Source organism: Elephas maximus, chromosome 4 (assembly GCF_024166365.1).
Source record: "Elephas maximus indicus isolate mEleMax1 chromosome 4, mEleMax1 primary haplotype, whole genome shotgun sequence".
Lineage (NCBI taxonomy): Eukaryota > Metazoa > Chordata > Mammalia > Proboscidea > Elephantidae > Elephas > Elephas maximus.
The window spans coordinates 33129934-33418291 of NC_064822.1; the positions used below are offsets into that span (position 1 = coordinate 33129934).

The 288358-nt window shown below is 40.5% G+C and overlaps 1 protein-coding gene across 3 annotated transcripts; it reads left to right on the forward strand.

Moving 5' to 3' along the window:
* The first annotated feature begins 40327 nt into the window (after positions 1–40327).
* On the forward strand, positions 40328–235069 carry PIP4K2A (phosphatidylinositol-5-phosphate 4-kinase type 2 alpha). 3 transcript variants are annotated; one of them, XM_049881848.1, is made up of 10 exons: positions 40328–40686; positions 149559–149656; positions 151243–151339; positions 170242–170394; positions 194176–194322; positions 199990–200028; positions 218572–218685; positions 227668–227911; positions 229661–229764; positions 232777–235068. In XM_049881848.1, exons 1-10 carry the CDS (start codon positions 40543–40545, stop codon positions 232855–232857), a joined length of 1221 nt encoding a protein of 406 aa, XP_049737805.1. In that variant the 5' UTR covers positions 40328–40542; the 3' UTR covers positions 232858–235068. The 3 variants fall into 3 exon arrangements, with proteins under 3 accessions (XP_049737805.1, XP_049737807.1, XP_049737806.1); XM_049881850.1 differs by lacking the exon at positions 40328–40686 and adding an exon at positions 99572–100467; XM_049881849.1 differs by lacking the exons at positions 40328–40686; positions 149559–149656; positions 151243–151339 and adding an exon at positions 151394–152854 and having other exon boundaries at positions 232777–235069.
* Positions 235070–288358: the final 53289 nt, after the last annotated feature.

The following is a 288358-nucleotide window of genomic DNA, read 5'->3' on the forward strand; positions in this document are numbered from 1 at the left end:
CAAGTCTTCCACCTCATGCTTTCCCCACTATACCGCATACGCATTTATAGTAATATATAAATCAAATTTAATAAATTGGATATTATGGAGCCCTGGTGGCACCGTGGTTAAGAGTTACAGCTGCTAAACATAAAGGTCAGCAGTTCTAATCCACCAGCTGCTCCTTGGAAACTCTATGAGGCAGCTCTACTCTGTCCTATAGGGTCACTATGAGTAGGAATAAACTTCACATCAATGAATTTTGGCTTTTTTTTTTTAATTATTATTCTTTTAATCTACTAGGATAACATTAAGAAGAATCACTTTTTAAACAAAGAAATATTTTATAATGTTAACAATTTTAGTATGTAACTTTGATATCGTGTTACTTCAAAAAGGCGCACTAGTAAAAGATTACATAGCATTTGTGTTTCAGAGGAATTCATTAAAAGACATTGAAATATTTATATTCATTAGAAGACAATGCAATGTTTTTACTCAACTAGAGATTCAGATAACATAATTTAACAACAAAAAAAGTTAATCAGAACTTAGTTCCATTATGACAAATAATACTTTGTACCAATGTATTATCAGTCTTTCAGGGAATGGATGGATTGTTTAAATGGCCATAAATTCCTTCCCAACCTCTGTCCACCCCTTGCAAAGTGACTTTGCAGCTCCCTCAGTTGGGAGGTAGAGTTTATTTCTTCACTCTTTAAATTTGGGCTTAGCCATGTGCCTTGCTTTGGTCAATGCAGCATTAATAAATATGACACAAATTGATCCTGGAAAAGCATTTGTACATCAGGGCCTGCTCTCTTGCAGCCCTTGGGGACTCCTCAATCACCATGTGGAAATGTCTGAGGTATTCTACAAAAAATGAGAGACCAGGTGAAACCATCCCAGATCAGAGATAGCCATTCAAGCTGAGCCCCTCAACCACCTCGCGTCCAATGTACCTAGAAGCTTACCGCAGATCCAGAAGTGAGCCCAGTTGGGACCAGTGGAACTTCCCAGCTGAACCCAGTCTGTATTGCTGGTCCACAGACTCATGACCTGATATAATGATGGCATTTTTTTTTTTTGGTGGGTGGTTTGTTACACAGTGAAAGCTAACTGATACAGGGAGAGCAAACAAAAACCCACCAGAGAGATATTATTCATGTTTGGTACACAAAGCTAAGTTGGAAAGAAAAGAACATTTATTCCCCTTATCCAAGATATGGAACTGAAACTGAAGTTCCACAACTTGTTCCAAGGTTGCATTTTCAGTATAATAAAGATTCGGGGCAGAAATCTAAATACTTTGCAGCTGTGTTCTAATTACTGCTCTGTAACTGCTTCAGATAACTGAAAATACTGTAGCACTACTGGATTATTAAAAGCTGATTTGGATTTTGGCGTGCTGATTGTGACTACAGATTCGAGATCATCTAGAGCTAGAGTTGGGTTGTAAGCAGTCAAAGGACATGTTTCCTTAGTCGAGGGAGGATATGTTAGTTAATGCACTTAGAACCACTAAACTCTAGTTTTCATGTTTTAAATTATCATGGGAATATGGAGGTTTCTCCTTATGGACGCTTTAAGTATTCTAGGACACACATATTCCATTTATCTTTTTATGGGGCTTACTTTTTAGGAATCCATGAAAGTTTAAATGTCACTGATTGGAAGTTATTTTCAATAGAATAAGTGTTATCAAGGGTAGTGGAAAATGCCAATTAGCAAGAATTTAATGGTGAGGTATCTGCCTATAATAATCACATCTTCCATTTGGAATGACTTTGCATATTGAACTATCATCCTCTCTTTACCACTAAGGGCCATATATCTGTTCAGTTACAAAAGCAATAATGCAAAATTCCTGGCAATTTAGTTGAGCAATTGTCTAATTCTTATTCAGAATCATCACTTAACCGGACAAGCAGTTTCATGTTATTGTAACCTCAGAGTTGATGAAAATATTCACAATTGTAATAAATGTTTAAGGTGTGTCACTCTTGTACAATTTCCCAAAATATCCAACATAACTATAAAATTTATGGATGTGGGCAAATAGTGTTGCACAAACATAAGCCCGAGGCTGGATTAACTTTTTTACAGTGCCCTAGGGTCAGAATCAACATGACAAGGTTGGGTTTTTTTTGGTTTCTGTGAAGTCAGACCTTTCAGGGTCAGAGGTCACATTGTCATAGATGGGATGATTTCAGAAGTACATCAAGCTCAGAGAAGATGAACACAAAGATCAAATGAATGGAAGTCCTAAGTCAACCATGAGGGTGATTAATCAGGAAATTGCACTAGGAATAGTCCTCACAATTCAGCCTCTCCCTTGTCCTCTTCTTGCATGGCTGAACAATGGGCAACATTGTCTTTAAACTCAGGTTAAAGCAGAGAATTATGTGCTGGGCCTGAGAGAAAAAGGGCACTCTAAGGTAAATGGTAATGCTCATGAGGAACAGGGAGGCCCCTGTTGAGCTGCTGGCATACTTCACCCAGTATGAATGTTAATTTTATGTGTCACCTTGGCTACAGTGTCCAGCTGTTTGGTCAAACACTACTCCAGTTGCTGTAGTTACATATGATTAAATCATTGGCCTTATGGTAGATTACTTTCCATGAGGTGTGGGTGGGCTTCAACCAGTCAGTTGACAGCCTTAAGAGCAAAAATCAAGTCTCTCTAGGGTGTATTCTGCCTCCAGACTATAAACAGACATCTTGCCAGATCTCCTGATCTCTTCACCCTTCCCATTACCTGACTTATGGATTTTGGAACACATGCCTGCAGGAATCTCCAGCCTGTCATGTGACATACAGATTTTGGGCTCACCAGCCTCCATAACCATATGAGCTAAATCCTTGAAGTAACTCTCTCTCTCTATATATATATATGTACATAATATATATGTATTGTATCTCTCTCTCTCTCAATACATATATATACACACATACACATGTGTGTGTATATATACATACATATATGTATGTATATATATGTGTGTGCATATATATATATATGTATATATATAATAAAACAAAATTCACTGCCATTGAGTCAATTCCAACTCATAGTAAACCTACAGGATAGGGTGGAATGGCCCTATAGGGTTTCCAAGGCTGTAATCTTTACTGAAGCAGACTGCCACATCTTTCTCCCACAGAGCAGCTGATGGGCTCAAACTGCCAACTTTTTGGTTAACAGCCTAACACTTTAACCACTGCACCACCACGGCTCCATGTAGATATAGATACATATGTGTGTATGTGTATATATATGCATATTATATATATTTTCCTTCTACATATATATTCTGTATGTACATATTGTATATATACCCCTTACCCAGTGCCACTGAGTCAATTAGGACTCACAGCGACCCTATACAACAAAGTAGAACTGCTGCAAGGAGTGGATATATTCAAACCGCTGACATTTTGGTTAGCAGCTGAGATCTTAACCACTGTACCACCAAGGCTCCATTCTATACATATTCTATGTATATATCCTATATATTTCTTGTAGTTGTTAGGTGCCGTCGAGTTGGTTCTGACTCATAGCAACCCTATGCACAACAGAATGAAACACTGCCGGGTCCTGAGCCACCCTCACAATCGTTGCTATGCTTGAGCTCATTGTTGCAGCCACTGTGTCAATCCACCTCGTTGAGGGTCTTCCTCTTTTCTGCCAACCCTGTACTCTGTCAAGCATGATGTCCTTCTCCAGTGACTGATCCCTCTTGACAACATGTCCAAAGTATGTAAGACACAGTCTCGCCATCCTTGCTTCTAAGGAGCATTCTGGTTGTACTTCCTCCAAGACAGGTTTGTTTGTTCTTTTGGCAGTCCATGCTATACTCAACATTCTTCGCCAACACCACAATTCAAATGCGTCAATTCTTCTTCGGTCTTCCTTATTCATTGTCCAGCTTTCACATTCGTATGATGCGATTGAAAATACCATGGCTTGGGTCAGGCGCACTTTAGTCTTCAAGGTGACATCTTTGCTCTTCAACACTTTAAAGAGGTCCTTTAGAGCAGATTCACCCAATACAATGTGTCTTTTGATTTCTTGACTGCTGCTTCCATGGGTGTTGATTGTGGATCCAAGTAAAATGAAATCCTTGACAACTTCAATCTTTTCTCCATTTATCATGATGTTGCTCATTGGTCCAGTTGTGAGGATTTTTGTTTTCTTTATGTTGAGGTGCAATCCATACTGAAGGCTGTGATCTTCGATCTTCATTATTAAGTGCTTCAAGTCCTCCTCACTTTCCTGGCCAACTGACTGGAAGAGATCCATATTTATGCCTATTCCCAAGAAACACGATCCAACCGAATGTGGAAATTAAAGAACAATATCATTAATATCACATGCAAGCAAAATTCTGCTGAAGATCATTCACAAATGACTGCAGCAGTATATTGACAGGGAACTGCCAGAAATTCAGGCCGGCACCACTGCGGATATCAGATGGATCCTGACTGAAAGCAGAGAATACCAGAAGGATGTTTACCTATGTTTTATTGACTATGCAAAGGCATTCGACTGTGTGGATCATAACAAACTATGGATAACACTGGGAAGAAAGGGAATTCCAGAACACTTAATTGTGCTCACGAGTAACCTTTACATAGATCAAGAGGCAGTTGTTCGTACAGAACAAGGGGATACTTCATGGTTTAAAGTCAGGAAAGGTGTGTGTCAGGGTTGTATTCTTTCACCATACTTATTCAATCTGTATGCTGAGCAAATAATCTGAGAAGCTGGAGTATATGAAGAAGAATAGGGCATCAGGATTGGAGGAAGACTCATTAACAACCTGCGTTATGCAGATGATCCTATATATACAGTATATTTTATATTCTCTATATATATTTTCTCTATGTATATATTTCCACCACGCATCTGTCAGTTTGTCGTACTGTGGTGGCTTGTGTGTTGCTGTGATAATAGAAGCTTTTCCATCAGTATTTCAAATACCATCAGAGTCACCCATGGTGGACACATTTCAGCTGAGCTTCCACAGACTAGGAAGAAGGACCTGGCAGTCTACTTCTGGAAAAAGTAGCTAGTGAAAACTATGAATAGCAGCAGAACATTGATATAGTGCTGGAAGATGAGCCCCTCAGGTTGGAAGGCACTCAAAACATGACTGGGGAAGAGCTGCCTCCTCAAAGTAGAGTCGACCTTAATGACATGGATGAAGTAAGGCTTTCAAGACCTTCACTTGCTGATGTGGCATGACTCAGAGTCACCGTACCAAAAAGAATTGGTTGACGTTCAACCATTTCAGGAAGTAGCATATGATCAAAACTAATGGTGCTGAAGGCATTGAAGAAAAACAAGGCTCCAGGAATTCACAGAATACCAATTGAGATGTTTCAACAACGAGATGCAGCACTGGGAGTGCCCACTTGTCTATGCAAAGAAATTTGGAGGACAGCTACCTGGCCAACCGACTGAAAGGGTTCCGTATTTGTGCCGATTCCAAAGAAAAGTGTCCCAACGGTATGCAGAAATTATCAAACAATATCACTAACATAATACACAGGTAAAATTTTGCTGAAGATAGCTCAAAAGCAGTTGCAGTAGAACATCAACAGGTAACTGCCAGAAATTCAAGCTGGATTCCGAAGAAGATTGGAACAAGGGATATCTTTGCTGATGTCAGATGGATCTTGACTAAAAACAGAGAATAACAGAAAGATGTTTACCTGTGTTTTATTGACTATGCAAAGACATTTAACAGTGTGGATCACAAGAAATTATGGATAACATTGGGAAGAATGGGAATCCCAGAACACTTCATTGTGCTCACGTGGAACCTGTACATAGACCAAAAAGCAATCATTTGAAAAGAACAAGGGGATACTTCACGGTTTAAAGTCAGGAAAGGTGTGTGTCAGGGTTGTATCCTTTCACTATACTTATTCCATCTGTATGCTGAGCAAATAATCCAAGAGGCTGGACTATATGAAGAAGAATGCAGTATCAGGATTGGAGGAAGACTCATTAACAATGTACAATATGCAGATGACACAACTTTGCTTGCTGAAAGTGAAGAGAACTTGAAGCACTTACTAATGAAGATGAATGACTACAGCCTTCGGTGTGAATAGCACCTCAACATAAAGTAAATAAAAATCCTCACAGCTGAACTGATAAACAACATCATGATAAATGGAGAAAAGATTAAAGTTGTCAAGGTTTTCATTTTACTTGGATCCACAATCAACACCCATGGAGGCAGCAGTCAAGAAATCAAACGACACATAGTACTGGGCAAATCTGCAGAAAAATTCTTTAGTGTTCAAAAGCAAAGATATCAGTTTGAGGACTAAGATGTTCCTGACCTAACCCATGGTATTTTCAACTGCCTCATAGGCATGTGAAAGCTGGACAATGAATAAGGAAGACCAAGGAAGAATTGATGCCTTTGAATTACGGTGTTGGTGAAGAATATTGAATATACCATGGACTGCCAAAAGAATGAACAAATCTGTCTTGGAAGAAGTACAGCTGGAATGCTGCTTGGAAGCGAAGATGGGGAGACTTCATCTCATCTACTTTGGACATACTATCAGGAGGGACAAATCCTGGAAAAGGACATCATTCTTGGTAGAATAGAGGGTCAGTGAACAAAGGGCAGGTCCTCAATGAGATAGATTGACACAGTGGCTGCAATAATGTGCTCAAGCATAACAACTGTGAGGATGGCACAAGATGGGGCAGTGTTTCATTCTGTTGTATGCAGGGCCACTATGAGTCGGAACCGACTCTATGGCACCTAACAACAACAACAACAACAACGTATTTATTCTATGTATATATATTCTACATACATTTTTTCCGTTATAATTCTATATAGATTCTATGTATATAGTGTATATGTTCTGTATGTATTGTATATATATTATATATGCTATATATGTTCTATATAGATGCTAAATATATAATATATATTCTACATATATAAAATGTATATACACTCTCTCTCTTTATAGATATATATAGATATACACACACATGCAAATACAACAGTGTTCTAAGAGAGGGATAGCAGATGCTGCAAAGCGTCTTGAGATCTGAGCTTGAAGGCCTATAATATCATATATACAGAGAGAGAGATAGAGAGAGAACCCTGACTAAGACACCCAGAAATAAGCTTCTACAATCAGAATTGGCATCTACAGGTGACCACAAATGACCAGTTACAGAAGAAGGGAGCTGGGAGAATAAATACTCCAACATTGCCCTCCTTCCTTCCTCTGATCTTCAGTTAAGGTTCCCCACTTGCCAAACCCACTCATAAGTCAGAGGGCAAAGAAGCCCACTGATGGAATCCATGTAGGTCAGCCTCTTAGGGAAGAGTAGAGTGGGTAACAGTAAGGAGACAATGTAGACAGAGTAAATGGAATGTCTAGTACAAACACATAGGTTAAAATTTTAAGTATAACATCAAAAGAATAGAAATAATATCCAAATCACTAGAAGCAAGAAATAGAACAAAGGACACTTGATCAATCTAACATTATGAAGTTGCTTGCAATGATGGTGAAATAATTTCTTACAACCCCTGTACATATACTCCTTTGCAATGATACTTTGTTATTCCTCCTATCAAGTGATGGAGTTTATTTTTCTGCTCTTCAAATCCAGGCTGGCCTTGTGACTTCCTTTTACCAGCAAAATGACATAGAAATGATGTTAAGGGCTTTCCAAGCTCAGGTCTGAAGACGCTTTGCAGCTTCTGCTATCACTCTCTTAGAACACTGCTGCATGGGATGAGGCCCAGGCTAGCTTACTTGAGGATGAGAGGCCATGTGGAGAGAGAGGTCCAGCTGAAAGTCAGCACCAATAGCCAAATATGTTGATGAGGTCCCTGTTAGCCACCAGATGACTGCAGCTGTATGAGTGGTTCCAGGCAAGACCAGAAGAAGAAACTCCCAACTAAGCCCAGCCCAAAGCGCTGACTCACTGAAATATGAAGCAAAGAAAATGGTGTCTTAAGCCATTGAGGTTTGGAGTGGTTTCTTACATAGTAATATAGAACTAATCAGTAAAAATAACGTACCGTTGGATGGCAAACAGAAAGTATATCCAGCTTTCCTGTTTGTAAGTGGTACAGGAAAAAAATTACACAAATAGGTTGAAAATAAAGGGATAGGAAAAAACATGCTAACCAAAAAGTAGTATTCAGATCAGAAAAAACAGAAAAGGTAAAAATTATTTTAAAAATAAAGAATATTTTATGTTGATAAAATGAACATTTTACAAGGAATATATAAAAGTCAGAAACCCTGGTGGCATAATGGTTAAGTGCTACAGCTGCTAACCAAGAGGTCAGCGGTTCGAATCCCCCAGGCGCTCCTTGGAAACTCTATCGGGCAGTTCTACTCTGTCCTATAGGGTCGCTATGAGTCAGAATCAACTCAACGGCAGTGGGTTGGGTTGGGTTTTTTTATATATATAAAAGTCATGAACTTTCTACACCTAACTTCAAAACATAGGAAGTAAAAACTGTTTTAATATAAAAGGAAAATTGACAAAACAACTCAGTAATAATAGTCGTCCCTCAGTATCCACAGGGGATTTGTTCCAGGACCTCCTGTGCCCACCAACATCCGAGGATGCTCAAGTCCCTCATATAGAATGGTGTAGTATTTGCATAAAACCTAAGCACAGCCTCCCATATACTTTAAATCATCTCTGGATTACTTCTAATACCTAATATACTGTAAATGCTAAGTGAGTAGCTGTTTCATCGCAATGGGAAGGCTTGTTCTGGAAGGTAGCCTTTCTCTTCTACGGCTTTCTTGAGCTCCTCTGGGAACGCTGATGCTGTCTGGGCATTAGCCTGTGTGATGCTCCCATGATCTTGACGTTTTTGAGGCTGTAGCGCTTTGCATAGCCAGCCAACCATCCCTTACTGGCCTTAACTCCTTCCTCTTGCTCTTCTCAACCCCCTCACACTTACCCTTGGAGAGATTGCTTTGACCACTTAATTGCTTTTTAGGAGCCATTTTTTTCCACAAAAACAGAGAATGCACACAAGTATTGAACAAATGAAATATGTGGCAATCAATGCTCAAACAAGAAGTGCTGGAGAGAGACTGAGGAGCTGTGAAATGGCGGGAGGCTACAGCAGGGTATATCTACACACCACTTCATTTGTGTACATTCAGTGCAGTGCTCAGCACCCAGCAATTCAAGTTTTCATTTTTGGAAACTTTTTTTTTCCAAATATTTTCTATATGCAGTTGGTTGAATCCATGCACTTGGATATGGAGGGCCAACTGGTAGATTAAAAAATAAGTAAAAACGTACAAGATTAAACTAATGTAATAATAAACTCAACTGAACGGCTATATTTTAAGAATATCTGTACCAAACATATGGAAAATACATTAAATATTCATATTTTTCATTTTTGTGTGTTATTTCCAACATAAAATTATAGAGAATAATCCAATAGACATCCATGTGCCTGACATACATTTTTTTAAAGGTTAGCATGTTTTTATATTTGTTTACATCTTTTTTAAAATATTACAAGTGCAGTAACCCCTATCTATTTACCTCTGTCCCTCCTTACTAAAGCGGATTTCTCTTCCAGTTTTTATACTTGTTATTACTTATGTATGACACCATAAACAATATATAGGATCGTTTTATATATTTTAACTATATATTTTTATATAAAGTTTTAAATTTACGTAAATGTGTATCTTTCTGCAACATGCTTTTTTAAAATGCAAAATAAGTTTGCCAAGATGTATCCATTTAAATTCATATGATTCTGGTTCATTCATTTTAGCTGCTGCTGTAACCCTGGTGGTATAGTTGTTAAGTACTACAGCTGCTGACCAAAAGGTCGGTAGTTCGAATCTGCCAGGCGCCCCTTGGAAACTCTACAGGGCAGTTCTACTCTGTCCTATAGGCTTACTATGAGTCGCAATCGACTTGATGGCAGTGGGTTTGGTTTGGTTTGGTTCAATTCAGTAATCCATTCTCTTACCAACAGATTTTTAGGTTGGTTCTAATTTTTTGCCATTACAAATAATGGTGTAGCACACACTGTTGTATGTAGTTTCGTGGGTATATGCAAGAGCATTTCCTGGGGAAATAGGACTGCGGGGTCGCAGGGGATACACATCTTGAGCTTCACTAGATACTGTCGAACTGTGCTAAGAAGTTGTTGCACCAACTGCTTTCCACTATCAGTGGCTTACAATTCTGATTTCCCCATATCATGACTAACTCTCTGTTGTTAAACTTTTTTAATCTGTACCAATTTGAGGGAGGTGTTATGGCATAGTTTTGGTAATAGATTTCTAGGTTGATATTTTCCCTCAGTCTTTTGAAGGTAGTATTTCATGGTCTTCTGTCGTCTAATGTTGCAAATGAGAATTATACTATCAGTTCAACTGTCATTCTCTTTAGGTGACTTGTCATTTCTTTGCTAGTTTTTGAAACATTTTTCTTTGTCTTTGACAGTAGGTAGGTTATTATAGCATAATTAATAAGCAAACCAAACCAGTTGCCATCAAATTGATTCTGACTCATGGTAACCCAATGTGTCAGAGTAGAACTGAGCTCAGGAGGGCTTTCAATGACTGCTTCTTCTGAAGTAGCTCACCAGGCCTTTTTTCGGAGGTGCTTTTGGTGATCTTAAACCACCAACCTCTCAATTAGCAGTGAGAGCAATAACCGTTTGCACCATCCAGGGACTCCATAATGTGATTAGGTGTTGATTTTTTTTTTTTTCCATTCATTCTGCTCGAGACTAAGTATTCTTCTTAAATCAGAAGGGAAAGTAAGGGAATACAGTGAGATGCCATAAAAAATTAGAAAGCAGGATTTCACAAGGACACAAGCCAACATTTAACCTCAGGGCATCTGCAGGTCTCTCATGGCCCAGAATCTGAAGCCCAAGTAAGGCAAAGGGCCAGATTAGAGGCTGTCACAAAAATCCAGGACTTTCCATTACAGATGACATCATCAGTGAGTCAACTAGAAAAGATAAACCCTGAAAAAGAATATTTGCATCTTTTGGCCTTGGCTCTGGGTAGAGTAGAAAGAAAGGAGGTAGAAAGTCTCCTGAGCATTTGTAGCGACAAGTTGCATTCACTCAGCCTCGGGAGCCAGGATCTGCACTATTTGTGTGCCCCCAAAAGGCCCAAGCCGTGAATCCTCTCTAGAGAAACGTACTTTAGAAATAAGCCCCAAAGAATTCCAAAATAAAAAGCTTCAAGGAACATAATCTCACAATCAAAAATCCATAGACACATGAGGAAATAAACCACAATAAATGAGAGTTATAAGATATAATAAAACACAGGAGCAGACCCACAAAGAGTACAGATATTTAAAGTAGTGCTCAGGAAAGTCCTCAAGAGAAGATAACATTTGAGCAAAGACTCGAAGGAGATGAGGGAGTGAACCACGCAGGTATCTGGAGAGGAGTAATCGCAACAGAAGAAACAGTTCAAAGGCTCTGGGGCCTGAAATGTTGCAGAAACAGCAAGGACATTGTGGCCAGAGCGGAGAGGTCAGAGAGACAATGGGGCCTGGCCAGATCACATAGGGATGGATACACCATTGAAAAGACATAGGCTTTTCATCTAAGAAAAATGAGAAGCATAAAAGGGTTTGGAGTAGAAAGGTTGCAAAAATGACTCACATTTAAAAAAGAGATCCCTCTGGATAAAGTGTTGAGAATAAACCACAGGGGTGGAGGACAAGGGTTAAAGCAGGTAAACCAGATAGGAGATTACTGCAGTGAGATATGGTGGTGGATTTGACCTGAGGCGTCAGTGGTAAACTGAGAAGCAGACAGATTCTGGACATGTCATCGGAATAAGGTTCTTGCCTCTCACTGGTCAAGAATGAGCAGGTAAGACTCCTAGTTTTCCACACGAGCAACGCTTTCTTGAAGAGGCTTGCAAATGGAGAGGAGGAGGGCCTAGAGCCACGCTTATCCGCATCTCACAGAACAAAAGGCGGGCCTGAGGTTTTTAAGGTTCTTTGACAGGAAAATATTCATGTTTATGCATAGACACAGGCGGGGATATGTTAACTAAGGTGCCAAGCAGAAGCTTTCCAAAATGGCTCCTGTCCTGGAGGCCTCTGGCATTCATAGCAGGACTTATTATCAGGGGTTGTACCTGCAGGTGTCGTACCTGCGCAGTCTCTCGCTTCCTGGTTTCGATCCCCCAGCTGAAGCTGTAGCCACTCACTGCCCCTGGTGGAAGGTCACACAGTGGCCACAGGTGGATGTTCTGTGCACGTCCCTGGGCCTGGTTTTCTCCAGCTGCTTCCGAAAGGCAGCTTTAACAAGTTTGGGGGCTATTTTTAGACACTCTGCCCCATTGTTCTGGGGAATGGCTTTGTTTCTGTGCCCTGGCCCATTTCTTGTTACTTTGCAGATTTGGGGCCCCTCTGTTCTCTGCCTTTCTAAGTCTCTAGGTTCCACACTCAACCCCCTATTACCTCCCTGATAGTATAGCCTATTTCTCTTTTACTTGCTTCTCCTCTAACCACACCAGTCTCTTCGCTATTTCTCAAACAGGCACTCTCTGATCTCAGGGCCTTTGCTCCCTGTCTTAGATATATTCTGAACGTAGAGTTGACAGGATTTGATGATGGGTTGAATGAGGTTGAGAAACCAAGGAATCAAGGATGACTCCAAGGTTTTGCACTTTTTTTTTCTTTTACTATTTTTATTTTGGTGAAATACATATAACATAAATTTACCATTTTAAATACTTTTAAGTGTACAATTCTCAATGTTGTGCAACCATTACTACTATTTATTTCTGAAACATTTTTAGCTCCCAAACAGAACCTCAGTATCCATGAAGCAATAAGTCCTCAACCTGTACCCCCCCGACCCCCCGTAGTCCCTAGTAACCTTGAACATAATAATCTTTTATCGACTTATTTTTCCTGAGCTGACAACTGCATTCATTTCTCCATTTGTTTGGTAACAGCAAAGACTAAAAGACATTTACTTGTAAAGCTATTTACCAACCAATAATTCGATATAGACACCTATATTTTGAATTGTCCCTAAATTTAGTACCCCAGATATTTCTAATACCCTGGGCAACACACTGTAGTAAGGTTAATATGAATGAGAGAGATACTTTTCTTCTGCAAAAGGAGAGAAAAGCAACAACCAAGGGGATGCTCTGCTTTGCTAGCTTTGGAAAAGACCACGTGGAAGCTGAGGATGTGGAGACTGATCAGCGCCCCCAGTCATATACCACTTACCTTGTGTCCTTCGAATGCATGTGTTTGTCAATTTGAAGACCACTGTTCTAGGTGATATAATAAAATAAGGAAATGAAATGCTATAAATATTGGCAAAATGATTACTGTTGATATGACTGTATACCTAGAAAACCCAAGTTTATGAAGGACTAAAGAATTTTTAAATTATTGCAACAAATTAAAATTGCTAACTATAATAGCACACAAATTCAGTAGCTTTCTTTCATGATTAAAAAAAACAAAAAACAAAAACCCATTGCCTTCGAGTTGATTCCAGCTCATAGTGACCCTATAGGACAGAATAGAACTGCCCCATAGGGTTTCCAAGAAGCGCCTGATGGACTCAAACTGCCAACCTTCTGTTTAGCGGCTGAACTCTTAACCACTATGCCACCAGAGTTTCCTCTTTCATGATAGGTAAATAAAATATATAAAAATACATATGTATATGTGTGTGTATATATATGAATATGTATATATTTTTATAGAGGTAAATTGAATGGAAATATAAGTATTAAATGGGAAAGAAGCATAAAACTATATTGAAGAATATAAACTCAGTAAGTAGAGAGCACTTCCTAAAGAGGCAGACTTAGTATTATGGAAATAGACCTTCCTTCTAAGAAAATTGTTTTGCCTCAATTCCAATAGAAACACCAATTTATCTGTTTCTATTGAGAGAAGTGCCAGGAGAAGTCTGAAACACAAGGAAGTGATGGGGGAACACTTCCAACTGGATCATGAAATAGGATCTGTATCAGTATAATTGGAATTGACAAAATATCAGCTATAAACAGAGAGTGCTACAAAATGTGTCCAAGGATTTGTAGTTACTTAATACGATAAAGGGACCCTGGTGGCAGAGTGGTTAAAGCACTCAGCTGCTCACTGAAAGGCTGGTGGTTTGAACCCACCAGCCACCCCTCAGGAGAAAGATGTGGCAGTCTGTTTCCATAGAGATTTACAGCCTTGGAAACCCTGTGGGGCAGTTCTACTCTGTCCTATAGGGTCACTATGAGCTGGAATCAACTCGATAGCAGTAGGGTTTTTTAATATGATAAAGGTGGCATTTCAAAGTAAAAAGGAAAAGATGACATTTCATAAGTGGTATAAGAATACTCCCCCATGTGTCTGTCAGTTTGTCATACTGTGGGGGTTTGTGTGTTGCTGTGATGCTGTAAGCTATGCCACCGGTATTCAGATACCAACCTGTCACCCATGCAGGACAGGTTTCAGCTGAGCTTCCAGACTAAGACAGACTAGGAAGAAGGACCTAGCAGTCTACTTCTGAAAAGCATTAACCAGTGAAAACCATATGAATAGCAGCAGAACATTGTCTGATATAGTGCTGGAAGATGAGCCCCCCACGTTGGAGGGCACTCAAAAGATGACTGGGGGAGAGCTGCCTCTTCAAAGTAGAGTCAACCTTAATGACGTGGATGGAGTAAAGCTTTCGAGACCTTCATTTGCTGATGTGGCATGACTCAAAATGAGAAGAAACAGCTGCAAACATCCATTAATAACCAGAACCTGGAATGTACGAAGCATGAATCCAGGAAAATTGGAAATCATCAAAAATGAAATGGAATGCATAAACATTGATATCCTAGGCATCAGTGAGCTGAAATGGACTGGTATTGGCCATTTTGAATTGGACAATCATATAGTCTACTATGCCAGGAATGACAACTCAAAGAGGTATGGGGGTTGCATTCATCGTCAAAAAGAATGTTTCAAGATCTATCCTGAAGTACAACGCTGTCAGTGATAGGATAATATCCAAACGCCTACAAGGAAGACCAGTTAATACGACTATTATTCAAATTTATGCACCAACCACTAGAGCCAAAGATGAAGAAATAGAAGATTTTATCAACTGCTGCAGTCTGAAATTCATCGAACATGCAATCAGGATGCATTGATAATTACTGGCGATTGGAATGTGAAAGTTGGAAACAAAGAAGAAGGATCAGTAGTTGGAAAATATGGCCTTGGTGATAGAAACAATGCCGGAGATCAAATGATAGAATTTTGCAAGACCAACTTCTTCATTGCAAGTACCTTCTCTCGCCAACATAAACGGCGACTATACACATGGACCTTGCCAGATGGAACACGCAGAAATCAAATTGACTACATCTGTGGAAAGAGACTGGAAAAGCTCAATATCATCAGTCAGAACAAGGCCGGGGGCCGACTATGGAACAGACCATCAATTGCTCATTTGCAAGTTCAAGCTGAAACTGAAGAAAATCAGAGCAAGTCCACGAGAGCCAAAATATGACCTTGAGTGTATCCCACCTGAATTTAGAGACCATCTGAAGAATAGATTTGAAGCATTGAACACTAGTGACAGAAGACCAGACAAGTTGTGGAATGACATCAAGGACATCATCCATGAAGTAAGCAAGAGGTCACTGAAAAGACAGGAAAGAAAGAAAAGAGCAAGATGGATGCCAGAGGAGACTCTGAAACTTGCTCTTGAGCATCGAGCAGCTAAAGCAAAAGGAAGAGTTCATGAAGTAAAAGAACTGAACAGAAGATTTCAAAGGGCCTCTTGAGAAGACAAACTAAAGTATTGTAATGACATACGCAAAGAGCTGGAGATGGAAAACCAAAAGGGGAGAACATGCTCAGCGTTTCTCAAGGTGAGAGAACTGAAGAAAAAATTCAAGCCTCGAGTTGCAATAGTGAAGGATTCCATGGGAAAATATTAAACAATGCAGGAAACATCAAAAGAAGATGGAAGGAATACACAGAGTCATTATACCAAAAAGAATTAGTTGATATTCAACCATTTCAAGAGGTGGCATATGATCAGGAACCAATGGTACTGAAGGAAGAAGTCCAAGCTGCTCTAAAGGCATTGGTGAAAAACAAGGCTCCAGGAATTGATGGAATATCAATTGAGATGTTTCAACAAACAGATGCAGCACTGGAGGTGCTCACTTGTCTACGCCAAGAAATATGGAAGACAGCTTCCTGGCCAACTGACTGGAAGAGATCCATATTTATGCCTATTCCCAAGAAAGGTGATCCAGCTGAGTGTGGAAATTACAGAACAATATCATTAATATCACACGCAAGCAAAATTTTGCTGAAGATCATTCAAAAACTGTTGCAGCAGCATATCGACAGGGAACTGCCAGAAATTCAGGCCAGTTTCAGAAGAGGACGTGGAACCAGGGATATCATTGCTGATGTCAGATGGATCCTGGCTGAAAGCAGAGAATACCAGAAGGATGTTTACCTGTGTTTTGGTGACTATGCAAAGACATTTGACTATGTGGATCATAACAAACTACGGATAACACTGCGAAGAAAGGGAATTCCAGAACACTTAATTGTGCTCACGAGGAACCTTTACATAGATCAAGAGGCAGTTGTTGGGAAAGAACAAGGGGATACTTCATGGTTTAAAGTCAGGAAAGGTGTGCGTCAGGGTTGTATTCTTTCACCATACCTATTTAATCTGTATGCTGAACAAATAATCCAAGAAGCTGGACTATATGAAGAAGAATGGGGCATCAGGATTGGAGGAAGACTCATTAACAACCTGCATTACGCAGATGACACAACCTTGCTTACTGAAAGTGAAGAGGACTTGAAGCACTTACTAATGAAGATCAAAGGCCACAGCCTTCAGTATGGATTACACCTCAACATAAAGAAAACAAAAATCCTCACAACTGGAACATCATGATAAACGGAGAAAAGATTGAAGTTGTCAAGGATTTCATTTGACTTGGATCCACAATCAACAAGCCATGGGAGCAGCAGTCAAGAAATCAAAAGACGCATTGCATTGGGCAAATCTGCTGCAAAGGACCTCTCCAAAGTGTTGAAGAGCAAAGATGTCACCCTGAAGACTAAGGTGTGCCTGACCCAAGCCATGGTATTTTCAATCACATCATATGCATGTGAAAGTAGGACAATGAATAAGGAAGACCGAAGGAGAGTTGACGCCTTTGAATTGTGGTGTTGGCAAAGAATAATGAATATGGCATGGACTGCCAAAAGAACGAAAAAATCTGTTTTGGAAGAAGTACAGCCAGAATGCTCCTTAGAGGCAAGGATGGCGAGACTGAGTGTTACACACTTTGGACATGTTGTCAGGAGGGATGAGTCCCTGGAGAAGGACATCATGCTTGGCAGAGTACAGGGTCAGCGGAAAAGAGGAAGACCCTCAACGAGGTGGATTGACACAGTGGCTGCAACAATGAGCTCAATCACGGCAACGATTGTAAGGATGGCGCAGGACCGGGAAGTGTTTGGTTCTGTTGTGCATAGAGTCGCTATGAGTCGGAACCGACTCGATGGCACCTAACAACAACAAGAACAACAATAAGAACACGTGGCTACTCATTTGGGAGAAAGTATAGAATCACACTTCACTGCAATGTACACAATTTTTTGATTGAACACAATGAATAAAGATAGGTATCAAAAAACTAAACTTCATAATCTTGTGGCAGGGCATTGCTTTTGTTTTTTTTATATAATTTTGTTGTAGTACTACATATAACAAAACATTTATAATTTTATTATTTTTAATTATATAATTTGTGACATTAATTATATATATTATATTGTGCAACCATCACCACTATCCATTTCCAAATATTTTTCATCAACTAAAAAAGGAACTCAGTATCCCATAAGCAAATAACTCCCCGTTTTCTACTACCCTACTCCCCAGCCCCTGGTAACCGTTAATAAACTCTAGTCTCTATGCAATTGCCTGTTCTCAATATTTCATAGAAGTGAGATCATACAATATTTGCCTTTTGTGTCTGACTTATTTCACTCAGCATGGTGTTTTCAAGGTTCATCCACGTGGTAGGATGCATCAGAACTTCATTTCTCTTTCTGACTGTATAGTATTCCATTGCAGGTATGTGTCCTGTTTTGTTCAGTGATGAGGTTTTACATACAACACCAAAATCTTGATCCATGAAAGAAAAAATTGTGTTACATTTTATTAAAATTAAAAACTTCTGCTCTGCAAGGGGCCCTGTTAAGAGAATGAAAAGACAAACCACAGACTGGGAGAAAAATTTGCAAAACACACATCTGATAAAGGACTTGTATCCAAAGAAAACACAAAGAACTCTTAAAACTCAACCTTAAGAAAACAAACAACCCAAATTTACAAACGTGCAAAAGATTTGAACAGGGACTTTGCAGATGTGATTAAGTTAAGGATCTTGAGATGGGGAGATCATCCTGGATTACCTGAGTGAGTCCCGTGTGATTGCAACGGTCCTTATAATAGGAAGGCAGGAGGATCAGTGTCAGAGAAGGAGATGTGATAACGGAAGTAGGAGAGCAGGAAATAGAACCATCAGAGTCAGAAAGATATTGGAGGATGCTAGACTGCTGGCTTTGAAGATGGAGGAAACAGCCACAAGTCAAGAAATTCAGACAGCCTTTAGAAGTTGGAAAAGACAAGGAAACAAATTCTTCCCTAAATCCTCTAAAAGGAACACAGTTCTAGTGATACCTTGATTTTAGCTCGATGAAACCTATTTTGAGCTTCCGATCTCCAGAACCGTAAGATAATAGATTTGTACTAAGTCAAAATCCTACAAATTCCCATGCTAAACACTCTTGGAGGGACCCCTTGCTCGGCCTAATATGAGAAAGAAGCAAACTCCTGATATATAACAGCATTCAGTCAAATTTACTGTAATTAATTACAGCAGCAATAAGAAACTAATACAGTCTGGCAAAAATGCTTAAATGTTCCCTCAGACTTAGTAGGCTTGCAGAAAGTAGCCTGACCAACCCACTTACATAGATGAGTGTTAAATTTCTTTGTCCCTTCCCCAGGCAAGTAAGCGGAGTTTTTTTCTATTATCTTTTCCCGGGGTGGGGCAGACTTCTGAGGCCTGGCTTTATGAATACAGATCAGTTTCAGGTTTCTAACTGGTGCAGGCCCAAAGACTTGACTCCAGGTTTTAAAACCTTAGCATCCTGCCCCAGGGCGTTTTTCCTATCAGCTACTTCCATATGCAACTGTAGCCTCACTCTCACTTGGTTTAATTATTTCACTCTTCATTTCCAGTTTATAGAAAGTCCTTTTTTTCATTTCAGCTGAGCTATGCATTAAAAAGAGCCCTGGTCGCGCGGTAGTTAAGAGCACACCAGCTAACAAAAAGGCCAGAAGTTCGAGTCCACCAGCCACTCCTTGGAAACACTATGGGGCAGTTCTACTCTGTTTTACAGGATCGCTGTGAGTCGGAATTGACTTGATGGCGATGGGTTTGGTTTTTCGTTTCATTTATTACAATTATTTTTGTCATGTTTTGTCTTTCATTTCTAAATAACTGTTACGTTGAAAAGGACATTTAAAATGAAATCACAAACTATTCAGCAATGAACAAAAATGAGAAAATGTATCAAATCTGTGAGATACGGGCAGGGTGGTTGTCAGAGGAAATTCTATAGACTTAAAGGCATATATAAGGAAAGAAGAAAGATCAAAAATAAACAAACAAAACATTTAAGCATTTGACTAAAGAATCTAGAAAAGGAATAAAATAATCCAAAGAAAACACATAGAATTAATTAAGATTAAAAAGCTGAAATTAATGTCATAGAAAACTAAACCAGAAAGAACTAGTTTAATCAATAAAATAAATGAAACTTAAAAAAAAGAATAAAATGGCTAAATTTTTGGCAAATAGGATCAAGAGAACAAAACAGAAAAAAATTAAAACACCAAAAATAAGAAATTGTACATAACAGTAGATACAAAAAGATTTTAATTTCCAGGAGAATACCGTGTAGAAATTTCACAGCAACAAAATTTAAAACCTAGATAAAGTAGATAATTTTCTAGGAACATATATATTATCAAAATTGACCCAAGAAGATAGAAAACTGAATAAATAAATAACTGCAAAAAAACCAAAACACCCTGAAGTAGTAGTAAAAATAAATAGATGCTATGCCAAAAAGTTTTCATGAGTGGGTTCTACTAAAATTTAATGAACAGATGAGTCCTGTTTTATTTAAATAGTTCCACAACAGATAAAGATATAAAGCTTCCCACTTATCTATTCTCAACGCCATGTAAGGTTTATTGATAAGCATGTCATTATAAACCATTCTTACTTATGAATATAGACGCAATTAAATTCTATCAATCAAACCCCACAGATTGTTAAATGCATCACATAGTATATCACTGGAAGGAAAGAAAAAAAATGATTCCATTGACAAAAGGAAAAAAAAAAAAAGGCAAAATACTTAGGACTAAACCTAATGGGAAATGTGCAAGACCTATGTGAATGAAATCATAAAACTGTACTGAAGACCATAAAAGAAAACCTAAAAATGATAATAATAATGGCAATAAGACAAGTTCATTATCAAGTTTACAAGAGAAAACACTTAAGTGTAGACAAAATTTTTTGAAAAAATTAAATGATGGGACATTTGACCAACAAGATAGTAAAATACAAAAATAGTGATACACAAGTGAAGTCTTTCTAAAAAAAAAAAAAACTACCATAAACAACAAAAAAAAACCATTGCCACAGAATTGATTCCTACTCATAGCGACCCTATAGGACAGAGTGGAATAGCCCCATAGGTTTCCAAGGAGCGCTGGTGGATTTGAACTGTCGATGTTTTGGTTAGCAGCCAAGTTACTAAGCACTGTGCCACCAGGGCTCCAGAACTACTATGTGACCTGGCAATTCCACTCCTAGGTATATACTCAAAAAACCTGAAAGCAGAGACTCAGATATTGCACACCCATGTTCACTGCTGAACTATTCACAATAGCTAAAAGGTGGAAACAACCTAAATGCCCATCAACGGATGAACGGATAAACGAAATGTGGTACATACATACAATGGAATACTGCTCAGCCAGTAGAAGTAAAAGCTTGACACATGCTACAATGTGGATGGAGCTTGAAGACATTATGCTGAGTAAAATAAGCCAAACACAATATCATTTAATCACAAAAGGACAAATACTGTATGACCTCACTTAGATAAAAAGACAAAAATAGGCAAATGTATAGAGACCAAAGTTTATTAGTAGTTTACCAGGGGCAGGAGGGAAAGGGTAAGGGGTGGGGGTGTATTGTTTATGGAGTACTGAATTTCAGTTTACGGTGACAGAAAAATCACATTGATTAAGGGTAGGGTTGCACAGCCTATTAACATAATTGCTGTCAATAAGTTGCACACCTGTGAAAAGCTGAATTGGCAACAGTGATAGGTACATTTACAATGACAGGAAAAAAAGAACAGTTGCTGAGGCTGCTTAGGTACAAGCAAACACCTCATGGGATTTGGTTCCTTGTTTTGGAGGTTTAGGGTCATGGTTTCATGGGATGTCCTAGTTAATCGGCCTAATAACATGTTCAATGCTTCGGTTCTACCTCCTAGTTCGTTGCATAGTGCCTGGGATCTTAAAAGCTTGCAAGCAGCCATCTAAGGTACAACAATTGGTCTCTGTTTGCCTGGAGCAACAGACAAAGGGGAGTCAAGAACAGGAGGAGGAAACGGACCATGTGGCTAATTACCTCTGTGAACAACTGCCTCCTTTACCATGAGACCAGAAGAACTGGATGGTGCCTGGCCATGTTACTGAGCATTTTGATCAAAGATTCTATAGAAGAATCCTGATCAAAAGGGGAGAAATGCAGAACAGAATTTCAGACTCTCAAGGAATCCAACTTTCTCGAGTCATTGAAGCTGGATGAATCCCAGAAACTTACCCTGAGATAATCTTCAAACCTTAAACCAAAAATATCACCTAACATCTTCTTAAAACCAAACAATAGTTTGGCTTAACTAGTAAAGAATGTTTGCCTTGACCATTGTGCTCTTTTAAGATCCATTTATATGGGATCAAATTGACAACAACAACTCGAAAGATTACATAGGAAACTAAGGGGGTAGTGTGTTTATGTTCATTGGGGAGCAACAACTATGAAAGAGAGGGTAAGAATGTTGCAAAATTAGAAGAACATAATCAGTGTAACTGAATTATACATGTAGAAATTGTTGAACTAATGTATGTTCTGCTGTGTATATTCTCAACAACAAAAATGAAATTATTTTTAAAATGAAGTGTTAAGAGAAGAATAGACAATCGATCATTGGAACTGAAGACAGAGTCAAGAAATACCCCCATCTAAATAAAATTTTAAATTCTGATAAGTAAGGCATTTTACATCAGTCAGTGGAGAATGTGCTATTAAATACATGGTTCTGGGACATTACCTCATACCATGCTCAAAAAGTAAACCCCAGAGGAATTAAAGAGCTAGATCTAGAAGTACTCAAAGAAAATGAACAAATTTGACTATCAAAAAATGTAACAGGTCTTTAAAATAAATGGCACCTTAACAATGTTAAAAAGACCAGCAGTGGACCGAGGTAAAATATTTGCAACACGTATAACGTATAAAGAATTAATATCCAGAATAAAACACAACTAGAAATAAATAAGGAAACAGACTATGAACAGACAACTCACACGTTCATAAATGCAGCCTGTGTAATGCATGCTGTATTGGGCTCCAGTACAGAGGATTTATTCCCCCAGCTGCTGAGAGTGTTGCTGGCTAACAGCCCTGAGCTGCCGACCCTCTCCGGAAAGTCCCTCAGTGGAAGGCCTCACTTCCCCTTGCTTCACCTAAGGACATGCGCCTTCGCACAGCAGCCCTCGACCAATGACTGGGGAACACAAAAGGGTGTAAAGGCCTGGCCACCATACTCTAACTCAGGACAACTCTGAAGGGCTATCCTAGCCTCAGAAATCACCATTAGGTCAGCCCAGGCCTTTGTTGGGACTGAATGGCAGGCAACTCAACATCTTCCTCTGCCCAGTTCTTCTCCTTCCCTTCTCCCACAGGTGTTGCTTGAGCGAGAACTACCTCATTAATTTTCTGCTCACCTCAGTGCTAATTGGGGAAGTGCAAATATTTAAAAATCAGAAGTCAGATTTTGTTCATCAGATTGGCAAAATTTTCAAGAGGGATGATAGCCACGGTTGGTGAGGGTGCGAGACAAGGGCATATTCACACACTGTTGAACAGTAAGTTGATAAATCATTTTTGGGAAGCAATTTGCTGTAACCTATCATTTCACTTCCAGATACCTATCTTAGCAAAATAGTAGTACATTTGCATATAAAGACATGTATAAAACAGTTCTTTGAAACATTGTTTTTACAGTGCAAAACCGCAAACAACAGTACATGGACTGCTTTTCAATCTGCCCTGCATTCCGTCCTTCGTGGGGCTGCCTCTTTCAATTTCATTTAGTGCAGGGGAGCTGTCTCTGTCTCTGCCTGGGCACAGTGGCGAGCACAGGACCCACGCCTTGCCAATCACAGTATGCCACTTCCCTGGACATTATGATAGGTCCAGCGGTAAGCCCATGATCTCAACAGGGCCAGTCTGAGGCCTAAGAAGCTCTCTTTTTTGAGCAGTTTTTAAGCTGGGGGCTCCCAGTAGCCATATTCCCTGGCACACCAAGAGAGCCTGGCTGTGGATAAAACCGATACATGCAGAGCCTGATCAAGGGACGGAAAGAATAATCTTTGATGCAATTGTCCAGTTTCTAGGTCCAGCTGTGCCTGAATTTTCCAATTCCATGTTGTTGTTAGGTGCCTCATAGCAACCCCACGTACAACAGAGCAAAACACTGCCCGGTCCCAAGCCATCCTCACAATCATTGCTATGTTTGAGCCCATTGTCATTGTCAATCCATCGCATTGAGGGTCTTACTCTCTTTCACTGACCCTCTCTACTTTACCAAGCATGATGTCCTTCTCCAGGGACTGGTCCCTCCTGACAACATATCCAAAGCACATGAGACCAAGTCTCGCCATCCTTGCTTCTAAGGAGCATTCTGGCTGTACTTCTTCCAAGGCAGATTTGCTTGTTCTTCTGGCAGTCCATGATATAGTCAATATTCTTTGCCAGTTCATAAGGTAGCAATTTCCCTAAACTTGCTAAAACTAGTTTAAGGTAGATTTATGAACTTTGCAACCAGAAGAATGTTAACATAATTTATTGAACATCAGGGGAGTAGTTAAATAAATGATAGGGTCGGCAAATTTTTTTGTGTGAAGAGCCAGATAGTAATTTTTTTAGGCTTTACAAGCCACATGGGCTGTGTCACAACTATTCAACTCTATCCAACTCTGTTGTGGCATGAAAACAGCTATAAACCAAACCCATTGTTGTCAAGTCGATTCCAACTCAGGAGTGTGGCTGTGTTCCAATAAAACTTTATTTACAAACTAAGGAGAGGGCCAGATTTGGCCCTCAGGCAATTGTTTGCTGACTTCTTTTATCCGTGGAACCATGCAGCAGTTAAAAAATCATATCCTCCTATTTTTTTTTTTTTCCTATAGACACTAATGTAGTGGGATAATATTTTGTAACAGAAACCCATGTTTTTTTACTGTTAGTAATGCCTTCTAAACTTTCTGCATCTGGGCCGTTGTACTTGCGTGAACTCTGACTGGAATACATTTTGCCAGATATTCTCATGACCTGCTCCTTTCTTCCAAGTCTTTACTTAAATGTCTCCTTCTTAATGAGATCTTCCCTGGCCTGGCTATCTAAAGTTTGAAGCCCTCTCAACACTACCTTTCTTTCTTCCCTGCTTTATTTTTCTCCTGAGTTATTTTCCTCATCTAACATACTCTATATTTTTCTATTATGAGAGCCCCACAAGTACAGGTATTTTAATCTGTTTTATTCACTATCCCAGTGCCTAAAAACCAAGGTCTAGCAAGTAGTAGATGCTCACTACATATTTGTTAAATAACTGAGTAATAATTTCTAATAATTATTGATGCTTACTATGTGCCAGGCACTGTTGAAAGTGCTTTACGTGTTATTAACTACTTTAATCCTCCCCACAACCATTCACAGTGGATAAAATTATTATCTCTGTTTAGGTGTATCTAGGCAGCAATAACGCTGAAGCTTATTGCCAATGAGAAAGGCCAAAGAGCAGAAAATGTAAAGTAAAAAATCCTTAGTTTTTCCTTCCAGAATATAGGTTCTTGAAACCCATAGTGGAAGCAACGGCCTTGAAAGCCAAGGCTTTTGTTTGAAAGAGGTGAAGTATTAAATAAAACGTAAAAAGTTTTTAAGTGACCAATAGCCAAGTACCCAAAAGATTTTCAGCATAAAGCTTATCCTTCAATAATGCTGTTGTTAGGTGCCATCGAGTTGGTTCTGACTCATAGTTGACCCCACATACAACAGAACGAAACACTGCCTGATCCTTTGTTATCCTCACAATTGTTGTTATGCTTGATCTCATTGTTGCAGCCACTGCATCAATCCATCTTTTTGAGGGTCTTCCTCTTTTTTGCTGACCCTCTATCAAGCATGATGTCCTTCTCCAGGGACTGGTCCCTCCTGATAACATGTCCAAAGTATGTGACATGAAGTCTTGCCATCCTTGCGTCTAATAAGCATTCTGGCTGAACTTCTTGCATGGTATTTGTTTGTTCTTTTTTGGAATTTCCACTCTTCGAAATGTTATTCATAATTTGTTATGATCCACACAGTCAAATGCCTTTGCATAGTCAATAAAACACAGGTAAACATCCTCCTGGCATTCTCTGCTTTCAGCCAGGATCCATCTGACATTAGCAATTTCTGGCAGTTTCCTGTTGATGTACTGATGCCACTGATTTGAATTATCTTTAGCAAAATTTTACTTTTGTGTGATATTAATGATATTGTTCAATAATTTCCACTTTCTGTTGGGTCACCTTTCTTGGGAATAGGCATAAATATGGATCTCTTCCATTCAGTTGGCCAGGTAGCTGTCTTCCAAATTTCTTGACGTAGACAAGTGAGCACTTCCAGGACTGCATCTGTTTGTTGAAACATCTCAACTGGTATTCCGTCAATTCCTGGGGCTTTGTTTTTCACAGGTGCCTTCACTGCAGCTTGGACCTTTCCTTTACTACTATTGGTTCTTGATCATATGCTACCTCCTGAAATGGTGGAAGGTCCACCAATTCTTTTTGGTATGGTGACTCTCTATATTCCTTCCATCTTCTTTTGATGCTTCCTGCGGCATTCAATATTTCGCCCATATAACCCTTCAACACTGCAACTCGAGGCTTAAATTTTTTCTTCAGTTCTTTCAGCTTGAGAAATGCTGAGCATGTTCTTCCCTTTTGATCTCCTATCACCAGGTCTTCCCACATTTCATTTTAATACTATGTATTCTTGAGCAGCCCTTTGAAATCTTCTGCTCAGCTCTTTTACGTCATCATTTCTTCTTTTCACTTTAGCAAGTCTATGTTCAAGAGCGATGCTCAGAGTCTCTTCTGACATTCATTTTGGTCTTTTCTTTCTTACCTGTCTTTTTAATGACCTCTTACTTTCTTCACGTATGATGTCGTTGATGTCATTCCACAACTCATCTGGTCTTTGGTCATTAGTATTCAATGGATCGAATCTATTCTCTAAATTCAGGTGGGATATATTCAAGGTCGTACTTTGGCTCTTGTGGACTTGTTCTAATTTTCTTCAACTTCAACTTGAACTTGCACATGAGTAATTGATGGTCTGTTGCACAATCAGCCTCTGGCTTTGTTCTGACAGATGGTATTGAGCTTTTCCATCGTCTCTTTCCAAAGATGTAATCAATTTGATTCCTGTGTATCCCATCTGGTGAGGTCCACGTGTATAATTGCTGTTTATGGTGTTGAAAAAAGGCAATTTGCAATGAAGAAGTCGTTGGTCTTGCAAAACTCAATCATGTGTCTGTCAGTTTGTCATACCGTAGTTGCTTGCGTGTTGCTATGATACTGAAAGCTTTGCCACCGGTATTTCAAATACCAGCAGGGTCACCTTGGTGAACAGGTTTCAGCGGAGCTCCCAGGCTAAGATACACTAGGAAGAAAGACCTGGCAGTCTACTTCTGTGTAAATTGACAAGTGAAAACCTTATGAATAGCAACAGAACATTGTCCTTCAATAATAGCTTGGGATACAAACTTGCTTAGTCAGTTGTTCCCTTTAGAAGAAGAAGAAAGAGGAAGAGTAAATGAAGAAAAAAGGAGAAGAAGAAGAAGAAACCACTTTTGGTGTAGCTGCGAAAATTTTGTCAGCGTAGAAGAGCAGCAGAAACTGCCCCTGGTGTGGGTGTGGAGGCATTCTGGATCAGGAACGATCAAGGCCTCAATTTTAAGGTGTGCTCCAGGAGCGTGACAGAGGTTCCTCACAGAGAAGAACAGCAAGGGGACAAGAGCATGGAGTCATGTTGACTGACCGAGGTCCCAAGTGGAAGCGCCCAAGGGCATTCCAAAGCCCCTGTGCTCCCCTTAGGGAGGCAGAGGTGGCTGAGAGGAGAAGGATAGACTTGAAAGGGACTGGAATCAGGTTGAGAAGGATCCAGAGCATGGGGCCTGAAAGAAGAGACCAAGGTGTGATGGAGGTCATCCCGGAGGATCCCAGAAGATATGGTTGCCAACAAGCAATCTATGCCACACTACATAAGCTCCTACCCCCATTTTAGGTCATCGCTAGGGACAGCAGGATTGACTTTACTATTTTCCTACTAGAGACTGAGAAAAACCCAGAACTGACCAAGTTTATTTAGAAGGGCTAGATCAAGTTTTCTGCCGTTCAGCTAAGAACTGGCCTAAAAGCTGAATGAAGTATAGCTTAGGTTTAAAAAATTACATTTTTCTGTGCATGACATTTGTGGTTATGAAATTAGTCCATGTTACTCTAAGATGAAAAGATCTGCAAGGTTATGGTTAAGTGCAAAGGAAGCAAATCATAGAACAATATAGACATTGTAGATAGAACATATACATGTTGAATGGTGTCTTTCTTAACATTCACCTCCACCTAGAACCTCAGAGTATGATCATATTTCCAAAGGAGGTCTTTATAGATGTAATTAAGGTAAGGATTGAGATGAGATCATCCTGGACTAGAGTGGGCCCTAAGTCTAATGAGAGTGCCTGTTGTGGATTGAATTGCATCCCCCAGGAAATATGTATTGAAATCATGGCCGTTGTATCTGTGGATGTGATCTCGTTTGAAAATAGGGTTTTCTCTCATTATGTTAATGAGGTCATACTAGAGCAGGGGGAAAAGTGAGGTAGGGATGGGGGTGTGGGAAGGAGGGGGGCAGTGAAAGGATAGGCTTTTCCTTTCAGTCCACGCCCTTTTGAACGGTTTGAGGTTTTCACAAAAATGTATTTATTATTTGTATAAACACAACAATGAAATGAAGAGGTGCTGTGCGCTTGTGCAGCAGGATCTTTTTTGTAACTTAAGCATCATCGCTTCAGGACAGCCTTCTCTAGCTCTGACCAGACTCACCACCCCACTATCTCCTCCTCCCCCCAGCCCTGCAGGATGATGGAGTCGTTCCTCCTCTGTGCATCCAGGGTACCATCTGTCTAGTCTGGTTTTAGAATGTAGCATGTCATATTGGAAGTGATTGGCTTATGGGTTTATCTTCCCTACTAAACTCTGAGCTCCTCAAGGGCGAGCAATGTGTCTTATTCATCTTTGTGCCCAGAATCTTCTGGCACTTCAACCCATATATGGTGAGTGAATGAGAAAATAAAGATAATAAACTTATTTCTGACTTCAGATTAGTCCTTGAGTTCTGTTCTCTCAGATTTTAAAACACTGCTATTTCGATCTACTTAAAATTTGAATATGAAAGCTAAAAGAGAAAAAAACCTAAACTGATAAAGGAAAAATAGGGTTCTTTACTGAAAGTTTTATGACATCAGTCAACTCTCTAAGGAAGATCCATGTCCTATTTAATATGAAGCACAAACAAAAGGCATGGATAGTATGAGTAAACAACAATCCCGTATCTTTAAAATTCAGGTCAAGAATTTCATGTAATGGTGGTTTCATCTATAGTTTCCTTTTAGCACAACACCTGACTGTTAGTGGGCACTAAAACTGCATAAGGGAATTAAAGGTGCCCTGTTGAGTCTCAGCAATCTGTGCAGCACAACTCCACCCCTTCAGGGTATTAACAGACTTGAGAAAATGAGTAGGACACGTCTGGGGGTAACAGATGGACAGCAGGTCACTGTGACTGAAAGCCATTGGCACTTTACACTAAAAAATAGGCACTATATAATCCAAAACTGTGGGAAAACTCGGGACAGGGTTTTGAGGTCTTTACACCTAGGAAGGAGTGCTGGTGGTGCAATGCTTAACCACTCTGCCACTAACCAAAAGATTGGTAGTTCGAATCCACCCAGCAGATCCACAGGAGAAAGACCTGGCAATCTGCTTCTGTAAAGATAAAAGCCAGGAAAAATCCCATGAGGCAATTCGACTCTGTTACATGGGACTGGCCATGAGTTGGAATCAACTCAATGGCACCCAACAACAACACACCAGTGATAGAGAAGGGTCATTGAACTTGCAGACTTCTACAGAACTATCTGGGATAAAATCAGGGTGCTAAAATGTGGGTCCACCAGGTCCAGGAGCAGAGCTGTGAGGAAAGAAGAAGGGACTGAGGGGTGCCATTGCAGCGTGCCTCCTTACTGATTCTCCTGAGCTGCTTCTGCTTGTGTAGGGCACAGCAACAGCTGATTTCAGGAACTGAGAGCAGTGAGGAGGAAGTAGAAACAGCCTGGGTAACAATGGGAATCTCGCCTGCACCCCTTTGTTCCTTTTTCCCACTTCAACTCTTCCCCTTGGGCTGATGGACTGGATCTGTACAGGGTTAATGAACTCAGACACTTAGTACTACCAGGAAGGGAAGGCCTTTGTCCTTTGCTTAACTCTTGAGTCTATTGCTTTACAGCTTCCGTTCTGTCTCAAGGGCAGTGAAGGGCAAAAGGAACCATCCATCTCTGACTGTTGGGTACAACAGCCTGAAGACAGTTGTGATAATTTTCCTTATGCTAATCTCAAGTTACATTTCTTTGGACGTATTTCAAATGCACACATAAATTATTTCTCTATGGTTTCTTTTAGTGTGGCATCGGTTCAGCATATACTATATTTTAGAATTAAAAATACCTCCATTAAAACAGACTTTGGGTGGCATTTCTTTTTAGATGCCTTCTCATTGAGAGCAGCAGACACTTGAATCAAGATGCCCCTTAATTGCAGGAATGTTAAAAGTACAAGTCAAAGAGCAACTGAGATCTTCCACTATAAACCAGTAAACCAACTGCTGTGGAGTTTGACTCTGGCTCATGGTGACCCTATGTGTGTCAGAGTAGAATTGCGCTCTGTAGAGTTTTCAGTGGCTTATTTGTTGGAAGTAGATCTCCAGGCTCTTCTCCTGAGGTGCCTCTGAGTGGGCTCAAACCACCAACCTTTTGGTTAGCAGCAGAACGTGTTAACTGCTTGGGCCAGCCAGGGAATCCTCTTGTTTTATGGGCCCCTTTAAATAGTCAGGCAAAGTTGGCACTTTCTCCACCCCCATTCATTTCAGAATACTACTGTCCCTTGTAGACGAAGTTTTTTTTTTTTTTTCTTATCTTTATTGCCAACCCTTTCGTCCAAGCTATCATCTCTTACCTGGAATCCTGTAATGGATCCCTTATTGGTGGTCTTCATACTTTGACATTTATGTTCCTTCAATCTATTCTCCATACAGGAGTTATTGAGATCTTTTTTTATAAACAAATCCTCAGCTTCCCAAGGGTTTCCGTTGTCCTCAGAATAAAATTCAGATTCCTTGCCAGGGCCTCTGTGACCTGGCCCCCTCCTACCTTTAATGCAAGCCTCCTGTGGGTCCTAGAAAGAAGCTCTCACACCCGAGCCTTCCATCCTGGCCACTGTTCACCCCATTCTTTACATGGCTGACTCCTTCTCACCCTTCAGGCTTAAGTATCTCTTCCCTGGAGACCTTTTCCCTGGACACTCTGCCTATTTTCTATTACTGCACCAGATTTATGACTTTCAGAACCATTTGTAATGATATGATTGTTTATTTGCTTAGTCTGTATACTTTCAGACTGTAAGTCTTATAAGGGAAGAAATCATATCCAGTACCTAGCATGTTATCTGGCACACAGTAGGTGCTCGATAAATGTGGATTTGCATGAGTGCCTTTTTCTTAAATGTAAAAGAAAAAATAAGTAACTGAGGAAAAGGCCAACCTCCTTAAATGTAGTCAGACATGCCTCTTGCCCTATTCAAGAAGGATTGGGGCAAATCCACAGGGACCTTGCCTGGCTTCTCTCTCTCCAGTAGGGTCCTTGTGAGCCTCCAAACAGCTGGGGTCCCCTGGCTTCCTGCTTCTGGATATGGTGGATCGTCCCTGGGCCAGGGCAAAAGGCTCAGGTTAGAATCTCCTGATCACACAGTTCTTCTCCTTCAATGTTGGCTTCTGGTCTGAGGGGCACACACATTTGCTTGGCCGTTGTGAATCAACAATTTAATAGGACCTCCCTCCTTCCCAGGGCATTTTAAAGACACCTTTTAAGTTCTGTGCATTCTTGTTTTCAGAGAGTCCAAGCCTTCATTATGTCAAACATGCAAAAATGCATTTATATCCCACATTTAAAATACTTGCTGTTGATGTTGCTGTTAAGTGCCATTGGGTCAGTTCCAACTCATAGTGACCCTATGCACAACAGAACGAAAACTACCGTGTCCTGCACCATCCTTATAACTGTTGTCATGCTTGAGCCCATTGTTGCAGCCGCTGTGTCAATCCACCTCATTGAAGGTCTTCCTATTTTCCGCTGACCCTGCAATTTACCAAGCGTGATGTCCTTCTCCAGGGACTGATCCCTCCTGATGACATGTTCAAAGGATGTAAGAGGCAGTTTCGCCATCCTTGCTTCTAAGGAACATCCTGGCTGTACTTCTTCCGAGACAGATTTGTTCATTCTTTTGGCAGTCCATGCTGTATTCAATATTCTTCGCCAACACCACAATTCAAAGGTGTCAACTCTTCTTCAGTCTTCTTATTCATTGTCCGGCTTTCACATGCATATGATGCAACTGAAAATACCATGGCTTGGATTAGGCTCACGTTAGTCTTCAAGGTGACATCTTTGCTTTTCAACACTTTAAAGAGGCCTTTTGAAGCAGATTTGCCCAATGTAATGCATCTTTTGATTTCTTGACTGCTGCTTCCATGGCTGTTGATTGTGGACCCAAGTAGAATGAAATCCTCGACAACTTCAAACTTTTCTCCATTTATCATCATGTGGCTTACCAGTCCAGTTGTGAGGATTTTTGTTTTCTTTATGTTGAGGTGTAATCCATACTGAAGGCTGTGGTCTTTGATCTTCATTAGTAAGTGCTTCAAGTCCTCTTCACTTTCAGCAAGCAAGGTTGTGTCATCTGCATAACGCAGGTTGTTAATGAGTCTTCCTCCAATCCTGATGCCCTGTTCTTCTTCATATAGTCCAGCTTCTTGTATTATTTGCTCAGCATACAGATTGAATAAGTATGGTGAAAGGATACAACCCTGAAGCACACCTTTCCTAACTTTAAACCACTCAGTATCCCCTTGTTTTGTCTGAACAACTGCCTCTTGATCTATGCAAAGATTCCTCATGAGCACAATTAAGTGTTCTGGAATTCCCATTCTTTGCAATGCTATCCAGTGTATTGTAATCCACAGTTGAATGCCTTTGCATAGTCAATAAAACACAGGTAAACCTCCTTCTGGTATTCTCTGCTTTCAGCCAGGATCCATCTGACATTAGCAATGACATCCCTGGTTCCACGTCCTCTTCTGAATCCAGCCTGATGGATTTCTGGCAGTTCCCTGTGGATATACTGCTGCAGCTGCTTTTGAATGATCTTCAGCAAAATTTTGCTTGCATGTGATATTAATGATACTGTTCTATAATTTCCACATTCAGTTGGATCTCCTTTCTTGGGAATAGGCATAAATATGGATCTCTTCCAGTCAGTTGGCCAGGAAGCTGTCTTCCATATTTCTTGGCATAGATGAGTGAGCACTTCCAACACTGCATCTGTTTGTTGAAACATCTCAGTTGATATTCCGTCAATTCTCAGAGCCTTGTTTTTCACCAATGCCTTCAGTGCAGCTTGGACTTCTTCCTTGAGTACCATCAGTTCCTGATCATATGCTACCTCTTGAAATGGTTGAACTTTGACTAATTCTTTTTGGTATAATGACTGTGTATTCCTTCCATCTTCATTTGGTGCTTTCTGTGTCATTTAATATTTTCCCCATAAAATCCTTCACTATTGCAACCTGAGGCTTGAATTTTTTCTTCAGTTCTTTCAGCTTGAGAAACGCCAAGCATGTTCTTCTCTTTTGGTTTTCTATCTCCAGCTCTTTGCACATGTCATTATAATACTTTACTTTGCCTTCACGAGCCACCCTTTGAAATCTTCTGTTCAACTCTTTTACTTCATCATTTCTTCCTTTTTCTTTAAGAGCCAATTTACAAATTGCTTGTAATGTAATAATATTTTGATACTAAATTTAAATTTAATGTACTTGACAAAATTGTTTTGTAGACGTTTAATCTAATTGTTATTAGTAGTAACAATTTTGTAGTTTTGTTTTGAAGCCAATATGTATGTGTGTATATATCTGTAGTTATGGTTAGGTGCTGTTGAGTCAATTCCAGCTCATAGCAACCCTATGTGATACAGCAGAACTGCCCTCTATGATTTCTTAGGCTGTAATCTTTATGGGGAAACCCTGGTGGTGTAGTGGTTAAGTGCTGCAACTGCTAACCAAGAGGTCAGCAGTTCAAATCCACCAGGCGCTCCCTGGAAACTCTATGGGGCAGTTCTACTCTGTCCTATAGGGTCGCTATGAGTCGGAATCGACTCGATGGCAGTGAGCTTGGGTTTTTTTTTAGAATCTTTATGGAAGCAGATTGCCAGGTCTTTTCTCCCAAAGAACCACTTGGTGGGTTCAAACTGCCAACTTTTCAGTTGGCAGCCAAGTGCTTAACCATTGTATTACCAGGGCTCCGTGTGTATGTGTTTGTATGCTTATGTATGTTTTCAGATTCCTAATTTTTTCTGGGTATCTGGAAAACTCATAGGCCCTAAGCACATTGGGAATAAGATGACTAGTAGGTAAAACAACACTACTTCTATGGTCCTCATATTATTAGCCTCACTTTTTCTTAAGGAGTCTTTGTGAGCTTAGGGGACTACACACAGGGAAATGGCTACAGGCTTAGTATAAGATTACCTAAATACTAAAATTACAGTAAAAAATAGAAGACATAACTGAAAAGATTGTTCTCTAACAGGAATTGGTTTAGTATGCAAAATGCAATGAATGTGTCACTTATTTAATGAGGGAAGATGGTAGAATTTTTTTAATTACCATTTTAACAGTAGCAAGTACGTACTATAAAAATTTAGAAAATGCAGAAACACAAAAAAGTCTTCCATAATCCGAACTGTATCCACGATATATCACTGTTAACAGTATGATATATTTTCTTCTAGTTCTTTACATGCACACACACACATTTTATAATATTAAAATCATGCCACATGCACAATTTTGTATTTTACTTTTTCCACTTACATTAATATCAGGATTATTTCCCTTGTCATTACATTTTTACTGGTTGTATTATATTCTGCCATATGGATCTACTGTAATTCACTTAACTGCTCTTCCAATGTTGGAAATCTATGCTGTTTATTTCTATTATAAGTAGGGTTGCTGTGTTGGTTAACGTTGTGTGTCAGCTTGGTGGGGCCATGATTCTCAGCGGTTTGGCGGTTATGATGTAGTTTGGCAGCTAGGTAATGATGTAATCACCTCCATGATGAGATCTGACATAATGTGATCTCCTCCATGATGAGATCTGCTATGAGCAACCAATCAGCTGAAAGTTTCCTTAGGGGTATAGCCTGCATCCAATATACATGGACTTTCTGGCAAAGCTCACGGGCTTTTGCTCTGCTCTAAATTCTTCATTTGGCTTGTCATCATCTGAACTTCCGTTCTTGGGACTTGAGCCAGCAACCTTCCATCTTACCTGCCAATCTTGGATTCATTAGCCTTCGCAGACCACGAGCCAGCAAGCAGCCTGCCATGTGACCTGCCTATTTTGGGTTTGTCACCCCCCTGCAGGTACGAGTGTCAGAAGAAGCCTCCAGCTTGATGCCTGACCCACAGACTTGAGATTTTTCAGCCTCTATAACCACATGGTCATTTCTTTGATCTCTTTCTTTCACTCTCTTCTCTCTTCTGCTTTTGTTTCTCTAGAGAGCCCAGCCTAAGACAGTTGCTATGAGTCAGAATTGACTCAACTACATAGGTTTGGGCTTTTTGTTTGTTTTATAATAAAGTCGTAATACCACTGGAGAATGACTCCTGTCCTCTGTACAGCTTCTTGTCTTCCACGAGGGCTAAAGTTCTTATCTTCTGTTTGAGGAGTAGAGGGGAAGGTGAGGCTGGCTGGAAAATAGTTACCTACATGTTGCCCTCTTTATATCCAGTCTTCTCCCAGTCCAGTCTCCACTTGGCACAGCCAAGAAAATAGGTGCCAACTAAATAGTGAGTTCCTGGAATTGCTGCCATTGTCCCTGGAAGTCCCAGCCAGCTACAGAAGCCAGAATAATCACCATCAATATTTAAGTTGGAGTGGACAACCCCTACTTAAATGTAATGCCAAACCACAGCCAGCCCAGGAGGGATTTGGTTAGCACAGCTGGACCCATAGAACTCCCATATGGCAAGCTCTGCTGCATCATGTCAATGACTTTCCTCCAAAAGTAACTCAATACTAGGATTGAATTTTTTTATTTCCTTTACTGCATCTTGGCTGGGTTCAACTGTATATGTGCTTTAATAGTGGTCCTCCAAAATAATACAATTTTGAGTGGCAAGGCTCTGTGTGACACTGAAGAGTGAATGGAATTGTCACACATCTTGCTCTGATCCCCTCATAAAGCAATGAAAAGGAACAACCAAAAGCTTCCAAACTAGCACCAAATCAGTGAAGTTGTTTGTTGAATTTCTCTCCTTCAGGAAGACTTCTAATTGTAATTATTCATTATTGTATCTTTTGATGAAAAAAGTAATATAATAAAAAATCGGAGCATCCACTCTATTTCAACCTCATATTTCTGGTACTGTATACCTTAGTTGGAAACCCTGGTGGCATAGTGGTTAAGTGCTACGGCTGCTAACAAAAGGGTCGGCAGTTCAAATCTGCCAGGTGCCCCTTGGAAACTCTATGGGGCAGTTCTACTCTGTCCTAGAAGGTCGCTGTGAGTAGGAATTGACTCAACCGCACTGGGTTTGGCTTTTGGTTTCTACCTTAGTCAATATAACATATTCACCATACTGCAGTCTATCCACTGCCATCAAGTCAGTTCCAACTCTTAGTAACCCTACCGTACAAAGTAGAACTGCCCCAAAGGGCTTCCAAGGCTATAATCTTCATGGGAGCAGAGCACCACATCTTTCTCCCACGGAGTGGCTGGCAGGTTTGAACCTGACCATTCTGTTAGCAGCCAAGCACTTAAACCACTGCACTGCTGGGGCTTCTTATATTGCAATAAGATAGTAAATAAATTTGATTACAGTAAAAGAAAAAAAAATCACAACAAGCAAAAACAAGTCAATATTGGGAAATTTTCAAGAGTGATATTCAATCTTCCTGACATTTCCTTCTTTCATCTTAGAGAATTTGGCTGCTGTAGCATTTCTTGCACTCTTGATAGCCTTGGCATTTGTATGAACAGCCTAACGAGCCAAATGCAAAGGGATGCAGCTATTGGGGAGGCAATTACAGAGGGAGCAGACTTCTTGACTGACAACCACATGCTCAACCTGAAATTATACTTGCTTGCTGGATTTCCAGAGCTTTGTTGAATGCCAGTGACTTGGGTTCTTCAGTCTTGACAGGGTAAACAGTCTAAACTAGGTGCCGAACCAAGGACCAAGCAAGACTTATACATTGTTTTGTTATCAGGAAAACTCCAAAGGAAACAATGATCAAATTACTAGTTTGCTAAACCCACATAGTATCTAGCTAGCCCTCAAGTTTCAATATCATGTCCGTTGTTGTTAGCTGTCAAGTAGCGCCCGACTCACAGCGACTCCATGTACAATGTAACACAACCTGCCTGGCCCTGTGCTATCCTTATGATCGGCTGCCGATTGGACTGTTGTGATCCATAGGTTTTCAATGGCTGATTTTTTAGAAGTAGATCACTAGGTGTTTCTTCCTAGTCTGTCTTAGTCTGGAAGTTCCACTGAAACCCGTTCAGCATCATAGCAATATACAAGCCTCTACCAAAAGACAGGTAACAGCTGTGTATAAGGCGCATTGGCCAGGAATTGAACCTGGGTTACCCATATGGAAGCTGAGAATTCTACCACTGAGCCACACTGCCTCCAAATATATCTAACCCATGGCTGTAGAGTCGATTCAAGAAAGCATTTCTGAATGGAATCTTCGACAAACATGTCCCAGGTGTGGAATCTTTACATGTAACTTTCTTGTGAGAGATGAAAATTTTCTTTTCATTTACTCACCAAAACTTTCCCATGGGTGCTATGAGGAAGGCAATGTGTTAGGCTTATTGGGAGAATACAGAAGGGAACACAATACGGATCCTGGCTTCGAAGAGTTGATTGTCTCCCAACAGGTCAGGAAGTCACTTAAATTTCTCTGAATCTCAGTTGTCTAATGTATACAATTTGACAACTAGATTGGTTACTGTCTGAGGTCCTTCAGTGACTCTAGAACTGCTGTATCACACACGTCCTCTGCAGAGCACAAAGCCAATGTGAAAGGTTATTGGCAAAATTATTTCATGACCTATTGGTGAATGGCAGCATGTTAAATGCCAAAGCAAGTTAAATCACCAAAAATTCTGTGTCCTTCAAAAGCTGCAAGTCTCCTCACTGCCACCTGAAAATACCACATGGATTTTCATCTCCCTGCCGAGCCCGTCTGGTGTTCCCCTCACAGGGTTGGCACTGGCCTCTGCATCCCTCCACAGCTTGCCACCTTCCTACTTGAACCCTCCCCTACCAGCACCCTCAGGTATCATTTCCCCTTCCTCTAGGCTTTTTTAGCATTTACTGTCATCACTAAATTCAGTTTTTTAGCATTCACAGCAAGCCCATTCTCTTGCATTACTAATATACAGGCAAGAACTACAGCTGCTAATCAAAAGGTCGGCAGTTCGAATCCACCAGGTGCTCCTTGGAAACTCTATGGGGTAGTTCTACTCTGTCCTGTAGGGTCGTTATGAGTCAGAATTGACTCGATGGCAACAGTTTTGGTTTTATAAGAGCTATTATGGAACAAATAAAGAACTATGGAAGAACTGAGGTGGAAGAATTAATTTTGGCTAGAGGGACCAGGAAAGCATCAGGAAAGAGAGAGTATCTGAGCATCATTGTTTTTAAGGGCAGGATCTGGTAAAGGGATACATGTGGAGTGGTGAAGAGAAGCAACAATCAGTGATGATTCTCAGCTCTCAAGTCTAAGTCAATGGATATTTGTTAAATGATTGATCTTCCAGCTTGAGTAACTCAGTGGTATGTTATTTCCAATATAAGAAACACAAGAAATAAAGCAACTTATGGGAAGATGTTGAGCTCAGTTGTAGACACTTTCTTAAGGTGCCTGTGGACAGCTGATGTAGAGATGTTCAACCAAGCAGTTCTCTGAGGTCAGGGGAGAGTTTACGGGTTATCTGCAGGTATGCCACATTTTACCTGGTATTTATGGTTTACAAAGGTCTTTCACAGCCATCAACTACTGTTGATTCTGGTTTTAATAAACATCCTAAAAAGTGGGTAGGGCAGAATTATATTGTCAGGCCCAGAGCAGTCCCTCAAGTGACATGTGTCTGATTATCCTGATTGTTACAACAAGGAACCTGAGGCTGAGAGACGGTAAATGCTTTGCTGACTGTTTAGAAGGAGAGCTGCAGCTCAACCCCACATCTTCTGCCTCCAAATTCAGTTTTTTTTTTTTAAATAAACCACTAAATGGTTTGGCAAAAGGTTGGCAGTTTGAACCCACCCACAGGTGCCTCAGAAGGCAGGCCAGGCGATCTGCTTCTGAAAGCTCACAGCCTTGAAAGCCTTAGGAGCACAGGCCTACTCTGACACACACAGGTCGCTATTAGTAGGAACTGACAACTAACAACAGGAGTTGTGATGGTTGATGCTGGGGGGGGGCAGATATCATTTTGGACAATGGATAATGCAAGAGGGAAAGGACCATAAGACTTTGGGGCAGCCCCTATATTTAAAGAACAAAGGAAGAAGAGGAGCAATTAAAGGTGACCATATGACCTGCAACCCTCTTTCCAGGAGACTCAAGATCCTCAGGGGTAGGGTTCTGTCACCCCGTCGCCTGAGAGACTCAAGTAGAGCACCAAGCACTCAGTGGATAGATATCCACTATATTGAGCCCAGGAAGAATGTCTTAATGACTGTCAAGGTCTCTAGATGGGAATCTAGTGTCCCGTCTGGGAGGAAGGAGGAAGGATAGCTTAGTGTGCTAGGTGGGAGGCTCCTTTCTGAATGAACTCCATGGTCCGAAGTTCCGGTGGTTAAAGACACAAAGTGATTTCAGAAGTTCATTTCAGGACCACCTTGGGGAGCGGCCGACTGGCAGTGTGCCAAGGTCCTTTCCCTCGGTGCTAGGGAAGCCTTCGTCTCCATACAGCATTTCAGGTCTCCCTGGCTCTCCTGACCGATGCCACCGGCAGCTAAGCGGGCACCCGGTGCACCCCCTTCCTCGCTGACCGTCTCCTCTAGGGCTCCTTTCCTGCACACTCTCCCCACCCGGTCCTCTGGTCTCCCTGGGGGAACCGAGGGGCTGCCTTGCCGGAGACCTCACACCCCGCGCTTCTTCCCCACTCCGCGGCCTGCTCAGCCGGCTAGAAGCCGGCCGCCTGCGCTCGCTCGCCCTGGAGCGGGAACCGGAGCCAGGGCGGAGGCGCAGCCTAACGGTCCCGGCCGCACCCCGCGCCCCGCCCGGCGGCGCGCTGAGCCCGCCCGCCCCCTGCGTCATGACGCCGGCGCCCAACGCGGAAGCTGCTCGCGGCGCGCCTGGTCCAGCCGCGGGCTGAGCGCGGAGCCGCGGCGGCGCGAGGATCCAGGCCGGGCGCGAGCCGAGCGCAGCCACCCGCCCAGCCGGGCCGAGCAGGCAGAGCTGGCGGAGCGGACCGAGCGCGCCAGCGGCAGCGGCGGGCGGAGCGGGGGACGGCGCGCCGGGGCCGCAGCCGGGGGGATGCGGCTGCCTCCCCCGGCCGGTGTGTAGAGAGGGCGGGTCCCCAGCCTCGGGAGCGCGGCGGTGGAGGGACAGAGGCGGCGGCCATGGCGACCCCCGGCAACCTGGGGTCCTCCGTCCTGGCGAGCAAGACCAAGACCAAGAAGAAGCACTTCGTAGCGCAGAAAGTGAAGCTGTTTCGGGCCAGCGACCCGCTGCTCAGCGTCCTGATGTGGGGAGTCAACCACTCGGTAAGGGCTCCGGCTCCGGCGCGCAGTCCCCTTCCTCCTCCTCTTCCTCCCGCTCCCCTCCTCCTCCTGCTGCGGCTGCTGCGGGCACGCAGCCCGAGCTGGCCCGGCGCGCGGGGCCCCGGCCTCCGGCTCTCTCGCCTCCGGGGCTGCTCGCCCTGCGCGGCGTCTCGGTACCCCAGCCCCGCGGTGCGCGCCCGCCCCCTCTGGCCGCCCGAGCGCGTCTCAGGCCCCCTTGGGACCGCGGGCCGGGTGCGGAGCGAGGGATCCAGTCCGCATTTGAGCCCTGCGGCGGGTGCCGGTGCCGCCCCCGGTCAGTCCGTCCGTCCGTCCGTCCGTCCCTGCAGCCCAAGAAGTGGGAAGTTTGTGCCGGGCACCGCTCCGCCTTGGCTGTCAGCCCCGGAGGGGGCTGCGAAGGGGCGAGTCCGGGCGATCGCCCCCCTCGTGTGTGTGCGGAGGCGGCGGCGGTTCGGCGCTCTGGTCCCGGGGCGGGCAGGTGTACCTGTCAGAGGCGGGGAGCGTCCGGAGCCTCCCCAGCCGAAGAACAGAAGTGAGAATATTGGAGATGAGATTTTGGCAGCAGTTTTACTGCTGAGGTCCTTTTTTCCTTTAAAGGCGATATTATTGGACACGGGGACTCTTTTTGGCGAAGAAAAACCCGATGTAAATATGGCAACTGGGTGTTTAGCATCTTCCTCAGCTCCTCTCCCCAGTCGCTCTGCCGCTGTGGCGGCCGAAGAGCTGCTTGGCGGGGAGTCTTCCTGGCCACTCACCTCCTCCCCCACCTTGGAGAGCCGGGCAGAAGCCACCGACTGCGGAAGGGCGGCCGGGGGCGGGGAGGGGGGGATGGCAGGAGGAGGAGAGGGTCTCGCGCGCTAGTGGAAGGTGGTCTTGAGTTGACTGCACCCGTTTGGGGTTTGTTTTAAAGAATGGAGGAGAATGCCTGGATTGATTAGCTTAAAACACAGCCAGAGGCGGTGGAAGATGCGCCGCTGCGGGCTATGCGGACTGCGGTTTGAGGGTCTGAAATAGCCTCCTGCTGATCTGACAGCGAGAAACTCCTGCAGTTTTAATCTCCTTAGATAGGATCAGGAAACATGATCGGAGCTGTTGGCTGAGCCATGAAAGTTTAAATGAGCCTGTGAATTTTGACCATGACCTTACCCACTGCAGTCAGCTTCTGAGGAAAAGTGTAAGCTTGCTTTCTCTGTACTTTGGATTTGCATGGATGTCTGTGTGTCCTTCTTTCTCAGCATAATGGAAATGACAGCAAACCATGCTAGTATTTTAAAGAACACTGTCAATTTAATGAAGTTGTTAAAAATGGCTTAAAAGCGTACACGTATTTGTGTTTTTCCTCCCTAAACTGAGCTGGGGGAAAGGTGAAGCAGTATCAGAATCGATTATGTGTGCATGGAGTGACTGCTTTTAAAAGGTCCAGAAGTGATGATTTCTATCAGCCCAAGCTTTGATCCACTGAAGTTCATTTCAACTTACTGACAACTTCTTTAGCTATTAGGAATGTAAGCTGTAGAAATAACATACATTACTGCACCAAAACTCTTTTAAGTTTTATTACAGAAAATGCAATAAAATAAAATGTTGTGAGTTTGCAATTTAGTTATGTCTAATTAGTTACGCAGCCATAATAGACTTATCTCTAGTTAAGCTTTGTATGTGTGTGTTATTAGTTACTGTTCCCCTATGATTAGGATAGGACCTGTAGGGGTGTTAAAGTTTCTGACTCCCTGTGTTCTGGACTGTTTTCTCATATATGTGGGTGCTTGTATTTCTTGTTGGTGTTCTGATGTTTTGGTAGGAGAGTTTTGGGGTCTCAGGATTTAATGTAGTAAAATAGTGTCACAGTGCACTGCTGAAGAGTGTGCTCTCTTGGACTTAGTCTGAATTCTAGTTTACTTTAGAAAATCTGGTAATTGTGCATGTTTTATTGTAACCACTTTTATTGCTACCTTATCCTTATGGATTGCTACATTTGTTTTAGAGTTTCTTGCTTATTACTTGGAAATATTTTGTCACTACTGAAGGCTTATAAAAATAACATGATTTGTAGATAGTACATCTAGTGTTAACTTTCTTTTCCCGTCAAGAAAAATTAGCAATTCTGTGTATACTCATCTAGAGGAGTGAAGTTTCCATAGCATGTAGTATAAACATAATATCCATCAGTTAATAAAAGTAGACTGGGCACATAGTGCCAGCCACCATGCAAAGGATTGTTAAAAACACCTCTCATATTTTTGTCCAGATATCTTTATTTTAAGGGCTCTGAATTGACGTACAAAACCAAACCTGTTGCTGTCAAGTCGATTGCAACTCACAGTGACTCTATAAGACAGAGTAGAACTGCTCCTTAGGGTTTTCAAAGGATCGACTGGTAGATTCAGACTGCTTTTGGTTAGCAGCCGAGCTCTTAGCCATTGAGCCACCCGGCCTCCATCTGAATTGACATAAAACCCACTACCGTCGAGTCAATTCTGACTCATAGCGACCCTATAAGACAGAGTGGAACTGCTCCATAGAGTTTCCAAGGAGCGCCTGGCGGATTCGAACTGCCGACCTTTTGGTTAGCACTGAACCACTACGCCACCAGGGTTTCCGAATTGACATAAGAGAGGCTTATTTCACAGCCTCCCCCCCACCCCGGCAAATGTCAGTCTATTTTCTTTAATATATTATTTTTGAGAAAAGAAAGCAGGTATTTAGAAAGATGAAATCTAATCACTTAGATGCTATGTATTTCTGGTCGATTTCATTTTAGGTGGCAAAGTCTGATATTAGCTAGATGTTTTTACATTACCTCCTATGCGCTAAAGATATAGTATGAGACTATGCCAGCAATATTAAAAAGGAATAAGCATAGTGGTATATATTAATAGGGACATTTGAGAAAGCATAACAGATAAGATAATTCAAATCAGAGCCCTTTACGTTTCTAATGTGATCAGAATGAGAAAGATTTGTCACAAATCTAGCAATTTTGTGCTTTTACAATTTCATTTGGATTTGTTTTAAGGATAATTAGAAATAACCATAAATCTGAAGTGCTAAAAAGGAATTGCGTGTTTATTTTATCTTGTAGGCATCTTACTATGGTGGAAAGCTCTTGGATATGTGTTCTAATTCCTTCTCTGTTGACCTTGGGCATGTTAACCTCTTTTTTCATCAGTGTTTGCATCTGTGAAGTAAGGTGGCTGGACTGAATGATTTCCAAGTTCCTCCCCCCCCCCACACCATTCAACTACGTTTACAGTCTACTAGGTCCATAGCATTATTTTAGGATCCATAGAATAGTAGTAGTATAAGATAAAAGCTGTGTTACTTTTATAACCTAGTTATAATAGCAACACAAATGCAGCAACTTCCTGGGACTTTTAAAGGCTTTGACTAGAGGGGAAGGAACTTTGGAGATTTTAAGAGATGTGTGAAGTAGGAGTTTGTTAGATTGATTGTAGTTGGACTGCATTTCAGTCTTTTAAGTCAAAGTCTATTTAATTGAAATGTAAAAACTTGCAGTTAAGGTGAAAATTTTCAAGTCCATTGTGGTGATAGTGAAAATCTTGACGTAGGCTCTGCTCACTCACAGGAATAAGCCTGACATTATGTGGTTAATTTGATATGTTACTGCTTTCTAACTTAAATTATCCATCAGTAGATGGATCAGTGCCAATTTTTCTTTTACGTATTTTAAGCAGAAATTATAATTGAATACATAAAGGAAAAGACAAGAAGACAGTTTTGCCTTATTACATTTGGAGTTAAAGTAAAAATAATCAGGCAGTTGAGCTTCTTAAAATTGTTTTGATAGTGCGTGCAGTATGTAGAATGATATAAAAGCCAAGGCTTGTTTTCAGTAGATATTCTAAAGGATTTTATATGCAGTGAAATGTGAACCTTTTAGAAATTCCAAAAACCAAAACCAAACCTGTTGCTGTCTAGTCAATTCTGACTCATAGCGACCCTGTAGGACAGAGTAAAACTGCCCCACGGGTTTCCAAGGAGTGGCTGGTAGATTCAAACTGCTGACCTTTTGGTTAGCAGCTGAACTCTTAACCACTGCGCCACCAGGGCCATTTAAATATCCAAAGAAAGACATTCACTGCTTTTATAGAAAAAATTTAAAGGGACATAAAACTTGTTTAAAACAAACATTTAGAATTAGCCAAGTGTTACTGTGAGTATTTTGGAGCCATAGAAACTCGAATGAGCTTAGGCAAACAAACATTTAAAATAACGGAAGGATATTGGGGACCCATCACAGTGGAAGGAAGAATTGGTAACCAAACCGTGAGAAGAACGGGAATAGGGCTGGGTTTCTGGAAAAATAGGAACCAGCTGCTTGGGTACTTTTGGGAATTTTCTGTCTGTTTGGCATCCTCCACAGGGTAGAAAACTACTGGTTCCCAAAATGCACATTTTATAATTTCTGCACCCCAAAAGGGACTCTGTGTCTCTGACTCAGTTATAAAAATCCCATGGAAAGAACCTGACTGGTCTCTCCTGGGTCAGTTGTGGCCTCCCCTGGTTAACTACAAAAACAGTCATCTAGTTGTTTTTTTTTTTTTTTTAGTTGATTCCAACTCCTGGCAACCCCAAGTATATCAGAGTAAAATTCTGCCTCATGGAGTATCCAATGGCTGATTTTTCAGAAGTACATTACTAGGACTTTCTTCCAAGGAACCTCTGGGTGAACTCGAACTTCCAGCCTTTTGGCTGGTGTTAACCATTTATACCACACAGGGACCCCTCCCCCTGACTGAGCAGTTATAAAAACATGGGAGCTGTGGCCTGAGCCGGGGTGTTTAACTTGGTGTCTGTGGGCCCACTGAAGTTCCACAGGTGCCCTCTGGGGCTCTGTGTGCGTGTTTTGTGTGTACTGGCAAATGTGCAGCTTTCTAGGTAGAGTGCCTGTAACTTTTATTATATTCTTACAAGGTCCGGAACTCGAAATAGATAAGTATCATATGAAAGAAACAGTGGTTCCCCGCCCCCCCCCCCCCGTTCATGAGTTAATATTTGGGCATTGAAAAAGGCAAAAGAAACAAACGAAAGGAGGTTTTAAAAATTATGTGAATGACTAGGAAATGATATTGACTGAATAGAATGTAATGAGGCAATGAAAATATAAATTATTTAGACAGTAGATGAAACTCATTTAATGGAACCCAACTAGGTATTCATTCAAGAACCAGTTGCCCCACCTAATTTTTTTTTCCTTTTCCCTTTACTTTTCAGAGGAAGGAATGCCAAGCAGAGATAACACGAGTTCATGGCTCCTCTGAATTGTATCCGTGGACCACTTAAGGGGCCTGGGGAATGCAGTTCAGAATGCTTGCAAGAATAAAATGGGGTGTGGGCAACACCTACCGAAAAAGCGGGAGGGAACAGGACACCTGGATTAAAGGACACCACAGTGGACCCCGGGTGGAAAGAGGAAGAGGGAGAGTGCTGCCACAATGCGGGGTTTCGGCCAATGACACGAAACAATTTGTGTATAAGTTTTTGAATGAGAAACTAATTTGCTCTGTAAACTTTCACCTAAATCACAATTAAACAAACAAACAAAAGAGTAAGATGGGGTGGGCTGGGAAATGGAGGAGAGCAGGCAACAGTCAGGAGGAATTATACATGGTAGGAACTTGCATACCAGTTTCACTCCATGTGTGTCAGAGTAGACCTGTGCACCACAGGGTTTTCAGTGGCTGATTTTTTGGAAGTAGTCTGCCAGGCCTTTCTTCTGAGACATCTTTGGGTAGTGGATTTAAACTGCCAACCTAAAATGAGCAGAACATGTTAACCATTTGCTCCATCCCAGGACTCCAGGAACTTGAATAAACTGAATTAATTACCTGGCAGAGGTCACAGTGCTAGTAGTAGGTGGTAGAGCTGAGATTCAAACCTATATCCTTAACCACTGAGCTGTGCTGCCTGGGTGGGGCCCAGGAGTTACTAGTTTCTTTGAGATCTTTTCTTAGTCTTAAAAGGTACTTGGACAGAGTATTAGCTACTAATATGGGGGAAAACTTAGGAAATATTTTTTTCCCAATACGGAAAAAAAATAATTGCTTATGTTCAAAGTACGCTAAGACAAGAGCAGATACATAATTTATTCATGAAAAGTGCTGTAGGGAGTTTTAAAACAGTAACCTACCTGAAGAGGAGCCTTTAAATTCAAAGTATATCTTCACATTTTTTGTCAGTTTACAGTGATTAAAAGCTCAGGCCTGGGACCGCGTTGTTTGCTTTGGCTCTGTGACCTCGATCAAATCAGCCTCCGTCTGTTTATTTTTCATCAAGCAAGGCAATAATAGTACCTACTACTATACATTATTGTTTTGTGGATTGAATAAGTTAGTACGGGTTAGATGCTTAAGTAGTTGCTGACATATGGTAAGCTCTTAAATGTTACTATTATTACTTTTTAAATATTTTAAATGATAAAACATGAGAAATCATCAGAGTGCATGTTAAAATCATTGTTCCTTTATCCTGGTTCATAGTATAATGTCATCATTGTGCTTGGCAGCCTTGTGCATCTTTAAGTTATGAATTAACATTTTTGAATGACCCTTGTGCTCTTGCTTTACTGTCTCTATTACAATGTTCTTTCTTACATCTTTAACACCTCCATTAGTCATTAGGTTGTCAGAGGTGTCAAAAATCTAGTTCAGATTCATTCATTGCAAGTTATGTCAGCTATTGATTTGATATTTTACTTTTTTTTTTTTTTAAACAGGGACACTGTACAATATTCTTGGGATGCAAAATGAATATACTGTAGATCCTGCCCTCAGATTGCTCACAACTGCAGGGGAAACAGACATATGCATAGACAACTTGTACCAATAACTAGAGTATTTGAATATCTACTCTCTGTTAGATAGTAGATGTTCTGGATGCTTTAATATCCACCAGTGAACCAAAGTTACCTGGCCTAGTGGGAAGAGACAGGCAATAAAAAATAAACCTAACTAGTACATTTTCTAGTATGTTGTAGAGCTGGGTGAGGCAGGTCAGGAATGCTGGGCCTGGGGAGTATTAAATAGGGTGGTCAGAGTACAGGCCTCATTGAAAGCAGACATTTGAGCAAAAGTGTGAAGGAAGTGAAGGGCTTAGATGAGTAAATGAAAGGGGGAAAATATTTCCAGCAGAGGGAACAGCTGGTGCAAAGGCCCTGAGGCTGACGTTTGCTTGGTATGTTCAGGCAACTGCAAGGAAGCCAGGATGGCTGGAGCCAAGTGAGAGGAAGGGGAAGTAGTAGCAGATGGGGACCGAAGTGGTAATGGGGGTTGGGGAACTTGGAGAAGACTTGAAGAGAGGTGACACGGAAGAGGACCTTGAAGATGGAAGATCATGTAAATCTAGCTGGAGGGCATATGAGGCTAAGGAGACAATACTTGTAAAAGTGAGCAGAGAGAGTGCCTCCCGTGTTGGGGAACGGTGAGTGGTCTGGTGCAGCTCTGGCCTAGGGCTTTGCCACTCAGTTTAGTCAATATAAGAGTGGCATCTGCCGTCACCCAGGAACTTAACAGAAATGCAGAATCTTGGGTTTGACTCCAGACTGACTTGATCAGAATATATATTTTTAAAAAGACGAGTGGTATGTAACCACATTAAGGTTTGAGAAGCGCTGGCTAGGATAAGTCATTGGTTTCCAGCTGTGTCCTGTGGAGCCTTGGGCTTCCTTGGAGGTACCTCAGAGTGATGGGAAGGGGCTGATCTGGTGAGATTTCAGCCCTTATCTCTGCTTCATCAGGAACAGTTTGTTTTTGTCCTTGTGTGAGTGTATGTGTATGCTCTAAACCAGGACACTGAATACAATATAAACAGGGTAAAAAAGGTTCCCTAGCCAAGAAGACTGAACACTACAGAGGAGAATGGTGGGGAATGTTAGGAGGTGGTTGAAAGGGTAGTTTGGGGCCATATTTGAAGGGCCAAGTAGCTGACGTTTGCCAGAGAAAAACCAACAACCATTCTGACAAGGGTCACTAAAATTTACCATAAATCTCAAGTGGACTTTCAACTGAGATATTTTACTATCCCCTCCTAGTCTGTCCTTTTTCCTACTCTGAAACAGTTCTTTACCTGTTCCCGTTTCCTTAAACTTTCTTCTTGTGCCTTGCCTCTTTGTACCGACGCAGGTGCTAACCTCATTTATAAAACATTGGCAAATAGAGGCCATCAGCTTCTACTCTTCCCACCAGCAAACCTACTAACTTAGGGACAGCTGAATCCATTAGCCTGCAAACATGCTGTAGGGCTGCACTGTCCAGTTTGGTAGCTCCTAGGCACACATGGCTATTTAAATTTCAATTCACTAAAATGAAATAGCAGTTAAAATTCTGTTTCTCATATCAAGTGCTCAATACCCATGTGGTCAGTAGCTACCAAATGGGACAACGCAGATACAGACTATTTCTGTCACCGCAGCGCTTTCTATTGGATGGCGCTGCTCCAGCACTTCCCATCTTAGACACAGGATAAACCGCAGCAACAACACAAGCTCCCTGACTTCACGTCCCTGACTTCACGTCCCTCACTTCAGCTTTTACTGTTTCTCTGTTCCTTTTAACAAAAAAATTGAAAAGCTTTGTCTAAAGATGCCATTTTCCTATAGTTGTCATCCCTCATCACGTGCCATTCTCTCTTTAACTTAACATTCAAGCTCTCATCTCCACCATTCCAGTGAAACTGGTCTCATCCAGCATCACCAGCGACTTTCATGTTCTCAAATCTAGAGGTCAATTTTTGTTTTTTCTCCTTTTCCTTCTGCCTCACTGGCTACTTCTCTCAGGTCCCTTGTTTGGTGGGTCCTCCATCATTCAATCTTTAAATGTGGAATGCCCCAGGACTCTGTTCAGGGTCTTCTTCTATAACTACGTTCTGTGTATTCTATAACTACTGCCTTCATGACCTTATCTAGTCCCATGGCCTTGGATACCATTTCATGGTGATGACTGAGAAATTTCTATCTTCAGCCTTGACTTCCATCCCCAATACTTGTATATTCAGTTTCTTGACAGTCACTTGAATGAATGAATACCTAATACGTATCTCAGACATGTCGCAGCCAAGACTTGTGACCCCAACTTCTACCTTGCCCTACCCCGTCCCATGCCCTAAACCAGTTTCTTTCCCAGCTCAGTAAATGGACTATTCTCTACTCAAGTGTTCAAGCCAAACACCTAGGAATCATCCTTGATTCTTCTCTTTTCCTCGCCATTGGCTCCCCACATCCCATTTTTGAATCCTGAATTTGCATACTTCTGTCCTATCTCCCTATTTAAATTCCCCTTCTCTGGAACACTGCAGTAACCTGCTAATTGGCCTGCCTGCATCCACCGTTGCCGTGTTTCAATCCAATTCTGTACAGCAGTGGCAGAATGATCTGTCTGAAACATAAGTGATATCCTATCACTTTCTCAATGAAGACCTTCCAGAGGCTTACTGTTGCGTTTGAATAAAACCCAAACTCTTATCTACAGCCTCCAAGATCTTACTGACCTGGTCCCTGCTGCTGTCTTTGTCCTCATCTCTTGCCACTCTCTTCCGTACTCCTTATGTTCCAGCCATGCTAGTCTCTTTCTGTTCCTTAAACAAGCCAAGTTCAGAGCAGCCACTGAACTTCTGCATTTGCTTTTCCCTTTGTTTAGAATGTTCTTCCCTCAGGTCTTTGAATGGTGGCTCCTACTTGTCACTTTAGTCTCACCATCTGAAAAGATTGCCTTCTCAGATGTCCTCTGACCTCCTGGTCTAAAGTAGTCCCTTCACTATCATCTTACCCTGGTTTATTTTCTCTATGACACTTACCAGTATCTGAAACTGAGTTGTCTGCATGTTTATTATTTGTTTACCCAGCTGTAATATAAGTTCCATGGCAGCCAAGACTTTTTCTTAGTTACTGCTATATCCCACACCTAGAATAGTCCTTGTGTGTAGTAGGTGCCCAGTAAAAAAATGTGTGGAATTGGGCCTTTAAGCCTTAGGCCATTAGTGCTCAGTTCGCGTGAGCCCTTTGATAGTAAATTTTTATCGACATGCAAACGTTGTTTTTGCTATGACTGAGCATGATATTTAGAGCATTTTGCTGAGCAAGTTGTGCAATGCATTAGAGAGTTGGGGAAGACTCTCAGCAAGCTGTTGATAGGAGGTGTGGAGTAACCACAAGCTGATGCAAAGAAAGAGCTTATGTGTACAGCAGCATGCAAGGACTTTGCCTTGTAAACCTAACAGAGAAGGTTCAGAGAACAAACAGCTTCTCTCATACAACATCAGAATGTTGGAGGGCCACCAAGTGTATTGTGTGAAGACTATGAATGCATTTTTAAACAATCTGAGAAATTATTATATAGAAGAGTGTCCTACAGTCTTATTTCTGATTTGTTCAGTGTTATTTTAGGTCTTTTAATGGCTTCAGGTATGACTGTAAAACTTCTAGTATTCATAAATGTGTCATAAGTTAAAGGTAACATGCCTTAAACGTTGTAAGGTAGTGACAGTTTCAATATCTCAAATCTTTGTTGCTCTGTTCCTACTGTGTCTTTTTTCTGTGAGTTCTTACTCATGGAGCCTCAGTCCCCTGTGTGCTTGGTTATTTTCATCTGTGAGCTACTCATTTTCCTTTAGAAAATTATTTGGGGAGGATTTTTTGAGTCAGGGTGAAGGTATGTACCTCTAGAAAGGATTTGTTTGTTTTTGACAGGTTCCTAAGGGCACTACAGACAGGGACCATTCTAAACTAAATTTACAATCTAAAATGGTTTAGACCTCATAGTGATGGAAATTTGAACTGCACTCCCCTGGGGGTGGGATGGTTTATTTTTGGTTTACCCTTACAGTGCGGGTGTAACCCTTTTGAATCCTAGCCTTATACAAGAGGGTTTCCTATTAGACCTTTCTCTCCCTCCTTTGGTTTAATACCTCTCAACCTATGAGGGCATGAAAGGCCTCAGAGTCAAAGTGGATTCCCCAATTAGCTAACTGCTCTTGCATCCAGCTTTCACTTAAATTTTGGCAAGAGAACTCTCTCCTCCCTCTTGAACTCTTTGAAACCTTTATGAAGGTGTTTAAAAAAATATTTTATTCAGGATGTTTAGGTGTTTTCAATGGCAGGTTGATCTCAATAACCAAGTTCCACCCTATTAGCGGAAGTGGCCATCACCGTCAAAGTTTCTGAAGTGAGGGAATGACAGACAGGAAGTAAGTAGACAAGTCAGATCCTTGTGGCAGTGGGGTGGTTCCATGGCAGTGGGGTGGTTCCGTGGCAGTCGGGGTGGTTCCGTGGCAGTCTTGGGGATGGTTCAGTGAGGGGAAGCAGTGGTACAGTCAGAGTACCTCATTTTGTAAAAAGTGTTATTTTTCATATCTGAAGTCCTACCAAAACCTGTAATTTTTTTTTTTTGAGTTATTTTCCAGTAGTGGCAACAGTTTGCAATAAACCAAAAAAAAAAGAAAAAAAAAAATTTTTTTAATCCTCAACTAGCTCTTCTACTTCTTGTGTGCTTTTGTACATTGTCTGTAGAAATTAAGAATGCAGCCTATATGTACTAAGTTTTCTTCTTTCTAAAACTAACTGTCCTGATGATGATAGAATCTCTGGCTTTATATAACTAGACTTCTGTAGTAGGACGCAAAGATGGGAGACTTTTTCTTAAAATATTTTTATCTTCTATTAACCCATTCCATTTTTTCTATAAAACCCTTACTCTTTGAAAAGGATTCTTAAAATCAAACTTAACATGCCATACTATTAAGACCTTTTCTGTTGTTTTCCCATGAAGGCATTTAAGAAGTGTTTTGCCCCATTGCTTAATGATCCTTTGTATTTTAAAAGGACCGTTAAGTCACCTTTTCCCTGTCAATTCTGTGGACAATGTTAATCTTGGTTTCTTTAGGTATGTTGTTACTGCTGTCAGGTGCTGTTGAGTTGGTTCCGATTCAGGGCGACCCTGTGTACAACAAAACAAAAGGCTGCCCGGTCCTGCGCCATCCTCACAATCATCGTTCTGCCTGAGCCCATCCTTGCAGCCACTGTGTCAATCCATCTTGTTGATGGTCTTCCTCTTTCTCCCTGACCCTTTACTTTAGGGCTAGTGTTTTCCATTTTTCAACCCTTTATAACTTAAACACTTCTTGCATCACTTTTCATTGACAGAACCCAAAATTGCATATAGTATTTTATAAGGCCTGTACCAACCTGGGAAACCCTGGTGGCATAGTGGTTAAGAGCTACAGCTACTAACCAAAAGGTTGGCAGTTCGAATCCACCAGGGGCTCCTTGGAAACCCAATGGGGCAGTTCTGCTCTGTCCTGTAGGATCGCTATGAGTAGAATTGACTTCATGGCAATGGGTTTGGTTTTTTCTCCTTTTGGTACTGACCAGAAACATTAACTTTTGGTTTATATATGATATAATTTTGATCACTTAAAAAAAATTAGGTACATGATGTTACATGAAATTGCGTGTGTGCATGTGTTTATATGAAAGTTCCTGTAAGTGACTATAAATTAAGTTACAACTATTTTGAACTAATAATGTGTATTGAAAAGACACAAAATTACTTAGAAATACTGGACTTTGGAGTATAAGATCTTTGTAAATATGTTTAAGCATACTTGAGTATATCACCAGTTGCGATCGAGTCAGTTCTGACTTATGGACCCCATGTGTGTCAGAGTAGAACCGTGCTTCATAGGGTTTTCAATGGCTGATTTTTCGGAAGTAGATCCCCAGTTTTTTTTTTCCTGAGGCACCTATGAGCAAACTCAAACCTCCAGCTTTTTGTTTAGTACCCAAGTGCATTAACCATTCTGCACCATCCAGGGGCTCAGTATATCTTTCATTAAATACCCAGTATTCCACCATTCCCACGATTGGTTGAAGATTGGACTGTTGTGACCCACAGGGTTTTCACTGGCTGATTTTCAGAAGTAGATCTTCAGGCCTTTCTTCTTAGTCTGGACTGGAAGCTCCGCTGAAACCTGTTCAGCATCGTAGAACATTGAAACCTCCACTGACAGATGGGTGTTGGCAGTGCGTGAAGTGCATTGGCTGGGAGTCAAACCTGGTCTCCAACATAGAAGGCAAGACTTCTACCTGAACCACCACGACCAGGAGAGAACAAAGGAGGATTAATGAGATGCCCTGGGAGTATTTGCATTGGATCTTGAAGAGTGAGTTGGAATTTACCAGGTGAAGAGTTTGGAGGAAATGGATTATAGGCAGAGGAAATCATATATATAAAGGCAGAAAAGCATAAAGACCATGTGACATTTTGAGGAAACTGCTGAACCTTGGAAACCCTGGTGGCGTAGTGGTTAAGTGCTACAGCTGCTAACCAAAGGGTCGGCAGTTTGAATCCACCAGGCGCTCCTTGGAAACTCCATGGGGCAGTTCTACTCTGTCCTATAGGGTCGCTATGAGTCAGAATCGACTCGACGGCACTGGGTTTGGTTTTTGGTTTGGTTGCTGAACCTTTCTTCAGTTGCCATTATACTTCCCATCTTCTACTTTTACAGGTTTTACCCATTTCCACTCTCCTGCATATATTCCTATTTATACTACTTCTGTTTGCATTAATACCATTAGGCTTGGTCATTTAGGATTAGAATCATATCCAAAAGTTGCTAGACACCTTAACTCTAGAGCTTAGTGTTACTTGTAATTTTAATAAACGTACTTTGTTTTTGTTTTTCCAACCTGGACTTTGAGGAGGATGTTCAGTATTAACCCAAGAATGACCTCTGTGGCATACCACATAACCAGCACAAAGGCACCAGGCCATGGGGCAGGCAAGGGCTGGTGAAGGCTGAAACCAGTATTGCTGCTTGCACACCTTGGTGAGGGTCTGCGTTAGCCCGAGACAAGCACCGTTTTCTGTAGTTGGCCTGCATAGGGGAGGCCCATTTTTGAGGTGCACAGAGGTGTCCTGTGTGCCACCAGCTGCCCTGCTTTCCTTTCTAGTAAAGGAGTACAACCTTTTTTTCCTGGTCATGCACCCCAAATTTCTCATGTCAAATTCAGAAGTGCTGGTATCCTCGAGGAGGCTCTCAAGTGGTGTTTAGGTAGGCCAAAAGAAAAGAAAGCTATGGTTATAAAGTGTCTTTTCCCTTACGGATTTGAATCTGCTTTAGAAAATGCACAATTATACAGTCTCTTCTGCTACACATGTATCTGTAATGTGGATTAGTTGGTATGAGGTTGGTAAATAGGTAATGATGGCATATGAGGCAGGGGTCGGTCCGTGCATGATTTTCTCCGTACATGTTACTGTTGAGAGTACCTCCCAGTAGCAGCAGCTGGATGCAAATACAGTAACAGCCGACAGCAGCAAACTGGGTAGGAAAACACTACTGCACACCTTCTCATTTATCCATGTTCTTTGCCTTGGCTCAAGTGGCCATGTGCTCTCTCTTGGAGGTTGTACTTTCGTGGTTCTGTCTAATTTGTGCATTTAGTCCTAGTCTGTATAACTCAGAAGCTCAATCCTTCCTTACACACCTCACACAAGTGATCTTCACAATTCTGTTTTTTAAGGTAAAGGGCCAATATTCACCTTAATGTATAGTATTTATTAGAAATGAAACAATATTGAAAACCGATATGTATTTATCTAGGATTGTGGTTAGTTTTCTTTTAGTATTCTGGTGATAGAGTCCCATAGGTTTTGAGTGGTCTGCGTAAAATCTGTTTTTGGTGTGTGATTGTGCAGAACTTAAAGTTTTTCAGATACGTATACCAAAAAAAAAAAAAAAAACCCAGTGCCGTTGAGTCTATTCCGACTCATAGCAACCCTATAGGACAGAGTAGAACTGCCCCATAGAGTTTCCAAGGAGCGCCTGGCGGATTCAAACTGCCGACCCTTTGGTTAGCAGCCATAGCACTTAACCACTATGCCACCAGGGTTTCCAGATACATATATATTGTAGTATAACAGAAACATTTGTATTTATGATATGTGGGCTAGAATCCCCTTACTCCCAAGCACACAAGCATTGTCAATTGTTCTGATTACAGGGATAAACAGGTGTAAGTGTGGTAGAAGCCTTGTTGACTAAGTGGTCCATGGTCTAAAAAGTTTGAAAATGCTCCTCTAAACAAGCAGAAAATTAAATTCTTTATGGGACTTCTTGGATTTTCTTAGCATCTTAGACTGGGCTCTCTAGAAAAGCAAAAGTGAAGTGTGTGTGTGTGTATACACATATATATAGAGAGAGAGGGAGAGAGAGATTTATCTCAAGGAAATGGCTCATGTGCTTGTAGAGGTCGGAATGTCCCAAGTCTGTGGGTCTGGCTGGAGGCTTCTCCTGACTCACGTAGTTGCAGGGGCTGACGAATCCAATGTCCACAGGTAAGACAGCAGGCTGCTGGCCCAAGTCCCAAGAACTAGAAGTCAGATGCTGACAAGCCAAATGCAGGATCCAGAGCAGAGCAAAAGCCAGCCAACTTTGGCAGAAAGTCCGCGTATATTGGATGCAGGCCACACCCCCAAGGAAACTCTCTTTCAAATGATTGGCTGCTCACTGAAGATCCCATCATGGAGGTGATCACATTATATCAGATCTCATCATGGAGGTGATTACATCATTATACAACTGCCAAACTACATCATAACCGCCAAACTACTAAGAATCATGGCCCAGCCAGGCTGACACACAACCTTAATGATCACACTCAGTAATCTTCCTCCTTGCTGACCATGTTGCTTTCCACTGCCTCACACTCCAGATGTCTAGTGTGTTCATATGTCTGTATGGGTCTGCCCTGACCCACTGAGTCTCCATGCTCCAAAATTATCTAATTCTTTGTCTTACTAATCAACTTTACTTGTTTTAAAATTTGCTCTAGGTTGTTTCTGTGCCCAGGAACATGAGAAGGAAGTTTCTTTTCACTTGACCTCTGCTTCTTAGAACCCAACTTCAGACTCTTATTACAAAACTAGGACTTGGAATACATTTCTTCGTAGAAACAAATAGCTAATTTACAAATAAACATTTGGAATATAACCTATTCACAAATTAGGTTTTGCCTGTACATTGATGAAAAGTTCAAATGCTTTGGCAGAGAAAGGGACTTTTCAAAAGCAATTATGATAAACCAATAAGGCACTTATTTTTTGGCACATTGAGCCAAAGTAGGAGGGCAGGAAGAAATTTAAGAAACAGTTTAAAAATATATATATATATTAGGTGAAGTAGAACTGCCTCTGTTCTGTAGGGTCATCACTATGGAGCAGTGGGTTTCCAAGGAGCAGGCTGGTGGATTCAAACTGCCGACCTTTTGGTTAGCAGTTGTAGCTCTTAACCACTGCACCACCAGGGCAGAAGAGTATATAAAAGTACAGAGGGATATATTAAAAAAAAAAGTATGTTTTCTCTATGAAAAACTTAGAAAATACGTATAAATATAGAGAAAAATCACCATAATCTTTCTTATCCAGAAGCAACCCGTGTTAATATTTGGGTGTGTTTCTTTAAAAAAAAAAAAAAAAAATTTTTTTTTGTTATTGTTGCAAAGCTAAAAATGTTTACCTTGTTGAGATTGTATGTATACATATCTTCATGTTATTATGTATCCTTCACAATAGTAATTTTTAATGGTTACATAATAGTCTAATAAGCAGTAGACTAGGTACATTGGTTGGAGCCCTGCTGGCACAGTTAAGCGTTCAGCTGCTATCCAAAAGGTCAGCAGTTTGAATCCACCAGCTTTTTCTTGGAAACCCTATGGGGCGGTTCTCCTGTGTCCTGTAGGGTCGTTACAAGTCGGAATCGACTTGATGGCAGTGGGTTTGGATTTGGTTTTGGTTTTTGTATACATTGTTTCTAATCTTCTGCTACCATAAATAATGGTATTTACTATCAACATCTCTCAGTATAAATTTTTTTCTCATTTTGTATGGTTTCCTTAGAATAGGTTCCCCCCCTTGGGAATTAATTATTTGGTCAAAGGGTATGAACATTTTAAGTCTCTTGGTACATGTTGCCACATTGCTTTCCAAAGCGTCGTAACAGTTTATAATGCCAGCAGTGGGTTGTGAAAGCTGCTTTACCACATCTCCTGCTTTTAGCATTTGTAAGTTGAATAGCAAGGATTAGCATGAAAGTGTAGCCTTTTCTTTAAAAAAAAAAATGTGCCTTTAACCCATATAAATCTCTGTTTAGAGGAATTTTAGGCAGGCAGTTCAACAGTCCCCCCAAAAAGAGGTGCACAAATGGGCAGTCAGATGTCTGGGGGTGTCATGTGGTCTTGAGTCTGCCCTCTAAGGTCAGCTGCTTTTAACTGACCCCACTTCTCAAAATTGTTTTCTTCATTCTGCTTTAGAGTCCTCAGGTTCTCTAAAATGTAAAGCTTGGTGTAAAAAATAAAACAAAAGAAGCAAACCCAAATGTATGCTTTCATAGAAAGCCAGGCTCTGGAAGTTTGGGGTTGAGATAGAGGATAGTGGTTGTTGTTGTTAGCTGCTGTCACATCGGCCCCCTGACTCATGATGACCCCATGCACAATGGAATTGTGTTGTTGCATCCAGAAGGTTTTCATTGCCCGATTTTCGGAAGTAGATCTGTAGGCCTTTCTACCTTGTCTGGCTTAATCTGGAAACGCCATGGAAATTTGTTTAGCATCATGCAACGCATAAATCTGTGCTGACAGATAGATTGTGGCTGTGCTTGAGGTAGTTTGGTTGGAAATCAAACCCAGGTCTCTGCATGGAAGGCGAGAATTCTACCACTGAACCTGTTGTGTGCTGTCAAGTTGATTCCGAGTACAGTGTAGAACTGGCTCATAGGGTTTCCTAGGCTGTAATCTTTTCAGGAGCAGATCACCAGGTTTTTTCCTCCCATGGAGCTACTGGGTGGGTTTGAACCACCAATAACTTAACCATTGTGCCAGCAGGGCTCCTACTGAACCTGTAGTGTGGGTCAGTTGGAAGCTAGTTATTTGTCAAATGGACAGTTCCTGTATCCCATTGTTTCTGGTTGACTCAGTTCAATTTCCCATACCCTGTATAACTTGTGTTACACCCAACCCAATAGCATTTAATGGCGGGCAAAATTCTTCAAAAAGAAGTAAACTAGTCATGAATTTGTAGTCGCCTACCTAGCCCTGACCACTTAACATTAGACATGACCTATGGATGATGCAGATGGACCTGTCGAGGAAATGTCACGTGACATTTATTAGCGTCCATAATTAAAGTGTGCGTGTGTGTGCCTTTTAAAGGTTGAATATTATTGTGACGCAGTGGTTGAAAGCTTGGTTGCTAACCAAAAGATCAGCAGTTGAAACCCACCAGCCACTCCTTGGAAACCCTAGGGGCAGTTCCACTCTGTCCTATAGGGTAGCTAAGAGTCCTCGTAATTGACTCAGTGGCAACGGATTTGGTTTTTTGGTTTTGGTAGTCATGTAGTTTGGCTTGAAGCTTGATTCTGTATGCCGTCTTCTCCGTTCAACATTATCTGATATAAATATGTCAGAACCACCTCTACTGACTTTAAAAACATTCGGAAGCCTAGCAAGGCCGAGGCGGGGTGGGGTGGGGTGCGGTATAAGCTTCGCCCCCTCAGTGTGAGTGCTAAATAACAGATAATTACAGAGGTGAACACGATGCAGTTTTTTTCTTTTGGCAGGGGTAAATGAGTATTTTGTGTATTTTCATAATATAATAAAATCCCCATTATATAAAAAATCCTCTTTTACATAATATAAAAGGCAACGTTTCTCTTTTGCTGAGGAAAAAGAGCTCCTAAGAACATCGAAGAAAATTAAAAGAACAAAGGCAGAATTCTCTTAGAAAGAAAGGAAGGCCATGCTTATAAAACCAAAGCCATCCGGGTAAACCGTTGCCACTTTCGGTGGATATGCTAGGTTGTCACAGTGTTAAGTACGTTTGCCGATTTTCAGGAGGCCTAAGTTACTGACTGTTGAGGTAGATGGGGCTTTAGAATCAGCCCCTGGATAATACAGTCCTTGAAAACCTGAACCTTAATTGACTCTGGCTTTTTAAAGCTTGAATTAAATAGAGAATTAAGGGTTTTTAATGTATTTAACATGAATGATTACATAATAGACATTTCTTATTCTATTATTATTTTAAAGTATTAGATGTCTGATACAAAATGAAAATATTCTGTCTTGTTAAGGTAATCTCTATAATTTGTGTTTTATTTATAAGTTACAGACCCAATCTGAGTAGGCTTTTGGAAGTAGGTGATTTTTCAATATTAATAAACTATATGCAATTTTTCATTAATTTCAAAATAAGAACTTTAAAAATTGTGAATATATTTTCTGCCTTTTATATTTTTAAGAAAGCTCCTTGTTTCCTTGTATGAAAAATTTCTTCAAGAGCTACAAAAGCTTCAGTACAGAGGAATATTTTGAGTGGGATTAGATGTTTTCCATTTAACCAGAGCAACCAAGTATCATTTCCAAACAAATTTATCCCATTTCTGAACCTCCAAAACAGTAGACCATTTAAGAATCAATTTCAGTTTTGTTATTTGTAAGAAGAAAAGCCTGTTCTGATGACACATGGTATAGTTCTAAATAACGAGTTACCTATAGGCTGGAAACGTTTGCTTATGGCTGTTGCGGTACACACCAGTTCAGGAGAGACTCATATCCTGTGTTATCTTAAACAAACAGAACAAAACACAGTTCTTTTGTGATAATAAACAGATTGGAAATAATATAAATATCAGTTGGATATTTAAATAAAATCTGATATACTCATATATTGAAATACTCTGTAGCCATTTAATGTGTTGATACAGGTTGGTGTACTGATATTAAGAAGTGTCCACGATATGTTGAGTAACTACATACCCAGTATGGTTTTGTTTTCTGTTTAATACTTTTGTGTTTTTTGGTGAGGATTTACACAGTAAATTAGGTTCCCATTTACAGTTTCCGTACGTATTATTCAGTGACATTAGATACATTTTTCACAATGTGTCAGCATTCTCTTTGTGTTCTGGTTGACCTGTTTTCAGTACTCTAGTTTCCCTGCCCCTTTATCTTCTCATCTTTGCTTTAGAGCAATTGTTGACCTTTTGATCTCATACAGATGGTTTTTCAATAGAGTACCTACCACACTTAAAGGTAACGTCCTTTATTTTGTGTGCCACTTTGTTGTTTCACTAAAGGTGATCTCAGATAGCCAATGTGTTTTTAAAAGCACCATATATGTTTCTAAGGAGCGGAGGGATTACAGATGATTATTCACTTTCCACTTACATCTTTTTATAGGTTGATTTTTTTTTTTTTTTTTTAAATATTGAGCGTGTATTACTTTTGTAATTAGGAAAAATAAACAAGGTATTTTCCAAGGTGAGATGGTTGGGAAGAAACCTTTTCCATATTGAATTTGAGGAGGCAGAAATAACTTGAGCATTTTTGTTCCTGAAATAGTTTATTTGCTTGATATGAAGGATTTTTTTATTTGGGTAGCTATCCTAAGAAATCCTTTGATTAAAAAAAGTATTGATTGATTGGGGGGCCGGGGAGGGGGGAGTTACATGATAGGGGATTCTAAAAGTCATTATTTTTGTGCTCTTGGGAAGACCAAAAGTGGACTAGAGGAATTACCACTAATTTACCTACAGATGCCCCAGTTTTTAATTGTACATCTCATCAGTGAAAAAATTTGGGCATGTGCCCTTTATATATAAATTTTCATTTATAAGATACAAGTGTGCACTGCTGCATTGTTTTAAAATACACAGAAGTTTTAAAAGGGTGCATTAAAAATAGAATAAGTAGTAACAGCTAAAAGCTTTGGTCTCATTAAAAATTGTCATTAGTATAGTATGTTTTCCCCCCCAAATGAAGGCTACGTGGGTGAATTTGTATCATTTTTAGAAATTTGATGAAAACTTTATAATAAAGCAGTTTGAATGTCTGGTCCTACATTCAGTTTATTTTACTTTTAGTTTTAAAATTTATCACAGCTGAAAAAGTTAACTCAGAAAGATATATTGATACAAATAGATGAAGTGTAGCATTGACTATGTTTATTAACCAAAAAATAGCAGTTGTCGTCCAGTTGACTCCAACTCATGGACCCTATGTGTGTCGGAGCAGAACTGTATTCCAGAGGATTTTTAAAAGCTGATTTTTCAGAAGTAAATTGCCAGACCTTTCTTTTGAGGCACCTCTGGGTGAACTTGAACCTCCAGCTTTTCGGTTAGCAGCTGCATGTGTTAACCGTTGCACCAGTTATACAAAGACTTTGGTTAAAACTTGACTGGCAATATCTATTATCCATGATATCACAACAAAATGTGTTGTCATTTATAAGGATGGGTGGATACAAAGTAAAAAACTTAAAATTCATGGAAATTTTCTAACACGTTAAAATGTGTTTCTAAGTTCTCTGCAGACGCAAAAGCACACGTCTTTTCAAAATGCTTTCGTCATAGTGTGAGTTTCTTTTTTAAAAAGCGGTTATTTTCTTCCACTTGTTAAAACCTTATCTTTGCCTTGAAGGGACTGATTAAGTAAGCTTACTTAAAAAAAAAAAAAATTATCCGGTAGGTAGCATATTACTGACAGCCACTTGTAATCACAGAATAGGTTAGGAAATTTGGAACAGTTGTATTTATGTAAAAGAAAAATGTGTTATTCATCCTTAAGACAGTACTTTCATGTATTTTGCCATGAGCTAACCAGAGAACCTCCTTGTGCAAAATATCCCTGGGGTTATTCCCTACCTCATTATTTAATTTTTAAAGATACTGTTGTAAAATATGTATAACATGTTTGCCAACTACATTACTCATGTTTTGCACCATCAACAGTATCCTTTGCCAGTTTTTCCTAGATTTTGTTTTTCATACGACATAGTGTCCTATTAACAAACTGAATGAGGGAGAGAGGGGTCCACTGATAGACCTTCAGTTATTTAAGTGACATGTGGTCTTCTGACATAGGAACCCAGATGAGGGTGCTGGTGTTAATATAAGCTGCATTTCTTACTTTTAAGGTAAAAATAACCACAAATAGAGGTTCTGATAGATTCTTCTTGTACCCAGTGGATTATCTTGCTTACCCTGCACCCCTTAAAATATATACTCCTCCTCTCCCCCCACCCCACACCCTTTGGGAGATTCTCCAAATATGGTGTAAAAACGAAGGAGAGAGTGACTGTAGCTTTACACCTTTTTATCAGTTTCTCTTATTTCTTGGATTTCACCTCAGAAATCATAAAATGTTACAACCAGATGACACTTGTGATTTTATATTTTCTAATCCCCTCATTTTGTAGGTGAGGAAATTGAGCACAGAGAAGTGAAAAGACAGCACTCAGTGGTAGAGCCAAGACTAGAAAGAATCCCATTTCCCTACTCAGCACCCAGGCTCGTTCTTTGTACAGAGTTCATCTGTGGATAGTGCAGAGGTGGCCAACAGCTACCCAGATGCAAACCAGCAGAGATCTGTTGATATCTGACTTCCTAACAACTTAATTTCTTTCTCAGATGTGTTCTTTTGCTTCCCAAGCATATGGGCTGGAAATCATCTTTGGTTTTCTTGGTTTCCTTCTTTTTTATTATTATACACACATGCTTAGACTAGATGTTACTGAAACGCCGTGAATAGTTAAAAATAGACTCTCGTTTCTTGAGAAGTAGCCTTCGAAGTGAATCAAGATGCAATGGAGAATCACTCTTCTGCTCTTTTCAGTGATGAAGATGAAATCGTTATAACCTGCCTGCTCTCTGAAAGCCTTTGAGACTTTTAATAATGAAAGCATAGAGAAACTAAAACAAAAAGCAAACGGGGTAAAAAAATACCAAGTTGTAAAGGGGGGCAGGGAAATATATATGTATATTTATATATATAAAATTTTGCACAGTTCTGCTTAAGGTCTGAATTTCTTAGCAGCCGTGACAAAGCTTTGATAGAGCTGTATATCTGCCTAATGGGAGGACAAATACTGGTTTATGTTCACTCCCTGGTTCTGAGGGAAATTTGTTATGAGGCAAAATTAAACAACAAAATGAATGACTCCAGTCGATTACACCAAAAACTGTTGCCATCAAGTCAATTCTGGTTCATGGCAACCCTATAGGACAGAGTACAACTGCCGCACAGGGTTTCTGAGGAGCAGCTGGTCGATTCCAGCTGCCAACGTTTTGGTTAGGAGATGAGCTTTTAACCACTGTGCCGCAAGTTTCTGATACATGACAAGGAACTTAAAGTCTTCATGCTTTCAGCAGCTCTTCCTATCCAATAACTATTAACCAAAAACCCGTTGCCACTGAGTCAACTCACGGCAACCCCAAGCATATCAGACTAGAGCTGTGCTCCTTAGACTTTTCAGTGGCTGATTTTTCGGAAGCTGATCCTCAGGCCTTCCGTTCAAGGTTCTTCTGAGTGAATTTGAACATCTAACCTTTCGGTTTGCAGCTGAGCATGTTAACCATTTGCACCACCCAGGGACTCCTAGCTACTAGAAATATATTATTAGGAAAACTGACTTTTGAGAAGGTAGAATTGCACTTCTTTGACATATGCCCTTGGGTGTCATTTGCTAAAGCCCTCATGGGCGAAGCGTTGTGCCGAGAAGCAGCCTCCCTTTCTGTCGGAAGCTTACAATAAAAAAATACAGGAAATGACACACAAAGGTAGCATAATGGACAGACCACCTCATCCTTTATAGAATGAGGTAGGCTATATGTAAACAATGAACAATTTAAAGTGTTAAAGTATTTCTCTTTTACACAGATATCGGTGTGAGAACTTTTTTTAAATGATGAAAATTAAGGAATAAAATGATCTATACGATTAAACCAAAAATTTTATAAGAACTTTTTATGGAGAAAAAAACAACTCTCTTCCTGTATGAAGATCGTATTGGGATGGAAATCATCTGTAGTCCTGAGAGGACAGACAAAATAAGAATAAATCATACACAGATGTGAAGCAGAAAAATGATGGCATATGGGAAAGCACCCAGGTGTTTTGACTTTAAGGTCCTGGGAGACAGTGTAAGTGCCCTGCCAGAGGTAGGATGACAAGGACAAAGGAGGGCACAAGCTTGATCCATCCAGGCCAAAGGAAAACCTGCCAGGGGAAGAGCCCTGGGCTCAGCTAAGTCACAGTCCTGAATTTTATTAGAGTAAAATGGAGTGTCATGGCCCCAGTGTGTGTGTTGCTTTCACTTGGCACAGAGAAACAAAACTGCATTGCTGAACCTCTGGCATTTTTTTACCAAAACTATTTGGTTTTCTCATCTGTAAAACAGGGATACCACCACCTCCTCCGCCTCCCTCCCTCAGAGTGTTACGTGGAGATCAAGTAAGATAATGTGTGCTCAGGGCTAAGGGCATTTTCAGCCTTTAGCACGGAGCAAGTGCCTTTTTTTAAGTGCCAGGCCAGGGGCGGGTGATATAAATGTTCTCAAATTCCCCACAGCCCATTTATATCCCTCTGCTTTTGTGTGTGTGTTGAATCCCTTTGTTTATATTTTTTTCCCCCTTTTTAGAGGAAATATATATATATATTGACTTCACGATTAAGGCAATGTTGCGTAATGAAAAAAAGGATAGGCATTTCAAATTCTAGCCCTTCCATTTACCTTGGGCAAGTTACTTAACTGCAGTGTGCCTCAGTTTCCTCATTTGTACAATGGGGATGGTATTCCTAAATTTATAATGTCCTCTCTCCCACCCTTATAGCTGCAAAGGGAAGTTTTGAGAACTAAATGAATTAATTTTACATAAAACCCTTAAAAAAGTGTCTGGTACACACATAGTGAGCCTTGTGTGTTAGCGGCTCTCATTATTGTTGTGATGATCGTGATGTTGTAATTCTCATAAGGCCATGGTTAATGCAATTTTAAAGAAATGATTAGAAAAAAATGCTTTCTTGTGATAAGCAATTATAAGATTTTTTTTGTTTTTTGCGGGGGGGCAGGGCTCAAGTGTTTGAAAAGAGTAAGCCAAGTCTGGCCTTTTTCAGTGATGTACTTACAGTGGTCCTGCTTTTGTTCATCAGTCTTTCTTGGCATGCTAGTATTGCCGAAGAGAAGCTTGAGCAGCTAGAGAAGATACTGCAGGGTGTTGTAGCAACAGCCGTCAGTTTACAGTGGTTGCGCTTTGTTAGGCTGCAATCATGTTGTGCACTTTCTCAAGGTAATACCTTTGTGCGTTGTTGACATTTCCAAATTGAAGCCATATATTCCTTTAGTGTTGCTCACAGAGAAATACACATATTTGTGTCATCTAAGGAATTGGTCACAGTGTAGAGCCGTGTTTTGTATAAACATTTTTGGATGTAGGAGCCTTTGTTAAGTGAAAGCTGAGAAGTAAGCTCAGTTGTGTTACAAGCATGTAGAAGGGGAATGTTCTGGTGGGAGTGGACTGGGAGTGGGGCTTGGAGAGAAAGGAAGAGGAGGAAAGGAAGGACAGGAGCTCCAGGCTGGGCCCATCATGCCCCAGCAGCCCTAGGTGGGTTCTGCCAAAGCCAGTTTTGTGAAACCTCTGTGCTGGTTCAGTGGTAGAATTCTCAGCTTCCCTGCGGGAGACCTGGGTTCAGTTCCCGGCCAGTGCACCTCACGTCAGCCACCACCTGTTGTCAGCGGAGGCTTGTGTGTTGCTATAATGCCAAACAGGTTTCAGAGGTGCTTCAGACTAAAATGAACTAGGAAGAAAGGCGTTGCGATCTACATCTGAAAATCAGCCGGTGAAAACCCTAAGGTTCGTAGTGGTCTCGTCTGCCACCAATCATGGGTGTGGTGCAGGACTGGGCAGCGTCTTGTTTCATTGCACACGCAGTCACCGTGCGTTCAGGCTGACGTGATGGCAGCTAACAACAACAATCAAAGAAGAGAAAGAAATGAGGTAGTGTTTTAAAAGTTCTCGATAGACAAATGAACCTTTAAGTGATCCCTTTCTTGAACCTAATTCTTATAGTCGATTATTTTGAGCTGTGTGATAAATTATGACAAACCCAAGTCTCTTGCTGTTGGGTCCTGGTATGCATATATGTAAGGAACTTGTGGGAATATAGGAACGCCACCTTATTCAATATGATTATAAGCAAATTACTGTATTGTACTAGATACAAAGTGTTAACCCTATGACTAAGGTTAATGTAACTGTGAATTGAAGACCTACTATTGTAAACTATTCTGTAAGTAAAATATTTTGTACTTTTAGGGGCTGTGTAGTTTTCCCACCGTATGCCGACTCTTCTGCTGGAAAAATGTATAAGTAAATTCTATAAGGTGGTTCTTAACTTTGTATGAGTGTCTGAGACAGAATACAGGTTTATTAGATCTAATCCTTCATTTTGACTCTGTATAGAATTCCCTCCTCTATTGACACTGTATTTTAATTACTCAGTGTTACATTACCAATTCCAAGTTTTTCTATTCATACTGCCTTCTTTAAGAATGTTTCAAATTACTTCCATTCTGGTGGGCCTTTTGTTCATCTCTAATAGAATATGAACTGTATTCATTCTCAGGTGAGATCATTTAGTTCTCACTTCAGGTTCTCCTTCTGTCTTTGTGAAGATTTTACTTGTGGAATACCAAAAAACCCCATTACTGTCAAGTGGATTCTGACTCATAGTGACCCTATAGGACAGAGCAGAACTGCCCCATAGAGTTTCCAAGGTGTGCCTGGAACTGCTGACCTTTTGGTTAGCAGCTGTAGCACTTAACCTCTACGCCATCAGGGTTTCCACCTGTAGAATAGTTGCTCTTTAATCTGAAGGGGGCAGATACTACATTATCTCAAAATACTTTTCCTTCCTTCTTTTTTATGATCTAACTTATTCTTTGCACTCGAACTGCAAATTAGTGTCACATATGGTGGTATACATAAGCCCATCAGAATACCATACTTAACTTACAAGTTAGTCTGTGAAGACAAATACAGTTTCACCTGCCATTGTACGAGTGAGCAGGTAAGTAACTGCGGGTGGGAGACAGACTGTGCATGTTCCTTAGCTCCTGAATGACTTTCATAGCGTGAGGGTGTTCAGGCCCGAAATGAGATTCTACTTTTTCAAGACATTTAAAATGCCAATGAACTAATTTACGTGAGTCATGGTGACCAACCGAAACCAAACCCAGTGCTGTCGAGTCGATTCTGACTCACAGTGACCCTATAGGACAGAGTAGAACTGCCCCATAGAGTTTCCAAGGAGCTCTTGGTGGATTCGAACTGCCGACCTTTTGGTTAGCAGCTGTAGCTCTTAACCACTATGCCACCAGGGTTTCCTAGTCATCGTGAGCAAATCAAAATATTGAAATGTTAGTAACCTAGTTTTTACCATACACTTCTTTATTCATAGATTAAAGAAAAAAGAAGAGCTTGTTTCAGTTACCAACTGGTTTCTCAGACTAGACTAACTGGCAGGAGGGAAGTAGTCTTTTGCGCCTACCGATATCACTTTGGAAACCCTGGTGATGTGTAGTGGTTAAGAGCTACGGCTGCTAACCAAAAGGTCGGCAGTTTGAATCCACCGGGCTCTCCTTGGAAACCCTGTGGGGCAGCTCTGCTCTGTCCTGTAGGGTCACTATGAGTCAGAATTGCCTCGATGGCAGTGAGTTTGGGGTTTTTGTTTTTGTTTCGATATCACTTTGCAGAACTCTGAAAGGAATCTGCAAGTACCCTTCCTCGATTCATTGATGGAATTTAGTTAAGATATAATATATGGAATCTCTTGGGAAATTAGATTTTATTCACTAGATAAGGGACCAACTATCTAGGAGTTCAAGTTGTCCAAGGATACAGTCAGCTGCTTTTGAGAATGAGCTTCCTGTTCCTGGAATTATTCAAGTATGTGCTAGTTCAGCATGTTTGCAAGTTTTTTTTTCCACAGTGATAGACAAGACGGATAAACATGCACAGGCGGACCACCACCCACGGGCAAAGTGAGGTTTGTGTAATGCTTCTGACACACTGGACGCAACTCCACCGCCTTCCCCTAATTCAAAAATGAGTATTAAAATCAGAGGGAAAGGGGTATTACTTCTTGAATCTACTTTACATTTATACACAAAGTATATAATTGTAGTATGGCATTTTTTTTTACCAAGTTAAACATAGTCTTACTATAACATGCAACATTCGTGTTCCTTGGTATTTACGCAAATGAGTTGAAAACTTATGTCCACACCAAAACCTGCTCATGAATGTGTATAGTAGCATTATTCATAATTTATTTGTCATGGCCAGAACTTGGAAGCAACCAAGATGTCCTCTAATAGGTGAAGAGATAAACCATGGTACATCCATGCAGTAGAATATTAGTGATAAAAAGAAATGAGCTAGCAAGCTAGAAAAAGATATGAGGAGCCTTAAGTGCTATACTGCTGAGTGGAACAAGCTAGTCTGAAAAGGCTCATAGTGTATGATTCCAACTATGTGACATTCTGGAAAAGGTTAAACTATAGAGAAAGTAAAAAGATCAGTGGTTGCCAGGGATTCAGGGTGCGGGAGGGATGGAGGATGGGGTGGAAAGGTATGGCACAAGAGATTTTTAGGGCAATGAAACTATTCTGTATGATACCGTAATGGGGATACATGACATTATACCAAAAAAAAAAAGCGAAACCTGTTGCTGGTGAGTCAGTTGCAATTCATGGTGACTCCATGTGTTACAGGGTAGAAATTCTCGATAGTATTTTCTTGGTTGTAATCTTTGGGAAAGCAGATTGCCAAAACTTTCTTCTGTGATGACACTGGGTAGGTTCAATTAGCTAACCTTTTTATTTGTCAAAACCGCCCTAAGCCACCAGCAACTCTGCAGAAGAAAGATGTGGCAGTCTGCTTCCATAAAGATTTACAGCCTTGGAAACCCTACTGGGCAGTTCTATTCTGTCCTGTAGGGTCACTATGAATCGAAATCGCCTTGATAGCAGTGGGTTTGGTTTTTTGGTTTACGGAGCTATAAAATACAAAGAGTGAATTCTAATGTCAATTATGAACTTTAGTTAATAATAACATAGCACTGTTAGTTCATCAGGTGGAACGAATGTACCATGCTAACTCAAGATGTCAGTAATAATTAGGGGAAACGGGGGTACGGGGGGGAGGCTGTAGTTTCTGCTCAGTTTTTATGTAAGCCTAAAACTGCACTTAAAAAGAAAGTCTATTGATTTTTTAAAGTAAATTATTAGAAAACTATGATTATTATTGGTAACAAATGACCAGCAACACCACTGATATCTGAATATTGCACAGGCACCAATGTGTGTGGCCAGAGTTGAGAACTATCAGACCCACAGCCATGCCCTTGTTCAGGAGAGGCAGCACCAGGTGGGTGATAGGATGAGATACCTTTTCACTTTTTTGCCGCTGAGACCTTGATTCTGTCATGATCAAAATTGCACAAGGAAAATTTTATTTTTAATGATTCCCCTTTCTTCTGAAATTTTTTTACAATTACTGTTATGTTTCAGAGAAGCAACGACTTAGATTCTTATGTCTTAGTCTATTCTGCCCACTTAGTAGTGAGGACTTGTCCGGATACTAAATATCAAAAACATTGGTTACAAAAAAAAAAAAAAAAAATCAATTCAAGAGTATGCACAAGCACTTTATTAAATTTCTCTTAAAATTATATAAATATAACCTCTTGTGCTATGTAATTATGTTATAATTTTCACCATATAACTTTAAACACTCCCAAATTCAGGCAGAACCATTTTAAAAATCAAAATCCTATTGAAAATGTGAATTATAATTATTGAAAAAAATACGTATACATGGTATACCTGTCGTAGTTGAAATTAAATGACAAGATTGTCTCCAGTAATGAGGTTTGTGCATTGCGTCTGTTCCACAAGGAACTGTTTTACTAGGCTGGATGCTTGCCGAAGTAGTTGACAGTACAAAAGTTAAGCAGCTGCTTACGGTGAGCTACAGTGGAACAGCTGTGGGCAAGATGGGCACAGTAAATGCTATAGGAGACACCGAAGCGAGCTTCAGACGCTTTGGCAGGGCAGTGAAATGCTAGGAAACGGCAATAATAGACTGGGCATTTTCCCAGAAGTTTTCAAAGAACTCAAGGGTATTTTACAAATGGCCACATTGAATTATGCCTGAGACATTTAAAAAATTTGTAGCAGGTGACTCTGCTTATAATGAAGACTCCAAGGAGACTGGAGTTCTATAGACCAGGGTTGTTTTGTTAACGGGGAGCTTGGGCTGATAGCATATACGTATTGGGAGGGAGCTTCATGTTCCCTGAGAGACATAAGTTATGCTTCATGAATATAATTTTTTGAAGGAGGAAGTATCCTTTTGAGGACAAGGTGAGCCAGTAGATATAATTTTTTAAATTATGAACTATATGTACAATACAGTATATAATCAATCAAACAAGTACAGTTCAAAGAATAGTAAAATGCACTGGGTTTAAGCTTCATTGGGAGAAGCATAAACTTAAAAAAAGGTTTTAAACAATATTCCTTGGTAGAAGAAAGAGAGAGGACTGACTGTGGGAGAAAAAACAAGCAATAGAGATGAAGGGGTACTTATTGTTGATTGTCACTACCACAGATGATGAGTCTGGATTTTAATAAAAAAGACCCAATCAGTAATATCAATGAGATTACCAAAATTTATATTTCGATATTAAGCATATGTAGACAGGAAAACTGCAAATCATTGGGGAAAATAAATGAGAAGACTTTTGCCACAGGTCTGAAGCTCTGGGGGTGAGGAAGTTAGCATACTAAGCTATATATAGGAAAATGTGTGACAACACATTTACAAAGAGAGGCTCTAAGTTATACTTATAAAATATCAGCTCTAAGCTTTTCGTTAGTATTTCAGAAAGGGATCATTCAAACTGTTTCTAATAGGTATTTGGCTGATGTGCTGTTTATTAATCACCAAAGACAGGAAGGAAATGCTGGATAATTTGAAGACAGGTATTAAAAAATTGAATGATAATTCAACTTATTCAAATTTACGCACCAACCACAAAGGCCAAAGATGGAGAAATAGAATATTTTTATCAGCTGCTGCAGTCTGAAATTGATTGAACATGCAATCAGGATGCATTGATAGCTACTGGTGATTGGAATGTGAAAGTTGGAAACAAAGAAGAAGGATCAGTAGTTGGAAAATATGGCCTTGGTGATAGAAACAATCCCGGAGATCGAATGATAGAGTTTTGCAAGACCAACGACTTCTTCATTGCAAACACCTTCTTTCACCAACATAAACAGCAACTATACACATGGACCTCGCCAGATGGAATGCACAGGAATCAAATTGACTACATCTGTGGAAAGACAGAATGGAAAAGCTCAATATCATCAATCAGAACAAGGCCAGGGAACAGACCATCAATTGCTCATATGCAGGTTCAAGCTGAAAATGAAGAAAATTAGAGCAAGCCCATGAGAGCCAAAATATGACGTTGAGTATATCCCACCTGAATTTAGAGACCTTCTGAAGAATAGATTTGACATACTGAACACTAGTGACCGAAGACCAGATGAGTTGTGGAATGAGATCAAGGACATTATCCATGAAGAAAGCAAGAGGTCATTGAAAAGACAGGAAAGAAAGAAAACACCAAGATGGATGTCAGAGGAGACTCTGAAACTTGCTCTCGAACATCGAGCAGCTGAAGCAAAAGGAAGAAATGATGAAGTAAAAGAACTGAACAGAAGATTTCAAAGGGCAGCTTGAGAAGACAAAGTAAAATATTATAATGATATGTGCAAAGAGCTGGAGATAGAAAGCCAAAAGGGAAGAACAAGCTCAGCGTTTCTCAAGCTGAAAGAACTGAGGAAAAAATTCAAGCCTCGAGTTGTAACAGTGAAGGATTCTGTGGGGAAAATATTAAACGACGCAGGAAGCATCAAAAGATGGAAGGAATACACATAGTCATTATACCAAAAAGAATTAGCCATTTCAAGAGGTAGCGTATGATCAGGAACTAGTGGTACTGAAGGAAGAAGTCCAAGCTGCTCTGAAGGCATTGGCGAAAAACAATGCTCCAGGAATTGATGGAATATCAATTGAGATGTTTCAGTGAACGGATGCAGCGCTTGAGGTGCTCACTCGTCTATGCCAAGAAATATGGAAGACAGCTTCCTGGCCAACTGACTGGAAGAGATCCATATTTATGCCTATTCCCAAGAAAGGTGATCCAACCGAATGTGGAAATTATAAAACAATATCATTAATATCACATGCAAGGAAAATTTTGCTGAAGATCATTCAAAAACTGTTGCAGCAGTATATTGACTGCCAGAAATTCAGGCTGGTTTCAGGAGAGGATGTGGAACCAGGGATATCATTGCTGATGTCAGATGGATCCTGGCTGAAAGGAGAGAATACCAGAAGGATGTTTATTTTTGTTTTGTTGACCACACAGAGGCTTTCGACTGTGTGGGTCATAACAAATTAAGGATAACATTACGAAGAATGGGAATTCCAGAACACTTAATTGTGCTCATGAGGAACCTTTACACAGATCAAGAGGCAGTTGTTCAGACAGAACAAGGGAATACTGATTGGTTTAAAGTCAGGAAAGGTGTGCGTCAGGGTTGTATTCTTTCACCATATCTATTTAATCTGTATGCTGAGCAGATAATGCCAGAAGCTGGAATATATGAAGAAGAGTGGGGCATCAGGATTGGAGGAAGACTCATTAACAACCTGTGTTATGCAGATGACACAACATTGCTTGCTGAAAGTGAAGAGGACTTGAAGCACTTACTAATGAAGATCAAAGACCACAGCCTTCAGTATGGATTGCACCTCAACATAAAACAAAAATCCTCACAACTGGACAAATAAGCAACATCATGATAAATGGAGACAAGATTGAAGTTATCAAGGATTTCATTTTACTTGGACCCACAATCAACAGCCATAAAAGCAGCAGTCAGGAGATCAAACAACGCATTGCATTGGGTAAATCTGCTGCAACTTTAAAGTGTTGAAAAGCAAAGATGTCACCCTGAAGACTAAGGTGCGCCTGACCCAAGCCATGGTATTTTCAGTCGCATCATATGCATGTGAAAGCTGGACGATGAATAAGGAAGACTGAAGAAGAATTGACGCCTTTGAATTGTGGTGTTGGCGAAGAATATTAAATACACCGTGGACTGCCAAAAGAACGAATAAATCTGTCTTGGAAGAAGTGCAACCAGAATGCTCCTTATGAAGCAAGGATGGCAAGACTGCATCTTCCATACTTTGGACAAGTTGTCAAGAGGGGTCAGTCCCTGGGGAAGGACGTCATGCTTGGCAAAGTACAGGGTCAGCAGAAAAGAGGGAGGCCCTCAACGAGGTGGACTGACATAATGGCTGCAATAATGAGCTCAAGCATAACAACGATTGTGAAGATGGCTCAGGACCAGGCAGTGTTTCCTTCTGTTGTGCCTTGGGTCGCTATGAGTTGGCACCTAACAACATAAGAAAATTATTTCAAGATCATACACTTTAAATCGTATGTGTGTGTGTTTGTATTTTCCCACTGTTGGTAGGAAAAGCCAAAAAAAGATAGTTGGGAAAAGAAAAGAGAGGATTAACCAAAGAGGTACTAAACCATGAGAAGACATTAAAATCAAAGAAGGCTTTTCAGTCTTGGAAAATAACACTGTGGTTAAAAAACAAAACAAAACATAGGCTAAACAGACTTCTTTATCAAAGCCTGCAGAACAGAAGATAGTTGTTGATGCTCAAAAGAGGAAAGTTTATGATAAAAGAAAATAACTTTTGCCTAATGCTTTACAGTTTACAGAGCAGTTTCACCTTGTCATCGCACTTGACCTTTATACAACACTGAGGGGAGGATAGGGGATGAGTGATTATTCACACTTCACAGATGAGAAAACAGGGAGAATAATGATGTGGGCTAAGTTGACACTACGAAGCGGTGGAGTTGGAATCAAACCTGGCTCAGACTTCTGGGACTGTGTGCAAACTTGGGGTCTGTACCACGGCTTGGAAGCCACTGGATCAATAACAGAGTATGTTAATCCTGGCGCTTTCGTGATTTACAATGTGATGTTAGTTTACAGCGATTTAAAATGTTATATCAAAACTATACATCAAAAAAAAAAACCTGTTGCCATCAAGTCAATTCTGACTCATAGCCAGTGACTCTGTAGGATGGACTAGAACTGCCCTAGGGTTTCCAAAGAGCAGCTGGTAGATTCAAACTGCTGACCTGTCTTTCACTTGCAGCCGAGCTCTTCACCACTGCGCCACCAGGGCTTCAAAAACTATACATAATGAGGGTAAAATGTAAAATTTGAATAAAATTCAGACTCTGAAGGGAAGCATTGGCTCTGTGAGACCTTGGCAGAACTTTGAAAAGTTGAGATCCTAGAGAGCAAATCTCCCACCTCCCAGGGCTCCCTTGTTAGAGGTTGATGGTTAAATGGTGTAAACGTATTGCTTTGACCCAACGTAAAGTTTCTTTATTTTTCATTTCACTGCACTGTAAGCTTATTTTAGCTCATTATTATTTTGTGTCAGAGATGCCTTCTGTCAGGCAAAAAGCAAAAGGATTCAAAGATCAGTCTGTGAAAAGAAGGACTATAGGTACCATGCTAGGTGATTGCACGGTTTTCATTTCGTAGGCGGTTGGTAATGCCAGAATTTTCAGACTCAGATGATGCACGTGTAAAGATCACTGGAGCATCTGTGTCTCTTCAGATGCCTGGTGAGAATACCAAGTATTCCAAACAAGGGTTAACGTGATGGGTTAGCCCTAACAACAGGTTAGTTATCCCTCTGTGAATAGAGGCTATAGGAGCCCAACTCAAATCTAGAGGAATTCACAAATTAGGAAATTTAAGAACAAATACTCTTCTTGTATTTTAGAAATCCTGTTGTACCCTATTTGCTTATCACCTTCTTCTGCTGCTGCTACACCAATAGTGTTGTTTGTTCCTTTTGTCTGTTCTTAGCTAAACTAACAAATGTCAAGTCATCAGCTCTTTATGAGGTTGCTGGGCATTGTTCATACAGTCACCAGGGATTTCTTTTATCAATTAAACAAAACATGTTAGCTTAACTAGTAAAAAAAAAAAATGCCTGCCTTGAGCTTTATGCTCTTTTAAGAGTTATCTGTATGGGGTCAAAGTGACAACAGCAACTTGAAAGATTGTATAGGAATCTTAGGGGGCAGTGAATTTATGTTAATGGTAGAGGAACAGCTCAAAAAAGGCAGGTGAGAATGGTTGTACAACTCGAAGAATGTATTCAATGTCACTGAATTGTACATGTAGAAATGGTTGAATTGGTGTATGTTTTGCTGTGTATATTCTCAACAACAACAAAATAAATTTTTTAAAAAATACAAACAAGCTCACATGATATTAGGAATAAAATGGACAGAACAGGGTAGCTTGCTAATTTTTAGGTTGCCGGCATTTTTCTAGTACGTAAAGGCAAAGCGCACATACTTGAGGTTGGAGGGCTATTATTACCTCCTGGTGAAGGAAGCAAATAGCCTTATAGTTACCAGTGACAAAGCAGTTTAATAGAAACTAATGTTGAAGTAATGAGAAAGTGTAACAAAAGGTAAAATTGACTCTTAAATAGAACCATTTGAGAAGAGACAAATAGTAGCTCAGGGTTGTGCACCCTACGGTGGGAATACTTGTATAAGTTACTCCACAGAGTATTTCCTCTTTCTTGGCATCTTTGTTATATCTCCCGAATTAACTATAGCACAGGGGTTGGCAGACTGTGACCAGATCTGACCTGCTGCCTGTTTGTGTATGACCCATGAGCTAAGAATGGATTTTCCATTTTTAAATGGTTAAGAAAAAAGAGAGAGATTTCGTAACACATGGAAATTATATGAGATTCAAATTCGAGTGTCCATAAATAGTGTTTTATTGGAGTCCAGCCACACACATTTTTTTCTGTGTTGCCTGTAGTGCATTTGTGGTGCAACGCAGTGTGGGGGAGCTGCAGCAGAGACCGTACGGCTCTCAGAGCCTAAAATGTTCGCTATATGGCCCTGTACAAGAAGCTTGCCAACTCCTGTTATAGCAAAATAGTATTTGAAATTAGAGTTTTCGCCTTTTCCTGTGTTTTTTTAAATGTGCTTTCATCAAATTGGAATGTGATTTTATCAAACGAAGGAGCCAATAGTTTTTTAGTGGAGTGTATCTCCTATTTTATAAGGAGGACAGTGAAAAATAGGGGCCATTCACTAAACATGAAGATTCTTTTGTAAATTGCCTCAACAGCCAAGGGCTTACTCCATGAGAAGTTGTTTTCTTTGGCGTACGTATCTCCAAAATTGTGTGCAAATAGGTTCACCAGCAATTCCTCCCGTTCTTGTCTGCATGCACCACTTCTCTTCTCAAGAGGCAGAGTCTCTGTCTCTTCCCTTTGAACCTTGACTGGCCCTTGACTTACTGTGGTCCACAGACTATGGTAGATGAGATGCTGTGTTACTGCCAGGCATAGGCCTTTAGAGACCTTTAAGCTTCAGCCGCCGTGGAAAAGAGGCTTAAGCTAGACTACTGAGTGAGGAGAAGCCAATGGTAGAGAAGTAAGGTGCCCCGGCCAGCAGCCATTATCAAGGCCCAGATATATGAATGAGGTCATCTTAGAACTTCTAGCCCCGGCTGAGCTGGCACACACGGCACCATGTGACTGAGCCCTACTCAGACTCTTGACCCACGAAATTATGAGCCAATAAAGTGATTGTTGCTTTAAGCCACTACGTTTTGGGATGGTTTGTTATGCAACATTATATAACTGAAAAAGTTCGAGAATATAAGCAAAACTTTTTACTATCATAGATGAAAGGGAAAAATATCCTCTTGTATAAGATATTAATAAAGAACTGTAGTTAAATAATACCACAATTGTATGTTTGAGTTCATGGTTCATGTGGTTCAGCTGAAAAATCACATAGCCACTTTTATAATTATAAAAATAATGCAAGCGAATTGGAGAAAATTTAGAAAAGGATAGAAAATTCTAAAGAACAATAAATTACTCATAATTCTACCATCTAACAATAATCACTTAGTTCTGTTTTATATTAGTTCTAATATATTCTTATTTTATAAAACTGTAAAAAACATAGAACCATATATGTGGATGTATAAATCCGATGCGATCACATTGGGGAAAGTGGAGCCTGCCCTGGCTCTTGGCCGTAGTCCTGAACTGGCTACTTCATTTCTTACATATTGTTGAAAGGAGCATTGGCAGGGCTAAAACTGATGCAACTGATGTTTTTCAGGCAATTAAAAATAAAACTCAAAAAATTAAAATTTAATATAATCTTTGATGTCATTTATTCCTAATGCTTCAGAATAATTGAAACTTGTAGAAACATTCACTAATGTCCTGGCCCTGTAAAATCTGTGTTAATAAAATTGATGGTCAGCTCTTCATTTAGAACAACCAGAGGGCAGATGAATGTGTTAGCGTTTTTAGATTCCTGTAAGAGCCCTTAGTGGCCTATCATATTGACTCTTCATTAAAACACTCAGCCGCCTTTTAATAAACCCTCAAATTGTTGCCATTATTTGGACTTCAGCTAGAAGGCTGCTTGAGTGCCCTAGTGCCTGACTGAAATCCTAAGTTATATTTAGCTTCATTAAAAAAAAAAAAAATTCTGATTGCTTTAGGACCTATTATTCCTTGGACTGAGCTAAACTAAGCAAATAATACGTAGGAAATGGATGACTAGAGGTGATTTTGAGGATCTTTTTTTATTTCACCTTTTCACTGGAGCCCTGGTGGCACAATACTTAAGAGCTACGGCTGCTAACCAAAAGGTCGGCAGTTCGAATCCACCAGCTGCTCCTTGAAAACCCTATGGGGCAGTTCTAACTCTATCCTATAGGGTCGCTATGAGTTGGAATCAACTTGATAGACAACAGATTTGGTTTGGCTTTTTTTTTGGAATACCCAATGAGCAAACCCACTAGAGCAAGAATTCTCCACCCACTTGACCCAATACCTCCTTTTTTGCAGAACATATATATTGTAACCTCCTTTACTATCCTGACGTGAAGTTCATAGATTACGTAAACTATATACACACGTAATTTTTTTTTTTAATGAGTATAATAGCCTAACTATAACATAAAAGAGAAATACAAGGAAAGTAATTTCCAGTAGAAGTTTCTGGGTGGTACAAATGGATAAGGCACTTGGCAGTTAACTGACAAGTTGGAGGTTCAAGTCCACCCAGAGGCACCTCAGAAGAAAGGCCTGGTGATCTCCATTTGAAAAATCTGCCATCGAAAACTCTAATTCTACTCTGATGCACGTGAGGTCGCCATGAGTCAGAATCAATTCGATGGCAGCTGGTTATGTGCAATAAAATAATGTACTTTTTGTCCTGGTTCTAGTAACGGCAGAGTAGCTTGTATCAAACTAACCCTCCCACAGATAACAGTTATAAACTCTGGTTTAAATCTTTCTGCTCCCCCCCCAACACCCATACACACACTCAGACACACAAACACAAACTTCTTATCCTTTGTATGGAAGTTAGGGGTCAGTAATATGGGAATGATAATCCTGAATTGCTTGGTTGCTTGGTTATTTCAAATCTCTGCTAAAAAGAGGCCTTTCCTGACTGACTGCCTGATACAAAAGAGCAACCCCCTAATTCCCTAAACTTTCCAACCTTTTCAACTAAGCCTTTTCCTCCCATAGCTCCTAGTACCACTTGCTATTACATGTGTATTTTTTATTGTCTTTTCTCCCACTAAGACAGAAGCTCCGTGAGGGTAAGGAATGTTTCTCTTTTGTTCATCACTCAGCACCTAGAACGGTGTCCAGAATATAGTAGGTGCTCAATAAATTTCCACTGAGCAACTGTGTCTTAGCTGGTGTTACTGTAACAGAAATTCCGCAGTGGATGACTTTCAAGGAGAGAAATTTGTTGTCTTACGGTTCAGGAGGCTGTAGGGGAAGGCCCTCTGTCTGCTCTGGGGGAAGATCCTCATCTCTGTTAGCTTCTGTAGCCTCTGTGCTCCTTGGTAATCTTCACATGGCGTCTATCCACCCCACCCCCACCCCCGCCTTTGTGCTTCATCTGTGTCTATTGTTAGTTGCAGTTCAGTCCTCTGTGTCTAATCTGCTCTTTTTCTAACTCTTAGGTTTAGGACACACCCTATACTGGTATGTCCTCATTAACGTAATAAAGACAACCCTTTTCCCAAATGGGATTGCATCCACAGGTGTAGAGGTTAGGTGCCCTCTAGTCTATTTCAACTCATAGCGACCCTATATGACAGAGTAGAGCCGCACCATAAGGGAGCACATTGCCAAGCCTTTTTCCAAAAATTCCCCCTGATGAGTCTCTTTCACTTGTTCCTCCAGATTCGAAAGCCCATTTTGAAGCGAAATGATACATTAGATGAAGAGATTCACCACCTATAACTTTTCCCTGTCACATTCAGGGTTTTAGACTACCCTCTTGATCGGGCAATATGTACCTTAAATGCCATTTCATTCATGTAGTGAGGCAGAAAGCTGAGAGATGATCAGCTTGGATGTCAATTAAAGATTCTGTTTCAGAACTAATTGCTACGTGGACTCTTGGAGCGATGACACTGCCAGTGGGGTTTATGCATTATTACTTTAAGTTCTATTGCTGTCAGTTTCTAAAAGAAGGGCATACTTTTTTTTTTAATTTTTATTGTGCTTTAAGTGAAAGTTTACAAATCAAGTCATTCTCTCATACAAAAATTTCTATACACCTCGCTATATATACTTCTAGTTGCTCTCCGCCTAATGAGACAGCACACTCCTTCTTCTCTCCACCCTCTATTTCTGTGTCCATTCCGCCAGCTTCTGTCCCCCTCTGCTTTCCCATCTCTCTCCAGACAGGAGCTGCCCACATAGTCTCATCTGTCTACTTGAGCCAAGAAGCTCACTCCTCACTGGTGTCAATTTCTATCCCATAGTCCAGTCCTAAAAATAAAAAAAATAATAAATAAATTATTTTTTATTTTTAGTCCAGTCCAATCCCCATCTGAAGAGTTGGCTTTGGGAATGGTTCCTCTCTTGGGGTAACAGAAGGTCTGGGGACCATGACCTCCAGGGTCCTTCTAGTCTCAGTCAGACCATTAAATCTGGTCTTTTTATGCGAATTTGAGGTCTGCATGCCACTGCTCTCCTGCTCCCTCAGGGGTTCTCTGTTGTGTTCCTAGTCAGGGTAGTCACAGGTTGTAGCCAGGCACCATCTAGTTCTTCTGGTCTCAGGCCGATGTAGTCTCTGATTTATGTGGCCCTTTCTCTCTCTTGGGCTTATTATTACCTTGTGTCCTTGGTGTTCTTCATTCTCCTTTATTCCAGGTGGGTTGAGACCAACTGATGCATCTTAGATGGCCGCTTGCTAGTGTTTAAGACCCCAGATGCCACTCTCCAAAGTGGGATGCAGAATGTATTATTATGCCAATTGACCTAGATGTCCCCTGAAACCATGGTCCCCAAACCCCTGCCCCTGCTACACTGGCCTTTGAAGTGTTCAGTTTATTCAGGAAACTTCTTTGCTTTTGGTTTAGTCCAGTTGTGCTGACTTTTCCTGTATTGTGTGTTGTTTTTCCCTTTACCTAGAACAGTTCTTGTCTACTATGTAATTAGTGAATACCCCCTCCCCTCCAGCCTCCCTCCCCACTCTCGTTACCATCAAAGAATATTTTCTTCTCTGTTTAAACTGTTTCTTGAGTTCTTAGAATAGTGGTCTCACACAATATTTGTCCTTTTCTAAGTGACTAATTTCACTCAGCATAATGCCTTCCAGATTCCTCCATGTTATGAAATGTTTCACAGATTCGTCATTGTTTTTTTTATCGATGTGTAGTATTCCATTGTATGACTATACCATAATTTATCCATTCATCTGTTGATGGGTACCTTGGTTATTGCTTCCATCTTTTTGCTACTGTAAACAGTGCTACAATTAACATGGGTATGCATATACCTGTTTGTGTAAAGGCTCTTATTTCTCCAGCGTATATTCCAAGGAGTGGAACTGCTGGATCGTATGGCATTTCTATTTCTAGGTTTTTAAGGAAGCTCCATATTGATTTCCAAAGTGGCTGTACCATTTTACATTCCCACCAGCAGTGTATAAGTGTTCCAGTCTCTCCACAACCTCTCCAAAATTTATTATTTTGTGTTTTCTGGATTAATGCCAGCCTTATTGGAGTGAAATGGAATCTCATTGTAGTTTCGATTTGCATTTCTCTAATGGCTAATGATCTTGAGCATTTCCTCATGTATCTGTTAGCTATCTGAATGTCTTCTTTAGTGAAGTGTCTGTTCATATCTTTTGCCCATTTTTTAATTGGGTTATTTGTATTTTTGTAGTTGAGTTTTTGCAGTATCATGTAGATTTTAGAGATCAGGTGCTGACTGGAAATGTCATAACTAAAAACCTTTTCCCAATCTGTAGGTAATCTTTTTACTCTTTTGGTGAAGTCTTTGGATGAACATAGGTGTTTGATTTGTAGGAGCTCCCAGTTATCTAGTTTTTCTTCTGCATTGTTACTAACGTTTTATATACTGTTTATGCCATGTATTAGGACTCCTAGTATTGTCCCTGTTTTTTCTTCCATGATCTTTATCGTTTTAGACTTTATATGTAGGTCTTTGATCCATTCTGAGTTTGTTTTTGTGCATGGTGTGAGATATGAGTCTTTTTTCATTTTTTTTTTTTTTTTGCAGGTGGATATCCAGTTATGCCAGCACCATTTGTTAAAGAGACTGTCTTTTCCCCATTTAACTGACTTTGGGCCTTTGTCAAATATCAACTGCTCATATGTGGATGGATTTATTTCTGGATTCTCAATTCTGTTCCATTGGTCTCTGTATCTCCTGTTGTACCAGTACCAGGCTGTTTTGACTACTGTGGCAGTATAATAGGTTCTAAAATCAGGTAGTGTGAGGCCTCCCACTTTGTTCTTCTTTTTCAGTAATGCTTTACTTATCCAGGGCCTCTTTCTAGAAGGGAATACTTTTTGATTAATTTAGAGGCAGCCTTAACTTTGTTATTTAATGCAATTTGATAAAGAGTCTTATTAAGCAGAAGAAACTCATGAAACCATAGTTTCCATGCGTATGCTCTCAACAGAATAATACATTTGAAAAATGTTCTGTACTGAATCTTAAGAGGAGAAAAAAAGAAGAGCCATAGGGAAGAACAGGAGCTGAGCTGCCATCTGCCATTATGGACCAACAGAGATGGAGGAGGGGGGCTGTGAGATGGCAGCATTTGCCCATTTGCCCTTGAATGGGGTTGGGAAATAACTAACCAATGTCTCCAAGTATTTATGTAATAGATAATAAATTATGTTGCTTTACCAAAATGTAAATCAGTTTCCTTCTTCCAAGTTGGGAAATGCCAGAGAAATAGCATTCGAGTATGATAACCAAGGAAGTCAGGGCTTAACACTTCCTGCTATTTTCTCTCCTCTGAATATTGGTGTGGAATGAGTGTACCAGTCCATTTGCAGAATTGTGGTTCTGCTGTCGTAAGAAATGTATTACATTGGTCATTTAAGGAAAACATCCTGTTTGTGAAGGGACTGTTTTCCTTACTTATAATGGCCTGTGGACAGTTCTTATTTACTGATTTTTTTTCCTTTTTTTTTTTTTTTTAACAGTATTATAAAAGTTAAAGGTGTCAGGTAATACTTCATTTTAATGGTGACTGATACAAGAATTTCATTTGTTTGCCACTTTTTCTCCTGGTGTGTTAATACATGTGTTATTTCCAGTATACTTAGTAAATGTGCCAGTCAACATTGTATGAATAAGAAACAACATAAATTGTAAGGATGAAAGACGAGAACCATGTCACTTACCAAAGATGACTATTCTGAGTCTGAGCTGTGCTTTCTTAAGGCAATTTAATAAGTTCTCTTTTATTAATGGTTACTTTAGCTACCTTTTAGCCGCCCATGAAAAGCATAGCTAGAAATTTCTTTAAAAAAAAAAATTGGTTAGTAGCCCAAATGCTGTAAGGAATCTCTAATAATAAAATTCCATTTTCAGAGAATATTTCCATCAATTGTCAGCTGAGGCCGAGAGTAAAGAACGCCATCTACTATACAAAAACCATCTAGTATAGTGACTGACATACAGTTGATGCACAATAAATGTTTATTGAATTCATCACTGGATGGCTGAAGGAATGAACTTTTAAGTAGTAAAAGCAGCCAGTTTCTCTTTTTCTGTTTCCCATACTATCTATCTGTCTGTCTGTCTGTCTGTCTGTCATCCTCCCTCCCTCCCTCATCATTACGGCGTGGTTCTTAGAAGTAGAGGTAACTTAGGCTAAGCATGGAAGTAGTGCTTTTGAAGGGAGGAGTTACCAAAAAAAAAAAAAAGGTGATAAAAATATAAGACTAAAGGGATTATTGGAGGAGAAGAGTATTAATACGGATGTGAGGTATAGTTAATGTTTTGCAAAAACCCACCATGTGCAAACATTGTCTACTAGTTGCTCTAAGTCTAAGATGTTAAGAAAAGTCAAAGTCTGTTTCCTTGTGGTTAAATGTTTACTTCTTAGCATGAAATACATATAATACCAAATTAGAAACAGAAAAGGGCAGAAGAAGAGCAAAGGTTCTGTGTATAATAGCCAAGAGGGTGGGTAAAGGAGCCATGCTTGCACAGCATGCTTCTCAAGAAAGTAAGCTGATAGTTCAGTTGGCGAAATTGACTTTTCACTTGGCTGTGATATTCGTCTGGGATGGCTCTGTGAATTCAATAAAACAAAAAAACAAAGCTGAAGTAAAACCTATTCTGTTGGAGGGAATATATAATTAACCCATACAAATTAGTGCCATCCAATATATTACTGAGGAAAAAGGATTAAATACTGGTATGAATAAAAATAGTGTCTATTATTGTTCTCCCTGGGATAAAATTATAAGCACTGTCAATCATCCTGCTTAAGAGTCTAGTTTACTTTTGGCTGGGTTGGGAACAGTGCTTTGTATCTCCCTATTACATAATAGTCCACAATTATATGAATACAGGCAGTCCCTGTGTTATGAACGCACGACTTATGTACATCCCATAGTTACGAACCACTCCCGTAAGTGTATAAAAATTTGAGGTACATACCAAAAAAAAAAAAAGCCAAACCCTTTGACATCGAGTCAATTCTGATTCACAGCAACCCTACAGGACAGAGTAGAACTGCCCCACAGAGTTGCCAAGGAGCAGCTGACCTTTTGGTTAGCAGCCAAGCTATTAACCACTTTGCCCCCAGGGCTCTGGGGTACATACAGTGGTTCCTAATAACAAATAGCTAGTACTTTGCATTGCACATCTAAACATTAGTATTCTTATTACTGTATTATTATGTTAAAGATGTTTTAGTGTATCTGGAAGTTTTTCTTTGATGCTTTTTATGCATAGAAAGGTATGTTCTATGCTATCTACCAAGACAGACATTTGACTGACATTAAATATGAACCGTACCTAACTGTTCTGACTTAGGTACAAATTAGACTTAAAGACAAATTTAGGAACAGAACTTGTTTATAATCTGGGGATTACCTGTAGTGGGTATTTTTTTCTTTTTCGTTTTCTCAGAGGATCCGGTGTTAGGTGCTATAGGAACAGAACAGGAAGGTATGGTTGTTTTGGAATTGTGTTTATCATATATTTAAGTGCTATTAGAATAAGTTTTATACCTTTTAAAACTTCTTTCTGAGTATTACGTGTGACTTTAAGTCCATATACCCTGGACCTCAAACAGCGCCTGGAGCAAAAAACACCTGGGTTCTAGTCCTGGGTCTACCTTTGACTGCTGTGGTCATTTTAATTAATTCTTAAACACTCTGCATTTTCCTCCATTAAGTCCTGGGACATACAAAAATGGATAAAATCTGGTTCCTGTCCTTAGGGAATTATAAGCATAATTATAATGCAGCAAGAGAGAGATGTGACATAAGGGAAAGAAACCAAAGTCTTCTTGGTAGGGAGCCGAGGGGAAGTCTTCCTGGAGGAGGTGATACCCAGGCCCAGTCTAAGTAGCCACACTGGGACCATCACGGGCTTCATAAGGCATTTGGGCTAGGGCAGTAGCACAGCAAGTCCTGTACCAAGGTGTGTTCAGAGGAGGAGTCACCCGTCCAGGAGATGAGGCTGGAGGAATGAGAGCTCTAGATTTCAGTTTCCTTATCTAAAAATGAGGCTGTGTTAAAGCGAGAAGGCTTCTAAGGATCTGACTCATTTTCTCTAAAGCTTTCGTGTGGCTGCTTTTTGGCTAATAACATATTAATCTGTTGGCCCACCTTTGTAGAACATCGAGAGCTGTGTATTAATATCTTGAGTTTGGCAACATTTTGAACCAGGACATTATAAATCAGGGTTGGCACGGCTCGTGGTTGAGCTGTCATGCCCTTCGTTATGTTCCTTTTTCTGTGGTGTTGGTATGTCTGCTTTGTTGCCTAAGCCTCTCCGTATGTCTCTCTTTGCACCTTCTTACCTACCCTTCTGGTATTTCTCTCTGCATCAATTTTCTCTAACCATTCATTATATTTTCTCTGACTTCCCCAATTCCATCCCTCTTATGTGTCAGAATCCCACATATTTGGCCGGATTTGTCCATATTCCAACCATTTGTGCATATTCTCCCATGCACCTTCTACAAACGTGTTTTCAATTTTCAAAAATTTGCGTTAGGGAGAAATATGTATATATAAGGAGCTGAGGTGTGTTCGTAAGATTAAATCACTATGGTTAGTGAATCGCTATCATTTTTGTAATTCTCTGGAAATAGATGTAAAGGTGTAGACAGATTCACTTTTCAAGGACAGCGCATTGGAGTCTTTTTTTTTTTTTTTAAGCTTTATCCCTTCACTAAGAGTTTTGAGGCAGCCAGAGGGAGCTTTGTCTCGAGTGCTAATGCTAAGATATTATTCAAGATCTAATGGCATTAGTGTATTCCATGTCTAGGCTCCTTTTTTTTCTTTTTTTAAAACATTAACTGCATATTGTTGATTGTTCTTAGGAGAGTATGAATTACAATGAATCTTTTTGGAGAAAAACCCTTGGTTTAGGCTGAGCTGAACTTTATTTGGTTTCTGTTGTTAGGGAATATATGTAAAATATAGCTGCGTATTTTTGGAAGAGTTTTGACTTACATTGAAACATTGGTTGCCAAAAGAAATTATTTCATGTTAACAAATGTTATATTATTAGTTTCTTTGATAATTTATTCCTCCCAGTGGGTGCTAGTCCAAACATTTTTTCTGTTTCCTAATGGTAACAGGCCTGCCTACGTACTTCATGGAAGAACAGCCGCTTCTCGACACTTAGCTAGAAAAAATATCCTTGGAAGAGAGTCCTAGACTGCCAATTTCTCTGTCTCCCTCTTGGTGTACATGTGTGCACGCTTGTGCAGATTCCAACTAAATCTGGAAATTAAGGCAATTAAAAGTGAGAACTGTCTCTTCCCAGTAATTTTTTTCAAGTCTCAACTTAAATGGCTTCTCTTCAAGAAGGCCTTCGCTAGCCCCTCAGGTCAGGTGCATCCTCTTGCCCCTCCATGCCTGGCATTCCCTTCATCACTCTCATCACTCTGCTTGCTTACACAGAGTTGTAGCTTTGTGTGGTGGGGACCTGGGCTGTCTTGTTTATGACTGTGTCTCCAGCCCTACCTGACACTTTGGCTGCCACCAAGTAGCTGCATGACCCAGTAGTGTTGTTGTGAGTATTAAATGAGATGGTTTAAGAAAAAACCCCTAAGAATGGTGAGTGACCGTAGTAACTATTAAGAATTAATCAGGTGCACTGCCTCCATCCAAAAGAGACTAGTAGTTAAGGTTCACTAGGTCTTTCTTCCCCCTTCTCTGCATTTTGGTTTATTCATATTTCTTCCTGCAGTTGTTTATTACCAAAGGCATTCATAAATAGTTTACTGAATTAGCCATTTTATAATATTGTAAACTAATAAATTATATGTCTGTATATATATGTAAGTATGTGTGTGTGTATTTTTTCCCAAAAATCTTCTCTAAGGAATTACTGTCAACACCAGTGTTGACCACAGCACCTGTTCAGTACTCAATAAAGAGAAAGGCATGCACATAGCAACCATTTAGCTACTGGATACCCAGTGTGTCTGGTATGAGGCCTCCTCTCTGCTCTCTATCATTTTGAGCCAATTCATTTCAGGAACTTTGTGCTAACTGTAGCTACAACTATAATTGCAGTCAGATAATAGTTTCAGTATCTTATAGGGGTTATTATTATTATTATTGATTAAAGGCTAGGATTGTGTTACTATTTTTAACAAGAATTTTTACTGGAAAAAGATAACCAAGACTTTTTAAAGTTAATGACCAATTTGTCATGATAGTTAGTCAGCTGCATTTTTTTTTTTTTAGTTTCTATGGTGTGCAGTAAGCTGTTTTTAGATACCACCGAAGTATAAAAGTGAGTTCCTACTAATTTAACTTTAAAATATATACACACTATTTTTTTATAGGGTCACTATGAGTCAATATCGACAGCAATGGGTTTGGTTTAGTTTTTTTTTTTTTTAGTTAGCCCCTAGAATAGCTCCTGGTACACAGTATATAGGCAATAAATAAGTGTTAAATGAGAGGATGAATGAATGAATCCATTGGGCTTTGTAGTGGACAACTAGCAGAAAAGTAAGGACAGCTGTTTAAATCTGAAAGAAATTCATCTATCAGGTAAAACTTGAAGAATGAGTTGGCAGTCTTGCTCTTTAGTTGTCAAAATGAATTTTAGATTACACTTGTTATTATGATTATTAAAAGATTTCAATTAATGGAAGCACTCAGAAACCCTACAGATCATTGCAATATTGGGCAATAATTTATATATATGTATATATATATATATATATTTTTTATATATATAAATGCTGCGACCCCAGTAAATGACACCAAGATGAAGCGTCTACTTCTAGTGACCAGCACAGGCTCCCTTCCCATAGCAGTGGTCAGTGAGTCAAATAACAGATGATTTATTGACAGTGCACTTTTGGAAATAAACATGTGCAGATTAGAAGTAAAATATATATATATATATTTCTTTCTAGTAAAGTTTATTTGGTAAAATCTAAAAAAGCCAGTGTGCTGAGTCTTCAAAGCATGACCTGACCTGGTAAACCTGCACATGGAACTTTGAGAGCTGAAAAGTATCTGCATCCTGCATCCCTTGTATTCTGGGAGTGTGAGGTGCCGCTCCACCAGGTACACCAGGTGAACGGCTGTATCTACAGCTTTGACTTCTTTCCACTGTAAGTCTTGCTCTCTTAACTCAGTAGAGAGGAATTAAGAGGGGAATTATGTAACCAAAGCTGCCCTTCTCACTTGTCTTCCATAGCTTTTACTTCAGATAGGTGTTTTTTGTTTTTGTTTTGTTTTTCATTTATCCATACATGTTCTTTCTTTGGAAACCCTGGTGGTATAGTGGTTAAGTGCTACGGCTGCTAACCGAAAGGTTGGCAGTTCGAATCCACCAGGCGCTCCTTGGAAACTCTATGGGGCAGTTCTGCTCTGTCCTATAGGGTCGCTAATGAGTTAGAATCGACTCGACAGCAATGGGTTTGCTTTTTTTTTTTTTTAGGTTTACTCTTTTTTCATCTTAAATCATTCCAGTTTTCCTGTTTACTCTCTTTATGTACCAAAAAAAGCTACCCTGATTATATTTGAAAACGTGGTTAGTTATGACACTTGCGTAGCAAGGAATTCCAGAAGTGTAAATTTTGAAGTAAAAATTAGATTTAACTGCTGTGTCCTCAGTCTATAGAGCTCTAGAAAGCTCTATAAAAATGGTCAAATGGTCTTTCTGTCCAGTTAAAAATGCTTTTCCTAAGCAAATGTCAAGTAATAATTCTCTATTATTATCAAATGGCAACAAAGAAATGGGTATTAAAACCAGTAGTGTTTTAATTTTGTTAAAAAATGAAACATATTAAAATAGACAATTGAGTTAACAAAAGCCAGACATGAAAAGAAAATCCCCAAAGTTTGCTGTTAAATTATCTCATTTGGTATTTTTTTCCAAAAAACAGCCCAAACCACGTTTTGCGTCAAGCACCAGGCTTCAAGAGAAGTAAATTATGTCTTATATAATTTCATTAGTGTTTTGTCTAATGTCTAATGCTGCAGATAGAATAGGTATTGCAAAAGAAATTATTTGCTGGTATTTTCTACATTGGTACATGTACTATTTCATTTACATTGTGGGTCACATAGGACTTTCATGGACTAGTTTAGAAAACTACTTATAGCATTGGTTTTTCAGGAAAATGTGTTCTAAGTTCCAAACAATGAATTTAAAAATTAACTTTGGAAACACAAGTCCATTTGTATATTGGGAACAGCCTAACTTGTAAGCCAATGAAGGATGTTTACTTTGTACCATATTAAAATATGATCCAGAGGCATCTAGTTCATAAAAAAAAAACAACCCAGTGCTGTCAAGTCGAATTCCGACTCATACCCAGTTCATAGCTTACAGTAAAAGAGTAGAAGCTCTTTGCTAATTAGCCAGGGAAAGTTTGAGTTTTGCTTTTGAAATCAACCCTTTGTCTTTTAGTTAGTGGAAACTTTTGGTAAATCTTTTAAAATTTTTATGTAGGGATTCATAAATACCCATTAAAAATGTTACTTATAAGTCCACTAAAAATTCAGGATTTCCCATGGCTAAGAGTCATATATCAATCATGAAAGCATAACCTAGTTCTGGAATTTTTTTGAGGGGTTTTAAAATTACTGTTCAAGGTTTTTTTTTTTAAATGCTCTTTTGATAGGTATTAGTCTCTGGAGAGAGCTTTCTGGAAGACATGCATATATTTTCCAGTTAAGAAGAAACAAAGGCAAAGAATTTGCTTCCCAAGAGAATTTCATATTTAGAACCTCCCATATTAATGTTTTGTTGTGAGAATGTGTGTCCATGGAATGTGACATAAGAAATATTTCATTTGTTAGGTGATAATTAACTTTCACAGCCATTACTTTTATAAATGATCCTCAAGTTTGTTGAAGAATGATTAAAACTACGTAGATAGTACTTTCCAACTTTAAACTTTTGGATGAAAACCAACAAATTCAAAGTCAACGGGGTTTATAGCAGAATCTTAAGGGATTTGCTACCATAATTATAATTTGGTATTCTGTGAAAGAATTACACTATATTTCAAGAGTAGTATGCGGTGTATGAATACACATATCAAAGCTCACTGGTTACTTTCTTTTTCCCCGTATGAGAAATTAAATTAATTTTAGACTATTTAATGGAATGTAACTGAACACTAGTTGTTTTAATTCCCTTGCTTCTCAGTCAAGATCTTACTCTTTTAACCATCCTGTGAAGCCATTAGTGCCCACTTCTGCGTGGTAAAATAGGGTGTTTACGTGATCGTTGATGATATTCTGAATCTGGTAAAGGATTTCCGTGCCAGTCAACACATTTTTTTTTTTTTTTAATTACAGAGTTATATGCTGTGGGTTGGAAACATGAGTGTTTTTTGCTTTTCATTTTGTTTATAACTATTAATACTGTCAAAGTATTTTACTTAAAAATTTTTACTAAAATAAGTAGTGAATGGGATTCTCCTGTCCTTTTTAGTATGGCCCATCAAATGGCATCTGCCAGTGATTAACTTTCTTGCAGAGATGTGAATGTAGGTTATTTTGACATCTTTATTGGCATAGTATTCTTATCAGCATAGGACTATTAAAAACTTTTTACAAATCTGCTGGAAAAATGTATTTCAGGATTCATCAAATGCAAGTGACTACTTGAAAAGCTCTGTTTCAGATGGGGCCTAGAGGAGGTAGGTGCCCAGAAACAAAGCAGGGAGTACTTGAGAAGAACCGCAGTGAGGTTTGTGCAGGGTGAAGAAAGTGTTTGATGATAAGCCAACTACAAGATGTTGACAGAATGGCAGTGTTCGCCTGGGTGTTTGGGGTTGTCATCTGAGTAGAATTTTAGAGCTACTCTTTGGTTCTCCCTAAGTATTTGTTTATATCTAAAAAATTGATAATTTTTCGAAACAGACTTCCTAAATTGGTGGCTCTGGCTGCATAAAAACACTTTTCTTTTGTAAACTAGGGAAAGAGACATTGAAATATCATGGTTTCTTTTGATATGTTTGTGCATACATAGTTTTTTGGGTTTTTTAAAAAATCGTTTAGTTGTCCAGCATAAAAACTGTGCTTGATAATCAGTAAGTTAGTTAGTGTGTTTTAAAGTCAGTATAGCTCTCAATGTTTTTCCAATGTTCATTTTTAAATTCATAGTGAAATTTTTGTATTATATATTCTGCATCTATTTCCCTGTGTAGTTATTAGGTAAGAATGTTAAAAGGAAACAAGTAGGCTAATAAATGTAGTGCATAACCGTACGATTTGAATCTTGGGAGAATAATTAAAACGTGTTTCAAAAAAGTTGCTATTGAATCAATTCTGACTCATGTCAGAGTAGAAATGTGCTCCATAGGGTTTTCAGTGGCAGTGCTCTTTCAGAAGTAGATCACCAGACCTTTGTCCTGAGGCATCTCTGGGTAGATTCAGACCACCAACCTCTTGGCTAGTAGCCAGGTGCTTAAATTTTGCAACATTCATGGACTCCTAAAATGTGTCCAATGTGTATTTAATTTTTCCCTCAGTATATAGGTGACTATTGGAGTCAATGGCTGTATATGTTTTAAATTTCAGTAGATATTTCCAGATGACTATCCAGAAAGAAGAAGGAGCCCTAGTGACACAGTGGTTAAAGCGCTTGGCTGGTAACTCGAAGGTCAGTGGTTCAAACCCACCAGCTGTTCCACAGGAGAAAGATATAGCCCCGGTGGTGCAGTGGTTAAGAGCTTGACTACTAACCAAAAAGGTTGGCAGTTCACATCTACCAGCCGCTCCTTGGAAACGCTGTGGTGCAGTTCTGCTCTGTCCTGTGGGGTCACTATGAGTCGGAATTGATTTGACAGCAACGGGTTTTATTGACCCCATAGTCCCACTCCTGATAATCCATCTTGTAGAAATAAAAGCATTGGTTAGTAAGTACTATTATACTATGTGTGTATATATATATTATATATATATAAACACATACATACATACACACAGACATCTATTGCAGTGCTGTGTACACAGTGTCAAAATATTGAAAACAAAGTGAATGATTTTCAGTAGAAGAGTGGCCAGATACACACGGTAGTACATTCATACTCTGGAATATTAGGTAGCTCTTAAAAATGAATTCGACCAGTTGACTAGGAGGGGTCTTTATAATGTAGTTTAGGGTAAGGAGAGATGAGAGAAGGATATGCAATATGATTTTGCACCTTAAAAACACAACACAAAACATTTTTCTCTGTTGCTTTTTATCATCATACATACCAACCAGACTATTAACATGGGTTCTGAGAAGGTTTTGGGAGTGGTAAGAAGGTTGGGGGGAAAGTAATATGATAAAACAGATCATAGAACCAATTTTTTATTTAAAAGTTTGTTTTTGTTTATATGTGTGCTATATATGAATATACTGAATATATGCCTAAATATAAGTATATAAAAATGATCATCAAAATATTAATGGTGGTCATCTTTGATGTTGGGATTATGACAGTGTTTTTATGTTACTTGTCATTTTTCTGTATTTTAATTTTTCTTAAGAACAATGTGTTTATATAATGTGAAGAAAAAAACTTCTTTGAAAGAGGGACAAAAGAACAATGATGTCTAATATCCAATTTTGTGTTATGAACATTCTGATATAAACCCCAAACCTTCAATGAAATAAAAAATAAATGATAAATATGAAATTATATTCAACCACAGTGGTAATCAAAGCAGTGCAAATTGAAACAACAGTTATACATTGCTCGTGAGAATATAATTTAATAAGGCCCTTCTGGAAAAAAGTTTAATATATATATTTACAGCCTTAAAATATGCATACCCTTGACCCAGTAATTCTACCTCTGGGAATTTATCCTAATTTAAATAATTAGAAAAGTCCTCAAAAAAAAAAATGTATATGTACAATGATGTTATCATGCCACTCTGTTTATGATGGCCAGAAATGAGGGGAAAATTCTAAATGTGCAACAGTGACAGAATGGTAAGATTATAGTACAGCTGTGCGGTTGGGTCCTGTGTCATCACAAATCATGATGCAACTATCCATGTATATATATATAGAAAATTAGTAAAGAATTAAGTTGCAAAATTATATATAACAGAGAGAAAGAGAGAGTGTGAGTGTGTGATTTCCATTTTTACAAAAAAATAGAGTATTACATAGAAAAAAGTCTGGAGGAATAAATATCAAAGCATTTACCGTCACTATGCCTGTATTGGAGTAATTTTTATTTTCTTTGCATTCTTTTAGCATTCTGATATAAACCCCGAACTTCTAATGAAATATACTACCTACACACACACGCATTTCTCAGTTTACAAATGTAATATGTTCATTTTCTACAGTAAACATTATTACTTTTATAATTAGAAATAAATTGACTTTGTTCATTTGATACATTAAGAAGAAGCCAAACAAAAACCACGTGGAAAACATATACCAACGGTTTCTTCAAAGCTAGAGAGAAAGAGGAGCGTCGAGGTAATGAACATTTATTGTGCATTAGTTCTTTACATACATTATTTCAGTTAAGTATTTACTAATTTAGAAAATATATATTGAACACCTACTCCTATGTTGGAGTCTCTTGGGTGGCCAAGTAGTTGTGCACTCAACTACTAGCCGAAAGTTTGGTGGTTTGAACCCACCCAGAGGCCCCTCAGAAGACAGGTCTGGTGACCCACTTCTGAAAGGTCACAGCCTTGAAAATCCTATGGAGCAGTTCTACTGTGCACGTGTGGGGTCACCATGAGTCTGAATCCACTTGAGGGCAACCAGCAACCACAACTACTACTACTTTGTTAACAGTCATAGCCGTCCTTTTTACAGAAGAGAAAACAAGCTCAGAAACTTGTCTTCTTACTGAGATCACACAGCTAGTTAAGGTTCAAACCCAGCCAGCACGGTCAGGATCCTCTCAGTTTCCCACTGACAGTAGTCATTGACCTGTCAGTTGGAGCCCAAAAGAATATACTTCCAAATTCCAGGATGATTCCAGAATTTTGGAGACTGTCAGTTGCCTCTGTCCCGCACTCTCCTCATCCTAGGCCAACGTATTCTGGGGTTTGTGGAACAGCGCTTGAGCTGCACTGCTTGCCCCGGCACACTGTGGTTGTGCGTTACACTCTTAAGCCTGGGCTTACAGGGTCTAAGCGTTCGGCCAGATTTTATGGAAAGGCACAATTAGTATCACAGTCTTTGTGTCCCCACCATTGGCTTTCAGCCATTTCACCCACCCCAGTGTGTCCAGATACATTATGCTGATATGATTTCTCCACTTCCTGATGGGTGTCTGTGAGTTCTTAAGCCATACAAGTGGTCATCAGGCTAGACTCCTTTTACACTATTTGACTTTGCATCTTTTAAAATGAGCTTTTAAACCAGCCCAGGAGTATATTCCCATCCCCCTCCCAAATCAACAGTGATGTACCCTGCATATTAGGGGGTAAAGCGAATACTGAAGGCAAGAGCCTTTAATTATGTGCAAAATGTTTTCAGTCAAATCTGTCAGCGCATACACAGATGTCACATCGGGGCCGTTTGGAAACTTCATGGCATAACATTTCAGAAAACCTTTTCAGCATTCAGCAGAATCTCACTGAAGTGAGAGAGAAGAGTCTTCTGATCTTACAAATGACTTTTGGTTCTTTGAATTATATTTAGGAAGAAGGAAAGAAAAGAATTTGAGGTGTGATATATAGTGGATAGAAGAAATGTGCACAGGTAGAAGACTGTAGATTAATGTACAGCTTAGAATATAGGAAACCCTGGTGGCGTAGTGGTTAAGAGCTTGGCTGCTAACCAAAAGGCCAGCAGTTGGAATCCACCAGGCACTCCTTGGAAGCCCCATGGGGCAGTTCTGTCTGTCCTATAGGGTAGCTATGAGTCGGAATCTATTTGACGGCAAAGGGATTGTTTGTTTAGAATGTAGATTAAGGTAGAGTATAGCATGTAGAGGTTAACCAATTGAGATTTTAAATAAATGAAAATGTACTGGAATAGGAAATGGAGAATGTGGTAAATTAAAGCAGGGAGGGGGAGGAGGATACCAATTGCAATATTGAAGGGAGAGAAAATAGAGAGATTTTCTTTTCTGCTTCCTCCAGTATAAGTGGTGGGTACTTATTTTTGTTTTCCTCTTGTCATGCTTTGCACCCAGCTTTTCAGAGTTGAATTATAATAAACTGTCAAGGTTTTCGTTTCTATTGGTTAAGGAATTTTTATTTTCACGAAATCGTGATATCCATTTTGGTATCTCACAGGATTGTTTCCACATCACATTTCCTTTCATCACTTTTTACACTGTTTGTCTTTGCTTTTCCTACTGTAACTAGTTTTCTAATGTTCAGACTCCTCTCAGCACTAGAATCAGCAGCTAAAGTCTGTATCCAGGATCTGTAGTTCCTTGGTAAGAAACAATTAAAAGAACGTATTAATTTTTTGATACACTTATTCATTCAACCAACATTTGTTGAGCACCTACTGCATACCAGGTATTGGTGGAAGGGCAGGAGCATCAATAAAAATCAAGTTCCTGCCTTGCAGAAACAGATAGGGAAAGGGTTGGCGAGGGCTCTGGGTGGCTCAAGGGCATTCTGTGAGCGTTGGGGCTCCTTTCCAACAGTGATCTCGTTACCCTGTAGGTAACAAGTAAGCAGTTGCTTTTGAATTGACCCTGACTCAGGGCAACTCTATGTGTGCCAGTAGAACTGTGCTCCGTAGAGTTTCAGTGGCTGATTTTTTGGAAGTAGATCGCCAGGCCTTTCATCCAAGGCACCTCTGGGTGGATTCCAGCCTCCAACCTTTCCGTTAGCAGCCGAGTCCATTAACCATTTTCACCACCCAGGGACTCCTACCTGTACATAGAATTTACCGTATCTGGCAAGGAACCACTTTGCTGTCCCTCAGACACAGGGATGGATTACCCAATAAGCAAGGTAAGCACGGGCTTTCTTGTGCTTACTTATTAACCTGTAGTACACAATTTGGCCAGTTTGTAAACCTGTGGGTGCCTTGCTTACTGGTTAATCCACCCCTGCAAGTCACACACTTTTCTGCTTTCTCCTTTGTATTGTCAGCCTTACCCTTCCATTATCAGGAAACATCCCTCCGGGAGTCTGTGCTCCCTCTTTCCTTCCTTTTCAAACCAAGGTTTAAAACTGCCCCCTCTGAAGCTTTCTCAATTGATCCCACCTGGTTACATGGCTTGAGTTCAGAATATGAGACATTTTCTGTCTTCGTACTCTTATATGAAAAACACTCATAGAGATAGTTATAGCCTAAGGTATACAAAAGGAGCCCTGGTGGTTCAGTGGTTAAATGTTCGGCTGATAACCGAAAGGTTGACAGTTCAAACCCACTAGTCGCTCTGCGGGAGAAAGATGTGGCAGTCTGCTTCTATAAAGATTACGGACTTGGAAACCCTCTGGGGGGCAGTTCTACTCTGTCCTACAGGGTTGCTGTGAGTTGGAATTGACTCAGCAGCAGCAGGGTTTGAGGTATGCAGGTCTGAATTAAAAACAAGATGAATTTAGAGGATAAATATATATCTTTTAGGGAGAAACTAGCTGATAAATTTTTAGGTGCTTACTGATAATAATGATTTTGTCATGTTGTGGTTTGCAGCTGTAAGGCTAAATAAATGATCTAAATTAAGACACTCAATTCTTTTAACATTGTAGATTAACTGAACTGGTGTTCAGGTTCTGTGAGAATGTTTTTACATTAAAAATTCCTGCAAATTTTCCTGAGTTATAGAGGCTGTCTAGTGTATTTCAGTATTTATTGATGTCAGGAGACAAGGGGTTGTACAGATTATTAAAAAGGAATTAAGGAAAATTATTTTAAAAATTGAAGAAAAATTATAAGTGAAAAGTTCAGGTAAGATTCTTAGAAATTATTAACAAGATTAAATATAAATCTCCTTACCTTTCAGGAACATGTCTTTTATGCAAAATGAGATTGGTCTGTACTTGACTTTTGTTTAGTAGGCTCCTGCGAGTCATAAAGCACATTAGATCACATAGATTCTTCCCTCTCGTATGTCTTCCTGCCTGCTTTTTTTTATTTAGTAAACATGTATTGAACACTGATTATAGCAAGGGATAGATGTTGGGGGCCATGGGGGTAAATAGATAGCATTCATGCCCTCGAGGAGCTCACATCTAGTAAGGGAGAAAGTCAGGAAACAGTAATGAAAGAGTGCGTGGTGTTCAGGACAAGCGACAGAGAGTTCAGCTGTGGGTGGAAGACGTGGGCTGCTAGGGAAGGCTTCCCAGGACACGTGATGCTTAAGCTAAACCATGGCGACCAGCTCTACCAACAGTCATTTCACACTACAGACCATCTCTAGGCGGGTGTCCCCAGTAGATCTGTTCTTTATGTCTATGAAATAAAGACCTTTGGTCCAGTTAGTCCTCATGGTTCCTGAACCATTTTGTGGCTGGCTAAGAAGACTAGAGTAATATACATTATGAATATGTAGTTATTAGTTGCCATTGAGTCACCTCTGACTTATAGCGAGTTTATATAACAAACCTGAACGTTGGTACATCCTGCACCATCTTCATCGTCTCGTTGTTGGGGCTCTTCATCATTGTGTCAGTCCACCTCATGGAGGGCTTCCTTCATTTTCGCTGACCCTCTGCTTTACTAGACATGATGTCCTTTTCTAGCAATTGGTCTTCCCTGATGATGTGTCCAAAGTAAGCAAGCAGAAGTCTCACCACTCTAACTTCTAGGGAGCATTCCAATTTTATGAATATTATGAATATACTGGGTGGCATATGCTTAGGAAAAGAAAAAGAGAATCATTGAGGACTGGGTAAAACTAGATTAGTCAAATAGACTCCAACTGTTATAACCAGGAGGAGCCAAGACTCAGCCAGTCCAACCTCTTCCTGTTACAGAAAAGGGAGCTGAGGCCAGAGGGGTGTGCAAGTTGTCTGAGGTTACCCAGAACTGGCCAGCGGCAGAGCTGGACTAGATTCCAGACTCTTGGATTTTGATGGGTGCTTCTTCCACAGCATGGACTGCCCCAGGCAGTGCAGAGAGCCTGGAGATTAGTTTAGGGCACAGTAAGGAGCCTTTATCAAAAGAATGAGAAAAGCAGTGAGCTTTGTAGTCTGATATTTCTGGCATTAAATATGACCTTGTAACCTTGGGTGAGATATTTAACTTCTCTGAACTGTTTTCACTTCCTTAAAATGGAGATTTTTTTTTAAATGTTAGATTAAAATTCATATCTAATGGAATTGTTCTGCAGACTGTATGAGGTAATGTAGGTAAAACATCAGTGCTATTACTGGGCTCAGGTTAACTAAACCCACTGCCATCAGGTTAACTACATAGAGTTAAAAATGAATTAAAAATGAGAGACGTCCTCATTCCCATTCCTATGCGGTCTTTGCTGCATGGCAACTATGTAATAAGTCCAGTGGAGGGTTGAGAGAGGAGATTTGGTAAAAACCTCATGAGAGAAGCTTATTTATTTATTTTTAACAGATAGTATGGAATTCCTTTTAATTGTGGTTCTTTGAATTTGAGTTATTCCATTGCCTCCCTGTATATTTTGGCCTTTTGATAGTTTAAAACTATTATCCTTCCTGTTTTTCTTTTTAATTTATTTGCATCAGTTTAGCATGTAATATTTTTCAAAAGTTCTTAGCTTCCTATATGTATATAAAATTTTTCAGATGCCATGGTTGATTTCTACACCAGTGCACTTAGTTCAAGTAGTAAAGATGGTATTATTTTGTAAAGAGTTTCAGTTCTTTCTAGGAATAACCTTGCAGTCCAAATATTTCTTCTGTTGCAGTTTATATCATATTCAGTACTTTGAGTTGTTTTTGTAACTCTTAAAAATTTCTAATTAGAAGTATTTCTCTAAAATGATGTACCGTGGTGTGGCATTTGGCTGCCACACAGTCTGGGTAAGGCAAAACCTTGAAAGCCTAATCCTGAAAATTTCAACAAAGGAATTTTTTAGAAAACTTTTTCCCCCTCAGGTGAGTAAAAGCATTTTTACATTTTATTCATAGATGATTTTTTAGAAAAAATGGCACATTTCTTTTCCTTTCTATACTTCTGGTGCCACATATTTCTGTAGTAGTGACATCAGTAGTGTTTGTAGCCTAAAAAAAAAGGTGGATCCCATTTACAAGTTCAGCTGAAAATGATTCCTCAGTAGCACCAGCTTGTATCATATCACACACACACACACACACCCCACAAGGATACTGTATCGGAAATTTAGCATGATTGCACCTGTTAATACTGATAGTGTTAATAACAGTATTCTCATCTGCTCTCTCTTATTCCATGCCTGGACATGATGGGCTTTAAGTTTTTCAGGCGGGCAGACCAACTATACTTCCTGCCTTTCAAAGAGTCACATGTGATAGAGAACACATTTCCAAAATTCAAGCAGTATATCAGATCCTTGTTTTCTCTGGTGGGGCATATCTTTTAGAAGACGTTTATATTAAGAATGAAGACACGTTTATCACTGTGGAATCTAAATTAGTTTTAAAATCTTTTTTCTTGTCAAAACAGTCTTCCTTTTAATGAAAATGGCCTTTGTCTTTTGGGGGAAAGCAATGAGAAATTAAAGGCATTCTTCTGGAGATCCTTCAGGTGAAGAGAAAAACCTGAAATTGCTCTTGGAGGAATTATTACAGACCTAAAAAGTCAAAGGTAAATTTTAAGACATTTCTTTAAAAGGCAAATATTAGTCCTTGAAATATGGAGATGTTGACAATGACTGGTATTTTGTGCCGAGAGATCATTCACTGTGCTGAGTTATTTGGGATTCATATTCACCTCTAGGTGAATGCATTTAGTCACAGAGGGCAGGAAGCATTGCATTGCCAAGATGATTGTCTCCACCAGTGGGCACTGATGGGGGCGATCCTTATCAAAGTGTTGTATTCCATCCCTTTGGAGGTCTGAGTTCTGGGAAGTAACCAACAGATATTTGGTGTGTCAGTCACACACACTATTAGGTGTTGGGGCAGATACAAAGCAAACTAAAACATGACCGTGGACCCAAGGTGCACATTAAATGGTCAACACTTGTTGGCACGGTTGGGAACCAGAGGCTGCTTAAACACCAGCCCAGTAAGCTCAGCAAATTTAAAATCTAATTGAAAAGTCATTTAGGGCCTCCCCCCTCACCCCTCAAGCTACAGAACATAACTCAGCCTGGCTTAATCAAAAAGAGAAATTATTGACTCATGTATCTAAAAATCTAGATGTAGTTTGGTCTAAAAGCTCGAATGGTTTACCATTACCTGTTTTTGTTTTTTTTTTTTCTTTTCTTTTTCTCTCGACTCTGCTTTCTTTGTGTTCGCTTTATCTTGACTCTTGTGGCGGCAAGATGGCCTCAACAGCTAGAGCTTTACATTTTCCATCTCTGAGTCCAGCAGGAAAGTGTCTCTTCCCCTAACAGTTTGAATAAAAGCCTTGGGCCTGACTCTCACTGGCCCATAGTGGGTCATGTGTTTGTCCCTGAAGCAGTTGCGTGGCCAGTGGAACAGGAAGTGCTTATCGCTTGGGTACTATTTACATGTTCCACTTCTGTGACAGGGCTGGGAATCAGGGAGGGGCTTTCCCCAGGTGAGAATATGGGCACCATCACCAGATGTAGCTGAATAGATGCTCAGCAGCAAGACAGCAGGTATGTGTCACAGGTAAACAGGACTAATACAAGAGGGAAAGCCAACTTGGCTTTAAACAATTAAGAGGGTAGTTATATGATTATGTCATTAAATGTGCTGTAGGAATTGAGAGAAGGATATAAGTGAGGGCTGGAGTGATTGGGGCATTGAAGCTGCATTGAGCACAGATGGATATGAACTTGGCCTTTAAGGATGGGTAGGATTCTTAGTTCGACTCTCCCAAGACACCAGTGAGGAATGCCTGGTGTTCTCAGAATTGATGATGTCCGTTCCAGCCCTTTGTGACTCTCCAGTGGAATGATGTAACACTGCATAATAGAGCCAACCCTTAAGGCTGACACAGGGACATAGAAGATAAACTCTCAACTTGGACAAATTGTAGATGTGACAAAAAGCTTGGGAGTCATTCAGCAATACTAAAAAATAAATAAATTATGGTACAGATGCATGTTAGACTCTTTCTAGCCAGTTAGTCATATCCTTATTTCAATAGATAGTTATTGATCACCTATCGAAATTATTTTGAAGAATTTTTAAATAAGAAAAACTAGTATACAGAATTGTTTACAGCATGATCTCAGCCATCTGAATACTGCTTAGAACAAAAAACCTAGAATACTCTAGACTTCCTGGAGCCATGGAGGCTGGATGAAACCCTGAAACTATCTCCCTGTTAAAATCTATGTCTTAAACCAAAAATATTCCATGAAGTTTTCTTAAAACCAAACAGTAATCTAACTTAACTAGTAAAAAAACACCTGCCTTGAGCATTGTACTCTTTTAAGAACTGTGTATACGGGATCAAAATAACGATAGCAACTCTAAAGATTAGAAAGAAACCTTAGGGGACAGTGTGTTTATGTTAAAGGGGGAGGAACAACTCAGAAAAGGAGGGTGAGAATGGTTGCACAACTCGAAGATTATAATCAGTGTCACTGAATTGTACATGTAGAAACGGTTGAATTGGTGTGTTTTGCTGTGTGTATTCTGAACAACAACAAAAAGAAAAAAAGAACAATGAGGGGGAAACAAGCGTAGAAGGAAATACATCAAAAATGATATGTGGTTGCCTCTGTTCTTTGTTCTTACCTGTACTTTCAAAACAAATTTAAAAGATTATACAGCTATGAACTGGCTTAACCAAGAGACAGCCTTTGAAACATGGAACTCAAATCTTGTGCAGAAGCATCAAGTTCTGCAAAGGCAGAACCATAAACTACCACAAGTTCTATAAATCATGGCGGCAGTCTCAAAATACAGGACCTTTAGCTCATGCAGAGGGACCAGCCGAGGAGATAAATCATCTATGTCTGCATTCATGGAGAACTGTGATGGTGGCAGTTTACACAATGCCCATTATTTTTGATTAAGAATTTCATCTTCTCTGCTTAAAAATCTAAGGAACTCGGTTAGGTCAAATCGTTGGTGGTACTTCAGAACTTCTGTCAACTTATCTTAAGTAGATCCAGGCCTTATCTTTCACAACATGCCTTCCCCCTACCCCAACACTATCTCATTTTCCTGCCTCACACGAGGCACTGTTTCCTTAGTCCACTTATTTCTGTCGCCTCTATGTTTCTTGGTTGAAGCTCCAGAACTGCTTTTGCTATAGCATTGCTCTTTGGCTTCTTTAATTTGAAATCTCAGAGGCATAGTCTTTCATAGTTTCCAAAGCACTCTCACTCACATATCTCAATTGATACCTTGCGATAGAGCTGGATGACGTATAGTCCCTATTTAAAAGTATGAGGAGAGGGCTCAGAGTTTTTAACTTGCTCAGTATTACACAATCCAGGTCTGATGACTCCAGATCCATGGCTTTCTATTGCCCCATGCTGCCCCCAAACACTTAGGGGTGTGCCACTGTATGACGAGTGATAAACCAGGAAGGAGGACTAGATCCCTTGTTGATAATTATATGATAATCACCCTTGCATCTTTTTAAAATTTACATTTCCTTTGAAATGTTTTCTTCTCAGAGACAATGCAACTAGTACTCTTCACTCTAGTTAACCACCTTCCCACCTGATACCTTTTTTCAATTCTGAAATCTTGCTTAGATGTACTTAATATGATTCTCTATAATTTTTTTTTATACGTTGTAATTTGAACCGCTTTTCTACTACATGTATTTGTCTTTAATTTTTTTCTCCTCAAATGGTAAAGTCTTGGAAAGTGAAAGCTGTGTTTTCTATTTCCTTAATAGTTTTCTCCTAGGGAGAAGTTCAACAAGTGCTGACCAACCAAACTTGAGGAACTAAAATAATTCATCCTTCAGGAATGTTTTCATAGCATTTCTGCAAATAATTATGAGATTAAACTTTCCTGAAAATTTTACTGAAACATCTGTTTTTCAAAATTAACTTGGAAATATTAAGAGCCTTAGGCATATCTGTACCCAGCAGAAAGTCATTTACTATTCCAGAACTCCTAGCTGGAACGTTTCTTTTCCTCCATGTTAATAAACCCTGGCCCCGAAACAGGCAGGGACACTGCTCCACTCACCAGAAAACCCACTATTTACAAAACGTACGGTCACTTCAGAGGCTACAGCTGCTCTGTCTTGGCATCAGTACTCATCTACAGATTGTCGCTTATTCAGAATACAAACCTTTCCCAAAATCTTCTCTGACTTTTGGAGTGTAGGATTGATAGACCAGTTACGGAAATCTCAGAAGCAGCATCTCACACTAGAGTTCTTTAAGCAGACTGAAGAGGTGGCCACTGCTACAGGCTGATTTAACCCCAGCGATTCTGTAACAGGAACCTGCTACGTTATAAGCTACTTAGCTAAGGGCGGGAACCACCTTCCACTTTCTGTCTCACACCCCAGCATTCTGTGTGTATTTGCTGAATTGAGTCATGAAGAGAAAGGTTAAGATGGGTGGATGCTGAGCCTATTGTCGTGAATAGTTCACTTCTGTAGTGAAACTGGCCTGTGTAGAGAAGACAAAAGGATTTAGAATTTTTAGAGTAATTTTTTTCACCTCTGTGGCCTAGGGTCTTAGGGGATCCTCAGCTGCAGTAGATGGGGGCAGGGGTGGGCAGGAAGTGGCTTTGCTGCTCATTTAGAACATTTGGCCTCCCTTGGTTTCCACTGTCTCCCCCGCCCCCCCATAGCTAAGGCAAGAGGGGAAGACTTTCCTCCTTTTCCATACATTTTTCCTTATCTGTTTTTAAAACTGTGTTTTCCTTCTGAAAGTTGTCCTGAGAGTGGCCCTGAACTTAATTTACGCTATGATTCATACCCCGCAGGGATGTCCCTTTCTTTTGAAGAGTACTGATAAGTAGAACAAAGAGCATTTCCAGTTAGGAATTAACAATTATTTTGTTCATTGAATAAATACTATTTTCCATTTCCACATGTTACATGTGTTAAGTGTAACCTGAGTTATAAGACTGAGAACTTGCCACACAGTGGTAGACTTTTTCAGCTTTTAGTTTTAATACATGTTTGACTATTTTAAAAGCAAATATTACCTTCAACCTGGAAAATAATAGGCTTGATGGTTTTTATCCTAGGTATATAAACTTCCTGAGTTTAATAATTCCTTACCTTAAAATATAACTACAGTATTGATCACTATGAAGGGATGGTTTTGCAAAGAAGTCACCCCACAAAATATCACCATGCAGTGGTCTGTAAGCCAGTTGCTAAAGTAGAAAGTTTAAAATTGTCATGTGTGTAATTTGTAAATTAATTCATGAATATTAATTGTTATTCAGCACACATGGAGCACTGTGCCAGTCAGGGTTCAATTATAGAAAACAGAATCTACTGAAGCCAATTTAGCTAGTCAGAAATTAAATGTGTTAGTGGGTATTAAGTGACTCAAAAATCTGAATGATAAAGAAGCTGCTCTAGATTGAGCTAGAAGGTAGGGAATTGTAATTTTATATAGGAGCCCTGGTGGCGCAGTGGTTAAGCCCTTGGCCGCTAACTGAGAGGTCAGTGGTTTGAACCCAGCAGCTGCTCTTCTGGAAGAAGATTTGGCAATCTGCTTCCATAAAGATTTCAGCCTTGGAAACCCTATGGAGCAGTTCTACTCTGTCCTGTAGGGTCGCTATGAATTGGAATCGACTTGATGGCAATGGTTTGATTTGGGTTTGGTTTATCTAGATCTTTACTGGTAAGGAAGGAGTCCCTGGGTGGTGCAAACTGTTAAGTGGTGGACTACTAACTGAAAGGCTGGTGATTTGAACCCACCCAGAGGTGTCTCAGAAGAAAGTATGTCAGTCGGTCACTGAGCCAGATCCTGGGGCAGTAGCACTAACCACAGCAGTCATGGTCTCTGCTCTGTGGGGTTTACTGTCTTGGGGAGACAGACATTACCCACATTACACCAATAATAATAACCACAATTGTGCTGAGTCTAAAAAGAAAATGTACACCATGCATTGAAAATAAATAATAAGGGGCTTAATTTAAGCTGGAGATGGGGGCGGAGTACCAGGAAGGCCTCTCTCAGGAAGATGAGTATAAGCAGAGGCTTGAGGGTGGAGTTGAGTTTGCCAGGTGAAGCAGGAAGTGGGTGGGGGGGGGATAGGTAAGAGCGTTCCAAGCACAGGAAACTTCACACGTGAGGTCTGAGACTGATGGAACTGAGAAGACCAGTGATCAGGCAAAGCTTTGAGGTCACTGTAACGATTTTTTCCTAAGAGTAATTGGAAGTCATCTTTTGAGTGATATCAAATGAGTATTTTTTTAAAGATCACAGTGACTCTTGTTTGGAGAGTGAAATGGAGGAGGCAAAGCATGAAAGCAAGGAGACCTGGTAAGAGCCTGCTGCGGTAGACTGTAGACGAGCGATGGGGGTGGCTTAGATTAGGGTGGCAATGGAGAGAAACAGAGGTTTGGACATAGATTTAGGGGATAGACTCATCAACTTAGTGAGTGATTGGATGTGGAGAATAAAGGTGAAAGAAGTGTCAAGAATCTAAATCTCTGATTTCTGGCATGATTAACTGGGTACTGAGGGTGCTTTTGAACCACTTAAGTGAAGATGTCCAGAAAGCAGATGGATGTAAAGGTGTGGAGCTCAGAGGAACAGTGCGAACTGGAGCTATCTGTCTGGGAGTCAATACATGTACTAGATGAGACAGAGCCATGCAGTCAAGAGAGAGCCCTGAGAAAGGATGTGGACTGAGAAGGCCCGAGCCCGGAGAACCCTTGACACTTAGGAGTTGGCTAGACAAAGAGCAGTTAGAAAAAGGTAGAAGACATATTCAAGGAAAATCCATGTATTTCCTACAAATCAAAACCATAGTGAAATACCACTTCACACCCACTTGTTGGTTGCCTTGAGTTGGCTCCCACTCATGGTGACATTGTATGTAACAGAACAAAACGTGCCTTTCCTGCTCCATCTTCATGATCATTGGTATGTTTGAGCCCATCTCATTGAGGGTTTCCCTTGTTTTTGTTGACCCTCTACATTACCAAACATGATGTTCTTTTCTAGTGATTGATCTTTTCTGGTGATGTGTCCAAAGTAAGCAAGACGACAAAATTAAAAAGACAATAGGGAGTGTTGGGAGGTTGTGGAGAAATTGGAACCCTTGTCCATTGCTGATAAGGATATAAAATGGTGCAGCTGCTGTGGAAGATAATTTGGCAGGTGCTCAAAAAGTTAAACATAGAATTGCCATATGACCCAGTTACATGTCCAAGAGAATTGAAAGCAGGAACTCAAACAGATAATTGTACACCAGTGTCCATTGCAACATTATTCACAACACCCAAAATGTGGAAATAATTCAAGTATCCACCAACTGATGAATGCATAAGCAGAATGTGGTATATACACATAAAAACCCAAAACCAAACCCATTGCTGCTGAGTTGATACCAACTCATAGCCACCCTATAGGACAGAGTGGAACTGCCCCATAAGGTTTCCAAGGCTGTAATCTTTACAGAAGCAGACTGCCACATATTTCTCCAGCAGAGTGACTGGTGGGTTCAAACTGCCATCCTTTCAGTTAGCAGCCGAGCACTTAACTGCTGCGCCACCAGGGCTCCTTTTATATACACATAAAAAAAATAAAAAAGAATGAAGTTCTGACATGCTATGACTTTGGTGAACCTTGAAAACATGCTAAGTGAAATAAGCCAGATTAAAAAAAAAAAAAAAGCCAGATACTGACTGACGAATAGTGTATAATTCCACTTACATGAAGTATCCAAAATACGCAAATTCGTAAAGACAGAAAGTAGAGATTACCAGGGGCTTGGGGAGAGGGGAGAATAAGGAGTTACTGCTCAATGAGTTTGGGGTTTCTGTTTGGGGTGATGAAAAAGTTTTGGAAGTAGATAGCGGTGAAGGTTGTGGATCATTGTGAATGTAATTAATGCCACTGAATTCTACATTTAAAAATGGTTACAATGGCAAATCTTATGCTCTCTCTGCGTGTGTGTATATATATGTATATATTCACCCACATATATATGTATACCACAACCCATTGCCATCGAGACAACTCCGACTCATAGTGACCCTGTAGGACAGAGTAGAACTGCCCCACAGAGTTTCCAAGGAGCGCCCGGTGGATTCAAACTGCCGACCTTTTTGGTTAGCAGCTGTAGCACTTAACCACTATGCCACCAGGGTTTCCTTGTAACGTATATATAGTTTATATATAGTTTTAGCATCTAATTTAGCAGGGAACATTTTTATTTTTGGAAATAGACCACTTTTAGAAAATACAAAGGTTGATTCATATGTCCAGTCCTGCTAGCAGCTAGGCCATATTAGAAAAATAAACTTAAAAATGAGTTTATCTCTGTTAAGACTATCAACTTATTGTTGTTAGGTGCTGTTGAGCCGATTTAGACATCTGGTGACCCTGTGTCACAGCATAGCACTTCCTATAGGGTTTCGAGGCTATCGTTTTTACTGGAGCAGATCCACAGCAGATCTTTCTACTGCAGAGCCCCTGGGTAAGTTCAAATCCCTGGCCTTTCAGTTAGCAGCCGAGTGTTTAACCATTGGTCCACCAGGGCTTCTATCGACTGTCTTGATATACCATAAATAATCCTTAAATGAGAGAATAAGCTTTCGAGGGCAGAAATCCAGGTAATCAACAATAAATTTTAGCTAAAATCTGCCCTCATGTTTATATAGTACTATGATGTTGTACTCTGACATTTCACAGTGAGGTATTAAAAAAAAAAAAACCAGTGCTTTCGAGTCAATTCTGATTCATAGTGACCCTACAGGATGGAGTTAGAACTGCCCCATAGTTTCCAAGGAGTGCCTGGCGGATTCAAACTGCCGACCCTTTGGTTAACAGCTGTAGCACTTAACCACTATGCCACCAGGGTTTCCCAGCGAGGCATAGAGGGTGGATAGCCCTATTACATGAGAAAACAGGCTAAAAAAGAGTAAGAGACTTGACAGCAGAACATTTACACCACTAATTATGCCTCTAATTGATTATTAGATCAGCTGTACCTAAGAAGGCCCCGAGAGAGTGGGACATAGAGTAGGCCACTTTTGATGGGAGAATAGGCTAGAAAAGTTTTGGGTATAGTCTGGAAACATGCCCATTTAGTTGAATAAATGTTTATTGAGCCAGATTGCATGGGTGAGTTCCCGGAACTCAAAGAGTAATGAATGACACATGGTCTCTGTCCCCAAGGAGTTGATAGACTGATGGGGGAAGGGGATGAATCAAGAACAGAAAGTATGTAAACCCTGAGATTGTGGGTGTTCCTCACATTCTTCTGCTGGAGAGGCAGGAGGACCTTTCCTGACCTGGTAGGAGGAGAGGGGAGTATGAATGGCCATAAGGGAAATGCAGAAAAGAACTTGAGGTTGGTGGTAGTTTGCTGAAAAAATAAATCTACTTAAGAATGTTGCCTAAGGCCAAGCCTTCCTTCACAAGCTACTGCTGGGGTCATGTTTTATTCTTTTTATTGAGTTAATTTGGCTATTCCATTATGTAGCTGTATACCCCATGCCTGGTATTATCACCCACCCACATGCTCACACCTTGGGGGTGAACTAGGTCAATAAAAAAAAAAATAGGTTCCGGTTAATCATTAGCCAGTGAGGGCAGCCTCTATAGCTGCATTCCCTGTGCTCTCAGACGTCTTACTTCCCCGATGTGTACAGCATCACCTCTCTCTTCACATCAAACTGTTAACTCCTGGAGAACAGGGAACATATTTCCTTATAATGCTAACCATGTACCAGGCACAACACAGCACTTACACAGAAAACAGATGGCAGTTGAACATGGATTTTGGCTCAGGGTGTGATCTCAAATTCAACAGTGACTCCAGCCACGCTGCCCTTTTCATGTGAAAGACGATTCATTTCACAGCCAAGTTAATACTTTTAAAATGTGAAATTAAAACAATAAAGAAACTTCTCTTTTGAAGTGGAAAAATTATAGTCAAAGGAGAAAGAAACTTAGAGACATTATAGACCAGTCTGCTAGTGGAATATGGGAAAATGTTCAGTTATTCATAAGTTGCTTGATAATGGGTGAATAAATGCATGATAGAACTTTTAGAATTTGGCAACACCTTCTGGAGAAACCATTAAATAAATGCATGCTTGATCTTACAAAGGCAAGAACTCTTAGAGAGATTTTAATTCTGAAAAATTCAATGGCATATAACTAAACTCCCATTAGAACAATGAATGAAAATATTCCAATGCCCAGATTAGTGAATTATTTTTACTAGGGCTTTCGGGCTCGTAAAAGTGAGATTTGGAGGGAAATCAGAGGATTTATCCTTGAAAGTAAGATACTGATTATATAGAATGTGCTGACTTCCCCCAAGCAAATGGTACTTCTTTGGGCTACCTTCTGATAATTGTGAATCTCTCTTTGTCAATTTTGTTCTCTTGTTTCAGGAATGTGTAGACTCTCCAGCCTCAAATTGATCTCTCAAATTCAGTGTGGTCTGGCAAAGCCGCTTCTTGTTCATTGTGTTTGGAGTAATGTTTTAAATAGTTACATTCAGTTGTATCTGTTGCCTTTAAGCATGTGAAGGACATGTGCCTGTTTTCAAACACTAAGAGCAAGGGCATTTTTTTTATGTTCATTTGTGGTTAATCAGTTTTCTGTTCTTCCTGGAGACAAACTGCATAAAAAAGGTCGAGTGGTTCAGGGCCCCTCCCATAACATCAGAGGTGCGGATGAAATGAAAGAGTCGAATATTAATGAGTGTTTTTTAATCTGAGGGAAAATAAATACTTGGAAAAGGCAGAAAGTTCGTTGTTTGGAACAAGCGGTTAAAAGTTTTCAAAGGCATTCATAAAAATTTCAATAAGAGGAGTAATGAAAAGAAGCTGTTCCATGGAAGGAATTTTCTTCACATTACTTTCCCTCTTTGACGTAGTAATAACCTGAGGGCTGTTTAATGAGTGTTAAATGAATGACTATACTATGCAGATTTGAGGAATTAACTGTTCTTTTTTTTTTTTTAAACTAGGTGCCTGTGTTTTAATCGTCTGAATATTTTCTACACATATCGCTCATTGCTTGGCACCTAATTTTTTTTTTCTTACTGTATGTTAATATACAACCTTGGCAGAAAAAAGAGAACAAACACATATGAAGAACTATGAGTAATAGGACATGTATAATTAAGTGTTGAGTTGTGTGTTAATGTACTCTGGAGGTGTAGAGACTGAAAGGAAGGTCAGTGAGGGTTGGAATATCTCGGGGAGCCTTTGAGGAGGTAGGGGATCAAATGTGAACAGCTTGCAAACATGGAAAGATTTAGGAAAGGACCTGGGAAGGGTTCCAGATAGGAATGGCTCAACGCAAGTGAAGATGTGCCTGAGATGTTCTCCTTGATTTTCATTTTTATCTTCTAAATGCTTTTGTCAGAACACAGTTCTTATTTCTTTTTCTACATTGTTTTGTTTCATATTTTTCACCCCTCTGTTTCCAGGGCTAATGCTGAATTCTTGCAAATCACAGGAGATTTTGTTGTGTAAAATCCCAAAGGGTCACTTGCATAGACTTGTCTTCAGTAGCATATTTTTGTTGGTCATTTACTGCATCTTAATTCTTCAGCTTCCTCTTTGAACCCGCTGTGCAGAGGGCCTCCACAGTCGTCTTCTGTGATATTTCAGGCGCTTGAGCCATTAATTTCCCTTGTTACTTGGAGCAAAGATGGGATGGCTATTTTGTAGGAAGCATAATTTCGTGTCAGCCATTCACCAGTCACCTTTTTTCTTCTATGTTGTTGCATACAGACTTTTTTGGGGGGGTCACTTTTTTTTTCTTTTTTAATGTCACTTTCTTTGAAGTTGTATAGATCATATGACTCTAGGGGAGGGGGTTAAAATGAGATTCCTCAACCATCCAATCCCAGAAGTGCATACCAGAGGCGTATCTTAGGTATGGCAGGTGCGGCACGTGCCCTGGGCGCCACTTCAAAGGGGGGTGATGGTGGGGCTGATGACGGAGGCACCACTGAGCAGTTTATATTATCCCTGTACTAAGGCACTACGTCCTCCCTCTCGCATGGTAGATACAGAGGCGTAGCGAGGAAGCGAGGGGAGCGTTGCGTGAGGCAGAAGGGGGCACGTCCCCCCCAGGCTCAAGCCCAAGGGGGCACCAGACAAGGAGCCGAATGACATTTAGAGGCACCATGAGTATGAAAGGTGCCTGACTGAGGCAGTCGGACAAGATGGCGGAAGGCGTTTCAGCGTCTGTTCATCTTGAAATTGGGGAGTAAGGGCACAATTTAGAGATCACCTTGGGCTCTTTAATTGGGGGGTGGGGAGCGCAATTTAGAGATTGCCCCCAGGCTCTTGCCACCCTCGCTAAGCCCCTGAGGGGCGCAACTTCAGTGCTTGCCATAGGTGCTGTTTTTCATAGATATGTTTAACTCATGCCTCCTAATGGCCCTTTCATTTTCTTCTTTGTGTCCCTGGCTCCACCTCCACCCGCAAACCCATTCACAAAATAATGATGCCCATACTTTAAGACAAATTAGGAAAACACACAATACTTCAGATACTAACCTATCTGAAAAGACTTAGAATTTGATTCTTTCTCCCAGTGCCATGCTACTGAAAATGGCATGTAGGCACACATACACACTCCTAACAGGCTTCTTAACCAGTTGCCATCATACCAATTCCGACTCATGGCAACCCCATGTGTGTCAGAGTAAAACTGTGCCCTGTAGGGTTTTCAGTGGCTGGTTTTTTGGAAGTAGATTGCCAGGCCTTTCTCCCAAGGTGCCTCTGGATAGACTCAAGCCTCCAACCTTTCAGTTAGCAGCCAAGCGTATTAACCATATTAACTCCAACAGGCTTCTTAGGGTCCGTGAAATAATGAGAATAATAATAATAATAGTAGTTATGAAGCCTTTTATCCTGTCCCACTTTTGCCTGAGAGCAGTAAAGCCCCTATTAGAAAGCAAAAACTATAGTGTAAGTAAACGGTGTTTTTTATTATTTTTTTTAAAGAGGGAAAGCACAGATGGGGTCAGCTGAGTTTGCAGCCTAGTCAGCTTTTCTACAATTTTTCTTCTGCTGATTCTTTTCTGTGAGAATAGCTGGGCTTCTGCTTAATCTAAATACTTAAAAATAAATAAATAAATACTTAGAAGGCAGTAATTAAGAAAAGAACTCATCAGCCAACCTCTCTCTACAATGATCTAGCTGGATAATCTTTGTCTGTCTTTAGTAAGCGTTTAAAACTTGGCATCAGTACTAGCTCTTACGCTGCAGAGGACATCAGGCTGCCAGTGGGTCCAAGCTGAGCGCTCTCCTCATGGGAAATTCAAGGAGAACCACCTCAGGTCCCTACACCCACTTAGGTTCAAAGGGAAGAAAAAATGTCCCTGAAGAGTTAGAATCACAAGTTGTGTACTGTAGCTCTTACTCTGACAAACAGAGCAGCATTCCAAACAATTATTCTCAGCAAAAATAAGGGGGGGTCTTGATTTTTTGCCATTCAAACCAGTCTTCCTGCCTCTCAGAGCTCAAGGCTGTAAGGAAGAATATGTGTACTTAAAACCACCTCCTCCACCTATTAGATGAGTGCAGGGTAACTTGAAGCAAAATACCCAGTGAGTTGTTAGAACTATTGTACGTTCATTGTGAGAGGTTAAAGGATAACAACTCAGTGAAAGGCTATCGGAACTATTTTTAAAGTAAGAATATAGGCAGAAGCCAAAGGAAACCTTAATCTTCCCTTCCCTCCACCCTTCCTGCCTTGGCTCTTTCTGGAGTCATGTTTGAGGACAGGCACTCTCTTCACTGAGGGGTAAGCCATGTATCAAAAGGCAGGGTCTTTTGTGACCGAAGTTACTCCTCTGTCCATAGGAATGTTGGCTTTCAGGTATAGCCCTGTTGTTGATTGTTGTTGTGCACTGCAGAGTCTGTCATTTTCCTCAGGAAAGTTGAACATAAAATCAAAATTGTTTTTATCTAGGCTAATTATATTATTAATTATGATACCACATGAGCTCATTTTTCAGGACATTCTCCATTTGGTATCTGTAGCAAAGTTTACAGTATTATCTTCTACTTGTTTGTATTCCTTCGCAAGTAATCTATTTTAATAACTAGCGACATAAATTTACAGTGTCACACGCATTAGTATTTTTTGTAATTCTTACTCATTTCCTAAAAAAAATTGTGTTTTCATAATGAATTTTTTAGCTTATATGGAAACCATGCAATATAAAATACTAACTGGCTTTGTTAGGGGAATATGATATTTTGAAAGTAAATTCTGACCAGTTGTAATGACTTGATCCCACCTGATAGTTTGATATTTCTTTGCCCTTTTGGTAAGTACCTGTGGAGAGGAGAGGAGGAATGAGCAGGTAGTAAATGTTGGAAAACACAGGGTTGTGTGAGATTTACTTAAACTTACAGATTTGGGGTATCTAGGCATACCTGGAATTAAACAGAAGCTGGTCTTTTCCTTCTGCACTTAGGGGAAGCTGCCACTCAGTATACAATGGTGATTTGGTTGTCACTGAATTCACTTATCAATATTTATGGAATGCCTACTACGTATCTAAGGAGCACTGGTTGTGCAACAGTTAAGCACTCGGCTGCTAACTGAAAGGTTGGTGGTTTAAGCCTACCTAGCAGCTCTGAGGAAGAAAGGCCTGGCGATCTGTTTCCTTAGAGATTACAGCCAAGAAAACCCTACGGGGCAGTTCTACTCTGTCACATGGGATTGCTATGAGTCAGAATCAACTGGACAGCACCTAACAATGATGACAATAAATCTGGCAATATTCTAGGCCCTAGGAGACATACGCTAGGAAAAATAACAAGCAGATGAGGTCCCCACTTTCATGCCTTACATTCTAGGAGAGAGATACCAAAAATAAACAAAATGCACAGATTCAGTTATCATGTCAGGTGGTGACAGGTACTGTGGAGGGAATTCAAGCTGGTGAAGGGGGCAGAAGGTGGTGGGGTGTGTGCTAGGTAAGGTGGCGAGGGGTGCTCCCTTCACTAAGGTGACACTGAGCAGAGACTTGAGGTAAGGGATATCTAGGGGAGACTGCTCCAGGCAAAGGGAACAGCTAGGGCAAAGGCATGAAACAGGAGCATGTTTGAGAAACTGGAAAGAGGCCAGCAGGGCTGTGCCTGATGAAGGTAGGGAAGAGTTGTGGGAGATTCCAGCTAGAGGCCAGACCATGTAGAGGCTTAACCCAGGTAAGGACTTCATCTTCTACTCAGGTGAGATGAGAACCTGTTAAGATGAGGGGATTCAGTTAGGTGGTCTCCAGAGCACCCTCCAATCTAAAACTGCTTTTTCTGTCTGCAGTATCATATGTCATAGAATATAATACCATTTATAATAGGTTTTCTGACGATAAATTGTAAAAACACTGCTGTTTCACGAGTATATCTTGCCAGTGGTCTGGTTGATAAGGCTTGGACATATAAAATAATTAAAAACATTAAAATATTTTTTTCCAAAATGAGACATTAGTAGATGATATATTTTTTCCAAATCTTTCACTCAGTTTGTAGAACTGTGTATTGCTTTTTGGCTTGATAATTGTTCTCCTGCAGCTCATTAGGCTCCACATTCTTGCTCCGTGTTTCTGTAAATATTATATACCTTCCTCTTTCATCTAACTACAACTGCTTATCTTCTATTTCAGCTGCAGTTTATTTCCACTTTGCGTTAGGGAATACAAAACTGAGCCATGTTTAAGTAACTTAGTGTCAATCACCGGAGCCTAGATTCCACATTCCCAGGCTGAGGAGAAAGTAAATAAATTGGAGAAGCCTGATGACTAGGATGTGTCCATAATTGTCTCTTTCAGCAGAACTCCATGAGGAGGGCAGGCAAATCCCCTAGGCATCGCGTAGGTCACCGGGTGCGCTGCCTTATTACACAGCGTCAGCATAATCCACTCTCTTGGTCCTTTGTAGGGCACTGGGAATCGGCCACTCTGAGTTTATGCCACAGCTGCTGGCCTTCCAGCCTGTTCTGCTGCTCCTTCGACCCTTTTACAGAATGCTTCATTTCCATTAAAAACACCTTGTGTTAGTACACAAGCTGACGCTCTTCTGTGGGATCCATCTTGTGTCACGCTCGGCCCCACCCACCCGTAACTGCTCGATTGTTGCCCAGGCTTCTCGGTAGGAAAATACCTGGTGCTACCAAGGGAGATACTTAAGGAGTGAATTTCCCAGACGTAATACAGTCCTCATTCTTGAGTGGTTTATGAATCCCTATTATGTTAAGTCAAGCATTTTCTTTCAGTATTCTAGAATTTTTAAAAAATCCAGGGAACCTCATGTAAAGGATTGTGTTTTAATAGAAGTGGTAGTTCAAAACACCTCTTTAACTCATGGCTTTCAATTCTAATCAAAGCTCTGTTAATCCTTTGCTTGGGACATCCTGGTTTTTCTTTTGCTTTTTCTCAAAAAAAAAAAAAAAGATTACACTCATTTGATTGAAATTTGATTCTTCTTAGTAAAACTGCCAATTTTAATTAAGTTTGGAAATTGAAATATGAGTGGAAATTGGATACAATTCAACATAGTTATTTCCTTAGAGTATTCTAAAGAAGGGATTGTGAATTTGTGCAGATGAAGACATTTTATATGGCTTTAATTGTTCCTGCTTCTATGAATTAAATAAACCTTTTTAGTTTTGTTGGTGTTCGTATGAATCCCTTTATGCTTATTGAAGGGAAGAAATCACTAAAAAAGATGTTCAATTTTAAACTAAGGCTATTTCTTTTTATTAGCTATAGCAACTAGTCCATTCAAGGGTTTTAATTAGGAAAATTAGAGGCATTTTGTGTTGTGAAAATTACACTTGATTTTAAAGAAACTTGAGAGTTGGGTGTTTATTTTTCTGTGAATGGTGTGTGCTCTGTGTTCTTACTAATTTGTATTCATGGGTGTATTATTCACATTTTCTGTGCTCATTTCCAAGGCAATTTGGACCTGATAAATGTTGGGGACATATGTACTTTTTTTACTCTTAAACTTGATTCTTGAATGGAGAAATTAAGAGATGTTTATTTTGGTGTCTTTAATTAAAACATTAATTTTTTTTTTTTTAACTTACTTTGATTTCTCTTAACTGTAAAGTAAAAGAGGAACCAAAGAGAGTGTTTTGGAAATCTGAGCTGTGGTTTCTCTGAGCTCTATTTGGTTTGAGCACATTCGTGGTAAAAGTTGACAATTACCTGAATGTGCTTTTGGTATTATTCTTTCTTGGCTTCATTGGATTTCACCTATATTTGCCTTTTATTGCCTAATTTTGTATGCTTTGAATTTTTTCTCTAATGTCTATTTGGGAGATGCTGTGTCTTGAGGATTCTTTTTTCTCCTCCTCCTGACTTTACATCTGACCATGTGTAATTGTTTCCCCATCAGTATAATCAAACTAATTTGCTTTTGCAGCCACTAGTTGAAGGTATGGGCTGGTGCTTCTTAAAGCCTGGAGAATATGCCCTCTACCATGGTCCTGTTGGAGTCTTTGGGTGGTGTAAACAGTTAATGTACTCAGCTGCTCACCGAAAGGTTGGCAGGTCAAGTTCACCCAGAGGGACCTTGGAAGAAAGCCCTGGTGATCTGCTACTGAAAAATCAGCCATTGGAAACCCTGTGGAGCACAGTTCTACTCTGACATGTGGTCACAGCAAGTAGGAATCAACTTGACAGCAGCTGGTATCTGGCATGGCCCTGTTAGCCACAGCCTCAGGGTATTGTTAACAAAAGTATTTTTTTTAAAAAAACAAGTACTTGAGATTTGTGAGGACTAAAAATGTAGATAGTTACAAGTCAGACTCTTATTTAGGTATAATATTTTTAATCTTTTATAAAAAATATAATAAATATTCTAAGGCACCATGATTTTTAGACCTACTTCTTCAGTGAACTTCAAGGTCCCATGTTGTAATTCTTTCCTAAAAAAAGCCAAAAAAGTGTGCCATAGAATTTTGTGTTATTGAAGATAGAGTAACAGTAGAAAAATGGTTTTTTTCCCTCCCTTTTTAAAACCGATCCCTATTTAATAGGTGACTAGCACATAATTTCCATTGAAAAGTTTATTTTGAAAAGTGTTTAGGTAGAATCAAGAGAAAGTAGGAAAGCTTTGGTGAGTAGCATCTGGGGTCTTAAAAGTTTGCAAGTGGCCATCAAAGATACTCCACTGGTCTCACCCCATCGGGAACAGGGGAGAATGAAGAAAACCAAAGACATAAGGGAAAGATTAGTCCAAAGGACTAATGGATCACAGCTACCATGGCCTCCACCAGGCTGAGTCCAGCACAACTAGATGATGCCTGGCTACCACCACTGACTGCTGTGACAGGCATCACAATAGAAAGGCCTGGACAGAGCTAGAGAAAAATGTAGAACAAAATTCAGATCCACAACAAAAGACCAGACTTATTGGTCAAGACTGGAGAAACCCCAAGAGTATAACTCCCGAAACCAAAAAACCAAACCCATTGCCGTCGAGTCGATTCTGACTCGTAGCAACCGTATAGGACAGAAGAGGCCCCCAGACACCCTTTTAACTCAGTACTGAAGTCACTCCTGAGGTTCATCCTTCAGCCAAAGATTAGACTGGCCTGTAAAACAAACAATAATACACATAGTTCAGCCACGTATATGAAACCAAATGGGCACACCAGCCCAGGGTCAGGGATGAAAAGGCAGGAGAGGACAGGGAAGCTGGAGGAATGGAATTGGGGAACCCAGTGTCGAGAAGGGGAGAGTGTTGACATGTCAAGGGGTTAGCAGCCAGTGTCACAAAACAATATGTATACTAATTGTTTAGTAAGAAACTAGATCTGTAAACCTTCATTAAAAGCACAATAAAAAATAAAAACAGGATCCAGCAATCCCAATCCTAGGAATATATCCTAGAGAAATAAGAGCCATCATGTGAATAGACATATGTATACCTGTGTTCGCAGCATTATTCACAATAGCAAAAAGATGGAAGCAACTTAAGTACTCATCATCAGATGAATGGATAAACAAACTCTAGTACATATACACGATGGAATACTATGCAGTGATAAAGAACAATGGTCAATCTGCGAAACACCCTCAAAACATGGATGAATCTAGAGGGCATTATGCTGAGTGAAATAAGTCAATCACAAAAGGATAAATATTGTATGAGACCACTATTATAAAAACTCATGAAAAGATTTACACACAGAAAGAAACAATCTTTGACGGCTATGAGAGAGGGGAGCCGTGGGGAGGGGGAAAAAAAAAGAGAAAGTAGGAAAAAAGAAGAGGGAAGGAGGAATATGAGGACTTCTATTGGATTCTTCCTGCCCTTTCCTTTTGGTTCATAAAAAAAAAAAAAAAAACTGGTGCCCTTTCCTTTTGGTTCATACTTAAGTTAAAAAGATAGGAAGACTGATTCTATGGAGGGGAGAGAACAGGAGTTGTTGAGAGAGGCTTTAAGTTTAGGGCAAATTATCCAAAGAACCTGGATAACATAATAATATGGATATACACACACACTAACTTATATAACTGGGTAGGGAGTTGGAACAAGAAGAGACTGTTCAAAGAAAGGGGACCCTATGGGGGCAGCTCTACTCTGTCATGTAAGGTCACTGTGAGTTGGCATTGACTTGATGGCAATGGGTTTTACTTCTAATTTTATGTAATATAGGGATTTTTTTAAAAAATCAAAACCTAATTTTAATTATATCCATTTATTCTTAGCAAGTGTGGTCAACCAGGAAAATGAGCTTGCTTCAAAGTGCAGGGTATTATCCAAATTGCAACACTCCCAGAGCCCCACTGGGAATCATTAGTGCAGATTCCACTGTCATGTTTGGTCTTGGGAGACTGTGCAGGAGGAACAATGATGTGAGGATAAGCCAACCAAATTGCAGAGTGCAGGATCTCAGAAGGGCAAATTTTCCAGAGATTATATTCATTTATAGCTCCATTGCAAAACTGTCTTTAGCATTTATTTTCAAATAATCCATTTGAAGTCATTCTATGAAGAGAGCCTTTTAGTAAACAAATACTGTACTTTCTGTGACTTGATGTTCTTCAAGGCTAAATGTTTAATAAACATGTTTTGTGGGTGGTTTTATGGTTGTACACTTTTTGTTCCTGGGTTGCTTTGGTGGTGATAGGCCTGAGTTCTGGTTTCTTCTCAGCAACATTATTACTGCATCCTCTTAACCAGCACACTGAATGCTCCTTATCCTGCTCTGTGTTACTTCTTTAAACACCACCTGGATGATCCCACCCTGCCATTGAGCCTCACTGCACAAAGAACAAAAGACCAAGTGCCCATTGTGTGCTAAGGCATGAGCCATGCTAGCTTTCTTGAGGCTAGCGAAACTGTGGATAGAACCTGTAAAAACTGCATTACAGAGGGTGTGTGGTCATATGACTGGGCAGGTTGGTGTGTGTGGTCATATGACTGGGCAGGTTGGTGTAGTCCAAAGGCCTGTATATTGGGCTGAGTGGTAGGACACCTGGATTCTGGTCTTAACACTCTGAAAGTAATTAGGTGTATAACTTTAAGATGAGACACTTCTTTGGTTTTTAATTTCCTAATCTTTTGGTGATTTCTAGGTCCCTTTTGAATCGACTCGACGGCAGTGGTAGTGGGTTTGCTCTTAAATTCTGGAATCTAAATCTGTAGATTATTATGGGTGGAATCAACATATAAGAATATAATGGTTTATAAGGAGCTAACTAGAAAAAGTACCTAGTGTCAGAGGGACCAACCCAGATTTCAAATCATCAGTCCATTTTTAGTCTTTTTTTTTTTTTAATATAACCTCCCATTCTAAACCTAAGACTTTCCCTACATTTATTCTTCCTCACATTCCCATATATATGTACTTTACCCCCACCTTTGAAATGTTCTATAGCAGTTATTTATTGCTGCATAACAAGCTACCCCAGAACTTAGTGGCTTAAAACAACAACTCTTTTCTTTGCTCACAATTCTACAATTTGGGCTAGGCTCTGCTGGGCAGTTCTTCTGTCTCTCTCATATGGCTGCCATCACCTGGGGAATCTACTTGGGTGGGCAGGTCCAGGGGACCCCACTCACGTGTCTGCTGCTTAGCTGGGCTATCCCACAGCAGCTTTCTGGAGGATAAGCCCCAGTGCACAGGCACGTGTTAAGCTTTTGCTTACAGTCTCATTTGCCAATGTCCCACTGGCCAAAGCAAGAGTCATGGCCAAGAACAGAGTCATTGTTGGAGGGGTTACGTGGGGTATGAATAGGGAGAGATGTGTTTGGGAATCATTAATGTGCAGTCTACCACATATTCATATCTTGAATTTGTATTTTTGAAGCCTGTACTTTAATGGGCCTTGATAATTTAAAGTACATTTCCACGTCTGTTTTCTGTCTTAGATTGTAACATTTCAGAGGGTAGCAGTGCAGTTTTTGCTTAACAGTATCTGTGACCTGAAAAAAAATAAAATGGGGTGGAGGGTGTAGTAAATTATTTGTGATGGTAGAAGTGGGTGTCTGTACTTCATTGAGTGGCCAGGAGAAGTTTCCTATTCCCTTCTAGTTCTTCTGTCTTTAAGTACTCTTTTTCAGACTCCTTCGAAGAGTCCTCTTCTGAAGATTCTGACCATTGTCCTTTTTTACTCTGAACCCCTTTGTGGCGTTCTCAATTCCTATAGCTGCTCTTCCTCAGAGCATTGGAGTTCCTGGGTGGCGTAAACGGTTGATGCTCTTGGCTGTCAAACAAAAGGCTGTGGGTTTGGATTCACCCAGAGGCGTCTCAGAAGAAAGGCCTGGGGATCTACTTCTGAAAAATCAGCCATTGAAAACCCTGTGGAGCACAGTTCTCTGACACACATGGAGTTGCCCTGAATCGAATCAGTTTGACAGCAGCTGGTGGTTCCTAAAGCCTTAATTAATCTCTCTTCGCAGCCCACATCTAGGTATGTTTAGCCTGAGAACCGCATTTATAACTGCATGTTGAACATCACCTGTGAATAACCTGTGAGCACCTGAAAATAATTCATCTAAAACATACCCTAAATTTACTTCTCTGCGTTTGCTATTTTAGGTAATGGTTTCACTGTTCTCAAAGGCTGGAAACCTCATAAGCATTCTTAACCCCTCCCTTTCCTTACTAGCAACCACATCCTGTGCCCCAGATCTCACTGCCCCAGGCTCACACTGCAATTACTGGCCTCCAGTCTTCATCCTTGCCCCACATACCATTCCACACACTGCTCTGGAATTCAGCCTCTTAGGGGGTCCTCATCATATAGCCCGCCTGACCCACAGCCTCCCATGACTCCTCACTGCCCGCAGAACAGAGGCTGGTCTTCTCAGCCTGGCGTTCAGAGTCCCATCAGCTTGAGCCCTTCACTGACATTTCCCATGTTTAATGGCGTGTTGTCTTTACCAGAAGAGCCCTGGTGGCGCAGTGGTTAAGTGCTCAGCTGCTAACCAAAAGGTTGACGGTTTGAACCCACCCGCTGCCCCTTGAGACAAAGATGTGGCAGCCTGCTGCTGTAAAGAAATACGATGGGGAAGTTCTACTCTGTCCTATAGGGTCCCACTATGAGTGGGAATCGACAGCAGTGGGTTTTGGTTTTTGTTTTCTCCAAGCCTTTTCCTCCATGAAGGTCTGGCTCAATATCTCCTCCTCAGACAAACTCAGTGAGTAATGGCCTCTTCCTCCTCGCTGCTGTCACAGCACCCCATGCTCCCAGCACTTTTCACACTCATCTTTGCAGATGTCTGTTTCTGTCACTTTGTCATGAGCCCCCTCTTCTGGTTTTCTTTCACTACATAGATCTTTTAGAAGTTTGGAGATACATAGATTACATCTTTAAAATTCCAATGTAGCAGCACTATATACCTCCTATGGAAGGCCCAGATTTTACACAAATAAGAAATCTTCTCTGGGGACACAAACCACCCAGTGTAGAGGTTGCTTTTAGAAAAGGTGAAACTTGCTAATTAAGGGAGACATTCTTCAGCTTAGCAAAGGTCAGTAAGTATTTGGTGACGTTAGAGATGACTTTTGCTTTATGGACTAGTTGTGTATGCTCCCTCCTCGATGGTTTCTCCATAGATTTTTAAACTTTGGTGCGTTAAGAGGGAGACACTGACAGACAGAGAGAAAGAATTGGGCTTTGGGAAGGAATACGTTAGTGAATCCCTTTTTAAAGCAGTCATTTTATATAATGTGAATAATTACCCCTTAACTGGTTTTCTGAATTCAGGTTTTTAAAGTTGCTGTTTAATTATAATAAATAAAGGAGTAATCTGCGAAACAGGTTAGCAGTAATATACACAGACTATGGTATAACGTTACTGCAAAGGGCTAAACAAAAAAGTATACAGAGTTCTGAAGTTGTTTGATCAGTGTTGTCGGCAAGTGTCTAAACGTTTCCCAGATTTGCAGCCGTGAAGGAAAAGAACGTGAAAAGTAAACAAGAAGTACTATAGGAAGGGAAGGTGATATACTAAGGAAGGACATTTACAGGTTCACATAATAGAAGGTGTGATTCATAGTTTTCTTGGATTGGCCAATGGTAAGGAAGGGAACCAACAAAGCCACTTCTAGAACAGCCTCCTGTTTTGGTGGGTCCTGCTTCCCCCGCTCCCCTTCGGCTGAGGGTTTGGTCTGTGCTGTAATTTACGAGCACACAGGTTACAGGTGTTCAGGTTGGCATGGACGCTCAGGTGCAGTGTGTCTGCCCTAGGGAACCAGCTGCAGCTTCGCAGTTTAGTCGCATGTTCATAACTTTAAGTCAAATGCTCCTATTTTGCTTTAACCACAATTTGTTTTAAATACCCAAATTCAGCAAAGATTTATTATGGGCCTATTCTGGGGCAGCGCTATGGGTATATTGATGACAGTGACCACAGCTGACATTAAGGAGCGCTCACCATGTGCCAAGGGCTTTTGTAAACCCAGTTAATCCGCACCACATTCCTGGCTTTAAAATCCATGCTTCTAACGCTGTATCTTACCAGAAACCAAACCCACTGCTGTCAAGTCGATTCCAGCTCATAATGACTGCTAACTTTTTCCACACGTGGAAACAATTGATTGGACCCTCACTTGCTTATGCCCAGTTGCCCCCATGCCCTCCCCCCACCTACTGGGGCAGAGATTTGAGAAAAATAAAACTGCACTGAAGTGTTCCGTTAGCATTTGTTGCCCTTCTTCTCCTTTACCAGTTGTGTGAAGAGTTTTAGAGAGTGTAGAATGACAAACAGCTTTTGGGTGTGGCGTTAAGGAATAACAACAGCCTAGCTGAAAAGGGAATCGGCACCCACTGTGTCTCTGAGATTTCCTGCACTTCAGCGGAAAAGGAGGCAAAGCTGAAAGCTTGTCTTGAGGATTTTTTACTGTGGGTGACTGGGTAAAACAAAAAGCAGAGAATTGAAAACATTTCTAGAAATTGGGCAAGTGTATTTTACATAGAGGCTTCGTGTTTATCTAATTGCCATCTGCCCCTTAAGCAGTTTTCCTCTGGTTACTTTAGGCAGTTGAACGGGTGTTTTTCGTTTCTTTTTTACATTTATGTTCTTTTCATTTATTTATGAGTATATAAAATGAGAGGCAGTTGAATGTCATGGCTGAGAGCCCAGGTTCTGGAGTTGCACTGACCAGGTGTGAATCTGACGGGACCACTTACAGGTGTCTGCAACCTTGAGCCAGTCTTGTAACCTCTCTATCCCAGTGGTGGAGGCATAGGAGGGTGCATGACAGTTGTGCCCATTTCAGAGAATCGTTAATATGATTACATGAGAAGGGCTGTAAAGCAGTTAGCATGCAACTGTTGTTGTTGTTAGCTGCAGATGGGTTGGCCCCCGACTCATGGAGGCCCCATGCACGATGAAACAAAACACTGCCTAGTCCTGCACCATCCCCAAGTCAATTGTGGATCAGACTGTTGTGATCTACAGGGTTTTCATTGGCTGGTGTTCAAAAGCAGATCACCAGGCCTTTTTTGCTAATCCATCTTCAGTCTGGAAGCACCACTGAAACCTGTTCAGCATCATAGCAACACACAAGCCTCCGCTGACAGAGGGGTGGTGGCTGCACGTGAGGCACATTGGTCGGGAATTAAACTTGGACGTAGGTAAATTCGGGTGTGGGTAAAATTAAGTCCTTTGGCCTTTCCTGAGACACACATGACAAGAGGGAAAAGGAGAGCATGGGAAACATTCATTATTAAAAACAAAAAAATTATGATTTTCCTCTGCTATGATTAGAACAGGAGTCCCCAGGTGGCACAGACGGTTAAGCGCTGGACTGTTAGCTAAAAGGTTGGTGGTTTGAACCCACCCAGAGGTACCTTGGAAGACAGGCCTGGTGATTTGCTTCCAAAAGGTCACAGCCCTGAAAACCGTGTGGAGCAGCTCTACTCTGTACACAGGAGGTCACCTTGGGTCAGAATTGATTCAACAGCAGCTAACAACAACAGTGTTTAGAAGTAGAAAATTAAATTTCCAAGAATTAACTTATTTAGAGTTGACAAAACTTTAACTGAATCACATTTCTCTCTTTCAGATACGCCTTAAACCTTGTTGAATTCTTTAAATCTCGTTTTCCAAAGACAAGCATGCACAAGATTCTCAACCTTTATTTAGCTGTTAGGGTGAGAAAGGGAAATACATCAGAGTTAAAAAGAGACATCCGTGAGAAAATATTAAGGAAACAAATTCACTAAGGTCTGCACTGCTTATTCCTCAGTTTGAGAGACTGTTTTCAGTGATCATATGCCGTTCCTAGGAATTTACTTATAATGTTGTTGTTATATGCTCTCGAGTCTATTTTTGACTCATAGCAACCCCATGTGACAGAGTAGAACTGCCCCATAGGGTTTCCTAGGCTGTAATCTTTACAGGATCCGATCACCAGGTCCTTCTCCCACTTGAGCTGCTGAATGGGTTCAAACAACCAACCTTTCGGTTAGCAGCCGCCCGCTTAACTGTCTGGCTCCTTTGTAATGCTAGGAGAAAAATTAGATTAAATGCCCACAGTCTGTTCTTTACCTTAATGAAAACTATTAGCTCCAAATGATTCAAAAAAGGTACCAAAAGATTATTGAAATATGATGAAAGAAAAGTTTGACTCTTGTAACAGCAAAGAGTACAGTCCCTGTGCCAACCTTTTAGAGGTTTCCAGGCTTGAAAGCCAGTGAGAACTGCCTGAGTTAGATCTGGGAGTATTGCATATGGAGAATGAGAAATGAATGTCAGTTGGTCTAATATAGGGTCGCTGTGACGACGGCAGTGGGTCGGTTTTTATCATCTATTTCTCTGTTTTATTTTGCTTATGTATGTGTAGAGTCAGTAGAGTACATAGGATGTTGTGGGGGGAGGTGAGAGAGGAGAGAATTATTTGTGCAAAACTCTTGTGACTGTTAAGTACTCTTTTTCCTGAAATAATGAAAACAAACAGTAGCACTTTTTGTTCTTTTGACAGTTTGGTATTTGTGCATAGGAAATATATATTAATTGGCATGACATGTTTTGAAAAATAATGAATCATGCAACAGTGACAGTTGATTTTTACCAGTTAAAAAAATTGCCTTTTTCTTTTCAATTTCTAAAACACAGGTACATTTATTGTGAGTCTATATAGATGCATCTGAGTAAAGGGTTTTTAAAAATCTTACTTTTAGCCATGAAAAAGAATTGGCTGAGATATTGACTATTTTTTAAACCACATCCCTGTGTTTTGCATCACAATGTAAAGTTAACTCATATCTGTATTAAAAATGGTTTTCTGTAGTTCATTGTGATGGAAGCATGCTAAAATCTAAACTGACAAATCTGTGTAAAGACTTGCTGAGCGGCATAGCTTATCCTCAGCTTTCAGAAATGTTTTTGGTGACAAAAGAAAATTACGTTAAGAATGTATCTGGTATGTCTTATACAACAATATCCTATTGTTCTGAATAAAATAGCTTTGAAATATTGTTTTCTAAACAATTATTTCTTTTTTAGACAAAACTCAAGTTGCCCGTTGGATTTTTTTTAGTGCATTTGCACATACTTGAAAGACTCTCTTAAGCTAAAGAATTTAACTCACCAGGAAAACATGATTAATTCAGTGTATTGGACGGAAAATCCCTGAGCTCAGAAACAAGTTGTTCTGAAGTTTTTGAACAGAATATATTTTAGTAATGGAGAGGAGAAGTTAACATAGAGGATTAAGATCTAGATAGCACAAGTGCTGTTAATCCCATGCAATCATTTTTATCACAGACTCTCAGGGTTTTTGCCAACTGCCTGCATGCCACCACCCCTCTGTGATTACCAGGGCGTCCTGCCCACAATCCCCCTGAAGCGGACTCACCTGGACATCTGCTATTTTATGAACTACTGTGAGGCTGCTGGGCTACAGCCATGCTGCTAATGTTATCCCTTGTCTATGGGACACCCATTTCAGGATTCCAGGACCCAGTATCAGAAATGCGTGTGTGAGGTTGGCAGAGGCGTGGCGCTTAGCAGAAAGTCTAATTATACCTCCTCTTCTCATGACCTAAGGGAGGCCTTTTAACCTCTCAGCAGCGTTGCTTAACTTTGGCTTTCTCTTCAGTGAGAATAATTTTACACCATTGTTATGAGGGAAAAAAACAAGTCTATGTGAAAGTTTTTTTTTAGGGTTGCTGTTACTTATTTTATTGTTGTTGAGACTGTACACAGCAAAACATATACCAGTTCAACCATTTCTATATGTACAATTCACTGACATTAATTACATTCTGCAAGTAGTGCATCCATTCTTATCCTCCTTTTCTGAGCTGTTCCTCCCCAATTAACATAAACTCACTGTCCGCTAAGATTTCTATCTAGTCTTTCAAGTTGCTTTTGTCACTTTGGCCCCACATAGATAGTTCTTAAACAAGTATAATGCTCAAGGCAGACATTTTTTACATTTTTAAGCTAGACAGTTGTTTGGTTTTAAGAAGACTTTGGGGATATTTTTGGTTTAAAATTTAAAGATTATCTCAAGGTTTCGTCCAGCCTCCATGGCTCCAGAAAGTCTGGATACCATGAAAATTTTAAATTCTGTTCTGTATTTTTCCCCTTTTGATCAGGATTCTTCTATAGAATCTTTGATCAAAATGTTCAGTGATGATAGCCAGGCACCATCCAGTTCTTCTGGTCTCGGAGCAAAGGAGCCAGTTGTTCACGGAGGCAGTTAGCCACACATTCCATTTCCTCCTCCTATTCTGACTCTCCTTCTTCCTCTGTTGTTCCAGGAAAGTAGAGACTAATTGTTGTGCCTTGGATGGCTGCTTGCAAGCTTTTAATACTCCAAGCACTATGCAGTGAACTAGGAGGTAGAACAGAAGCACTAAACGTGTTATTAGGCCAACTAATTGGTATGTCCCATGAAACCATGACCTGAAACTGCCAAACCAAGGAACCAAATCCCATGAGGTTTTTGGTTGTACCTTAGCAACCTCAGCTGCTTTTTTAAATTTTTTGGTCATTGTTATAAGTATATCACACAACTTCTGCCAATTCAACTTTTTACAGGTGTACAACTTATTGACAGCTATTACAATAATCAGCTGTGCAACCCTACCCATTACTCAGTGTGATTTTTCCATCACAGTTAACTGCTTCCGTCCCCACCCCCCACCACCTCTTTCCTGCCCCTGGTAACCATTAATGAACTCTGGTCTATATTTGCTGTTTCGTGTCTTTTTATATAAGTGAGGTCATACAATATTTGTCCTTTGATGATTGACTTATTTCAGTCAGCATAATGTCTTCACGCTCCGTCTATGTTATAGCTTGTATCAAGACTTTGTTGCTCTTACTGACTGAGTAGTATTCCATTGTGTGTGTTTGTGTGTGTGTGTGTGTGTGCGCCACATTTTGTTTATCCGTTCATCTGTTGATGGGCATTTGCATTTAGGCTGTTTCCACCTTTGGTTATTGTGTGTAGTGCTGCAGTGAACATTGGTGTACAAGTCTTTGTTTGAGTCTCTGCTTTTATGTTTTGTGGGGACAAACCTAGGAGTAGAATTGGTGGGTCATATGGTAGTTCTATTTTTAACTTTTTGAGGAACTGCCACACTGTTTTCCACAATGGCTGTACCATCAGCAGTGAATAAGGGTTCCAATTTCCCCGCATCCTCACCAACATTTGTTATTTTCTGGGGTTTTTTGTTTGTTTGTTTAATCTTAGGCATCCTGTTGAGAGTGAAATGGTATCTCATTGTGGTTTTGATTTTCATCTCTCTGGTGGCTAATGAAATTGAATATCTTTTCATGTGTTTGGTGGCCATTTAAATGTCCTCCTTGGTTAAATATCTATTCAAGTCCATTGTCCATTTTACAATTGGGTTGTCTTTTTGTTGTTAAGTTGTTGAAGTTATATATATATATATATATAATTAGATTCTTACCAGATGTATGGTTTCCAAAGATATTCTTCCATTTGGTAGCTTGTCTTTTCACTTTTTTGGTAAAGTCCTTGGATGAGCCAAAGTTCTTAATTTTTATAAGGTCCCATTTATTTACCTTGTCTTTTCTCCTTTGTGCTTTTGTTGTTATACAGATAATACGTTGCCTCTGCATTTTCTTCTGAGCATTTTATCGTTTCAGACTCCACGTTTAGGTCTTAAATCCATTTTGAATTTGTTTTTGTGCACAGTGTGATGCATGGATCCTGTTTCATTTTTCTGCGAGTACAAATCTAGTTTTCCCAGCACCGTATATTGAAGAGAGTCTTCTTTCCCCCATCGAGTGGACTGAGCACTCTTGTCAAAAACCAATTGACCATAGACGTATGGGTTTATTTCTGGACTCTCCATTTTGATAGCTTTTAAAATGTGACGTTGCTGTGGTTAACTGTAAATGCTGTGTAATGCCTCTGGCCAGCATGCATGTGGTGGGATTGCCTTTATTTCTCAGTAGTGCTTACTAAATGCTGACAGTACTCAGAGGGCCGATGAGCTCTGTGGGGAAGTAGAGGAGAAGAGGATTGTGTCAAATATAGAAACATCCATTGCTGTCGAGTCAGTTCTGACTCATGGTGACCCCAAGTGTGTCAGAGTAGAACTGTGCTGCATAGGATTTTCACTGGCTGGTTTTTTAGAAGTAGATCTCCAGGCCTTTCTTCTGAGGCACCTCTTGATGTATTTGGACCCAACCTTTCACTCAGCAGCTGAGCAAATTAACTGTTTGCACCTCCCAGGGACTCCATAGGAGATATACCTGGACCTTTTTTACTCTCCAGAACAGACAGCTAGATACCCACCCTACTCTCCACCCCAAGGGCAGTAACCAAACCAAACTTGTTGCTGTTGAGTCAATTCTGACTCATAGTGACCCTATGAACTATGAACAGAACTGCTCCATAGGGTTTCGAAGGAGTGGCTGGTGGATTCGAATGGCCGGCCTTTTGGTTAGCAGCTGAGCTCGTAACCACTGCACCACCAGGGCTTCCCACGGGTAGTAGATGGGTAAAAAGTATGTACATTTTGAGGAATCTCCCTGTCTTAGTGGTCTAGTGCTGCTATAATGGAAGCACCACAAGTGGATGGCATTGACAAATGGAGATTTGTTCTCATTGTTTAGGAAGCTAGAAGTCCGAATTCAGGGTGCCAGCTCCAGGGGAAGGCTTCCTCTCTCTGTCAGCTCTGGGGGAAGGTCCTTGTTTGAGGACCTTAGTTGAAGAGCTTCTCAGTGCAGAGACCCCAGGTCCAAAGGGCGTGCTATTCTCCTGGCTATTGTTTCATGGTGGTATGAGGTCCCGTGTCTCTTCAGCTGCACATCTCTTTTTTATCTCAAAAGAGATTGGCTTAAGAGACATCTAATCTTGTAGATTGAGTCCTGCCTCATTAACATAACTGCTGCTGATCTCACCTTATCAGCATCACAGAGGTAGGATTTACAACACGTAGGAAAATCATATCAAATGACAAAATGGTGGACAGTCACACAATACTGGGAATCATGGCCTAGCCAAGTTGATACACATATTTTGGGGGGACACAATTCAATCCATGACATTCCCTTAGAATAGTAGACTCAAAATTTTTCTGATCACACATCATGTGTGAAATTTGAGCATGCTAACATATTCGACGGCAGTGGGTAACATATTTTGTTATTTAAATATATATGTGTTATATGTTTTATAGATACATAAAAACTAAAAATTGGAAGATGAAATATTTTAAAGTAATTTTAACACTACACAAATCTTTTTGCCTTCACTAAAAGTGATTACTTTTTAGGGACAGCAGTATAATTCATTTTTTTGAAAGATTTGTTTTAATATCGATTTTTTTAAGCCCTGTTCTAAGTTCTGTATATTTTGGTTCTTGGTTTTATTGGCTTTCATTGCTGAAAAAATATATCCCACAAAGATTTGTAAATCCAGATGGAAGAACTGTGTCAGTGCCCATGTTTACGAAATCATCATACTCCTTTTCTCAACCCATTCCACCAGTTATACAAAGATTTTAGTTGGCTTCCAATGGTAAAATTTGCTTTTCCCCGAAAATGTCTAAACTTAAAACAATAAAATGTCCTTTTCCCCTACTTTCTAAACGTAGTGGAAGATATTACATTTTTAAACTTTGAATAAATGGGTTCAAACCCCATTGAAACTCTGACAAGATTTCTAATAGGCTAGAAGGGAATATTCTATTGCCAGGGTTCTGAGTGTGCTGATACAAGAGTTTTCAGAGGTGACAGAGTTACATTGACTTTGGCAACAAGATCACAAGACAATGGAAACATTTCCAAGCATCTGTTTTTAGAATACTCTCTATAGCTTTAGTTTCTCTTCAAAAGTGGTTACTTTCTTACTCATCGTTGAGTCCTCTCACCTTTGCTTTGAAAGGAAGCTGAAAGTGGGTTTATTGTTTTGCTGCTAGGTAGCACACTACTGACAGGCACTTCTGTCTGACCCCACAGAGGTCCCCAAGTTTGAAACACTTGTCTTTTTGTAGAAGGAAAGTGCATGATTCACCTTGAAGGTTCCACGACTCTAATTGCTTCTCTGCTTTTCTCTCAACCACACGCAGTAGTTCTTTGAATATTTAAAATAATCTAGCAAATACCGAAAACAGAGAAATGTTAGAATCATCTTCACTTCCATGCAACTATAAAGCAAAACTTTCCAGGCTGTGTCATTTATTCTAATCCTCGAGTCTTCAATACAGTATTGACCAGTGTTTTCTATGCATCTTCCAACAGTATTTGCCAACAAAGGAATTCATTTGGAAATTTGGTGCCATATTGGTTTTTTAACCATTTTTACTTTGGTAGGAATGACAGGTGTTTCTCCAGGGGTGTATGGTTTTTACTCTTTGCTATTAAATAAACCTAGAAAGAAGGTTCTATATATTAGTCGTTAAATTAGTCAAATTCTGTCAAGTTCTCAATTTGGTAACTTAGTATTGCACGATGTTAAACAACACTGAAAAACATGTAGGTATTTGTCTTCAGGTTCTGAGTGCTTAGTTTTTAAGTAACTTGCCAATTTTAATAGCTCCATCCTATGCTTTTTTTTTTTAATGCTTAGGCACAGTGTAGACTTAGGGGAGGTTGTCATTAACAAAATGGATGGGAGTCAAGAAGTTTGGTGGTTCTTGAGCTTTTCTTGTCACATCTGATTAAAGCATCAATGCGTTTACCTCATAATGCCACTGATGGAGAGAATGGACTGGGAGCTTGTTAACTGGTGCTTGTGTTTTTAGTACATATTAGCTTTAGTCAGTGGTTTCTTTTCCAGCTCTTTTTAAACTCTTTTATGTTTTGGGAGAGTTAATTTAGCTTAGTTAAAGCCAGGTGGCATAATCTGTAAATCCACTTAACTGGGCACAAGTAAACTGCAGCCCGTTGCAATACTTGGCATGGACAATGTGATGTTCCCACTGTCCGCACTCCAAGCTGTGGGATTGTGGTATTTCCTAAGGATATCTCCCTCACAATATGCTACTTGTGACAGTTTGGCAGTTTTGACAGTTTGCTTATGACTCTTGAGGGCATATGTCAAACTATATAATAAATTTTGTAAAGGCTAATTTTTTAGAAATAAAAAGAAATTCTGCTAACTCCTCCTCAGGAAACATGCACTCCTTGGTGGAGACCACGGCCCTATAGTTATGCTGTGCCTGCTTTAGGCGCTTTGTGATGCTGGCTTTGTTTTCTTCTCCATCATTATCATAAAAATAGCATGTGATAAGAAATTTTAAGCAGTATAAAAAAAAAGTACCCGATTAAATGTGAGCTTTGCTGCCATGTTAAGTACCCAAACCTACTCCACCAGTTTTTTTATGGACTTCCCATAAATTTCATATATAAATATGCAAATATATAACCATTTTAATAAGTGGGAGCATATTAAATGTATAAATATCTTGCTTTTCTCACTTCATACTATTTCCTAGAGAACTTTCGTAATTCGTCGTGGTTAAGAGCTACGGCTGCAAACCAAAAGGTCAGCAGTTTGAATTCACCAGCTGCTCCTTGGAAGGGACAGTTCTTCTCTGTCCTGTAGGGTCACTATGAGTCAGAATCAACTTGATAGCATCAGGTTTGGTTTTTTGGTTTTATACACAATAATAAGGAGCCCAGGTGGCACAGTCGTTAAGCTCTTGGCTGCTAACCAAAAGGTGGGCAGTTCGAACCCACCAGCCACTCCGCAGGAGAAAGATGTGGCAGTGTGCTTCCATAAAGATTTACAGCCTTGGAAACCCTATGGGGCAGTTCTACTGTGTCCTGTATGGTCGCTATGAGTCAGAATCGACTCAATGGCAAGGAGTTTGTTTTTTATACATAGTAATAATTTCCACTGATATTTATATTTCTAAGTAATATGCTTATTACTGTTACTTATGCATTTGTGAATTTTACGTGTTATGTATTGACTTTCTGCCATGATAGATGGTGCTATATCTCTCCTGTGACTTTCCTTTGTACCACTCATCTCTCCTTTTGTTTAAAATAATGCACAGCTTTTGGTTAAAATAATAATATTCACCTTACTATGATACAGTTATTTTTAGTACGTTGTAAAGAATTAAATTAGGTGATTTAGTACTGCATGATGTTAAATATAACTAAACAAGTTTTAGATTTAATCTTTTTTATGTTTTTTTTTTTTTATGTTAGAGGTTTTCCTTGAATGTCCATGATGGTCCATGACTATCCATTCAAATTCAGAATGAGACACTAGAGAGCAGACTACAAACTCTGGGTACATAGAGTGATGGCTGCTTGTGGATTGGTGGGCTGTGATGGGAGAGGTCAGGTGGCAGGCTTCTCCTTGTTGCTCACTGGTGGAGTTCTCTCTGAGGACTTCCTCCAGAGGGCAACCTGGTGTCATAGTGGTTAAGAGTTTGGCTACTAACCAAAAGGTCAGGAGTTTGAACCCACCAGGCGCTCCTTGGAAACCCTATAGGGCAGTTCTGGTCTGTCCTGTAGGGTCGCTATGAGTCGGAATCAACTCGATGGCGATGGGTTTGGCTTTTTTAGTTTCTCCGGAGAGAAATCCTCCAGACTCCTCTCAGGGAGCAGCACTGAGGCCAGGTGTGATTGGGGCAGAGCAGAGGGTGAAGTTAGAGGAGATTCTCACGTATTCCTCCTGAGATCAGCCTAGGGCCTCCTCCCAGCCTGCTCTGTGTCTGCCATTCCCATTCCATTTGCCTTTTAGGTTCAGTTCTTTATGGCACCAATCCCCAGTCTCCTGTGGGGTAGGACAGGGTGGTTGGGAACAGGCAACACACTGTCATCCTGGTGTGTGAGCTTCTGGTGCTGTACCCCCCAGGGCATGAAGATGGCAACTGTCTCTCTTCTTCTATCAGTTAACAGTCCTCCACCTATTTCTTGTCTTTTAAAATGCATTAAAATTTCTCCTGTTGTCTGCTCTCCAATTTTCTTTGTGACGGTTGTTTTTACCATCTCTAAATTATTTTTTTGGTCCTTTTAGCAAGGTTTAGGGTATGGAGGAGATAAAAATGCATGGTCAATTCATCACTTAAAATAAGAATCCGGGAAAGCCATATACACTAAATAATGGTAACCTTCCTCATACTGTTCTTTCAGGACAGATCATGTGCAATAAAACAAGCTGCCCCGCTGTTCTGTTCATAGAAAGAAAAGCAACAGGTCAGGAATTCAGTGCTTCCTTCTGCTATCTTAGTATAGGTCCCAGCTATGAAGTTTGCAGAAGAGTTTTTTTTTTTTTTTAAACAGTGAACTGTACTTGCCCACCCCTTTCTACATCATCTTATAGGTTTTATTATGAGTGATTGGTTTCCCAGTTGCATGACAGTCTCTCATTGCTTACTTTTTCAGCAGATGTGGTCCTGTCAGGGGATGCCGATGGGACAGTGGTCTAACACACCAACTCCTCCTCATCTTCTCCACGGCTGCCCCGGCACTACTCACAGAAGGACGTTGGAGTCAGGGCCTTCTGTCAGAATTGCCGTCAGCATTTCAAGTTCTAATACCTTCTAGAAACTCTTCTCTTTCACAGTCCATTTGGGGCACTATTAGGAACTCTTCATCACAGGGTGCAGAAAGACATTAGGAAGGATTTTTTTTTTTTTTTTGGTATATTAGATCTCTGACTAAAAAGTAAAATATGTTCATTTGAAACATTCAGGATCAGTTTCTTCAAGTGCTGTGTGTTAGTATTCATGCCACCAAGACGAATGAAGTTTATATTCATTCAGCATCCAATAAGTATTTCAGTAGCATGCTAGGATGTATTTCATCCCAAGTGGAAGATACCTAACTTCCACTAGCTTAAAACAGTCAGTTGGTTTGTATATCTGGGAAGAATGGCAGGGACATGCTGGCCTCAAGTTGCACTGGGCCCAGGGATTCAAATTATGTCTTCTCCATGTGGCTCTTGTCTTTCTTATCCCAGCTTTTCCATGTGTCAACCTCAATGTTCCTGGGGAGACATCCTTTCTTTACAAGGCTGAAGACATGGTTACGACAGCTGCAGGCATATAATCTCACTTTAGCATCATGTCCACATATCTGTATTGATTTGTGGAGCCCTGGTGGTGCAGCAGTTAAAGCTCTTGACTGCTAACCAGGAGGTCAATGGTTTGAAGCTACCATCGGCTCCACAGCAGAAAGATGTGGCAGTCTACTTCCATAAAGATTTACAGCCTTGGAAACCCTATGGGGTCCCTGTGAGTCAGAATCAACTCGAAGGCAGTGGGGTTATATTGATTTGTGCTGATCAAAGAAGGACAAGAAACATGCAGTGATCCTTGATTATAAATACCGGAGCTGTGACTTCTCTTCCTGCCTTGTCCCTGCTCTTCCCGCTACATACATAAACAAAACACTTAATGAGGACACGTCTTTCGTCTAGGAATTAAGAGAATCTCTCTGGAAAATTGTTTTAAGAGCTTGCACTTGTATTTGCAGGACTGCCTACCACGTGGCAGGCACTGGGGTCCAGTGGTGGCTGCAACCCTGTAATGAATGAAATCATCTAGACAGAAGCGTGGTGGGAGCTAGAGGGTACAGCTCCACTGTTGCTCGGCACAAATGAGCTATGCCTGACAAGGTTGCCAGATCTTTCCATTTTTAAAAGAAGTCAGAAATCCAAGTGTTTACGTAAGTTTTCTCAAGCCTGAAAAGAAATGGTAAATCAAGCATTTTCTAAATCACTTTCTGGCCATACAATGCATGATTTGCCGTTTCTTATCTTCTCAAGCCCATTTTACATAAGTATAAATCAACGTCAAGATCTGTTCAAGGTGGTGTAGTGGTTCGGTGGCAGAACCAGGGCTCTCTTGGCTCTCTAAGTCTGGTGTACTTTTGAATGGACCGCATTATAAGGTTTTTGTTTTCATTGGCAGCATTTTTCTTGAATTTTTTAAAGCCAGTATTACCTCTGTAAGAGCCTGTAAAGTTTTGGCCTTAATTTACTAGTTTTATGTTGGGTTCTCTGGTTCATGGGAGGTAAAATTTTAACACAACTGCATTCTTTTGAATGAAGTTGGCAGTGGGCCAGCCAGTGAGGCAGGCCCATGAGAAGCCTCTGTTACAGTGATACAGCTTGCAAATACCAAGTTGACAGATGGCCTGTGGTAGAGTTTGAGCCTCTGTTATAAATTAAAGTAAGATTCTAAGCAAGGGTTTAAATACTTCTGATGGCGTTTTAATTTTAGTCAAGCACCCATTAATTAAAAGATTGACTTAATGATTCTTGTTCAACAGAAAAATTCCTTCACGTGTATTAATTTGGGCCTCTGAGTTTAGAGAGATGCTGGGACGGCAGACCTTTGTAACTTTCACTCACATCTCTACTCACTTTTGCTCTACCAGAACACTTCTATTTGGCTTGTCAAAAGGAAAACATTTATTTTCTGCGTGTTTGAAGGTAGCTCACATTTCAGAGGGAAGCGCTAATTAAAGTATACTTATATCCTTGGTTTTGTCTTATCTGCCAAGTTCAAAGATAGCAACTTTTAAAAAACGGTCTTAGAAAATCAGTGTTGATGGTGCAGCTGTAGAAAATTGACCTCTTGCCCCAAGACAAATAAAAATACATTTCACAAACTTTTTCAGCTGTGTGTTTTTCCTACTTCTGTAATTGCCTCTAATTTGCTCTGCCTGCCCCCTCTGAAACCTCAGAACACTCAAATTTTGCCATTCAATTTGCAGCGTAAGTTGTAACGAGAGCCATGCCATTCCAAGTGCATGTGCGTGAGTCATATCGGGACTGCGTTGTCTAAAGTTCTTAATTTTCCCAGCCTGTATTCATTGCTGGAGTCCTGGTGGCGCGCTGGCTAAGAGATTGCCTGCTAACCAAAAAGGCTGGCGATGCAAATCGTCCCACCGCTCCTTGGAAACCCTGTGGGGCAGTTCTTCATTGTCCTGCAGGGTCGCTGTGAGTCGGAATCAACTTGACAGCGACGGATTTGGGTTTGTCGTTGTTGTTGTTTGTATTTATTACAAGATCACAAAATTACTTCCAATTGAGAACTGATGCTCAGGTTAGTGTTTGTGTAGTTGTCTTTTAAAATGTAGAATAAGGAATTACAGATCGGTATCAAATAGATAATAAAAACCAGATTGAAATTTTTAGGCCATTTCTCCTCCCTCCCTCCACACTTGTTAAGGAAGTAGAAAAAAGTAAGAAAATAGTGCCTTTATGGTGTTCTTTGCTCCAAGGACTAACATGATTACTACCTCTACACTTCAAAGATACGAGCCAGGTGAGGGATGGTGAGGATATCCCCGTTTCACAAACAAACAAACTGAACACAAGAATTGTTTTAGAAGTGTGCTCCCAGGCATTGCACCTAACTTGGATAATTCACATGGGGTCACCATGAGTTGGAATCCACTCAACTGCAACTAACAACGACAACAACCAGGCAGCCTACCTAGTTCATTAATGTTAGTTATTAAAACCCTCAAAATGTTTATGTCTCTTTGTGTCTCTGCTCCTCGCCAAGCCCCTGCTCCCTCTGATTTGGGTCACCCTCTGCAGAAATAGCACAGGTGACCTGGCAGAAGAGCATGGAGAGGGAAGTGTTCAATCTTGATGATCTTTGCTGGAGCACGGTATGGATAATATTTTCTTGGAAATGTGCCAGAGGTTATTTTGTATTCCTTTGGGGAGAATCAGTGAAAGTTCCGATTCACATTTGAATATCTGTTGCTATTGAGTCAATTCCAACTCATAGCGAGCCTATAGGACAGAGTAGAGTTTCCAAGGCCATAATCCTTACAGGAGCACACTACCACATCTTTTCTCCTGCTGAGCAGCGGTTGGTGGGTTCGAACCGGCAACCTTTCAGTTAGCAGTCAAGCACTTAACCACTGCACCACCAGGGCGCCACACATGAATGGCTGCGTTATTTGTGGGATGGGAACTGAACAAGTTGGAACTTCCAGCTCTGATTCATTTCAGTAGCCACTGAGAAGACCCTCAACTCTTACCTCCTGATGTTCATGGCTTTACTTTTCTACTCATTCACTTCCTGAGGCAGTGATTCCGCAGGCAGAAAATGTTGAAAGCAAATTATTTGCTAGGAGGAATCCTTGGATGCTTATCAACCATTGAGTCACAAAGGAATTTTGTTTATTTAGGTTGAGTACAGTAAATGGAAAATATTTATTTTCAGACCCTGATTAATAACAGAGAGAGGGTAAAAAAGATTTTAACAGTCATAGTGAACTCGAATCATATTTCTGATTGTGAAGTCAGGGTCCTTTTCTAGAAGCCAGGAGCAGTTGGAAAACTTGCAAAGTCTAGGGCATTTGGTATGATAACGTTTATTATTTGATTTCCCTAAGAAATTAAAGTTAAAATAATATCCAAAATAGTAGTCATCTTGAGCTGTGCATTATGATCTTTTTCTCATGTGGCCCCCACTGATCTTGAGTCCTTCGTGCTTAACTTCCTCAGATTTATCCCCCTGAAGTCTCCTCACTTTGTTTTTGTTAGTGAATTATGTTTTAAAATATGCACTCACATATAAATGGTAGGGATGTTGTTCGTGGAATAAAGTAAGCCCTCTTTAATCTGTATCTTGAGATTCTGAGGAGGGATGAAGGGCCTTTCAAAAGAGCTCCCCTCCGGCCATCCTGAGTTTTGCCCCAATATCAAGTGTACACGCTGCCCCACCAGCACCCATCACCCGGCAACGCAGTACTCAGTACCCAGCAACACAGTTCTCTGTACACAGCCTCACACTCTGAGTGCTTTCTGTCATCTCAGTATGTCATAATTTATAGTGGATTGTCTTTATTATAATCAGATTAACTATCTCAGTGTCTACCCTACATGTGAGTGATTTTTTTTTTTTTTTCCTTTTGGTTCTTGGCTGAAGGAAAACCAGTGGCTAATTATGTATTTAGTCTGGGAACATACTGTTTAGAGTGAATGTGTTTGAGTTAATTGAGCATCATTAATAATGCCTCACAATTTATGATTATATTTTTTGCTTGACTTAAAAATCATATAAATTAATGAGGTTTATTTTTTAAAAGTCGCCCTGTGAAATGGCTTTGTGGGGACACCTCTGTATGCCTTGACTTCTGAGCCATTACCAGCTGGCTTTCACTCCTTGCCCACTAAAAAAAAAAAAAACTAGCTATTTTTAATTCCCATATTTGCAGCTTAATTGCAACTTCTGTTTTCTTACTAGTGTAAATTCAGTCTTAGATCTGCAGGAGTGATACTCGTTGCAATCAGCAGCTCTTACCCACCAGAAAACAAACCTGTGTTTTACAGCATTAGGGGGGAACTTTGAATGTGAGGTAAATTTGAATGTCTGGCTGAGGAGAGGAATCAAGATACCTTTTCTGAGTTGGGCCATATAGTATTTTAAAAGAAAAAAAAAAAAAAACCCCACTGCTGTCGAGTTGATTCCGACTCATAGCGACGCTATAGTATTTAAAAGATTCACTAAATTTTGCCGTGCTGTTTGTGAACCATATTTTTTATAAAGAAAAACTTAAAAAACTGACTTTAATGAGTAATTGCTTCAGAGATCAACTTTACATCCTTCAAAGATACTATTTATAATTTATTAAAATTGAATGTAGTTTTGAGGAATATTAATTTTTTCCTTTTTTGAAATGACAAGGAATGTCAGAGAAAGGGTTACTTTTCAGTGTTAGAGGTCCTTCCAAGTTTAGATGGCATTTATTAAAATCACGGCTAGCGTACGTGTAGTTGGAGCTCTGGTGACGCAGTGGTTAAGAGCTCTGCTGCTACCAAAAGGTCGGCAGTCCAAATCCACCAGCCACCCCTTGGAAACCCAATGGGGAAATTTTACTCTGTCCCACAGAGTTGTTACGAGTCAGAATCGACTCAACAGCAACTGGTTTTTTTTTTTTTTTTTTTAAATACATGTAGTAACCATGGTGCATATTCAGTTAAATATGCATTTAATCATTTATTCTAAACATCTATTTAATTACTACTTGTATTTTTTTAATAAGGTAAATTTCAGGTAGATGTCTTAAGGTGAATTTTACCTTTTAAGCTGTGTGGAATTTGAAAGGATCTTCAGGTCAGCGAGTCCCGCTCATACATTTTATATCTGAGATAACTGAGTTGTGTGGCTCAGGAAGACCTAAGCTTAGGCTGGGTTCCAGGTACAGCTCTACTGCTTAGTAGTTAGTAGTTTACCTCCAATTTTCTTATTGTAAAATGGGGAAAATAATAGTTGATTCCAGCTCATGGTGACCTCTGGTATGTCAGAGTAGAGCTGTGCTCCATAGGGTTTTCAATAGCCAGTTTTTCCGAAGTAGATTGCCAGGCCTTTCCTCTGAGGTACCTACCAAATAAGGTTGCAAAAATCAGATAGGATCCTGTGTCTAACATGTTTAACATGGTGCTTGGCACACAGTCCACTAGGTATGAGCAGTAAGGTTAATGCCAACTGAGTACAAAGAGAGTCAAGGCAAAGCTGAGCCTAGACCTCAGGTCTCCTGGTTCCTGAGCCAGTGGCCCTTGCACCTGTCTCTTCCCCCAGATTTTCCTATACCCACCCTTTCAATAGCTCTCCCCATCTCCCATCTCCCACCATGGCCAACCAATATCTTCCCCTTTTCTCTCTCTCATTACGATACAGTCAGGAACATTTTGGCACTTTGTACTAAACTTTTGTACTTTGTACTGACACCACCACCCCTATTACCCCCGCCATTTGCCTTGTTTCTATTGATATTGACAACAAAAGCTTCTTTATGTCATGTCCTATAATGGGCACCAGCATTGTTAGCACAGATCTTAGGCTTCTGTGACAGCCAGTGGCTAAGCAAAAAGGCTTTTTGGGGTGACTGGCATGGCACAAACAGGAACTGGAAGTTCTCCTCAGGGCTTTGGGTGACCCAGCCTGAGGCCTCTCCGCATGGGGGTATTTACAATGCACTTATAGGGTCGTGAGCTTTGTAGCACTGTAAATATAATTGTCAGCATTAATAGAAAATGAGAATATGTCAGAGTGGTTTGAACAACTATAAAGTACTTCACAAGTATAAAATGGTATTGCACTTTTTATTGTAGGAGTTTATTAAATATTTGCAACCTAAAGTAATCTTAAATGTAACAATATAACTACTGCATTTGAGTTATTGTTTAGCTACCCTAATAAAATTTTGATAAACTCAAAAAGCACTTTTATCTCAATAAATTAAGCCATTTAGATTCCATAATTTCTGCTTATTCCTATGGGGAGGAAGATTATTAGTCTTTTCTTCAAAATAGTAATGGTTAATACAAACCTTTGTTTCTTTTCGTGAATATTATATAGCATATATATTATGCATATATATAAATTAAATACATGTTCCCCATGTAAGTATCTATAAAGACAGACAGAGCAAAAAGTATAATGTTTTTACAGTACTGATAATAGCAGGTATAAACTAATGATGATAAACCGTTACTAGGTTTGCTACCAATTTGGGGACATGCCATATAGAATGGCTGGGCTAGGTAGAAAGTCAAACTAATAACTTCAAATTTCTCACAGTAAAGACCACAGATCTGAAAATTTGTGTACTAAAATCTGAAAGTTCACACCCAGAGCTCTATGTGGAATACAGAAATTAACAAATAGGATTAACTCAATCTAATTCAAGACAGCTAACTCATTGTAACTACCTGTAGCAGCTCATGAATATGAAACAGAGATGAGTGATATATTTTAGTTTGTGATGGTGAGGTTACAGGCTAGATGAGAGAATTATCCAGGAAGTTATTGACCTTTTAATTATCAAACAGTGTTATAAATATCTTGGTAAAACTGATGAATGATTGGCGAGCCCCACATACAACAAAATAAAATGTGCTTATAGAAAAAATAATATAGGGACTCATGGGTACACTATTTAAAAATATCTTGTCTAGTCATTAAAAACTTTTCAGTACTAGATCCTCAGGTTTGTGAAATGTTTATTCACAAGTCATTAAATCTAGCTACTCACCTGACCAGCAGGAGGCTTGCGGGGAGAATCTGGGGGGAGAAAGGGAGACCCAAATGAAATGTGAAGCCATTGATAAATAAAGGCAGTCTATAAGAAAGATCAAGTGTCCATGAAGAAGTTATCTAACATAATTCATTATCAAGCTATTACTCAATTATAAAGACATATATGTAGATGTAAGCCAAACCAAACCAAACCAAACCCAACCTGTTGCTGTTGACTCGATTCCAATTCATACCAATCCTGTAGGACAGAGTAGAACTGCCCCATAGGGTTTCCAAGGAGCGGCTGGTGGATTCGGACTGCTGATATTTTGGTTAGCAGCTGAACACGTAACCACTGTGCCACCAGGACTCCGGATATAGCTATACAAAGATATATTATGGTCTGCCAAACGAGAAATTAGACCAGAGGATCTCTAGGATTCTCTTTTAATTGGAACAGTTTATGATTCTGTGTAAACCAAGCTATAAGTATAGTTGTCTTTGATTTCTCATCTCTTCTTTAATGATGAGAACTAAACATTCCTTATTTCTTGGGGTGGTCTAATTTATGAAGACAGGGCTTGTAGAGAAATAACTAAAAAACTTTCAAACAGAACAGCCTACATTTTGAAGATGAGTCAAAGCATCTAAGTATAGGAACACCTCTCCCAGCAGCAGGGGTTTTTGTAGTGTTGGGTTTTCCCAGTGCTCTGATACTTTCTTGAAACTGATATAGTAAAGTTCCACAAAAGGAGGGTGGTTTTCTGAAGTAGAAGATATATTTGTTTGATTTAAACTCCCTAAGACTGACCCATCAATTATATTAAATGTTTGTATCTCCCATCTCTCCCTCACTCAAGAGCCATGTCAGGCTGCAGTTCCTCCAAGAAGCGTTTCACCCGCACCAGTCAGACTGGACTCCCTGCCCCTCGGAGCTGTGGCAACACTTAATGTCTGGATTCTAATGTTTGTGAGATGCTGCTTTGTATTTTATTCTGTTTGTTTATGTCCTGCCTGTTCTGCTAAAATATAAATCTCTCGATGGTCAGAGATCATGTTTTGTACTGACTCCATTTCCAAGTGATTGGCCTGGAATTCCATTGCTCCTCTGTGTCTCATTCGACTAGCAAAAACGTCAAACCTGACTGACCACCTCTCCCCATCCCTATCCTCCATCTCTGCCCTGTACCCTGAGGCCAAGCTCCACAGGAATGTCCCTGCACAAGCTCACTTGGTCCTTCTATAAGTGAACCATCACTGACCGCAAGTGACTCTCACTTGTGCCCAAAAGCCCAGCTGCATTTCTCTTCCAAACTTGTTCTCCCACATTCTACAACCACATTTGTAGGCTCTCTGTGTTCTCTTAAAGCCTCTGAATCCCTCAGCTTCTCCCTCTCAACAGATGGCCATGGCTTCTGCTCCCCAAAGAAAATCAGAGCCTATGGACAGAACTCCTGTCTCCTTCAGTCAGATCCTGCCACTTCTGCACACTCCTGCCCCTCTTCTCTCCTGCTAGTAGAGGAGCTGCCTCTCCAAAGCCATGTCCTCTCTGTGAGCTTGGGATCACATCCTCGTCCCTCCCACCATCTCAGGAAATACTATAGAATATCCTTCTCTCTCAGGCCTGTCCTCGATCACTCATCCCTCTGTTGCTCTGCCGCCCTACTGACTTCTCTCTCTCCTTCATTTCCAAACTTCTTAAAAACCAGGCGTATGCAGTATCTGCATTTTCTCACCTCACATGCTCTCTGGCCCCCCGTTGCTTTGCTCCATCAGAACACCTCATGTTAAGGTCTCCAAAGACCTCCAGATTGCTAAATCCACTGACATTCTCCAGGGGTTATCCTACTCCTCAGAAGCAGTCAACACTGTTGATCCCATTTCATTCATTTCTATGAGGTGACACTGTGCTTTTCATTCCTACATCATGAGCAGTTCTTCCCTAACTGCTCTGCAGGCTTATCCTCCTCTTCCAGGCCATTAAAGCTGATGTCCTTCAAGACTGCTCATAAGGCTGTCTTGTCCTCTTGTTCTGTCCCATCTCCACCTCAGTCACCCCTGTGGAGGAACTGGTATCTTATATACAGATACACTCATGTTTCTCTCCTGCTCCTGCCTCCCCTGTGAACTTCAGATCCATGAGTCCACCTGCCTAACAGACAGTACCAAGTAGAAGCCTCAATGGCACATCAAATTTAACAAGTTCAAAACTGAACTCTGCTTTTAAACTGCTCAATCACAGTAATATAGTAATATAGTAGGTACTTAAGAGCCTAGGAAACTCTATGGGGCAGTTCTACTCTGACATATAGGGTAACTGGGAGTTGCAGTTGACTTGACAGCACACAACAGCAACATAATATGAGCTTTATCTTCCTGGAAAACAGAACCTTTTCTCTTTATGTGGAGGCCCAATTTATTCTAACAAATGCTTTTGTCTTAAAGTTATTCATTTATCTGTTATTAATAAAGATAGGCTGGCTTTCTCTTCAGAAATTTTTAATACATATGTAGTATTTTTTTTTTCTTCTTTAACTCTCAACTTTTTTGTGTGTTTGTGTTTTAGGAATATCCCTTGCATATAGCTTATCGTTGCTGTTTTTAATTCATTTTGGCAATCCTTATTTTTAACCCAGGCTTCGAACCAGTTCTTCCTGGTTCAGTCATGGCTGAGGAAGCAAAACCAGAACAGACCCAAATTTTTACAATTTCTAGCCCTGCCAGAAACAGAACCTCCCTCTTAGAAAGCAAGGACAGTATACACACTGCATAGCAACCAAATCTCTTGCCCACTGAATTTGAGCAGGTAAAATAGCAGTGCACCACTCAAAGATGGTGGCCGACAGCGCTGCTTCAAATGTGTTGCTCTGCACAGTACTGCCATTAATCCAATCACATGCATTAGGCTCTTGAAAGGGCTCACTATGCCTCTTCCGAGTCTCCCATTCCAGGGCTTTAACCTGTAATTTTTCCCGTTCTGGTTATCATTCCGGATCACCCAAATTGTAAAAATTCATGTCTGTTCCGTGGCCTTGGGGAACATACAACTCAGTTGGCATAACATAATTTATAAAGAAAATGTTCTACATTCTGCTTTGGTGAGTAGTGTCTGGGGTCTTAAAAGCTTGTGAGTGGCCATCTAAGATACTCCACTAGTTTTACCCGTCTGGGGCAGGGGAGAAAAAGAAAACCAAAGACACAAGGGAAAGGTTAGCCCAAAGGACTAATGGGTCGCAAGTACCACAGCCTCCACCAGACTGAGTCTAGCACAACTAGATGGTGCCTGGCTACCGCCACCGAGTGCTCTGACTAGAATCACAATACAGGGTCCCAGACAGAGCGCGTGTGCACACACACACAGCAGACTTACTGGTCTGACAGGGACTGGAGAAGCTCCAAGAGTATGACCCCTGGACATCCTTAAAACTCAATAATGATGTCCCTCCTGAGCTTCACCCTTCAGCCAAAGATTAGACAGGCCCATAAAATAAAACGAGACTAAATAGGCACACCAGCCCAGGGGCAAGGATAAGAAGGCAGGAGGGGACAGGAAAGCTGATAATGGGGAACCCAAGGTTGAGAAGGGGAGAGTATTGACATGTCTTGGGGTTGGCAACCAGTGTCACAAAACAACATGTATTAATTGTTTAATGAGAAACTTTTTTGCTCTGTAAACCTTCATTTAAAGTACAATAAAAAAAAAATTAAAAATTCATGTCTGCTGTAATTTCACTTCATTGTCCATGACTCAACCAATTCAAAATGGTTCAAAGCCCTGTTTTTAACTGCTACCTCTAGTTCATTTGTGCTTATTATGATTATTTACACACCAAGATTTATTTCTATCATTTGCTACTTGTCCCACTTTTTTTGGTGCTTATTTTTTTCTTCTTTGTTCTTTTTTAAAAATTAAGTTTTGCTTTCTTATTCTGTTTTTTCCCTTCTGCCAGTTTGGAAGTTATATACTCCGTTTCTCTTTTAATGTTTATTCTTGAAATTTTACCATAATACTTGAAGTCTACTCTTAATATCCTTCCTACTGAACAATACATGAACTTTGAGACACTTTAATTTTGAACATCTGTTTACTGAGTTGGAGCCCTGGTGGCACAGTGGTTAAGAGCTCAGCTGCTTACCAAAAGGTCAGTAGTTCAAATCCACCAGCCACTCCTTGCAAACCCCATGGGGCAGTTCTGCTCTGTCCTATGGGGTCGCTATGAGTCAGAATCAACTTAGTGGCAACGGGTTTGGTTTTTTTGGGTGTGTCCCAACTTACGTGCTATTGCTATTCATTGTTTTATTTCTAATCTTTTTAATCCCATGAACTAAGCATTATTACAGGTAGTGTTTACTTACGTACATCTACATGTTTATTAATTATTTGCTTACTGTTCCTTTAACACAGAACATTTAACTTCTTTCTGAATTATATCTTTAGAAGTTCATTTAGTGAGGCCTGTTGTAGGTAAGAAAGTCCCTGGGTGGTGCACACAGTTTGCACTTGGCTACTAACCTAAAGGTTGGTGGTTCAGATCTATTCAGAGACGCCACGGAAGAAAGGAGTGACAGTCTGCTTCCTTAAAGATTTCAGCTAAGAAAATTCTATGGGGCAGTTCTACTCTAACACATGGGGTTGCCGTGGATTGGAATCAACTGAATGGCAATAGGTTTAGTTTTGTTGTTGTAAATTCTCAGTTTTTGTTTATATAAAAATGTCTTTATTTTGCACTCATTTTTGAAAGATGCTTTTGTTGGGTATACAATTCTAAGTTGGTAGTAATTTTTCACTTGCAACTTAGAATTGTAGTATTCCACTGTCTTTGGGTTTTTGCTTTTGCTGTTAAAAAGTTAGCTGTCAGATTGTCATTCCTTTGTTGTGGTCTGTCTTTTTCCTCTGGCTGCTTATCTTCTCTTTGCTTTTGATATTCTTTAGCTTAACTGCAGTGTATATAGGTGTGAGTTTCTTCTTATTTATATTGCTTGGTAGACTATATATTCGGCATTCTGTATGCATAAATGTGTAACTTTCATTAGAAAATTCTCAGGCATTATATCTTCGGATATTACCTCCTCCCCGTTCTCTGTATTCTCTTCCTTGAGATTCCAGTTAAACTCATTCCAAACTCCTGTGTCAGCCATTCATTTATATGGTACAACTCCTGTCTCTGTATGTGGTATTCTCAGTAATTTCCTCAGATCTACCCTCCGGTACAGCAGTTGTTCAGTCTGTTGCTTAAGCTTTAAGGTAGTGGTTTTTGGTTTTGTTTTCAGTTCAACAATCACAGTTTTCACTTTTTAAAAGTTTTATTGGATTATTTTTCAAATCTAATTAGTAATTTCGAAAGTGTCATAAGTTTTTGTTTTTGTTAGTCCCTCTTTTATTTCCTTATGCATTTCACGCATAGTTTGTTTATCTTTTTGGTGTCTAGGTATCTGGTCATTCTAATAGCTGAAGCCTAGAAGCCTTGAAGATTTTAATCTATCGCTGTTGTTTCTGCTGGCTCCCACTGTTATCTTCTGAGCTCACATTTGGCTGATCTTAATCTGTAGGAATCCTGGAGGCCCATTGTGCAAATATTTCCTCCAGAGACCATTTGCATTTACTTGCATCAGGTGTTAGAACAGTTTTCACCCCCTTCAAGGATCCTAACTTAATTTGAAGTCTTTAATTGATCCTCCCCAGTTTTCCTCTGGCCCATGTAAGTGTTGAAATTGGCATTTGTCTTCAGAGAAACTACTCCTTTCACTCTTGCTTCATGACCCCTTTATGGATTACACTCACTTTGGGGGAAGGAGGGTGTCTTGGAGATTTCCTTTACTTTCTATGAATCTAACAGTGTGTTAAAAAATCTGCTTTATCAAGGAACTTGTTTTTTCATTTTGTATTGTCATGTTTTGTTTTTATTTTTATAACTGTGTACCTCCTATTCTACAAGTCTTTAAACTGGTTTTCAGTGCTAGGAGCAAGGGAGAGATAACTCAGGAACCAAGATGAAAAAATAATTCACCAGGAGAAAAGTTCAACTTTTTCAAAGTCATGTATCCATTCCTGTCCTTGCCATTCACTAGAGTGTAAATGAAACTTGATATCACCCTTTGGCCTCTGTAACCACATACTTGCTTTTGTTCTTTACTCCTATCCAAGCCTTCTCGCTTTCATATGTATCCCTCCTTTCCTTAATGAAAGTTTCTCTCTTGGTAAATTCATACTCTCTTCTCAGTATTTTTTTTTTTTTAACTTAATTCCTTAAGAGAGGTAAAGAGCACATGAATAATAATAGTTGTTCTCTGAATACCAAAAGTGTAAAGAAATAATCATGGACATTAATAATTCAACAAATCAGAAGTGAAAAAACCCTCTTTCCCAGATAACATTTTCTTTACAGAAGGAAGTTATCCTGGACATGTAACCAAAGGGGTTCTGGGTTTAGGCTCTGAAGGGGAAGTAGATGGGGGAGAATCAGGGACAAGTAGCCCTGAGGTTTGACCCTCTGGTATCCCTCCTTTATCACACCATCCCAACCACCAGAGGCTCCCACATAGGACAGAGATGAGAAGTGCGGATTGGAGCTGATGAGACTGTGAGAAAGGGAAGAAGAGGGAAAATTTAGGATAGAAGTAGAGAGGAAGGTAGATGGGGTAGGCAGGAAAGTTCTTAATGTTCACCAGGCTTTCTTTACAAGTAATATGTTTAAGTCAAGGACTTTCCACCTAGATGGTAATAACCTGTGCCATTTATTTTTTTTCTAGATCAATGAACTGAGCCATGTTCAAATCCCTGTTATGTTGATGCCAGATGACTTCAAAGCCTATTCGAAGATAAAGGTGGACAATCACCTTTTTAACAAGTAAGTACAAGTGCAACCTTTTATGGGACTGACCTGGTGGCTAGGGGTGTGATTTTTGTGAATTTCTGTAATCACATTATTTTTCAATGGGTAGGAGTAAAGTTTTGCCGATGAAGTTAATCTTGTGATAAACATAACCATCTGTCATTTTCAGAAAAGCGACAGCAGGCCCTCTTGGGTAATATCCTTTTACCATATGGCATATGGTTCTCTGTGAATATCTTATATGTTAAAAGTGATATTCTCGTTACAATTTACATTTTTGAAGCTGTAAATTGCTTGGATTTTTGAGCCGTTATGAACCTCTTGCCTCTCTTACGTGAAACTTTGAAAATTATTTCTTTATGAATAGAAACGACTACTTTCATAGAACAATAAAGAATTAAGGTACATTTTTATACAACATAATTGGATACGATATTGGGCATTGAGAATATTTCTACTTCATCTGAATATACTTCGAAACCTCATTATGGAGGCCCTGGGTGATGTAAATGTTTAAGCACTTGGCTACTCACCGAAAGGCTAGCAGTTGGGATCCACCCAGAGGTGCCTCGGAAGAAAGGCTTGGCAGTCTGCTTCCGAAAGATCACAGCACAGTTCTGTTCTGACTCACGTGCGGTCACCATGAGTTGGAATCGGCTCAGCGGCAACTGGTTTCCCTCCTCCCCCTGACCCCCAGCACCTTCTATATGTTAAGCAGTCCATTGAGGGCTGGAGATACAACAATGTATAAGGCATGGCCCTGCCCTCAAGGAGCTCAGTTAGGCTGATGGTTGAAAACTGTCACATATATAAACTACTATAAGTGTGCAAAGTACCATAATAGAGGTGTGTGTGTGTGTTTATTTATGTATAAGGTCCTGTGGTAACACAAAGGAGGAAGCAGTTAATTCTGAATGAGTGGGGTGAGCCTTAAAGAAGACTACAGAAATCTCTCCCACTTTAGGATCAATTATGAAATTTCCTAATGCAGCAGTTGTTCTAACGTGAAACCGATACGTTAATTCTTCTTGCAATGCTGTTTAGAGGTTGACCTTTTGAGGGAATTTTTTCTATGTGAATTAAGAATGTGGCATATATGTAAGATATAAAATGTTATTCTGGGAGTGAGAGAACAGCCTTGTTTTGTAAAATTTAATTCAGCAAGTAACTGGAAACTAATCTAGAGAGCACCCTTTGCTACTTCCTTGTCCTAGCTCCTTTCCATCTTGGCTTTTCCTTTACTGTTGCCCATGCATGGCCCCTTTCCTTTCCACCTCTTCTTCCTTGGGGAAGTGACTGTAATGTGTGGTCCGGATTGAAAAGGTTACATAGTCCAAGTGCCTCTCGATGGTGAAAGAAAACCTGTTAATGTTCAGTCCATTCAGACTCATAGATGGTGGAAGGTGGCAAATATTAACAGTCTGCCATCGTCTGTCCCCTAAAATCGTACTGTGGGTTATACTTGGTTCTGTGAAATACATCTGGGTATAATGTGGATAAGCTCATACACTTCTTTGGCTACCAGAGCTAGATGGTGACAGATTGAAGTCTGGTTAACTCACTGTACATCTGAGCTTTATTCCACAATATCACTGTTTCAGAGAAAACATGCCAAGCCATTTCAAGTTTAAAGAATACTGTCCGATGGTTTTCCGTAATCTGCGGGAGAGGTTTGGAATCGATGATCAAGATTTCCAGGTGAGTTGCCTTTATAACATTTGCTTCAAATGGGTTTTATTACACCTTTTGCTGTGTAAAGTGGGATTTATATTTTGTCATTACAAGTAATTATGTAATATTAAATTTCATTTTACATAAGACTCTTTCAAGGTTATTTTTGAACTAACGAGTTCTCTTGGCTAGATGCGTTTATACAATATGATTTCAGTATAGAAGCTGGTAGGAAAAGAAAGTTGATCGTCATTATCTGTGGATTGTGTATTTGAAAATATGCTTACCTGCTGAAATGTATTTATAATACCAAGATCAACACTCACAGTGTTTTCACTGTCATTCATGAATGTGCGCAAGGTGGTGAAAAAGTTGGGTTGCCCAATGTGCGTGTTCCCATCTGAGGTTGAACAAGGTGACGCTCTGCCTTCTCATGCTTAGATTTCTTCATACTCTTATGCTGTAAGCAAGCGTTCTTTCCACATTCCATTTAGTGCCATGTTTTGTTTTTGTTTTTTTGCATTTGGTGGCTTTTGGTGACTTCACTGAAATAGCCTGCGACAGCTGACGTGCTGTCTAGTGTTCCTCAGTGCAGTAAGACTGATGTGCCTTACTGAGAAAATAAGTGTGTTTAGATAACCTTCATTTGCGTATGAGTTATAGTGCTTTGGGCTGGGAGTTCAATGTTAATGGTTAACGATATGCATTAAATAAAAAAATTTTTTTTTTTTTTTTAATTTAAATACTGTGTCTTTAAACAGAAATGCATAGAACAAGGTTGACAAAAATGTGACCAGAGGCTTGCAAGAGCGTGACCTGGTCTTTCCCCTCAGAGCAATGGTTTAGTATTCACTGATTCAGTGTCTGCAGCAACTTTATAAAACATGACTATCACTGATAATGAGAATCATCGACTATAATATTCTTCAGAAAGAGACAGCGTTTCTATTTCCAGGTAAAAATGTCCCGCAAGCAGAACCTCACTTTTATTGCTGCTGTAAAATGTGTCAACAGCCTGTGAAAGAGTATTGAATTCACATTTCCTAGATTTGTAGAGGCCATTTAGGAATTTCAGAATTTTTTTTCTTGCTGATTGGCTGCTTTTAAATTGACCAACTCTGACTTGCCCGCAGCACTGTGTCAAAGGCTCTGCTTTGTTTTGTTTTTGTTTTCCCCTTGAGGTTTTTTTTTTCATTGTGATTTAGGTGAACGCTTACAGAGCAAATTAGTTTCTCATTCAAAAATTTATACACAAATTCTTTCATAGCATTGGTTGCAATCCCGCATTGTGTCAGCACTCTCCCCATGTTCTCCAATTCCATTTCTCCAGTTTTCGTATCCCTTCCCACCTTCTCGTCTTTATTTTGGGGCAGGTGTTACCCATTTGATCATCCCACCCGCTCTTTGGGTGCACCCAAGGCTCTGCTCAGAATCTGGACCTGTGTAGAGATAGTGAACCTGGTCCACAGAGGAGGGAATGCCACCAGCAGCCTGGCCAACACTTATTTCTCAAAACATAACAGGTCATACCTGAGTAAGCAGGTGAGAAATTTTAAACAATGGGATGAGGAGGGACCCACAGATTTTTTGAAAAGGATACTAAGCTCAGTTTGCTTTAGGGACCCTATTCTTTAAGGGAGAAATCCAGGGTAAGCTGTGACAGTATTCAACTTGAAGGGCACCCAGGATAGATAAAATAAAGATTTTCAGTTTAGGGCAAATTAGAGAAAGTGTTTACTAGATTTGAAGGGATTTAAAATGTCACTATTCTCGCAGTAAAGTGAACAAACTGTTGTAAAAGACCAGAAAGCAGCCCTTGGATCTCCTATGTTAGATTTCTGTTCTTAAAAAAAAAAAAAGTCCTCAGCTTTTAAGAACCTGGCCAGCTATACGAAAATCAAGTAGCTAATCTCAGGTCCCTTCTTAGGAAAAGTGATCATCCATCGGCAGATATGGCAGCCCCATCACCTCAAGTTTAAAATTTAACATTGAGAACCTGGCAAAGCAATGGTGTACATTTGTTATACAGTAGGTAGGTACCAATAGCCAGAGGAAGATGCTCCACATGACTGTTCTGGAGACTGGTGGGCTCCTGATGGTGACAGCAGTCCTATGGCCACTACACAAGCCAGCACTGTAGTACTCAAAGTGGAGACTTTCAAAGGACCATAGGCTCAGAGGACATGTACATCAGCTGGCACAACATAATTCTTAAAGACAATGTCCTACATTCTACTTTGATGAATAGTGTCTAGGGTCTTAAAAGCTTGCAAGCAGCCATCTAAGACACAAATATTGGTCTCTTCTAGTCTGAAGCAAAGGAGAGGGGAAAAAATCTAAAGACTCAGTGGAGCAATTAGACCCAAGGACTAATTGACCACATGAACCACAGCCTACATGACCCCGGGACCAGAAGAACTAGATGGTGCCCCGAGACTATGGCCCTTGGACACTCTTTTAACTCAGACTTGAAGCCACTCCAGAAGTCCACCTTTCAGCCAAAGATTAGGCAGGCCAATAAAATGATAACACATGAGAAACGTGCTTCTTACATCAATCAGGTAGAGGAGTTTGCTCTTAAACTCTGCAGCAGAGCCAACACTGAGATTTGTACTTAATTTTTAAGAGAGAATGTCAATTAAAATTATAGACTTAAAATTGACAGCTGAAAAAAAATAAACAACTTTTAAATTATCCTTTAAAGGATAATTTTTGGAATAGTAAAAAGGGAATGACTACTATGAAATAGAAAGAATAATTATATATTATTTGACAACTGTTCTTACATTTAAAGAGGCCATAACAAAAATGAATTCGGTACTTTAAAAGGAATTAACAGAAGATAACTTTAACATCCTAAGAAAATTTCTGCCTGGCTCTCTCCCAAAAGTCCCTGGGTGGCACAAGCTATTTGCGATTTTAGTGAAATGAGTTCTTCTATGTGGCCTTTTGCCTTGGTTCTTTGGGAAAACAGCTTGAGAGATTTATCCCCTGAGCCCTGAGGAGTTACCTTTGCCCTGGTTTCTACCCAAGATTTGTTACTTTTGTCCACATTGATTGATATTTCCTGGGTAAAGTATAAGCAACTTGGTTTTGATCTTTTTTTGTCTGGTTCTGGGCTGCAGCCTGCTGTGATTGGTATGCACCTTGCAGGGATTGGTCAATAGACTATACATATGAGGCGAGTTATAGCCTGCTTATTCAAATGAAATGTCTGTGGTCTACCAAGAGGCGATGGGTCAGTTCATGGCCCTGGTAAAATTACCATGCCTTGAAATCGACAAGGAGTTTGTGTATTTAAGCAGCTAGCCCTGTACAGAGGTTTTTGAGATAGAAAGGAGCAGGAAGGAGCAGAGAAAGAAAAGAAAGGAGCAGAGAGAAAAAGAGCTTTAACTCTGAAGACAGTGAGAGGCTGGGAAGGGGCCCAGCAGCAGAGCCAGTAGTGACAGATGGCAGGGCCAAGAGGAGCCTGTCCTGAGGGGGCCCAGAGGAGCCTGTCCTGAGGGGGCCCAGAGGAGACTGTCCTGAGGGGGCCTGAGAGGAGCCTGTCCTCAGGGGGCCCGGGAGGAGCCTGTCCTCAGGGGGCCGAGAGGAGGCATGCACAGTCAAGAGTTGCTGAGTGAGCTGTCCTGCACTGAAGCAGGAAGACTTTCCCCACATGGTTCCTGATCCTGAGTTGTAACCTGTTGGTCTTATACCCTGTTCTTTAATAAACCACTTCACTCTAAGTACAGTCATGAGTTTTGTGAGAAGTTGCAGTGAATCTCTGAACCTAAATGGGGGAGGGAAGAGTGCTGAGGGGAGAGAGAGCGGCTGGTGTCGGAGGTGGAGCGGTGCAGCAGCTTGGAGAATGTGGACACCTGGGGTATATTCCTCATAGGAATTGGCTTTGTGCTGATTCTTGTATTTGAAGTTATTCACACAGCAGTTCAAACTCACCCAGTGGCACTGCAGGAGAAAAGCCTGGAAATCTGTTTCTGTGACGATTACAGCCAAGAAAACCCTATGGAACAGTTCTACACTGTAACACATGAGGCTGCCATGAGTCAGAATCAACTCCATGGCAGAGGGTTTGGTTTGGTTTTCCTCTTGCTAAACAAGTGTGTTCCACCCTATATCCTTGTCCTTTTTTTTTTTTTTTTTTAATAAAACAGCTATACCATCATTTAACAGAAACTGATTTTTGAGGGCCCATGCTACAGGATCTTTTTAGATTCTTCAATTCATTACCAAGTTGAAGTTCTAGTATTTCTATTCATAATCCTATTAAATGAGATCTAAAACAAACCCATCAAACCTTGAATTCTGTACTGTAGCAAATAGAAAATATAGTTTTTAAATTCCCTACGATGACCAGTTTAGTTGCTGAAGTATGAAGACATAAGCCAGCTTTTTTTCCTTTTTTCCCCATCTAAAAACAAACCATATAAGTTGATATTTAAGTAAGTGCAAATTGCTGAGTACAAACTTTGAAGGCAAATTAGGCAAGTAGAAGATGATTCACGAGTAACTAATTGGCATGTCTGTTAGACTGTTAGTATGCGAGATCAGCATTAGGAGAGTTGGTGTGAGTATAATTAATCATTTTAACATTACTCCTTTCCTCGGCTTTGCCTGGTGCTTTTGGCATTTAAATTGCTGCTTTATCTTCAGGAAGTGTATTTCTATTAAGAAAAAAAAAAGTGACTGTTCAAAGTAACAAAGTAGTATATACTTTTCTTCCTTCCCTGATCCTGTATTCCTTTTCTGATATCTGTACTTCTTGAAGACTTTTCAACAGGGGCAGGGTCCCTGGGCTCAACCCAGTTCGTTGTCTACTTGATTTGGCAAAAAGGAGGGCAGCTGTGACAGCTCTGGCTCCAAGCACATGCCTCCTGGGCTCTGTGCGCATCAGGAGTGAAGGCGGGTGCTTGAGTTCTGTGAAAGCTGGCAGGGGGCCTGGGCGGGGCCAGACAGGGCCGCCATCTCAGCTGCTTAGCAGGCTGACTAATCACTGGCCAGACCTTTCATTCATCACAGTTGATCTAAAGAGCAAACATCAGTTGACACGTAATTCCAAATCACAAAAAGCATTCTTGTTTTCCCCTCCCGGAACCTGCTAAAGTGCATTTGCTGAGCAGAGCCTCTCAGTGGTCATTATTATTAAGATAAAGGTGCAGAATGCTCCTTAGAAGTGAAGATGGAGAGACCTCAGCTCTTATACCTCGGACACATCATGAGGAAAGACCATTCGCTAGTAGAGGGTCAGCAAAAATGAGAGAAACTCAAAATGAGATGGATTGACACAGTGGACTCAAACATACCAGCGGTCATGAAGATGGCACAGGACTGGACAATGTTCTCTTATACATAAGGTCGCTATGAGTTGGTCCCTAACAATAACGTGGCAGTAGCACTCTCGTCCTGCCTGTGCTGCTTCCATGTACCCACTACAGAGCGTTAAGTATTCAAATATTGCAGTCATTTTGTAAGCCCATCAGTGCAAGCTGCTTTGAATACTCTTTCTCTGTCTGATTTGAAAAATAGGATAGATAACCAAAGGTCTTATCATTCTTCGAAGATACTGGGTTGCTAACGGGAACCCAGGTATTATGTTGCTTTGCCTCACCATGTTTTTTTAGTTTATATTTTTGAAGTGCTTGCACTTTGAACAAGCATCTTTAAATCAATGTGGTGATAAGGAGTTCCATCATCTGGTTCATTCATTATTCAAACCATTACATTAAGGTAAATGGATAAATGGTCTCAACTTGTCCTGTTTTGGTGAATGGCATTTTTCTATACCCGAAAACAGTCAGTGTTGATCAGTGGAGACCACTCTGATAAAAGTAGACCATTGTAATTAGCCTACCTACAGTAATTGATCTCTAATGAAGAACTTAAACATCTTATAAAGAATTGAGAAGCATTTTTACTGTCCCAATAAGCATTTGTATTTTTCCTTTGTTTTCGATTTCTTGAATGTCTTTTAAAAATAAAACTTCTTTCCCTGCTGTTAAAGATAAATTCAAGCAACAGATCTAAAATATTCATCATTAGTAACAGTACCATCTTACATATATTTGTAAACCTGTGTGTGCTTATGACCAGTGCTTCCATGCAGAAATTTCTCCAATTACTAGTGTTTTGTAATTCCTTCATTGGTTTGTAATATACTCAGGGTTTAATTATATTCTTCTGGTCATTTATGGAAACCCTGGTGGCACAGTGGGTTTGAGTCATTTTTTGGACAATGTAACTGCATACAACCATACTTTTAAGAAGTGTTTCAAGATGAGTTCTCCCGTGGAGGCCTCTGCTGCTGTTGTTGCTACAGTTCTGGGTCTGACATTACCACTACTACAGGAAGTCCTGGTCCCTCTTAGGTGCTGAGTTATCAACTCAATGTGTGTTTATTTACACCTGCTGCTTGTCATTCTAGGAATGCAGAAGAGAAGGGTTAAAAAAAAAATCACCTATATGAGTCTCTATGAGTTGGAATTGACTTGATGGCAACAGTTTTCTTAATATGAGGCCAAATGGTCAACATTTACACTACAAAATAGATGAGAAGGTCAGGGGGCCAGGAAAACTGGGTTAATAGAAGCAGAACAACCAGAATGGAAATGCGGAGAAGGTTGACACAATATGGAAAATATAACCAGTGTCATTGAACAATATGTATAAAAACTGTTAAATGGGAACATAATTTGCTGTATAAACTTCCACCAAAAACTCAATAAAATATTTTTTTAAAAAAAGAAGGAAGAGGAGGAGAAGGGTGAAGGAATCTACTTTTTTGCATGCCATGTTTTGTATTAAACCCTAGTGAGATTACAAAAACACAGCCAAACTGATTTTTAACATTCAACAAGAAAATCTCACCCTCTTCCCGGTCTGTCGGGGTTACTGGACCTTTCTTACAGTCCTGGGAGGTCAAACAGAGGCTTCAGTTAAGGTTTCTGAGCCTCCCAAGAGGGTTGCCCACGAGAAACCAAAAAGTAGTACAGGACAGAGATGCTTCTGCATAACCTAAATACACCAAATAATTGAAGCTGAACCCACTTACTCATTGTCAAAGATAATATCAGGTTAGGTTTTCCCCTACTGCGTCTCCTGAATTAGAATCCCTCATTATTCACATTCGATGCATTTTCTTCTTTGTGTTTGTAACAGAGAATTCTAATTTTAAAAGAATTTTAAAAACTAATGGTTTAAACTTTTGCTGTTCTTCTTTCAAGTTTAAAAATAAAATTCTAAAGTGTCATGACCTTCAGAGTATACTAAACTTTGGGAAAAAAATTCTGCCAGTATTTCTAGAATATTATAAAATCTATTATGGTTATTCTATAGGGTCACTATGAGTCAGAATGGACTGTACAGCAGTGGGTTTGGTTTTTTTGGTTATTATGATTTTTTCAGATAGAGATTTCCCAAATAGAGTGTAAACTCCTTGAGGGCAGGAACTGTGTCTATCTTGTTTACTCCTATGTATACCCACTGTTTAGAACAATGCTTGGCTCACAGCAGTTAAGAAATATTTGTAGAAGAAAGAGGGGATAGGGTGAGGGAGGCATACCAAGCAAAGTGAACCTTCTGGACCAAAGCATAGAAACAGAAGAGTTTGTGGAAGGACTAGCAGTTGGGTGGTGATGGGTTGGCAAGATTGTGAGAGATAAATATGGGAAAACAGAAAGAGACAAGTAACTTGGAGACCGGGCTGAAGACCTCAACCGGATTCTACACCCAGATTCTGCACCCAGATTCTGCAGATTTTGCATAGGTGAGTAGGGTGATGAGATCTGTATTTTCTGAAGATAATTGAGTCACTTACATATAGAGTAGGAGCCCTGGTGGTGCAGTAGTTAAGCGCTCAGCTGCTAACCAAAAGGTTGGCAGTTCGAATCCACCAGACGCTGTGCAGGAGAAAGGTGTGGCAGTCTCCTTCCATAAAGATTAAACCAAAACAGAAAAACCAAACCTGTTGCCATCAAGTTTTTTCTGACTCATAGCAACCCTATAGGACAGAGTAGAACTGCCCCAGGGTTTCCAAGGAGTGGCTGGTTGATTCGAACTGCCAAAATTTTGGTTAGCAGCCAAGCTCTTAACCACTGTTACAGCCTTGGGAACCCTATGGGGCAGTTCTGCTCTGTCCTATAGGGTCACTATGACTCAGAATCAACTCGATGGCAACAGGTTTGGTTTTGAGGTTTTTGTTTTGTTTTGCTTACGTATACAGTAGGAGAGAAAGGAGTTTGTTGTTAGCTGCCATCGAGTCAGCTCCGACTCATGGCAGCCCCATACACGATGGAATGAAGTGCTACCTCGTCCTGCCATGATGGGTTGCAGATTGAACCATTGTGATCCGTAGGGTTTTCGTTGGCTGATTTTTGGAAGCAGATCACCAGGCCTTTCTTTCTAGCCCTTCTTACTCCGGAAGTGCCACTGAAATCTATTGAGCATCATAGCAACGTGCAAACCCCCACTGACAGATAAGCAGTAGCTATGCATGGGGTGCATTGGCTGGGAAATGAAACCTAGTCTCCCACATGAAAGGTGAGAATTCTACCACTGAACCGTCATCACTGCCCGATAAGGAAATTAGGAGGCTATGAAATAGCACCAGTGAGTGAAGATGAGGCATGAACTAGGGCATTTCTCCCCAACAGTGATAGCGTAAAGCAGGGAGCAGATTCATAAGAGCTAAGAAAAGCAAACTGACAGGATAAGGTGGCTGATGATGGCTCATGGAAGAAAAGGACAAGAGCCAAAGAGGTATTTGAGCCTGAGAGACTGGGAGAGCAGAGATGCTGCTCACTGACAGAGGGAAGTTTGGAGCCAGGGGAGATAGGAAGGAAGATGAAGTGGAGTTTTTAACATTGAATAAGGAGATAACCACTAGATACCAAGTGAGACTGGTCATCAAGCAGCTGGACGTTCTGAGGTGGGTGGAGCTCAGGCTCGGGGTCAGGAGCAGAGGCACAAATCTAGGAGTCATCAGCATGGAGGCTGTGGAGTTCCTCCTCCATCCCGTCTCTTGATTACCACATTTGTACTGTCACCAACCTGAATTTGCTTCTTAAACAGTATAAGCTCTCTTCTTCCTTTGTCACGGCTTGTCTGTTGGGTTTCCTCATCCTACCCTTTTACAGCTTCTGCTCACACTTTTTGGCCTCATGGAGTTAGTACCAGCAGCCTCACATTGCGCACCGGAAGGAAACTCCGCCCTGTACAAAGATGCACATGGGCTGAAACCCAAAGGAGCTGCTCCTCGCTCTACTTTTGGAAAAATTCTTTTGCAGCCCATCAGCATCATCAGATTTTTCTAGTGCTTTTTCTGGTGAGTTGAGCAAATTATTGTCCCCACCACAAACTGCCTCCAGCTTACAACCCTGGCTTCCTGTTCGTCCAAGTTTCCCGCCCGAGAGCTGACAGTCATTCATGCTTGCCACACAGTGCTTCTGTGCGGGCGAAATGCTGCATGTGTTTACTGTGAGCTTTGGGGACAGGTCTCTACTATTTTAATCCCCACGGTCAAGGCGCATCTGTGATATTTAAAGGAGATATACACTATGTGAAGTTCCTCCAACTTGGCTTCTCTCTCTGTTGGCCATTACCTTTCATTTTGTGTTCTCCTTTTCTAAAAAGTTGTTTCATTATTGATAAGTGTTAAATTGCACTATCTTGCTCCCCTCTATAATGAAAGCCCTGGATCACAGCTCAGACTTTCTTTGAAATTTCCCAAGAGCTTAGTGCAGGGCTTTGAACACAGTGGGCATTTAATAAACCCTTGATGATGATGTTAATGCTAGCATGTTGGTCTTTAACTCTCTGACGAGGTCAGAGAACCATCTGTGCTCACTCAGGTATGTCACCCGTGAGCTCAGAAGCCAGCCTTCTCTGGGCAGTCACTCCTGCCTCCTGGGCTGTGTGATTCCAGGCATGTAATCACAGCTCTGAACTGTCAGTAGGGCAGTGATTGCTTTCCAGTTTTCAAGTAAGGTAGCCAGGCTTAGTAAAAAGAACTTTTTCCTGGAAATCATGAGGACTGGGTTTGAGTCTTGGATCTTCACTGACTGATGCTGTGATTTTAAGCCAGTCAGTTGACCCCAGTAGGTCTCAGTGCTCTCATCTGCAATATGAGGGAGAAGGACGTGATGCCCTCTGATGGCCTCTCAGCTGTAAAATGTCTGAAGCTATTAAGTCACTTTGAGTAGGTGACTGTCATTTAAACACACAATATTTATGTGTTGCCTTGTAAGGTGGTGGCTTTTACATGTTTGAGCATGGCAGAACTGATTTTAAGTGGCCTTTCTGTTGACTACAAATAAGAACTTTTCAAACATGATTTTTTAACAATATACAAACATCTCCAAATGGAAAAGGCAAGAATGTGTACAAGACTATATGCATAGTTCAATGGAATTTAATGTTCACAATGCATGGTTATTAAAAAAAAAATATGTAGGAAAAAGTAACAGTTACCAAATCATGACATTTTTATGAGAGGTATGAAATATTGGTGGTAAGAATGAGCTAATTAAATTGACCTTTGCATTTCCTGCACTCTTCTGGAGGCTCCACTAATCCTGGACCTCCCACTGCTGAAATAAACATCTTCAATACAGACTTGTAGAGAAGTAGGGAGAAGGATAATGCCATTAATCCTTTTCTTCAGAGAAAAGGACAGTAAATTTCCAATTACAACTGTAAGAAGACCACTGAAGAGTGAGCTTCATCTCATTATCTTCGTTTATTTCCTGTTGTGGGCTGACATGGCACTAGAGCTTCAAACACAGCTGTTGAGGTTTGAGATAGGATATCATCAGATCAGTCATGTATTAGGCTATGGAAAGTAGAGGTGGTGAAAAATAAGTTTACTTACCAAGGTGTGGAAATGTTGTTAGGTGCTGTCAAGTCTGAGGTGCTAAGACTTGAAAAGGAAAGAATTAGGTAGTAAAGGAAGCCCTGGGGTGACCAATGGGGGGGGGGTGGAGGTGACAAAACACAGTGTCATGTTTCCGTCACACCTGTGTTTTAAATGTTGAATTAAGTATTTTAGGCTCCGCATTGAATGGGGTTGTGGATTCTGTAGTAGCCCGATGTGTTACACAAATGACTTCCCAGATCATAGCTTCCAAGTTCACTTTTCCAGACTTTCCTCCCCTTTCTCAAGACCTGTATCTTCAGCCAACCCCAGCTCACACTGTCTTATTCTTGCCTGCTACCTCTAGGTAAGCAGAGGCCATTACGTCTGAGCTCCGCCCTACGTTCCTTCTCATGTACCTGCAAATTCATTGACATCTTCAGCCATCCTACTTTCATTCCCTTCTCTCTTTCCCTCCTCTCTCAGAAGGAGTCACCCCAACTCTCTTCCCGTGCTTTTTATTTCATCACCTTCTTCTTCCTTTGGAAATTGACTCTGCTCATCTTTGGGCCCCTCTTTCCTGATTGGCTTGAGAGGATGCTGGGAAGTGAACAGGAGAGGATGCTGGGATGTGAGCAGGAGAGGATGCTGGGAAGTGAACATCCCTCCCAGTATCCTGGGAGGAACCAAGGATAGAAGGAAGATTTTGTGAGTTGAAATTTTCTACTTGAAACTGCCTCATAAAATGTTTTAAATTCTCTTTTAAAAATACAAGTTGTAATTATTGAGGGATGTAGAAAATAACCTACTTTTGTAGTAAAAGTGAACAGAGAGTGTGTGGCTCTTGATTTTCCCTGGTTGTAACCCAGAGGCTTGGCCAAAGGGGCGTTAAAAAAGTAATCAAAGGCAAATTGGAAGACATTCTACAAGTCCTTCCTAATTTTTAACTTCATTTACCAAATGCAGTAAATAATAACTTTTTATTATTGATAATGTATTTTTAAGATTGATCTGTACCTCTAAATATCTTCCAAGTTGAAAATTACTTTTTATAATAATAATAATAGCTATTATTTATTGAGTATTACAGTATTCCAAAGGAGCTCTGGTGGTGCAGTGGTTAAAGCAGTTGAGTGCTTACCAAAAGGTCAATAGTTCAAAACCACCAGCAGCTCCACAGGAGAAAGATGTGGCAGTCTGCTTCCTTAGAGATTTACAGCCTTGGAAATCCTATGAGGTCGCTATGGGTTGGAATCGACTCTACGGCAGGGAATTTTAGACTGTATTCCAGGCACTATTATAAAAACTTTGTATCTAACTTAACCTCCAGACACACTTTTGTTTAGTGTTATTATTCTCACTATTATTACCTTTCTACAAATATGGAAACTGAGGCACAAAGGGCTTAAATAACTTGCCCAGAGTCTTGACTTCTAAACCTTCCATGTCCAACACCATGCTGTATTGCCTCCTAACTTCTTCATCAGTACTCTTTGGAACTTGAAAAGTCATCAATCCTCTGGTAATGGCAGCATGAACTTCAAAAAAATATGAATAAAGTATGAGTAAACAGTTGTTATTTGTTATTAGTTGCCATCAAATTGATTCCGACTCATGTTGACTCCATGTATGCAGAGTAGAACTGCTCCTTAGGGTTTTCAGGGCTGTACTTTTTGGAAGCAGATCTCTAGGCTTGTCTTCTGAGATGCCTCTGGGTGAGTTTGAACTGCCAGCCTTACAGCTAGTAGTCAAGTGCTTAGCCATTTGTTCCACCCAGGGACCCCTAAACTAAACAGAGACATGATTTTGATGTTCAGAACATTCTGATGAATGTATACTTATTGGGTTTGTGAACGTGCTCTCTTCTGGTGGCTTCTCAACTTGGGAAAGGTATATTGAAGCATTTCAAAAGACCAGTCAAAGATTTCACCCCAAATTGCCTTTGTATTGCGTTGAGACTTACCAAAAAACCTGATGCCGTTGAGTCAATTCTGACTCATGGCAACCCTATAGGACAGAGTAGAACTGCCCCATAGAGTTTCCAAGGAGTGCTTAGTGGATTCGAACTGCTGACCTTTTGGTTAGCAGACATAGCACTTAACCACTACACCACCAGGGTTTCCATGTTGAGACTTAGACTCCAAATATTCCCAGAACCTTTTTTTTTGCAAATTCACCCTTTTAAACCAATAGGTCAGGTCCCAGATTTTTAATTTTAAAAAGTTTTACCTTACTTACCTTACTATAGTCTCTAAGCTTTCCCCATGTACAAGGGGTTTGTTTTCTTATGGGAGTAGATGTCTCCAAACCCTAGGTAGATTTCTTTGGGTAATTTTACCTGGCATCTTTCTGATAAAGACAGATAGCTAGATAAAGGTAAAAGTTCCCCCAAATGACTGTTTTACTTTGGAAATGGGAATTACCTTGAAGATGGCCAAACCAGCCCTGTAAATGATGCTTTTCAACCCTTAGGATGAATAAGATCTTCATCTCACACATTGACTTTATTAGGTAGTTAAGGTGAGAAAGAATTAAAAAGCAATGCCTTCAGTTGGTCTCAACCCATCTGGAGCAAAGGAGAATGAAAAACACCAAAGACACAAGGTAATTATGATCCCAAGAGACAAAAAGAACCAAATAAATCAGAGACTACATCGTAGCCTGAGACCAGAAGAACTAGATGATACCTGGCTACCATGGATGGTGGCCCTAACAGGGAACACAGCAGAAAATCCCTGATGGAGCAGGAGAACGGTGGAATGCAGACCTCAAATTCTCGTAAAAAGACCAGACTTAATAGTCTGACTGAGACTAGAAGGACCCCGGAGGTCATCGTCCCCAGACCTTCTGTTAGCCTAAGGCTGAATCTGTCCCCAAAACCAACTCTTCAGACAGGGATTGGACTGGACTATAAGACAGAAAATGATACTAGTGAGGAGTGAGCTTCTTGGCTCAAGTAGACACATGAGACTATGCGGGAAGCTCCTGTCTGGAGGGGGGTTGAGAAAGCAGAGAGGGACAGGAGCTGGCTGAATGGACATGGGGAATACAGGGTGAAGAAGAGGAATGTGCTGTCTCATTGGGGAGAGAGCAACTAGGAGTACGTAGCAAGGTGTATATAAATTTTTGTATGAGTGACTGACTGGCTTTATAAACTTTCACTTAAAGCACAATTAAAAAAAAAAAAAAGTGATGCTTTCAGCTAGACTTTTTCTTCCATGCATGCAAATCTTGTACTAACTTACAAATTTCATCTTCTTCTTCTTGTTTTGTTCAGCTTAATATGTAGAGAGTAACCCAGATTCAGCATTCCCAAAGTAAAAGATTACTCCTTTTAACACTTGGCATTCTTTGCCAAGAAAACCCATGTAGTTTTAAGCAGGGACAGAGAGATGATATGACAGTCTTCTAAAGATAGAAGCCAATGGCCTAAGGAGAATTTAATTCTCAGGACATGTAAATAAATTAAAATAGACATGAGGAAGTGTGCCACATGGTCAGAAACGTGATGAATTCTCAGGATTGACGTTGTCACCATCTGCAGGACTGGTAGGGAAATAAATGCTAGCATCCTTCAGCCCTGTCTTCGCACTACAAGAATTGGCTGACTTCAAGCCCAGGGCTCAGCAGCACATGGTTTTCCTGTCCTAAAACCTTGCTACACAAACTCACATCTGTCTCAGTCTTGCCTCCAGAGAGGTCAGCTCCTACTCCCACCCCCTTCAGTTAAAGCCGACTAATGAATAGCCCTAGAATGAGTCAAGATAGATTTGTACACATGTTAATAAAAGTGCAAATTAAAGGACTCTGGATTGCATTAACATTCTCACTGTTATTGATGATGTTTTCTACACACTTTACTTGGCAAAATTGAAAACATAAAGACAGGCTCTGTTTTGTGCCAGCTGGCTCATGCTCAAAATTATAATTAGAAGGTGTTTGTTGCCACGGAACAGTCTGTATCAGCTGTCCTAACATAATGCCCACAAGGCTCTAGAGCCCAGTCGAGGAGGCAGCACAGTGGGGTAAAGATGGCGGCAACTGCTCCAGCCCTCTGGATCTGTCTTACCTATAAGTTGACTGATTTGGGAAAATCTCCAAGGTTGTTTGCAGCTCTAACGCTCTTTGATTATGAGATTTATTTATACATGGAGGGACCCCTTGGGGGTAACTAGAGCTCACCCCCAAGTTTTGTTTCTCTCAGGGCCTTTCTCTTCTTGGCCTCCCCAACCTGTCCAGACATCCTGTATGATGCTATGATTTGTTTTTCCTTTGTGACAGAACAGGCACATTAAAGACTTTCAGTATTCAGTTTCTCTAGATAGCAGACTATTTTTAGGTAACTCAATGACAATTTTCAATATACAGTCATGACCTCCTTCCCTTGGCTACCTTTCTCTTCCATGCAGATATTGTCCTGAATGCATCTGCAGTCTATGCAGTGTTATTTTTATGCTGTTCCTTGAACTATTGTCATCTTCTCTTTAATCTCTCTCCTGGTTTCCTAAATCCTTATGCCCCTGCTGAGATGATGGTTGTACTATCTTCTGACTGGACTGTTGTTGGGAAACATGTCGAATCACCTTCTGAGTTCTGTGCCCCCCAGCAGTTCCTGGAGCAATGGGCCATGTCTTCAAGTGCATACCTTTTTAGAATTATAAAAAAGCCGGAATTAGAGATCTAATTCAGCCTACCTATCTCCCTGGGCTCATTTTCCATCAGTTTACAGACCTGGAAACTGAGGCTGAAAGAGGCTAAATGGCATATCCACAGACTGATGCTGGCAGAGCGTGTTCTAGATCCCAGACCAATGTCTTAACCATTGCAGTGTGCTGCTTTAAGAACGAACAATTCTACTTTATTTCAAAAGCTACAAAAAAAAAAGTCTATGATTAACACTGGCAAAGGTTTATATTTAGTAATGACAAAAATCTCTAGTTTAGAATGGCAAAATTTTAGTCTTGTTTTTATAAATCGCCCTTTTGGTTATCTCGCATGAAGCTTTAGGCAGAGACTTTGGACATATTACTAGACTCCATCCATCATACCTCAGTTTTATTATCTTCAAGCAGAGAAAATGCACCTGGCTCTTCATATTTCACAAGAATGTTGTGAAAATAAATATGAAATAATGAGTCGGGTTTTTCCAGGCCTTGGAATCTTTCCAGGGATAAAGCATTTTTTAATACAACTGCATTAACTCTTCTGATTCTCTATCCATTGGATAAGGCTTTCAATAAATTTGATTCATATGTTTTTATGTACATAGTGATATAAAAGGTACATTCTCAGCTTGACAAAGTGTCTGTTCCTAACATTACTAATTATTTGAACACTAAGAGCCTTAAAGAATTTCTTGCACATACTGGAAGTAGATATTATGGGCTGGGACAACTCAAGTGGCTATTAAAAAAAAGAGAGTTGAGACAGACTCAAGATTAGAATTCACAATGTTTTATATCCTAGGGTTAAGACAGTATCCTAACTCAAACTGCATAATTAATAATTATAACAATGTCTTTGAAACTGAAGGGAAACGCAAAGAATTTGGAAGGAGGTAGCATCTGATCTAAGGAGTAATTGCATCATATGATTATGCATTTCTAGTCCTTTACTTTATAAACCCGTACATGGTGTGGTACATACTCACTATTGTTAAACATTAATTAATACAGTGAGTGCTGTGAATCCGTGAATAGTTTCCCATTTTTCCCAGTTGGACATAGCATAATGGGAAGAGCATTAATGCAGGTGACTCTGTGATTATAACTTAAACTCCCATAATACACTAGACCTTACCCATTATCCACTAGACCACAGTTCAGTAGACTCTTGGTTCTCCCATGTGGTCTGCAGACCAGCACTATCGGTATCATCTGCTTGTTAAAAATGCCACCCCAGACCTACTGAATCTGCACTTTAGCACAATCCCCAGGTGATTCAGTTGCTCATTAAAGCTTGAGGAGCACTGACCATGCAGTTTTCACTTCACTTCTCCGCTGTCGCCTGTGAGGGAACACCCTACTACCATACCCAATATGCATAAGAAGACCACCTATGAAAACCAAAGCTGCTGTAATCCAGTTCTTTGCTGAATATAGTTATTCTTTACTATGTTTTCCAAAAAATAAGTTGTTTTTTAATGTATTTTCTGTTTTACAGCTTTTAATCTGTTCCACCTGGCATTTATAAAGTTGATCCTGCTTTGACTTTATGCCTGAAAATAATTTGTGCTCTTACAATTCCTGGAGTTCTTATTTACCCTTAGCAAATTTATGTTTGGGAGGAAAAAGTAAGACCATTAACAAAGGGCAATAATTGCTTTTTTTTTTTTTGGCTAGTGTTTAAAACTCTGAAAGGGGATATTCACTTTTGATTTTCTTTCCTTTTATTCTAAGTAGGAAGTAATGTAAAAGAGGATTTTTTTTTTTTAGAAAAAAATGTAATTGAGAATTAAACCCTTGTTAATCCTGAGCTATAATTTTCTGTCTATCCAATGAATTTCGGTTGTCTCAAGAATAGTTGAACACTGCCATATCCCACTACTTAAAGTCATTGAGAGTTACATTTTTTTTTTTCCTTCTCTCGAGTTTTCTTATAAGCTAAGGAAATGAAATAAAGTTAATGGGCGGCGTTGGGTCTCTGTGTGACAGGTATGCTGTTTGCATTAAGATCAAGGTTTGCTACCTCAGAATGTAATGACATGCCTCAGCGGTGCCACTGCCCATCCTAGGAAATGAGGATGCAGTCATGGGCGGCTCCCTTCATCAAGAGAAGGACCTCCATGAGCAACTGCACTACTGCAATTTTGTTATGCCTTACATGATTATATTGGATTTCATCTAGAAAGGAAGGAAAGGATAAGGAAACTTGAATATACTAGACAGAGAGGGAACTCTCATTGAAAATCCATGGTGCAATGATATCACCTGCTTCTAAAGACATCTGTGTTCCCTTAACTGGACAGTGTTTAGTTCATTAGGACTTTTGAATGTCCACCTTTAGAGAAGAAGCTAAAGAGGAATGCATCTTTCCCTTTGAATCACTCACCCCCAGTCCAGTGGAGTCAGGCAGGGAATGAAGGTCAATACTCAGGATCACAGTGTTAGCTGAGATGAGGGCCAGACTTCCTTAGGTGCTAGGGATTTGCTAATCCCACTAGCCTGGATGGCCAGTGTAAGAAGGCTTTGGTAAAGTGGGGAAGGGCTTCCTGGAGGCACTAAGAAAACAGGAGATAGAAGCAGAAGAGTCACATTGAGAGAAGAAGGGTAGACTTACCTAATGAGCCTGAATCAGATACTGAATGAGATGATGCTAGAAGAGCCCCAACTCAGAGCCCTCCTTGTCCACCATCCAGGAACTTGGTGGTTCTCAAAAATGACTGGAGAGGGTGGGGGAATGAATCAAATCAGAATCCTCAGAGGAGCTTTGTTAGAAGACACCTGCCCAGGTCCCTGCCACAAAGCCTGAGTCCTCCCAGGTCACACTACAGACAGCATAGTTTACTAGTTGAGAACTTGAGTTCAGAGCTGGCCACACTGGAGATGGGATTCTAGCTCTACCCTTACTAGCTCTGTGACCTTTGCCCAACTAATAAACTTTTCTTACCCCCATTTCCTTATCTGTAAAATGGTGATGTATTAATAGTACCTACCTCCTGGGAATGTTACGAGAATTGGAAGAAATACTCTGTGCAAAATGCTTGGTACAATACCTGTCATAGAAGCAGACACTCAGTGAATGTAAATTTTTCTTTCATGACTGGAACATAATTTTATTCAGAAGAAAATTTGAGCTCTTGTCCAACTCTGAAAAGAAGAACAAGGTGAACAAAATAACTTTGATTATAATTCTAGACATCAGTCAGTTTTAAAGACATCAGAATCACAGTACATACCCAAACTGTTATAATTTTGTTTGAAAGATTTGCAATTTGAATTATGATGAATATGAAATGTTGTCATCCTGCTTATCAATTTCCTCCCAGCGTAAATGTTTTTGATGACAACAAATTTTCTGGAAATCCGAAAGGCCTATCTAACTGGTTCTCTTCCTTCCTCCTGCCCCCATCCCACCCGGAAAGAATTCCCTGACCAGGAGCGCACCCCTTCCCAATGACTCCCAGGCTCGCAGCGGAGCTCGTTTCCACACTTCCTACGACAAGAGATACGTCATCAAGACCATTACGAGTGAAGATGTCGCCGAAATGCACAACATCCTGAAGAAATACCACCAGGTAATTTTATTTGAAACTCTGGGAAGGTTAAAATTCGTGGCTAATGATCATCAAGGCCAATGGTTTAAATGCATAGTTAGGAAATCATAAGAACACATCTGACATGAAAATATCCTTGTTGTGTGCCATGGAGTCGATTTCGACTCATAGCGACCCTGTAGGACAGAGCAGAACTGCCCCATTGGTTTTCCAAGGAGTGGCTGGTGGGTTTGAACTGCTGGCCTTTTGGTTAGCAGCCAGGCTCTTAACCACTGTTCCTCCAGGGCTTCTGGGTTTTTTAAAACCACTGTGGCCAGATTACTGACATTTAACCTTTAGGAATGCTTATTCAACGAAGATCATTAGCTATTTATATAATGCTCTTCATCCAAAGACTTCTGTATAATAGTTTTGATGATCACCATTCTGATTTTGAAATCACTCAGGTTAGGGTTTGTCAACATTTCAGGAGTGTATTGCCAGAAGTTAGGGGTTGACCTCTCAGTATGTATCCATTTATACCTCCAACTTCTATTGCGCCTTCACTAGTCCCTTCCTGTTCTTGCCTGCAGAAAGGTCTACCCTGCTTGCATCCTACTGCTGAGAAAGTATCTCCTTTTAGAATGTCACTGTTGGTCTATTTCCTGCTCCTTTTTCACCCCTCAGCATTATCTCTTCAAAATTGCCTGGAGATAATATAAAACCGCTCTCGGGAGCACCAGTCTCTCTCTCTCATGGAATAAATTGCCAGCGCAAGCTGGCATGGTGGGGCAGATGTTCACCCGGAGTTGTGAGAGGACTGACTTACTGCAGTAATAAGAGTGTCAAGTCCAGTGTTGGCCAATTCCGGGTTCAAATCCCAGCCCTGTCTCTTACTAACCATGTGACTTCTGGACTTTGAAGCCTCCGGTTTTTTTTTTTTTTTAATTTATACAATGGAGATAATAATAATACCTAATTTATGGAGTCCTGAAGATTAAATAGGAAAATGTAAGGTCAAATACTTAGCAGTGTCTGCAACACACTAACCACTTGTTGTCAGGTCGACCCTGACTCAGGTAACCTCATGTATCTCAGAGCAGATCTATGCTCCATAGGATTTTCAACGGCTGATTTTTCAGAAGCAGATCACCAGGCCTTTCTTACAAGGAATCTCTGGGTAGACTCAAACCTCCAACCTTTAGGTTAGCAGCTAAGCATGTGAACCATTTGCACTACCCAGGGACTCCCCATCCACTGTTGTTGTTGTTGTTGTTAGGTGCCGTCGAGTTGGTTCTGACTCATAGCAACCCTATGCACAACACAACGAAACACTGCCCGGTCCTGCGCCATCCTTACAATCGTTGTTATGCTCGAGCCCATTGTTGCAGCCACTGTGTCAATCCACCTTGTTGAGGGTCTTCCTCTTTTCCACTGACCCTGTATTCTGCCAAGCATGATGTCCTTCTCCAGGGACTGACCCCTCCTGACAACATGTCCAAAGTATGCAAGACACAGTCTCGCCATCCTTGCCCCTGAGGAGCATTCTGGTCACACTTCTTCCAAGATGGATTAGTTTGTTCTTTTGGCAGTCCGTGGTATATTCAATATTCTTCACCAACACCATAATTCAAAGGCGTCAACTCTTCTTCGGTCTTCCTTATTCATTGTCCAGCTTTCACATGCATATGATGTGATTGAAAATACCATGGCTTGGGTCAGGCGCACCTTAGTCTCCAGGGTGACATCTTTGCTCTTCAAGACTTTGAAGAGGTCCTTTGCAGCAGATTTGCCCAATGCAATGTGTCTTTTGATTTCTTGACTGCTGCTTCCATGGCTGTTGATTGTGGATCCAAGTAAAATGAAATCCTTCACAACTTCAGTCTTTTCTCCATTTATCATGATGTTGCTCATTGGTCCGGTTGTGAGGATTTTTGTTTTCTTTATGTTGAGGTGCAATCCATACTGAACGCTGTGGTCTTTGATCTTCATTAGTAAGTGCTTCAGGTCCTCTTCACTTTCAGCAAGCAAGGTTGTGTCATCTGCGTAATGCAGGTTGTTAATGAGTCTTCCTCCAATGCTGATTCCCTGTTCTTCTTTATATAGTCCAGCTTCTCGGATTATTTGTTCAGCATACAGATTAAATTAGGTATGGTGAAAGAATACAACCCTGGCGCACACCTTTCCTGACTGTAAACCAATCAGTATCCCCTTGTTCTGTCCGAACAACTGCCTCTTGATCTATGTAAAGTTTCCTCATGAGCACAATTAAGTGTTCTGGAATTCCCATTCTTCGCAATGTTATCCATAGTTTGTTATGATCCACACAGTCGAATGCCTTTGCATAGTCAATAAAACACAGGTAAACATCCTTCTGATATTCTCTGCATTCAGCCAGGATCCATCTGACATCAGCAATGATATCCCTGGTTCCACGTCCTCTTCTGAAACTGGCCTGAATTTCTGGCAGTTCCTGTTGATATACTGCTGCAGCCAGTTTTGAATGATCTTCAGCAAAATTTTGCTTCCGTGTGATATTAATGATATTTTTCTATAATTTCCACATTCAGTTGGATCTCCTTTCTTGGGAATAGGCATAAATATGAATCTCTTCCAGTCAGTTGGCCCGGAAGCTGACTTCCATATTTCTTGGCATAGACGAGTGAGCACCTCCAGCGTTGCATCTGTTTGTTGAAACATCTCAATTGATATTCCATCAATTCCTGGAGCCTTGTTTTTCCCCAGTGCCTTCAGAGCAGCTTGGACTTCTTCCTTCAGTACCATCGGTTCCTGATCATATGCTACCTCTTGAAATGGTTGAATATCGACTAATTCTTTTTCGTATAATGACTCTGTGTATTCCTTCCATCTTCTTTTGATGCTTCCTGCGTCGTTTAATATTTTCCCCATGGAATCCTTCACTATTGCAACTCGAGGCTTGAATTTTTTCTTCAGTTCTTTCAGCTTGAGAAGGGCCGAGCGTATTCTTCCCTTTTGGTTTTCCATTTCCAGCTCTTTGCACGTGTCATTATAATATCTTTTTTAGTTTTCTCGAGAGGCCCTTTGAAATCTTCTGTTCAGTTCTTTTACTTCATCAATTCCTCCTTTTGCTCTAGCTGCTCGATGCTCAAGAGCAAGTTTCAGAGTCTCCTCTGACATCCGTCTTGGTCTTTTCTTTCTTCCCTGTCCTTTCAGTGCTTTCTTCATGGATGATGTCCTTGATGTTATTCTACAACTCGTCTGGTCTTCGGTCACTACTGTTCAATGTATCAAATCTGTTCTTGAGATGGTCTCTAAATTCAGGTGGGATATACTCAAGGTCATATTTTGGCTCTCATGGACTTGCTCCGATTTTCTTCAGTTTCAGCTTGAACTTGCATATGAGCAATTGATGGTCTGTTCCACAGTTGGCCCCTGGCCTTCTTCTGACTGATGATATTGAGGTTTTCTTTCCATCGTCTCTTTCCACAGATGTAGTCAGTTGGATTTCTGTGTGTTCCATCTGGCCAGGTCCATGTGTATAGTTGCTGTTTATGCTCGTGAAAGAAGGTGTTTGCAATGAAGAAGTCATTGGTCTTGCAAAGTTCTATCATTCCATCTCTGGCATTGTTTCTATCACCAAGGCCATATTTTCCAACTACTGATCCTTCTTCTTTGTTTCCAACTTCCGCATTCCAATCGCCAGTAATTATCAATGCATCTTGATTGCATGTTCGATCAATTTCATACTGCAGCAGCTGATAAAAATCTTCTGTTTCTTCATCTTTGGCCCTAGTGGTTCTTGCATAAATTTGACTAATAGTTGTATTAACTGGTCTTCCTTCCAGGCGTGTGGATATTATCCCATCACTGACAGCGTTGTACTTCACGATAGATCTTGAAAAGTTCTTTTTGACGATGAATGCAACACTATTCCTCTTTGAGTTGTCATTCCAAGCATAGTAGACTATATGATTGTCCAATTCAGAATGGCCAATACCAGTCCATTTCAGCTCACTAATGCCTAGGTTATCGATGTTTATGCATTTCATTTCATTTTTGACGATTTCCAATTTTCCTAGATTCATACTTCGTACATTCCAGGTTCTGATTATTAATGGATGCTTGCAGCTGTTTCTTCTCATTTTGAGTCGTGCCACATCAGCAAATGAAGGTCCCGAAAGCTTTACTCCATCCACGTCATTAAGGTCAACTCTACTTTGAGGAGGCAGCTCTTCCCCAGTCATCTTTTGAGTGCCTTCCAACCTGGGGGCCCATCTTCCAGCACTATATCAGACAATGCTCCACTGATATTTGTAAGGTTTTCAGTGGCTAATGCTTTTCAGAAGTAGATTGCTGGGTCCTTCTTCCTAGTCTGTCTTAGTCTGGAAGCTCAGCTGAAACCTGTCCTCCATGGGTGACCCTGCTGGTATCTGAATACCAGTGGCATAGCTTCCGGCATCACAGCAACACTCAAGCCCCCACAGTACAACAAACTGACAGACACGTGGGGGCTCCATCCACTAGGCACTCAATAAATGGGGGCGGTGGTGGTAGCAATATTGTCATCAAGATGATAATTTATAACAATAACTAATAACTAAGTAATCTTGAGAAATTGTAGTCTTATGGAAACCCTGGTGACGTAGTGGTTAAGTGCTACAGCTGCTAACCAAGAGGTCGGCAGTTCAAATCCACCAGACGCTCCTTGGAGACTCTATGGAGCAGTTCTGCTCTGTCCTATAGGGTCGCTATGAGTCGGAATCTACTCAATGGCAGTGGGTTTGGTTTTTTTTGTTTTGGGCGTCAATTTGGCCATTGCTTGCAACATTGCAAGAATCACCTTCACAGCCAGAGTTGGAACCATCACTAATCACACACACTCAGTTGCTTTTAGGGTCATGCTTTGTTTTTTACCTAAATAGCTACAAATACCTTTCAGAGGTAAAGATTGCCTATCACAAAGGATATTCAAAATAAAGTGCTACAGGCCATGACTGTGTTAACAAAAGAATACTCAAAGTGCTTAAACAATGTTATTATTAAGTATTGGTTTCTCAAAGTGTCTACTTTGAACACAGTACTCACCTGGATTTGGGAGCTCTGAGATGTCTGTTTAAAGGTCAGCTTCATTGCTTTATGGGCATGTTTTATGTTCTAATATCATAGATAATTTCTTGTCAATTGCTTTTTCTTCCAAGCTTTGCAAATGTTATCGGTTGCATTTTTGGAGAGAAGTACATAAAATTTTTGAGGTAAATCAAGAGTGCCTCTGATTTGTTTTTTGAAAACCCGATTTGTTCTCTGAATTCATTTAACAACTAATAAACCTTTCATAACATCTATTCCTTTTGAAATGTGTTCTACAACACTTACACTGTTACCTGTTAGAAAGGAAATTTTAAAAGTGCCAGGATAGTACCGTGAGGGCAAAAACCCCATCTCTGGCTTCTGAATGAATTGAGTTACAGATTGCAGCTTTTAACTGTTCACCTTTTAAATTGTGTACAATCTCATTTTCCCTTTTGGAATTTAATGCCATTCTTATGCATTCTTTTTATACTTTCTCTGAATTGTTCCAGAATGTTTAAAGCAACGTGAGACCTCACAATGGATGGGGACATATTGGTTTGATAAATGGCTGTGATACTATTCTCATAAAATGTGACATGCAGTTCAGATATAAACTTCTTAATGACAGCATTGAGTTCAGAATTATTTGACTTTACAGAAATCACAATTTGAAAAGTTTTCTCTAGGGTGGATGCTGCAACCTAACATACAGATTTGACATATCATCAGTGTCACATAAACTACACCAGGAGTCAGAACATGCTCTAGGAACTTCACAGCGCTAATTTCCTCTCGTCCCACAACTACAGAATAATTATTTTCTTGCCGTGTTCTTTATCCAGACAAGTCTCATTTATCCAGCATGTATGTTTTATTTTCTTCTTAGAAACAGAGTATTTTCAATATGATATAAAGGATCTTAATGATCGAGAATCACCATTATCAGTATAATTATTTGAAGGATACGAAGTTAAAAGTCAGGAGACTTTAGGTCCTAGCGTATTTTGAACTGGTTACATAGGTGATCTCTGAACTTCAGTTTCCCCATCTGTATTTCTTTCATTCATTTAGTTGTTGATGTATTTACTCTCAACCTTATCCCGGAAAGGATTTAAGATGGCCTAAAATACAAGATATGATAAATGAAAAAAAGGGAAGATAGAAAAAGAGAGAAAAGGGTGAAAGACCCAAAATGGAGCCTGAGATGAGCCTAAAAATTCATACCATGGTGATCAGCATGCTTGCTGTTTAGGGCCACTGATTTGATCCCGCCTTCTCTCAGCCAAGATGGAAGGGGAAACCTGAGTAAGTCAGTTACACAGCTAAGGTGTCTGGATATGGAAATGAATGAATTGCTAAGGAGAAACATAACCGTTCTTGGTACTAAGATCAGACATAGCTGTCTCTAAGGAGTTCTCCACAGAAAGGACACGTGACAGGATAAATAGCATCCTCTACAACAAACTGAGTAACATACAAGAACTTCATAGAACTTAAAAAAAAAAAAATCAGTATAGGCGGCTGAAATCACACCAACCTCGAATTTAAATTTAGTAAGTGCAGTTCTACCAAAGGAGGATGCAGTGCACACTGGCTACCTAGCTCTCTGTCATTCTGACTTCATCCAGGCATGATATAGAATGTTCTTCTAGCTGCTTCTCATGCACCACTTCAAACAAGGTTTCGATGAACATTGCATGGCAGTGAGGTCAACATTGCATATCCTCCATATGATCAGACAGAGGCTCCCCCATCTACAGCCTGAGGAGGTCCTTTGAAATTTTACCATCCTGTCATTACATTCAGTGATGCTCAGAGGCGTGAGATATGTTGTTCCCACTTTAAGTAGTCCTAGACTACTTTCAAGTCCCCAGGTGGCGCAAAAGGTTGCTCTCAACTATTAACTTCAGGGTTGGTGGTTTGAACCCACCCTGTGGCACCATCCGCACACATCTGTCAGTTTGTCATACCGTGGTGGCTTCTGGAATTGCTGTGATCTGGAAGCTATTCACTAGTATTCAAATACCAGCAGGGTCACCCATGGTGGACAGGTTTCAGCTGAGCTCCCACACTAAGACAGACTAGGAAGAAGGACCTGGCAGTTTACTTCTGAAAAAAAAAAATAGCCAATGAAAACCTTACGAATATCAGTGGAACATTGATATAGTGCTGGAAGATGAGCCCCTCAGGTTGGAAATCACTCAGAATATGACTGGGGAGGTGCTGCCTTCTCAAAGTAGAATCAACTTTCATGACGTGGATAGAGTAAAGCTTTGGGGAGCCTCATTTGCTGCTGTGGCATGACTCAAAATGAGAAGAAATAGCTGTAAACATCCATTAATAATTGGAATGTGGAATGTACAAAATATAACTCTAGGAAAATTGGAAGTCATCAAAAATGAAATGGGACACATAAAGTGTGATATCCTAGGCATCAGTGAGCTGAAATGGACTGGTATTGGCCATTTTGAGTCAATCATATGGTCTGCTATGCCGGGAATGACATGTTGAAGAGAATGGCATCACGTTCATCCTCAAAAAGAACACTTCAAAATCTATCCTGAAGTACAACACTGTCAGTGATAGGATACTATCCATAGCCTACAAGGAAGATCAGTTAATATGACTATTATTCAAATTTATGCACCAACCATTAAGGCCAAAGATGAAGAAATTGAAGATTTTTACCAGTTTATGCAGTCTGAAATGAATCAAGATGCATTGATAATTACTGGCAATTGGAATGCAAAAGTTAGAAACAAAGAAGGATCAGTAGTTGGAAAATATGGCCTTGGTGATAGAAACAATGCTAGAGATCGAATGATAGAATTTTGACGGACCAGTGACTTCTCCATTGCAAATACCTTTTTTTAACAACATAAAACAGCAACTATACGCATGGACCTCACCAGATGGAATACACAGGAATCAAATCAACTACATCTGTGGAAAGAGATAATGGAAAAGTTCAATATCATCAGTCAAAACAAGTCCAGGGGCCAATGTTGGAACAGACTATCAATTGCTCATATGCAAGTTCAAGTTGAAGCTGAAGAAAATTAGAAGAAGTCCAAGAGAGCCAAAGGACGGCCTTCAGTATATCCCACCTGAACTGAGAGACCATCTCAAGAATAGATTTGAAGCATTTAACACTAATGACCAGACAAGTTGTGAAATGACATCAAGGACATCATACATGAAGAAAGCAGAAGGTCATTAAAAACACAGGAAAGAATGAAAAGACCAAAATGGATGTCAGGAAAGACTCTGAAACTTACTCTTGACTGTAGAGTAGCTGAAGTGAAAGGAATAAATGATGGAGTAAAAGAGCTGAACTGAAGATTTCAAGGGGAGGCTCCAGAAGACAAAGTAAAGCATTATAATGACATGTGCAAAGACCTGGAGTTAGAAAACCAAAAGACAAGAACACACTTGGCATTTCTCAAGCTGAAAGAACTGAGGAAAAAATTAAAGCCTCAAGTTGCAATATTGAAGGATTATATTGCCAGAATATTGAACAACGCAGAAGCATCAGAAGATGGAAAGAATATACAGTCACTGTACCAAAATAATTGGTCGACGGTCAACCGTTTCAGGAGGTGGCGTATGATCAAGAACCAATAGTACTCATGGAAGAAGTCCAAGCTTCACTGAAGACATTGGGCAAAAAACAAGGCTCCAGGAATTGACAGAATACCAACTGAGATGTTTCAACAAATGGATGCAGCAGTGGAAGTGCTCACTCGTTGATGCCAAGAAATTTGGAAGATAACTATCTGGCCAACTGACTGGAAGAGATCCGTATTTACGCCTGTTCCAAAGAAAGGTGATCCAACTGAATGTGGAAGTTATCCAAAAATATTGTCAATATATCACATGCAAGTAAAATTTTGCAGAAGACCATTCAAAAGCAGTTTCAGCAGTACATCAACAGGGGACTGCCAGAAATTGAGGCCAGATTCAGAAGAGGATGTGGAACCAGAGATATCATTGCTAATGTCAGATACATCTTGGCCAAAAGCAGAGAATACCAGAAAGATGTTTACCTGTGTTTTGTTGACTATGCAAAGGCATTTGACTGAGTGGATCATAACAAATTATGGATAACATTGAGAAGAATAGGAATTCCAGAACACTTAAAATTGTGCTCATGTGGAACCTGTACATAGACCAAGAGGTAGTCTTTTGAACAAAACAGAGGGATGCTGCATGCTTTAAAATCAAGAAAGGTGTGTGTCAGGGTCATATCCTGTCACCATACTTATTCGATCTGTATGCTGGGCAAATAATCTAAGAAGCTGGACTATATGAAGAAGAATGGGCCATCAGGATTGGAGGAAGACTCATTAACAACCCATATTGTGCAGATGACACAACCTTACTTGCTGAAAGTGAAGAGGACTTGAAGCACTTGCTGATGAAGATCAAAGACTACAGCCTCAGTATGGATTACACTGAAACATAAAGAAAAAAATCCTCACAACTGGACCAATAAGCAACATCATGATAAACAGAGAAAATATTGAAGTTGTAAAAGTTTTCATTTTACTTGGATCCACAGTCAACGCCCTTGGAAACAGCAATCAAGAAATCAAATGATACGTTGCATTGGGCAAGTCTACTGTAAAAAACTCTTTTAAGTGTTAAAAGCAAAGATATCACCTTAAGAACTAAGGCACACCTGAACCAAGCCATGGGGTTTACAGTCACTTCATGTGCCTGCGAAAGCTGGACAAAGAATAAGGAAAACCAAAGAAGAGTTGATGCCTTTGAATTATGGTGTTGGAGAATATTAAATATACCAGGGCTGCCAGAAGAACGAACAAATCTGTCTTGGAAGAAGCATAGGCAGAATACTCCTTAGAAGCACAAATGGCAAGACTTGGTCTCACATACTTTGGACATGTTATCAGGAGGGACCAGTCCCTGGAAAAAGGACATCGTGCTTGGTAAAGTAGGGTCAGTGAAAAACAGGAAGACCTACACCGAGATGGATTGACACAGTAGCTTCAACAGTGGCCTCAAGGATAACAACAGTTATGAGGATGGCACAGGACCAGGTAGTGTTTTGTTCTGTTGTATATAGGGTGGCTATGAGTGGGAGCCACCTCGATGGCACCTAACAACAATAGTGGCACCATGGAAGAAAGGCCTTTCGATCTGCTTCTGTATGGGTCAGAGCCAAGAAACCCCTATAGAGCAGTTCTAATTTATAACACATGAGGTTAGGAAAATAATTTACTGTTTTGGTATATATATGTGTTTCTTCATTTTTCTGTTAAAAAAAAAAATTAGGCTAGAATAAACACAAAATATCAGAACAGCATTCAAAAAGGAAAAAATTTTCAAGAACCTACTTAAATGTTTTATTTCCTCTAAACTGAATATTTTTTTCCCCCACTCACGGAATTCATTGGGTGTTTTGGTATCATGTAGCTTCAGCTTAAATAATGTCAGTTAACTATGTCAGTAATGTCAGTAAAATCTTAGAAGTTTTAGGGGAGGAAATAAACTCAATGTAGACAATCAAAAAAATCCCTTAAGAAAATTTTAAGCTTTTGAAATATAGAGTTTAAATTGATTTTATTATTAATTGCAAAATGACTGAATTGATCGATTTCTCTGGTAACCTAAAAACTTTTCCCATCTCTAGTACTTGGGGAATGGTTACCAACCTTAGTTAAATCCAGAAATTATGCCTAAAAATCTGAACTTCCAGTTAAGTAAGTTAGTTAAACAAAAAAAAAAAAAAAAAACCAAACCTGTTGCTGTCAAGTCGATTCTAACTCATAGTGACCCGATAGGACAGAGTGGAACTGCCCTGTAGAGTTTCCAAGGAGTGCCTGGTGGATTCAAACTGTTGACCTTTTGGTTAGCAGCCACAGCACTTAACCACTACGCCACCAGGATTTCCTAAATAAGCTGGTTAGTACCTCAAATTTCAGTAAAGGATTTTAGGGTGAACGCTGACTTTTTGGGAAACTCCTTCAAGTGCATCTTTTTCCGCAGCCGCGGAGGAAAGTGGAGTTGGCCTTATCATTCTAGAGCAAAGATGAGTAGACTAAAACTGAGACAATAGGTTAATAAAGCGGAATACCATGACAGGCAAAAAAAAAAAAAAAAAAAAAGGTGGGGGGGTATAGCTATAGGACTAAGAGAAAAAGTTATACACTATACCAGTGCTTCTGAAACTTTAATTCCGTACAGATCACCTGAGTATCCTGTTAAACTGCACGTCCTCACTCAGTAGATCTGAGTTTTTAAAAAGCCCCCAGGTGATGTCAATGAACCACCTGAGAGTGGCCAGCAGTCCCTGCTTTTCAAAACAGGACAAACATTCTGAACACTCTTCTGAGTCTACTCTTTGGCTTTTTTGTTCACTGTCTGTAGGAGTGGTAATTGAAATTTGAAAGGTGCTTTAAAATTATAAGCCCTATCAGTACCTTTTGGAGCCCTGGTGGTACAGTAGTTAAGAGCTCAGCTGCTAACCAAAAGGTCAGCAGTTCGAATCCACCAGCCGCTCCTTGGAAACCCTGTGGGGCAGTTCTACTCTGTCCTGTAGGGTCGCTATGAGTCAGAATCGACCCGATGGCAGTGGGCATGGGCATCAGTACCACTGAAACTATGAAACTGAAGCTTCCGTCGGACCTGCTTCTCCCATCAGAAGCTTCAGACACGTTTCTTGCTTCTCTCTTAGAAACCTTGGGAAGGTGTTTGCCATCGCAGGGGCTCCTGTGGCCCTGGGGCCCTAGAGGGTTCCCTTTGTAGGCCAAGGCATCACCACTTGCCAGTGGGACATTGTGACCCTCCATTCCTGGCATCTTCAGCCGTTTGTTCTCCAGGTTTCCCAAGGGGCTGCCCAGCCTACTTACCAGCACACTTTCCTGCAGTATTTCTCCAGTTCCTGGAAATTCCATAACCCTTCTCTTTTTAAATATTGCCTCTTGCCTCTATTCTGTCCTTCTGGCACTTCAACAGCCATATAGTATATTTGACGTTCTCATTCTGGCCTCCAGGTTTCTTAATTTTTCTTATTTTCCATCTCCAGACATCTCTGCTCAGCTCTGGGTGAATCCTTCAGATGTATCTTTCAGTTCTAATTCTCTTTTCAACTGTTCTAATCCACTGTTCCACCTACCCAACGATTCTTTATTTCAGTAGTTATGTTTTTCATTCCAGAAGTTACATTTTTTTTAAATATGCCAGTTCATTGCTGATAGTTTCTTGTTATATAATCCTCTTTGAAATTGCATCCTTCATTTTTTTAAACATTTTATGCATAACTATTCAAATTCCATTTCTGACAGTCCAGCCCCGCAGTTCCTCCAGGCCTGGATTTATTGTCTCGTGTCTACTGACTCTCGTTCAGAGTGGCTTGCCAGAGCAGATGCTGACACAGAATTTGGGGTCAAGGTACTTAACAGGGATCAGAGCCTATGTAGGGAAGAAGGACGAAATTGGATTGGGCAGAGGTAGAAGTCAAACTGATACAGGCCTGACAGCACCTGGCAAACCTGGGTTGGGACAAGATGACTTGGCCTGTGTCACTCACCACATGCAGGCTGCCTCAGGAAAGTTGTGACCTCAGCGAGGCAGCTCCGGGCAGCTGAGTAGACCGTGAAGAAGCCGCCAGCTGAGGACTGTTGGCTGACTGTACTTCCACAGCTGGGCAGCAAGGCTTTGCCTTGTGTTTGATAATTTTGGTGAGCTTATTGCTTAATCTCTGGAAGGCCTATGAGCCTAATTTAGAGAAGCTTTTTTTTTTTCCTTCTCCTTCTTCTTTTTTCCAGAGGGTTTGTTTCTGCTGAAGAAGGGAGTGGGAGTATTCCCAACCCAGAACCTGTCAACTGCCTTCAAAGGTCTGGCTGAGAGTGAGAGTCCCAGGCTCAGTTTCCCCACCTCACTGATGTTCTAAGTGTCACTAGACCCACAAGAGTGTTCCTATAGGGAGATAGCACCTCCCAGCTTCCAGCCTCTCCTGCTACCTGACCCTCTGCTGTATGATTCTAGTCCCGCAACACCATGGCCCTAGCTCAGGCCACCCTGGCCCTGCCTCCTGGGTATGCCTGCTCAAATAGTTGGCCTCCCAGCTCCAGTCACAGGCCACCAAGGGCTCAGCCCCTGAATGTTTGTGAGGTAAGGGAGTGATTCTAGAACCCTTCTGCCGTCACTGATACCAGCTAAGCCTCCCATCTGGGGTGTGGTTCTTGTGGAAGCTATGAGCCTCCCGGAGCGCCTAGTGAGTGGTGATGCCAGGAGTGGCCATTTTGCATTAGATAAGTAAACACCATTTACTTTTATGATAAAGTATTTTTTACAAAGGTATTTCATTTTTAATGATCTTTTTATGGGTCTTTATTATAGTGTAACAAATGAAATTAGGAGCATCAGTGTTTGCATTTGGGTATATTATGCATTATTACCTTGGTGTTAAGAATATTTGTGCACAATATGGATGAAGCTAGAGGGCATTATGCTGAAAGAAATAAGCTGACCATGAAAGGACAAATACTGTATGAGGCTACTATTATAAAAACCCAAGAAAATGTTTAAAAAACCAAACCAAACTCTTTGCCATCAAGTTGATTCCAACTCATAGCAACCCTATAGGACAGAATAGAACTGCCCCATAGGGTTTCCAAGGAGCAGCTGGTAGATTCAAATTGCCGACCTTTTACGCAAAGGAAAAAAAAAAATCTTTGATGGTTACAAGGGATGGGAGGGTTGGGAAGGGGAGATCACTAACTGTTTAGTAGACAAGTGGTAGACATTGGTGAAGGGGAAGACAACACACAATATAGGGGAAGTCAGCACAACTGGACCAAGGCAAAGTCATAGAAGCTTCCTAAACACATACAAATACCTTGAGGGACAGAGTTACTGGGGCTGAGGCCTGAGGACCATGGTTTCAGGGGATACCCAGGTCAACTGGCATAACATAGTTCATAAAGAAAATGTTCTACATCCTACTTTGGTGAGTAGCATCTCGGGTCTTAAAAGGTTTTGAGCTGCCATCTAAAATACATCTGTTGGTTTCTGCATTTGGAGAAAAGGAGAGTGAAGAAAACAAAAGACACAAGGAAAATATTGGTCCAAGGGACTACGAACCACAGCCTCCACCAGCCTGAGCCCAGAAGAACTAGATGGTGCCTGGCTACCACTACCGAGGGCTCTGACAGGGATCACAATAGGGAGTCCCGGACAGAGCAAGAGAAAAATATAGAACAAAATTCAGATTCTCAAGACTTACTGGTCTGACAGACTGGAGGAACCCCTGAAACTATGTCCCCTGGACACCCTGCTAACTCACAACTAAAGCTACTTCCAAAGGCTACCTTTCAGGCAAAGATTAGGCAGGCCTATAAAACAAACAATACCACACGTGAGGAACGTGCTTCTTAGTTCAATCAAGTATATGAGACCAAATGGACAACTCCTGCCAAAAAGCAAAGACAAGAAGGCAGGAAGGGCCAGGAAAGTTGGATGAATGGACATGGAGAACCCAGGGTGGAAAGGAAAAGGGGGAGAGTGCTGACAAATTGCAGGGACTGCAACCAGTGTCACAAAACAATTTGTATATAAATTTTTGAATGAAAAACTAATTGGCGCTGTAAACTTTGACCTGAAACATAATACGCTACAGAGGAATGTCTGTTCCTTTTAAGCCTGACTTTATTAACTTAAGAAAAGAAGTTTTGTATTTATGTTAGCTTAAATTAAGCCATCCTTACATTCTTTTTTGACTTCAAAACTGTTTGAAACCAGAATATTTTAACTAGCACTTAGACCATTCCCCAAAAACATACCAAGGCCATCAATTCAAGTACAGCTAGAGTTATTTATTTGATCATTCTAAAACAATCCATTGATAATTTCAGCCTTTCCTTCATTCTTTGTTTCCATTTATTCTTTTATGTAAAGTATGTTGTTGGCGTGATCTATAAACATAGCCAGAGGTACGATAAGGATGACAGCTAATTTAACCTTTCAAAAACATTAAATGAAACCAGACTACATTGAAGCATTAATTTGATGGTATATTAAATTGTCATGTTGAGCCTCTGGGAAAAACAATGAGTGAAACATGATAATAACAGCAATTTCCAAAAGCCAGAGCCCAGGTTCACACTACCATGCAGAGATATAAATATTTATCTGTTGCAGTACGTCGCTTAGAGTCCTTGCTGCCGAAACCTTCAGTCAGCTGTGAATCGTTGAATGGCATTTCATCTTGCATGAGAAGAGCAGCCAACCAGGGATTCCTAGTACTTGTCATTCTTGGTGAGCGCCGAAGAGCAAAGGAAACAGGTCTTGCGGCTGTTAGGTTTTATGTTTTTAAAAGCCTGATTCCACCACATCAGCTAATTGACCATTGCATTACAGCTCTCACAAGGCAGCCATTAGCTATACAGAAAATGTTCTAAACGAAACCCATGAAGAGAGAAAATTTGCCTTTGTCGATGATGCCATGAAATCATTTATAAGTAGATGTTTCCAAAGAAAGCAGAAAAAAGTAATGTCTGCTAGTCTTGGAAACACAGGATTACAGACAAAACACGACCACCAAATGTAAGAGTTTCTTTGAGAGTACTCATTGAAAAGAACAGAAGCCACTGTGTGATTAAATAATGGAAGGAGGTGATGTAAGGTACCCAGCTATGAACATTCTAAAATGCAAGTGCAGGTAATGGACTGAGTTCACACTGAGGCAGGGGATGCAGACCCCAGGAGTAATTGTGGTTGATGTCCATACATATGGTATCATAGAATGGATGGTGAACTCTAATCAGAATAGTAATCAAGCTCAGTTTTTTAAAATTTAGAAGTAAATATCCAGCACCTACGCAGATGAAAGCTCAGCATCATCACTGGATTGCAGGTATCTGAAAACCACCACTGCCAATGCCAGAGAGCTGCCGCTTGATGTGCGAGAAGAGCTTGGCTGCAGGTGAGCTGGAGAGCCTGGAAGGCTGGCAATAACAGGCAGTGAGTGTGACCCAGAGAGGAGGACCTAGGGGAGAAGGCCAAGTAGCCACTGAAAGGAGCTCTCTTCAGTATTGCACATGTGCTCAGAGAGAAGCCTCTCTCTTGTCTGGTGACTCATTGCATAACTAAGGCATGGCAGGTAGAGCGCTGCTTGAAGAGGGGCGCTGATGAGCAATTTCTTTTGGCCTTCATAGTTTCCATTGCCAGCTGTCAGAGATCATTCAGCAATTTAAAATTCATTGCCATTGGTGCTGTTTACCATAGATAATATTCAGAGCCACACACAGGGTGACCAGCATTGCTAAGTGTTTGGTCCATTTGTAACCTTATCCCCCTTGGGACCTCAAGATGCCAGTGGACTCATTTGACTTCCAGAAAGGAGCCTACCAGGCTGCTTTATGGTGCTGCATCTGTGAGGTGTGTAAACTGAGACATAATATAGCAGATAGGGGACACCTGTATCAATTGTGGCCTTTTTGCCAGTTGGACAGGACCACTCTGGAGCCACATCAAGACAGTGGTTGAAAGTGAAAGGAGTATTTGTGCCTTTCTTAAAAAGTGGCCCTGAAGATTAATTTTTTTTTTAATTATTTTTTTAATTTATTTTCCATTTTTGCAGTCTGGAAATTAATCTTAAATATGTAGAAGAGAGGAAGCAAACATTCCTTAGATTGTTTTGCAATTGAATCAACAATGTTAAAAAGGAATTAGTAGATGCTTAGAGTAATTTTAACTTTTAAAAAAAGGGGGTACTCATATAAATAGTAGATCATTAAAGTCATGGCATTGTGCCACCTCCAGGACACTCGAATCTCATTTTGAACCATTTATTTACAAGTTGTTTTGTTAATTTGGCTATGGTATTTAAGTTTTTTAAGGGAACAATTAGCATTATGACCCTAAAAGCAACATAAAGTAGAAATTATTTAATTTTTAGTGTTATTTTTGTATTTATAAAAATATTACCTCACTGTATGAACAAATACACACAATTTTATTCATCTTTGGAAAGTCTTTGTTCTATAGCAGTTGCTTGAAATTGGGAGTTCCCATCAGACATTTAAAATACAACCCGTTTGTCAGAGTCGATTTTAGGAACACATCAGGTGCTCTTGGCAGTTTCCCTCCCTCCCCCTTCCTTCCAGCAGGCTCTGCTTCCCTACCTTTACATCCTGCAGGGTGGGACATCTAAAAAGTAACAGATTTCTCCTCTGGTTGCATCATGTCTAAGCAGTATTGTGCCAAAAGAACCCCTAGTCTTCTGGGGTGTCAGTAGGGAGGGACAGAGGGGGGAAGCAGGCAGACCACCTCCAATTGCTATATACATGATCCTGCACTTCACAGAGGCCACCAGTTATCAGTGTTATAAGTACATACAAACTTTGGTGAGATACAGAAATTCTAAGTGTAAATTCTATCTAAATCATCTGACATAGATAATTAACATAAATAGCTTAATGAAAATTTAACATGATTAAAGTAGTGATTCTTCTCTACCTCCTTTCCCCCAAATACTTTTTAAGTTGCTATAGTTGTGTTCCTCACAAGATGCTGACATTCAGAGAAAGAAAAAGTGCTGAACGGTGAAGTCGACGTAGGCAGTAATAACAGCAGTTCGTTAAGACTGACATCTTTAAGCAATTATTTTACTATACCCCTTTTTCTCCTTTCGTGGCTGACATGTGCCTGTGTTTTTTCTTGTGAACCATTCTTCATTTATCACAGCCATTGTGAGAAAAACATTGTGCTTTCCTTTCATTGTAAAATGCAGTGGATTTTTTTATGCTTTCAAAATCCAGAATTTTCATTTTTACAGCACCTGGAGGTGAGAGTCATAGTATTAGTTATAAAAGTATCAGAGAGAGTAAGCATCTATAAGAAATAGCTTATTTTTTTTTTTTAATGTTTTGGGTTTTTTTGTTTTAATTTGCTCCACTTATTTATTCAACAAATATTTCTTAAATGCAAAATAGACAGAGCCCTACCCTCATGGAGCTTACGTCAGCAGAAAAGCTGTATTATACTAGTAATGAGAGCATGTTGAATGCTATGTGTCTTTGGAGCTCAAAAGAAAGATTCTTGACTAAAAGCATAAATTTGGGAGTTGTTGGCATACAAACAGAAACTGAAACAAAAGGGGTAAATGAGATAGCCTAGGAGCAGTGTAGAATGAGAAGTGTAAGAGGGCCTAAGTCCAGGCCCTGAGGTAATCCTGTATTCAAAGGTCACATAGAGAATGACGAATTGGCTAAAGAGTAGAAAAAGGAGGGAAAGAGTAGAGAGAAGAAAACCAGGAGAACGTGGTCTCTCAGAAGACAAGCCAAGAGTGTTATTCAGGAAAGACCTTGGTCAAGAGTGCCCTATGCTCTAAAAGGTTTGAGTAAGATAAGGACTTTAACCCTCCCCGCCTCCCTGCTGCCTGGGGTCATTGATGAGCTTAATGAGAACAGTTGCTGTGGAAAGGTAACCCACTTCCGTAGAGTTGATTCTGACTCATAGTGACTCTATAGGTCAGAGTGGAACTGCCCCATAGGGATTCCAAGGCTATAATCTTTACGGAAGCAGGCTTCCACATCTTTTTCCCATGGAGCTGCTGGTGGGTTTGAACCACTGACCTTTTGGTTAGCAGCTGAGCACTTAACCACTGGGCCACCAGGACTCCTTTGAGGAAAGGTGCCAAACCCACTGCCATTGGAGGGCAAAATTCAGAGTGGAATGAATTACAGAATGAATGGGAAATAGGTAAGTACAGAAACCAAATGTAGACAGCCCTTCCAAGAAGACAGATGGAGAAAGACATGGGGTCAAAGGAAGGATTTTGTTTATTTTTACTTTTTATTATAAAAATTTTCAGAAATATAGAAAAATGATAGTATGTACCCATCACTTAGATTTAATGATTAACATTTTTTAATTTCATTGTGCTTTAGGTGAAAGTCTACAGCATAGTTTCTTATTCAAAAAACAATTCAACATTTTACTATGTATTATCTTTTGTTTTTGCTGAAGTACTTCAAAGTAAAATATAGATGTAATGTTTCATCTCTATTTTAATATGTATCTCTGAAACAGGAGGACATTTTTTTTATCACACTGACAAAAGTAACAATTCTGTAATATCAGCAAGTATCTAGTGAGATATCCATATTTCCCCAGTTGTCCTCAAAATGTTTGTTCAAGCCAGAATCCAGTCAAGGACCATGACATTGCATTTGATTGTTTTGTCTCCACAGTTGAGTATTTTTTTTTATTTGTTCTAAGAAAAAAACGCAAGCACATTTCAACACTGTGAAAAAGCCAGTGGAGGGAGGGAGTTGAGGATCCTGGACTGAGATGGATAATGCCTGAGAACTCAATGGAAGAGTTGTCAGGGCATGAAGAGAGGGATTGGCCTTGGAAGGAGCTCCACCCTCTCCCTGCTCACCGGAGTAGAGAGTGGGGAGTGGTGCAGATGCTGGGAGATTTGACACCAGAAAGCTTCTGTTTTTCCTCTGAAGTAGGATAAGTTGCATAGAGACCAGAAGGAAGTCTCTGTGTTCCCTGCCATGCAGTCAGTGCCGATCACAATGTGGAGCACATAATGGCAGCTTAATAAGTATTCGTTTAGCAAATCTATGAACGAATGTTGAGAGTGATGAGGGGGTTTTGAGATTTGAGGGAAGTGGAAAATGTTTGATTTATAGATAGTACTTCTTCGGTGCTTTTTACATATCAGGCTCTGTTCTCAGAACTTTGTAAATATTAACTGATTTAGTCTTCACAAAAGCCCTATGCATTAAGTACTATTACTTCCCCCTGTTTTCCAAATGCAGTCTCTCGGTGGTACAGACAGTTAATGTGCTCACTGATTACTGAAAGACTGAAGGTTCAGGTCTACCCAGAGGCACTTTGGAAGAAAGGCCTGGCAGTCTATTTCTAAAAAAATCAGCCATTAAAAACCCTGTGGAGGACAGTTTACTCTGACACACATGGGGCCTTCATGAGTCAGAATCAAGTCCACGGCAAGTGGTTTGGTTTTTTATTTTCCAACTACAGAGACACAGGGAGGTTGAATAACTTGCCCAAGGTCACACAGCTAGTGAATGTGGAGCGGGAACTAAGAGGGCTCCTAACAGCATGGCATGGCCAAGTAGTGCTGAGAGCCCAGTTAAAGCTGGAGACTGTGGACTTAGACTCTACCTGGCTATATGATTTCCTGTAGCAGTTTGTGCTGGGGAGAATACTTGTAGCTGTGTCCACTGGGTGTTAGAATTTGTACATAGGATTTCCCGGGTCAACTGTTGAAGAAACTGAGAGGATTTACAGTCAGGCCTGTTTGTGTCAACACCTTTCATCCCCCACATCATGCTAGGGTACAATGGTCCCCAACCCTGGATTTCATTAATCCTGTTAAATGTTCCTCTACTAAAATACAACAGTGTGTTCTTTCTTCAATGCCGCCACACAGAAATTCAGGAGTAGAATTTTCTGCAAAATTTCAGCTCATAAATGTTTTCTAAGCCTTTGATACCAACTGCTACTTAGCCATACTGAAATCTAACATGTTATGCTCTAATATGGGTTACGCTTTCATGCATATTTACATATTTTGTAGTTTTTTCATTGAATTTATTAAATCTGCCTTTTCTGTAGTTTTCAAGGTGGTTATCAAAGAGCCCCATAGGTGAACCAGCACACGTATAAATGTGCAGATGAAGTAGATCAAAGTTGACCTTTTTTTATGTGTATTAACTTATATAATCTTAAAGATAGGAGCATTGTAAAATGTAATCAGTATGGTTGTTTGTCCCTGTAAAAAGACTTGTAAATGGTTTCCTGTATAATAATGGCTAGCATTTGCTATATGGCATGGCACTCTGTGGCTCTGCATAGAGTTTATACATATATATATATAATTTATTTTTGTCATTGAGAATATACACAGCAGAAATACACCCATTCAACAATTTCTAAATGTACAATTCAGTGACATTGATTACACTCTTCAAGTTGTGCGACCATTCTCACCTCCTTTTCCTGATTGTTCCTTCCCTGTTAACATAAACTGCCCCTCAGTTTCCTGTCTAATCTTTGGAGTTGTTGTCAGTTTCATCCCATATGGATAGTTCTTAAAAGAACAGTACTCAAGGCAGACATTCTTTTACTAGTTAAGCTAAACTATTGTTTGGTTTTAAGAAGACTTCAGGGGATACTTTTGATTTAAGGTTTAAAGATTTTTCTCAGGGCAGTAGTTTTCAGGGGTTCATCCAGCCTCAATAGTTCAATAGTCTGGGTTGCATCAAAATTTGATGTTCTGTTCTGTATTTTCCCCCTTTCGATCAGGATGCTACTATAGAATCTTCGATCAGAATGTTCCATAATGGTAGCCAGGCACCATCCAGTTCTTCTGGGCTCATGGCAAAGGAGGCAGTTGTTCATGGAGGCAGTTAGCATAGAGAGTTTGATCAAAGAAATATTTTCTACTGGCAGGACTTTTTAAAGATAAGCCGTAATAGAAATAATCTGAGTAGAACCGCACAAAGGAGGGGTTGAGTAACCTAAATAAAATTTTGGTGTGTGCTCCCAGGGCAGGGGTCATGTCCTGTGTTCCTCGAAAGCACCTACCACAAAGTCTGGCTCAGAGAAGATCCCAGTGTTTGTAACTTGTTTTGGAGCACAAACCAGACAGGTTTAACATTAAAATTTCTTAACAGAGTTTTGAATAAAAATTATTATTATTATCATTATCATCAGTAGTAAGAGGAATATAGTACAGTAGCCAGGTATTGTGTAAAGTATTTTGACATACTGTTACCTGTAATCCTCACAACAGCCTTCAAGGTAGGAATTGTGGTGCTCATTTTCTAAAATATGAAAGAAAAATGCAAAGTAATTAGGTAACTTTTCCAAGATCTCACAGACAGTAAATGGAGGTGCCAGAATTCATGTGCGCATCTTTCTGGCTCCCAAACCTACATTCTTTCTACTCTGCTTACACAATGTAGACTGCCTCAGGCTTCATGTTTTAAGATGCACTGAACTTATCTCTCATAGCGGAAGGGGGCGAAAATCCTTTTTATTTCTGTAGATCACATGTGAGAAACTTTCTATTCAACCAATGGCTATTTACCACCGTTTTACGATAGCAAAACTTAATTTATTATTTTTTGAGAGGAGATAAGTATGAAATACTCCATCTGATTTCAAATTAAGAACAAGTTGAGGTAAAACTTTATTTCAGAAAATATGCCAAATTAAAATTATGTAGCTGAATTAAGTATTATTGTCAGTAAGGAAAAAAGGGAAGAAGCATCTTCAAAATTTGCCAAAACCTTGGCAAACAAAAATCAAACTCATACACTGATGCTGTTTATCTTTTTTTTTTTTTTAATGATAAAAACTAAAGGCATTTTAGCTCTTTAAGATGGTTAAGTATTACCAGAGTTGATTGTTAACAGTGTTTCCCATAAAAGTTTGAAAGGGTATCTTAATTTTTTTTTTTTAATGAAATACTCATCGTAAGAAAGAAAAATGCAAGCAGTATTGGGGTGGGGAGGGGGGAAGGAGAGAAGGAAGAAAGAAAAATTACCCAGAATTCCACCATGACCATTTGGTGAAGGAACATTCCTCCAGGTGTTTTTTTATAAAATGCACAGTGTGTGTAGTTTTACATACTGTGATCATATGATTCATACTATTCATTATCCTAGAGATTTCACACACCATTATGTCATGGCTGTAAAAGAGCTTTTTGAAATCTTCTTTGCCCTCATCTCAAGAAAGGAGAATGTAACTTTCTTCTTTGGAAAGTACAGTGGGAGTCCAGTATTACAAAGATCTATTTTCAAGGAGAAGCATCTCCATCTTGTGGACTTTTAGAGTATGATCATTAAAGACTTCTAAACTCATGTTGTGTTTTTGCAACTCTAATTTGAAATGGCGTCATCCCTGGTGCTTGGCCAATGAACTTGATGAAATCCACCATGACACCAGAGAGGCCCCATCTGTCTGTAGAGGAAGCGTTAGTGCCCTGTGGTAGCAAAGGGCCAAGGCTTCATGCCTCTGCTCTCCAGAACAGGTTAGCTCTAGAAAGTAAAGTCTCAGCTTAACTAATCAATGAGAAACAGAAAAACCAGGACCAGAGCCCAACCACCCTAGCTTCTAACACTGCGCTCCCTCAACAAGGTCCCGTTAATCTCAACCTCAACACTGTTAAATAAGCTGATCTCAGGGGCCAAGAGGCTCTCCCTCGACCTCGTAAAATCATCATCAAGGCTTCTGGGGTGAAAGATGGAAACCTTAGGTAGAGAATAATTCTACTTTGAAAGGATTATAGAAAGGACCAATTGTTGTCCTCTTGCCTTACAATCTCCTATTATCTTCTGTAACCAAGTTTTGACTCTACAAATTACTTTGGAAGATTAGAAAACGTATCTCTTTGGAGATAAAGTTGCATTTTCTAAACCCTGGTGATGTAGTGGTTAAGAGCTGCAACTGCTAACCAAAAGGTTGGCAGCTCAAATCCACCAGCCTCTCCTTGGAAACCCTATGGGGCAGTTCTACTCTGTACTGTGGGTCACTATGAATGAGAATCAACTCAACAGCAATGGGTTTGGTTTTGTTTGGTTTGTGGATACATAGTGAACACAGATCCAAGCTGTAAGCAGCAACAAATAGGACCTTTTTTAAAGTTGGAGGTTTTCCTTTATATAAGCATCACAAGCTGAAGAGTTGTATTTTACCTCTAAATGAGCATCATTTGATTGGATAATTTTTTCCCCCCTTTTTCTTTCCCTCCTATTGCAGTATATAGTGGAATGTCATGGGATCACTCTTCTTCCCCAGTTCTTGGGCATGTACCGGCTAAATGTCGATGGAGTTGAAATATATGTGATTGTTACAAGAAATGTGTTCAGCCACCGTTTATCTGTATATAGGAAATACGATTTAAAGGTGAGATTTGATTTTATTAATTTTTGTTAAATAACTCAAGCTTACCCATTCACATTATTATAAATACTGTGATTAATGATGTTAAATGCTTAGGAAGCTCTCAAAGCTTAAAGCCACCGGGAAATTAGCAGTGTGCCACTTCATGTTAAACAAGCATTGCTTGCTGGCTTTACCAGAAGACACTTGTCCATAATAGAAATCATGTCTGATTTAATTCAACAAATATTTATTGAACACCAGCTATATACCAAGCACTGTTCTAGGTGACAGGAATAGTGCGATGAACAAACTAGACCAAACCTGCCTTAAGCAGCTGACATTCTTTCTGGTGGGTAGAGACAACAATAAATAAAATTAATAAGAAAATCATGTAGTATATTAGGAAGTGATAAGTGCTATGGATAGAAATAAAGAGAAAGGGTGGGAGGAGGGATACAGTTTTAAATAGTGTGTCAGGAAAGATTTCACTGAGAAGATGACATTGGAGCAGACATGAAGGAGGTAAGGGAATGAACTTAGAAAAGAGGACTTATGGCAGAGAGAACAAGTACAAAGGGCCTGAAGCTCATTTCGGAGATTTTAAGTAACAAGGGGACCATTGAAGATTGTGAGAGTGGAGTGCTATGATCTGACTTCTAGGATCACCAGCTGCTGGGTCAAATATAAACTTAAGGGAGAATGTACAAGTCAGGGGTTGGCAAACTATTGCTACCTGCATACCAAATCCAACTTGTGGTCCATTTTTTAAATAAAGTTTTATTGAAATACAGCCATGCCCATTGTTTCTGTGTTGTCTGTGGCTACTTTTGTGTTGTAATAGCATTGGTTGCCACAGAGACTGTTATGGACCAGGAAGCCTAAGATAGTTACCTTTGGAGCCTTTTCAGAAAAAGTTTTCTAACTCTTCATCTACATCAGTGGTTCTCAAACTATTTGGTCTCAGGGCCCCTTCACACTCTTAAAATGGGACCCCAAAAAGCTTTTGCTATGTAGACTATCAATACTTTTAGTATCAGAAATTAATGAGAAAATTTATAATGCCTATTTGAATTTATTTAAAATAATAATAAAATCATTACATGTTAAAAAACTAACATATTTTTATGAAAAATAACTGTTTTGCAAAACAAAAAATTGTGTGAGTAGCATTGTTTTACATTTCTGCACATCTCTTAAATGCCTGACTTAATAGAAAACAATTGGAACGTCTTATCATGTACTGCCGTTAATCTGTCGTGATATATTATTTGAAGTGTATGAAAAAATATGGCCTTAGGCAAATTTTGTACATAGTTGGAAAGGTAGACGGAGTATTTTAATAACCTTTTCAGATATACTTATTTGATATTACACCAAAATGAAACAAATGTAATTTCTGAAAACTTAGCTGCAATGTGGAATCTGAAATACATGAGTAAACGTTTGTGCTCTCTTGCATTAAAATCTGTTGATCTGCCTTGGACTTTGAGTATGTGATTTTATAACATCATACATTGGTCATTTGGAGAGTACTGATCACTGATTTATGAGGATCTTCCACATATTGATGCATTTCTTTATACATTGTCAGAAAATCACATTCATGTCACTACCAGTCTTGTCAGAAAAGTATTTAAACTATCAAGTTCAGAGTGGCAGATCCAAGTTTTAAAAAGTTCTCATTTTCACCATTGTTATTGCAGTATCACTGCAAATGCCAGATTTTATAATTAACATGAAACATTGTCACTTGTTTTCCTTGAGATGGCAGTCACTTTGTTCATTTTTGAGCAAGTATCTGCCAAATACCCACATCAGAATAACCAACGTTTGTCAGGAGTTCTTTCAAGTAAGAATGTTGTTCCGTGGGAAAAAAAAAAAGGGTGGTTCTTTCAGCTCAGAGCTCAGACCTTCACAAAAATAACTGTCTTTGAGAAACCATTGCTCCTTTGTATACAAAAGTGCTTCATGTAGACTTCCCTCACAAAATATTAAAAAGATGTACATCCCAGGTCGAGATTTAATGAAATGAGTTATTGTTTCATCAAGGACATTCTTAAGTGATACTAATATATATGTATTATTGCAGTATCACTGCAAATGCCAAGAGAGTGAAAAAGACAAATAATACCTTAGTGTTACCATAAAAATAGTTTTGACTGGAGCCTGAGGACTATACTTTGAGAAATGCTGATCTAAGTGAGGTAGTCTAGGCTTATCTCTAATCTCTGGAGTCTAGACAAGCTGGATTAACTTCTGCAATACTTCCTTGCTCTGTCCTGCCAAGGCTTAGCTCAAGCCATTTTGCTCCCCAGGTATTGCCTCTGGTGGAAATCCCAGCCACCCCACCCTGCAGGACTCTTTTTCCAACACCATCTCTTCCATGAAGCCTTTGGAGATGCTACTTAGCGTACTCCATTGAGCATAATGGTGGTGGTCTGATTCTTGTGCTGGTCTGATTCTTCCATTAAGAGGCCAGAGTGATCTCTAAAACTGCACATACTGCAAGTTCCTTAACCTTTATGACCCTCAGATCCTTCATCTGTAAAGCAGGGGTAATTTTGCCTACCTTTGCTGGGTTGTAAGATTAAATGAGATGTACGTGTATCATATCCAGCATAATGCATAGTGTATGGGAAATACTTGGTGAATTTTGATTATCACATCCCTCTACTAGTGTATAAGTGCCTTAAGGGTAAACAGTGTGTTCTGCTAACTTTTTTATCCCCCAGAAATGAATTAGATAGTGCCTTTTTTTTTATGCAAGTAGGCATCCAGTAAACGTAGCTTGATATAAATTATACTTGTATATTTGATGTTACAGTTTTAATTTGCCTTGGCCCACATAATTTCATCTCCCTCTTTAGATCTCTGGGGTATATAACTAGAAGTGGGATTGCTGGATCATAATTCTATTTCTAGTTTTTTGAGGAAGTACCATACAGTTTCCCATAGTGGTTGTACCATTTTACAATCCCATCAGCAGTAGATAAGGGTACCAATCTCCCCACATCCTTGCTAGCATTTGTTGTTTTCTATTTTTCTGATCATTGCCATTTTAGCAGGAGTGAGATGATATCTCATTGTAGTTTTGATTTATATTTTTTTAATGGCTAGTGATTGCGAGCCTCTTTTCATGTGTTTGTTGACTGCTTGAGTGTCCTCTTTGGTGAAGTGTCTGTTCATGTCCCTTGCCCATTTTCTAATTGGATTGTTTGCCTTTCTGTTGTTGCCATCTCCCTTTTTAGCTTGGACAACAAAGATTTATTGCTGTGACCCTTCTGTTCTTGCCAGTATTTTCAGTTGTGATGGAACTTGTACATTTGGCATCATTCTGTGGCTCAAATTCTTGGTCTTAGCTTATAACTTTTCTGGTTTTTTTTTTTTTTTTTTAAACTTGGGTGAGTTTTTTTTTTCCCATGCTATTGATTTGCATTTGCACAGAAATGAAGCCTCACTGAGAATCAAAAGCAGGGTGGATTATATCATAGGAGAAGAAAAACACAAACCAAGATATGAAGTAGAATTAATAGTTTCTTACTCTGCCCAATAGCACAGGGAGTGCTCACATACTACAAATGTCCCTAATTTTGGGCAGAGGGTGGGATATCTTCTATTAAAAATCAATGTGTAAAGAAAGATGTTGCAGCCCATATTTAGGAATCCCTAAAGGAAAGAAAGTAGATGATTACAGGTGATAGCTGCTGGGCTCAGCTGTGTGCTGAAGGGCTGCATGCTGTGACCGTGGAATGGGTCCCCCATGCTTTCCTTCGTGAACTATTCACATCATCCGTTTGGTGGCTCAGTTTTGTGTTCCCCTCTCCAATCATTCCCAAGAAACTTTGAGCCTTTCCTCGGGCCTGGCAGCAGGATCTTTGAAATCCTGCCGGCCCTGGAACACTAAGCACAGGGAGACTGAGAAGTAACTTGAGAGACTGGAGGCCGGGGCTTGGCTCCCCTTCCCAGTCTCAGGAGTCTCTTCAGTCTGAGCTTCCCCATCAGTATATTACAAGCAGTACGCATTCTCATCAATGCCAAGGGTTGTTAAGTAGCCTAAACTGCTTGAATGAGGGATGGCAATTGTGTAAAAATGTAATTTCTCTAAGAATGGCCAACTTAGAAGTGACTTTAGCTTTTCTCCAGTTATATGTAACTTCTTTTAATGATTGGGTAATTCAAATATCCCAGGACAGTAAATGTCTATCTCAGCCCTGGTCACATAAACTGATAGTGTCCCTGACCTCATCAGATGTTGGGAATCCAGTGCTGGAGGGGAAGGGGATCAGTAAACTGGTCTGTGATCCTTCCCCCACCATCTATTCAGCAATTATTCATCCTAGTATCATCGCCGTGAGGAGCACAAAGAATCAATATTCACTGTTGTGTTCACATATTTAAAAATTCACTGAACCATTTGTTTTCCAGCTTTCCTTTTGAATTAAAATCTTCTACAAACAAATGAAAGGAAAGTTTCTCTGCTTGAAGAGAAAGTAGGGGTGGGAGTGAAAGCCTCCCTCTCAGCTTCCAAGGTAGACACAGGTGCTCTTGGACAACCCCAGGGCTCTGAGGCATAGTTTTGAAAACCACTGCAGGGGAGTATAAACTCCTTGAGGTATCAGGAATTGTGTTTTATTTCACTTTGTACCCCTGCCTAGCACAGGGCCTGGCACAAAATAGATGTAAGAAAGTATGTATCTTTGAAGGCATCTCCAAAGTGGAGGGGGACAAAAAGTGCCCACAGGGCTTACTTACAGTAACTCTAAAGCAGGGAGAAAGTGATAAATCTTACAGAAGAGACCATCAGAGGCCAGGACATGCCCACATCTGAAAGAACATAATGTGAGAAAATAAATATTTAATGGTTACTACAACCAGCTGATGGCCCCTACGCCTTTGAAGATAATAAAACCAGCCATTTCTGGCAAGTGATGCAAGAAGAGAGTGTGGTTTGGGTCTATCAGAGTTACCCAGTGCTGCCACAACAGAAGTAACACAAGCAGGTGGCTTTAAAGGACAGAGATTTATTTTCTCACAGTTCTGGAAGCCAGAAGTCCAAATCAGGGTCTCAGCCATGTCAATTCTTTTTCAGAGCCTCTCTCCTAGTTTCTGGTGTCTGCTGGCATCATTGGTGTTCTTTGCTTGTAGATGCATCCTCACGTGTTGTCTGTCTTCCCCTTTGTGTGTCTCCATGTCTGTCCCGGTCTTTTTATAACTCAGAAGTAATTAGGTTTAGGATCCACCCTGCAGTGGTGTGACCTCATTAACATAACAGAAGAAAACCCCTGTTTCCAAACAGGATCACATCCACAGGTACAAGGGCCAGGAATTCAGCACATATTTTGGGGGGACACAATTCAATTCATAGCAGGGTCCAAAGTTTAGTAAGTCACTGTTCAAGTGATTGTCAGGTTTTCCGATTCCCAGCAACCGGACAAGAACCAGAGAAATAACAGCACCAGTGAATGTGATAGGGAAAGGTTTGGGGACAGTGGACCAGGGACACTACCTGGAGGGGGAAGAGGAGTACAAACCAGGCATAGAGTGGGGGGAGCTCACTCAGATGAGGCTCCAAAGCCAAGTGGGTGCTAATTGATATCTGTGTTCTACCCAGGAGCATTATCATATTTTAAATATGGGAAACTCAATGCATCATGCGTACATGTTTTTTATTATTTCTCTGTGTTTCAGGGCTCGACAGTGGCCAGAGAAGCTAGTGACAAAGAAAAGGTAAGTACTGCGACCTGTTCTCACCACACTGCTGGGAGTTGTGCTGGAACAGCACCTCTCATTTCTGTTCTTTCTTGTTTGTCTCCCACCATTGTGATCCTTCCTGTTTCCTCTTCTGCTGCCACCCATGGGGCACACACAATTGAGTTGAGGAGTGTTCTCCTTCATTTCTCTTCCCCGGATTAGTGTCCATACTGCTTTGTTAAATAATGAAATGGTTATTAGTTGTAAGTGTGGTCAGAAGAAGCAACATTTCACAACTAATATGCAACATACTCTTGAAAACTCAGCCCCTGTGCAGAGAACTTATGACCAAAACTGGCTGGTTACCTCCATGAACAACTGCCTCCTTTGCCATGAGACCAGAAGAACTGGATGGTACCTGGCTACCCTTGCTGATCGTTTTGATCAAAGATCCTATACAAGAATCCTGATCAAAAGTGGGGAGAATGCAGAACAGAATTTCAAATTCTCAATGGAATCCAGACCTTCTGGAGCCATAGGGACTAGATGTACCCCTGAAACTATTGCCCTGAGATAATCTTTAAACCTTAAACCAAACTATCCCCTGAAGTCTTCTTTGAATAAAAAAAAATAATTTATCTTAATAAGTAAAGTTTGTCTGCCTTGAGAATTGTGCTCTTTTAAAGAATTATCTACGTGAGATCGAATTGACAACATCAACTTGCAAGGTTAGATGAGAAATTTTTAGGGGACAGTGAGTTTAATTCAATGGTGGTAGAACAATTTGGAGAAGGATGGCAAGAATGTTTGCACAACTTGAAGAATATAATCGGTGTTGCTGATTTGTACATGTAGTAACTGTTGAAATGGTGTATGACTATATTTTCACCAATAAAAAAAAGAAAACCTGACTTACAGCCCACGCACTCCCCTGGAGGTCAAGGAACCAGGGTCCTACCACCACTTTGCCACTAACTAGCCAGGTAGAACCTTGAATAAATTTATTTTCCTCTCTAGGCCTCAGTTTTCTCACCTGTGAAATGAAGCTGTTGGCTTGGATTAGCTCCAAACTCCTTTCCAAATATAAAATGTTAAGATATTATTACTGAGTAAAAACCATTTACTGTCGGGTTGATTCTGACTGATACAATCCCACGTGTGTCAGAATAGAACCGTGCTCCATAGTGTTTTCAGTGGCTGGCTTTTCAGAAATAGGTCACGAGGCCTTTCTTCCATGGCACCTCTGGGTAGACTCAAATCTCTAACCTTTTGGTTAGTAGCCAAGCACGTTAACCATTTGTACCACCCAGGAATTCCTATTGTTGAGTACTTTTTGCTTAAAGAATTAGGGATGGGGAGACTGTATCTTTTTATCTCTTCCTGAATCACTGGGCATTGGGTAATATTTGAGCCACATTTAATTTATTATACAAGCAGATAAATTCTATTTTTGAATAAGAATTTGGAAAGTAGCTCTCTGCGTATAAACCTAAACTGACCAAAATTGATATTTGCTTATGTGAAAAGCACCTCAATGTTCTCAGTTACAACTATCCATCACCTTGGGAAGTCTCTTTTCTTGACCAAGACAGTGGAAAACTGGGCTAAAGGCTTTTCTTTTTCATTATTATTAAGTTCTTTAAGGATGATATCATTCATTTTTTATTTGAACTGTTGTTGGTTGCCGTCCAGTTGATTCCAATTAATGGCGACTCCATGTGTGCAGAGTAGAACCACTCTACCTGTTCTTCAAGGCTGTGACCTTTTGGAACCAGATTGCCAAGACTGTCTTCCAAAGAGGCTGTGGATGGATTCAAACCACCAACCCTTTAGCTAGTAATCACTTAACTATTTTTACCCATGCCCCCCTCCCCCGCCACCCGACTCCTGTTTGAACTGTATGGGTTTGAAAATCTACATTTATTTATTCTTTCAAAAGTGTTGATGAATATCGTTTTGGTTACTATCCTAGCCTCAGGAGCTAAAACAATGGACAAGACACAGCTAGCAGAGAATACAGACGTAAATAGGAAATGATGGTATCATGTGATGAGTCCTTGGGTAGGGGATGCTTGAGGTACTGTGGAGCACAAAGTAAGGGCCCCCGACTCAGATTTGATGGTGTCAGAAAAAGGTTTCCAGGAAGAGGTGGTATCTGGAGACCCGCAGGATGAGTAGGAGTTTTGTTCTGACTCATAGCGAACCCATACACAACAGATCAAAACACTGCCTGGTCCTGCGCCATCCTCACAATTTTTGCTATACTGTGTCAATCCATCTCATTGAGGGTCTTCCCCTTTTTCACTGATCCTCTACTTTACCAAGCATGATGTCCTTCTCCAGGGACTGATCGCTTCTGATAACATGTCCCAAGTACATGAGATGAACCCCCGAGACTATGGCCCTAAGACAACCTTCTAAACTGGAACTGAAGCCATTCCTGAAAACCATCTTTCAGCCAACCATAGATAGGCCCATAAAAATAAACCTGAGAGAATTGTGCTCCTTAGAATAATTAATTATATGAGATCAAAAGGGCGACATTTGCCCAAAAGCCAAGATGAGAGGCAGGAAGGAATAGAAAATCAGGATGAAAGGAAACGGGGACCTTAGGACAGAAATGGGGAGAGTGCTAACACATGGTGGGGAATGAAACCAAACTAATTTGCTCTGTAAACTTTCACCCAATGCACAATAGAAATTCTTAAAAAAAACAAAGTAAGTGAGACGAGGCAAGACCACCACTCACCTGTCAGTTTGTCATACTGTGGGGGCTTGCGTGTTGCTGTGGTGCTGGAAGCTATGCCACTGGTATTTCAAATACTAGCAGGGTCACCCATGGTGGGCAGATTTCAGCAGAGCTTCCAGACTAAAACAGACTGGAAGGAAGGACCTGGAGATCAACTTCTGAAAAAATTGGCCAGTGAAAACCTTAGGGATAGAAGCAGAGTAGAAGTTATCCAGATGAAAAGGTGAGGAACGGCAGCTTGTGTAGGACCCCGGGGTGGGCACGTGGTGCTTTAGCTGGAGGGAGTGGTGAGATGAGGCCACAGAAGTAATCCAGCAAGGACAGTGGCCTGAGCTGGGATGGTGGAAGTAGATAAAGAGAGGTTTAGGAAGAATAACAGCATTTAGAGATCGAACGTAGAAAGCGAATGGTGAGTGTGTGTGTGCTGTGGTGGGGAGGCAGGTGGATAAAGAATGGCTCCCAAGTTTCTGGTTTGGACTGTTGCATAGGTGTTGGTTCCACTTGCTAAATGAGAGAACGGAGTAGCAGGTGCATTTGAAGTGTCAGTGCGGCCTCAAAACAGAAAGGTCCAATAGCTGTGAGAAGCTGTGGAGGGAATCTCTGCCAGGTGGAAGGACTTGGGAATCCTTTTTTGGAAGAGTGTTCAGGGAAGTAGATGATGTGACCCAGGAAGAGTGGAAGAGAAGCATGTCTGGAGCCAGCCCAGAAGGACATTATTATTTAATGTTAAAGGAAGTGAGTCCTCGAAGGATCAGCCAAAGAGATAGGAGATAAACCAGGAAAGCCTGGATCATTTATTTGAATATTTATTGAGCGTCTCTTACAGGCAAGTATTTTCCAAACATTATAAGAAGTGCCTCAGTGAACAATACAGACACAGTCCCTGTCCTCCTGAAACTTGCACTTTCATATTGTCCCAGAAACCAGAGGAAAAGAACTTTGCCAATATCGGATGCTTCCCCAAGGTCAGGTAGGATGAGGACTGAGAATTATCCATTGGACTTAACAACAGGAAAATCACTGGTGGCCTTGTCAGTGGGAATTGGTGGGAGTAGAAGCCAGATTGCAGTGGGTTAAGAAGTGAGGAAGAGACAGGGACATGGTAGAGCCTTCTTTGATTGTTTCTGTTTTTACTGTGCGTTAGTAAGTATATTTCTACATTTTCAGCCTACATGTAAATCACCCTGAAGGCGCCAGCTTTGGTCAAAAGAAGCAGAAAAAATGGGCTCGCGTACTGCTATGAGTAAATGTTTCTTCCAGATGCCAAAGACTAAAGCAGATATTTAAGTTTCAGTCCATGGGGAACGCAGAGGTTTAGTGCTATTCGGATTTTCTCCCAGGAGAAAATATTTGGACTGTTCAAAGAGCCACAAGCCAGCCCAGCCTGAATAAGAACTGTGGACATGATGACACCAACTACAGTACATCGGTTGCTGTGTTTTTGCTTCATTCCCAAGTCCCTTGAGACTATTGCTAGAGGCATTTTTTTTTTTTTTTTTTTTTTTTGGTCTCTTCAGGTTCAATCCACAAGGGCTTGTTCTGCCCTGACAATAACCAATGGCAGGAAAGATAGTTAAAACGAATGGCAATGGTTGCTGCTAAAGCCTAAATCTTAAATCCTAAAACATACATGTAGAAGGAAAGCCACAAGTACTTGACTTTCTTGGAGCTGTAATATCTCATCAGAAGCAGAACATTCAGTTACCTGACTTCCACTGCTATGCCTATAGGACCACACATCCCAGAAATCCATGGCATCAACCGCAGTTCCATTGTCTTCCTCACCAAAAAAGTTTTTAGAACCTTTAATTCATGTAGGTTTCTGTGAAAAGGTGGGAGAATATAGAATTTGTTTAATACAAACTCACTTTTCCAAAGATTATCCTAAGCTGTTTTTATGTGGCAGTCATTCCTCAAAACATCTCCCCTGGAGGTGGGCTTGGTGAAGTCAGAGATGGGACAGACCTTGAGAGATCAGAGTCCACCTTCCCCACCTTACATATGACAAATTTGAGACTCCAGAACTTAAGCTCCCCATGCAGTACCACACAATTAATGGCAGAGGTGAAACCTTACCTTAATCTGGGATCTATTTTTTTTAACATTAATTATAAAGATAAGTAATAATAATAACTGATATTTGTTGAATTCTTACCTAACAGACCGGTTCGATAACTTCTCCATGGTTCCACAGTTGTGAAATGACAGAGCCAGGGTTCGAACCCAGGTAGCCTTACTCCACAGCTCACGTTTCTAACCACTAAGCAGTACTATCTTCTAAACAGAGTTCGCCCTCTCTTTTTTTTTTTTAAAGGATATATTATCAAAAATTCATACTAATCCTCTGGATGATGAAAATGGGTGAGAAAAATTCACTACATTGACAAAATATTGTTTTAGAGTTAAATGTGGTGCTAAGACAGTTCGTTCGAAATACTTGGTTTAATAAAAAAAGGAGTGAAAGTGGTTTTATACAGTGTTGGCAAAACAATCAATTAACTTTTCCTCCATTTGAGGAGTTTGGTCATTTTTGTTAATACGGGCTTTGACACTCTATTTTAATACTCTGTAAACATTAAAATTGTCTACACTATTGCTTCAAGGAAGAATTGGGTAGTGGTAACTGAGGAAGGAGCTTGTGCCCGCATTGGCAGTGAATCATCCTGTCTGTCTGTATGGCAGCTTGTTTATGATCCAGAAACATCTGAGGTAACGTTTACTGTACTCTTTTTAATACACAGAAAATAAATAAAATGTACTAAAGGAACTAAACCGTTTGGGGGTTTTTAAGTTCTAAAAAAAATCTTTGCTTTTCTTTTACTGCCAATTCTCAGGTTTTCTTTCCATGATGAGTTAATATTTTTAACTCTTCAAAAAAACATGCTGTTCTTTGTTTTCACAAATAAATCCATAAATCCCATCAAAACAATTACTGTTACCCCAGTTAGAAATATTTCTCAGGTGCTAAAAAAAAAAGTATTCTGTATATTTTAGCCTTTTATGAATGAAATTCCATGATATGCAGGAATAGTGTCTGCATCTCTATTACAGTGTAGCCATGTGCTCTACAAAGTGATTGTCACCGTGCGAAGCACTGTTTTCATAGAGAATCTCCACTGGCATGGCTTAATTAGTAATCTGAATTCTTACTTAGTTTTTCTTGAAATTGAGTCTTTATAACTTTTAATTTCCCATACTTTTAACATGCGGATGACAAGTTTTGAGACTGTCATTTCAAATATTTAGTGATATAGGAGCAGACAAGTCCCATCCCATAGATTTCAGCTTGACACATAATTAGTATGATTTGCATTAGCATAATAATAAAGATGAAACTGAAGGAAATAAAGAAGTTATATTCCAACAGTAATGGAATCACTTTCATGGCAACAAGTATCAGAACATGCGTGTACAGATGTCTTGAATTTAAAAAAAAAAAAGAAAGCAGAGCAGCGCTTGCTTCCTCCTCCCCCCCCCCCCCGCCCCCCAACCGTTGTCAAATTCTGACAGCTGCTATGACTTGTTTTATTCTTTAATTCTTTCCTTTTTAATGGAAGGGCATCCTCCATTCATGGCTCCAGCAGTTCAGCCTGCTCTAAATGAGACAGAGAAATGCATATCTCCCTGGTGGTCGATCCTTTCACAGCTGCGCTGCAATTCCAGTGTGACATCAAATTAGTAATTATAGCTGAGCGGGCTGCTTTTTACAAATGACAGTCTTAGCGTGCTGCCAGCAAGCAAGCTTCTCAGCGGGGAATCGGGGGAAGTAAAAGAAAAACATAACCGGACTCACTTGATTTCTGGGGGATTTGACCTGACTCTTTAAAAAGCCCATGTTCTTGAGAGACAGAGTCCTGGGGATTTACACAAATATGCATTTTGTTCCTCGTCCTACACCGTTCTTCTCAAAACTTCTATCTGGTTTTATCAGGTACAGTAAAGCCTGTGTAATGGAGTCATAGGGTCACAATAAGAAGATTCTTTTTAACATATAACCTTCTCCCTGGCTGGAACCCATTCAGAAGAAAACAGCTGCTCTGCAGTTGGCATTTGTGTAACTATATTGGCAATAATCATTGTTGACACTTTGATAATGGGCTACAAAAAGTCTCCTTGTCGATTCTTATGCATTGTGAATTGCACTAGCAATTAAGTGACTGTCACAATCTCTGACATTTTACCTATTGCTGACTGAAGGTTCAGGAGAATTAATCATTAATACCCATGCATCTAAAAATGCGCTCCTAAACCAGTTTTCAGCATTTCTTTTGTGATCTTTAAATTGTAACAAATTATAATTAATTACTACTACTCTCTCTGATTCTTCAGGCTGCAGCTAAAGGCAAGGTAACAAGAACGACAGGCCCCAGGCATTAAAGCACAAAAGCACAGCAGTGCATCCTCCTGAGAATCTTTGGCAATCAGTTAAAAAGTGCCTCATTTTTCGAAGTCATTGGATGCTTAGTTAAAGGGAGATTGTCAAGTTCCGTAGGCTCTAAATTCAGCATAGCTTTCACCTTCTGTGAAATTCCTTCTCTCCAACAATGGAAGTGAGTCATTCCCCTTTGCCAGCCAGCATTAGAAATACCTTATCCCACCACCCAAGATGTGAGAGAGTTTCCCATCAGGGAAGAAACAGAGTCTGTTTCTCAGACCTTAAAGGCAGCGCCAGTAACATCTGCCTCTTCACCAGGCACTCCTTGGAAACCCAGTGGGGCAGTTCTACTCTGTCCTTTTGGGGCGCTTATGAGTCAGAATCAACTCGACACGGCAACCGGTTTTATTTGGTTTTCTTAGCCTTGGGGTGTTCTAGAAAAGGGGACTTTTGGGGAAGGACAGCAAACAGAGAATTAGGGAATCTGAGTCCCAGCCCCTGCCCTGCCATTACTGGAAGTTTTCAGCTTGGGGATAAGTCATTTGACTTTGTCCTCATCTGTAAAATAAAAGGATTTGCTTGTATCATTGGTTCTTATGTTTAGTATTTGTAAAAATGGCTAGTTCAAATGAAGCTTTGCTAAACCCCTCCTCCAGAGATTCCGTTCTGCAGTAGACCTCACTTCCCTTCTGTTATCGTGATTAAGATGATTAATTATTAATAACAAAATGTTCCGAGCCGTCACATTGCGCAGTGAAACCTGTGAGAGCCAGAACTCGACGGCACTGCCTTGTTTTTCTGGGTCGCAAAGTTTTCCACCTTTGACAGAGTGCAGTCACCACTTTTCTGTCTCTATTAGTGAAAAAAAATATTTGTGTTTTCCTTCTCTGACAGGTTTCTACCTTTGTTCAGTTTTGCTATATCAGCAGATGACTAAACAAGTGTTAAGAGCTCTAGAATGTAAACCATGAGGAAATAATGGAAAGTTGAGGGGGTTTTTTTGTTTTGTTTTTTAATTGTGGTAAATATTTATGTAACAAAATATTTGCCATTTCAACATTCTTTACATGTACAGTTCAGTGAGGTTACTATGTTATATTGTTCACCCATCACCATTATCCATTCCCAAATTTTTCCATCACCCGTAACAAAAGCTCGGTGTTCTCAGAGTTTTTAAGGTTAAATTCATTTGAAATTTCACATGACACCTGTAAAAGAGGGAGATCCCATGCAGTGACTCTTGTGAGCATTGTCCAGTTTTCACTCACATTACAGCCCTTAAACCCGTCTAGCTTACAGTGGTGTATAAACTCTCAGGTGCCTTAGATTAATTTTCAATTCACTGGAATGAACTCAACTCGGAGGATCACAAGCACACATGAAAAAAAAAACCAAACCCACTGCCATCGAGTCAACTCTGACACATAGCGATCCTATAGGACAGAGTAGAACTGTCCCATTGGGTTTCCTAGCCTGTAATCTTTACAGAAATAGACTGCCACATCTTTCTCCTGAGGAGTGGCTGGTGGGTTCAAACTACTGACCTTTCAGTTTGCAGCCGCCGAGCGTTTCACCATTGTGCCACCAGGACTGCTAAGCACACATTGAACAGTGCTATTAGGTGTGTGGGAGTTTTTTTTTTAACATTAACAACTCTTAGTTGGTTCCAGAAAGAGTTGGTGTGGAAAGAAAATTTCTAAAATTTCGTATGTGCCTGAATTTTTTTTTTCCCAGAATTTAAGTCAAGCTACTGCAGATATATAATCGTTAAAATAATACTCTTCACTAGGTTGATCTTAATCCAGAACCCGCAGGATTTAGCAAACTTCTTGAGTTTTCCAACTTTGACATTTCTTAGATATCTGATGGTATATATCCAAACAACAGGATCTTTAGATCAGATATTAACAAACCCCTTTTGTAGGTCTGGCACACAGCTGAACTGTCACAGAGCAGCCTACAAAACTTTGACATCACCACTTAGAGGGAATTTCATAAAAGTGGGACAATATTAGAAAAGGAATAAATTTCACTTTTTTAATAGTAGCTTGAGAAGTCTAGAAAAAAATAAATAACAAGCAGCTGGGTCTCACCAGGCTTAACAATTCTAAGTTACAATAGATCTTATCCTGTTTTGTGCTTCTTAATTGCAACATTCACAAGTATGTTGAGGTATATTCTCTTTCCACATTTACACGTAGACATACAGGTTCAAAATAAAAACGGAAACTTTCAGATCCTCGTGCTGGCCATAGGGGTATACGTTTGCATCGTTGTCTCTGTGAGAATTAGAAGTTATTAATGACCTATTGGATCATTTCCACACCATGAAATTGTATAGACAGTCTACTTATGTTGTTAAAGAAGGTCGTTGTGTGAACTTTTTGTGAGAAACCACCTGTTACTTTTGCCACTTCTGTATAAACTTTATACATTTTCACTAATTTGCCGTTTCATGTATCAAATTTGTGACTTGGATGTTTTGAGAAGCAGAATTGACTTTATTATAAATCTCTGGCATCTCTTATCACCCCAAATTGATACCACATATGTGGAGTTATTCAATCGAATTATCTTTATCCTGGTGTCAGTGTAAGAATTAGCTAAAATTCTCTCCCTTATAGAAATACTTCTGGAGTATACTTTCAGCCCCACAGATTCTGATTTTTGTGAAAGTGTTTTGGCAAGCCTCATGAAGGAAGATGTATTCTTTATTGTAAGTTTATTTTTGTTTGAGCGAGCTTGGAAAAACAAGTAAATCGGAAACATAAGCAGCCCCTAACATAAGACAATAATTAGTACATATTTTCTATGTTCGCATTCCACCCAGTGTGTCACAGTAACGGCTCATCAAAGGGATACCAGGCAACAGTCTGTGACATTGAGGCTTACAATTAGTCTTTTTTTAAGTGGGTTGCCAAATGAGCACATCGAACAAAAATTCATTTCTTTCTGAAATGTAAGTCCTTTAATCACAGAGCACTATGATACGTATTATCCTTTGCATTGAAACCTTCTGGTGCCAAAATCCTGTTTGCATTAAACGTTCAAGTGTAACGGGGGTATATTTCATCTTTCTGTTAAGATTTCCATACAGACTGAAAAAACTTGGCTCCATATTATATAGATTTTGGCCTCGTGCATTTTAAATGCATGAATTTTTTATTTTCCTGTTGCTAATGGCAGTTTAAAATATGGTTGACTTTTTTGCATAATTTAAGTGTAGAATGATAATAAATGTATCATTGTTTTAGTTTGAATTCTGTACATTTGAAGTTGTGTTTTTGACTGTAAATACCAATTTAAAATACAGTAAAACTCTGAAAGCCAAAGCCTGTGTAAGGTGGAAACCTGTCAGAGAAGGAAAACTCAAATATTTTCCACTAATAGAGAGCAATAGAAAAGTGGTAAGACTTCACCCTGTCAAAGGTAGAAAACTTTGAGACCCAGAAAAACAAGGCAGTCCCATGAGTCCCAGCTCTCACTGGTTTCACTGTTTTTTTGATTTAAAAAAAAAAAAAAAAATTGTGAGTCATCTAAAAGATAATAGGATTTTTTTAGCCTCACTAAAATAAAATTTCTATACAATTTCTGGTTTTACTAAACCTTAAGTATCCAATATTACTCAACTCCAGGCAGATGACAGCAATTGTATAATTGTATTCAAGTCACAGAACCTAATAAAATAAGCAGTTATTTACATATAACAAATGGGTTAACTTCCATTTGAAACAAATGAAAATTTTAAGTCTTTTTGTCCCAAAAAAAAAACTCTGGTTTTGGTTTCAGGGAATCCACAAACATTTTTAGTAATTTGGAATTTTTATGTGTAATAGTGCTAAGTATGGGTTTGGGTTAATATATGTTACACTTTAAGGCCTTATTTTTTATCTCTTTTCACCAAGTCTAATGGAAAGCAAGCAGAGTCCTGTGTCTCCTCTACTCTCATGGGATTCCGTAATTTCTCTCTGGCAACTGCCTTTTCTCCAGCCATCTTTGTCTACTAAGCCATCCACAGAGGCATATGCTCACTTCTAAAAATGAGAGCTCTAAACCTTCTAGCTGTTAGTTCTGATTTCCCCCCTGCTTTTTAATCTCAAGCTCCTGGCCGAATCTGTCCTTAGAGATTATTTACATGTCCTATAGGGTCGCTATGAGTCAGAATTGATGGCACTGGGTTTTTGGTTTGGTCAAACCTTAGGGAATAATAAGTAATTATTTGTATTCAGAAGCTTCTTTACATTTTAAAATTATCCATGTGTTGATTATCTTCATGCTCCGAAGCAGCTGAGTGCACATCTAGAATCTTCCATTCATGTTCATTTGTGCTTTAGTTACACATAAACTATTTTCCCGTGACCGGTACTGTACAGTATGCCTCTTAGGGTTGAAGAATATAGGCCTGCTGAGGGACAGCCTGGAATACCTTGCTTTAAAAGAAACCAAAAACTTCACTCAATAATGTAGTTACAGAAGCAGGAAAAAATGTTTATGCTGAACTGGTTTTCTTTTTTACTGCTCACAGCGAGTCAAATGTTTCCGGTGAGTTTACTAGTGTTTTGGGTGTGTTTTCTGGCTACTAAGATTCAGTTCATGAATTTTTGCTTTAGGTCAACAAAATAGCATTCACTAAATTACCCACTATTATAACGTTTTAACTGAGAAAAACTAACCCACGGAAAATTAAAGTAATACAAAAGCCAGCAATTTGGCCATATATATAGAATTCTTAAATTTTACTCCATATTAATAAATATCATAAAGTTTAGATGCTTTATTACTCCAAGAAGTTAACTTACCAAATTGTATTATCATACTGCCAAATTCTATTCTCATTCGGGTTTCAGTTTAAAATATATATATATATATTCAGTAAGGTTTTCCTACCTGGAATAGCCTTTACGGGTGATCACAGAGGCTTTTCTAGCCGGAAAAATTTACAGTTGAGGTTTGGAGAGCAGGTTATGCCACCAAGGCGGGGGCATAAGGGCCTCTGGCCAGTGTCACCCTCAACACACCTTATCTAATGCGCCCTCTCTATCCTCCACGTGTCTGATGCAGGGAAATGAAATAACCTTGTACTTGTGTATGCCAGGTTCATGTACAGTAAGTAAGGAAAGTGTTTTCAAAATGTGAAGGCAATAGGTGGAGAATCCACATGAGACTAATGGGTAAAACATGGAAGGAAAAAAGATTTTAAACAGATTTAGGTTCCAGATATCCCAAGTTTAAAGAGCCTATTTCTTAAAAAGCAAGAAGGAAGAAGGGGAACAAACTAATGTACAAGGAGTTCTTATGTGCCAGGCACTTGGTGTTTGTGTCCTTTCGTTCACACACTAACCCTATTAACCCATTGCCACTGAGTCATGGCGACCCCAGGTGTTAGAGAGTAGAACGGTACTCCACAGGGTTTTCTTGGCTATAATCTTTACGGAAGCAGAACATCAAGTCTGTCTTCCATGGCGTTGCTGGGTGGGTTCAAACCACCAACCTTTAGGCTAGCAGCCTTTACATTAGCCAACTGCTATGGCCACATCAATTTCCCATTATAGGGATAAGAAAACTGAGGTTTGGGCAGATTAACCATCTGGTCCAGGACATCACAGTATAAAAATGTTAAATATGCTAACATATTTTTTTAAAAGAAGAAAGCTTGTTTTGGATTCATCGTGTTGAGGGTTTCTCTGGATACACGAGCCCAGATTGAGAACCATAATGACCAGATAACAGCATCGCTTGTATGTAATTCTCCAATGCAGCAGGCACTGCTCACAGCCTTTACATGTACAAACTCATGTAACCTTCACAACAACCCAGTGTTTGCTGATCCATGTTGAAAGTTGAGGAAACCAAGCCACAGAGAGGGTAAATTGCCCAAAGTCACACAGCTGTCTAGAAATGTAATCTAGACAGCCTGGATCCACGTGCTTTAATCTGGCTCGCAAGTGGAAACCTGGGCCATGCTGCGTAGACATGGGATTGGGCCTCACCCAGGGTCAGAGTTTGAGGGGTTCTCATCCTGCTGATTTTCAGTCTTAAATAGTAGAAGCAGGCTAGCTAGGCTGCAGGGTGAATAGTGTTGTTCTGCTTATGCCTTTGACTGTTTATTTCCACCTCGTAGGGGTGAATGTTGCTTTGTGTATGTATGTGTGTGTGCACTCTAGGTGAAACTTTACAGCACAAATCAGTTTCTTATTCAAAAATGTATACACAAATTGATTTGTGACATTGGTCACAATCCACGCAATGTGACAGCACTCTTCCCCTTTTCATTCACATCCCAGGGTTCTCGTGTCCATTTGTCCAGTTTTCCCATCCCTTCCTGCCTTCTCATCTTGCTTCTGGGCAGAAGTTGCCCATTTGGTCTCATATATTTGATTGAACTAAGGAGCGCATTCCTCACATGTGTTATTGTTTGTTTTTTAGGCCTGTCTAATCTTTGTCTGAAAAGTGGGCTTCAGGAGTGGCTTCAGTTCCCACTTAGCAGGGTGTCCAGGGGCCATAGTCTCAGGGGATCCTCCAGTCTTTGTCAGACCAGTAAGTCTGGTCTTTTTTGTGTGAATTTGAATTTTGTTCTACATTTTTCTCCTCCTCTGAGCAGAGCCCTCTATTGTGATCCCTGTCAGAGCTGTCAGCCATGGTAGCCCAGCACCATCTAGTTCTTCTGGGCTCGGACTGGTGGACCTGTGCTTCATACGGTCCATTGATCCTTGGGACTAATCTTTTCCTTGTGTTTTTGGTTTTCTTCATTCTCCTTTGTTCCTGATGGGATGGGACCAATAAATGTCTCTTAGGTAGCTGCTTGCAGGCTTTTAAGACTCCAGATGCTGCTTACCAAAGTAGAATGTAGAGCATTTTCTTTATGAACTGTGTTATGCCAGTTGACCTAGATGTCCCCTGAGACCATGGTCCCCCACCCTCAGCCCCAGCAACTCGGTCCCTCGAGGTGTTTGGATGTGTCGAGGAAGCATCTATGACTTTGCCATGGTCAAGCTGGTGAATGCTATTTTGAGTCCACTCCACCCTAGCAGAATTATAAGAGAAAGTAATCTTGCCTCATGCTGGATGGATGCTGACATTGGTTGCACCCTGGGGAGCTACAGCTGGTCAGGGCCTTTGAGCAGCTTCTGAAGACCCCCAGGCAAGAGCCCAGACCAGACCCAGGGCCTGGGCCGGCTGGAAGAAGTTGGTATGAGGAAGAGTGGTTCCCTGCCTTTCTTCCCTCCTTCCCTGTGTCTCCTCCCAGCTAGTATAGCACATGGTACAACAGTTCCCCTGTCATACTGGGAGGTTCGCAGTCTACACAGAGCTGGCAAGGAGAACTTAACTTGTTAAGCTAGAGCAAATAAATGAAGACGTGGCCTACTACCAGTTCAGAAAGGTTGCTGACTGCCAGCCAAAAGCGAGCCTCATAGTTCACAGTTGAGAAGCTTTTCTAAGCCCGATATCTTTAGTCCTGGTGGTTACCTCCACCCTCTGGCTATTTCTGCATTAAACTAGAAAGGATATTAAACAAACTAGCAAAAAAAAAAAGACCCAGATTAGAATTGCTTTCCTTTGGGTTTTCAGTGGCTGTGACCTTTCAGAAACAGATTGCCAGGACTTTTTTCTGAGGTAGCTCTGGGCGGACTTGAACCTCCAGCCTTTCAGTTAGTAGCAGAGTGCTTAACTGTTTTTCCCACCCAAGGACTCCATAAAAAGGGTCTAAAAAATAGCCATTAAAGAACCAGCCTCCCTGATTACAAGGCTTTGGTTTGGAAAACTCTCTTCAGTGCTAATAATGCAAACTTTAAAAACAAAGAATAGAATCATTTGCTGCGTTAAGATATCCCTGCCCACAGTTATTTCCGTGCTGCCCTGCAGATGTCGTCTTTGTGGCATTTTTACAGACTGTTCATTCAAGTTTACTAATTCTCAGTGTAATAGGTTTCCTCACTTTATTGAAAGATTTTTTTTTAATATAAAATATCTGCTCATTATCACAGGGATCCACCACCTGTCACTTTGTCATACTGTAGTGGCTTGTATGTTGCTATGATGCTGGAAGCCATGCTTCCGGTATTTCAAACACGGGTGGGGTCACCCGTGGTGGACAGGTTTTAGCGGAGCTTCCAGACTAAGACAGAACAGGAAGAAAGGCCTGGCGATCTGCTTCCAAAAATTCACTAGTGAAAACCCTGTGGGCCACAGCAGAGTAGTGTCTGATGCAGCGCTGGATAATGAGCTTCCTAGGCCGGAAGGCACTCAGAGTCCACAGCGCCTGCAGCACTGGACGCCCAGTGGTCGTAAGTGCTGTGCAGGACCAGGCAGCGTGACCTTACGTGGTGCACAGGGTTGCCGTGAATCAGAGTCAACTCAGCAGCAACTAACAACATTAGAGGAATATATTGAAATTAAAGTTAACCCATCAGGTTCTCTTCAGGGCGAGGTATTGTCAGTTGACTTAATCTTTGCCGCCTAGTTCTTAGCAGGAAAGAACAGTTAATGTAATCAAAGTTCTTTTGCTGTTGTTGTTTTCAAAGGAAACATGCAGTCTCTCAGCCTATGAAACTGGTTTTGACTCCATACAATAACTACAGTTTACTGAATGGCCACGACAGCGGCGATAATGATTCTCACTCATTGTTCTAAATGGTCGCACGTATTTTCTGTCGAAATCTCAGAAGCTCTACAATAGTAGTGATTAGGAGTCAGGCTGCCTGGGTTCACATCTCAGCTCCCCATTTACCAGGCTGTGAGGCCTTAATGAACCTGCATAATCTCACTAAACTCGGTGTTCCCTTTCTGTAAAATGATATGAGAATAGTAGGTAAGGCTGTTGGGAAGAGTAAAGGAGATGACGCAGGTAAGGGGTGTGGTACAGTGTGTAAAGCTTCTGCAGCTGTCTTCCCCATTCTGTGCGCAAGGAAACAGCCTGTAGAGACCCAGAAACTGGTTCTTGGTCCCTGGTGAGTAAGGGGTGGAACTAGGATCGGAACCTCAGAATTCATGACTCTAAAACCCTGATGCTCCCACGCACTCTGCGATGCAGCACATGCTTGAGAGGTGGGTATTTGTAGAGCAGTGTTGGGTTCCTCTCCAGCAGCTGCCATGCTAAAGATACGCCTTTGCCTCTTTATCCCTTCAATAAGCCCTTAAGTCTTTCAACCAATCTGGTTGCCCTTTTTTGAACTTGATCCAATCTAAATATGTCCCTAGTGCCTGTGAAATTCACAAGTAAGCTTAGTAATGTAGTACAGGGTGTCCAGAGTTTTATGAGGTAGGATTATACTTTCCCTGTCACATGAGGTAATTCTGCTAGGGTGAACCCAAAATGGCACCCGTCTTCACTAATGTGACTTGTGTTACAAATACGTATCTAATGTGTGATTTACTACCTTGTCTGTAGTCCCTCAGCCCTCTTTCAGGGTTATCTTACACAAAAACAAAAAAATCCCTCTCCCCGTCTTCTTTTACACATACAGAATGAGTTGTGGAGTTGAGACAGATATCTTAATCCTTAACACCTCCCCCTCATACACACACACACACACGCACACCCTCATCCTCAAAACATAGAAATGCCCAAGTTGTCTACTAGGAGAATCATGACCCTTCTCCGTCTTGTCTGGTTTTGTGCTAAAGACCTGGCTTCAACCCTTTTTTGTCAGTCGCTCTCCGATTTGTATTTTGGGCAGTGCTTATCTTTGTATTGTCCTCTGAAAGAGTTCTGTTAAACTTCACATTTTCTTCACTGTGAAACTCTCTTATGTTTGCAGTTTACTGGAATAAGAGTCTACTGTAATTGACTCAAGCATTTAATTCAAACACTGAACGTTAATATGTTATCTTCTATACTTTCAGGTTGGTTTTTTGTTTGTTTTTACATTTATCACATTATTTTTAAATAGTTAATGACAGATTTAGGGGGTGAATTTATCAGGCCCATCCTTAGTTTTGTGAAGAATGGTGTTGCATTTTTATTTTTGTAAGACTTGGTGTGAAAGTGGGTCATTGAGTCCCTCCTCCAGAATCTTATTTATCTATACTACTTATATTCTCTTTCTGTCATGTTTTCTACCTACTTTCATGTCTTCCTCCTATTCTAGACTTTAAATGCCTTTAGAATAGAGATTTGACCTATTCATTCAGTAACTGCTTATTGAATTGAATCTTTGGATTTCTGAGCTTTACTGTATCTACTTTGTAAGGATAATTATTTTGGTGGCAGTTTTATCAAACTCAAAATTTCAAAGCTGTTCAAATATTCCCTTCTCCAACAAAATTAGTAGTTAGAGCTACAATTTGGGATTGTAAAATAACTATGTATATATGTATGCGTATAGATAAATGTTAGTATGTTTACATACATGTGTATACTTTATAAAATTGGGGGACAGTGAGCAGCTTAGGCTTTAAAGAAAGAGTCAGTAGATAGATACACCCGGTAGGTTTTCTTTTATCACTCTGAAGAAGGGGTGGCAGTGTAGTGGCCAGGAAGGAGAATAGGTTCTTTCCTTGGATTATTCTTTTTCATTTGGTTCCACTTTATAGAGAAGAGAGCCATTCAGAGGTTCACTGATACACCAAGAAAGACAGTATATTATGTTGGATTCCTTTCAACTGGGAAAAATCAACGATGTTTAGCTAAAAGGAAGGGAAGGGTTTTGATTGATTTTGAACTCTCAGAATGCAAGTTGCACCAAGTTAAATAGAATAATCCACACTACTTTAAAATTATTTGCCTACATGCTATATGCCATAGTGCAACTTAGCTTTTTCTTCCATAACCCATACTTTGGCAGTTACCCATTACTTCGCATTGGTCAGCAGAAGTACAATTTACTTACTAGCTCAATCTCTTATTTATTTGTAAATTCTCATCTTACTGTGTTTTATGTTCAGTGATAACATTTTTCTTTGACATCGTCCAAAGGAGAGCAGACTTTCCTCTTGTGAACAAGAAGACTTGGCAGGGTAGATGGCTAACTCTGGCCGCGTGTTCTCCTTGAATCAGAAATTAGATGATTATGGATGGGGCTTTTTTAAGACAACATAATATGCTGTTTGTAACATGAACCCTGCAGCAACTACCCTTTAGAGTTGGACTGATACCAGGAAGAAAATTGAAGGTTCCTGACAAGGTATTCCAAGAATACAAATTCTATACTTAGAAGACTGCTTGTAAGAAAGCGAGTCCAAGAAAGCAGTCAGGTTCATCCCTATAAAAAAATAAGAAACCTTACAAAGCCTCATAATATTATGTCTGACCCTACATTCCTAGTGTTTATGCGTCCAGTGGTCATAGCTCACTGGTGCCCCCTTGCGGTAGTCAAACCACCTCACGTTCCATTGACTTGGGTACAGCCCCTGCAGTGAAGAGGACAAACTTACTTACTTACGAGGGTTGGAAGGCATAAGTGTTTTTTAGATTTTATTCAAACTTCATTCTTTTTCTTTTCCTCATTTGTTTTAGGCCAAAGAACTGCCAACTTTAAAGGATAATGATTTCATTAATGAGGGCCAAAAGATTTATATTGATGACAACAACAAAAAAGTGTTCCTGGAAAAACTGAAAAAGGATGTTGAGGTAAGAAAAATCAATGTAAAGGATACCTCAGTTGTATGCAAGTCAACATTGTTGGTTTTTAGGAGATTTTTAAAACTATGTATTTAAATCTGCAACTAGTACAAATATATGTTTTTTTAACCCAAACCAAACCAAACCTATTGCTGTCGAGTCGATTCCGACTCATAGCTACCCTACAGGACAGAGTAGAACTGCCCGATAGAGTTTCCAAGGAGTGCCTGGCGGATTCAAACTGCCAACCTCTCGGTTAGCAGCCGTAGCACTTAACTGCTACGCCACCAGGGTTTCCAATATATGTTCTACGTTATCAAAATCACATATAAATAGGTATGACTCATGTGATCAGACTCAAAAAAGAAATATACTGGCTCAGCAGCTCTCTCCTTTAGATAACAAACAAAAGAAAGCACCTTCCATCTTCTGATGGGCACCCCACCCTCAAGTTCCCAAATTCTTTGTCAGTAGGATGGTCTGTGAGTAGTTAAAGCCCACTGAGACTGGCCTGCCCAGAGAAACCAGACTGGGTGAAGGGAGAGGGGTAGGCAGAGTATTGAATTCTGTCAAACAGCAGAACATTTCAAAAACGCCTGTTTAGTAATGTTTGAGTTTTGGGTTTTTCCCCCTCTAAACTGTATCTCAAGGAACTCTGGTGGTACAGTGGTTTGGCTGTCAGCTGCTAACCGCAAGGTCAACAGTTCAAACCCACAAGCCGCTCTGCCAGAGAAAGACACAGCAGTCTGCTTCCATAAAGATTGCAGCCTTGGAAACCCTTTGGGGCAGTTCTACTTTGTCCTGTAGAGTCACTATGAGTCGGAATTGACTAGACAGCAACAGGTTTGGTTTTTGGAAACCACATCTCAGTGTTGGTAAACTCAACCTCAGTAGCTTAGTGCTTTGAATATTTTCACCAGCTGCTATGAACAGTATCATTAGGTCTAGCAAGCCAGCCTCGGCTCATCATGGGAAAACTGCACAAGGGCAGTTTTGAACACTTGTGGGTGGTGGATAAAATAATACAATAAAACAGGTTTTTAGTCTATAATGAAGGAGTTTTCTTTTTAAGCATTGTTTTGCTTAAGAATAGAAAACATGTCTTTCCTGTCATTTTCTCTATTGCAGCTTTCCCATTGGGCTTCCTTATTTCTTCTTTTAGAAATAGAGAAAAAAAATAAATAATTGAGAGATAAATTCAGGAAAAGTGGTTATCATCTTGGAAGTTGTTGAGTTACAAGACAGTGCAACGACAATTGTAATCATCTAGGCAATGACTAAACTGAGTTGTTCTTAGCTGTTACTCTTGTTCATATGTGTGTGTCCATTTTCTTTTTAAACTTCCAAATACTATTCGCCTCACACTAGCACAGATCTGCTACTTGGAAAGAGGCTTTGTAGAAAGATGTTTTCATGTCATTAAACAAAAACAGTTGAAACGACTTGAGTCAAAGACTGAATATCACACATTAGATGGTGCTTCCCGTGAAAGCAGAGCAACGTCGTAATCTCCTTTTTAGTCTTCTAATAGCGCTTTCATTGCAAGGCACTCAGACTCACCAAGTTAGTTCGTAATTATTTTTAGATCATAAGTATCTGAATAAAAAATGTTTACATTATTTTTTCATGATATACATGTTTGGATTAGAACCTTAATATTGGTTATTTGTGAGGGCTGCAACTGTCTACTTTAAAAAAAAAAAGGTAAATTCAAATGTCTGTTTTTATCATGTAACATTTTTTTCAGCCTTTCATTAATGAACATTTGTTTTTCCTCAGTTGTCAGGAGTTATTAAAATGCATATTGGTTAGGCATTTCTTCCTTGCTTTAGGGCTGATTTGATCTGATAACCAAGTACCATAGGTAAACATACTCTCTTTTGAATTTTTATTGATTAATCAGTAAATCTTTGATCTAAGAATGCTACTATTTTAGTAATTATGGTAAATACCCCTTAGGGTTATCAGTGACTTGCCAAAAAATCGTTTTCATCTTTTTTTTTCTCTTGCCATATATCACTATGATATTTAGACTCCCAGGAATAATGTAACTCAAGCAGTTCACATTTACAGTTGAATTACATAAGGATCCTCTTAGCTCTTTTGTTGTCTCTAATAATGTCGTTGATTAGAGGATTTGGATAGTTGAATCCCATACATGGCACTGGCACTTAGCTGTTTTGTTGAAATGGAGGCAGAGCAGAAAGCATTCTTTCATTAAGAAATATTCTCAATGGATGATAACAGTATCTTAGTTTGGAAATTCATGCAAAAGCATCATTAAATTTTTAAGCAGGTAATTATGGTGAAGTAGCTTGGCATCTGATCTTGATAATGAGGCTAGAATTTAATCTGGTTTTCTTTTTTCATCAATTCCATGGTTTCTAATTTAGCTGACTGGCTTAACTGTTGGAGTTGAGTACAGTTTTTCTTTTCTTTTAACCTAATGCTTAAAGCAGGCCTGAGTTTATTGTGGCACAATAAATGATCCATTTCTGTAGAGAAAAGAAAAGAATTTCATCCGAGAATCTAGCTTCTGTTTTCTACAATTGAAATCCCTTTCTACTGTCAGTATGCTGTGCAGAGAGCTTCGTACCCAACTAAACATAAACTTTCCTCCAAACAAGTGCTCTGTGGAGAGTGGGAATCGGTTTGCCTTCTGACTGGCCTGCTTTCAACCCTGATTATGACCCTGGAAAGTCAGCGCTGACCGCGCCTCTCATTGGCTCACAATGAGATGCAAATGTCACACAGCACAGAACTGTGCTCCTTGCGTGGTATCTGAGAGCGCCTCTCACAGGGCATCTGAACTCACTCACAATTATGGTCCCACAACCATAGAATGGGGTGGGGGGGGTGGGGCGGGGTGGCAGCCAGCATTTGTGGAGCTTATAGAGCCTGAGTCCTGCACATGCACGCCTTATCTCTTTTCATCCTTAAAGCAACTCCATTGAGGACAGGCACTGTTATTATCCCTGGTTGATTGATAAGAAAACTGAGTCCAGAGATGCTAAGTAATTTGCCCAGACACACACAGCTACTAACTTCAAACTGGGATTTGAGGTAGTCGGAGGCCACACTCCTAACTCTGATACAAAAGGAAAATTTTAAATATTTCTGAGAGCGCAGTTGAGACTTTGTTTTCTGATAAATACTCCAAAGGAGGATTATTGTGATTTTTGACAAGTGGCCAAATATAACTCTTATATAGGCTGATTGGAATTTTAATTCTACATCACAGATGTGTTCGAAGCAGTAATTCAGTGGAACAAATGTGTTAGCAAAACAAGTGAGGAAAAAGTTAATTTAAATCTGTTATGAAGGATAGTTTATTAACTGCTCCTTTGCCACATCGTTTTCTAGGAGAGTTTGTACCAGGGCTGGTAAAGATCTTGAGGAGGATACTAACACAAAGATTAGGCCTAATGAGGAATTAGTCAGTAAGGAATCAGATTAGGTGGGATATTCTGAAGGAAAAAGTGGCAGATTAAGGGTCTGTCGGGTAATTATTATGAAGTTGGAGGGGAAGAGAAGAAGGGAGAACAAAAGATTGCAAAGATTGTTAAATCTTCAAGCTTTGGGATCCATGTACTTAAAAAATCAATACGTTTGAGTTAGAAGTTTAAAGGGATGAACAGAGTAAAGAGGAAGTATGTGGTCATGCCCCGTATAACAGCCATTTGGCAGCATCTGACCGGATATACGTCCATGGTCCCATAAGGTTATAATAGAGTTCAGAAATCCCAGTCGGAAACCGGACATAGCTTTGCTAAGTACATAATATGGTGTTCTCATAATGTTCAAATCACATAATGTCCTATTTTGCAGAACATATTGTGGACGTTAAGTGAAGCATGACTATTAAGTCCCTAAAATCAGCTTGAGGCAAAACACCACAGTGGGCCCTGTTCCCTTTCTTTCATCTTCTCCCTCAACCCATAAGCTTCCAGTCCACAGTAGTTTCATGATACTGAACAAGAATTTACCTAACAAAAATCTCCGACTTACTGACACCTTTTATTTCACTCTGCTTCAGGAGAGATTTAAAACGACTTTCATAAGATAAGAGCAAATCATTCAGCAGGGTTTTCCACATGCTTCTCCTCTTACCCTACCTGACTTGAACCCATGTTTAAATCTGCATACTTGGTGAAGAAGGCCTTTGACCATAATAACAGCAGTACGGACAGTTACAATAGCAGCTTCCATTGTCACATTCGAGGTATTGTGTTCATTGTCTTAGCCATAGTATCCCTTTTAGTCCTTTCCACACCCCTTTAAGGTGAATGGTACTGTCCCGTTTTATAGTTAGAACAGCTAAAGCTCAGAGAAGTGAACTAATTGTCAAGTCACATAGCTGGTAGGTGACAGATACAAGATTTAATCTCCTATCTGACTCTAAAGTCTATACTCTTTTTTTCACCATACTTTAATACTTTAATGAAAAAATAATAAATGGACCACCCCATAAGCAAAGCCTGTACTCTTAACCACTGTACTGTACTTGGTCTTTTCAATTTCTGTACCGTAGTCTCATAGGTTTGAAAACATGTATAATGCCCAATTGGGATTGAAATCGGTTTCCTCGATTTTCTTGGGTAGTGTCAGAAGAGCTTCTCGCCTAGAGATGCATTTTTCATTTCATTATGGTTTAGTAAGTAGCGCTGGGAGCTGGCTGTACTTGTATTTATTAGGTACAAGCATTTCCTTCCTGGAAGAGGAGCCCCCGCAGTGGTCAGACCGCATGCTTAGAGGCCCAGGAAATGAGCTCCAGGCCTGCACCACCTTTGTGAGCAGCACAGACAGGCGGGGAAGGCTTGGGCCTGGGGACCCGCCATGGCGTGCAACTCATCCCCGAGGCCATCCTTCCCTGCCTGACCTTTGGCAAGTTAATTACAGGCAGCCCTTTACTCTTGTACACAAAGCGCACTTGAAAGTTTATTTGAAAGTCAAATGGCTGAAGGTCAAACAGTAGACCTCCATGTTAAAAGGGAGATCCTGTTCTGGAGAGCACAGATGCATTGTAAATGGCCTTATTATGCTTCCCATAGTTGCTGCTGCTTGCAATCTCAAACAAAGATTTTTGTTGTTGTTGCTTCGTTCTTTGTTTTTATTTGGTTTTGGTTGTTACTGATTGACGATGACGAGCTAGGGGGAAATGGGAAGAGTTAAGGATGAACTGGGGAAGAAGAAACAGGCATCCCATTCATTCCTTCAATAAATACAGAGTGTTTCCCATGAGCTCAGAGTCCCTGGGTTGTGCAAACAGTTACCGCACTCAGCTTCTAACCAAAAGGTTGGAAGTTTGAGACCACCCAGAGGCACCTCGGAAGAAAGGCTTGACAATCTACTTTGCAAATCAGCATTGAAAGCTCTGTGGAGCACAGTTCTACACACACATGGGGCTGTCCTGGCAGCTGGAACTGGTACCGGGAGCCCATCACGTGGGGCTGTCCTGGCAGTTGGAACTGGTACCAGGAGCCCATCACTTGCTGGGAGTTAGGAATGTGGGAGAGCAAAAGCATACAGGACCTGTGCCCTCACCTGCCGTCCCTACTGCCGTGTTTGGGGAAGACAGTGTGACTGAAATAATCTAACAAAGTGAATGTGCAGCTAACCCAAGGGCCATTAAGGAGAAATATGTGATGCTGTAAATGCCCACCACCTGGGGGTGTACCCTGGCCAGGGAGTCAGGAAAAGCTTCCCTGAGTGAGGGCCCCTGGAGCTGAGGTCTAATGGCCAAGGAGGAGGTAGTGTGGACCAGAGATGAGGGTAGGAGGTGGGGCTTAAGATGAGCCAGAGAAGCGATGGGCCAAACTCTTCAGGCCTCCTGGCCACGGTAGAGTTTTGTTTTTGCCCTGTGAATAATGGGGCACCATTGAAAGGTCTTAAGCAGGGGTATGACATCATGAAATTTGCATTTTGAAAACATCTTCCTTTTCCAAAGGACTGGAGGGGGAAGTTCAGGCAGCACACACTTTTAGCACTCCCCAGGAAGCTTCCAAGGACCCAGAGGGAGCAGAGGTCGGGGAGGAGGGCCTTTCCCAAGCAGGACCTGGCCCCACCCAATCTTCACCCACAGTGCACACAAGGACTCTGGGGGAGATGTTACTACCTGGCAGCCTCCTGCCTCCCAGCTCTGCCTCCTGCCTCTGCAGGGCTTCCAGGCTGGCAGCAGGGTGGGGGCAGACAGAGATACCCTAGGAAAGGGGTAGGGGCCAGGCACCATGCTCAGCATGGGGAGGCAATGGAGGAGACAGATAAGAAAGGCCCTTTTCTCCAGGAGCCCAGAGGTGAACTCAGCCCCTGGCACAGCTTCCTTGAAGCTTTGGGACAACAGATTGGGCAGAAGTGGGGTCACCAAGTGAGCACCTCGCCATCCCAGTCTCCTGATTGTTGAGATGTGATCCACTACCCTCTATTGCAATCGTTTTCCAAATATGTTTCTTAAACCTAAGGCCTACAAGGTACTCTAAGGGGGGTTCCACGATCAAGTCGGTATGAGGAGTGCTGCTGACTGGGTTTCTGCCCCCTTGGAATCTCAGCATGCTCCTGGGCAGTGAGAGACTCCCTCCTCAGTCAGACACCGTTTGTCTTTGTTTAACTCAGCATTTCTCTTAGGGGTATTGTAAAGAACAAGACTGGGGGAGATCTGCCTCGGTGTAGCCTCTGGAGGCAGCACACTACAGCAGAAAGGACGTGGGCTTTGAATTAGAATCTTGAATTTACTGCTTCTTAGCTCTAGATCCTTGGGCAGGTTATTCCTCATCTTTCCATGTCTGTGTGCTCTCTCACGTGGGGACCCCAGCGCCTGCGCTGTGTGAGGTCAGCCGTCTGTGCCCAGTAGTGGCTCCTTCTATGCCCAGTAGTGGCTCCTTCTCTCCCACACCCATGGGCCCCGTGTAAAGCAGACAGATAACTGAGAAGCTGGGTGGCAGGCACTGCGTTGGTAACAGAGTAAAGCTTTATTATTCTCTTAAACTTCTCTATAAAACTTTATTACTCTCTTGAGGCTGCTCGCCTGCACAGGCACGGCCATGGCCGCCTACACTCTGGAGCCCAGCTGCTGCCAGATTTGACGAGAGGATGAGTATTCTTTGACCACGAGAAAGAAACAGCCTGCTTGGAGGGTGGGGGTATAAATGGAAAAGTCAGCTCAGTGATTCCTGTAAGGAGAGAGTTTGGGGGAAAGCCATGGGCAGGAGAAGCGGCCTCCTTTCTGGGGCTCAAAAACCTGACTTGAGGCCCGGCCCTGAGCAGGAGCTCAGCTCCCTGGGATACAGGCCCTCTGTTTTAATAAAGGGCCTCCTTCTATCTATTTTTAAATAAACAGATTTCTTCTACCTTGCTTAAGTCTCTGAATGTAAGATTTGTGTCATTTGTTTTTTTCCAAGTTCGAAACAAACGGGGAGATTGAGCTGGCCCCCGGGGGCTCATGGTGGGAAAGAGGCAATGGGAGCCATGGAAGGGGGGATGAGCAGGCAGAGAGGCTGCCTGTGCTGACTGCCACAGACGCAGAATTGAAGGCTTAGGCAACAGCTGGGCTGTGCGTTTCTCCCCGAGGGAAGCTGAAGCAACCCTGTGCTCCTAGCACCTCTCCTCCTTGTCTTCAAGGGGACGCGGCTGTTCTTCCAGGTCTCAGCAGGGTGATTTTTTTCTGCCAGAACTTGAAGACCTGCACTTTTATAGGCTGACCCTTTGTATAAAGAAGTTTTCTAAACTCTACCAGGTGGGTCAGCTGCTCTGCATCAGCGGAGTGGGGCTGGCACCACGTTCTCCGAGAGTCAGGGCCACGCGCCTCCTAGCCCGCAAGGCCAGAGTCTGAGCTGAATTGTCCTGGACGGAGCCAGCCAGCTGGAGACAGGGCCTGTTAGTTCCAACCAGCAGATGGGCTGCCATACTTTGCCCTCAGTAATACTGTCCACATTTTAATTGATCAAGTAGAACGTTGCACTTAAGGTCACGTGTCTCAGTGTATCTACTTAAAAAGAAGGAAAAAGAAACATCATGGCATGAAAAGTCAAAAAAAGAACTTGGCAGACAAGAGTAGCCAAGCCTACAGAACTGTCTTGCTCCCATGTTATAGTATAGCCTTGTCTGGAACAGGACAGGGAGAGAGAACGGGAATCCTGGACCTGAGGTGCCTCGTGGAAAGCAAACCACCTTCTGTACCCATGAGAAGGACAGAACCAAAACCAAAAAAAAAGAAACCCCGTTGCTGTTGAGTCAATTCCAACTTATAGAGACCCTAGAAGACAGAGTAAAACTGCCCCACAGGGTTTCTAAGGAGCAGCTGGTGGATTCAAACTGCCGACCTTTTGGTTAGCAGCCAAACGCTTTACCACTGCGCCACCAGGGCTTCAGGAAAGACAGAAGGCCTGTGTAAGTCACCAGCGTAGCGACACAGTGCATTTGCTAGTTGATTGAGACATTTGGGCACTCACTTATTTGTGATCGGCAGCATTATAATCTTCTCAGTGGAGTGTGCTGAATTGCAAAGTGCTTTCACAAACCATTCTGAGAGATTGCTGGAAACTACTTGGGAGGTCCCTGTTTTTTGCCATTAGCTGATCTTAATTGTTGGGAGAAACTTTCTCTTGCCCTTCTCAGTGTGTCTTTCTTGCCAGTCTTACTCTCTGCTCTTTGGTATAATCCATCCTCAGTGCGATAAACGCATACCTCTCGGCATCCAGCATTGCATTTCAAGGAACTTAATACTTGCTTTGAGCCAGCCCAAACCGTGAGGCTGCGTGCATTTCTGGCCAGGGAAGCTGCCTGGGAGTCTGAGAGCACCAGAGCTCCCACCAAGCCCAGCTCCACGCCACCTTTTAAAGACGCTCTCTCTTCTCCTCACCGCTCTGCCCCTTAACGCACGGCCTTCCCCTTTTCGCGTTTTTCCTGACACTGTTGTCTTGTTTCTTTTTTTTTTTTTTTGAATCTTGGTTTTTGTTTTAAGTTTTATAACTGATGGTGTCATGCCCCACCTTCCAGTTTCTTGCCCAGTTAAAGCTCATGGACTACAGCCTCCTGGTGGGAATTCACGATGTTGAGAGAGCTGAACAAGAAGAGGTTGAGTGTGAAGAGAATGACGGGGAGGAGGAAGGGGAAAGCGATGGGACCCACCCCGTGGGAACCCCTCCAGACAGTCCAGGAAACACGCTGAACAGCTCACCGCCCTTGGCTCCGGGGGAATTTGATCCCAACATTGATGTTTATGGAATAAAATGCCATGAAAGTAAGCTTAATTAATTATGAACTCTCTTTATATATGGAGTGGTTTGATCTTTTGCATTGTTGTCTACCAGCAGTCATAACCCCAGTTAAAAGTATGCTGCAACACTCATTCTCAAGGGTCCAAATAAGTTGATTTTGGGAACTAGAGTATATTGAAGGTAACTGTAATTTCTGGTTTTAAAATGAAATGTGATGAGGTCTTTGAATTTTGTGATGTTGGTGTTATAGAGTAAAACCGCAAAATTTTATATATACAACATGTACATATGTATACACAAAAACACTGACGCTTATTTATATAAATGTAGGTAACATGTAAGACATATTTTTTAAATAATATAATCTGTGTGTATGCATATGTGTATATATGTATATATGAGGGGAGGGTATATATACAGAGAACACTGATGGCACAATGGTTAAGCACTTGGCTGCTAACCAAAAGGTTGGCAGCTCAAACCCACCAGCCACTCCACAGGAGAAAAGACCTGGCAATTTACTGTCATAAAGATTCAGCCTAGGAAACAATATGGGGCAGTTCTACTCAGGCACAAAGTCACTAAGAGTCAGAATCGACTAGACAGATCACAACAACTAATATGTAAGCTGTCCTCACTTTTATATGAGTCAAAAGCATCATGAATCTGTCCTGAGCTAGGTACATATATGTGGTCCAGTCAGAGTCCCACATGGAAACTTACCAGGCAGGCATGTCATCACCTGCAGCTCCTTCTTTCCTAGGAGCCCCGAAGCCAGGCCCTAGTGTATGGGGAAGGAACCCTTTGATTGGCGGCTAGGCCTGCCCTCTGCTATTCTGCACTAAGGGGTCTGGGGCCCTCTGCTGTAGAGTGGGGTCAGTGTTAATCAATACCTAGGTGACTGGATATTTGAAGGAATTTATTATGTTTGGTTCAAATCCACCAGGTGCTGCCTGGAAACTCTATGGGACAGTTCTTCTCTGTCCTATAGGGTAGCTATGAGTCAGAATCAACTCGAGAGCAGTGAGTTTTTTTGTTTGTTTTTTTATGTTAGGTACTTACACGTTAAAGAGCCAGAATATTTTAGAGACGATAAAAACAGACCTCTTATTTTTGAGTAATAAAAATTATGGTTCTTCATTGTTTAAAAAAAAAAATCTCAGTTGGCATATCAACCGAGTGGGTTTGAGTTATGTTTTATTTCATTTTTATTTTGCTCAACAAACTGTTTCTTCATAGTTAAATGTACTCTCCTTATTGCAAATTTGTGGAAATCTGTAGGGAATAGATGTTGGAGGTAATATGTGCATTTATCCCGTTCTGATACTGTATCCGGTGAGAAGTGATTGTGAGCGGTGGCATCTAAGGGTAGAAAAAGATCGATGAGCATAATTAGCTCTACTTGTTTTATAGAGTCTTTATTTTAAAAACAGGTTTTTTTTTTTTTTTTTACACTAAAGCAATAAAAAGTCATTCGAGAAAATACATATTAGCAAAAAAAAAAAAAGAAAGAATCCCAGTCTTGGACCTCTGCTGTTAATAACCAGAGGCATTGAATATGTTCCTTAATTTCGTTTCTACAGTGAAAAAGGACCAGGTACAGAGGGTTAAGCTGTCTTTTTAGTAGGACCATGGAGGAGTTACCTGAACTCGTAAAACAGCTGCAGTACCTTTCATTTCTAGACCCCTTCCTATTCCCACCCCACTGAATGCCTGAACCCTTCTGCTCCAGCCTGCACTTCCCCCCAATCACTGTTCTCATCCCTTTACAGACTCACCCAGGAAAGAGGTGTACTTTATGGCGATTATTGACATTCTTACTCATTATGATGCAAAAAAGAAAGCTGCCCACGCAGCAAAAACCGTTAAGCATGGCGTAAGTATCCCGCTCTGTTTCCTTCTACTCTCTGTGGGCGCTTGATGTTACCTGTGCTACAGGGACCAGCTCCAGGTCAGCTCCTTTCTAAGCGAGTTGTTCAAATTCCCATTACCTGCAGGGGGTCATGTTCTGAGTACAAGATTCAAGCCAGCAAATGCCGACTGACCACTAATCCCCGTCTTACCGGCAAGGCAGGGAAACTCAGCCTGAGCTGGTCTTTTTACACACCGGGGATATTAATAGACACGTACATCACTAGAATACTATGTACATTCTTTTTTGGTTTGAAAAAACACTTACAGATAAAAGTGGAAGATAAGTGTTTAAGTATCAAGTGTTCAAGACTAAAGCACTATTACCTGCTTAAGATACTTGCAGAATAATGAAGTGTAATTTTTCTTTCCTCACAGCAAATTGTATTTTTCTATTTACGAATTTTTCGAGTGTAACATCAAAGTTTAATAGTATTAATCCCCATCTTTATCATGTTTGCTCTGGGTTATCACTATTCTAGGAGCCCCTGCGTGTCACAAACAGTTAAATGCTGGACTACTAACCGAAAGGTTGGCAGTTTGAACCCACCCAGATGTGCCTTGGAAGACAGGCCTGATGAGATCTGCTTCCAAAAGGTCACAGCTTTGAAAACGCTACGGAATACGGTTCTGCTCCGCAATGCATGGGGCCATGAGTCAAATCAACTTGATGACAACTGTTGTTGTTGTTAGGTACCCATTAACTTGCTGAGTTCCCCCAATAAGACTGTAAGGGAGACCCTAGAGTCATCCCCGTTTGACATTTGAAGAAACTGAGGAAGACCACTTGAAAGGTTACTTGCCAGGGTCGCATAGCTGGTGAGTGGTGGATGTGTTTCCTGCCCAGGCCCTAGCCTGGCCACCTACTCCGTGTTACCTACCCCCGCTGTACTGCCAGCAACCCACATCTGCCTGGTTGAATGTCACAATTTGCTAAGTATCCAATGATGCCTGTGTCACAGGAGTCTGTTTGGCTTTCCACATGAGCTGAGGAAGTCTGAGAACCCATCCCACACAGATGAACTTGTGTCCTGGTTTGTTAGTGCTGGAGGAGAGGTGCTTCCCAGCAGATATAAACCAGAACAATCAAACCCTATTAAAGGCTCTTTTTCTTTATTTTAAAAGCAAACAGCTTGTCATCTCTGAAATGGAGCTAACCTGAGACCATATTCCATTTGCCAAAGAACATTTTCAGTCACACTGTCAACAACTACTTATGGTGCACCTGCCATGTGCAGAGCACGGAACCAGACCTCAACCAGCCCCCTGAACACGTTAGACATCCCACATCAGTAACAGTGGGTACGCAGTAGCTCTCAGCCAACGGTTGGCATCAGAATCTTCCGAGTACTGTTTGTGAAATACGGATTTCCCAGATGATCCACCCCCTTCCTGGATTCTGAATCCAGTTCAAGAGTTCAGAGGAGTCTTTAAAAGGCTCCATGATAATTCCTACATTCACTTCTAGGGAAGCCATGGTATGTGACAAAGACAGAGCTGGGTTGGAATCCCTGTTTCACCTTCCCAGCTGTATGACCTTAAGGAAATACTTTTGCGGCTTTGGTTTCCTCAGCAAATAAAGGGATGAGGCTTTATGAAAGAATACATGAGGTTTTATGAGGGAATACATAAGGTGAGTAGGCTGAACATGGTACAGATGGCTTGTAAAAGTTTGATCCCTTCCCATCCTCAAACATGTAATGTCATATGAAATGTGAAATGTACCATCGCAAATAACAAATATGGTTCCATTTTAGTCTCCCTGGTAAGTCACCAGTTCAGGTCCATAATATACCATGGGGCCTAAAATTGTGGGCAGTCTGCAAGAACAAGACATTATTCTTGGCAAAGGAATGTTGTGTTGAGCTGCTGTCTGGAACCATTCCCTGCCTTCAAGGCCTGGGCTCCTCTGTGGAGGTCCTGGCAGCCCAGGCCAGACATGGAAATGACATGTTCCCCAGTGAGCATATTGCTGTTGTTAGTTACCATCAAGTCAATTTGAAGAGTAGAACTCCATAGGATTCTCAAGGCTGTGACCTTTTGCTAGGCCTTACTTCCAAGGTGCTGCTGGGCGTGTTTTATTAGTAGTCCAACCCTTAACCATTTGCACCACCCAGGACCAGTGAGCATGAGTGTCTAAAAATAGCTCCTGGTGACTTAGTAAAACTCTGGTCTTGCCCTTTGCAGCTCAGGAAACTGGCCAGCCACCCCCTGTAGTCTGAGTGCCAGCATGTGCATATAGTAGTAAAAATCCCTGGCCGAACTTCTGCAGGGGCCACACCTCCTTGCTCGAGGGTGGTCTCCATGAAAGGAACAGTGGCACCCTGTGCCCTGCTGCTGAGGAAAGCCAGCCCCCTCCCATTATGGGGAGATGCAGTCTGCAGTGTTGTGTCTCACCTGGTTATAGTAGGAAAGAACACCTGGGGCAGCTCCATGCTGGCCGTGGGTCAACTGTCATTGGAACCCCTTGCTGCTGTTGTCACCCCTTGTTTTTGAGCACTCAGCCACTTACCTCTGTCTTAATCGAAAAGGGTCCTGAAAAATAAGCACAGTCCTTACATCATTGTCATCTGAATTTGCCTTAAGCCACATGTTTCTTTCATTCTCAAGGTGTCTCCAGTCTGCTCACTTGAAAAGCAGAAGTTTTATCTCCATGGCTTCTGAATGTAGTTCCACACAGATTTCACTGTTTGGTAGAAATATTCCAAATGTGATAAATTTAGTTTAAGTTGCAACAATCACAATAGATGTGATAATAGCGTCTATTGTTCCTGCCACTCTTTGCCACACTTCGGACACAGATTCGTTAGAACCTTGACTATCCAGCCTCAGTAGCTAGGTGCTAAGGGCGGAGGCTGCATAGATTTGAAAATTCTAGCTTTATATTTATCTGCAGTTGGAAATAGCGGTAGATATTGAGTAGTAATTTTTGGAAGCCGTAAGCGTTATATCAATATTCTTTTCCTTTACTGCCCAGGCTGGTGCAGAGATCTCGACGGTGAACCCAGAACAGTATTCAAAGCGCTTTTTGGACTTTATTGGCCACATCTTGACGTAACCTCCCAGGCTGCCTTGGACGGACGTGCACTGTGGGAAGAACAGAGGTGGCTTCAATGTAGGAAAAATGAAAACCAAACTCAGCGAAGCACTCATCTTACAGGAAGCAAACCTCCATGTTTACATCTTCAGGCCAAGATGACTGATTTGGGGGCTACTCGCTTTAACAGCTACCTGATATTTCCCAGCATAGTTCTAGCTATTTCTGACTTTTTTTTTAATGTGTGCATTTTAAAAAGAAAAATTAATTAACTAAAACAGACCAGCTTCCGTCAGAGTGTGCTGTGGCAGCAGCCCTCTGATCCCAGCTGTGGCAGAAGGAATGAATGAAGGAATGAATGTGTGAATGAGTACATGTGGGGAAGGAGGAAACGCATGTCAGACCAGCCGTGTTGGCATTCCGCGATAAACTGTGGATCTGTTTTTTTTTTTTTTTTATTGAAAGATGTGAGACAGTATTCATAATAATAATGAAGATAATAATGATGGTGATTAAAAAGGAAAAAAAAAAAACCTTACTGCAAATGTTACCCTTCTACCCCGCACGCTGACACTCCTTAATAGTTGTAACACAAGCCCCTGGGCACCAGCGGGAGGTGCTGGCCTCCCCTGGGTGCCCTGTGCCTCTGCACGGTGCATCGGGACCCCTGGCCCGGGTGTGGCCATCCTCTTCCGGCAAGAAGCGGGTGCCCTGCTGACTCTGTCCATTTCCACCTCGGTTACTTATGTCCAGAAAAACTGCATTCTTCTCGTTTCTTACCTGGAACTTCTTCATTGTTACCCTCTTATGTTGCAATATAGGAATTAATGCTATAAAATACAAATAAACTTACCTGGAAAGTGCATAGTTCGGGGCAATGGTATCTACATCTCCACCCAGGGGAAGGCAAGCCAAGCGTTAGGACCCTTGATTCTCCTGCTACCAAATGACGCAAATCTGAGTTCTAAGATGTTTATGTTGGACCATTTTTTCACCAGTGGTATTTTGTTATGAATTATCCCTTTAAACTGAAACCCTCGATTTTACTGTTTACATTATTAGGAAAACAGGGATATTTTTGAATCTAAAAATTTAATGTACAGCGTGTGATTTTTGAAGTTTACATGTAAAGTGATTTTACAGTGTAGGTGAAATAATGTTTGTCGTATTTTGAGCTGTCTCATGCAGTCATGTTTTTGAGTGAATGTCTTTATGCAAAGTCCATGGTAGAGCATATTTTACAACAAAGGGAAAAGAGTGGTTTTGTTTTCTCCAGGTAGACATTTATCAACCTAATGATTTTTTTTTAATATTTAACCCAAGTCTGGTCATGTAAATTCATTGCCCTAAACTGTGCTGATTTGTGTTTAATCAAGTTATAAATTTCCAGTATCAATCATGTATTTACCAACCTTTCCTGCATTTTCTGAAAGGCATCGAGCTAAAATATTAGACTTGCTTAGAATAGGTTATCAACTTATACACTGTGCTAAAGCTGTGCCTTTGAAATTCTTCGTTTAAAACAGATGATTTTTGTAGGCAGTTTCAGAAAGGAAAAAAAAAAACCTTCAATAATTACTTATAACTCAACAAACCCCACTTGCCATAATGCCTCTTCCAGTAACTTCAGTGCTGTTAAGACCGAGTTTATGCACCATGTATGTGGATTTTCTTCAGAAAGCACGAGTTGAGTAGCAAATCACAGGACCTTTGGAAGCCAGCAGCAATGCCATCTCTACTACTCTCTAATGAATTTACATAGAGCTGTTACCCTCAACAGATGATGTTAACGCCACTGTAATATAGCTGTACAAATCTGTATCTTATGTATTTAAATTAATCGATACTGTGATTTGATCCCCGCCCCCCCCCCCCCGCCCCATTAATTCGGGCATCAAACCAGTTTCAGTATTCTGAAGTTATACTGTGGTTTCTTTGGCCCAAGACTACAAAAGAGAGACCCTGAAGTGAAGATAAGGTACACATACATTATTTGAATAATTATTTCCTTTGTGGCCAATCTGTGTATGCTTTTAGAAGTTTACAAAATGCTTTATTTTTGTCTGTAACAGTCTCTGTCATTCATTCCTGTTGATAAACTGTTTATTTGGACAGAGTGAGGAAGTTTGCATTGTATCTCCTAGTGCTAAAAATACACTCCAGACAGGAGCAGGGCTTTATAAAATAAAGCACTTTGATGACTCACAAGGTGAATCCTTTGTTTCCTCTCTTTCGATTGTGTTTCTCTCTACTGCAGACGGATTTTAAGTACCCCGTACTGAGAGTGTCTGTAGCTAATCCTTGAAGAAGTAAACATGCAATTGAATCTTTTCACTTTTTGAGCTCCAGCCTGTGGTAATATGTAGTCTTTCTGTCTAGAAATATTTCATTAGTAAATAATAGAAACTTCCATGACGAAACTGACTTACTGAAAGATGAACAAGCAGAACTACAGTTCTGTGCATCAGCATTTTTTAATATTTTATTGGGATACCGTTGATGATAGGAGTCTTTTTCATAGCATTTCATTGTGGTGGCAGGTGAGCAAACACAGTTCTGCTACATGAAAACATACTTGTTTTAACATGATTGAAATATTAGGGAACACTTTGAACATAAGGCAGAGTTCTCATTTGCCAATGTTCAGTTTTGTTTGCAAGAAACATTTGGTGAACATAGAAAACCGCCCCGCTGAACAGAGCTAGGTAGGAATACACAAAACACATACCTCGAACAGCTAACAGCTACCTCAGTTCTCCACGTGCGCTAGAGCCACACCCACCCACACCTGGAATGACAACTTTCTATCTGATTTCAAGTAGATTCTACCACTTCACAATGACCTAACAGCTGCAAGCGTTCCAAAGTCCACTACTACCAGTAAATTTCAGGATTTTTTCAAGATAAAGTGTCATGTTTATTATGGTATTTATGTATTTCCTAACCCTTTAACATATAACTTGCTAATGTTTTTATCGGGTTCCAATTTTTTTATGTGTCACTGATGATGTTTTTGGGTGTGGTATTCTAGTCCCATTTTTCCCATAAGCCCAGTGGTTTTGTCACTTGATTTTGAAGAATGGAGACTTTTAGGAACATGCATGTTACGTTGTAGCAGAGCTTACTGTAGTCAGCAGAGAGTTTTCATTCAATTTTCCTTGTGGAAAGTTGTAATGTGAACATTCTTTTTCCCTTCATTTTGATTACGTAATTTCCTGAGTTCAGAATCACAGTGGTCCCAGAATATTAGTTATTTCTAATTCATAAAAGTACAAAAATTGGTATGAAGCATTAATCCTTAATACAACATTTTTAGAAATAGTGATTAAGAGTTAAGTGCAAGAGAGTGGGAGCTGTAGGTAATGTACCATGTGGATGTATATAATGAAGAGAAGGAAAAGCCAAGAGGTTAAACATGGAATTAAACTCTTCAGAGTTCTCTCTTAACATGCAGTGGACTCTGAAGGCCTTCAGCACCACCAACACAGCCTTTCTGTGAAATTTTAATTAGCACAAAATCAGTAATCAAAGTGTGTACCATATGTGTACACCCTGCCCCAGCAACCCTGTCTCTCCCTCTGTCCTCATCCCCTTGAAGAGCGTGTTACTCAGCTCTGACCTTAGGATGTAGAGACTGCTGTGTTTAAAACGTAAAACATTTTCCCTGAAGCACAGAAACTCTGCTGTACCTTTGAATGCTCATGAACAGGAGTCGCTTGCATGGCCTTGTTCCGCCTCGGCTGGCCCCAGCTCATCATAATAAACTGGTGTCTTTAACGGTATATTGAAGAGGTGCTCGCAGTAAAGTCACACAGAAGGCCAAGGCAGTGTCTCCGGAAAAATGGAATTAATAAGTTACCTGGAGTGGTTTTTAAATGTTCTTTCATAAAATGAAACTCGCAAGTGTAAACTGGGTACCTTTTTATCTAAGCTGGGTGCCCTACCAAAGTTTGTGCTAGTCTTGATTTTGCCATTCTGTAAAAATCTTGCCAAAAGGTAGTAAATTACAAAAATTACATTCTTTGTAAATTTTTTTCTCGCTCTTGCAACACTTGTGTTTAATTTCATGAGAGAAGGGACAACAGATGAGAATTTCTCAGACCCACTTTGATATATTTCTGTGTTTTATAGAATCCGAGATTTGTTGCTGGAAGAGGTTTACAGATCATTAAGCACACATCCCTCAGTTACAGATGAGGAACCCTTGGCCCCGAAAGGCTAAGTGGCTTGTTTAAGATCATGTGCTAGTTGTGAGAAATACAGGGTTGAAGCTGAGCTCTCCGCTGCAACCCAAGAATGAAAGATGAGTACCATGAGCAATGGATCTACTACCCTCCGGGAACCCCCGGGCTCACCATCGCCCTTCCTTTGTCAAGGCCTTTGTCCTTCGTCTCCATTTGGAGACCCCTGGCTGGCATGGAGATGCTCCTAGATTTTAAAGCCAAGAGTGTTCTCCCACACTGTTCTTGAAAGTTAATCTTTATTATTCCATTTTCCTACCCTTTTCTCTTAATCTATAGTCCCTGGTGATGCAAACAGTTAATGCATTAAGCTGCAAACCAAAATGTTGGATGTTCAAGACCACCCAGAGGCTCCTGTTGTTATGTTACATGTTAACAAATTAAAAAACCTAGTTTAAATGGGGAAACTACCAAACCTAACTCAAGAAGAAATAAAAACTCTGAATAGATCAATAACAAGGAGATCGAATTAGTAATTTTAAAACTTCCCACAAAAATAAAGTTCAGGCCCAGATGGTTTCCCTAGTGAATTCTACCAAATGTTTAAAGAAGAATTAGTATCAACCATTCACAAACTCTTCCAAGACATTAAAGAGGAGGAACAATTCTGAACTCATGCAGAAAGGCCAGCATTACCCTGATACCAAAACCAGACAAAGACATCACAAGAGAAGGAAAGTATATCCCTCATGAATACAGACACAAAAATTCTCAAGAAAATACTAGCAAACTGAATCAAGCAACATATAAAAAGGATTATACACCATGACCAAATGGAATTTCTCCCAGGAATGCAAGCTTGGTTTAATATCCAAAAATTGATGAATTGTGACATGTCGTATTAATAACACAAAACACTTGAATATCTCAATTGATGCTGAAAAAGTATTTGACGAAATCCAACACCCTTTCATGACAAAAACACTCAACAAACTAATTTTATCAACCTGATAAAGGGCATCTATGAAAAAACCACAGCTAACATCATACTTAATGGTGAATACTGCATGCCTTCCCCTTAAGATCAAGAATAAGACAAGGATGTCCACTATTGGCAGTTTAATTCAATGTTTAAGCAAGTAAATGAAGTAAGACATCCATATTGAAAGGAAAAAAAAAATTCTCTAGTTGCAGATGACATGATCTTATAAGTGGAAAATCCTAAGGAATCTAACGGAAATAAAAAACTATCAGAGCTAACAAGTTCAGCAAGGGTTCAGGATTCAAGATCAACATACAAAAATTTATTTCTGTACACTAGTAATGAACAATCCAGAAATGAAATAAAGAAAACAATTCCATTTACAATAGCATCAAAACGAATGAAAAACTTAGGAATAAATTTAACAAAAGAAGCACAAGAGATTAAAATGTGGACATCTCTCGGGAGCTGTTAATCTGCCTACCACAGCTGTAAACAACTTTATCCCATAAATTTAACAACTTAGATGAAATGGATAAATTCCTTGAAAGACACAAACTGCCAAAACTCATTCAAGAAGGAATAGACAACGTGAATAAATCTCATCTATGAAAGAAATTGAATTCATAGCTTAAGACCTCTTCCCTTCCCCCTCCCGCTAAAAAAAAACTTCCCGACCCAAATGGCTTCACTGCAAAAATCTACCAAACACTTAGGAAAAAATTGATATGAATTATAAACTCTTCCAAAAGAGGAGAGATCCTTTACAACTCATTTTATGAGGCCGTCATTACCCCAATACAAAATAACAGATAAAGACATGGCAATAAAATAATTCTACAGACCAATATGCTTCATGAACATAGACACAAAAATTCTCAACAAAATACTGGCAAATCAAATCCAGTATTATATAACAATACACCATGACCAAGTGAGGTTTATCCCAGGAACACAAGCCTGGTTCAACATTTCAAAGGTCTGTTAGTGTAATTTACCATATCAATAGAGTAGAGAAGAAAAAACATGAAATCATCCAATATATACAGAAAAAAAGCAACAAAATTCAACATCCACTCATGATTTAAAAAAAAAAAAAAAAACTTTTTAAAGTTCAACAAACCAGAGAACTTCAACCTGATAAGAGACATCTACATAAGTCGGAATCGACTCAATGGCACTGGGAGTGGGTGGGTACATAAAAACCTATAACTAACATCATACTTAATGGTGAAAGACTGAATGCTTTCAGACTGAATGCTTTCCCTCTACAATAAAAAATAAGACAAAAATGCCCAATCTCACTGTTACTATTCAACATCAGACTGGCAAGCCCTAAACAGTACATTAAGGCATTAAAAATAAATAAAATACATACAAGGTAGAAAAAAGAAAACTGTCTCTATTCAGAGATAATTTAAAAGAGCTACCAGAAACAATAAGTGAGATTGCCAAGGTTGCAGGATACAAGGTTCTTCTACAAAAACAATCATAGTTCTATATACTAGCAATGAAAATTCAGAAATTGGAATGGAAAAGTATAATTTACAATAGCACTGAAACACTGTAAGATACAAATCTACCAAAATAAGTGCAAGATCACTGTGCTGAAATTTGCAAAAACCTGGCAAAAGAAATACAAGAAGACTAAATAAAAGGAAAGATATACTGAGTTCACGTATTGAAAGATTCAATATTGTTAAGATGTCAGTTCTCCTGAGATAGACCTCAGGAGTGTAAGTTAGAGAACTTACACTACCTAATTTTAAGGTCATTATAAAGTTACAGTAATTAGGAGAAGGTGGTATTTGAGAAAGAATAGACATGCAGCTCAATGGAACAGAATAGAGCCCGAAATATACACACACATATATGGTTAACAGATTTTTGAAAAAGGGAAAGCATAGCCTTTTCAGAAAATGGTACTAGAACAATTGGATATCTGTATGTAATAAAATGAACTTCCATCCGTACCTCACACCATATACAAAATTACCTAAATGTAAAACCTAAAGCAATAAAAACTCTATAGGAAAACATATGAGGATATTTTTGGAATCTTGAGTTAAGCAAAGATTTCTAAGATACAACACCAAAAGCATGATTTGTCAAAATTAAGATTCTGCTGTGAAACATTTCATAACATGGAGGAGCCTGGAAGGCATTATGCTGAGTGAAATTAGATGCAAAAGGACAAATATTGTATAAGACCACTATTCTAAGATCTTGAGAAATCGTTTAAACTGAGAAGAACACATTCTTTTGTGGTTATGAGAGGGGGAGGGAGGGAGGGTGGGAGAGGGTTATTTACTGATTAGATAGTAGAGAACTACTTTAGGTGAAGGGAAGGACAACACTCAATACAGGGGAGGTCAACACGACTGGACTAAAAGCGAAGAAGTTTCCTGAATAAACAATGCTTTGAAGGTCAGCAGAGCAAGGGCAGGGGTTTGGGGACTATGGCTTCAGGGATCATCTAAGTCAATTGGCAAAATAACTTCTATTAAGAAAACATTCTGCATCCCACTTTGAAGTGTGGCGTCTGGGGTCTTAAACGCTAACAAGCGGCCATCTAAGATGCATCAATAAGTCTCAACCCACCTGGATCAAATGAGAATGAAGAACACCACGGTCACAAGGTAATTATGAGCCCAAGAGACAGAAAGGGCTCCATGAACTAGAGACTACATCATCTTGAGGCCAGAAGAACTAGATGGTGCCTGGCCACAACCGATGACTGCCCTGACAGGGAGCACAACAGAGAACCCCTGAGGGAGCAGTAGAACAGTGGGATGCGGACCCCGAATTCTCATAAAAAGACCAGACTTAACGGTCTGACTAAGACCAGAAGAATCCCGGTGGTCATGGTCCCTAAACCTTCTGTTGCCCCAGGACAAGAACCATTCCCGAAGCCAACTCATCAGACATGGATTGAACTGGACAATGGGTTGGAGAGAGATGCTGATGAGGAGTGAGCTACTTTCATCAGGTAGACACTTGAGACTATGTTGGCATCTCCTGTCTGGAGGGGAGACGGGAGGGTAGAGGGGGTTAGAAACTGGCAAAATGGTCATGAAAGGAGAGACTGGAAGGAGGGAGTGGGTTGACTCATTAGGGGGAGAGTAAGTGGGAGTATGTAGTAAGGTGTATATAAGTTTATATGTGAGAGACTGACTTGATTTGTAAACTTTCACTTAAAGCACAATAAAAAATTTTTTTTAAAAAAGTATGTCAATAAATAATTTCCTATGCAAAAAAAAAAAAATAAGATTCTGCTCTTCAAAAGATGGTGGTGACAGAATGAAAAGGGGAGAAAATACTTACAAATCACCTATCTGATAAAGAACTTATAACCAGACTACATAGAGAATTCTCAAAATTCAGTAAGAAAACAAATAACCCAATAAAAAAGTGGGCAAAAGATTTGAAAAGACACCTCACAAGAAAAGCTATATGGATGTCAAATAAGCACATGAAAAGATGATCAACATCATTAGATATTAGTGAAATGCAATTGAAACCACAATAAAATACCACTATGTACCTAGTAATATCCCCCACGTGTCTGCCAGTTTGTCATACTATGGGGGCTTGTGTGTTGCTATGATGCCAGAAGCTATGCCACTGGTATTCAGATAAAGGGTCACCCACAGCAGACAGGTTTCAGCTGAGCTTTCAGACTAAGACAGACTAGGAAGAAGGAACTGGCAGCCCACTTCTGAAAAGAATTAGCCAGTGAGAACCTTATGAATAGCAGCAGAGCACTGTCTGATATAGTGCCAGAAGATGAGCTCTCCAGGTTGGAAGGCACTCAAAACACGACTGGGAAGAGCTGCCTCCTCAAAGTATAAAACAAAAAAAGCCAAACCCACTGCTGTCGAGTCGATTCCGACTCATAGCGACCCTATTGGACAGAGTAGAACTGCCCCATGGAGTTTTCAAGGAGCACCTGGCAGATTGGAACTGCCGACCTCTTGGTTAGCACCCGTAGCACCTAACCACTACGCCATCAGGGTTTCCAAAGTATAGTCCACCCTGATGACATGGATGAAGTCAAGCTTTCAGGACCTTCATCTGCTGTTGCTGCACAACTCAAAATGAGAAGAAACAGCTGCAAACATCCATTAATAATCAGAACATGGAATGCACGAAGTATGAATCTTGGAAAATTGGAAATCATCAAAAATGAAATGGAAGACACAAACATTGATACCCTAGGCATTAGTGAGCTGAAATGGACTAGTAGTGGTCCTTTCAAATCAGACAATCATATGGTCTACTATGCCGGACATGACAACTTGAAGAGGAATGGCGTTGCATTCATCTTCAAAAAGAACCTTTCAAGATCTATCCTGAAGTACAACACTGTCAGTGATACGATAATATCCATATGCCTACAAGAAAGACTAGTTAATACAACTATTATTCAAATTTACACACCAACCACTAAGGTTAAAGATGAAGAAATTGAAGATTTTTGCCAGCTTCTGCAGCCTGAAACTGATTGAATATGCAATCAGGATGCACTGATAACTACTGGTGAGTGATATGAGAAAGCTGGAAACAAAGAAGGATTGGTATTTGGAAAATATGCTCTTGGTGACAGAAACGATGCCAGAGATTGCATGATAGAATTTTCAAAGACCAACAATCTTCTTCATTGCAAATACTTTTTTCACTAACATAAACGGCAACTATGCACGTGGACCTCGCCAAACGGAATAGGCAGGAATTAAACTGATTACATCTGTGGAAAGAGATGATGAAAAAGCTCAATGTCATCAGTCAGAACAAGGCCAGGGGCCAATTGCAGAACAGACCATCAATTGCTCGTATGCAAGTTCAAGTTGAAACTGAAGAAAATTAGAACAAGTTGACAAGAGCCAAAGTATGACCTTGAGGATATCCCCCCTGAATTTAGAGACCATCTCAAGAATACATTCGACACATTGAACACTGATGACCAAAGACCAGGTGAGTTGTGGAATGACATCAAAGACATCATCCGTGAAGAAAGCAAAAGGTCATTAATAAGACAAGAAAGAAAAGACCAAGATGGATTCAGAAGAGACTCTGAAACTTGCTCTTGAACGTTGAGTAGCTAAAGCAAAAGGAAGAAATGATGAAGTAAAAGAACTGAACAGAAGATTTCAAAGGGAGTCTAAGAAGACAAAGTAAAGTACCATAACGACATGTGCAAAGACCTGAAGATAGAAAACCAAGAGGGAAGAACATGCTTGACATTTCTCAAGCCGAAAGAACTGTAGAAAAAAATCAAGCCTCAAGTTGCAATAGTGAAGGATTCCACGGGGAAAATATTAAATGATGCAGGAAGCATCAAAAGAAGATGGAAAGAATACTCTGAGTCGTTATACCAAAAAGAATTGGTCAATATTCAACCATTTCAAGAGGTAGCATGTGATCAGGAACCAACAGTACTGAAGGAAGAAGTCCCAGCTGCACTGAAGGAATTGGTGAAAAACAAGGCCCCAGGAACTGACTGAATACCAATTGAGGTGTTTCAACAAACAGATGCAGCACTGGAAGTACTCATTCGTCTATGCCAGGAGATTTGTAAGACAGCTACCTGGGCAACTGACTGGAAGAGATCCATATTTATGCTTATTCCCAAGAGAGGTGACCCAACTGAATGTGGGAATTATCGAACAATATCATTAATATCATAGGCAAGTAAAATTTTGCTGAAGATCATTCAGAAGTGACTGCAGCAGTGTATCAACAGGGAACTGCCATAAATTCAAGCCAGATTCAGAAGAGGACGTGGTAGCAGGAATATCATTGCTGATGTCAGATGGAACCTGGCTGAAAGCAAAAAATACAAAAAAGATGTTTACCTGTGTTTTATTGACTACGCAAAGGCATTCAACTGTGTGGATCATAATAAATTATGGATAACATTGCAAAGAATGGGAATTCCAGAACTATGCTCATAAGGAATCTGTACATAGATCAAGAGTTGTTTGAACAGAACAAGGCAATAATGCCAGATATAAAGTCAGGAAAGGTGTGCATCAGGGTTGTATCTTTTCACCATATCTGTTCAATCTGTATGCTGAGCAGAAAATCCGAAAGGCTGGACTGTATGAAGAACAGGGCATCAGGATTGGAGGAAGACTTATTAACAACCTGCGTTATACAGATGACTCAACCTTGCTTGCTGAAAGTGAAGAGGACTTGAAGCGCTTACTGATGAAGTTCAAAGACCATAGCCTTTGGTTTGGATTACACTTCCACATAAAGAAAACAAAAATCCTCAAAACCGGACCAATAAACAACATCATGATAAAAGGAGAAAAGACTGACGTTGTCAAGGATTTCATTTTACTTGAATCCATCATCAACACCCATGGAAGCAGCGGCCAAGAAATCAAGAGACGCATTGCATCGGGCAAATCTGCTGCGAAAGACCTTTTTAAAGTTTTGAAAAGCAAAGATGTCACCTTGAAGCCTCAGGTAAGCCTGACCCAAGCCATGATGTTTTCAATTGCATTTTATGCATGTGAAAGCTGGACAATGAATGAGGAAGACCAAAGAAGAATTGATGCCTTTAAATTGTGGTGTTGGCAAAGAATATTAAATACACCATAGACTGCCAAAAGAATGAACAAATCTGTCTTGGAAGAAGTACAACCAGAATGCTCCTTAGAAGCTAGGATGGCGAGACTGGGTCTTACATACTTAGGACATGTTATCAGGAGAGATCAGTCTCTGGAGAAGGGCATCATGCTTGGTAGAGTACAGGTTCAGTGAAAAAGAGGAAGACCCTCAATGAGGTGGATTGACACAGTGGCTGCAGCAATGGACTTAAGCATAACAATGATGGTGAGCATGTCAAAGGACCAGGCAGTGTTTCATTCTGTGGTACACAGGGTTGCTATGAGTCAGAATCGACTCGATGGCACCTAACAACAAGAACAACAGCTTAGTAATATGGCTAAAATAAAAATTTTTAAATGTGAAAATACCAAGTGCTAACAAAAATGTGGAGGAACCAGAATGCACATACATTGTTGGTGGGAATGCAAACTGGTACAGTCACTTCGTAAATCAGTTTGTCAGTTTCTTATAAAGTTAAACATAAACTTACTATATGACCCAGCAGACCCACTCCAGTGTTGGAAACATTTGGCCTATAAACATCCAGCTCCTCCCTCAGGATTTCAGGGCCCTCCCAGGCCAACCCTTCTTGTGAGGTCACACAGTTGTCCATGGGCTCTCCCCTCAGTAGGCAAGCTCAGCCCCAGCTCACCTGGACCAGGAATAGCAGCCATCGTACTGGCCTTTCCAGAGACTACCATCCTTCGAGGCTCAGGCCAAATCGTATCTCTTCAAAGACACTTTACTAAACTCTACAGCTCATACTAAACTCTTCTTTCTCTGACCTCTTATTGTACTCAGAATAGGAATTGCCCTATTTAGCATGCAATTATTCCCTTCATAGATTGCTTATGATTTTCCAGATGGACTGTAAACTCTTTGCCATATCTCATACTTCTTGTGTATTCTGCACAAGGCCCACCATAGCACTGCCATTCAACAGGCATCCCATAATCACCAAATGAATGGATGAATATCTCCTTCAATTACATAACGAAGGCTATAATTAGACTATTTGATATTTTCCTTCCATGGCCAACATTTACTGAATGTTTTCTATGTTCCAGGCACTATTCCAAGAATTTTGCATAGAATAACTCATTTAATCCTCCTAACAAACCTATGGGGTAGGTGCTAAAAATCTCATTTGATATGTATAAGGAAATTTTTGCATGGTAAGGAGGTTAAGGAGATTGGCTGAGGTCACACAGATAGCAAATGATAGAGCCTGAAATTAAACCCAGAAGTGATCTGACTCCACATTGCGTTTGCAAATTAATTCAAGTAATGATAATAATCTTTTATATGTTTATAGAAGTTTATAGTTTACATCCACCACCCATCTGTCAGTTTGTTATACTGTGCTGGCTAGGGTGTTGCTGTGATTCTGGAAGCTCTGGCACTGGTATTTCAAATACTAGCAGGGCCACCCATGGTGGACAAGTTTCAGTGGAGCTTCCAGACTAAGACAGACTAGGAAGAAGGACGTAGTGATCTAGGGGCCAAGATGGCAGAGTAGCCAAACACTTCTGGTGATCTCTATTACAACAAAGAGCTGAAAAAACAAGTGAAACAATTATATTTATGACAAGCTAGGACCCCTGAACATCAAAGGCAAAGTTAGAAAATGGACTGAGCAGCAGGTGGGAGGGAGAGACAGTTCAGAAGCAGAGAGAAGTTGCCGGACCTGAATTGCTGGGATCCCTCAGGCACCATTCCCGGGAGCGACTGCAGCGGGCTGGTAGTAGCTTTTGTGCACAGTTTCCTCAGGGTGAAACAGCCACCCACGCACCCTGCTCACTCCTCCAGAACCAGAGAAGAATGGCGCTTTTGGCAAAAGCTAATTACTTGCATATATTTTACCGTGCCCTTCGCCTCCAAGCCAGTTTCAGTGGCTGTCGATTTCCCTGGGCCTGAGATAGGACCTTTGAGTGCTCTGAGCCATTCTTCCAGCCTTGGAGAAGGAATAAATTCACAACTGGGGAAAAGATAATCTGCCAGCTCCACTAACCTGGGAAGCTCAGGACAGAAGCGGCTCCTGTCCAGGCATAAATAGTCCATGGTCTTTGAATACCTTTCCCCCCTGCATGGACCTATTTCAGGACAATAGGCCCTTGTTGGCAGACTGCACCTGTTTCAGCTATGCAGTGGAGGGGTGGGTGTTTGATGTTTGACACTGATTTGCCTATTAAACAGGGTCCTCACCCACATCAGGTGCATAAGGACTGGTGGCACCACTCAGGTCAACCAGCCACCCACAACAGAGGTCCAAGGATAACTGGTACCTCCCAGTCCTTACAACTGAAAGCATTGGGTGCCCATGGTCCATCTGCAGATCGCCCCCCCCACCTCTGCAGTCTAGGGAACAGGGACATGCTTTCCTCACAGACACTCAGAGGACAGTTGTCAGCCCCCTGCCTTGTTCAGGGTGTGACCCCCTGCTGCAACCAGATACCAGTACCTACACCAGCCACTCCTGCCCCTCTAATACTGTAGGACAGGGCCTGTACCACACATTAATCCATACAAGAAAAGTGAATAGTCTCCTAGGCTGATATACCTAATAACAGCTCTAGCCATCTGGTGACAGGACGTGAGAGCTCCAAAGGCAAAAATAATCAAGCTAGCTCACTCAAGCAACCCATTTGGGCATATCAAAGCAAAACAAAGCAAGAAGCTAGGATACAGTAGACAAGCTAAATAACATAAAACAATAACTTATAGATAGCTCAGAGAAAGCAGTCAATATCAAATCACATAAAGAAGCAAACCATGATCACTTCAACAAGCTCTCAAAACAAAGAATCAAGGGATCTTCTGGATGAAGGTGCCTTCCTGGAATTACCAGATGCAGAATACAAAAGACTAATATACAGAACTCTTCAAGACATCAGGAACGAGATCAGAAAGGAGGTCAGGCAATACTCAGAATAAGCCAAGGAACACAGAGATAAAGCAGTTGAAGAAGTTGAAAGGGTTATTCAAGAACATAATGAAAAATTTAATAAGCCGCAAGAATCCATAAAGACACAGCAATCAGAAATTCAGAATATTAACAATAAAATTACAGAATTAGGCAACTCAATAGAAAGTCAGAGGAGCAGAAATGAGCAGGTGGAAGGCAGAATTAGTGAGATTGAAGATAAAGCACTCGGCACCAATATATTTGAAGAAAAATCAGGTAAAAGAATTTAAAAAAATGAAGAAATCCTAAGAATCACGTGGGACTCTATCAAGAGAAGTAACCTAAGAGTGATTGGAGTACCAGAACAGGGAGGAATAACAGAAAATACAGGGAGAATTGTTGAAGATTTGTTGGCAGAAAACTCCCCTGATATCATGAAAGATGAGAAGATACCTATCCAAGATGCTCTTCGAACTGCTCATAAGGTAGATCTTAAAAGAAAGTCACCAAGACAGATTATAATCAAACTTGCCAAAACCAAAGATAAAGAGAATTTTAAGAGCAGCTAGGGATAAACAAAAGTCACCTACAAAGGAGGGTCAGTAAGAATAAGCTCCAACTACTCGGCAGAAATCATGCAGCCAAGAAGGCAATGGGATGACTTATATACAGCACTGAAGGAAAAAATTGCCAGCCAAGCATCATATATCCAGCAAAACTGTCTCTCAAATATGAAGGTGAAATTAGGACATTTCCAGATAAACAGAAGTTTAGGGAATTCATAAAAACCAAACCAAAACTACAAGAAATACTAAAGGGAGTTCTCTGGTTAGAAAAACAATAATAATCAGATATCAATCCAAGACTAGAACACCGGACAGAGCAATCAGATGTCAACCCAGATAGGGAAATCACAAAAATAAATCAGATAAAAAAAACTCAAAACAGGGAAACAGAGATGTTATTATGTAAAAGAAGACAACACTAAAACAATAAAGAGGGACTAAGAAATGTAGTCATAGATCTTACATATGGAGAAGAAGACGAGGTGATATAAAGAAATGAAAGTTAGGTTTAAACTTAGAAAAATAGGGGTAAATATTAAGGTAACCACGAAGGAGACTAACAACCCTACTCATCAAAATAAAATACAAGAAAAAAATAGAGACTCAGCAGAAACAAAATCAACAATGAATAAGAGGAAAAGAAAATACATACAGTACAAAAAATTAAGTAGGAAAAAGAAACGGTCAACAACACACAAAAAAGACATCAAAATGATAGCACTAAACTCACACCTATCCATAATTACGCTGAATGTAAATGGACTAAATGCACCAATAAAGAGACAGAGAGTGGCAGAACGGATTAAAAAAACACGATCCGTCTATATGCTGCCTACGAGAGGCCCACCTTAGACTTAGAGACACAAGCAAACTAAAACTCAAAGGATGGAAAAAATATATATCAAGTAAACAACAATCAAAAAAGAGCAAGAGTGGCAATATTAATTGCTGACAAAATAGACTTTAAAGTTAAATCCACCACAAAAGATAAGGAAGGACACTATATAATGATTAAAAGGACAATATACCAGAAAGATATAACCATATTAAATATTTACGCACCCAAAGACAGGGCTGCAAGATACATAAAACAAACTCTAACAGCATTGAAAAAGTGAGATAGACAGCTCCACAATTATAGAAGGAGACTTCAACACACCATTTTCGGTGAAGGACAGAACATCCAGAAAGAAGGTCAATAAAGACACGGAAGATCTAAGTGCCACAATCAACCAGCATGACCTCATAGACATGTACAGAACACTCCACCCAACAGCAACCAAGTATACTTTCTCTTCTAGTGCACATGGAACATTCTCCAGAATAGGCCACATATTAGGTCATAAAGCAAGCCTTAGCAGAATCGAAAACATCAAAATATTACAAAGCATCTTCTCTGACCTTAAGGCCACAAAAGTAGAAAACAATAAAAGAAAAAGCAGGGAAAAGAAATCAAACACTTGGAAACTGAACAATACCCTGCTCAAAAACGACTGGGCTATAGAAGACATAAAGGATGGAATAAAGAAATTCATGGAATCCAATGAGAATGAAAACACTTCCTATCAGAACCTTTGGGACACAGCGAAAGCAGTGTCAGAGGTCAATTTATACCAATAAATGCACACATCCAAAAAGAAGAAAGGGCCAAAACCAAAGAATTATCCCTACAACTTGAACAAACAGAAAGAGAGCAACAAAAGATCTACTTCTAAAAAAAAAAAAAATTGGCCAGTGAAACCTTGTGAATAGCAGTAGAACATTATCTAATATAGTGCCAGGAGATGAGCCCCTCAGATTGGAAGGCAGTCAAAACACTGCTGGGGAAGAGCTGCCTCCTCAAAGTAGAGTCTACTTTAATGATATGAATGGAGTAAAGCTCTGGGGACCTTCATTTGCTGGTGTGGCACAACTCAAAATGTCAGCTGCAAACATCCATTAATCATCAGAACATCAAATGTACAAAGTATGAATCTAGGAAAATTGGAAGTCATAAAAAAAGAAATAGAACACATAAAGATCTATATCCTAGACATTAGTGAGCTGAAATGGACTGGTATTGGCCATTTTGAATCGGGCAATCATATAGCCTACTATGCTGGGAATGACAAATTGAAGAGGAATGACACCACTTTTATTGTCAAAAAGAACATTTTAAGATCTATTCTGATATACAACACTGTCAGTGATAAGATAATATCCATATACCTACAAGAAAGACCAGTCAATACATCTATTATTCAAGTTTACACACCAACCACAAGTACCAAAGATGAAGTTGAAGATTTTTACCGCTTCTGCAGTCTGAAATTGATCAAACATGCAATCAAGATGCATTGATAATTACTGATGACTGGAATGCAAAAGTTGGAAGCAAAGAAGGATTGGTTGTTGGAAAATATGGCCTTGGTAATAGAAACAATGCTGGAGATCACATGACAGAATTTTGCAAGACCAACTACTTGTTCATTGCAAATACCTTTTTTCAACAACATAAAGGGTGACTATTCCATTCTCACAGATGGAATACACAAGAATCAAATCAACTACGTCTGTGGAAAGAGATGATGGAAAAGTTCAGTATCTTCAATTGGAACAAGGCTAGGGGCCAACTGCAGAAGAAACCATCAATTGCTCATATGCAAGTTCAAGTTGAAGCTGAAGAAAATTAAAAGCCAAAGTATGACCTTGAGTATATCCCATCTGAATTGAGAGACCATCTCAAGAATAGATTTGATGCACTGAACACTAATCACCTAAGACCAAACAAGTTGTGGGATGACATCAAGGACATCATACATGAAGAAAGCAGAAGGTCATTAAAAAGATAGTAAAGAAAGAAAAGATCCAAATGGATGTCAGGAGAGACTCTGAAACTTACTCTTGACCAGTAGCTAAAGTAAAAGGAATAAATGATGAAGTAAAAGAGCTGAACAGAAGATTTCAAAGGGCAGCTCCAGAAGACAAAGTAAAGCATTATAATGAAATGTGCGAAGACCTGGAGTTGCAAAACAAAAAGGGAAGAACATGCTCAGCATTTCTCAAGCTGAAAGAACGGAAGAAAAAATTCAAGCCTCGAGTTGCAATATTGAAGGATTCTCTGGGCAAAACATTGAATGATGCAGGAAGTATCAAAAGAAGTGGAAGAAATATACACAGTTACTGTACCAAAAAGAATTGGTCAATGTTCAACCATTTCAGGAGGTAACTATGATCAAGAACCAATGGTACTGAAGGAAGAAGTCCCAGCTTCACTGAAAGCTTTGGCAAAAACAAGGCTCCAGGAATTGACAGAATATCAAGTGAAATGTTTCAACAAACGGATGCAGCACTAGAAGCATTCACTCGTCTATGCTAAAAATTTTGGAGGACAGCTACCTGGCCAACTAACTGGAAGAGACCCATATTCGTGCCCATTTCAAAGAAAGGTGATCCAACAGAATGTGGAAATTATCAAGCTATGTCATTAATATCACACACAAAAAAGAAAAAATGCCGAAGATAATTCAAAAACAGTTGCAGCAGTACATCAACAGCAAACTGCCAGAAACTCCAACCGGATTCAGAGAAGGACGTAGAATGAGGGATATTATTGCTGATACGTTCATAGTATGTTCAGTATTCTTCGCCAACACCATAATTCAAAGGCATCAATCCTTCTCTGGTCTTCCTTATTCATTACCCTTCTTTTGCATGCATAGGAGGTGATTGAAAATACCATGTCTTGGATCAGGTGCACCTTTAGTCTTCAAAGTGAAATCTTTGCTTTTAAATACTTTAAAGAGGCCTTTTGCAGCGGATTTGCCAAATGCAATACATCGTTTGATTTCTTTACTGCTGCTTCCCTGGGTGTTGGTTGTGGATCCAAATAAATGACATCATTGACAATGTCAATATTTTCTCCATTTAATATGATATTACTTATTGCTCCAGTTGTAAGGGTTTTTGTTTTCTTTATGTTGTCAGATGGATCTTGGCTGAAAGCAGAGAATACCAGAAAAATGTTTACCTGTATTTTATTGACTGTGCAAAGGCATTTGATTGTGTGGATCATAACAAATTATGGATAACATTGTGAAGAATGTGAATTCCAGAACACTTAATTGTGCTCATAAGGAACCTGTACATAGACCAAGGGGCAGTCATTTAAACAGAACAAGTGGATACTGACTGGTTTTAAAATTAGGAAAGGCGTGTGTCAGGGTTGTATACTTTCACCAAATTTATTCAATCTGTATGCTGACCAAATAATCCGAGACGCTGAGCTATATGAAGAAGAACATGGCATCAGGATTGGAGGAAGACTCATTAACAACCTGCAATATGCAGATGACACAACCTTGCTTGCTGAAAGCAAAGAAGACTTGAAGCACTTAACTGATGAAGATCAAAGACCACAGGCTTCAGTATGGATTACACTTCAACATAAAGAAAACAAAAACCCTCACAACTGGAGCAATAAGTAATATCATGTTCAATGGAAAAAATATTGACATTATCAATGATGTCATTTATTTGCATCCACAATCAACACTCAGGGAAGCAGCAGTAAAGAAATTAAACGATGTATTGCATTGGGCAAATCTGCTGCAAAAGACCTCTTTAAAGTGTTAAAAAGCAAAGATTTCACTATGAAGACTAAAAGTGCACCTGATCTAAGACATGGTATTTTCAATCACCTCCTATGCATGCAAAAGAAGGATAATGAATAAGGAAGACCAGTCATGGTGTTGTCGAAGAACACTGAACATACAGTGGACTGCCAGAAGCATGAACAAGTCTGTCTTGGAAAAAGTACAGCCAGAATGCTCCTTACAAGCAAGAATGGTGCAACTTCATCTAAAGTACTTTGGACATGTTATCAGGAAAGACCAGTCCCTGGAGAAGGACATCAGCAAAAAAGACGAAGACCCTCAGTTGGATGGATTGGTGCAGTGGCTACAACAATGGGCTCAAACATAGCAATGATTGTGAGGATGGTGCAGGACCAGGTACTGTTTTGTTCTGTTGTACATGGGGTAGCTATGAGTTGGAACCAACTCAACAGCACCTAATAGCAACAACATAGTTTACCTAGATATTATCTAATTCTGGATAATTAATGCAAATATTATCTGCAGGTAAGAAAATGTGGCATATAAAAAAAGTAAGCAATTTGCCCACAGACAACTGGTAAATGGAGGAACCAAAACTGGAGTTTGAATCTTAACTCTTCTTCTGGGGAGGGCATGAGTTTAGTGTAGCCTGTGTTCCTGACATCAGGTTCTCAGGGCAGAGTGCCATAAAGTGTTGACAGCTGTCCATTTTCATCTCTCTCTCCCCTAAAGGCCTCCTAATGCCTTGCCTCAGTCAATGCCAACCACTGATGGGAAGAATAAATCCAGGAAAAACATTGCTACATCAGAAGCAATTTTGAAACTGGGATTCAATCCAGCTTCTGGGTAAGAAATTATTAATTCAGCTTTTTAAAAACTCTTAGCACTGGTATTTCAGATGAACAAAATCAGGGGCATTACTGTAGTTGAAAAAACAATTCAGAAATCTAGAAACCACTGTAATTAATTGTTATCCCATTTAAAAAATTAGATTTCATCTCATCTTTTTGCCATCCTTATGCTAAGCAGGATCTTGTAAGATAAGTAAAAACGTGTCCTGTTACCAGACTTTCTGGACAGTTACAGACTAGATGAGCTCCCGAGACTGTCACCCTGAGAAACTCTTTAAGCTTGGAACTCAAACCACTCCCAGAGGTCACCTTTCAGCCAAATGACAGATTGGCCTTTAGAGTAAATAATATCCCAGAAGAATACCATGCTCCTCAAAATAGTCATCTAAACAAAACCAAGTGGTAAACATTTACCCTGGACCAAGGATGAAAGGGCGGAGGTGGGGAGGCGGGCTGGATTGATGGAGGTGAAACAACTAGGGGGGAAATGTGAGAGCGCTGATATATTGGGAGGAGTGTAGCCAATCTCACCCAATGGTGCCTATAGAAATCATTACATGAGAACCTACCTGATTTCCTGTGTGGACTTTCACCGAAAACACAATAAAATATGTATATATTAAAAAAAAAAAAAAGTGTCCTGTTATTCATTAAAGGGTCTGAAATTCATTATGGCTGCATGATTTCCTTGACACCTCTCCTCATGATTGCTTTTAGTGGTTGGCACCATTAGCATGAGTTTAAGCAGACTTCCCTGTAGGAACTTAGAATTCCAGAGAAGCCGTAGATATGTTGGCCGGACTAAAGGAAATGTGGCCATTGAAGCAACTGTAAATGAAAACATTAATCAAGTCATTACCGACTCAAGCCATGAGCACACGTTAGGGCTGGTCTGTTTCAGCAAGTGAGTGAGGGGGTCAGGAGACGGGGCGCCGCCTAGGATGGACCTGTATATATAGAGTTGGGGCAAATTAACCAATAACGGTACCCACGGCCTGAACACACTTTTTACTCATCTGTAGCGCACAATTTCACATGGGTTTCACCACATATTTGATGTGTTGAAAAACGGGTGAAACTGTGTGCTATAGATCAGTAAGTAAACACAAGTGAACCTGGGCGTCCTTGCTTCTTGGGTAATCTGTGACCGTAGGATATTCTTTCTCCGCACCAATGGCCTGGTGAAGGGCAGCGGGGCTTCCAGAAGCGTTTGAATTAGGGTCAAGATAATGTTTGGGGAGTTGGTGGTAAAAGGATATTCCACTTCCGCGGAAGGGTAGGGTGGTGAGGGATTCGAATCGCTGTGTCTGAAACCGGGAAAACCGAGATTCTCCATTAGGGCTAATCAGGGCGGGTGGGAACCCAGGAAGCTGGCGAGCGCAGGCCACTCTCCTGATTTTGCCGAGAAAGTGCCCGCGGCTCCAGCGCCCAGCAAGGGCCGGTCCCGAGGCCAGCGCGCTGGGAACGTGGGCCCTGGGGAGACACGGGCGACAGCGGGGGACCCCGCGCTGAGCCAGTAGTTCCGAGGGGCCGTGTGGGGAGACATGGAAGGGGAAAATCGCCGGATACAGCAGTGATTGAATATTCAGCAGCTGCAAGAGATGATTTGGTTTCGCTCGCCTAGGCCTGCCCCACTTTCCTTCCTTTCTTCCTTGTTCCCTGAGCGCCCTTCTCCTGCTTGAGAGGCCGGCCCTCTCCTCCAGCGCTCAGAAACACACTGAACGTACTCTTTCCCTGCCCCGCCTGTTTTCTTTGCCAGCTTTTCTTCACCTGGTTATTTTATTTTTTTTATTTGATACTTGGAAATAATTTCCAACTTACAGAAAAGTTGCAAGAATAGTACACAAAACGCTCCTCTTCCCATTACCCTGGTTTACCCACCAGCAGTTAACATCTGTCCCGCATGCTCTATCATTTTCTCTCTCTGTATGGATTTATGGAGTATCTGGGTGGTGAAAACTGTCTCTGCTCTAGGCTCTTAATCCCAAAGGCTGGGGGTTTGAGCCCACCTAGAGGCATCTAGGAAGAAAGGCCCGGTGATCTATTTCCAAAAAAATCAGCCACTGAAAACCCTGTGGAGCACAGTTCTACTCTGACACGCATGGGGTGGCCTTGCGTAGAAGTCAACTCCCCAGCAACTGCTTTTGTTTAAAAAAAAAAAAAAAAGAGGGCAGAGTGAGGCTCCCAAATAGAGGAAGCTGAAGAGTTACCCAGATTGCCTACTTCTACCTCCATCCACAAGGGAGCCCTGATGGTTAAGTGCTTGGTTGGTTGGTGGCTTGAACCCACTAGATTGTACACCCCACAATCTGCTTCCTAAAGATTACAGCCAAGAAAACCCTATGGGGCAGTTTTGCCCTGTCCTATAAAAAAAAAAAAAAAAAATTTTATAGGGTCGCTATGAGTCAGAATCTACTCAATGGCAAACAACAACAAACCTTTATTCACTACACCCCCTCCAAGTGGGGAATAGACAACTTTTTATCAGACCAGTTAAAGTCTTGATTTTTCTGAACCTGCCCTGGCGTGGGTAGTGATCAAGTGTTTAAGTGTCAAAGTGCATACAAAGGAAACGGAGCCACATGGCAGTCCTGGCACAGTTAACCCTCCTTTCTCGTGGTGGCTGTGCAGCTGGGAATTTCTGCCTTTGTATTAAGCAGATAGGGTAATGGATGGCACCTTTTAATGCCCTCATATTTACAGATAAAGTTGTAGGTTCATTTTGAGCTGAACTCCCACTTCCACATTCTCAACACCCCAGAGCAGATTTCATAAATCTGGTAACACCTAGGAGATGGCTGGCTAACATTCGCAGGCTGAGCTGAATGGAAGGGGTCAGTGACAGTGACATGTAAATCCCACCTCCTCATTATTCTTTGAGTGAATGGCCATTCAGCACTTACAACTTCACTTGTAAAAAGTAGGGTGCTGAAGGTGTATTTTTTCTTTCCAATCTCATTTTTATTTCCTCACTTATTTTCATTTACTTGTTATCTTCCAACTAGAATTCTCACAGGGGTAAAAACAATTGGAAGGTGTGAATCAGAAGTCAGCAGCAGCCGTGAGGCTTGCACAGGGAGCCCCCCAAACAATCAGCCAGGGAGGAGAGAGTCCTGCTTGGCAGGCAGTGCAGGGGCTGCTAGAGTCAGGGTCCCACACGCCCGTAAAACCAGGGCCGAGACCGAGTAAATGCTGCCAAGAAACAAAATCTCCAGCTGAACAGAAACAGTCACCAGGATTTGATTATACAGTGTTCACATCATAATCTCTCATTCAATAAACTTTTATTGAGCTCCTACTATGTCGTATTAGCTTCCTAGGCTGCCGTAACAAAATACCACAAACTGGGTGGCTTAAAACAACAGATATTTATTCTCTCACAGTTCTGGGGGCCAAAAGTCTGGAATCGAGGTGTCAGCAGGGCCGTGCTCTCTCTGAAGGCTCTAGGGAAGGCTCAGTTCCATGCCTTTCTCCTAGCTTCTGATGTTGCCAGCAATCCTTGGAGTTCCTTGGTTTGTAGACACCGCACTCCAATCTCTGTCTTCATCATCATATCACCTTCTCCTCTATGTGTCTGTCTCTGTGTTTCTTCTCTCCTGGTGAAGCAACGGTTAAGTGCTCAGCTGCTAACAGAAAGTTTGTCGATTGGAACCCACCCAGAGGTTCCAAAGGAGAAAGACCTGGTGATCTGCTCCTGTAAAGACTGCAGCCTAGAAAACCCTACAGGACAGTTCTACTCTGTCACATGGGGTTGCTATGAGTCTAAATCAACTCAACGACACCTAACAACACAACAACAAAATCATATTATATTAAGGCCCACCCTACTCCAGTATAACTTCATCTTAACTTGGTTACATCTGCAAAGACCTACGTCCCGTATTCACAGGTACTGAAGGTAAGGACTTGAACATATCTTTGGGAGAACACAATTCAACCCACAACATATATGTTAAATGTGTGAGTCACTGGTGATATAAAAGGAAATTAACTAAAGGAGCTCATGGTTAGCGTGAAAGATAACTGTAACATTGTGCTGACATCGTGACCTGACCAGGGAGCTAATGGACTAGGAGTACCGAGGAAGCGCGTCCATCCCCGGAGGACTGTCTCCCTAAGGTTCTGGGCCCGTTATCTCTGCTTACTGCTTGTGGGTAGATGTGTGTCTTTCTAGCACACTCTGCACATCTCAGGGAAAGCCTAGAAGCTCTTATTCTTTTATATTCCATACTGAGAGTGGTCAAGAGCTCAGTTCCCAACCAAAAAAGTCAGCAGTTCAAATTCACCAGCAGCTCATTGGAAACCCTATAGGTGTTCTATTGTGCCAAAATCGACTTGATGGCAACGGGTTTGATTTTTTAGTGAGAAGAGTACAGACTTTAAAATCATTCATATCTGGGGCTGACTCTCACTTCTGCGGCATGATCCTGGGAAGACTCCTGAGCTGTAGTTTCCACATTTATAAAAGAACAACAGTAATATGCAGCTTATATGGCTTTTTTTAATGATTAAGTGAGATATCATATGTTATGCACTCATTTAGGAATTAGCACATGGGAGGTGCTAGGTCACTCAGAACTCTGGGTATTCATCAGATATTCCTGATATATTAATTAGAAGGAGTAAGTTAATTGATTCTCACACAATCGTCCAGCATGATTGATGGGTACAATATCACAAGTGCTGTGTAGTTGTAATAGATATGCCAGTGTTCTGTCTTCATGGCTTCCATTCTTTCCTATTTGTAACCCATATTATCAGAAAATTGTACTTCCCTCTTTCATTCTTCCTTTCAAACTTCCTTTCTAATATGTGATGTGTCAGAGCAAGGTAAGCCATGTCTACTTTGATATGGCAGGGTATGGTCAACGTCTGGGGGATATTATTTAATTTGTAGGCAAAACACTTGTAGGTCCCAAGGTAGTAAAGATACAAATGGATCAGCCACCTCAACCAAACAATATCACACTGTGTCCTAGATGAAACCATGTCTTTAAAGCAGTCATTGAGAGCAACGAAGGAATGACAAGGTTATGTCTTCATAGAACTGGTGGAGCTGCCTTTGGGAGCCCAGGCTCTGGGGGAAGGAAGAGAAAACAAGAGGGGGTTAAGGAGCTCTAGCTGACTCTTCACCCAACACACCAATGGGAGTTTTCTCCCAGACAGATGACGTGAGAAGTTTCTACGTCCGGTGACAGAAAAACAGCTTTGTGTACACATAGCTCTGATGGGTTTTCTGTTGGGACAAGAATTTTATCTAAAGGTCTAAGCAACATATTAGACATTTTTCTCCATCTTGCTTTTCCTCATCAACCTAACTTCTAAACATTTGCTCAAAATCTTCCTGAACGCTTCCTTTCTGGCTAATGCTTCTATCCTGATTTTTCTCTACACATAAAATGTGTGCAGCCCTTCAGTTGGAGTACTCTTTAAAGGATCTATGAGGCAGCGCAGGAAAAAAAAATAAGCTTTATGTAAATACTAATTCAGAGAGGTTATGTTGATGGGTGTGTTCTGTGTTGTGAGGGGGATAGGGAAGCAGAGAGAGTAATTCCCAATTTCTTTGATGTTGTGAATGACTCTTAGATGTTTTACTAAATTAAGAGAGTTCAGTAATGAAAACTTCCTAAAAGTGTTTTTGAAGAGCAATAAAGAAGTTCAAGAAGCATTAGAAAAAAGTTGTAGGTCAATTATAGAGATAGACAAGGTCACAAAGAGAAACTCAACTACACAAATTCCAAAATCTCAGTTTTTTGCCTGTGACTTAAATCAGCCAGATTCTACTCCCTTTCCAGAGGGATTCTTTCTCACAGGCCCCCAGCACTTCACTTAGAAGAATCCCATGGAGCAAAGGTCAACAAAACAATCTTACAAAGGTCAATACTGGTGGCCCCTATGCAAAATGTTCATTTCCAAATCTCCAGTGAGGTTAGATACCAGCAAGTTTCGTACTTTAAAATTAAGACTAAAAATGTAAAGATAAATTCCTATTTATCAAGAATAAAAGTTATCTGGAAACAAGAGTTCCCAGAATGCTTTTGCTGAACTGTGCAATGATGAATGATGCCAGGCACTGCAGTGTCCGAAAGGGCTTTATGACTCACCGAAGAATCAGATCATGGTGAGAGTGGTCTGTGTTGTGTGAATGTTATTAAGGGCCTTTGAACACTTTTTTGAAATTAAGTTGTTCATTTAAGGCATATTACTCAGTTTATTGTAAGCCCTCATTTCTCAATAATTTGGGGGGGAGTTTCTACAAGAAAAATCATTGACAGACCTTTCTTTGTGATCATAAACCTTTCACTTGGTGTGTCAGTCATCCAACCAAACAACCTTTATTGATGACTGCATTACTACTGGGAGCTCCACAGTGCTTGCAATTCCCCTATTCACCCACCACCTTCCTTGATCCATCTCTCCTTTTCTCCCTCTCTGTTCCTAATCACCTTCTCACCTATCCATTTGTGACAGAAATTGTGAAATAAAGACACGCCCTGTTTCCCTAAACTGCTCATAAGTATGGAGCCCTGGTGGCACAGTGGTTAAAAGCTATGGCTGCTAGCCAAAAGGTCAGCAGTTCAAATCCACCAGCTGCTTCCTGGAAACTCTATGGGGCAGTTCTACTCTGTCTCATAGGGTTGCTATGAGTCAGAATCGACTCAATAGCAATGAATTTTTTTTTTCTGATAATATGTAAATTTAGTATTAAGTGCTGAATACTGAGGCAAGTCCTCATATGCACAACTTCCTGTGAGAAATATCGGAGGCTTTAATGAAATAAAGTATTCATTTATGCCCTGTTTCTAAAACATCGTGTTTTTACGGTGATTTCATGCTGGAAACCAAAGGCAGACATCACCTCATTTGACTGTCACATGGGTTGCCCATATTCACCCGCTCTCTTCACCCCTCATTCTGCTGCTTAAGAGCCCCTTCCCGATCAATGCCACCCAGACGTTAGAACATAGGTCAGGTGCTTTTTCAAAAAATAAATTTACCAGAGAATCTCACCTTCCCTTCAAAATTCCCCAAATTAGGAAAAAAAAAAAAAAAAAAGAATTCATTACCCAAGAAATCTGATATAATAGGATTACATTCTACGCAATTATATACTTAACCGTTTTAACCCTAAGGATGAGAAACCCAGCCAAACGCCTCTTTCACATAGAACAATGTTCTAACAAGATGAATGTTTTAACTTCTTTTGATGGATAAGCTTTTGTTAAGCTTAAAAACAGGTATTTAATTGCAAACATTTAGTGTAACCTGTATAAATGTTCACTCAGTTGCAAACCTGTCTTTACCGTGTTTTTTTTTGTTTTGTTTTTTTAACTAAGGATGCCTCGAGTCTCCTCTTTTTAACAGCCCTTGGTGCTTTCTTACTTTAAAGGATACCACTACTTCCATTTTTTTTTTATCCTTTGAAATTCCAAAAATGTATTCCCATTCATCTCCACTTGCGTTGCCAGTGACTGTAAGTGACTTGTCAGTGCATGATAAGTTTCCTGTGCCTTTAGGTCCCCATCTCCCCCCACCCGCACCCTCCCCCCATTCTTCATACACGCCGACTTGGAAAAACGGAACAAGGTTCTTTTTTTTTTTTTTCTCTTTCTTTCTTTTTAATTGTTGTAAAAGTACGTATAACACAACATTTGCCAATTCAACATTTTTCAGGCATACAATTTAGTGACATCAATCACATTAATCACGTTGTGCAACCATTGCCCATAATAGTTGCCAAACTGGTCAAATTATTTTAAGGCACTTTTAAAAATGAAAGTTATGATATCCCTGGACAAATAAATAATGATGCTGAGTATGGAAAGGGCAATTAAATTATACTTACACCCATGGTCCCTGAAATGAGATGAAGTGCTTGACTTCATGACTCAGACTTGGGGGGCGTTTGAGGGGTGAGTGTTTTGCTTGGGAAGGTTTTACCACTCCTCCAGGAAAACCACCTTCTCATGTTTTCTGCATTTAGCTGCAACAGGAGAATTTTGTCAATAAACAGTAACTTTTAACTCCATTTTATAATGATTTTTATTGATGTGCATGTCTCTGAATCTGGCCTTCTCCTTGGCACTGGGGCTTAGAATAATCTGAGAAGTGTCCTGTATGGGGGATCTCGCATGCCATAATATTACTTTATAGATCTCTTCTGACTTTTATATGAAACTCTTAATAAAACTTCATAACACTCCTGGGAGAGGTGGTTTCTTCTGATTTCCAAACAGAGCAAATGAGGCACACAAAGGTGAAGGGTTTCTCTAGCCTCACACGAGGATCTCATGGCTATGGCGAAGGTTAGAATTTTATGTGTCTGATTCCTAGTTTTTAAATCTTGCTAGGAGAACATGCTGCCTCCCTTTAGGCCAATAAGTCATATTAACCCAGGAACTGATGTTGCTATTCCAATCTAATCATAAAGGTCACTTGCAGTAATGGGAAAAGGACACATTTGCATATATCACTTGCAGTCCATTGTCCTGCCAGTGCTACCATGACCTAAACAAAGGCATCCTCACGCAGGGCAATCACAGGGGACTTCAGAATTCTTATCTATCTCCAAGGTCCTGAATATATGGCCCATGTCACAGTCTAAAAATATGACTGTCAGCTCAAGACAGGTCTGTGCTACTCTAAAGGGCACAGGGAAGGTCTGTGTGTGTGGAGGGGCATTTCATCAAAGCTATTCTTTACTATAGACAATCATTTTTTTTTCTATGACCCTGTCTGTAAATCTTTTTTCTTTTGATACTATTTTATTGTGTCTGAGGTGAAAGTTTACCCAGCAAATTAGGTTCCCGTTTAACAAGTTTTATACAAATCGTTCCGTGACGTTGGTTAGAATTTTCACAATGTGTCAGCATTCTCATTATTTCCATTCTGCTTGTTCTGTTTCCATTGATCTAGCTTCCCTTCCTCTCCTTGCATTCTCATCTCCCCCCACCCCCCCCCCCCACACACACAAAAAAACCTTTGCCATTGAGACAATTCCAACTAATAGCAACCCTATAGGACAGAATAGAACTGCCCTACAGGGTTTCCAAGACTATAATTTTTATGGAAGCAGGCTGTCACATCTTTCTACTGTGGAGCAGCTGGTGGGTTCAAACTGCCAACCTTTTGGTTAGCAGCTGAGCACTTTAACCACTGCACCACCAGGACATCTTTGCTTTTGGGTAAATGTTGACAATTTGGTCTCATATAGTTGATTGTTTAAGGGATCACATTACTCATGGGTGCTATTGTTTATTTTATAAGTCAATCTATTATTTGACTGAAAGGTGACCTCCAGAAATAACTTCAGTTCTATGTTCAAAGGGTATCTTAGGGCAATAGTTTCAAGGGTTTCTCTAGCCTCTATTGGTCCAGTAGGTCTGGCCTTTTTTAGGAATTTGGGTTTTCTTCTACATTTTTCTCCCATTCCATCCAGAACCTTCTATTGTGTCCCTGGTCAGTCAGTAGTGGCAGCCAGGCATTATCTAGTTTTTCTGGTCTCAGATTAGAAGAGGCTGTGGGCTCTCAGTGTATGGGCTCTTAGTCCTGTGGACTAGTTTCTTCTCTGAGTCTTTGATTTCCTTGATTCTCTTTTGCTACACATGATTAGACACCAACAGTTGTTTCTTACGTGGCCACTCACAAGCTTTTAAGACCCCAGATGCTACTCACCAAAGTAGGGTATATAACATTATCTTTGTGAACTATGTTATGCCAATTGACTAAGTTGTCCACCGAGACTCTGGTTCTAAGCCTTTTAACCCAGCAAACCAGCACCACGAGTTGTTTTAAAAAAAACCCAGTGCCGTCGAGTTGTTTAGATCTGTCTAAGAAGCCTCCATAACTGTGCCCCCTCTGTGCCCTCTCTGTAATTCTAACTATAAAAAAAAAAAAAAAACTATAAAAGGGAGAGTGAAAACAGGATGACTTGTGTTGGCATAAATTTGTGTAAAAGTACACATTTACATATCAATTGCTGTGAACTACAGGGTTTGTTTTGTTTTTTTCTAGTTTCCATTGAGTCAATTCCAACTAATGGTGACCCCATATATTGCAGAGTAGAACTGCTGATAGGGTTTTCAATGGCTGTGATCTTTCAGAAGTAGATGGCCAGGCCTTTCTTACAAGGCATCACTGGGTGGATTCAAACTGCCAATTTTTGGTCAGTAGCCAAGAACTCAACCATTTGCACCACTCAGGGACTCAGGTTGTTTGTTTTGCTTTTAGCAACTCATCCATGTTGGCAGACAAACAACCTGGGACAGATGAGAAGATAAACTTCATTGGAAAACAGCACGAACTTCTCTTTTTTTCAGCTTTAGTGATAATAAATTGGAGCCTCCACACTTCTCCTGCTGAAGCCTGGGAACTCTGCACACTGAACGCATTTGTCTTCCCTTAAAGCTTTCCCCACTCAGCATCTTTTCTAGCATCCACTTCCTACCAGTCCTCGCGCTCCGTGTAAGACTTCAGATTTGGGAAAGAACTGGATTGGCTGCTGGCACTGGAAACTTTTCTCCATGAGCGCTTTTTATATGGTTTTGGCAGGCACATATAATAGCAGCAGAGAGAGCAACACCACTGGCGAGAGAAAATAAAACCCTAACACAACTGTAATGGCACTGAGTTATGCTTGCTCTAGATTTATGTTAAAATCAGCCTTGCAGAAGAGGCGTTAAAAAACTTTATCAAGCTGCCAACCAGCTCTTTCTTTACTATCCAGTGACAGTGGGTTTTAAAGCCTAAGTGGCCTGGTACAAACTGGCATTTCCCAGCATGCAAAAATCTTTTGGGCCTGGTCTAATTTCATCAAGTCATTTTTCATTTACCCTACAAATGTCTGATTCCTTTTATCCCTCTTTCTCCTCCTCTCTCTTCCCTGTTCTCTCTTCTCCTTTCTCCTTCCACTCTCGTCCTACATACTTTCTATCTGAAACTTGGGAAGAGACAAAGGCAAGTGATGTTAACTAATCCAAAGTCATTGAAACTAATTTTCCTTTGAGGGGCCACCTTTGGAAGTGCTCTTTTCTCACTCCCAAATCCTCTCAGACATCTCTGCCAGCGCTACCACTAATTTCTGGACTTGCCGGCCAGCTTCTTTCTCAGGTAGCTAATTGTCAGTATTGCCTACACACCCCGTCCTTGATCAGCTCACCACTACCAGGCCAGTTCTCTCCTCACTAATTCAGGAGGAGTCTCTGAAGGGCAGCTCTTTACACCAGTTGTCAAATCAACTGTGAGTCATGGCAGCCCCATGTGTGACAGAGTAGAACTGTGCTCCACAGGGTTTTCAATGGCAGGTTTCTCAGAAGATCACAGGCCTTTCTTCTTTTCTCCTCACCACCTCTGGTTGGACCCAACCCGCCAATGTTTTGGTTAGCCTCCGAGTGTGCTAACCATTTGTACCACCCGGGGATGCCTGCATGTGCATAACTAAGCAATGTTTATATCCGCCTTAGCTGGCTAATCAATTTAGCTGGCAACTTACACTTTTTCAATCACTGCCTCTGACAATTGCTGAAGAAAAATTCCATTCCATACATGAAGCTTCTTCATGGGGTTTGGAATACGCATCACTAGACTGTGGCTTATAAAAAGCTGGTGTAACAACAAACCAGGCATGTTTGCTTTTTTCTTTCTTTCTTTTTAATGTATTCATCATGCCAAGGCCACCTGCTTCCGAGAAGGGGCTGAGGCAGAGGAAAAACGCGGGCAGGTAATGAGCTTTCAGGCTGACGAACAGCCTCAAGTGCCCAGTAAGTGAGAAGGGCTACACGCTACACAGGGAAAATGAAAATGGGCAGAACTCAATAACCACCTCCAAGGAGAAAGGATGGTGGCCAGCTGTTTTCCATTCTGAGTGAACAAAGAAGAGAAAGAAAGAAGCTGAGGTAGTTGAGCTGAGAGAGAAGAAAGGATTTCCAGTAAACACAGTCCAGGTCTGAGGCTGCCCTGGCCTCTCTTGAAGGCCTCACCAGAGAGGTAGCCAATCCCCAGAGGGACTGGACTGAGGCACCTCCAGACCCCTGGTCCTATGCATCCTTTCTAGTTTATTTGATTGTACAGCCTTTTACCATTTGCTCTAACAGTGTCTTAACAAAGTGTGGTGGACCATCAAAGTAAGAGAAACAGGGTGCTGCCCTGACCCACAGCACCGCTCCTCAGCTCTCGCCAGCCATGGGCTGTCTCCCTCTGTCTGAGCAAGGAATAAAGCTCATGTTGTCTCAGGCCGGGGAGGCTGGGGTCTGCACAGAATGCTCAATGAATGGGGCTCTCTCAGCTTCCTCGTGTGAAATGGGAAGATGCTCATTCTTTGGGATTGATGAAAGGTTCTGAGAGGATGCTGTGCCCTCTAGGACAGTTCAGAACTGCAGGGGTCCACTAGGCGGTTTGCTGTTTGTTTTCTCAATTGGAACGGTATCCCTCCTGGACCTAGCCCCAAGGGCTGGAACTACTTCTAGAAGAAAGCCACTGAGTGGAACTTTGCACAAGCCCTCCTCATGAGGGCACAGTGGCCTGTGTACAGAGAGTGCCTCCTTACCAATAATTTGACAACATGCCTTCTGAGAATTGAGTTTCCCAGATATCTAGAAACTTCCAGATGTCTAGTAAATGCTAAAGCACTGTGACAAAGTCAATTTCTCTTGTTTGATGAAATTTTTCTTGTTTGATTGATCAATAGTATGGTGAATAAAACTAGGTTTATTACAGGCTGGGACTAATCCAAAAAATACGAAATAATAAACATTGGAGAGGTTGTAGAGAGACTAGAACACTTTTGCACTCCTGCTGGGAATGTAAAATGGTACAACATCTTTGGAAAACGATTTGGTGCTTCCTTGAAAAGCTAGAAATAGAAGTACCAAACGATCCAGCAATTCCACTCCTAGGAATATACCCTAGAGAAATAAGAGCTGTCACGCAAATAGACATATGCACACCCATGTTCATTGCAGCACTGTTCATAATAGCAAAAAGATGGAAACAACCAGGTGCCCATCAACAGACAAATGGATAAAGAAATTATGGTACTTACACACAGTGGAATAATATGCAATGATAAAGAACAATGAAGAATCCTCGAAACATCTCACAACATGGATGAATCTGGAGGGCATTATGCTGGGTGAAATTACTCACAAAAGGACAAGTATTGTGTGAGACCACTATTATAAGAAGTCAAGAAAAGGTTTAAACACAGAAGAAAGCATTCTTTGATTGTTACGAGAGAGGGAAGGCGGGGAGAGGAAATCACTAACTAGATCGTAAACAAGGATCATCTTCAGTGATAGGAAGGACAACACACAATACAGAGGAGGTCAGCACAACTGGACCAAAGCAAAAGCTAAGAAGTTTCCCGGGCACAACTAAACGCTTTGAGGGACAGAGTAGCTGGGGCTGGGGCCTGGGGACCATAGTTTCAGAGGACATCTAGGTCAATTGGCATGACAAAGCCTATTAAGAAAAAGTTCTGCATCCCACTTTGGTGAGTGGTTTTTGGGTTCTTAAAAGCTTGTAAGTAGCCACCTAGGATGCATCAATTGGTTGCATCTCACTTGGAGCAAAGGAGAATGAAGAACACCAAAGACACAAGGAAAATAGTAGTCCAAGAGACTAAAGGTCCACATAAACCAGAGATTCCACCAGCCTGAGACCAGAAGAACTAGATGGTGCCTGGCTACCACCAATGACCTCCCTGACAGGGACCACAACAGAGAGTCCCAGACAGAGTGGGAGAAAAGTGTGGAGCAGAATTCAAAGTCACGTACAAAGACCAGACTTAATGGTCTGACGGGACAGGAAGACCCACCCAAACTGTAGCCCCTGCACACTCTGTTAACCCAGAACTGAAACCTTCCCCAAACCCCACTCTGTGGACAAAGATTAGACAGGAATAAAACAAAAGGTAATACACGTGAAGAGTGTGCTTCTTAGTTCAATCAGACACACGTAACCAAATGGGTGGCTCCTGTCCGGAGGCAGGATGAGAAGGCAGGAAGGGACAGGAACTGGTTGAATGAACACAGGGAACCCAGGGTGGAAAGGGGAAGTGAGCTGTCACCTAAAGCACACACACACACACACAAACTAGGCTCGTTCCACAATAGCTTTGCTCCAACACTGATGGGGCAGGGCGGAGAGAAAGCCATGCTGTCAAAGAGGGCCACATCATCAGGAATAGATCTAGAGTATCGGTGAACTTCCTGAGGAAGCAGACTTGGGAAGTAGAGACCAGGTGGGCTACTGAAGGCATTAAACATTTCTAGGAGCACAGAAAGCTGAGGCTGGTGAGTTCAAACATTGAGGCGACTTCTGAGGTGGCTCAGGCTCCCTGCCATTTCCCGCATATGGTTGTCAGAATCTTTTCCTAAAATACTGATTCATCACTTTACTACCTTGTTAAAAATAAATAGGTAGATAATTCTGCCCCCTCCCTCAACCCCCAGCCTCTTACCTATAAGATAAAATTCAGTCTTTTCCACCAGGCATTTTAGATCTTCCCCAACTGGTCATGGGCCCCTCCAATCATATGCATGGCAGCTCTCTAGGAGGGACACTCTCCTCTAACCAGGCTGGGCCTAACCAGGCCAAACTTACCTCCACCTTTCAGGTCTGTGGGCATGGACTTTGCCACCAGGAATACCTTTCACCTGTCTCTCCATTTATCCAAGTGCTGCCGTTCCTTCAGAGTCCTCTGAGTTACACCTACTCCCTGTGTCTTTGCAAGATTATTCCACTTAGGTATTCAATTCCTCTTCCCTGAAGCCTCCAAACCCTAGCCGCAATACTTGTACATGGTGAATATCCCATACATACTTTTGAATAAATGGATGGGTTTGATGGGCTCAGAGTAGATAAAGTCAAAGCCACAGTCCTGCTAAGTAAGGCCCACTTGATTTTGCTGTTTCATATTCTAGGCTGCATGAAACATTGGCTTCTTGCAAATGAAGGCCAAGGCTCCCACAGAGACAGGATCTGCACAAACCCTGCTGGTACAAGGCCTCTTCAAGCCTCGTTCATGCCTTTGTTTGCTGGAGGCTTGATAACTGTAGCTATGTAGGTAATGGGTAGTGGGAGTGAGATCAGAGAAGATAGCACAAAGATCCAAGAAACAGAAAGTTGAGCACCAGGACAAACCAAAGAGTTGCTAAAACTAGGTTTGGGGCTGTCTGAGTTATCTAGTGCTGTTATAACAGAAATACCACAAGTGGATGGCTTTAACAAACAGAAATTTATTCTCTCACAGTCTAGGAGGCTAGAAGTCCAAATTCAGGGTACCAGATCCAGGGGAAGGCTTTCCCTCTCTGTCGACTCTGGGGGGATCACTGTCATCAATCTTCCCCTGGTCTAGGAGCTTCTCGGTGTAGGTACTCTGGGTCCAAAGGATAGGCTCCTCTGCTGGCTCTTCTTGCCTGGTGGTAATGAGGTCTCTCTCCTCTCTGCTCGCTTCTCTCTTTTATATCTCAAAAGATATTGAGTCAAGATACAACCTAATCCTAATCCTGCCTAATTAACATAACTGCCTCTAATCCTGCCCAAGAGCATCATAGAGATTAGAATTTCCAACACATAGGAAAATTATATCAGGCCACAAAATGGTGAAAAACCATACAATACTGGAAATCATGGCCTAGCCAAGTTGACACACATTTTTGGGGACACAATTCAATCCATAACAGGGACATACAAGAGTCAGAAGTGGTGACTGAGGGGTGAGTCAACACTGGACAACAGCCCCCACGCACATACAGGAGACCCAAATGTCTGAGGGTCAAAGCCAGGTTAGTAGTCAGGGGAAGGTAGACCCCAGATACAGGAGGACCTTGACTTAGGGAAATTCTGCCTCAGGTATGAAACTTTTTATACTCTTCCTGCTGTAGGAAGAAGATGAGATGTTTGCTACAGTTTAGCAACAGAGGAGGCAGGATTCTGACATCCAACCAGTCATTTAGGTGGATTCACTCATTCAACTAATGCTGACAACATACTCACATGATGAAGCTTTGCCAGGTGCTGCGGATCGTGAACAAGACAGACAAGTTCCTGTCCTCATGTAATTTTCATTGTCTTGGGATTTGTATGCTACCATGCAAAAAGTAGTTAATCATTTACAGAACATTGGAGTATATTTAAACTGTCCGTTTAGCAACTGAGGTGCCTCATTTGTACAGTAATCTGAGTTATACCATGTCTAATAGCTGAAAAGTGAATTAGTTAATGAAATGTCCTGTTGGAACCTTGGCAAGCAACATGTAGTGTTGCTTAAACCTTTCCTTCTAAAAACAAAATAGATAAGTGGTAACTTTGGTGAAGGATAAGGGTACACAACGCTGGGGAAGCCAGCACATCTTGTATAAGGTTAGGTCATGGAAGCTCCATAGACACATCAAAACTCCCTGAGGGACTGAATGCTGGGCTGAGGGCTGTGGGGACCATGGTCTCAGGGAACATCTAGCTCAATTGGCATAACACAGTTTATAAAGAAAATGTTCTACATTCTACTTTGGTGACTAGCATCTGGGGTCTTAAAAGCCTGTAAGCGGACATCTAGGATACTCCACTGGACTCACCCCTTTGGAAGCAAGGAAGAATGAAGAAAACTAAAGATATAAGGGAAAGATTAGTCCAAAGGACTAATAGACCACAACTACCACGCCCTCCACCAGACTGAGTCTATCACAACTAAATGGTGCCATCACTTACTGCTCTGACAGGGCTCACAATAGAGGGTCCTGGACAGAGCTGGAGAAAAATGTAGAACAAAATTGTAACTCAAAAAGAAAGACCAGACTTGCTGACTTGACAAAGACTGGAGAAAAGCTGAGATTATGGCCCCCAGACGCCCTTTCAGCTCAGTAATGAAGTCACTCCTGAGGTTCACCCTTCAGCTAAAGATTGGACAGACCCATAAAACACAATGAGACTAAAGAGGCACACCAGCCCAGGGCCAAGGACTAGAAGGCAGGATGGGACAGGAAAGCTGGTAGTAGGGAACCCAAGTTTGAGAAGGGAGAACATTGACACGTGGTAGGGTTGTTAACCAGTGTCATGAAACAATATGTGTATTAACTGTTTAATGAGAAACTAGTTTGTTCTGTAAACCTTCATCTGAAGTACAATACAAACAAAATTAAACAAAAAAACTTTCCTTCTATCCCCCCTTCTCTGGGATTCAGCATCTCTACCAGTACATGAACTGGAATTCCTAAAAAGTTAGCTTGTCAGATAATGGCACAACTACAAGAAATCTCTTCAGATCTTAATACAACCTTCAGTTCTCTTCATTCCGGTCCACCATGATGGTTGTGCATCAACGATGATGGTGGGCTGAGATTTTGTCTTAGGAGAAGTTGAGAATTGCTGCTATCATCAGTGCTACTAGATAAATCTGGGAGGAGTGATACTTAATTGTGGAGTTTCAGGTGTTTTTTCTTTTGTGCACTCTAAAAAGCACCATGTACCCTCTCCTTCACGGCACTAATCATTGTTGTAATTTTACATTTACGTATGTGGTTGTTTAACTAATGTTTCTCTTGCCCACTAGGCTGCAAGCTTCATAAGGGTAGGCACCAAGTCTGTTTTGTCTCACAATTTTATCCCCTGATCAAAATATACAGTAAAACCTGTGAGAGCTGGAACACAACAAAGCTGCCTTGTTTTTCCAGGTCTCGCAAGTCTTACCACTTTTCTGTCACTCATTTTAGTGGAAAATATTTGAGTTTTCCTTTGAGATTTCTCTGACTGGTTTTCGCCTTACACAGGTTCTGGCCTTCACAGGTTTTACGGTAGTTCTGAGAATACAGTAAGTACTTTATAAAAATCTGTGAAGGCATGAAGGGGTGGAGGGTGGGTGAGGGACAGGAAACTCTAGAGAAAGATTTAAGAGCCTGCTTCCCAGCAGCACAGCAATGTAAGTTTCCCGTTGGTGGTGGTTTGTACTGTCAATTTGTTGTTTTTGTTGTTAGCTACCGTTGAGTCACCCCTGACTCATGGAGACCCCAAGCACAATGTAATGAAATGCTTCCTAGTCCTGCACTATCCCTCATGACAGTTTGTGGATCAGACAGTTGCAGTCCATAGAGTTTTCATTGGTTGATTTTCAGAAATAGGTTGCCAGGCCTTTCTTCCTAGTCCATCTTAGTATGGAAGCTCCACTGGAATCTATTCAGCATCATAGCAACCTACCAGCCTTCACCGACAGACAGACAGGTGGTGGCTGCACCTGAGGTGTGCTGGCCGGAAATGGAACCTGGGTCTCCCACACAGAAGGTGAGAATTGTACCTTAGCTAAACTATAATTATATTTCCCAGAATTCCCCTCCTAGCATGGTTCCGGGTTAGTTTTGGCCAGGAGAAATTTGCATTCAATTTGGAAGGTCAGCCTAGGACACCAGGTACCATGGCAGCTCATGCCAGCTCTCCTCCCCGGTGTGGAGCGGCAGCCTGGCCCGCAGCTCCTCAGCTTCCACTGCACTTCCTGCCCCAGCTCCTCAGGGTCCTGGGCTAGGAGTTCATGCAGCTCCAGGCAAAGAGCCCCAGCTCCTTCTGCAGGCCTCCTGGGTCATCAAGGTTGGAGTCAGTGGGAGAAAATGCAAGTCCAGGTTTGTCCCCATGGGTTCCAGTTTGTCACCACTCTCCCTTGTTTGTGTCCGGATTTTCTTCCCTGCTGCCAGCCCTACTGACCTGCAGTGGCTGCAGGATCACCCCAGGTGCAGAGGCGGTGGTAAGACACAATCACCTAATCCCTGTGATAAATCCCTTATTCCAAATCACTCCTAGTCGTTCTGCTTCCCTGACCTACCCCTCAGGGTTACACTATCAGAGCAGCTTGCCTCTCTTCCTCTTTTGGGACAGTGGTTCTTATGAATTAAAGGCTTCCATTACTGATATTATAATCAATGGTATTAGCTGCTAATTACTATGGGCCAAACCTCATGGTGGTCACTTAACATACATTATTTTTAATCTTTGGTTTGTTCCTAAAGGTGGGCATTATACTCCCCACATTAAAGTGAAATTTGAAGCTCAGGTGGCTAAGAAATGTACCCGTGTCACTCAGCAGGTGCAAGGATTTGAGCCTCTGTCTCTAATACCTCTATTCTTTTTCTTAAGTCATGCTTTCTTTTGTATTGGAAAGGTTTTATTTTTATTTGGATTTTAGTCCCACTTAGCTTTTACCCGTAAGCCGTAGCAACTTGATGTTTCATCTAAGCAAGAAAAACAAACTTTAGAGCTATGTTTAGTACGTAGGACCACTCAGAGGCACCAGGTGCCGTTTCATCAGCAACCAAAGGACCGGTATCCCGTGGGCACCTACTTGTACGTGATTTTTAATTATGAGATATCATGAATCGAGAATTCAATGGCACTGATTCTCCAGAAGTAAATTCAGTGAAGTCTTCCAGGACTCAGGGCCACATAACTCCACCACAGCCCTTGTCACAACACAAGACAGTTAGCTGCTGCATTTCAATCTTCTTGGCAACAGCATTTATGTCTGGTTCCTCTTTGCTTCTCCAGCACCTAACACAATACTTGAAAATGGGAGGTGCCCAGTAAACGCTGCTGAATGCATGGGTCATGAACAAGTTCATGTATTCCACTCAGCGTTTCTTTCCGCAAGCATACTGACTGTGTTCCTTATCTCATCGTTGCTCTGTCATCCCCTCAGAATAGTTTGGCATATTTTTAGTGTGGCAATTCCTTCTTCCCCATTACAGTTATCAAAGAGTGATATACTTAGCAGACAAGGACACATTTGGGAAATCTTCCTGACAAAGAAATGAGTTGGGCCTTCCCCATCTGACTCATAATGTGTCTGCCATGAGCAAAACCCCAAATTACATGAAATAACATAATTGACATAGATTTTCAGATGTATTTTATTTCCCACAAAAGGCTCCCATGACAAGCGCTTCTTTTCATAGGTGGGGGTTTCACACCCTCAAAACACCCTCAAAATTGAAGGAAAGCTTTTGTACAGTCAGATGACTAATGGTTGCGAGATTTTGCAGTGCCACCCTTCTCCCAATTTCACAGGATGGGCCCAGGAATGAATGCTGTGTGTCAGAGAGCAGACCGTTTCCAAAGTGACACATGATTTCCCTGACAGGCTATGTCATCTGGCTGTTGGTGACAGGCTTGTTAAGGAAGTTAAACTGTGACTTTCCATGCTTCCTCACCATTTGAAATTTGACAGTGAATTTGCTCATTTATTTTCTATATGAAACATTTATCTGGGCTTAATGAACCGTAGACTTTACTTTTTTCAGGCCGGCCTGTTTTGGGGATTAACAAACTGGTAGTGATTTTTGGCAGAGCCTTTCCACCTGCCAAGCTCTTGCTGTTCTCAGAGAACCTTAACATATGGTGAAGCTATTCAGCCCTTTTCACCCCTGTGATTGTTCAAAAGCAGTAAGTGGTGTTCCTACACTCAGCAAATATTTATTAGGAACATAGCACATGCAGGGCCCCAGAAAGGAGACAAAAGAAGTGTACAGAGAGGCCCTGCTCCTGTCAAGAGGAAAATAGTCAAGGAGCAGCATGCAGTGGAAGGTGTAGGTGGCTGTGCCTAGAAGTCCAAGGGGGAGAGAGCAGTGTGGCTTGAGTAATCGCGAAGGGCTTCTTGGAGGAAGTGAGCCAGATTCACGTAAGCCAGGGGGAAGCTGCAAGGTATTATAGATGAGTGGGAACTGATGACTAGAGGGCTAGAATAACACATTTATCACAGTTTTAAATTAAGGAGTGATGGCTTTGTATTTAAATAATCAGGCAACCACTGTGCCTCAGTAGTAGTTGTTGTTGTTGTTAGCTGCCTACGAGTTGGCCCCTGACTCATGGTGGCCCCGTACACAATGGAACGAAATGCTGCCCTGTCCTACACCATCCCCGTGATCAGTTGCAGATCAGACCATTGTGACCCATAGGGTTTTCAATGGCTCATTTTTGGATGTAGCTCACCAGGCCTTTCTTCCTAGTCTGTCTTAGCCTGAAATCTCTGCTGAAACTTCTTCAATGTCGTAGCAACATGCTAGCCTCCACTGACAGGTGGGCAGTGGTTGTGCTCAAGGTTCATTGGCCGGGAATAGAATCCAGATCTCCTGCGTGGGAGGTAAGAATTCTACCACTCAACCACCTCTGCCCCATGTATCAATATGATAGGAAGTAAATCAGGAGCCATAACCAACCAACAACTAAATAGCTAGGCCATGAAATGAGTTTAGTTCACAGTTTTCATGATTTCCCCAGATTCAGCCCTCTTATCTTTCTTCCATTCTGAGTATGCCTTCGAAGGAGGACTTGTCAGGGACCCGAAGTGATTCCAGGCCCAAGGCTAGAGTTAGGCCAACTGGGACCAAGTTAATAAACTATGCAAGGTTCAGCTTCCTGATTTTTAAAATGAAGATAATACTACTTAACTCAAACCTGGAACTGAACCCATTACTGGAGATCACCTTTCAGCCAAAAACTATGCAAGCCTATATGGTGAACAGTAACACCTGCAAGGAAAGTGCTCCTGAGAGCAATCAACAATACCAGTCCAAAAGAGCAGCATTTGCCCAAAAACAAAGTTCAGAAGGCAAAAAGAAGCAGGAAAGATGGGTGAATGGCAACAGGTGAATGGAAATCAGAAAGGAAGTGGGTAGAGTGTTGTCATATTGAGTGGATTGCAAGTAACGTTGCAGAACAAAACTTGTATACATTGTTGAATGGGAAACTAATTTATTCTGTAAACTTTCACCCAAATCACAATAAAATTGTTCAATAAATAAATAAATAAACAAGCTAAGATAATACTACCTACCTGGACAGACTGTTGAGAAGATGAAACAAAATGATACCTGTAGAGCCCTTCGCACAGAGATCAACATGTGGTACGAGCTCAGATAAATGGCAGCTATTACTGCATGGCTTGATTCCTCTGGTTTTCAAGTGCAGTGTGACAGACAGATGTTTCTTCTTCCAGTGGAGACACATGACAGGCACTTAATAAATACTTACCAAATGAATGACTGAATTAATTAATAAACAAAGGTCCTTTCACTTCATTTAAAAGCTACTATTAAATCAATATGGCATTCATTTTATATTCCAGTGACACTTGAGTTTTATTGTTTTGATGGAAACTTGTGACAGAAAATGCTCTTATCTACTTGACCTCAAAGGAGATGAGTGAATAGTTCAGGTTTTCTATAAAAATTGCAAAGAACAGCTGATAAGATCTCCCATAAATGCGAGAAGCTAAAATACAATCCAGTGAGCACAACAGCTGTTTTGATATAACAAACAGTGGCTGCTGAATTCAAACTTGGAGAATTATGAGTATCTCCCTCTTTTCTCTAATAGGCCTTTCTTCTGGGCCAACAAGTGCCTTCCTCCTCCTCTCCCATGCCCCATTATGTCATGTGGGAAGAAAGCCAGGTGAATTTTTTAAAATGTAAACAATAAGTTTGTTTACAATAAATCTGATTTCTTAGAAAGGAATGTTTCACTCAGCAGAGGCACACAGTTTTCTACTCCTCTGTCTCAAAAAAGAGGGATTTACAAGCCGGTTTTATATATGGATATTGAGATTTTAAGGAGATATTTCAAGGCCTAGGCATTTTTTATTTTATTTATTTATTTTTTTAGGCATACAGGCAGCTTATAGACACATTTCAGGATGCAAAAATAACTGTAAAAGATGTCAAAATTGGAGAAAAGATGCCAAAGTATATAGTGCAGCGTATTGGACTATGTCTCAGAGAGAACGCTGGCAGTAAACCTGCTTCAGGGCTAATTTCTTGGCATTCTGGACAGCACGTGGGTCAAATTAGCTTCACAGTTCAAGGATATCTAGTTTTCTGAAGTTACTGAGGTTAGAGCAACTTTGTGGCATCCGTTAGAAGTAAAATATAACCTGTACCATCTCACGTATTTTTTGAATGTTGTCACAAAGGTCTCCAAGAAGCCCTTCAGAATGTTCTAAGAATACATACTCATTTTTGGTGGCAGGGCTGTGGTAAAAGTTGACGGTCTCCAAGAGGAGTGGAGAGACCTCTGCTTTCAGTCACTTTTCTGGGGATGAAGATTGGCAGAACAGATGCTAAGACAACAGGGCCCTAATTTGCCGGCTAAAAAAAAAATTTTTTTTTTTTTTTTCCACAAAAAGAGGGTACTGCTCTGTAAATGCTTTTGTTTTTCTGGCTTCTTTTTATTCTTAGATTTGTTGTCTGCATGTTTTCAGCAAAGAAACTTTCAAGATGGCCAAGGATACATAATCACGTCCATTGAAAAGTGAGGGATTGTCCAACTCCACACAAAGTGCTGATTTGGCCATGGTTCTAGCTCTGGCTACAGCCCAGCTGCTAGTGTTGCTTTGGGGGTTCTGGAAAACCAAAAACAATGCAGGGGCCGACTCCTTACAAAACCAGCCAAAAAAACAGTTACCACGGAGCTGACAACCCCACGTGTGTCAGAGCAGAACTGCGCTCCATAGGATCTTCTGTGGCTGATTTTTTGGAAGTAGATCACCTCTGGGTAGACTTGAGCCTCCAACTTTTCCATTAGCAGCTGAGTGTGTTACTGTTTGCACCACCCAAAAACTACTCCTTACAAGATAGCGGTGTCATATGTGTGTATGGCGGGCAGAGCGGGGGAGTGAGAGCGACACCTTCTAATCCTGCCACTTCTCTCCAACTTACAGGTAAATTTCTGGACCTTAGCAACTACTCATGGGTAGATTTTAAAACAAACAACAATAGCAAAAAACCTCTGTGGGTGGTTTTGAAAAGATTCTGTGTGCGTGTGGTAATAACTTCAAAGCATATATGGTCAGAGATTACAATCATAAATTAGAAAAAACTGAGCGTCCATGGTATTTGCACCTCAGAAAACCTTTATAATTAGGCTGTTTGTTAGACTACCTAGAAAGGTGACAGAAAACTTCTCTTTTTCATCCTGGGAACGTACAGGAAGAGGAAAATGAAGACTGAAACTGAGTTAACAACATAATCTATCTTTTCAGGTTACTTGGCCTGAATGAAATGCTGTTTTTATCCTTTGCTTTAAAATGTTTTTACAACTAAAAACATAAAAATCAGAAATGCCTCTGCCAATTTCTGTTAAGATAAATGTAAGTTATTATTTTTAAAGGAAAACACACGCAGGCTATATAAGCATACTTTAGTTACATGATTCTATTTATGTATCTATTGACTTCAGTAATAGAAAATGGAAGAAATGTGTTCCCTACTCAACCAAGCTTGAACTTGACTTGTTAGAGCTAAAGTTGTTTATCCCTTAATTAGCTTCATAATTATCAGCTTTAATTAGCTTTGATAAATAATATAATCAAAATATCAATGAGGGTCTTAGTCATCTAGAGCTGCTAAACAGAAATACAAGTGGGTGGCTTTAACAAACCAATTTATTTTCTCACAGTTTAGGAGCTAGAAGTCCAGATTCAGGGTGCTGGCTCTAGGGGAAGGCTTCCTCTCTTTGTTGGCTTTGGGGGAAGGTCCTTGTTCCTCGGTTCCTTGGTGATCTTCACATGGTGTGGCATATATCTTCCCCAGCTCTGATTCTTTTATATCTCACAAGAGGTTGACTCAAGACATACCCTACATTAATACTGTCTCATTAACATAACAAAGAAAGCCCATTCCCAAATGGAAATTATAACCACAGGTACAGGTGTTAGGATTGGAGGACACAATTCAATCCTAACACTGAGTTATCTGGAATGGCTGCATAACTGATCATTTCAATTTGGAAAATATTTTTTAAATGAAGCCTACAAAAAATTACAAGGTCAACCGCAGACTGAGAATATGTTTTAACCAAATATGAAAGGCAAGGATTATTATGTATAATATATAAAGAGGTCATTCTAATTCCTAAGAAAAATATTCTAATTCCAATAGAGAAGTGGACAAGTTATATGAACCACAATTTACATAGAAAGGGAAAGAACAAATTAGCAAACACCTAAAAACATTTTTCCACATTCGTAATCAAAGATATATATACCTTAGAGCAACTCTGAGATATAACTTTACACCTGCCCACGTAGCATCTTAAAAGTAATAACTTTTAAAGTAATAAAAAGTAATAACACCCAGCGTTATCAAGGCGAGGGTGAGACTGGCTGTCTTCTTGACTGCTAAATGAGTTATATATTACTGTAACCCCATACTGAAAGCAATATGGTAGTGCATAGGATAAGTCATAAAGATCTGTTCTTCCCTGGAAATCAGTCAATAAAGGCTGTGTGTGGCAGCCTCATTCATCATAGAGCACATGGTATAGAAAGGGAATTCCAGCTCAGCTCCTTCCTGTGTCTGCCAGGACCACTTCATACTTCAGTTCGCGAGACATTAAAAAGAGATTTATAAAACCTGCCCTCCTAGGGCTTTGGTGGTGCAGTGGTTAAGACCTCAGCTGCTATTTAAAAGGTTGGCAATTTGGACCCACCAGGTGCTCCTTGGAAACCCTACGGGGCTGTTCTACTCTGTCCTATAGGGTAAATATGAGCCAGAATTGACTCAATGGCTATGGGTTTGGTTTTTGGGTTTTAGGACTTTGTAAGCCTTAAAAAAAATCAGATATAGGTGGTCCCTAGGTTACGAATAAGATTCATTCCTACATGTGTCTTTAAGTTGAATTTGTATGTAAGCTGGAACAGGTGCATATGGTTCTTGCAGCCTTACTTCAGTGCAAGAAAAGTCTTGACTACTCAAACTATTCCAGAATATAGAAGAGGAAGGAATACTCCCTAATTCGTTCTATGAAGCTGGCATAACCCTGACACCAAAGCCAAGCAAAGACACCACTAAAAAAGAAAATTATAGACCAATATCCCTCATGAATGTAGACGCAAAACTCTCAAAAATATTCTAGCCAACAGAATTCAACAGCATATCAAAAAAAATAATACATCATGATCAAGTGGAATTCATACCAGGGATATAAGGATGCTTCTACATCATAAAATCAGTCAACGTAATTCACCACATAAATAAAACAAAGGAAAAGAATCATATAATCATCTCAATCAATGTAGAAAAAGCATTTGATAAAATCCAACACCCTTTTCTGATAAAAACTCTCAGCAAAATAGGAATAGAAGGGAATTCCTCAACCTTACTGAGGCCACATATGCGAAACCAACAGCCAGCGTTATTCTCAGTGGAGAAAGATTGGGAACATTCCCCTTGAGAATGTGAACGGGACAAAGGTGCCCTTTCTCCCCTACTCTTATTCAATATTGTACTGGAAGTCCTAGCTAGAGCAATAAGGCAAAAAAAGGTATCCAAATTGGAATGGGAGAAGTAAAACTATTCTTATTTGCAGATGGCATGATCCTATACATAGAAAACCCCAAAGACTCCCCAAGAAAGTTACTGGGTCTAATAGAAGGATTCAGCAAAGTGGCAGGGTACAAGATTAACACACGAAAATCAGTTGGGTTTCTCTTCACTAACAAGGAGGACTCTGAAAAGAATATCAAGAAAATAATATCTTTTACAATAACCCCCAAAAGGATAAAATACCTAGGAATAAATCTAAGTGTGGTATAAAAAACTTATACAAGGAAAACTATAAAACACAACTGCAAGAAACTAAAAGAGATTTACATAAATGGAAAAATATTCCATGCTCATGGATTGGAAGACTTAACATTGTAAAAATGTCAATACTACCAAAAGCAATCTATAAATATAATACAATCCCAATCCAAATTCTGACAACATTCTTTAATGAAACGGAAAAACTAATCTCCAACTTTATAGGGAAAGGAAGGAGGCCTCGAATAGCTAAAGCAATATTGGAGGAGAATAAGGTAGGAGGCCTTACACTTTCTGATCTCAAAACTTACTATACAGCCACGGTAATCAAAAGAGCCTGGTACTGGTTCCATGAGAGACACATAGACCAATGGCACAGAATAAGAACCCCAAAGTAAATCTAACCACCTATGGGCAGCTGATCTTTGACAAAGGGTCAAAGTCCATTTAATGGGGAAGACACAGTCTCTTTAACAAATGGTGCTGGCAAAACTGGATATCCATATGCAGAAAAATGAAACAGGATCCATACCTTACACTATGCAGAAAAACTAACTCAAAATGGATCAAAGACCTAAACGTTAAAGCTAAAACTATAAAGTTCCTGGAAGATGACATAGGGTCAAAACTAGGAGACCTAATCTTCAGCATAACCTATCAAACAAAACTAAAAATGCAAAAACAACAGAAGATATATCAGATAACTGGGACCTCCTAAAAATTAAACACCTATGCTCATCGAAAGATTTTATCAAGAGACTAAAAAGAGAACATACAGACTGGGGAAAAATCTTTGGCAATGATGTACCTGATAAGGGTCTAATTTCTCAAATACACAGAAAACTTCAATAACTCAACAATAAAAAGACAGATAATCCAGTCAAAAAATGGGCAAAAGAAATGAGCGGGCACTTCACCAAAAAGGACATTCAGATGGCCAACAAGTTCATGAAAAGATGCTCACTAACATTAGCTATTACCAAAACCAAACCCAGTGCCATCGAGTCAATTCCGACTCATAGCGACCCTGTAGGAACATTGGCTATTAGAGAGATGCAAATGAAAACTACAATGGGATACCATCTCACCCCGGTAAGAATGGCAATGATCAAAAACAAAAACTAGAAAATAACAAGTGCTGGGAGGTTTTGCAGGGGTTGGAACACTTATACACTGCTGGTGGGAGCGTAAAATGGTATAACCACTATGGAAAACAGTACGGTGCTTCCCCCAAACAGCTAGAAATAGAAATACCTTATGATCCAGCAATCCCTAGGCATATATCCTAGAGATATAAGAGCAGCGACACAAATAGACATATGCACACCTATGTTCATTACTGCATTATTCACAATAGCAAAAAAGATGAAAACGGCCTAAGTTAATATCAACAGATAAACGGATAAACAAATTGTGGCACATACATGCAATGGCATATCACGCAACTATAAAGTAAGTCCCTGAAATATCTTATAACATGGATGAATCTGGAGGACATTATGCTCAATGATATAAGTCAAGCACAAAAGGACAAATATTGTATGGTCACACTATTATAAAAAATCAACAATAAATATACACACAGAGAAAGTAAATTTCTCTGATGGTTACCAGGGATGGATGGGAGGGAGGGGAATCACTTTTCAGATACTAGACACTTGTTACTTTTGGTGATGGGAAAGATAATACCACATATGGATGAAGTCAGCATAACATGACCAAGGCAAATAAAGACACTAAGGAGTACACGAGAAACGGGACAATTTAGGTAAATGCTATAACATACACAATTTTGCAACAGTAAAAACAACAAAAAATATGTGTGTGGTTATGTGAGTAGATATGGATGCATATATGTGTATAAAATGGCAATACATGAATAAATGCATGTGCATGTATAGGTCTATCTATATGCATATGTATATACACATTTGCGTGTGCTACATATATAGCCACATATATAAAAAACCACACAGAGGGCACAGTTACAGCGGTTTCCAAGACATATACAAACCACTCAAAGGATTAGTTTACTGGGTTAGAAGGCTTGGGGCCATAGTCTTAGGGGACAACTTTTAGTCAATTGGCATAACATAGTTCACAAAGACTGTTCTATATCCTAGATTGGTGTGTAGCTTCTGGGGTCTTAAAAGCGTGTGAGTGGCCATCTAAGATACAGCTATTGGTCTCTACTTATATGGAACAAAAGGGAATGAAGGAAATCGAAGGCTCAAAGAAGGGGTTGACTAATAGCCCACACAAACCACAGCCTCCGCTAAACTAAGACCAAAAGAACTAGATGGTGCCTTTCTACCACTACCGACCTTTCTGACCAGGGACACAATAGAAGGTCTTAAACAGAATGGGAGAAAATTGTAGAACAAAACCCAAATTCCTAAAAACGGCCAGACCTACTAGACTGACAGAGGCTAGAGAAACTTGAGACTACTGCGCTAAGATAACCTTTGAACTTGGATTTGAAGTTATTTCTGTAGGTTTCCTTTCAGCCAGATAATAGATCGGCTTATAAAATAAACTCTATGAGAACAAATGGTCAACATTTACCCAGAAGCAAAGAAGAGAAGGCAAGGAGGGGAAGGGATGTTAGATTAATAGAAACAGAACAAACAGAATGGAAATAATGAGAATGCTGACACGCTGTAAAAATTGTAACCAGTAGCACAGAACAATTTATATAAAAGTTGTTAAATGAGGACCTAATTTCCTGTGTAAACTTTCACCTAAAGCACAATAAGATATTATTTTAAAAAAATGATTTAAACCACATACTTTAAATGGATGAATTTTATATTAATCATACATTAATAAAGTTGATAAAAATAAACGAAGCCATACCTTATAAAAATCATAATAACAATTTAAGCTTCTTAAACCAATGTGGAAATTAGTCTTTTTTTTTTTTTTTTTAACTCTGACCAAATTCTCTGGAGGTACTTGATAAACACCCTTACAAGGCAAAAGGAAAAAAAGGGGGTGGGGATTATTCCCATTTCTTAGCTGCATATAGTTGGTCATTTAAATTTAAGTTACTTAACACCTTGGGGGACCCAGGGGATTTACAATTTCTAGGTAATATTCTTGTATTATTTTAGATGTAAAACAAAGTGTATTGATGTTATAACCAAAAACTAAAATCTTGAGGCACACACACAAAAAAAGGCTCGAAGTCTTTTCAACGATTTAAAAACTGCATGTGCAGCAAGGGAAGGTGATTGTAAAGAATTTATTGAGAGTAGGGGTTGGTACAATGGTTTCAAGGCAGGGCTTCGAACCAGTTCATTCCAGTTCCAATCCCTGCTGGGAATTTGCATTTCCACCCCAGATATACTGAATCAGGGTCTACAGTTTAACAAAATCCCCAGGTGATTCTTATGTATAATAAATTTTGAAAACCACTGCTCTGCTAGTGGTTCTCAGAATTGGTCCCTAACCAGTAGCATTTGCTTCGCCTGGGAACTCGTTAGAAATGCAAATTCTCAGCAGGAGTTGGAGCCAGAACTAAAGGGTTCAAAGCCCGGTTTCAAAATGAGGGCAAATTTACATAACAGTAAAGGGAAAGTATGAGATGTCCCTAAGTCAGGCTGTTGTAACCTGGGGACTTATGTCCCTAAGTCAGGCTGTTATAACCTGGGGACTTATTGTATACTTTTTAATTGCCTAGCATAATGTCTAATAGTAAAGCACGGAGTAAGGACTTAATAAGGACAGATTACATTATTATTAGCCTTTAGGACCAAAAATAAAATTAAAACAACTTAATTTTTCATTGCTAGAGTAATGGTTTAATACTTTTTTTTTTTTTTTAGAGTAATGGTTTAATATATTATGGTAAGTCAGTAGAAAGATTTGCACAGTCATTTTCTTAGTATGAAGTCTATAGAAATAATGAGATATTTATGTAATAATATATTACATAAAATATAATTTGTTTAGTCTTATTGAAACTATTCATATGAATGGCATTATTCAAAAATTTTAAAAGTTGTATAAGGGTGGGGGGTTGCTTAAACATTATTTTAGTGCCATTAAAATTCTATTTATAAAATTAAACAATGTACTAAAATCAGGCCAGACACAAATGATGCTACACTTTAGCTTGTATTTCATCACGTTGTAGTAAACAAAATGCACTTTGTGGAGAAGAAAAAAACACTCAATTCCTTTCCCGACTAATCTTTATATCTACTCAATTAAAACTGTTTCTGCCTTAAGAAACGCTCTATTTTTTCAAACTAGCACTTTAGAAGTTGCCTTGGTCTGTCACAGGTATGTAGTAGACTATTGAGAAGAAGCAAAGAGAAAATCTTGGAGTAACTTTGGACCAGATCTGAGGCATAAAACATTTTTTGGAGCTAGTATATAATTTCCTAGTCTAATTGGCTTTTCCCATTTTATTAATAACCAAAAGCACTAAAATGAAGAAAGAATATACTTTATTAGGAAAATATTCAAAACTTGTGGAATATAAAAACAAACAAACCTGTTGCCGTCGAGTCGATTCCTGGCCCAATAGGAAGGAGTAGAGCTGCCCCATAGGGTTTCCAAGGAGCGGCTGGTGGATTCAAACTGCCGACCTTTTAGTTAGCAGCCAAACGCTTAACCACTACATGTGTCTAAAGCATTCTTTGAACCTCTTTGTGAGGTTATTAATAATTTCTGAAAACAAGAGCTTGAGCGTCAACCAGTGCTCTATGGAAATCTTTGTTATTGATAACAATTTATTCATATATATTCAGTCTAGTCTCTCATTTCCAATGCATTATATTATTTTTATTCCATTGTGTTCACATCCGCTTTCTCCAGTTTATTACACCAATTTTAGTTAGCTTTGTCCTTGCTGCCTCTCTCATACCCTCTGATTTAAGAAAATGATTTAAAAAAAAAAAATTACAGTGCCAAGCTGAGCCATATTGGAGCTTGAGGTAAAAGGAAAAATCAGTAATACTGTCTTTATTTGAAATTTTGGCATTGTGTTCATCATGGACTTTTTTTTTTTTTTGCATTAATTTTGACTTTTTTTTAAGGTTGCATTAAATTATTTATCTTGATTACTGAGGTTTTGGGCATCCCCTGAAGCTTTGTGCCCGAGGCAAATACCTCACTTGCTTCATTCTACCCCAGCCTTGTAAAAAAGGGAGGAAGGTCAGAAAGCTAGAAGCATTCATGGCAGCAGATGCAACAGCAAAGGGTGGATCTCCACATGAATCTAACTGGATTCTTATACGAGGAAACCTACATGTGACCATTCCACCTTCTGTCTTTCCAAGGATAGGAAGAAAAGAGGAGGAGACAAACCATGCCCCAAATTCCCCTTTTTATTGAAGAAATTACTCTGACAACCTGGACTGGGTCTCTTGACTGAAAGTCAGCAGAGAACAAAATGGATTGTTTGACAAGAAAAGGCAGAGAAGCTCCACACTACAGGTCGGCCGGTGGATAGCAGGATGCCCACACTCTGATTTGGGGGCATGGGATAAGAACAATTTAGGGAAAACAAGTTCAAATGTAAGCGAAATGTTCAAGTTGTAATGAAGTGAACCCCCTATAGGAAAGTGTCCGGGCAAGTCCTCCTTTTGATCCTGAGGTCTGCACATTCACATTTTCCTCCTTCAAAGGGCAAAGCGAGCCACTAGGTTCTGTTTGGGGCAGGCTGGCCCAGTTTGGAATCTTTTTAACAGGGAACTCACTCTTTCATTCCACAATGAGGGATAAGGCCCCAATGCGAAGAGGCTACATCTAAAATGAAAGGCCATGAGCGAACAGGCTTTGTAAACTGTAACTACATGTAATGTGTGTGAAAGACACTACCGTTACTGACCTAAGACACAGCGAATTTTGAATGACTGGTAATAGGTATTTTCTAAGTACACTTCGGCCCCGCAGGATTCTGCCTAGGGCCTGCCGACTGGGAGCTGTGTGGGACATGCTTAGATTACAAGGAGAACTAAGAGCGACAAATCATCCCCCTTTTAACCACTTGCCACCTTCCTCCAGGGCATAAACACAGGAATCTCAGCTCCAATATAGGGGGGAGATAGGGTGGGAAAAGAAAGAAACTTAAAATGTGTTCTTGGTATAATAGTGAAGATGTCTTAGCTTTCCAAACGAAGCCACTTGGCATTAGTGACCACAACTTGGGTGAGACCAGCTTCACCGATCTGTCACTTGTGCTAACTCACAGGTGAACAAAACATAGTCAAATCCTGACTCTGCTACTTGGTAGCACTCTTACAGAACCTCTCTGTGCCTCAGCTTCCTTATCTGTAAAATGGATATAATAGACTTAATAGGGTTGCTGTGAAGATAAAATGAGTCAACATGTATCAGGTGCTCAGCACAGTGCCAGGCACATTGTAAATGCTCAAAAACGTCAACTGTCATTACCCACCAGCTGTCATCATGCTTTAGCAAACAGCAATTCAGCGCTAATTCTCGTACATTTATAAGGAGTCCCTGGGTGGAACAAATGGTTAAGAGAGTGATTGGCTACTAACCTAAAGGCTGGCAGTTCAAACCCACCCACAGGTGCCTTGGAAGACAAGCCTGGCGATCTGCCTCCAAAAGGTCACAGCCTTAAAAACCCTATCTACTCCACACACATGGGGTCCTCATGAGCTGGAATCAACTCAATGGCAACTAACAACAATGACAAATATGTAGTTTATAAAAATCTCCAAATCCTCACTCATTAGGCCTAGCTCAGTCCATCAATACATCTACCTCTTTTTAATATTTTCCGTATCTCTGAGGACATAGGCAACTGTAAGTAGAAAATATGAAAATCCAAGCAAAAGAAGAATCTATTCAATTCTTTTAGATCCCTATCCAGTTTTCTAAAGACACAACCAGGTGTGAGGGTATAGATTAGTTTTGTTTTTCGCGATCATGAATGGCGGGTGTGTTTGAGTGTCTATACTATATAAAATTCAGCATTGTTGAATTGTCTAGTGCTAATAAACATCACACCCTGCAGCTTCCGAGGGGGAGAAAAAATGTAGTCCAGCCCATGGCCTGTGCTGCTAATCAAGGCCAGCTGCTTGGGCCTGTGTCCAGTCAAGAGAGGGTGGATGGAGCAGAGTAAAGAAGAGATGCAGGAGAACCCATCACCATCATGGTGGGTTGGGGGAAGATCCCTGATCCTGCTTTGTAAATAGGGGCTTCGTGGTTACATATGTAGCATCCTCTGGCTGGATACCCTTGTCATGTGTAAAGACCTGGCACCCACTTGTGTCTTTGGCTCCTTTGCCTGGACTGCACACCATTTCCTGTCAGGTACCCACTCGTCTGCCGCTGAGAATGTATTGCGTACACCTCCTGTCAAACAGAGCATAGACACCACGTGAATTCCAGGGTAAAACCATCACTCCAAATGCTGATCATAGTTCACGGTGTCTCCAGCTGACTTTAAAGTGACTGGTGTGCAGCCGGACTCAAACATCCCTACTCTCTTCGTGTTGCCTAGGCCAAATCGCTTAACCCTTGTAGGCCTCAGTTGCTTTATGTGTAAAATGCTGTAGTAAGGAGTTTCGAGAAACTAGCAAGAATTTTGTGAGATTTAAAGTTCTATAAAAATGAAAGGCTTTATGTTGTGACTTCTAGAGCAGCTCCAGGGAACGAGGAGGGATCACTCAACAGATCTTTTGTTTGGTCCAGTTCTCCATGGCACTTGAGGCCAGACTCAGCGCGCCGGTGATAGACGGGGCAGCTTTCTGGGCTGTGTTGTAGGATTGCCTCATTTGGGGAATGGTGGGGTGAGGCTGTGCTAGCAGAATTCAAAAAGAGCTTTCAGACATTTACTGTCAGGGAGGATGAGTTGTAAGGCTTCGAAGAGACAAGTTGGTACATGATTTTGATCTTAATCAAGCTAAAAAGTTTAAGTAATACAAAATACAAAACAGACAGATTTGTGAGTGTGTGTATGTGAAAGAAAGTGAGAGAGATCCCGAGACAGTCATCAGCAAAGAACAATTTCTAAACGCCTGTCTCAGCCTCTTGAAACCCTTCTCAGCTGAGATGAAAGAGCTTCCAAGACAATTGGAGAAATGCTCCCACTAGCAGATTTCCAGATGCCTTCCTGTGCTCTCAGGGACAGGAGGCCTTTGTGGCTGCTCAGCTCCCACCACAGACTGCCTCCACCCACCGTGGCAGAAAAGAAAAGTAGGACAGAACACAAGTTACTCCATGCAAGCTCTAGGCCTGATTCTTAATGAGCAATTCAAGCTAATTTTCCCCTTAGAGAAAGCCAGCTCTG

Bases quoted from the DNA above. Each gene is read 5' to 3' on its own strand.
- PIP4K2A (XM_049881848.1), top strand. From the start codon at position 40,543: ATGGCGACCCCCGGCAACCTGGGGTCCTCCGTCCTGGCGAGCAAGACC. The intron at 149,657-151,242 runs GTAAGTACAAGT...TCACTGTTTCAG, and splicing joins GACAATCACCTTTTTAACAA to AGAAAACATGCCAAGCCATT. The intron at 200,029-218,571 runs GTAAGTACTGCG...CATTTGTTTTAG, and splicing joins AAGCTAGTGACAAAGAAAAG to GCCAAAGAACTGCCAACTTT.